The sequence below is a fragment of the Podarcis vaucheri genome (assembly GCF_965113315.1).
Source record: "Podarcis vaucheri genome assembly, chromosome: 2".
In the NCBI taxonomy this organism is placed as follows: Eukaryota; Metazoa; Chordata; class Lepidosauria; order Squamata; family Lacertidae; genus Podarcis; species Podarcis vaucheri.
Window position 1 is genome coordinate 130,790,173 of NC_138760.1, and position 219,106 is coordinate 131,009,278.

At 45.2% G+C, this 219,106-nt stretch overlaps 13 protein-coding genes and 1 pseudogene across 30 annotated transcripts; 6 read left to right on the top strand and 8 right to left on the bottom strand.

Annotated features, from left to right (window-relative positions):
* Positions 1 to 7,717: 7,717 nt before the first annotated feature.
* Positions 7,718 to 22,753, top strand: LOC309527271 (vomeronasal type-2 receptor 26-like). The gene is made up of 6 exons (XM_082213956.1): positions 7,718 to 8,850; positions 9,650 to 9,941; positions 10,507 to 11,295; positions 12,005 to 12,235; positions 13,159 to 13,285; positions 21,279 to 22,753. Exons 1-6 carry the CDS (start codon positions 8,594 to 8,596, stop codon positions 22,175 to 22,177), a joined length of 2,595 nt encoding a protein of 864 aa, XP_082070082.1. The 5' UTR covers positions 7,718 to 8,593; the 3' UTR covers positions 22,178 to 22,753.
* Positions 22,754 to 31,058: 8,305 nt separating this feature from the next.
* LOC309527425 (uncharacterized protein) lies at positions 31,059 to 81,678 on the bottom strand. Its single transcript, XM_082214280.1, has 4 exons — positions 81,624 to 81,678; positions 34,730 to 34,907; positions 34,496 to 34,622; positions 31,059 to 32,504 (listed from the first exon to the last, which is right to left on the bottom strand). Exons 2-4 carry the CDS (start codon positions 34,802 to 34,804, stop codon positions 31,810 to 31,812), a joined length of 897 nt encoding a protein of 298 aa, XP_082070406.1. The 5' UTR covers positions 34,805 to 34,907; positions 81,624 to 81,678; the 3' UTR covers positions 31,059 to 31,809.
* LOC309527430 (uncharacterized protein) lies at positions 39,717 to 47,480 on the bottom strand. 2 transcript variants are annotated; one of them, XM_082214294.1, is made up of 3 exons: positions 47,448 to 47,480; positions 42,233 to 42,292; positions 39,717 to 40,612 (listed from the first exon to the last, which is right to left on the bottom strand). In XM_082214294.1, exons 2-3 carry the CDS (start codon positions 42,264 to 42,266, stop codon positions 39,834 to 39,836), a joined length of 813 nt encoding a protein of 270 aa, XP_082070420.1. In that variant the 5' UTR covers positions 42,267 to 42,292; positions 47,448 to 47,480; the 3' UTR covers positions 39,717 to 39,833. The 2 variants fall into 2 exon arrangements, with proteins under 2 accessions (XP_082070420.1, XP_082070419.1); XM_082214293.1 differs by lacking the exon at positions 47,448 to 47,480 and adding an exon at positions 42,859 to 44,771.
* LOC309527353 (uncharacterized protein) lies at positions 51,785 to 57,623 on the bottom strand. Its single transcript, XM_082214136.1, has 4 exons — positions 57,456 to 57,623; positions 57,197 to 57,323; positions 55,176 to 55,250; positions 51,785 to 53,784 (listed from the first exon to the last, which is right to left on the bottom strand). Exons 1-4 carry the CDS (start codon positions 57,528 to 57,530, stop codon positions 52,328 to 52,330), a joined length of 1,734 nt encoding a protein of 577 aa, XP_082070262.1. The 5' UTR covers positions 57,531 to 57,623; the 3' UTR covers positions 51,785 to 52,327.
* On the bottom strand, positions 61,663 to 70,384 carry LOC309527369 (uncharacterized protein). The gene is made up of 4 exons (XM_082214162.1): positions 70,322 to 70,384; positions 67,414 to 67,591; positions 67,105 to 67,231; positions 61,663 to 64,676 (listed from the first exon to the last, which is right to left on the bottom strand). The coding sequence occupies exons 2-4, from the start codon at positions 67,486 to 67,488 to the stop codon at positions 63,310 to 63,312; spliced, it is 1,569 nt and encodes a 522-aa protein (XP_082070288.1). The 5' UTR covers positions 67,489 to 67,591; positions 70,322 to 70,384; the 3' UTR covers positions 61,663 to 63,309.
* On the bottom strand, positions 74,475 to 197,768 carry LOC309527301 (uncharacterized protein). 7 transcript variants are annotated; one of them, XM_082214036.1, is made up of 6 exons: positions 79,753 to 80,785; positions 79,196 to 79,380; positions 78,104 to 78,263; positions 77,848 to 77,974; positions 76,981 to 77,064; positions 74,475 to 76,370 (listed from the first exon to the last, which is right to left on the bottom strand). In XM_082214036.1, exons 3-6 carry the CDS (start codon positions 78,176 to 78,178, stop codon positions 74,665 to 74,667), a joined length of 1,992 nt encoding a protein of 663 aa, XP_082070162.1. In that variant the 5' UTR covers positions 78,179 to 78,263; positions 79,196 to 79,380; positions 79,753 to 80,785; the 3' UTR covers positions 74,475 to 74,664. The 7 variants fall into 7 exon arrangements, with proteins under 7 accessions (XP_082070162.1, XP_082070160.1, XP_082070159.1 ...); XM_082214034.1 differs by lacking the exons at positions 77,848 to 77,974; positions 78,104 to 78,263; positions 79,196 to 79,380; positions 79,753 to 80,785 and adding exons at positions 195,604 to 195,730; positions 195,854 to 196,029; positions 197,486 to 197,766 and having other exon boundaries at positions 76,981 to 77,061; XM_082214033.1 differs by lacking the exons at positions 78,104 to 78,263; positions 79,196 to 79,380; positions 79,753 to 80,785 and adding exons at positions 195,854 to 196,029; positions 197,486 to 197,765 and having other exon boundaries at positions 76,981 to 77,061.
* On the bottom strand, positions 87,055 to 99,373 carry LOC309527276 (vomeronasal type-2 receptor 26-like). Of its 3 annotated transcripts, none has more exons than XM_082213973.1 (7): positions 99,303 to 99,373; positions 96,130 to 96,915; positions 94,940 to 95,079; positions 92,147 to 92,935; positions 91,685 to 91,915; positions 90,421 to 90,547; positions 87,055 to 89,821 (listed from the first exon to the last, which is right to left on the bottom strand). In XM_082213973.1, the coding sequence occupies exons 3-7, from the start codon at positions 94,979 to 94,981 to the stop codon at positions 88,929 to 88,931; spliced, it is 2,082 nt and encodes a 693-aa protein (XP_082070099.1). In that variant the 5' UTR covers positions 94,982 to 95,079; positions 96,130 to 96,915; positions 99,303 to 99,373; the 3' UTR covers positions 87,055 to 88,928. The 3 variants fall into 3 exon arrangements, with proteins under 3 accessions (XP_082070099.1, XP_082070098.1, XP_082070097.1); XM_082213972.1 differs by having other exon boundaries at positions 94,940 to 95,179; XM_082213971.1 differs by having other exon boundaries at positions 94,940 to 95,231.
* LOC309527395 (vomeronasal type-2 receptor 26-like) lies at positions 100,981 to 105,002 on the bottom strand (the record flags this gene model as incomplete). 4 transcript variants are annotated; one of them, XM_082214234.1, is made up of 3 exons in its annotated part: positions 104,412 to 105,002; positions 103,290 to 103,416; positions 100,981 to 101,879 (listed from the first exon to the last, which is right to left on the bottom strand). In XM_082214234.1, the coding sequence occupies exons 1-3, from the start codon at positions 104,781 to 104,783 to the stop codon at positions 100,981 to 100,983; spliced, it is 1,398 nt and encodes a 465-aa protein (XP_082070360.1). In that variant the 5' UTR covers positions 104,784 to 105,002. The 4 variants fall into 4 exon arrangements, 1 of the variants encoding a protein (XP_082070360.1); XR_014217205.1 differs by lacking the exon at positions 104,412 to 105,002 and adding an exon at positions 103,511 to 103,945 and having other exon boundaries at positions 101,759 to 103,044; XR_014217206.1 differs by lacking the exon at positions 104,412 to 105,002 and having other exon boundaries at positions 101,759 to 103,044; positions 103,290 to 103,945.
* Positions 105,828 to 109,285, bottom strand: LOC309527568 (vomeronasal type-2 receptor 26-like; the record flags this gene model as incomplete). Its single annotated transcript, XM_082214395.1, has 2 exons — positions 105,828 to 106,944; positions 109,208 to 109,285. The coding sequence occupies 2 exons, from the start codon at positions 109,283 to 109,285 to the stop codon at positions 105,931 to 105,933; spliced, it is 1,092 nt and encodes a 363-aa protein (XP_082070521.1). The 3' UTR covers positions 105,828 to 105,930.
* Positions 118,811 to 124,839, top strand: LOC309527289 (vomeronasal type-2 receptor 26-like). Its single transcript, XM_082213995.1, has 5 exons — positions 118,811 to 119,099; positions 121,051 to 121,839; positions 122,071 to 122,301; positions 123,001 to 123,127; positions 123,699 to 124,839. The coding sequence occupies exons 1-5, from the start codon at positions 118,812 to 118,814 to the stop codon at positions 124,589 to 124,591; spliced, it is 2,328 nt and encodes a 775-aa protein (XP_082070121.1). The 5' UTR covers position 118,811; the 3' UTR covers positions 124,592 to 124,839.
* On the top strand, positions 131,639 to 149,050 carry LOC309527569 (vomeronasal type-2 receptor 26-like; annotated as a pseudogene). The gene is made up of 7 exons (XR_014224682.1): positions 131,639 to 131,669; positions 133,273 to 133,535; positions 134,345 to 134,636; positions 136,570 to 137,361; positions 146,561 to 146,791; positions 147,414 to 147,540; positions 148,152 to 149,050. The product of XR_014224682.1 is annotated as a vomeronasal type-2 receptor 26-like (transcript).
* LOC309527570 (vomeronasal type-2 receptor 26-like) lies at positions 155,124 to 162,802 on the top strand (the record flags this gene model as incomplete). Its single annotated transcript, XM_082214396.1, has 5 exons — positions 155,124 to 155,390; positions 156,693 to 157,487; positions 158,796 to 159,023; positions 159,949 to 160,075; positions 161,904 to 162,802. The coding sequence occupies 5 exons, from the start codon at positions 155,124 to 155,126 to the stop codon at positions 162,800 to 162,802; spliced, it is 2,316 nt and encodes a 771-aa protein (XP_082070522.1).
* On the top strand, positions 171,431 to 189,214 carry LOC309527360 (uncharacterized protein). 2 transcript variants are annotated; one of them, XM_082214146.1, is made up of 6 exons: positions 171,431 to 171,547; positions 173,051 to 173,224; positions 179,527 to 180,994; positions 185,648 to 185,755; positions 186,822 to 188,488; positions 188,964 to 189,214. In XM_082214146.1, the coding sequence occupies exons 2-4, from the start codon at positions 173,125 to 173,127 to the stop codon at positions 185,733 to 185,735; spliced, it is 1,656 nt and encodes a 551-aa protein (XP_082070272.1). In that variant the 5' UTR covers positions 171,431 to 171,547; positions 173,051 to 173,124; the 3' UTR covers positions 185,736 to 185,755; positions 186,822 to 188,488; positions 188,964 to 189,214. The 2 variants fall into 2 exon arrangements, with proteins under 2 accessions (XP_082070272.1, XP_082070273.1); XM_082214147.1 differs by lacking the exons at positions 185,648 to 185,755; positions 186,822 to 188,488; positions 188,964 to 189,214 and adding an exon at positions 183,921 to 185,100.
* Positions 197,769 to 197,785: 17 nt separating the features above from the next.
* On the top strand, positions 197,786 to 214,946 carry LOC309527333 (uncharacterized protein). Of its 4 annotated transcripts, none has more exons than XM_082214100.1 (2): positions 197,786 to 198,171; positions 212,314 to 214,946. In XM_082214100.1, the coding sequence occupies exon 2, from the start codon at positions 212,452 to 212,454 to the stop codon at positions 214,306 to 214,308; it is 1,857 nt and encodes a 618-aa protein (XP_082070226.1). In that variant the 5' UTR covers positions 197,786 to 198,171; positions 212,314 to 212,451; the 3' UTR covers positions 214,309 to 214,946. The 4 variants fall into 4 exon arrangements, with proteins under 4 accessions (XP_082070226.1, XP_082070225.1, XP_082070224.1 ...); XM_082214099.1 differs by having other exon boundaries at positions 197,786 to 198,144; positions 212,311 to 214,946; XM_082214098.1 differs by having other exon boundaries at positions 197,786 to 198,144.
* The last annotated feature ends 4,160 nt before the right edge of the window (positions 214,947 to 219,106 follow it).

A 219,106-nucleotide genomic window follows, 5' to 3' on the forward strand; every position in this document is an offset into this window, starting at 1 on the left:
CAATGACTCATTTATTCATATATCGTTTTCTACCAGGTGCTTGAGGAAAACCAGGGAGGTGTCGGAACTGAGTCTTGATTACCTCCTGCTGAAAAAACATTCCTGAAGGCAGCATTACTTACTACTCAAATTGTGTTGAGGGAGTGCTGGTAAAGGTGAATGGATATTGACCTCCAATCATTTGTGAAGATACAATTCCACTAATGAGGTGGTCTCCTGCCTTGTAAAAATTCACAGCCAAATCTTGGTCGCTGATCAGATTCAGTGGGCATTTAGTCCTTTGCTGCATCCCATAGGTTGCAAGAGGCAGCAGAAGAAGCAGTGTTGTCATTCCGGGTCTACTTGCTACACTTCCCTATTGATTATTCCTCCCGACTTCATAGCCAGCTATTCAGAAGAAATCCCATCTCTTGAAAGAATGATGTTTCAGGGACTTGACAAATATGAGGGTGGGGTTACTGGATCAGGCTTCAGAGACAAAGGGGAAGGGAAGGATCATGGCTCAGTCGAAGAGCATCTGTTCTGCACCCAGAAGGTGTTTTATACACCAGATCTTTCAGGCACAGTGGAATAAACAACCCCCTGTTGCCCTTGATTGTGATGTTTAGCTTATTGGTCCCAAATGCAGTATTTAAGGTGGGGTCGGGGAGTAACTTGGACTCAGGAAAGTATAAAAATAGATTACTGTGATTCTGATGGTTGTAAAGGGAAGAAAGATCTCCCCTGGAACTACAGGAGCAGGTGCAGAGCAGGAAGTAAACATCTTTACTAAGTAGACTGACGTGGTTGAAGGAGAAAGGTGAGTTTGGCTCAACATTATTGATATCACAATAGCCCTGAGGTTGGATCAGACCAAGAGCCATGAAGTCAACGATCCTGTTCTTACAATGACCAAGCAGATGTCCTCAAATGAACCCTACAAGCAGAAGATGAGGGCAGAAGCACTTTCCCTACATGTGATTCCCCAAAGGCACCCTCTCTCCAACGGTGGAAAGAGAAGATAGCAGTAAGGCCTAGGAGCCTTTGATAGCCCTTTCTGCTTCTGTAAATTTGTCTAAACACCTGCTTTTCTTTTAAGCACACTTAATTATAAGTAGACTCTCTTAGGAGTATACAAGAACAAAACAAAAATCAAAAATTCTTAATAAATTAATGCTTAAAATAATCAGTTAAGCTATAAATAGGTTTAAAAACATATCTGCTTATATATATCTGAACAGGCTTCCCTGAATAAATATGGTTTTCCCAGGCACCAAAAAATAATAAAGGGATGATGTCAAAAGACAAGGAATGCCAAACGGCACCTTCTGGGAAATAATAGGTCTGGATTCTAGGGTTTTTAAACTAACTAACTAACTAACTCACTCACTCACTCACTCACTCACCCCCCACTCTTCACTATAAGTTGTGGTCAAGTCCAACTTCTCGTGGGGGATTTTCCCATATCCCAAGTGCTAGAAACCCCTTCATGGATCACTGCCTTGAATAACTCAGAGAAGCTATGAGCTATGCCGTGCAGGGCCACCCAAGATGGACAGGTCATAGTGGAGAGTTTTGACCAAATGTGATCCACCTGGAGCAGGAACCGGCAAGCCACTCCAGTATCCCTGCCAAGAAAACTCCATGGACAAAGACAACAGGCATACAAAAGTTATGATGTTGGAAGATGAGCCCCTCAGGTCGGAAGGCGTCCAACATGCTACTGAGGAAGAGCGGAGGACAAGTACAAGTAGATTCAGAGCTGATGAAGCGGTTGGGCCAAAGCCGAAAGGACGCTCAGTTGCGGATATGCCTGGAAGCGAAAGGAAAGTCCAATGCTGTAAAGAAAAATATTGCATGGTAAGAACCATGAACCTGGGTAAGTTGGATGTGGTCAAAAATGAGATGGCAAGAATAAATATTGACATCCTGGGCATCAGTGAACTAAAGTGGATGGGAATGGGCGAATTCAGTTCGGATGACCATCATATCTACTACTGTGGGCAAGAATCCCGTAAAAGAAATGGAGTGGCCCTCATAGTGAACAAAAGAGTGGCGAAAGCTGTACTGGGATGCAATCTCAAAAATGATAGAATGATCTCGATACGGATCCAAGGCAGACCTTTTAACATCAAATTAATCCAAGTTTATGCACCAACCACTGGTGCTGAAGAAACTGAAATTGAGCAATTGTATGAAGATTTACAACACCTTATAGAAATGACACCAAAGAAGGATGTTCTTCTCATTATAGGAAATTGGAATGCTAAAGTAGGGAGTCAAGAGATAAAAGGAACAACTGGCAAGTTTGGCCTTGGAGTTCAAAATGAAGCAGGGCAAAGGCTAATAGAGTTCTGCCAAGAGAACAAGCTGGTCATCACAAACACTCTTTTCCAACACAAGAGATGACTCTACACATGGACATCACCAGATGGGCAGCATTGAAATCAGATTGATTATATTCTCTGCAGCCAAAGATGGAGAAGCTCTATACAGTCAGCAAAAACAAGACCTGGAGCTGACTGTGGCTCAGATCATCAGCTTCTTATAGCAAAATTCAAGCTTAAACTGAAGAAAGTAGGAAAAACCACTGGGCCGGTAAGATACAATCTAAGTCAAATCCCTTATGAATACACAGTGGAAGTGAGGAACAGGTTTAAGGATTTAGATTTGGTGGACAGAGTGCCTGAAGAACTATGGATGAAGGTTCGTAACATTATACAGGAGGCAGCAACAAAAACAAGAGTATTAAAAGAACTGGCAGATGTGATCTCAGAACCACTGGCAGTCATCTTTGAGAATTCCTGGAGAACAGGCGAAGTCCCGGCAGACTGGAGGAGGGCAAATGTTGTCCCTATTTTCAAAAAGGGGAAAAGAGAGGACCCAAATAATTACCGCCCAGTCAGTCTGACATCAATACCAGGGAAGATTCTGGAGCAAATCATTAAGCAAACAGTCTGTGAGCACCTAGAAAGGAATGCTGTGATCACCAATAGTCAGCATGGATTTCTGAAAAATAAGTCATGTCAGACTAACCTGATCTCGTTTTTTGACAGAATTACAAGCCTGGTAGATGAAGGGAACGCAGTGGATGTAGCCTACCTTGATTTCAGCAAGGCATTTGACAAGGTGCCCCATGATATTCTTGTAAAGAAGCTGGTAAAATGCGGTCTTGACTATGCTACCACTCAGTGGATTTGTAACTGGCTGACTGCCCGAACCCAAAGGGTGCTCATCAATGGTTCCTCTTCATCCTGGAGAAGAGTGACTAGTGGGGTGCCACAGGGTTCTGTCTTGGGCCCGGTCTTATTCAACATCTTTATCAACGACTTGGATGATGGACTCAAGGGCATCCTGATCAAATTTGCAGATGACACCAAACTGGGAGGGGTGGCTAACACCCCAGAGGACAGGATCACACTTCAAAATGACCTTGACAGATTAGAGAACTGGGCAAAAACAAACAAGATGAATTTTAACAGGGAGAAATGTAAAGTATTGCACTTGGGCAAAAAAAATGAGAGGCACAAATACAAGATGGGGGACACCTGGCTTGAGAGCAGTACATGTGAAAAGGATCTAGGAGTCTTGGTTGACCACAAACTTGACATGAGCCAACAGTGTGACGCGGCAGCTAAAAAAGCCAATGCAATTCTGGGCTGCATCAATAGGAGTATAGCATCTAGATCAAGGGAAGTAATAGTGCCACTGTATTCTGCTCAGGTCAGACCACACCTGGAGTACTGTGTCCAGTTCTGGGCACCACAATTCAAGAAGGACACTGACAAACTGGAACGTGTCCAGAGGAGGGCAACCAAAATGGTCAAAGGCCTGGAAACGATGCCTTATGAGGAACGGCTAAGGGAGCTGGGCATGTTTAGCCTGGAGAAGAGGAGGTTAAGGGGTGATATGATAGCCATGTTCAAATATATAAAAGGATGTCACATAGAGGAGGGAGAAAGGTTGTTTTCTGCTGCTCCGGAGAAGCGGACACGGAGCAATGGATCCAAACTACAAGAAAGAAGATTCCACCTAAACATTCGGAAGAACTTCCTGACAGTAAGAGCTGTTCGACAGTGGAATTTGCTGCCAAGGAGTGTGGTGGAGTCTCCTACTTTGGAGGTCTTTAAGCAGAGGCTTGACAACCATATGTCAGGAGTGCTCTGATGGTGTTTCCTGCTTGGCAGGGGGTTGGACTCGATGGCCCTTGTGGTCTCTTCCAACTCTATGATTCTATGATTCTATTAAAAACCATCCCAATGAAAAGGAAATGCAAGAAAGTAAAGTGTCTGTCCAACGAGGCCTTACAAATAGCAGGGGAGAGAAGGCAAGCAAAATGCGAGGGAGATAGTGAAAGATACAGGAAATTGAATGCAGATTTCCAAAAAATAGCAAGGAGAGACAAGAAGGCCTTCTTAAACGAACAATGCAAAGAAATAGAGGAAAACAATAGAATGGGAAAAACCAGAAATCTGTTAAAGAAAATTGGAGATATGAAAGGAACATTTCGTACAAAGATTACCATAATAAAAGGTAAAAGTGGAAAGGACCTAACAGAAGCCGAAGACATCAGGAAGAGGTGGCAAGAATACACAGAGGAACTATACCAGAAAGAAATGGATGTCTCGTGTACCCCAGGTAGTGTGGTTGCTGACCTTGAGCCAGACATCCTGGAGAGCGAAGTCAAATGGGCCTTAGAAAGCACTGCAAATAACAAGGCCAGTGGAAGTGATGATATTCCAACTGAACTATTTAAAATTTTAAAAGATGATGCTGTTAAGGTGCTACACTCAATATGCCAGCAAATTTGGAACACTCAGCAGTGGCCTGAGGATTGGAGAAGATCAGTCTACATCCCAATCCCCAAGAAGGGCAGTGTCAAAGAATGCTCCAACTACCACGCAATTGCACTCATTTCACACGCTAGCAAGGTTATGCTTAAAATTCTACAAGGCAGGTTTAAGCAGTATGTGGACCAAGAACTCCCAGAAGTGCAAGCTGGATTTCGAAGGGGCAGAGGAACCAGAGACCAAATTGCAAACATGCGCTGGATTATGGAGAAAGCTAGAGAGTTCCAGAAAAACATCTACTTCTGCTTCATTGATTATGCAAAAGCCTTTGACTGTGTCGACCACAGCAAACTATGGCAAGTTCTTAAAGAAATGGGAGTGCCTGATCACCTCATCTGTCTCCTGAGAAATCTCTATGTGGGACAAGAAGCTACAGTTAGAACTGGATATGGAACAACTGATTGGTTCCAAATTGGGAAAGGAGTACGGCAAGGCTGTATATTGTCTCCCTGCTTATTTAACTTATATGCAGAATTCATCATGCGAAAGGCTGGGCTGGATGAATCCCTAGCCGGAATTAAGATTGCCAGAAGAAATATCAACAACCTCAGAAATGCAGATGACACAACCTTGATGGCAGAAAGTGAGGAGGAATTTTTATTTTTATTTTTTTTTTGAAAAAAAATTTATTGCATTTTTCCAGATAAGAGTGAACAAACAAAGCAAAAAGAAAAGAAAAAGAAAAAGAGATAGAAGAAAAAAGAGAAAACAAACCAATTCAACAACTTATTTCAACTTTCCAACGGACTTCCCCACATCTCCCACACAGAGCATTCTTAACAATAAATTTATCAGCAAATTATAACCTTGTTTCGTGTGTTTCTTTTATACTTTCAATTACAATTTAAGTTTAAATTCCTTATTTCCCGTTTACTCTATAAGCAAACATACTATCCTTTTGACCATTTAAACATTGATTCTTTCATTAATATTATCTAATTTCGTATGTATTCCACTCTCGTTGCTGGGGCTAACATTCGAAGTCATGCGAAATCCTATAGTTCGTATAACTTATAAAACTTTTGCAAATAGTCCTTAAATTTTTTCCAGTCCTCCTCCATTGCTTCTTCTCCCAAGTCTCGGATCCTGGCAGTCATCTCAGCTAACTCCATGTAGTTCATCAATTGCGTCTGCCACTCTTCCAGTGTGGGCAAATCTTGAGTCTTCCAATACTTAGCGATAAGGATTCTTGCTGCTGTGGTAGCATACATAAAAAAGGTTCTATCCTTCTTTAACACCTTTTGGCCGACAATGCCCAGAAGGAAGGCCTCCGGTTTCTTAGGGAAGGTGTACTTAAACACCTTTTTTAACTCGTTGTAGATCATTTCCCAGAAGGCCTTCACTCTTGGACAGGTCCACCAAAGGTGAAAGAATGTCCCCTCAGCCTCCTTGCATTTCCAACATTTATTATCAGACAAATGGTATATCTTAGCAAGCTTGACTGGGGTCATGTACCACCTGTATACCATTTTCATAATGTTTTCTTTCAAGGCATTACATGCCGTAAACTTCATACCGGTGGTCCATAACCTTTCCCAATCCTCAGACATGATATTATAACCAATGTCTTGAGCCCATTTTATCATGGCTGATTTAACTGTCTCATCCTGAGTATTCCATTTAAGCAGCAAGTTATACATTCTCGATAATACCTTGGTCTTTGGTTCTAACAACTCTGTCTCAAGTTTCGTTTTTTCCACCTGGAATCCTGTTTTTTTATCCAGCTTAAAAACCTCATTGATTTGGGCATAATGAAACCAATCTTGCACCTTACCCTTTAATTTTTCAAAGCTCTGCAATCTCCAATTATCTCCAATGTTTTCTATTATTTCCCAATATTTCGGCCAACCGGCCTCCATATTAGGTTTTTTCAGAAAGTGAGGAGGAATTAAAGAACCTTTTAATGAGGGTGAAAGAGGAGAGCGCAAAATATGGTCTGAAGTTCAACATCAAAAAAACGAAGATCATGGCCACTGGGCCCATCACCTCCTGGCAAATAGAAGGGGAAGAAATGGAGGCAGTGAGAGATTTTACTTTCTTGGGCTCCATGATCACTGCAGATGGTGACAGCAGTCACGAAATTAAAAGATGCCTGCTCCTTGGGAGAAAGGCGATGGCAAACCTAGACAGCATCCTAAAAAGCAGAGACATCACCTTGCCAACAAAGGTCCGTATAGTTAAAGCCATGGTTTTCCCAGTAGTGATGTATGGAAGTGAGAGCTGGACCATAAAGAAGGCTGATCGCCGAATAATTGATGCTTTTGAATTATGGTGCTGGTGGAGACTCTTGAGAGTCCCATGGATTGCAAGAAGATCAAACCTATCCATTCTTAAGGAAATCACCCCTGAGTGCTCACTGGAAGGACAGATCGTGAAGCTGAGACTCCAGTACTTTGGCCACCTCATGAAAAGAGAAGACTCCCTGGAAAAGACCCTGATGTTGGGAAAGATGGAGGGCACAAGGAGAAGGGGACGACAGAGGACGAGATGGTTGGACAGTGTTCTCGAAGCCACAAACATGAGTCTGACCAAACTGTGGGAGGCAGTGGAAGACAGGAGTGCCTGGCGTGCTCTGGTCCATGGGGTCACGAAGAGTCGGACACGACTAAACAAAGTGCTAGAAATCAAATGCCATGTTTATTTTTTTGTGTGTGTTCAGGTGGTCCTCCATATTCAGATCAGGCCTCATTATAATAATGCAGCACTTGGGAATGAAGATTCAGAAGTCCATCACTAGAGGCCAAGATAGAGAGGACTTGCACAGCTACCATGATTTCCCCCTTGGTGCTCAGGTATGTGGGCGCAAAGGACACCCAAACACTGCAGAAGACCAGCACGCTGAAGGTGATCAGCTTGGCTTCATTGAAGGCCCCGGGCAGTTTCCTGGCTAGGAAAGCCACCGTGAAGCAGATGGCAGCCAAGAAGCCCATGTAGCCAAGGGCAACATAAAACATGGCCACAAACCACTTGGAGGGTGTGTTTACAATAAAGTGATATATAAATCTTGTTAAAAATAAAAACAGAGGTTCAGACAAATTCATGGAGGTGGATATATTCCCCCTCCACAGTGGGAGGTAGGATTGTACAGGTTTAGGGGAATCACATATCTGGAATTGCCACTGTTCTCATTTCCTGCTTGTTGGTTTCCCTTTGGGGCACCTGATTGGTCACTGTAAGAACTGGAAGCTGGAATTCATGGGCCCTTGGTCCTATCCAGTTTCAGAACTCTTCTGATGTCAATAAAAGTTAGCCAAACTCAGCTTTCTCCCTCCATGATCCACCTCAGGGTATTGAGTAAACATGTTTTTCCCCTATTCTGCACCTGCTCCCATAAAGTTCAGAGGAGATCTTTCTCGCTTAATAATTATCAGAACTACAGTTATCTATGCTTATAATGTCCAAATGACTCCCTCACACCCCTTTCAATGTTACCTATGGCAACAATAATGTAAATATCACAGTCAGGCTCAGAAGGATGTTATTTATTCCACTATGCCTGATGCATAAAATACCTCATGTGCCATAGAATATTTGGGGCCAAGATTTGGGGTGTAGGAGTAAGATAAGTGTGCGTGAAGCTTACTCAGAATACAGGAAGCTGAGCTATGTAGCTCAGTACTATCTACTGAGTGAGAGCTCTCCAGATAGAGAACATTCCCAGCTCTACGTGCAGAGTTTAGTGGGATTGAACCTAGCATCAGAGCTGTATTTCTCAAGTCCTGTATTTCTCAAAAGAGTTTGGGGTTTCTTCTTATTAGCTGGCTATGGAGTTGGGAGGAAGTCATAAGGGACGTGTAGCAGGCAGACCCAGGATGATAACTCTGCCTCTGCTTCTGCCTCTTGCCACCTACGGAATGCAGCAGAAGGCCAAATGTCCACTGAATCTGATCAGGGATGAAAATTCTGTTATGAATTTCTACAGATCAGGAGACTACCTCATTAGTGGAGTCACACCTTTGAAATATATTAAAGATCTCTCTCCATTCACCTTTTTAAGCACCCCGTATAGCAAGCTTCGGTCGTAAGTAATAAGGCATTGACACTCTCCAATTCTCTTGATGTAACCTGGTCAGCCTCTATTTTCTCATGAAGCAATATATTTTCTATTTTTCCTGATGAATCGCTATCTCCTGTTTTTTGTTTGAAGACTGATGGAGCATTTCATTCTGTGGGATCACTTACAATTGGAAAATGTGGGTAGGATTACAGTGTTATACAAAAGCAACAAACACCTTCCTTGCTTTAAAATCTGTGAATTGAAAGGGATGAAACTATCCTGGGCTGCTTTTCCCATGCTCCCACTAGAAATATGCAAACCATTATTTGGGAACCAATTTTTGTGCAACATACCATGGCTGGAGAGGTTCTCAGATACAGTGGCAGCTGCTAACCACTGGACCTGATGGGGTGGCCAAGGAGGTCATAGGAGCGTAGAATTGTAGAGTTATAAGGGACCCTGAGGACAATCTAGTCCAGACTTCCTCAAACTCAGCCCTCCAGATGTTTTTGGCCTACAACTCCCATGATCCCTAGCTAGCAGGACAAGTGGTCGGGGTGATGGGAACTCTAGTTTCAAAACATCTGGAGGGCCGAGTTTGAGGAAGCCTGATCTAGTCCAACCCCCTGCAACACAGGAATCTCAACTAAAGCATCCACTAGGAAAAGGACTGATTCATGTTCTGTTTCACCCACCCCATCCTTTTCTCTTTCTAAGATACTTCTGGTGTCCTTTCATTTTTATTTCAATTAGTACAAAGAGAAGCAATTGACTTTCATTTTCAGTGAATTGAGGATGACTATGTGACGTGCTTTTTTTGCAGCCGGATGAATGGGAGGGACTGGCACATTCTTTCCTTCCTTCTTGCTGTTCAGGAGATCAATCATAACCCCATGCTCTTACCCAACATCACCCTGGGCTACAGTATTTATGATACTTATTTTGATGGAAGAACAACTTCTGATGCCCTGACAGACCTCCTTGCTGGTGGGAAAATCAACATTCCAAACTACAGCTGTAGAAGACAGGGAAAACTGCTGGCATTTCTTGAAGGGGGTGAATCCGACATCTCCACATACATTGCAAGCATGCTGGGCACCTACAAGATCCCACAGGTAAGAACTGGGTTCATAACAAACACATCTGGCAACATTTGCTACCTCGTGAAAGAACAAGTTATGCAACTGATTTTACTGCTTACTTTACATTCTACATCACTTTGAAACATTGCTTTTCAGGAGGTGAAGAGCCATATAGAAATATTTCAATAACTAAATTGACGCTAGTTCTTCTGCATGGAAAACGGATGCTCTTCGGCAATTTTGTTGTGTGGTGTGTTAAGTAGAATTGGTTTAATTGACACTGAAATGGGAATGGCTATGTGTATTGGTGAAAGGGTTTAACTGGAAGATGCCACTGATGCAAAATTAAGAGCAAAAGGGAACTTGGGAGTTCTAACTGAGTTGATAATTAATTGTTGTTATTCTCTGCTAGCTAACACGTGAGTGTTTAACCTTAGATCAGGTGATTAATATATAGAAATTCACCAGATTAGAAGGGTAGTGGCTGAGTCTTTGTTCCCAGACTCTTTGAGAGGGAGGAAGTAAATGAATCTTTCACACAGAAGTGCCCAATCTTTGTCCTGAAAAACAATGCATGAGTCTCTTTTCATTTCAACAGCTCAGCTACGGCTTAGTTCAGGATGATGTCCAATCCCCTTTTGTCTATAGCATGGTTCCAAAGCAAGAAACTCAGCATCTGGGGATGGTCCAACTCCTGATGCATTTCAAGTGGACGTGGGTCGGTCTCTTTGCTCCAGACAATGACAATGGAGAAAAGTTCCTGAGTACCTTGACACCCTTGATGACCAGCAACGAAATCTGTGTTGCCTTCACAAAAAGAGTACTACTACATACTTGGCTATGGTTACCCCATGAACAGCCTGCAGTGTGGAGACAAGTCAATGTATTTCTTTACTACACAGGCTCTCAATATGGACTTCATATAATCATTGAGGTACAATCCTTCCTTGAAAGGTTACAAACTGGGGGTAAAGTCTGGATAACCACAGCTCTACAGAACACAATCTTGTTCTATGATACCGAATCCTTCCGTTATGCCCATGGCTCTTTGTCCTTTATACTGAAGACCAAAAGAAGGACAAAAAAGGACTACTATAAGCCAATGTCTGGTACTAGTCTAAACATTTGGGCAGAAAATTTTGATTGTTCATATTCAAAGCATGCCTTGTCTGTGAGGGGTTGGACAAGGTGCAGGGAGAAGGAGAATCTGAAGATGCTGCCCCAGGAGGAGATTGAAAAAATTCAGTCCCAAGACAATTATGTCAATTACTACAGTGTCCAAGTCGTGGCTGAGGCCTTGAATGCTGCATATTCATCCAGCTCAAAACGGATGTTGACGGTGGGTGCTGGAAACAAGTTGGAACTTGAAAGGCTACAGCCATGGCAGGTACGTCTTTTGCCTTCTGCAAACTTCCATTCATTGTCCCAGCTCCAGAATCATCAAGATATAAGCCTAGGAAGCTCATTATATTGTGTCAGACCAATGATCCACCTAGTTTAACATATACCACACTGACTAGCAGCAAAGACAGAGGAAGCTGTCTTACAATGAGTCAGACACAGCAGTGGTACATTTTATTTCCACAAACTTATAATCCACCCTCCATCACATAACAATATGACCCCAGGGAAGTTTCCCTAAAATGCAGTGAACAGTATATGTGAACAAATATTAAAATAATCCAACAGCACTGTGTTTGTTGTGAGAGAGGTTTGTGGAGAAAGATGTTGGGGAATTATCTGATATATTTCACTCCCTTTTTCAAAGCTGCATTCAACAGGGCGAGCACAACTACCGAGAAGGCCCTCTGCCTGGTTCCCGGTAACCTCACTTCTCAAAAGGAGAGAACTGTCAGAAGGCCCTCAGAGCTGGATCTCAGTGTTCAGGCTGGACAATGGGGGTGGAGACGCCCTTCAGGTATTCAGGGCCAAAGCTGTTTAGGGCTTTGAAGGTCAGCACCAAAAATTGGTCTTGTGCTCAGAAATGTACTGGGAGCCACTGTATGTTTTATTCAGAGGAGATCAGGATGCAGTGTAAGCAGGGCTGAATTATCCAACATGTTCTCTCAATGCTGGAGTTTCCTTTGTCATTATAGCTTCATCCTTACTTGAAAGAAGTCCGTTTCTCTTCTAATACTTCAGCTGGTGGACAGAACTTGGATGAGACTGGAGCATTGGCCATTGGATTTGATATCGTGAATTGGGTGATGTTTCCTAATAATTCACGTGCTAGAGTGAAGGTCGGGAGCATAGAGAGACAAACTTCCCCAGATCTAAAGTTCACCATAAACCCGGAAGCAATTGCATGGTCCAAGCCTTTTAACAAGGTAGGAAAATTATGTGTCATTTTATTACCTGTGACATGTGCTAAGCTCTAGATACCTCCCTGGAGCTAAGTCCCATTGAGCTTAATGGAGCTCAATGGGTATGCATGAATAAGATTTCGCGGTGGGATAGGCGTCTTTCCAAAGAGGTGCCCTCCAGAATTTTTGCATCTGCCCTAACCAGCATTGGCTGAAGGCATCTGAAGGGCATCAGATTGTGTGAGGTTGAAGTATAGTAAGGGCTTCCTCATCTATTTGGTCGATCAACAGGGCAGCATGAAAACAGTTAACCTCAGAGTGGCAGAAATCAGCCAGCCAGCCATTCCTTATTTCAAAACTCTGTAATCCAGTAGCAGATGTGATGGCAACAGCTTGAGGACTTGTTTTATTGCTGCTGTTCTTTTTAAGGTGGTTTATTTCATGCTCCTCTTTGTTGTTACCTGTTATCCTAGCACTGTAGATTAGTTACTTAAGTTCTTGTTCTTCGTATTTTTCATGCTGCCTTTTATAGAAAAGCGAGATTATCAGTTACAGATAGGTAGCCGTGTTGGTCTGCCATAGTCAAAATAAAAAAATTCCTTCCAGTAGCACCTTAAAGACCAACTAAGTTAGTTCTTGGTATGAGCTTTCGTGTGCATGCACACGAAAGCTCATACCAAGAACTAACTTAGTTGGTCTTTAAGGTGCTACTGGAAGGAATTTTTTTATTGAGATTATCAGTGTTAAAATAATAGAGAATAAATGCCACAAGAGTTTCTCTGCCATGCTGGTCTGCAAAAACCAAAGGAAAATGTAACTGTCCCCAAATAGGGATTTGAAGTAAATATATCTTCTCTGATATCCTTCCAAAATTCTATTATCTGTGTCCAAAGGCACAAATACACCTATCACTTTCTCCTTAGTGCTCAATTTCTCTTTATGCCTAGAAGGTGCCTCGTTCAAGATGCACAGAAAGCTGTCTCCCTGGATATTCCAGAAAAGTTCAGGAAGGGAAGCCGCCCTGCTGCTATGATTGCGCTCCCTGCTCAGAAGGGACAATCTCCACTCAGGAAGGTAGGAGAGGATCTCAGAGGAAAGGGCCTTTGATGGGAGGATGGGGGCAATTTCCGAGCCAGGATGAACATAATTGTCAGGGGTTCAGAAGCAGAGACGCAGAGAAGGGTGGAAACAGAGAGCGAGGGGGAGGAAGCCGAAGGGAGAATGAGTGATGATGACGACCCGAGATCTCCAAGCCTAAGCAGTGAGTCAGAGGACTCCCAAAAGGGAGCCCCAGTGAGCAGAGCAAGGGGGGGATCCGGGGGGACACCCCAGGAGGAAGGGAACAGAGGAGATTCAGAGAGCAGCAGCTGGAAGTCGGGACCCACGCTCATAACTGAGGGCGGCAGCAGCTGGAAGTCGGGACCCACGCTCAAGACTGAGAGCAGCAGGGAGGAAGGTAGCCAGGCATCGGGTTCCGGAGGCTGTCAGCAGGAGGGAGGGCACGAGTCAGGGGTGGTCACGCCCTCCTCAGAGAGCGAGGCAACGGTTAAGAGGAAAGTAGAGAGTTGGGCGCGCGCGCCAAGTTCAAATGCAGCGGAAGCTGGAGCAGTAAGCAGCCCGGAGAGTGAGCCAGGTCCTAAAGCCCGCCGCAAGGAGGCAGAAGGATCAGGGGGGTCAGCGTCAGAGGAGAGTAGAAGGGAGGAGGCCCAGGGGGGCAGAAGGACCCAGAGACGTAGGGAGAGGCGAAGGAGGTGGAGCAAGGCTAGGGTATTAAGCTGGTGTGCAAGAGGCGGGGACTCAGACGGGTCTTCGCCGACCTAGAGCAGAAGGTGTAGAGCTGCACGCTGCAGTTCGGAAATGAAACCTGTAACTCAATAAAGACTCTTTTAAAGTGGACGCTGTGTGGCGTGGTCCTATGTGAGCTGGGACCTGGTAGCAGCTCTGACAGTAAGACCCGTCTCTTCAAAGCTTCAGAAACCTGAAACCTCGCAGCGGGAGCAGAAGCCGCTAGGGGAGGAAGAGGGGTGTCTGTAAGCGAGCTCACAAAGGTTAGCAAGATGACGGAAGAACAGAGGATCTCCGCGCTGCAAGAGGCAGTGAACCAGTTGTCCTCAGAGGTATTGGCTTCCAAGAAACGGGAGGAGGAGACTACAGCCGCCTACAGAGACCTACACGCCAGGTTTGAAATGCTTGTTAAGCAAGGGCAACCGGGACCCAGACCGGAGGGCGTGGGATTGGCACGGAGAGCAGGAGGGCTTGTGGCTCACTTCGATGGGACTTTGCAACAGTACCCTAATTTTAGAGCAGACGTAATGTGCGCACTGCAACTGCTGGCAAAAGACTTTAGAGATGAGGAAGAGAAGGTGGGGTTCATATTGTCCCATTTGCATGGGGATGCCAAAGCCTGGCTGCGCAATTTGTGGAGGGATAAAGATCCGGCGCTTCAGAATGCAGATGCCTTTATCAAAGCGATGGATGCGTGTTTTTTGTCTACTATTGATGTGGATCTTGCCAGACGGGAGATTCATGGACTAAAACAAGGGAGGGCGAGCGTCCGGCAGTATCACGCCCGATTTTTTGCGCTGGTCAGTGCTTTAGAATGGGATCGGGATTCGCCCCCTGTCAGAGACCTCTTCTGGGAGGGTCTAAGTTCAGCGGTTAAGGATGAAATTGCAAGGGGGGAGAGGCCCCGAAGCACGCAGGAGGTGGTCCAAAGGGCGCTGACTGTGGGGGTGAGGCTGGAAGAACGTCCATGGTGCAGAGATGAAGGACGTGGAGGGCGCGAAGCAGCGAGAAGTTTCTCTTTCGTTCCGAGGGAAGCAGCGCGTGCGCAATCCACACCTCCGCCAGGAGGGGGAGGGGAACCGATGGAGGTTGGAGGTGCAAGGGCTCAGTCAGCAGCCAGAGCCCTAGCACCGGCAGCAGTGAAAGCGAAGCCTCCTAGAGGGAACAGGAAGTGTTACATCTGCGAGGATCCAGGCCATTTGGCGAAGGAGTGTCCCCGGAGGCTCCACAAGCACACTGCAGCCTCAGCAATGGTGACTGCAGCAACGCAGCAAGGAGAACCACAGCAGGGAAACGACAATGTCTGGCTGGAGACGGAGGCACTGGGGCCCAGCCAGACGCATCTGTGAAGCAGTCCCCAGCAATCTTGCAACCCACGGATCCCCTCCCACCCAAACCAGTAGTGCAGCTCACAGCATCTCTCCAGCTACCCGACGGCGTCACTATCGAAGTGCCGCTTTCTGTGGATTCTGGAAGCAACGCAGACTTTATAGCGCAGAGCTTTGTGGAGCAGCACGCTATACAGCTATTGCCTGCCACTCTGCCCCTGCAAGTCGTCACAGTGGATGGCAGAGAGTTGCTAGGGGGGCAGGTGGTGAAGCAGACGCCACCGATGGTGATGCGCCTTGGCAACCACAGGGAAGTCATCAGTTTTAATGTCACCCAACTGTCGGACACGCCCATTGTGTTGGGCATGAGTTGGCTGGACAGGCACAGTCCGACACTGGCTTGGTACCAGAGACAACTGATCTTCGGCTCCTCTTATTGCGCAGAACACTGCATCCTGCCCCGACGGGAGGGAGAGGAGGAGGAATCACAACTGCAGTTGGGAACGTTGCAAGCGGTCCCCCACAAATACGCGAGCTTTTTGGAGGTCTTCTGCGAGAAGGAGGCGGACAAGCTACCCCCTCACCGGCCATATGACTGCAAAATTGACCTCCTACCGGGGGCGACGCTGCCGAAGGGGCGGCTATACTCCATGTCTGAAGATGAAATGCAGGAACTCAAACAGTTCATCGAGCATAATCTGGAGCGTGGCTTCATCAGAGAGTCCAAGGCAGTGGGGGGCAGTCCCGTTTTCTTCGTGAAAAAGAAAGACACGCCCCAAAAAAGACTAGTTGTGGACTACCGCCTTTTGAACCAGATGACCAAACCGTCTGATTACCCCATGCCCAGGATTGACGACCTCCTCGCGACGGTGCGCAAGGGACGCGTGTTCACCAAGTTGGACCTGCGAGGGGCGTACAATCTCATCCGCATGCGGGAGGGCGATGAGTGGAAGACGGCCATGTTCACACCGCTGGGCACCTACGAATACAGAGTTATGCCCTTTGGATTACAAAATGGCTCTCACTGTTTTCAAGCTTTTATGCATCACGTGTTGGAGGGACTCCTCTACAAGACATGCGTCTGCTTCCTGGATGACATCCTGATTTTCTCTGACTCGCAGCAAGCTCACGACCGAGACGTGAGGGAGGTGCTCAGCAGGTTGCAACAACATAGACTGTACGCCAAGCTGGAGAAGTGCCAGTTCGACACGACGGAGGTGGATTTCCTGGGATACAAGTTGTCGGACAAGGGGATAGCCATGGACAGCACCAAGGTTCGTGCGGTATTGGATTGGAAAAGCCCGCGCAACCGGAAGGAGGTCCAGCGGTTTGTCGGCTTCGCCAACTTCTATCGCAAGTTTATCAAGGGGTTCGCGATGCAAACGGCAGCAATTACGGACACGCTCAGCTCCAAAAAAAAGAAATTCATCTGGACGGAGCAGGCGGAACAGTCCTTTCAAGCGCTCAAGCATCTCTTCGCATCGGAGAAGCAACTGCTGCATATCGACCCCAGTAAACCGTTGAGGGTAGAGACAGACGCGTCAGACAGAGCCGTGGGAGCTGTCCTGCTGCAGCGAGACCCGCAGGGGGTGTGGCGGCCGGGAGCGTTCTACTCCAGAAAGCTCAGCAAGTCGGAGCAGAACTACACCATCTGGGACAGGGAGTTGCTGGCCATTCATGCAGCTTTCAAGGCGTGGAGGCACTTCCTAATCGGCGCCAAGCACACGGTGCAGGTCTGCACGGACCACAAGAATCTGGAGCACTGGCGCACGGCTCAGTTCCTGAACCAGAGGCAGATACGTTGGGCGGAGTTCTTTGCTGACTTCAATTTCCGAATAGAGTACGTCCCAGGCGACACCAACATCATGGCGGATGCACTGTCCCGAAAACCGCAATACCTAGAAGAGGTGACGCCAGCGGCGGCCATGCACATCTTCGCACCGACGGCGTGGGCGTGTGCCTCAGCTACAGTAGACCTGGATGCGGTGCGACGTGCATTGCGGGACGACTCATTCGCGCAAGACAAGATGGCGGAACTGCTCAGAGGCACGGCTACCACGGACGAGTTCCAGGTGCGGGACGGCTTGCTCCTACGCAAAGGGGCTGTCTATGTACCAGGAGACGACCTTCGCGCCAAGGTACTGCAACAGTTGCACGACGCACCCACGGCCGGTCACTTTGGCACAGAGAAAACGATGGAATTAGTCGCGAGAGACTTCTGGTGGCCCAGGCTGAGAGGAGAGGTCGCGGACTACGTCGCGAGGTGCGACACCTGCCAGAGGGCCAAGCCGGTACACAGACCACCGGCGGGACTGTTAGAACCGCTGCAAACACCGTTTGAACCGTGGGAGAGGGTGGCCCTGGACTTTGTGACGGATTTACCCAACTCGAGAGGCAAGACAGCTGTGCTAGTGGTGGTGGACTTGTTCACCAAGATGGCACATTTCATTCCGTGTGCGAAGGTGGCCACGGCGGAACAAACCGCCAAACTGTTCATAGATCACGTGTTCAAAGTGCATGGCCTGCCACGGTCTATCCTGTCCGACCGCGGACGCCAGTTCATCTCGTCTTTCTGGCAGAAGCTGATGGGTTTTCTAAATGTCAAGGTCAATCTGGCATCAGCAAGACACCCGCAGACCAACGGGCAAGCAGAGAGGGTCAATGCCATCATGCAGCAGTACCTGAGATGCTATGCCAATCAACAGCCTGCGACGTGGGTGGATTACCTGCCGCTAGCCGAGTTCGCTTACAACAACACGAAGCACGTGTCCACAGGAGTGACGCCGTTCTTTGCCAACAATGGGAGGAATCCCAGAACCTTCCCGGGACTGGAGAGAGTGGGGGAAGGAGAACCACAGACGGCGGACGCGTTCGCGTCAGAGCTGCAGGCGGTCCACGATCAACTCAGACGGCAGCTGGAGCTAGCTAAGCACACCTACAAGGTGCAAGCTGACAAGCACAGGCGGGTTGGCGAAGTGATCCAAGTGGGAGACTGGGTCTGGTTGGCAGCCCACGCAGTGCCGACCAGGTCGCTTGCCAAGAAGAAGTTGGGGCACAAGCAGATCGGTCCGTACCAAGTCGAAGCGCAGGTCAACCCGGTAGCCTTCCGACTGGCGCTGCCGGAGGGTTCCAGAATGCATCCGGTGTTCCACAGGTCGGTGCTCACTCCCTACAAGGCACCTCACAGGTTCCAGGAGCCAGGGACGGCGCCAAGTCCGCTCCGGGAACGGACGGAGACGCGGGAGGTGAAGCACCAGGACCACATCAACGAGGTCACGGAGATTTTGGACTCCAGATGGGGGGAAGAGGGAGTCGAATACCTCTTAGCCAGAGAGGGCACCCGGGCCAGCGCCAATAGCTGGGTACCAGACTACGCTTTGGAGGAACCCCTGCTCAAGGACGAGTTTCATGCCCTCTTCCCACACAAACCCATGCCAGCGAGCTTCTTCGACGACTGGTTGTTCACACCCACACTTTCTTCCAGCACGTTCCATGGATTCGACTCAGAAGGGGAACCCGCACGGAGCACCCGTTCCCCAGAAGGTTCACCGGCAGGTTCGGCATCAGGCAACTCGTATTGGTGGGACGATCGACCAGAGGAGCGATGGCGCAGGAAGTGGCTGGAGATGCCAGGTCGAGCGACCGACGCAGAGACTGACATGGACGTGTTCGGGGAGGACCTCGGGTTCGAGCACGGCGGTACAGAGATGGAAGAGCAACAAGTCAACGTCGACGACCGCGAGGGGGAAGACTCGGAGATCTTCAGTTGGCGGCCACCCACGGGGAGTGACCTGTATCCAGCATTCCCTCCCATGATGATGGAGCGCCCAGCACCCACACCTGACAGCGGGGAGGGGGGAAGGGGGGGCTTCGAGGGGGGGATGGATGTCAGGGGTTCAGAAGCAGAGACGCAGAGAAGGGTGGAAACAGAGAGCGAGGGGGAGGAAGCCGAAGGGAGAATGAGTGATGATGACGACCCGAGATCTCCAAGCCTAAGCAGTGAGTCAGAGGACTCCCAAAAGGGAGCCCCAGTGAGCAGAGCAAGGGGGGGATCCGGGGGGACACCCCAGGAGGAAGGGAACAGAGGAGATTCAGAGAGCAGCAGCTGGAAGTCGGGACCCACGCTCATAACTGAGGGCGGCAGCAGCTGGAAGTCGGGACCCACGCTCAAGACTGAGAGCAGCAGGGAGGAAGGTAGCCAGGCATCGGGTTCCGGAGGCTGTCAGCAGGAGGGAGGGCACGAGTCAGGGGTGGTCACGCCCTCCTCAGAGAGCGAGGCAACGGTTAAGAGGAAAGTAGAGAGTTGGGCGCGCGCGCCAAGTTCAAATGCAGCGGAAGCTGGAGCAGTAAGCAGCCCGGAGAGTGAGCCAGGTCCTAAAGCCCGCCGCAAGGAGGCAGAAGGATCAGGGGGGTCAGCGTCAGAGGAGAGTAGAAGGGAGGAGGCCCAGGGGGGCAGAAGGACCCAGAGACGTAGGGAGAGGCGAAGGAGGTGGAGCAAGGCTAGGGTATTAAGCTGGTGTGCAAGAGGCGGGGACTCAGACGGGTCTTCGCCGACCTAGAGCAGAAGGTGTAGAGCTGCACGCTGCAGTTCGGAAATGAAACCTGTAACTCAATAAAGACTCTTTTAAAGTGGACGCTGTGTGGCGTGGTCCTATGTGAGCTGGGACCTGGTAGCAGCTCTGACAATAATGTTTGTATGGAATGTCATTCCCAGAGAGGGCTCAGCTGTTGTTAGTCCGCAATGTCCTCCCAGCACCAGAAAATTTTATTTGCCCACTAGCTCACACGTGAACAATAAATCTGGATTTAATGGTAGCTGCTCTGCAGAACTCTGGTTTATGATTTTTATACAGTCATACCTCATGTTACGTCCGCTTCATGTTAAGTTCTTTCAGGTTACGTCCCGCGGCAACCCGGAAGTACCGCAAAGGGTTACTTCCGGATTTCACCGCTCGTGCATGCACAGAAGCGCAGAATGACATTAGGAGACAAGAAGTTGCCTTTATACCTAGTCAACTCGTTAAGCCAGCAAGCCTGCTATTGTCTAATCCAGGGGTCCAGAATTTTTTTCCCCTGACCTTTCCACTAGATCTTAATTTCCCAAGCGAAAATTAGCAGCTGGGAGCTGCTGACAACTTGTCAACCACCTAATGCAGTAGTGATTTCAGCTGATTTCACCCTTCAGAAGGGGCTGAACACTGCTCCAAAAACCTCTGGTGTTTCAGGGTCCAAAAAGCAGCACAGCTGTATTTACCAGGAACTCTCTAACAGCCCCACACTAGTATTTGAACCTGTGGTTTTGGAAGGTTGAAATAAGTCCGCTCACCCCTCTTGGTGGAGCAGCGTTGCAGGACGGCAGAGGCTTCACTGGAGCCCCAACAAGAGAACTTGAACTTTGGTGCCCTTCCTGATAGGCGGTGAGGGCGTAAGCCCCCGCTGCCTATCAGGAACCGGATCCTAGCCTGCACCATGCTTTGGCAAATGGGGATGCAGGCTGGGACTTGGGCAGTGCCAGGGGGCTTCCTTCGGATCCACAATAACACCACTGAAAAAGAGATGTGGTTTCTATGGAATGGAAACCACTTCTGCCTCCTTGATCATTGCAATATATAAGCTGATGGGTGGATGATAGTGTACCTTACTTAAGGTGCCAATTGTTCTTTCGAAGCCTCACTTTTACTCATGTGACAACTACAGAAATTGTGGCAACCTTCATAGAGACAGCTCTGAAGAGTGTGTTTCCAGCCACACTGCACAATATCTTTTTGGGGGACTAAGTCAGTGGACTGAGACTTGTCAAGCAGTGAATGTTTGCTTCTCTCCTTTCCAACACAACAGTGTTCTTTCCTGATCTCTCCCATAGACCCAACTTTCCCCACAACTGAAACAGCATTCAGACCACTGTAGGCCTGTGACTGATGTTAGGAGGCTGAAGTGTGTTTTCCTCTGTGCAGATGCTGATGAATGCACCAAATGTCCAGAAGATCAGCATCCAAATGAGGACCGAGACCAGTGTATCCCCAAAGTAATAACCTTCCTGTCCTATGAAGAATGGTTGGGGAGCCTCCTGGCTTCCCTTGCCCTCCTCTTATCCTTAGCCACATGTTTTGTGTTAGGAATCTTCATTAAATACAAGGAAACACCAATAGTCAAAGCCAACAACAGGGACCTCTCCTACATTCTCCTCATGTCTCTCCTGCTCTCCTTTTTGTCCTCCTTCCTCTTCATTGGGAAGCCAAGGAACGTGACCTGCCTTCTCAGACAGACAACCTTCAGCGTCATCTTCTCAGTTGCTGTCTCTTCTATCTTGGCAAAAACCATCACTGTGGTCCTTGCCTTCCTGGCCACTAAGCCAGGGAACAAGGTGAGGAGATGGCTAGGGAAGTGTTTGGCCAACTCCATTGTCATTTCCAGTTCCAGTGTCCAGGTTATCATATGCAGCACCTGGCTGGGGATCTCTCCTCCTTTTCCAGAATCTGAGATGCACTCGCAGCCTGGAAAGATCATCTTGCAATGCAATGAAGGGTCTGTGGCCATGTTTTATTGTGCCCTTGGCTACATGGGCTTCCTGGCGGCCATCTGCTTCACGGTCGCTTTCCTAGCCAGGAAGCTGCCTGGGGCCTTCAATGAAGCCAAGCTGATCACCTTCAGCATGCTGGTCTTCTGCAGTGTTTGGGTGTCCTTTGTGCCCACCTACCTGAGCACCAAGGGGAAATACATGGTAGCCGTGCAGGTCCTCTCTATCTTGGCCTCCAGTGCTGGACTTCTGGGCTGCATCTTCATTCCCAAGTGCTACATTATTATACTGAGGCCTGATCTGAACATGAAGGAGCATCTGACAATAAAAAACTAAATGTGACATTTGATCAAAGCTTGTTGTGGGGATCTTTAAGAAGAAATCTGGATCCTGGACACATTTGTGATGGGAAAGAGACAGAAAAAAATCTACTGGTAGATATCTGCATGATTTGCAGTAGACCTCAAAGTGTTTCTGACTCCCAGTTCTTCAGCAATGGCATCTGTGGAGACCAGGGGACTCTGTTATTTCTTTAAATCATTCCTGTACCAGGTTCTTGTATCTTGAGTTAAACTGCTCATTACTCATAGATGAATTTCAGAAGCTGCTTAAGATGTTGCAAACATAGCTGGCTAAGTATAAAATGAATATAGCTAAATTAGGAGAAAGGTAACATGAAACCTGCTACATCATGGAGATAGGTAAAAGGTATGATGGTAATCTACAAAGCTGACACACATTTACCAAACAATAAAATAAACATTTTAGGCAAATGAGCCTTGAGGATATAAAGGGCTTCCTCCTGGGATTCTGGCGGCTCATCTGAGTTGGGTCTCCCCTCAATAAGAGGCCAGAACTGATCTAGCCTATCTCAGATACTGGTATTTTTTGTTTAATTCTTTTTTTATTATTATTAAAATTGGCTTCCAGGTGGAAAAATCAAAGTTGGAAACAGAACTGTTAGATCCTAAAACAAAGATACTTTCAAGAATGTACAACCTGCAGTTGAAATGGAATACCCAGGAGGAGACGGTTAAATCTGCTGTGATTAAATGGGCACAAGATGTTGGTCATAACATTATGTTTGCTGACTGGGAACAGTTTGGACCACAGGTATAAAATTTACGGCATGTAATGCCCTCAGAGAGAATATTATGAAAATGATTTATAGGTGGTACATGACCCCAGTCAAGCTTGCAAAAATTTATCATTTGCCCGATAGTAAATGTTGGAAATGTAAAGAGACTGAAGGTACATTCTTTCACCTTTGGTGGACGTGCCCAAAGGTTAAGGCTTTCTGGGAAATGATCTATAATGAAATGAAAAAGGTATTTAAATATACCTTCCTGAAGAAACCAGAGGCCTTCCTCTTGGGCATAGTCAGCCAATTGGTGCCAAAGAAGGACAGAACTTTTTTTATGTATGTAACAACAGCAGCAAGAATATTGATTGCAAAGTATTGGAAGACACAAGATTTACCCACACTGGAAGAATGGCAGATGAAGGTGATGGACTATATGGAACTGGCAGAAATGACTGGCAGAATCCGAGATCAGGGAGAAGAGGTGGTGGAAGAAGACTGGAAGAAATTTAAAGACTACTTGCAGAAATACAGTAAAATTAATGAATGTTAAAGGGATGTTGGATTGAAAATAAGCGGTTTTGGTAAAAAGATTAACAAGAATATGTAAATACGGATTGATAATGGCTGGAAATATATAGTTATAATAGGTTAAGATAATAAGTAAAGATAAATGATAGAGGGTAAGGATTTGCTGAACTAACTAAGTGAACGGGAATACAGAAGAGGGGTGTGTGAGGAGGTCAGGAAATAAGTAAATGAAATATAAGACATGAAAATACTGATTATTTTTTTCTTTTTTAATTTTCTTCTCTACTTTTTATGTATTTTGTCTTTGTATTTTTTGTATTGTTTTTGCCTTTTATTATTGTTATGCTTTTTATCTATAATTTTGTAACTTTCCATTGACTGAAAAAGTCTAATAAATATCATTTTTAAAAAAATTAATTCTTTTTTTATTAAATATTCTATTGAGTCACAAAAGTATATACTGTCGCATCAGTGCCAGAGGAGCAAACTAAATATGACATAATAGGCATCACTGAAACCTGGTGGGATAAGTCCCACGATTGGAATGTAATAATGGGGGGATACAATCTATTTCAGAGAAACAGACCAGACAAGAAAGGAGGAGGAGTGGCGTTATATGTCAGGGATGTGTAAACCTGTGAAGAGATCCAAGATTTAGATCCTCAAAGCCAAAGTGAGAGCATTTGGGTCAAAATTAAGGGAGAGAAGAATAACAGAGACCTCATTGTGGGAGTTTACTATAGATCCCCAAGCCAAACGGAGGACATAGATGATGCCTTCCTGGAACAGATGGCCAAGCATGCAAAAGGAAGTGAGATAGTAGTAATGGGGGACTTCAATTACCCGGATATTTGTTGGACGTCAAACTCAGCCAAGAGCATAAGGTCAAACAGATTCCTCACTGGGCTTGCAGACAACTTCATTGTCCAGAAAGTGGGAGAAGCAACAAGAGGAACAGCCATTTTAGATCTGGTCCTAACCAATGTTGATGACCTGGTTAGTGGGGTAGAAGTGGAAGGATCATTAGGCGTGAGTGATCATGCTCTTCTGAAGTTTACTATACAGCGGAAAGGAGCAGCCAAGCATACTAGGACTCAATTTCTTGACTTTAAGAAAGCCGACTTCATAAAACTTAGGGAAGTGCTGGGTGAGATCCCATGGACAACAATACTAAAAGGAAAGCAAGTTCATGATGGCTGGGAGTTTGTTAAGAGGGAGATACTAAAAGCACAACGTCAGGCAATACCAATGAGACGGAAACATGGAAGGTGCCTAAAGAAGCCAGGGTGGCTATCTAAAGAACTTTTAACTGAATTAAAATTAAAAAAGGATGTGTACAAAAAATGGAAAAGGGGGGAAACCACCAAAGAGGAATTCAAACAAATAGCCAGCACGTGTAGAAACAAAGTCAGAAAAGCTAAAGCACAGAATGAACTCAGGCTTGCTAGAGAGGTTAAAAGCAACAAAAAAGGCTTTTATGGGTATGTTCGTAGCAAAAGGAAGAACAAAGAAACAATGGGGTCACTCAGAGGAGAAGATGGTGAAATGCAAACAGGGGACACAGAAAGGGCTGAACTACTCAATGCCTTCTTTGCCTCAGTCTTCTCCGATAAAGAAAACAATGCCCGACCTGAAGAATTTGGAGCAAATGATTCAGCAAAGGAAACACAGCCCAGAATAACTAAGGAGATAGTACAAGAATATTTGGCTAGTTTAGATGTATTCAAGTCTCCAGGGCCAGATGAACTGCATCCAAGAGTATTAAAAGAACTGGCAGATGTGATCTCAGAACCACTGGCAGTCATCTTTGAGAATTCCTGGAGAACAGGCGAAATCCCGGCAGACTGGAGGAGGGCAAATGTTGTCCCTATTTTCAAAAAGGGGAAAAGAGAGGACCCAAATAATTACCGCCCAGTCAGTCTGACATCAATAGCAGGGAAGATTCTGGAGCAGATCATTAAGCAAACAGTCTGTGAGCACCTAGAAAGGAATGCTGTGATCACCAATAGTCAGCATGGATTTCTGAAAAATAAGTCATGTCAGACTAACCTGATCTCGTTTTTTGACAGAATTACAAGCCTGGTAGATGAAGGGAACGCAGTGGATGTAGCCTACCTTGATTTCAGCAAGGCATTTGACAAGGTGCCCCATGATATTCTTGTAAAGAAGCTGGTAAAATGTGGTCTTGACTATGCTACCACTCAGTGGATTTGTAACTGGCTGACTGCCCGAACCCAAAGGGTGCTCATCAATGGTTCCTCTTCATCCTGGAGAAGAGTGACTAGTGGGGTGCCACAGGGTTCTGTCTTGGGCCCGGTCTTATTCAACATCTTTATCAACGACTTGGATGATGGACTCAAGGGCATCCTGATCAAATTTGCAGATGACACCAAACTGGGAGGGGTGGCTAACACCCCAGAGGACAGGATCACACTTCAAAACGACCTTGACAGATTAGAGAACTGGGCAAAAATAAACAAGATGAATTTTAACAGGGAGAAATGTAAAGTATTGCACTTGGGCAAAAAAAATGAGAGGCACAAATACAAGATGGGTGACACCTGGCTTGAGAGCAGTACATGTGAAAAGGATCTAGGAGTCTTGGTTGACCACAAACTTGACATGAGCCAACAGTGTGACGCGGCAGCTAAAAAAGCCAATGCAATTCTGGGCTGCATCAATAGGAGTATAGCATCTAGATCAAGGGAAGTAATAGTGCCACTGTATTCTGCTCTGGTCAGACCACACCTGGAGTACTGTGTCCAGTTCTGGGCACCACAATTCAAGAAGGACACTGACAAACTGGAACGTGTCCAGAGGAGGGCAACCAAAATGGTCAAAGGCCTGGAAACGATGCCTTATGAGGAACGGCTAAGGGAGCTGGGCATGTTTAGCCTGGAGAAGAGGAGGTTAAGGGGTGATATGATAGCCATGTTCAAATATATAAAAGGATGTCACATAGAGGAGGGAGAAAGGTTGTTTTCTGCTGCTCCGGAGAAGCGGACACGGAGCAATGGATCCAAACTACAAGAAAGAAGATTCCACCTAAACATTAGGAAGAACTTCCTGACAGTAAGAGCTGTTCGACAGTGGAATTTGCTGCCAAGGAGTGTGGTGGAGTCTCCTACTTTGGAGGTCTTTAAGCAGAGGCTTGACAACCATATGTCAGGAGTGCTCTGATGGTGTTTCCTGCTTGGCAGGGGGTTGGACTCGATGGCCCTTGTGGTCTCTTCCAACTCTATGATTCTATGATTCTATGATTCTATGATTCTAAAAAAACTTGAACACGTAGCAGAATTTCCAAAAAATAGACCAGAGGCCATTGTACTTCATCCAGCAGAGCTTTACTGGTACTGAGGGCAAATGGGCATAAATGGTCACAAATCCAATACAATCAGGCGCAGTCCATAAAAATCCAATTGAAGCACTTACAATAAAACTTACGAAACTTATACTAAGTCTAAACCCTAACACCACAGCATACAGAAACAGAACACTAGAACAAAGAGACAGAAAACAGAAAGTGAGTGAGAACCCCGGCTCCTCCTGGTCTTACTATTATAGTCAGCATGACCTTACAGAACAGATAACAGAACCAGTTTAAACAGCTGTACTCAGCTTCCCAGAGAAATAACCCAATCATGCACCTTCTTCCTGCTTCTCTCACATAGAAATAAACCTTTTTTCACACAGAGAAGCTTCTTGAACCTTCTTAAACTAATCAGAACAGTAAAGATCTCTACACATCAGATTAATAATAATAATTTATACCCCACCCATCTGTCTGGGTTTCCCCAGCCGCTCTGGGTGGCTTTCAACAGAACATTATAAACAGAATAAAACTTCAAACATTGAAAACTTCCCTAAACAGGGCTGCCTTCAGATGTCTTCGAAATGTCAGATAGTTGTTTATTTCCTTGACATCTGATGGGAGGGTGTTCCATAGGGTGGGCGCCACCACCGAGAAGGCGCTCTGCCTGGTTCCCTGGAACCTCACTTCTCACAGTGAGGGAACCAGCAGAAGGCCCTCGGCGCTGGATCTCAGTGTCCAGGTTGAACGATGGAGGTGGAGATGCTCCTTCAGGTATACTGGACCAAGGCCGTTTAGGGCTTTAAAGGTCAGCACCAACACTTTGAATTGTGCTCGGAAACGTACTACAAAATGCAAACTGATACATGGACTGCAGTGAGTTTTGGTTGCTTGTGTGAGGGCAAGGGATTGTTGGGCCAAGTCAACTGTAATAATCTCAGCGCAGGAAACGCCTGCCATACGAAGTGCTCAGTCTCAGTTTCCGTTTCCCAGACAACACAAAGGCCAGTAATATCTGGTCCTTCCCCCCTTCCCCTTACATAGCATTTTCACCCTCTCCTCCCTCCTGCTGGTGGCTGCGACCTCTCGTCTGACCCTGCTAGATCCCTGACACCAGCCATATTGATTCATACGCTGTCAACCTTGAAGACAATAGAAGTTCAGTCTTATGAACTGCAGAGCAACCAGGACACAACAGCCAAAATTTGTCTGAGTTTTGTGCAGGAAGGGTTTTTCCACACAAACGAAAGAGGGAGGAATGACTGTGTGGTGATTGCTGCTATTGGAAGAGGATTGGCCCTTGTTAATACAAAATCACTAACATTTCTGTAACAGTCCTAGGCAGCGAATGTTGTCAATAAGAGAAGGCTGCACAGATTAGAAAGTGCGCCCTGCTGAAGTGGATTTTCCTCTCTAGGAAGCGGAGCTCATTGACCCAGAGGGAGGGGTTGTGGCAGGAGATCCCCTTCACCCTCCTTGCAAAACAGAAATTCCCTTCTTAGCTGGCAAGCTCTATATTCCCATGTATTTAGGGAGAAAATCATGGGTTCAATTCCCACAGAGGCAGCGAAAGACGACCCCCCCCCCCATTTCTAAAAAGCCTCCTCCTGGGAAGGGGTTTAGACCAGTAACTTAAGACAACACTAAAGGTGGTCCAGTGTCATTACAATGTGTACCTTTTGTAAAAAGAGGGAGCTGATGGAGAAAGTTAGGCTTTGTTATGGGGGGGTGTAGCTCAGTGGTAGAGCAGTTGCTTTGCATGCAGAATGTCTCGGATTCCCACTTTCACGTGGGGGGGTGTACTGTGGTCCATGTCTTCTGGGGAAGAGCTTTTTATCTGACCTCCAAAATCTCAACCATCTATCTGTCCTAATTCAGCACTTGCCTTATTATAACTAGATTTCACCCCAAATTCTGCGCTTCAGTCTTAAGAATTAATTTCCTTTCTGTTCACAGCAGCTGGACCACAGTTATTGCGAAATGATGGGAAAATTTATAAAATATTAACCGCGTTACATAATTTTAAAAATATTAACCATGTAGGATTGTTTAAGGATTACTTTCCAGTCTTTCTGTGTTTTCATTGTTCCTTTGTTGCAATTATAAAAATGGGCTTTATGCTGTTCTTATAGCAGGGAATTGGACTAGAAGACCCTTGGAGTCCCTTTCAACTCTACAGTTCTAAGTTTTCACAGCCAATCGTGCTTCCTAAACACCACTGCTGTGTTCCTCTTTTCACAATTTTCCATTCCCAGTTCTCTCTGCAAAGGCAAAATATCAATGGACTCTCAGCACATGCTCACTCACAATGAGCACTCCAGAGTCAAATTCTACCCATCCCTAACAGTACATTATCTCTTTCATTATACTTACTATAACGAGACATTTTCATTGGTTTAATACATATACGTATAACTTTCCACACCAGAACATCAAATACACTCCATAAATTTACAATTTCCCTATATGAGTTTGCTGATATGAGGGACAAAGTGAACTCTGCAGGGAAAACTTGGCACACTCCATACATCTAAATGGGTTCTCCCCTGTGAGAGTCTGTATTAGACCAGGTGTGGTTGTCTAGCAAGGATTTGCCGAGTAAGGGGCAGAGTGGTAAGCAGGATCCTCAGAGGGTGGGGATATATGAAGTGGTAGAGCAAATTAACCCTGTGTCGTTCACGTTTCAACTACCTACATCCATGAAGATACACCCTTTCATTTGTCCTTGTTGTCTCCCGTGACGCCTTTGCACCAGTATCAACCGCCAAAAGAGTTGCCACCCCCTCCTATAATGGTAGAGGGGGAACCTGAATATGAGGTGCCGCAACTGCTGGACTCTCGCTGGAGCAGGAGGAGATTGCAGTATCTAGTGTCTTGGAAGGGGTACGGGGATGAGGAAAATTCATGGGAGGACTCTGGGAACGTACAAGCCCCTAGTTTGCAGGTGGAGTTTCACTGCAGGTACACCAACAAACCCAAACCAAGAGTATGAGGCGTGGGAAGAAGATGAAGAGAGTGAGGCAGATTGGGGATTGGAAGTACAGGAAAACCCATAAGGGGGAGGTTACTGGGAAGAGAGTGAGGATGAATGGTGGGGAGGCTTTGGCAGCGCCCCTCACAAGGAGGGGGAGCAGGGAGAGGATCTGGGGCGGTGTCATGAATGAGCCAGTGAGCAGGGAAGGTTTGCAGACAGCTCCCAGTGAAGGAAGTAGCCAAGAAGAGAGAGGGTTAACTGCAAGACAAGATGAGCATAGCCTAGTGCCAACTCCCCCACCCTTAGGAACGACAAGTGATAAGAGAACACTCTGGAAAAGCACAAAATGCCACAAATAGAGAAGGAAGCAGTTTATCAGGCGGGAAAGAGTGAAGAGACAGTCCCTCAGAGAATAAGGAGGAGGAGAGAGCTGACCCTCTTAGTCCCAGGTCTCAGCAAACGGGAGGGCTACAAGATAGGAGGCAGGGCAAAATTTGTCAGAGGAAAAAGTTCAGTTACTTCTGGTCTTGCCGGAAGCAGACTTTAGAAGGGTCATCGTGATTAATCATGGCGATGGCCATGTTAGAGCCATCCAGAGTTATCTGTTCGTTGTGACAATAAATGATCCTTTAATGAACTATGCTCACTGTGTTATCAAGCCAGGAACTGGACTCCTGACACCCCGGTTATCAGATCAAGTTCCCAACACTTTAAGTACCCACCACCTAAAGACTAATAAAACTATATATGCATATCCTTGCCTTCTGGCCTTCCTGAGTATGGGCTGTGGGAACACGTGGCCTCAGGAAACCCATCAATGGATGTTCATTCTTCCCCTCAAGGGAGGGGTGCTCTGTACTTGACTGTATATCCCAAGGATTATGGAGGAAGGTGGTATCCAAGGTGAGTATGTGACCTGTCACTTAGAGGATTATGGAGGAAGGCAAAGCCCAGTCCGCCTTTCCTTTTTGAAGCAAAATGTCATTGAAATGGGGAGAATTGGTTATGGCATTGCTTTTATGTGATTTTTCAAAGGTTAGTAGTCCATCAGCACTGTCAAGTACAAGGGGATACAATGTTGACACTTTCTTGCAACAATGCAACAGGTTTTGCCAATCAAAACCAGAAGGGGTAGAATTTATAAGCTTTCTTCATTATCTGCACAGCAGGGGCTGTTCAGTTAACAGTGCAAAGGCTGAGCTGAAGCGTTCCCTGCTTTCAGCAATAGGGATCGCTTTTTGGTAGTACCCGATAGGTTAGCTGTCACACTTTAGAGCTCCCTATTGGTGGCTCTTAGGTAATTCACAAAATACAGAGTCCATTCATAAAACAGTGTTCATTTATAAAGCAGTAACATAAATCTCAATTAGTACATATTGGGTGTATATTTTAGCAGTTGAATGTACAGGTTTATGGCCAGGCTGTTGTGGATTTATGGGGCTTTCATTGCTGGGAAGGGGCAGAGCTCAGATGGCAGCAGCAAACTTGGGAGAAGACGCCGAGGACTGAGCTCCGCAGTGGTTTACGTGTTGCAGCAATAAACCTGAGATAATTACTGCCGGAGATGTCTCGCTTCTGTAGGAGAAACTCAAGCCATTACACTGCTGCTCTTATAACAGGGAATTGGACTAGAACACCCTTGCAGTCCCTTTAAACTCTACAGTTCTAGGATTCCAGAGCCAATCCTGCTTCCTAAACACCACTGTCATGCTCCACTTTTCACAACTCTCCATTCCCAACTTTGCCAAAGACCATGTTCACTCACAATGAGCATTCCAGTGTCGCATTCTGCACAACCCTAACAGTACATTGTATCTTTCATTATACTTATGATTATGTGATATTACCTTCATTGCTTTAATACATATATGTTCAATATTTCATACAAACACCAGAACATAAAACATACTTCATGCATTTACAATGGATTTTCCAAATAGGAGAGACAAAATGAATTCTGTGGGGAAAACCTGGCACACTCCATAATACTGAATGGGTTCTTCCCTATGAGAGTCTGTAGCTATTAATTAAGAACTCCATTATAATTGAAAAACTTTCCACCCTCCTAACATTTAAACCATTGTTTCCCTGTGAGATTGCTGATGTTTTCTAAGAGTTACGCTCTTACTGAAGCACTTTCCACACTCCCAACATTTATATGGTTTCTCCCTTGTATGAGTTCGTTGATGTATTCTCAAATGAACACTTTGATTGAAACTCTTTCCGCACTCCAAACATTCATATGGTTTCTCCCCTGTGTGAGTTCGAAGATGTATAGTAAGGTATGAACGCTGACTGAAGCTCTTGCCACATTCCATACATTTATATGGTTTCTCCCCTGTGTGAGTTCGTTGATGTCTTGTCAGTGTTCCACCTTCACTGAAACCCATCCCACAATCCATACATTTAAATGGTTTCTCCCCTGTGTGAGTTCGCTGATGTACAATAAGGTTTGCATTCTGATTGAAGCTCTTTCCGCACTCCATACATTTATATGGTTTCTCCCCTGTGTGAGTTCGTTGATGTATAGTAAGGCTTGCACTACGACTGAAGCTCTTTCCGCACTCCATGCATTTAAATGGTTTCTCCCCTGTGTGACTTTGTTGATGTCTTGTAAGATTTCCACTCTCACTGAAGCTCTTTCCGTACTCCATGCATTTAAAGGGTTTCTCTCCTGTATGCGTTTGTAGTTGTGTGCTAAGGTGTTCACTCATGCTGAAGTACTTTACAGATAGCCCGTCAAAATTCTGGTTGTCTTCTCCATCACCTGGTTGAAAGTGGGAGAGAAAGAGAATTTTGTTAGGTATTCAAGAAAAACAACAAAAGAACTTAACACTCAGCAAGACCAATCAGCACCTTCTCCTATTTTAACACCTCCAGCATTCCTCCCTCTCCCATGTACCACATTTTTAGGAAAAGAAAGGAAATCTGAAAATAATCTCCAGAACCCTTAGTATCCAGTTTTACCTTCAACTCACATGTAACACTGAATACCAAGAGAAACCTTCTGTACTGATTTAAGGCATCTATGGCCCACCGGGGGCCATAGAATCTAAGGACTCTAAGAACCGGAATCTAAGAACCATCAACCCAATAAGAGAAGTCCAATGACCAGGGATGATGGGAATTGTAGTGCAGCAACCTCTGGAGGGACACACTTTCTCCATCTTACCCCTCCTGTGAAAATGCTACACCTCTGTATTCAGTTTTCTCCTTCCTCCCTGATCTGTAATATCTCGCAGATACATTCCAGGAAACTGTTCACATCACCTAAACCTGCACCAGGGTGCTGGAGAAGATGGGCCCTCGTTCTGTTCCAAAAAGGCTCTTTTTATATTCGTACATACTGAAAGGAGACATACAAAGGTACAGTCTCACAGCAAAGTGGAACTATGTACCTCTCAATTGGTCCAGGATAACATACCTGTATTTTTCTGTTCCAAGTGAGAAGATGAGCTCAGACTTGAATACAGTGGTACCTCGGGTTACAAAAGCTTCGGGTTACAAACTCCGCTAACCCGGAAGTAGTTGCTCTGGGTTGCAAACTTTGCCCCAGGATGAGAATGGAAATTATGTGGCGGCGGCGCAAGGCCCCATTAGCGAAAACGCGCCTCAGGTTAAGAACGGACCTCCAGAACAAATTAAGTTCGTAACCCAAGGTACCGCTGTATGAATGTCTCTGCTATGAGGAATAAGTAAAACAGAAGTGCTATTTATGTCATATGTGACTGTAAAAATATTGAAAAGATTAATCTTGTGAAGCAAAGACAGCACAGTATCTGGTGGCCCATTAAAAGCTAATAAATGGCGTGCACCAGTAAGGCTCATGCCACCATTATTTGTATGGTGTCTCTTTGTATATTATACATAAAGAGTTTTTTTGCGAATTCATACCACAATATCAGCTTATGAAGAGTTACCTACTGACAAAAGTACAGTGTTGCTATAAAGTACAATCTTCAACATCAACTTCAGTAGGCTGGTCATATTGTTCAGATGCCTGATTATCGTCTTTCAAAGAAACCACTCTATTCCCAATTTAAGAATGGAAATTGATATACCGGTGGACAACAAAAGAGGATAAAAGACGCTCTCAAGGCAAATCTTTAAAATGCAGTACAAGCACAGAAAATTGGGAAACACTGGTCTGCGAGCGCTCCCTCACTGCGAGATGTGAGGTTAAAGGGAACCGGGTAGGGCCTTCTTGGTAGCGGCACCCGCCCTGTCAAACGCCCTCCCATCAGATGTCATGGAAATAAACAGCTGTCTGACTTTTAAAAGACATCTGAAGGCAGCCCTGTTTAGGGAAGTTTTTAATGTTTGATTCTATTTTTAAAAAATTATTGGGAGCTGTCCAGAGTGGCTGAGGTAACCCAGCCAGATGGCCGGGGTATAAATGATAAATTGTTGTTGTTGTTGTTATCCAATTAGAGAATAACCTTTACCAAAGGCGTAATGTACTTTGAAGAAGCACAAACTCAGGATGAAAGGGAGAAACAAGCTAAGAGGAAAGGACATTTGGCAAAGGCTCACTGTAATTAACTCCTGCCCGAAAACCTATGTCACCACTGTGGAAGGATGTGTGGATCCAGAATTGGACTCTACAGTCACTTACAGACACACCATGTTCATGGAAGACAATCTTAATCGGCTACGAGGCTTCGCCAAAGAGGAAGACACGGCATGAATAAATGGCTCAAACAGTAGTTTTGCAACTTCAACGTCAAACAGCCAGGAGGAATAAAAATCTGCCCTTACCCAGAGAGGCCACCATCTCATAATTCTCCTGCATGACTTCCTTGTGCAAAGCTCTTTGGCCAGGATCCAGCAGAGCCCACTCCTCCTCCGTGAAAAACACAGCCACCTCCACAAAGGTCAAGAGGGCCTGGAAGAAGAAGAAAACAGAGCTTCTCTTAGATCCCCATCATCCCCACTCAACACAGAGGGAGGCTCGATGGTCCCATCTGTGATTCCCCAAAGCTCTTTCCTTACCTGAGTAAGCTTCCTGGCTTCTCTTTCCTCTCCACCTCTGAGAAGAGACGGTCCAAACGGTGCCTCCGAGGCCATTGCGCTGCCTGTAGGAGATCCGGAGGAGGCGTAAAACTGGCCACTTCCGGGACTGTCCCAGTTGTACTTCAAAGAAAGGAGCTGCGCTTCTTTCCTCCCAACTCTACGAGATAGAACAAGGTGAAAAATAACCAGGGGGTCAAAACTGGCCCCTCATGAGCACAGACCTTAACCTGCCAGATTAGCTTTGAATCCTGACACTCGTGTGTCCATTTTCCTTGCTTAGATTAGCAGGAGGGAAACCAGTCTGGTGTTTTTTTCCAAGCTCCAGGAAATCCAAAATGTGCCTCTTCCCTCCACTTCAGGGGCACATAAACAGGACAGCAAACCCTCCCCCATTGTTCCCCACTTTGACAACATGGGGGGGAGGGGCGCCCCCTTCCCAAGAAGCAAATCCTTTCCTTTAGTCCAGTGTTTCCCAACCTTTTTTGGGCAAAGGCACACCGCGCTCTCAAGGCCCCGGAAGGAGGAAGGCGCGAAAACCTCGCGCATGCGCAGGCCTTCTGCCTGCGACAGCCCAGTAGGCCGGCCGAAGCGAGCGGCGATGGGATGTGGGAGGGAGCTCGCTCGCCGCCCCGCGTGTGCCTATGTGGGGCACGTTACAGCCCCGTGACGTCAGCGCCACACAGGCAGCCAGGCAGGCAGACGGCGAGAGCCCCGCGCTGGGCGGCCTCTCCTCGCCGCCGCCGCCCCACCTCCCTCCCACGGCACACCAGGCAACGTCTCGTGGCACACTAGTGTGCCGCGGAACACCGGTTGGGAAACACTGCTTTAGTCTGCTTCTCACAATCAGCTGCTCTCCATATCTTCCCCAATGGAGCCGGCTCTGCCAGGAGCCCCACTGAGGCAGTGGCTTCGGCAGATGATTTAAAGGGGGGGGCAGGTCAGGGTCCTGGAGGAGCTCACAACTCCCCTCCCCTCCAGACTGGCTCCCTGAAGCAGGAGGCAGAGCGGGGGGGGGGAGCGATGGGGGGGCAGGAGTGAGAAGGGAGATGGAGGGTGTTAAACAGAGAGGAGCATCACTAGGTGGAATGGGGCTGCCCCCCCCTTTGAACGGAGAAGGACTGACCTCTGAGTCAACATGCACAGGGTGGGGCTGCAAATCCCTTTGTAATTAAGTTCCACTGGGGGGGGCACTCTTTTGTGGTTCGTCTCAAGTGTCTTCCCCCCCCCACAGTCCCCCCACCATGGGAGCCTGGCTTGATCTCTGCGCTTCAAAAAGGGTCTTGCAATGCAAACCCCTTTGGGGGAGGGGGAACCCACAGGATGTCCTGCATCCACCCCACCCCCACTGATTCCCACAGAGAAAGGGCGGAGCCCCTCCCTGCTTTCTTTTCTACACCCCCCCCCCGCAATCCTTCCGCCTCCTTTCCCAGCTGCCCTCTTTGTAGATTCAAGGAAAGCAAATCCTTCTCCCACCCCCCCTCCCCAAATAACCCCCCCAATATGCGGCACCTCTTTCTCCTCTTCCTCCAAGTCCGCTTCTCTTCCGGGAATGAAGATGGAGACCCCTCCCCCTTCAAATAGCCTCTTCCCCCCCCCCCAAAAAAAGGAAAACAAATTTCCTGCCTCTCTAGGAGCGGAGCTCATTGACCCAGAGGGAGGGGGAGGGGCTGGAGATCCGCCTCCCCCCCCTCCCTGCAAACAGAAATTCCCTTAACAGCAACAGAGCTCTATATTCCCGTTTATTTCATGAGAAATTATTGGGTTCAGTTCCCCGCAGAGGCAGCGAAAGACGGACACCCCCCCCCCCGCATTTCTGAAAAGCCTCCTTCTGGGAAGGGGTTTAGAGCAGTAATTTAAGACAACCCTAAATGGTGGTCCAGTGTCATTGCAATGTGTACCTTTTTTTAAAAAAAGAGGGAGCAGATGTAGAAAGTTAGGCTTTGTTATGGGGGGGGTGCAGCTCAGTGGTAGAGCAGTTGCTTTGCATGCAGAAGGTCTCGGATTCCCATTTTCACGTTTGGGGGGGGTGTACCATGCTCCATGACTTCTGGGGAAGAGCATTTTATCTCACCTCCAAAATCTCTCAACAATCTATCTGTCCTAATCCAGCACTTACCTTAGAATCCTAGAGTTGGAAGAGACCACAAGGGCCATCGAGTCCAACCCCCTGCCAAGCAGGAAACACCATCAGAGCACTCCTGACATATGGTTGTCAAGCCTCTGCTTAAAGACCTCCAAAGTAGGAGACTCCACCACACTCCTTGGCAGCAAATTCCACTGTCAAACAGCTCTTACTGTCAGGAAGTTCTTCCGAATGTTTAGGTGGAATCTTCTTTCTTGTAGTTTGGATCCATTGCTCCGTGTCCGCTTCTCTGGAGCAGCAGAAAACAACCTTTCTCCCTCCTCTATGTGACATCCTTTTATATATTTGAACATGGCTATCATATCACCCCTTAACCTCCTCTTCTCCAGGCTAAACATGCCCAGCTCCCTTAGCCGTTCCTCATAAGGCATCGTTTCCAGGCCTTTGACCATTTTGGTTGCCCTCCTCTGGACACGTTCCAGTTTGTCAGTGTCCTTCTTGAACTGTGGTGCCCAGAACTGGACACAGTACTCCAGGTGAGGTCTGACCAGAGCAGAATACAGTGGCACTATTACTTCCCTTGATCTAGATGCTATACTCCTATTGATGCAGCCCAGAATTGCATTGGCTTTTTTAGCTGCCTTATTATAACCGTATTTGGTTATTTGACCCCATATTCTACGCTTCAATCTAAATAATTAATTTCCTTTCTGTTCACAGCAGCTAGACTACAGTTATTGCGAAACGATGGAAGGAAAGCTCTAAAAAGGCAATAGAGGCTTGAATCAATAACATCTGGACCATTGTTCTATCACGCCTCACATACCATTGGTGTCAAATCAAAGGTATCTTCAAAAAAGATACCTTTAACACAGTCTGGTCTCCCTTTTCCTCCCTTGATTGAAGAACAACAGGATATTTTAATGCCACCACCACCATCATCACAGAGGTATTTGTGGAGAAGATTATGATTGGAAGTGTCTAGCCAAGCAGATCAGTAGTTGGGTTCCTATTGAGGGTGTTGGGGGAGCCAACATGACCATGATGTGGGATTGAGGACTGGAGTGGTCATTCTGTGATATTATGGCAGTGGACAAAGCTGTATTTACTCTGAATAAATGAATATTGTTGTTTTAATAAAGGTCTCAAATTCAATGCTTTGGATGCAGGAGGTCCCAGGTGAAATCCTCGTCAGGCAGAGAGACCCTGTTGGCATCCGTCTGTCTTGGGAGGCAATGGAGGAGGGGGCCTTTGGGGGTGAAGTCCAACTGTGGGCAGTTTGCAGCACCTGCTGTGACTGCTTCATGTGAGGGGCAAATGCTCAATGAAAGCAGAGGGAGGAGCAGCTCCGTATGAACTCTGCTTTCAGCCTCCTATACTGCCTGCTCTTTCTACAGATTTCTGAAAGATGGGCGAGTTATGGGGGCAGAGATTCGTCGCTCCACAGGGAAATGGCTCTCCTGAAACCACTGGCAATGCACATATACTGGTTGTCCGCCTCAGCACCTCCTTTATTCTGGCTGCCACCAGGGATTTTATCCACTTTGTCGTTAATGTAGCCATGAATAAGAAGGTATCGTAAAATCAGTGAATTTATAAAATATAAACAATGTAGGATGGGTTAAAAATTACCATGTGCACATAAGACGATGGATTCAGTCTTTCTGTGTTTTCATTGTTCACTCATTGCAATCATAAAAAAATGGGTTTAATGCTGCTGTTCTTACAAGAGGGAGTTGGACTAGAAGACCCTTGGAGTCCCTTTCTACTCTACAGTGGTACCTCGGGTTACAAACACTTTGGGTTACAGACTCCTCTAAACCGGAAGAAGTACCTCAGGTTAAGAACTTTACCTCCAGATGAGAACAGAAATCATGCACCGGTGGTGTGGCGGCAATGGGAGGCAACATTAGCTAAAGTGGTGCCTCAGGTTAAGAACAGTTTCAGGTTAAGAACGGACCTCTGGAACAAATTAAGTTCGTAACCAGAGGTACAACTGTACAGTACTATGATTCTAGAGCCCATCCTGCTTCCTAAACACCACTGTCGTGTTCCACTTTTCACAACTCTCCATTCCTAACTCTGTCTGCCAAAGACCAAAGAGTAACAAGCTCTCAGCACATGTTCACTCACAATGAGCACTCCAGTCATAGTCTATACATCCCTTACAGTACATTATCTCTTTCATTATACTATTATGAGACATTACCTTCATAGCTTTAATACATATATGTACAACTTCCCATACAAACACCAGAATATCAAATACACTCCATAAATTTACAATTGATTTTTCCCTATATGTTGTAGTTCTTGTTTAGTCGTTTAGTCATGTCCAACTCTTTGGGACCCCCTGGACCAGAGCATGCCAGGCACTCCTGTCTTCCACTGTCTCCCGAAGTTTGGCCAAACTCATGCTGGTAGCTTCGAGAACACTGTCCAGCCATCTCGTCCTCCGTCGTCCCCTTCTCCTTGTGCCCTCCATCCTTCCCAACATCAGGGTCTTTTCCAGGGAGTCTTGTCTTCTCATGAGGTGGCCAAAGTATTGGAGCTTCAGCTTCAGGATCTGTCCTCCCAATGAGCACTCAGAGCTGATTTCCTTCAGAATGGATAGGTTTGATCTTCTTGCAGTCCATGGGACTCTCAAAAGTCTCCTCCAGCACCATAATTCAAAAGCATCAATTCTTCAGCGATCAGCCTTCTTTATGGTCCAGCTCTCACTTCCATATATCACTACTGGGAAAATCATAGCTTTAACTATATGGACCTTTGTCAGCAAGGTGATGTCTCTGCTTTCTGTTGATATGAGAGACAAAGTGAACTCTGTGGTAAACGCATGGCACAATCCATACATCTAATTGGGTTCTCCCCTGTGAGACTCCGTTATAACTGAATCACTTTCCACACTTCATTCATTTAAATGGTTTCTCACCTGTGTAAGATGGTTGATGCATTGTAAGTTTTCCATTTTCACTGAAGTTCTTTCCACACTCCAAATATTTACAGGGTTTCTCCTGTGTGAGTTTGTAGATGTCTTATAAGACCTCCACTGTGACTGAAGCACTTCCCACATTCCATACATATAAATGGTTTCTCACCCGTGTGAGTTCGTTGATGTACGGTAAGATTTCCGCTTTCACTGAAGCACTTCCCACACTCCATACATCTAAATGGCTTCTCCCCTGTATGAGTTCGTTGATGTAGAGTAAGGCGTCCTTTCCGACTGAAGCTCTGCCCACACTCTGTACATTTAAAGGGTTTCTCCCCTGTGTGAATTCGTAGATGTGTTGTAAGAGTTCTATTCCGACTGAAGCTCTGCCCACACTCCATACATTTAAAGGGTTTCTCCCCTGTGTGAATTCGTAGATGTGTTGTAAGAGTTCCATTCTGACTGAAGCTCTGCCCACACTCCGTACATTTAAGTGGTTTTTCCCCTGTATGAGTTCGTTGATGTATAATAAGTTTTCCATTTTCACGGAAACACTTTCCACACTCCATACACTTAAATGGTTTCTCACCCGTGTGAGTTCGTTGATGTGCAGTAAGATTTCCGCTTTCACTGAAGCACTTCCCACACTCCATACATCTAAATGGTTTCTCCCCTGTGTGAATTCGTTGATGTGCAGTAAGATTTCCACTTTTACTGAAGCTCTTTCCGCACTCCATACATTTAAAGGATTTCTTCTCTGTGTTAGTTTGTGGATGTGTGCTAAGGTGTTCACTCACACAGAAGTACTTAACAGAAGGCCCCTCAGAATTCTGATTGCCTTCTCCATCACCTGGTTTAAAGTGGGGAAGGGGGAGAGAAAATATTGTTAGGTATTCAAGGAAGAGAACAAGAGAACTTAACACACAACAATACCAATCAGCACTTTCTCTTATTCCAACACCCCCAACAATCTCCCCTCTCCTATGTAGCACATTTTTAGGAAAGGAAATAATCCCAGAAAATACAGTGGTACCTCGGGTTACGAACCTGATTCGTTTCGGTGGTCCGTTCTTAACCCGAACCGTTCTTAACCTGAGGTGTGCTTTCGCTAATGGGACCTCCTGCACTGCCGGTGCACGTTCTCATTATGGGGCAAAGTTCGTAACCCGAGGTACTACTTCCGGGTTAATGGAGTTTGTAACCTGAAGCATTTGTAACCCGAAGTGTTTGTAGCCCGAGGTACCACTCTAATAATAATAAGAAGAAGAATATAAAGCACAAATAAAAGATCAGCCTCCTTCACACAGCACATAGTTAAACTAGGGAACTCGATCCCACAGGGAGTAATAATGGCCCAAATACATGGAGGAGAAGTCTATTGCCGGCCACTCGTTGTGATGGCTCTGCAATGCCTCCACACTCAGAAGCAGCAATGTTCCTAAATACAGTGGTGCCTCGCAAGACGAAATTAATCCGTTCCGCAAGTCTCTTCGTCTAGCGGTTTTTTCGTCTTGCGAAGCAACCCTATTAGTGGATTAGCGCTATTAGCGGTTTAGCGGCTATTAAAGGCTTAGCGGATTAGCGGCTAAAAGGCTATTAGCGGATTAGCGGCTTAGAAAAAGGGGGGAACGGGGGAAAATCGGAACACTCGCAAGACGTTTTCGTCTTGCAAAGCAAGCCCATAGGGAAAATCGTCTTGCGAAGCAGCTCAAAAACGGAAAACCCTTTCGTCTAGCGGGTTTTCCGTCTTGCGAGGCATTCGTCTTGCGGGGCACCACTGTACTGGAAACTACATGAGGCAAGAGTGCTCTTGTGTTTGAATCCTGCTTGCTGGTTTCCCACAGGCATCTGGTTTTGCCAGTGTGAGAACAGGATGCTGGACTAGATGGGTCACTGGCCTAATTCCTATGTTGCTCCTTCATGGCATGAATAAATGGCTCAAACAGGAGATTCACACCTTCAACGTGTATCAGTCAAGAGGGATAAAAATGCATCCTTATTTATAGAAAAGAAATAATTGTGCCGCTTAAAAAATGTAAAGTATCTAAGAGAGTTTGGAAATGTGGGGGCAAGGTTTTCTTTATGATTTGCAGAGTTCTAACTGTTGCTATAAAAGAGACTGATTAATTTGTTGCAGTTTTGCTTCTGCATTTTATTATCTTTTATATGGGTATGGTAGTTTTCTGAATTTTGCTTTTTACCCACCTGGTAAAATCCTAGCCGAAGGATGGGATACAAACGGCGTAAATAAAATAAACATAATGAACTATGTAAGAGCAAACAGGAGGAAAAATCACCTTGTTTTAGTTCTTATTTATTAAAGTTTAACTTACCTTACATCTTTCATTATCTTATAATGGAAACTATATTGAGGTTTAGTCAATATGCAAATGTATTTAAATTTAATTGATTTATTAAAATAAACTGAGTAAAAAATGTGCAAAATAAATAAATAAAAATGCATCCTTACCCAGAGAGGCCACCATCTCATCATTCTCCTCCATGACTTCCTTGTGCAGAGTTCTTTGGCCTGGATGATAATAATAATAATAATAATAATAATAATAATAATAATAATAATAATAATAATTTATTATTTATACCCCACCTATCTGGCTGAGTTTCCCCAGCCACTCTGGGCAGCTTGCAACAAATCACTAAAATACAATAACCTATTAAACATTAAAAGCTTCCCTAAACAGGGCTGCCTTCAGATGTCTTCTAAAAGTTTGGTAGTTATTTTTCTCTTTGACATCTGGTGGGAGGGCATTCCACAGGGCGGGTGCCACTACCAAGAAGGCCCTCTGCCTGGTTCCCTGTAACTTGGCTTCTCACAGTGAGGGAACCGTCAGAAGGCCCTCGGAGCTGGACCTCAGTGTCTGGGATCCACTCCTCCTCTGTGAAAAACACGACCACCTCCTCAAGGATCAAGAGGGCCTGGAAGTAGAAGAAGAAGAAGAAGAAGAAGAAGAAGAAGAAGAAGAAGACAACAGAGCTTCTCTTAGATGCCCATTATCCCTACTCAACACAGAGGGAGGCTGGGTGGTCCCATCTGTGCCTCTTCCCTCCTCCCTGCTCCCGTTGCTCCTTCCCTACCTGAGGAAGCTGCCTGGCTCCTCTTTCCATTCCACCTTTAAAAACAAGATGGTCCAAATGGTGCCTCTGAGGCCAATTGCGCTGCCTGTGAGATTCTGATGAGGCGTAAAACTGGCCACTTCCGGGACTTTCCCAGTTATACTTCAAAGCAAGGAGCTGCGCTTTTATCTTCCCAATTCTGTGCGGTAGGACAGGGTGATAAATAACCAGGGGGTCAAAAGTGGTCCCTCATGAGCACAGACCTCAACCGCTTGGGAAGGGAAAGCAGGGGGGGCAGGAGAGTTTAGAGCTGTGACTCTGTGGGACGAAGCCTTGAGCTGCCTGCTGCCAGCAGGAGACTCCCAACTAAAAATATTCAAGCTGAAATAAAAGGGTAAGAAGAATTCTGCATCTTCTACCATTTTGATTGAAGAAAGAAATATAATCAGATTAATTTAATTAGACTGAATTTGGCGATACACAAAGTGTTAAAACACTTCCGGGTAAATTACGTTACATGGAGAAAAGTTGCAAGTAGGAGAACTTATTTTACTAAAAAAAGCCTATGGACACATGCCTGTTGATGAGCCACCAAAACCCATTATTTACTGATTGTCAATATCAGGAGATTTTAAAAGTGGCTACGGTGTTGTGTTGAGAGACAGAAAAGGGAAGGTGGTGCCAGAGTCCTGGGAGCGTCAGGGAGCCCTAACACCACTGTATCAAACTTTTCGCAGAAGAGACTTGGATTAAGATATATGAAGTACTCAGCTAAGGATTATAAGATTTCCTGTTGTGAAGAATAAAAGGAGGAAGAAGCTTGGAGTTGGCTCAACAAACACAACTGAGACTTTAAGGAACAGTTTGCAAGTGACTTTGTACCCCACTCTGAGACATTTTGGAAAAGCGGACAAGCGGTTTTAATACACTTTCGCTGGGAAAGTACTAGCTCTCCCTTGGTGTTTACTGGGAAAGTGTACTGAATGGCCTTGGACAGAATCATGACTGGTAGAGGAAACTGGCTGTTCTGAAAACATGGAAGGTCAGCCAGAGAAACTATGGCATTTTTGTATCAATGGAAAAGAGAATTTATGGAGCGTATGGCCAAGATATCAGAGACCATGAGTACCATATTGGATCAATGTAACAACACGGCAGAAGAACCAGAAACAAGAAGAATAGAGTCAGGGGAGACTCTTGGGCAAAGACAGGTGGGAAAGTTTGTAAAGGGGGAAAGGCTAATTGTTATGAAGAAAATCCAAAAGGAAAGAGCAGGGATTTGAAGGGCAGCACATGCAGAAAACATTTGAGAAAGTATTGGTAAAATCACCATTGTTAAGATAAGAGGAGCTGAAATTTGAAATGGTCCTAATTGTTAGCAGCTTCTTGAGGAGCTTTAAACATGAGCACAGACAGGAAATAGTTATGAGAAATTTGGGTGAAATCACAACTGTGGAGACAGAGAGAGAAATTTGGAAGGAAATTGGGAATTGTCCTAATGGGAAGCCTCTTCCGGAGGAGATTTAAATATGCCAAAGTAAGAAAAAAGAATGGGTAACAGTCTGGCAAATTGGGACATCACCAAACATGGATTAAATGCTTGCAAAAAGCAACAATAAGGATCATTTTAAAAGGGGAAATAGTCTGTAAGCATAGATGCGTAATGTATAAAGCGGTCTGAATGTTTAAAATATCTGTGCAGTATACCACAAGTTCAATTGTTCAGTAGTTGGGAAATTGTGTAAAGGGATCCAGAATGTAAGATGATTTGGTTTATTTAAAGAACTAGAAGAAGGGGTGGAGGGAAGTCCGAGGATTGGGGGGGGGGGTAAAAATGTCTTCTTTTTGGTTATTTTTTAATGTTAATGAGAAATGTGCAGGGTAATCTGGTATTGATACAATGTGGCATATATTGGGAGTTTGGTACAGTGGTACCTTGGGTTAAGTACCGTATTTTTCGCCCCATAGGACGCACCACCCTATAGGACGCACCTAGTGGTTTTTTTTGGGGGGGGGATAAAGAAAAAAAATTATTTCCCCCCCAGGCACGGGGCTGGCGCGGGGGAAGCCCGAGCTTCCCCCGACCCCAGCCCCCAGAAGAGCCTGCTATCCGCAAGCCTAGGAAGCCGCGCTGGTCTCCCCAGGCTTGCGGACAGCTGTGCGAAGCCCGGGCGCGCTGAGGCTTCCTAATGCAGGCAGCTGCACGGACCCCGGGAGCACAGGCAGCTGTGCACGACCCTCCGGAGCCCGGCGCGGCTTGGCGCCGGGCTCCGGAGGGATGCGCAGAGCTGCACGGAGCCCGGGAGGGCAGGCAGCTGCGCACAACCCTCCGGAGGCCGGCGGCTTCATTTTTGGAGGGGAAAAAGTGCGTCCTATAGGGCGAAAAATACGGTACTTAATTCATTCCGGAGGTCCGTTCTTAACCTGAAACTGTCCTTAACCTGAAGCACCACTTTAGCTAATGGGGCCTCCTGCCACCGCCGCGCCGCCAGAGCCTGATTTCTGTTCTTATCCTGAAACAAAGTTCTTAACCTGAAGCACTATTTCTGGTTTAGTGATTTGTGTAACCTGAAGCATATGTAACCTGAAGCGTATGTAACCTGAGGTACCACTGTACTTGAAAACTAATAAAAATTATTTAACAAAAAAACCAAAAGAAGGAAAAACGAAAAACAAAACTGGCCCCTTATGAGCACGGACCTGAAGCTGCGTGAGTAGTTTTAAATCCCGTCACTCATGCGCCCATTTTCCAAGCTCCAGGAAATCCAAAATGTGCCTCTTCCCTCCACTTCAGGGGCACATAAAGAGGACAGCAAACCCTCCCCCATTGTTCCCCACTCTGCCAACATGGGGGGGGCTCCCCCTTCCCAATAAGCAAATTCTTGTTTCTTTTTGCTTCCTTCTTATATCAGCCTCTTTCTTACTAAGGAAGCTGCGGAGGCTGATTTCCCTTGACATTGTCCATCTCTCACCCCCCACCCATTTCGAAATCTCCTTCCTCTCTCCCAGAGATGGAAGCTGTTAAACAGAGAGGAGCATCTCTAGGTGGAATGAGACTACCACCCCTTTGAATGGAGTAGGGGCCCTTTATATGTCCTGCTGTCCTTTGTCAACAACAAATTGCCGCTGTTTTTTGTGTCGGATATATGCTATGTGGAGGGACACGGGTGGTGCTGTGGGTAAAACCTCAGTGCCTAGGACTTGCCGATCGTATGGTCGGCAGTTCGAATCCCCGCGGCGGGGTGAGCTCCCGTCTTTCGGTCCCAGCTCCTGCCCACCTAGCAGTTCGAAAGCACTCTTAAGTGCAAGTAGATAAATAGGGACCGCTTTATAGCGGGAAGGTAAACCCCGTTTCCGTGTGCTGCGCTGGTGCTGGCTCACCAGAGCAGCTTCGTCACGCTGGCCACGTGACCCGGAAGTGTCTTCGGACAGCGCTGGCTCCCGGCCTCTTAAGTGAGATGAGCGCACAACCCTAGAGTCGGACATGACTGGCCCGTACAGGCAGGGGTAAAAGGTAAAGGTAAAGGTACCCCTGCCCGAACGGGCCAGTCTTGACAGACTCTGGGGTTTGTGCGCCCATCTCACTCAAGAGGCCCGGGGGCCAGCGCTGTCCGGAGACACTTCCGGGTCACGTGGCCAGCGTGACAAAGCTGCATCTGGCGAGCCAGCGCAGCACACGGAACGCCGTTTACCTTCCCGCTGGTAAGCGGTACCTATTTATCTACTTGCACCCGGGGGTGCTTTCGAACTGCTAGGTTGGCAGGCGCTGGGACCGAGCAGCGAGAGCGCACCCCGCCGCGGGGATTCGAACCGCCGACCTTTCCATCGGCAAGCCCTAGGCGCTGAGGCTTTTACCCACAGCGCCACCCGCGTCCCACACGGGCAGGGGTACCTTTACCTTATATGCTATGTGGTAATTTATGGACCTATTGGGAATCTAAAGCCATTTGTACCTGTTGCCATGCAACCAGGGCATGCAGAAGGCAGACACCCTATATATAGAAATGAGCAAACCAGTGATATTTTAGGGAGCAGGCTAGCAGGCAGGGCTCATTACTGACATCATAGGAGCCTACACAACACAACACACTGTTGCTGTATGTAGGTTTTATTTTATTTGCTTTTTATCTTATATTTTGGAAACGTACCATCAGTTGTTTTTTCCTTTTTTTTGGGGGGGGGGCCAAGAGAGTGAGGCCCCTGAGCTATAGCTTGTTTAGCTTATACGTAAATCCAGCACTGAGGGAGGGGCTGCAAATCCCTTTGTAGTTAGGGTGCACTGGGGGGGGGACCCTTTTCTGGTTTGGCTCCAGTGTCTTTGCCCCCCCCAGTCCCCCCACCATGGGAACCTGGCTTGATCTCTGCGCTTCAAAAAGCATCTTGCAATGCAAACCCTGTTGAGGGAGGGGGAACCCACTTTGCAACAGGACGCCCTTTATCACGCCCCCCCCCCACTTATTCCCACAGGGAAGAGCGGAGCCCCTCCCTGCTTTCCTTTCTACCCCCCCCCCATCCTCCCTCCTTCTTTCCCAGCTGCCCTGTTTGAAGTTTCAGGAAGAGGTAAAGCAAATCCTTTTCCCACCCCCAAATAACCCCCAAATACAAGGCACCTCTTCTCCAAGTCCGCTTCTCTTCTGGGAATGAGGATGGAGACCCCTCCCCCCCCAGATTGCCTCCCCCCTCCCCAATAAAAAAAAACTTCCTGCCTCTCTAGGAAGCGCAGCTCATTGACCCAGAGGGAGGGGGAGGGGAGGAGATCCGGGCCCCCCCCAAACAGAAATGCCCTTCCCAGCCTGCAAGCCCTATATTCTCGTTTATTTAGTGAGAAATTCATGGGTTCAGTTCTTGCAAGAGGCAACAAAAAAAGAGGAGAATTGACAGGGACATGTTTCTCTTGTCTCTCTCTTGACAGAGGCTCCAGTTACAGATAGGTAGCCGTGTTGGTCTGCCATAGTAAAAAAAAAAAATAAAAAATCCTTCCAGTAGCACCTTAAAGACCAACTACCGTATTTTTCGCTCTATAACACGCACCAGACCATAACACGCACGTAGTTTTTAGAGGAGGAAAACAAGAAAAAAAATATTCTAAACGAAATAGTGGATATATGATTTTTGTGGTTCATGCTGTGGCCACAGACATGTGATCTGACAGTGAGTTTGGAGTAGCCCAATGCAAAAATCCTGAGGATCCATGTGGATCCATGCTTTGTAACCACAGAGGAGGGAAGGAAGGGGAACCATGGATCCTCTGCTCACGACTGCAGCAGATCCCTCCCACCACCCGCAGGCATTCGCTCCATAACACGCACAGACATTTCCCCTTACTTTCTAGGAGGAAAAAAGTGAGTGTTATGGTGCAAAAAATACGGTAAGTTAGTTCTTGGTATGAGCTTTCGTATGCATGCACACTTCTTCCGATACACAGGGAAGTGTATCTGAAGAAGTGTGCATGCACATGAAAGCTCATACCAAGAACTAACTTAGTTGGTCTTTAAGGTGCTACTGGAAGGATTTTTTTTTATTTTGACAGAGGCTATTATACAGGGCGACCAAAACAGGTTCTGTGTCAAAACTACTGGGCCTAAACCCCAATTGAAATGGATCCGGAAAAGCAGTTTCTTCCAAAAGCGCCTGGATCTGGTCCATGACCACTCGCTCCAGAACTTTGCCCAAGAAAGGGAGATTAGCAACTGACCGGTAGTTTGTCAGGTTTTCTGAATCTAGGGAAGGTTTCTTCAGGAGTGGTTTTACCACTGCCTCCTTCATCCAGGCAGGGACCATTGATCACCTCCCTGGCCCAGCCAGCTGTTCCCTCCCCTGTTTTCATCAGCCAAGAGGGGCAAGGGTCTAGAGCGCAAGTTATTATTATTATTATTATTATTATTATTATTATTATTATTAATTTATACCCCGCCCATCTGGCTGGGTCTCCCCAGCCACTCTGGGCAGCTCCCAACAGAATATTAAAAGCAATACAGCACCAGACATTAAAAATTTCCCTAAACAGGGCCGCCTTGAGCTGTCTCTTAAAAGTAAAATAGTTGTTTATTGCCTTGACATCTCCTGGGAGAGTGTTCCACACGGCAGGCGCCACTACCGAGAAGGCCCTCTGCCTGCTTCCCTGTAACCTCACTTCTCACAGCAAGGGAACTGCCAGAAGGCCCTCGGAGCTGGACCTTAGTGTCCGGGCTGGATGATGGGGGTGGAGACGCTCCTTCAGGTATACAGGACTGAGGCCGTTTAGGGCTTTAAAGGTCAGCACCAACACTTTAAATTGTGCTCGGAAATGTACTGGGAGCCTACTGGGAGGACTAGTGTTATATGGTCTCAGTGGCCACTCCCAGTCACCAGTCTAGCTGCTGCATTCTGGATTAATTGCAGTTTCCGAGTCACCTTCAAAGGTAGCCCCACGTAGAGCGCATTGCAGTAGTCCAAGCGGGTGATAACCGGAGCATGCACCACTTTGGCAAGACAATCTGCGGGCAGGTAGGGTCTCAGCCTGCGTACCAGATGGAGCTGGTAAAGAGCTGCCCTGGACACAGAATTGACCTGCGCCTCCATGGACAGCTGTGAGTCCAAACTGACTCCGAGGCTGCGCACCTGGTCCTTTAGTGGCACAGTTACCCCATTCAGGACCAGGGAGTCCTCCACACCAGCCTGCCCCCTGTCCCCCAAGAACAGTACTTCTGTCTTGTCAGGATTCAACCTCAACCCATTAGCTGCCATCCACCCAGTGGTTGCCCTGACTGATCTGAGCTCCATGTCCACATCCTTGAGCCTTACCAACTGAAACTCATCCAACACAAGCAAGCGATCTTCTCAAAATGCTTTGCATACAAGTCACAGCGAGCTACCGTTGGTTCTTCCACCGCTTTTGGGCCAGCCTGTAAAAGGTCCCGTACAACCCGGAGAAGCTCTGCTGGATGTCAAATGAGGATACAATGGAGGCAGCAAAGTATGCCTTCTTTGCTGCCTTCACTGCCACTAGGTAGGCTTGATAATGAGCCCTTACCAGTGTTCAGTTGCATCCATTTGGATCTTTCCTCCACTTGCATTTGAGCCATCTCCCAGCTACTTTCTTCGCCCTAAACTCTGGAGTACACCAGGGGCCAATCGGGCTCCACAAAGTGGGAGTTAGTGCTCAGGGGTGATCATGTCAATAGCCTGAGGCATTCTGGTTTTCCACAGGTCGGCCAGGGCTTTGAAAGGGAAAAGGTGCTGACATCTTAATCTCAACAGGAAGTGATCAGACCCTGACAAGGGACTGATGTCAACGCCCCCCACCTTCAGATCACCCTCTTCCTTCCCAGTAGAGATAACAAGGTCCAGAGTGTGGCCTGCCATGTTTGTTGGACCGGTGACATGTTGGGACAAGCCCATGGTTGTCATGGCAGCCATGAAGTCTGAGCCAGCCCAGAGCCAGCTGCCTTGGCATGGATGTTGAAGTCTCCAAGAACCAGCAGTCTGGGAGACCTCAACACCTCCTCTGAAACCAGCTATGTCAGCTCAGGCAGGGAGACTGCTGGGCAGCGAGATGAGCGATAAACCAGCAGAATCCCAAATCTGTCCCGATTTCCCAGTGCCAGGAACACACATTCTAGATTCCCTCTCAACTGGACAGAGAGAGCCTGGAGATAGAGAGAATCTCTACAGGCTACAGCAACTCCTTCTCCCCAACCCTCGATTCTGGCCTGATGGTGCACTGGGTACCCAGGTGGGCACAGCTGGGTGAGACCAACTCCACCCTGTTGACCCACCCAGGTTTCAGTAATACATGCCACATCAGACTCGTCATCTAAAATCAGATCATGGATGAGGGAAATTTTATTCTGGGTGGACCTGGCATTCAGCAGTAGCAGTCGCAGACCCAACAGCTGGCTGATATGACAACCACAATTCCCAGAGTTGGAGGAGGGGCTGGCACACAGAAGAGTCATTAAGTGCCTGAGCCTCCCGCCCCTTACCTGGCCTGCCCGTCCTCTCACGCTATACCTCCCCCTACCCAGAACCACTGTAATTGGTCTCCCGGGCTCTCCCCAACTCCTCTCCTCCCAAGCCCCTCCTACTGAATACCCTTGCAGCCCAGTTAAAAGCAGTTAAAACACTAAAGCAGAATTTTTAAAAGTATAAAAAGTATTTTAGAAACAATTTAGAGGAGGAGGGCTCTCTGTTGAGCAGCAGCCACAGTCCTTGTGAAGCCTGTCAGGCCCCACCCTAGGCCAGGTGGAGACACAGCGGTCAACTTTCCCCCTTTTTTATATATATATAAATATTTTATTCAGTTTTCAAACATAGCATAGAAAATTCATACCAAACACATAAAATCCCTTCACCAAAAGAGTAACCAACGAAAGAACACACAATTACACCAACAAACAATATAACTTTTCCCTTTTTTAAAGGGAAATTCCCTTATTCCGAATAGGATTCCTCGCAAGAAAAGGGAAAAGTTGACAGCTATGGGTGCAGAGAGGCAGAGAAGCGCCCCCAAGCTCCCAGCAGGCAGTCCTCCTCTAGTTATAATAATGCAAGTGCTGAATTCGGATGGATAGATTGTTTAGAGATTTTGAAGGTCAGATTAAAAAACTTTGCCCCAGAAGACCTGGACCACCCTAAACTCCCACCAAACGTTGAAACAGGAATCTGAGACCTTCTGCATGCAAAGCAACTGCTCTACCACTGAGTTGTGCCCCCCCAACCCATAACAAAGCCTTTCTCCCATCAGCTCCCTTTTTTTACAAAAGGTACGCACTGAAATGACACTGGACCACCATTTAGGGAGGAAATGACTCTCCTGAAACCACTGGCAATGCCCACATTTCCCTGTGCCACCTTCCCTCCGCATATTGGTTGTTCCCCTCAGAACCTCTTTATTCCAGTTGCAACGAGGGATTTTATCCACTTTGCCCGTTAATGGAGCCATGCACATAAGACGATGGTTTCAGTCTTTCTGTGTTTTCATTGTTCCTTTATTGCAATTATAAAAATGGGCTTTATGCTGCTGTTCTTATAACAAGGAGTTGGACTGGACCCTTGGAGTCCCTTTCAACTCTACAGTTCTAGGAATCCAGAGCCAATCCTGCTTCCTAAACACAACTGTTGTGTTCTACTTTTCACAACTCTCCATTCTTAACTATGTCTGCCAAAGATCAAATATCAATGGATTCTCAGCACATGTTCACTCACAATGAGCACTCCAGAGCCACATTCTGAATACCCCAAACAGTACATTGTATCTTTCATTATACTTATTATGAGACATTACCTTCACTGTCTTAATACGTATATGCACAAAATTCCATACAAACACCAGAACATCAAATACACTCCATACATTTACAATTGATTTTTCCCTATATGGGTTTGTTGAAATGAGGGACAAAGTGTCCAACTTGGCACACTCCATACATCTAAATGGGTTCTCCCCTGTGAGAGTTCATAGGTGTTTATTAATAACTCAGTTATAACAGAAGCACTTCTCACACTCCATTCATTTAAATGGTTTCTCACCCGTGTGAGTTTGTTGATGTACTGTAAGTTTTGTACTTGCACTAAAGCTCTTTCCACACTCCATACATTTAAATGGTTTTTCCCCTGTATGAATTCGTTGATGTATTGTAAGTTTTCCATTTTCACTAAAGCTCTTTCCACACTCCAAACATTTAAAGGGTTTCTCCCCTGTGTGAGTTTGTAGATGTCTTGTAAGACCTCCACTATGACTGAAGCATTTCCCACAATCCATACATTTAAATGGTTTCTCCCCTGTGTGAGTTCGTTTATGTCTAGTAAGGTGTGAACACTGTCTGAAGTTCATTCCACATTCCATACACTTAAATGGTTTCTCCCCTGTGTGAATTTGTTGATGCTTTGCAAGAGATCCACTATGACTGAAGCACTTTCCACAATCCATACATTTAAATGGTTTCTCCCCTGTGTGAGATCGTTGATGTATAGTAAGGTGTGAACACTGACTGAAGCACTTCCCACACTCCAAACATGTAAATGGTTTCTCCCCGGTGTGACTTTGCTGGTGCACAGTGAGTCTTGAACTACAAATGAAGCTCGCTCCACACTCCAAACATTTATATGGTTTCTCCCCTGTATGAGTTCGTTGGTGCAGGGTAAGCTGTGAACACCGACTGAAGCTCTGCCCACACTCCATACATTTAAATGGTTTCTCCCCTGTATGAGTTCGTTGATGTAGAGTAAGTTGTGAACATGAACTGAAGCTCTGCCCACACTCCATACATTTAAATGGTTTCTCTCCTGTATGAGTTCGTTGATGTAGAGTTAGGTGTGAACACTGACTGAAGCACTTCCCACACGCCAAACATCTAAATGGTTTCTCCCCTGTATGGGTTCGTTGATGTAGAGTAAGGCGTCCATTGTGACTGAAGCTCTGCCCACACTCCATACATTTAAACGGTTTCTCCCCTGTGTGAATTCGTAGATGTGCTGTTAGAGTTCTATTCCGACTGAAGCTCTGCCCACATTCCATACATTTAAAAGGTTTCTCCCCTGTGTGAATTTGTAGATGTGTTGTAAGAGTTCCATTCTGACTGAAGCTCTGCCCACACTCCGTACATCTAAAGGGTTTCTCACCGGTGTGAGTTCGTTGATGTATAATAAGTTTTCCATTTTCACGGAAGCTCTTTCCACACTCCATACATTTAAATGGTTTCTCACCCGTGTGAGTTCGTTGATGCACAGTAAGATTACCGCTTTCACTGAAGCACTTCCCACACTCCATACATCTAAATGGTTTCTCCCCTGTGTGAATTCGTTGATGTGCAGTAAGATTTCCATTTTTACTGAAGCTCTTTCCACACTCCATACATTTAAAGGGTTTCTCCTCTGTGTTATTTTGTAGATTTGTGCTAAGGTGTTCACTCACACTGACGTACTTTACAGATGGCCCCTCATAATTCTGATTGCCTTCTTCATCACCTGGTTTTAAGTGGGGGATAAGAAAATATTGTTAGGATTTCAAGGAACAGAACAAGAGAATACACAGCAAGACCAATCAGCACCTTCTCTTATTTCAACACCTCCAACAGTCTCCCCTCTCCTATATACCACATTTTAAGGAAAGGAAATAATCCCAGAAAATAGTCTCTTATTGCAGGAGACACATGTTGCAAGTTGACACACCGGAGTATCAGTAACCAAAATATTTGCTGAAGAGTTTATAACCATCAATAAACTAAAAAGATCAATGTGGTAATGCATATAAACATGGTTTTTACCCGTAACAATTTTTTTAAAGATGACCAAGGAAGAATTATCAGGGTACAGGCAATTATTGAAGGAGAAAAAATTGTCTTGGTGAGTCTTTGCGCCAAAGGAGAAAAAATGGAGATACAAACACTCACTAGAAAGACAACTGATATTTTATTACAATGGTAAGAATTCTTCTGGGAAAATAATTCAATATGCATAACTAAAGAACTAAGATTTAAGACCCCAAAAAGTGCAAATTCTACTGAGGACTATTTCTGATCACAACTCAATTCTATTTGTTATGAGAAGAGGATGAACTGGTAAAACCAGCTATGATTCACTGGGCAAGAGATACAGGGCATAATATAGAGGTGAGTGCTTGGGAGAAATGTGGAAGAGATTTAAAATTTACAGCATGTTGCACACTGAAGAATTTTATGAAAATGATGTACAGGTGGTATCTGACACCGAGCAAATTAGCTAAAATGTACAAAACTGAATTAGGTATCTGCTGGAAATGAAAGGGAAAAGTAGGTGTTTTTTTATCATATTCCCAAAAAAAGCTCAACAACTCTGACAATGAGTAGATCACTGCCCGTGAGTAGATTGCAGTCTCTTGGAATTTGGATGTCCCTGGAATATGGGATATATATAATAATTTATTGGGAGCTAAAACACCACTTTGACTTTCACCTTTGGAAGCCATAGCGGTGAAAATAAAACTATGGCGGAACGTTGGGTGACTTATTTATTAAGAGTGGAGGGTGGAGAATTTAAATTAAAAGGGTTGAAGGATTTACCAGGAATGTTGACAACATGGTTACAATATCATCATTTGAATGAAATATTTAAAAAGGATATGAAGTGGGGATTTGGAGAACAACTATCACAATTGTGGAATATGGATATAAAATTTACAGCATGTTATTGTTTAAGAGAAAATTTATGAGTCGAGAGACTGCTGTTGCCCTCCGGCCCTGGGTTTCTCCTTGACAGTCTCTCTGAGAACAGGATGCAGGAAAAGATGGGGCCTCATCCTGATGGGCTCTTTTTATATTCCTACACACTGAAATGAGATACACAAAGATACAGTCTCACAACAAAGTGGTAGGACATACCTCTCAATTGGTCCAGGACAACATCTCCATATATTTCTGTTTCTGGCGAGATGAGCTCAGACTTGAGTATCTCTCCTATGTGGAATAAGTGAAACAGAAGTGTTATTTGCTTCATCTGTGACTGTGAAAGTATCCAAAATAATAATCTTTTCAAGTAACATCTGGTGTCCCAAAAACCAGCTAATGCTATTCTAGGCTGCATCCACAGAAGTCTAGTGTACAGATCAAGGGAAGTAATAATACCGCTCTATTCTGCCTTGGTCAGACCACACCTGGAATATGGTGTTTAATTCTGGGCACCACAATTTAAGAAGGATGTTGACAAGCTGGAACGTGTGCAGAGGAGGGCAACCAAGATGATCAAAGGTCTGGAAACCAAGCCTTATGAGGAGCGCTTGAAGGAAATGGGTATGTTTAGCCTGGGAAAGAGGAGCCCGAGAGGAGATAGGATAGCCAACTTTCAATATCTGAAGGGCCGTCACATGGAAGAGGGAGCAAGATTGTTTTCTCCTGCTCTGGAGGGTAGGATCCGAACCAACGGCTTCAAGTTACAATAAAGGAGATTCTAACTAAACCTCAGGAGCAACTTTCTGACTGTATGACCTGTTGGACAGTGGGACGGTCTCCCTTGGGAGGTGATGCACTCTCCTTCATGGGTCATTTTTAAGCATAGTTTGGAAGGCTGTCTCTCATGGATGCTTTATTTGAGATTCCTGCACTGCAGGGGAATGGACTAGACGACCCTCAGGGTACCTTCCAGCTCTATCATAGAATCATAGAGTTGGAAGAGACCACAAGGGCCATCGAGTCCAGCCCCCTGCCAAGCAGGCCAATACACTGGTACCTCGCAAGACGAATGCCTCGCAAGACAAAAAACTCACAAGACGAAAGGTTTTTTTGTTTTTTGAGTTGCTTCGCAAGACGATTTTCCCTATGGGCTTGCTTCGCAAGACGGAAACGTCTTGCAAGTTTGTTTCCTTTTTCTTAACTCCATTAATACAGTTGCGACTTGACTTCGAGGAGCAACTCATAGAACACGGAGTGGTAGCCTTTTTTGAGGTTTTTAAAGACTTTGGTGATTTTTGAAGCTTTTCCAAAGCTTTCCCGACACCGTACTTCGCAAGACGGAAAAAATTGCAAGACGACAAAACTCACGGAACAAATTAATTTTGTCTTGCGAGGCACCACTGTAATAATAATAATAATAATAATAATAATAATAATAATTTATTATTTATACCCCGCCCATTTGGCTGGGTCTCCCCAGCCACCCTGGGCGGCTTCCGACAAAGGATTAAAATACAGTGGTCTGTTAAACATTAAAAGCTTCCCTAAAGAGGGCTGCCTTCAGATGTCTTCTAAAAGTTTGGTACTTGTTGTTCTCTTTGACATCTGGTGGGAGGGCGTTCCACAGGGCGGGCGCCACTACCGAGAAGGCCCTCTGCCTGGTTCCCTGTAACTTGGCTTCTCACAGCGAGGGAACCGCCAGAAGGCCCTTGGTGCTGGACCGGGCAGAATGATGGGGGTGGAGATGCTCCTTCAGGTATACTGGACCGAGGCCGTTTAGGGCTTTAAAGGTCAGCACCAACACTTTGAATTGTGCTCTGTAACATACTGGGAGCCAATGCAGGTCTTTCAGGGGAGTCATTTGCCTGCGGGGAAAGAAATCTCTGTGCCCACGTAATTGGCCCGGTTTCAGAAATCAATTTAGGGGAAATCCATCTAATAAATATTAGATAATCACCAGAGCTAGCTGGCTGAATTAGTCCTACTTGGGCCAGTGAGGAGGCCAGGGTTAGAATTAGCTGTGGGGGTCTCAGAGCTGGTAATCTTCATAAAAGTGGAGGGGGAGGGAAGAAAAGGGAAATAAAAGATAAGGCTGAATTCAAATTAAAAGCCAGGCGGAATAGCTCTGTCTTACAGGCCCTATGTTGCTCCCTCGTGGCATGAATAAATGGCTCAAGCAGCAGATTCGCATCTTTGACGTCCATGAGTCAAGAGGGATAAAAATGCATCCTTACCCAGAGAGGCCACCATCCCATAATTCTCCTCCATGACTTCCTTGTGCAGAGCTCTTTGGCCTGGATCCAGCAGAGCCCACTCCTCCTCCGTGAAAAACACAGCCACCTCCTCAAAGGTCAAGAGGGCCTGGAAGAAGAAGAAGAGGAAGAAGACAGAGCTGCTCTTAGATCCCCATCATCCCCACTCAACACAGAGGGAGGCTGGGTGGTCCCATCTGTGCCTCTTCCCTCCTCCCTGCTCCCGTTGCTCTTTCCCTACCTGAGGAAGCTGCCTGGCTCCTCTTCCCACTCCATCTTTAAGAAGGGATGGTCCAAACAGGGCCTCTGAGGCCATTGCGCTGCCTGTGGGAGAGATGGAGGACAAGGAGGCGGAAACCGGGCCACTTCCAGGACTCAGCTGTTGCCATGAAGCAACTGAAAGCAGGGAGCAGCTCTTTCAGGAGAACAATGCATAAATTATTGTTATTATTATTATTATTAGAATTTATATACCGCCCTATTCCCAGAGTTGGGCTTTAGATCACCTATAGTGTTATAAGACCCTCCTGGCAACCTGGAAGGGGACGAGGCCAGGCAGGAGTGAGGCTGCCAGAAAAGGCAGAGAAAGTCCCTCAGCACCTCTGCGCTGGGCCCAATCCTGCAAGACAAGCCAGATCACCCCTGGGAGATTTGATTTTCCTTTCCAACAAAGTCCCAAGAGGATATCTGGAGAAGCCTCTTTTTGGAAAGAAAGAGCATCAAAATCTGCAGGGGGGGGGATTTAATCTCACACACACACACCCTGCCTTGAAGCTTTTTAAAGGGCTCCTGAGACCTTGATCAGTTTCAAATCCTGCCATCCATGGGCCCATTTCCCTTGCCAAGCAGGAGGGAAACTGACAAGGTGCTTTTTCATGCTTCAGGAAATGGAAAATGTGCCTCTTTCCGTCCAGTTTTGGGGCAGAAAAGCAGCACAGCAACCCCCCCCCCCCAACATGGGAAACCCAACAGGGCTCTTTCCTTTGTGCCAAAGCAACCTCAGCCGGCCAGACTAGGATTTCTGAAAGGGGGGCTGGGGGGCTGCCCCTTTCCTTCTCACATCAGCCTCCTTCTTACTCAGAAAGTAAGGCCGATTTCCCCTGACACTGTCCATCTCTCACCCCCCACCCAACTCGAAATCTCCCCCAATCCAGAGGCGACTCTGTTCTCCAGCTGCTTCCACTTCCTCTCCCCTGCTTGCCCTCCCGATCTCCGACCCACTGAGGCAGGGGCTTCAGCAGCAGATTTCGGAGGGGGGAGCAGATCAGGGTCCTGGAGGAGCTCAGCCCCCCCCCCTGCCGCCCAGCCCGGCTCCCTGACGCAGGAGGCAGAGCCAGGGAGGGAAGTGTGGGCAGGAGGGGGGCAGCAGTGAAAAGGGAGATGGAGGGTGTTAAGCAGAGAGGAGCATCACTAGGCGGAATGGGGCTGCCCCCCCCCTTTGAACAGAGAAGGACTGACAGCTGAGTCAACATGCACAGGGTGGGGCTGCAAATCCCTTTGTAGTTAAGTTCCACGGGGGGGGGACCCTTTTCTGGTTCGTCTCAAGCACCTTCGCCCCTCTCCTCTCCCCCCACCATGGGCGGCTGCCAGGATCTCTGCGCTTCAGAGAACATCTTGCAATGCAAACGCTGTTGGGGGGGGCCCACTTTGCAACAGGATGGCCTGCATCACTTTGCAACAGGATGGCCCCCCCTACTGATTCCCAGAGGGAAAGTGGGGAGCCCTTCCCTGCCCCCCCCCTCCTTTCCCAGCTGCTCTGTTTATAGATTCAGGGGGAGGAAATGCAAATTCTTCTGCCAACCCCCAACCCCAAATCGCGCCCCCCCCCAAAATACGTGGTACCTCTTCATCCTCCTCTGCGGGCCTCTTTCTCTTCAGGGGATGTGCATGGAGACCCCTCCCCTCCAACTTTGCTTCTAGTCCCCCCCCCAAAAAAAACCCACTTCCTGCCTCTCGAGGAAACGGAGCTCATTGGCCCAGAGGGAGGGATGAGTGGCAGGAGATCCGCCTCCCGCCCCCTTCAAAGAGAAATTCCCTTCCCAGCCAGCAATATCTACTGTACAGTATATTCCCATTTACAGTGTTTAGTGAGAAATCAATGCCTTCAGTTCCTGCGAGCGGTAGCGAAAGGCGAAAAGCCTCCGCCTGGGAAGGGGTTTAGAGCCGTAACTTATGACAACCCTAAAGGCTGGTCCAGTGTCAATGGGTACCTTTTCTAAAAACCAGGAGCTGATGGAGAAAGTTAGGCTTTGTTATGGGGGGGGGGGTTTGCAGCTCAGTGGTAGAGCAGTTGCTTTGCATGCAGAAGGTATTGGATTCCTATTTTCACATTTCATAAAATCATAGAGTTGGAAGAGACCACAAGGGCCATCGAGTCCAACCCCCTGCCAAGCAGGAAACACCATCAGAGCACTTCTGACATATGGTTGTCAAGCCTCTGCTTCAAGACCTCCAAAGTAGGAGACTCCACCACACTCCTTGGCAGCAAATTCCACTGTCAAACAGCTCTAGCTGTCAGGAAGTTCTTCCTAATGTTTAGGTGGAATCTTCTTTCTTGTAGTTTGGAACCATTGCTCCGTGTCCGCTTCTCTGGAGCAGCAGAAAACAACCTTTCTCCCTCCTCTATGTGACATCCTTTTATATATTTGAACATGGCTATCATATCACCCCTTAACCTCCTCTTCTCCAGGCTAAACATGCCCAGCTCCCTTAGCCGTTCCTCATAAGGCATCGTTTCCAGGCCTTTGACCATTTTGGTTGCCCTCCTCTGGACACGTTCCATTTGGTGGGGGTGTACCGTGGTCCATGTCTTCTGGAGGAAGTTTTTTTTATCTGACCTCGAAAATCACTGAACAATCTATCTGTCCTAATTCCGGGGAAGACCTGTCTTCCTAGGGTGGCAGAGAAGCTCTGTATTGCCATTTATTTGGTGAGACTGTCACAGGTTCAATCCCCGGCAGCGAAAGAGGAAACGCACACCTTACTTCTGAAAAGCCCCCCCCCCGGAAAGAGGGTGGAAGGGGTTCAGAGCAGCAACTTATAATAATATTAAAGGGTGCCCAGACCCCCCCGAGTGCCGCCAAGCATCCTTGTTTTCCAGGGACACCTCTGGATTTACAGAAGGCATCCTGGTTTCTGATTTAATCCTGGAAAGTCTTATTTTCCATGGGATGTCCCTATATCCATTGGTTAAATTTTGGAGAAATGCGACCCCTGAACCAAAGAGATAAGTAATATCTGAAAGGCAGCCCTGTATAGTGAAGCTGTTTAATGTTTTATTATGTTTTTATATATGTATGTTGGAAGATGATGATGATGATGATTAGGTGGCCATATTTCAAAAAGTGAAGATCCAGAGACAAAATCAGTCCAGCTTTTTCTTTAGTATTTCCCAAAGTTTTTGAACTTATTTTGCAAAAAAAAATATAATGCAGTTTTTAAGCTATCTTTTAGCAAAATCAGCAAAAATGGCACTGCCGACACAGGACATTTTGCCAATTTTCACCCAGACACTGCTTCCAACTACAGTATCCTGGGTATGTTTGAGAAATTCCAGACATATGGAAACCCTACTGTTGAATAGGACGTCCCTATTCGGAGAAATTGCGGTAGGTATGGGGTGGTCCTGTGTCTTTACAATGTGTACTTTTCAAAAAGTGGGGGCCAATGGACAAAGTTGGGCTTTGCTTTGAGGGGGTGAAGCTCAGTAGCAGAGCAGTTGCTTCGCATGCAGAAGGCCTCAGATGCAATGCTTTGCATGCAGAAGGAAGTCCCAGGTGCAGTCTTAATATCTTAATGACCATGTCAGGGATTACAGTGGTGCCCCGCAAGACGAATGCCTCGCAAGACGGAAAACCTGCTAGACGAAAGGGTTTTCCGTTTTGGAGGTGCTTCGCAAAACGAATTTCCTATGGGCTTGCTTCGCAAGACGAAAATGTCTTGCGAGTTCCTGCGGGTTTTTTTCCTCCCCCCCTTTTCCCCAAGCCGCTAAGCCGCTTATCAGCTGATCCGCTAAGCCGCTTATCAGCTGATCCGCTAAGCCGCTTATCAGCTGATCCGCTAAGCCGCTTATCAGCTGATCCGCTAAGCCGCTTATCAGCTGATCCGCTAAGCCGCTTATCAGCTGATCCGCTAAGCCGCTTATCAGCTGATCCGCTAAGCCGCTTATCAGCTGATCCGCTAAGCCCTCTAAGCCGCTAATAGCGCTAATCCGCTAATGGGCTTGCTTCGCAAGACGAAAAAACCGCAAGACAAAGAGACGCGCTGAACGGATTCTTTTCGTCTTGCGAGGCACCACTGTATTAAGATGTCATTCCTATTGGTGTTTTGCAACTTTGACCTGTTGCAGGACCTAAGCCAGACCTTAGCAGAGCATACGCAGAGTTCCAGAAAGCAATCAGTTGCAGGCAGGATGGACGAAGCAGGAACAAGACGCTGCTAATGGTAACTTGGTTACTTAGATGGGTTTATTATTTACAGTGGACTCAACAAGTTACTATATACAGGAACAGATACGGATCTTAACCAGTTCTCTCTTAACAAACTCCAAACAACTCTCAGAACTCAGAGCACCACACAGACCAACAAACTATCCAGTCAGTAAGATCACAAGTCATCAGTTGTGGTAGCTGCTATTAGATTGGCCTTTCCAAGTTAATACAAAATCATTAACCTATTTCTAAGAGGCATTTGAGTGAGAATGTTGTCAATCTGGACCCTTGCTGAAGATGATTTACCACAACATAAAGAGGACTAAATTTGTTTGCCGCTCATAGGCCTATTCTTCCTCACCAGTCTAACATGACTAGTATAGCCTCCTATGCTACCTGATTTCTGAAACAGGGCCAATTATGTGGGCACAGAGATTTCTTTCCCCACAGGCAAATGACCCCCCGAAAGACCTGAATTGGTTCCCAGCATGTTTCTGAACACAGTTCAAAGTGTTGGTGCTGACCTTTAAAGCCCTAAATGGCCTCGGTCCAGTATATCTGAAGGACCGTCTCTACTCCCATCATTCAACCCGGACACTGAGGTCCAGCGCCGAGGGCCTTCTGGCGGTTCCCTCCCTGCAAAGAAGTGAGGTTACAGGAAACAGGCAGAGGGCCTTCTCGGTGGTGGCGCCCACCCTATGGAACACCCTCCCATCAGATGTCAAGGAAATAAACAACTATCTGAAGTTTAGAAGACATCTGAAGGCAGCCCTTTTTAGGGAAGTTTTTAATGACAGATGTTTTAATGTATTTTTAATATTTTGTTGGAAGCCGCCACAGTGGCTGGGGAAACCCAGCCAGATGGGCAGGGTATGTATGTATGTATGTATGTATGTATAAATAAATAAATAAAAATAAATAAATAAATAAAAATATAAACACTGGCAATGCCCACATTCCCCTGTGCCATAGCCAAGATTAAGCAATATATGATGGTTTAAAGATTACTTTCTGCATGTAGATGGTTTCAGCCTCTCTGTGTTTTCATTGTTCCTTTATTGCAATTATAAAAATGGGTTTTATGCTGCTCCTCTGATAACAGGGAGTTGCACTAGAAGACCGAAGTCCCTTTCAATTCTACAGATCTAGGACTGCAGAGCCCATCCTGCTTCCTAAACACCACTGTCGTGCTCCACTTTCCCCAACTCTCCATTCCCAACTCTCTCTGCCAAAGACCAAATAGTAATGAGCTCTCAGCACATGTTCACTCACAATGAGCACTCCAGGGTGATATTCTGCACATCCCTAACAGTACACTGTATATTTCATTATACTTACTATTATGAGACATTACCTTTGTTGCTTTAATACATATATGCACAACACTCCATACAAACACCAGAACATCAAATATTCTCCGTGCATTTAGAATGGATTTCCCCCTATGAGAGTTTGTGGATATGAGGGACAAAGTGAATTCTGTGGGGAAAACTTGACATCTCCATGGGTTCTCCCCTATGTGAGTCTGTAAGTGATTATTAAGAACTCCATTATAACTGAAACACTTTCCACACTTCAAACATTTAAACCGTTGCTTCTCTGTGAGATCGTTGATGTTTTCCAAGAGTTATGCTCTTACTGAAGCACTTTCCACAATCCATACATTCATATGGTTTCTCCCCTGTGTGTCTGTTGATGTTTTTTAAGGTTTCCTTTCTGACTGAAGCTCTTTCCACACTCCTTACATCTAAAGGGTTTCTCCCCTGTGTGAGTTCGTAGATGTACAATAAGTGCTCCATTGTGAATAAAGCTCTTTCCACACTCTGTACATCTAAAGGGTTTCTCCCCTGTGTGAGTTCGGTGATGTCTTGTAAGTTTTCCACCCTCACTAAAGCCCTTCCCACACTCCATACATCTATATGGTTTCTCCCCTGTGTGAGTTCGGTGATGTCTTGTAAGTTTTCCACCCTCACTAAAGCCCTTCCCACACTCCATACATCTATATGGTTTCTCTTCTGTGTGGGTTTGTTGATGTTTTGCAAGGTACGCACTTTTAGTGTAGCTCTTTCCACACGCCAAACATTTATATGCTTTCTCCCGTGTGTGAATTTGTTGATGTTTGGTAAGGTTATTACTCTGCCTGAAGCTCTTTCCACACACCATACATCTATATGGTTTCTCCCCTGTGTGAGTTCGGTGATGTCTTTTAAGTTTTCCAGCTTCACTGAAACCCTTCCCACACTCCATACATCTATATGGTTTCTCCTCTGTGTGGGTTTGTTGATGTTTTGAAAGTGACCCACTTACAGTGTAGCTCTTTCCACACGCCAAACACTTATATGGTTTCTCCCCTGTGTGAGTTTGTTGATGTTTGGTAAGGTTATTACTCTGCCTGAAGCTCTTTCCGCACTCCATACACCTAAATGGTTTCTCCCCTGTGTGAGTCCGTTTATGTTGAGTAAGGCTTGCATTCCTAATGAAACCCTTCCCACATTCCATACATCTATATGGTTTCTCCTCTGTGTGGGTTTGTTGATGTTTTGCAAGTGACCGATTTTCAGTGTAACTCTTTCCACACGCCAAACATTTATATGGTTTCTCCCCTGTGTGAGTTTGTTGATGTTTGGTAAGGTTTGAAGACTGTCTGAAGCTCTTTCCACACTCCATACACCTAAATGGTTTCTCCCCTGTGTGAGTCCGTTTATGTTGAGTAAGGCTTGCATTCCTAATGAAACCCTTCCCACACTCCATACATCTAAATGGTTTCTGCCCTGTGTGAATTCGTTGATGTACAGTAAGGTGTAAATACTGTCTGAAGCTCTTTCCACATTCCATGCATTTAAATGGTTTCTCCCCTGTGTGAATCTGTTGATGTCTAGTAAGGTTTGAAGACTGTCTGAAGCTCTTTCCGCACTCCATACATCTGAATGGTTTCTCCCCTCTGTTATTTTGTAGATGTGTGCTAAATTGTTCACTCGCACTAAAGTACTTCACAGGTGGCACCTCATAATTCTGATTGTCTTCTACATTACCTGGTTGAAAGTTGGGGGAAAGAAAATATTGTTAGGTCTTCAAGGAAGAAAACAAGCGAAATTAACACGCAGCAAGACCAATCCGCACTTTCTCTTATTTTAACAAATCCAGCACTCCTCCCTCTCCCATGTACCACATTTTAGGAAAGGAAATCTGAAAATAATATCAAGAACCCTTAGTATCCAGTTCTACCTTCAAATCCCATGTAACACTGAGCACCAAGAGAAACCTTCTATGCTGAGATGAGGCATCTGTGGCCGTCAAGATGTGGTTGGACTCATCAACCCAAGTAAAGATGGCCAATGACCAGGGATGACGGGAGTTGTAGTGCAGCAACATCTGAAGGGACACACTTTTTCCATCTTCCTAATCCTGTGAAAATGCTACGCCTCTGTATTCAGTTTTCTCCTTCCTCCATGATCTGTAATATCTGGCTGATACATTCCAACCAGCTGTACGCATTGTCAGGAGTTCAGCCTACACTCGAGTAGGACCCTGCCAGAGACACATGCCCAACTGGCATGTTATCTCCCTCCTGGTAAATTGTTCAGGAGATTCAAAAGCTTTCTTTTGCCTGAACATCACAGCGACCGATGCCAACTGACACCGGCACACTTAGAGATCCACAGAGTTTGCGTCGCTTGTGACAGAACCCCAGCAACTTTGGCTAATCTACTTTATTTACATATAAACACACACGGAGCACTGCAACATGGCTCCCTCTCTCTCTAGCATCAGACAGCAAAGACAAAAAGAACAAAAGTCAATAGTCCCACTTCACGGAACACATTAACACAAAAATCCTGTCTCTGTCACTTCCCACTCTGTGGAATCAAAACATATACCGTCATGTGATAGACAACAATCCTATGTCTGCAATCTCGCAGCAGGAATTCTAACACACATCACCTAAACCTGCACCAGGATGCTGGAAATGATGGCCCCACATTCTGATGCAAAAGGGATCTTTTTATATCTGTAAACACTGAAAGGAGACATACAAAGCTACAGCCTCACAACAAAGTGGAAGTATGTACCTCTCAATTGGTCCAGGACAACATCCCTGTATTTTTCTGTTCGAAGTGAGGAGATGAGCTCAGACTTGAGTATCAGAGTCTCTGCTATGTGGAATAAGTAAAACAGAAGTGTTGGTTGTTATATGTTACTAAAAAAATATTCAAAAATTTTAATCTTTTGAAACAAAAACAGCAAGTATCTGGTGGCCCATTAAAAGCTAATAAATGACATGGACCAGGAAGGCTCATGCCACCATACCATGTGAATCTCTTTGTATATTATGCATAGGTTTTTTTGTGTGAATTCATACCACAATATCAGCTTATGAAGAGTTACCTACTGATGAAAGTACAGTGTTGCTATAAAGTACAATCTTCAACATCAACTTCATTGGACTGCTCATGTTGTTCGGATGCCTGATTGTTGTCTTCCAAAGAAACCACTCTATTCCCAATTTAAGAATGGAAATTGATATAGCGGTGGACAACAAAAGAAGTTTAAAGATGCTCTCAAGGCAAATCTTAAAAATGCAGTATAAGCACAGAAAATTGGGAAACACTGGCCTGCGAGTGCTCCCTCACTGTGAGATGTGAGGTTACAGGGAACCAGACAGGGAGCCTTCTCGGTAGTGGCGCCCGCCCGGTCGAACACCCTCCCATCAGATGTCAAGGAAATAAACAACTATCTGAAGTTTAGAAGACATCTGAAGGCAGCCCTGTTTGGGGAAGTTTTTAATGTTTGATTCTATTTTTAATATTTTGTTGGGAGCCGCCCAGAGTGGCTGGGGAAACCCGGGCAGATGGGTGGAAAATAAATAAATTATCATCATCATCATCATCCAATTGCAGAATAGCCATTACCAAGGCATCATGGACTTTGAAGAAGCACCAACTCAGGATGAAGAAGCGTTTGGATTTGATATCCTACTTTATCACTACCCGAAGGAGTCTCAAAGCGGCTAACATTCTCCTTTCCCTTCCTCTCCCACAACAAGCACTCTGTGAGGTGAGTGAGGCTGAAAAACTTCAAAAAAGTGTGACTAGCCCAAGGTCACCCAGCAGTTGCATGTGGAGGAGTGCAGATGCGAACCCGGTTCACCAGATTACAAGTCTACCGCTCTTAACCACTACACCACACTGGATGAAAGGGAGAAACAAGCTAAGAGCAAACCCTCACTGTAATTAACTCCTGCCTGGAAACCTATGTCCCCACTGTGGAAGGATGTGTGGATCCAGAATCGGACTCCACAGTCACTTACGGACACACCGTTAAGACCATGTTCATGGAAGACAATCTTATTTGGCTACGAGGATTTGCCAAAGAAGAAGACACGGCATGAATAAATGGTTCAAACAGCAGATTCACACCTCCAATGTCTAGCAGCCAGGAAGAATAAAAATGTGCCCTTACCTAGAGAGGCCACCATCTCATAATTCTCCTCCATGACTTCCTTGTGCAGAGCTCTTTGGCCTGGATCCAGCAGAGCCCACTCCTCCTCCGTGAAAAACACAGCCACCTCCTCAAAGGTCAAGAGGGCCTGGAAGAAGAAGAGGAAGAAGAAGAAGACGAAGAAGAAGAAGAAGAAGAAGAAGAAGAAGAAGAAGAAGAAGAAGAAGAAGACAGAGCTGCTCTTTGGTCCCCATCATCCCCACTCAACACAGAGGGAAGCTGGGTGGTCCCATCTGTGCCTCTTCCCTGCTCCCGTTGCTCTTTCCCTACCCGAGGGAGCTGCCTGGCTCCTCTTTCCACTCCATCTTTAAGAAGAGGCCGTTCAGAGGGGGTCTCGGAGTCCATTGCACTGCCAGTGTAAAGGACGGAGGAGGAGGAGGCGTAAACTAGGCCACTTCCAGGACTCTCGCAGCTGTTGCAACGATGCACTTCAATGCAGGGAGCAGCCCTTTTAGGAGAACAATGAAGAAATAATAATAATAATAATAATAATAATAATAATAATAATAATAATAGTTATTAATTAAATTTATATACCACCCTACACCCGGAGGTCTCAGGGCGGTTCACAGAAAGATGGATTTAATTAGGGTGGGATACATATACACAGATAGCATACCTGTTACAAATTACAAATATCAATACTAATAAACTAGTACGCATAAATTCTAATTTCAAAGCCAGAGAACTGGAAGGATGTAATCCTTTCTACAGGAACTTTGTAATACTATAAGCTGCCTCAGTCTTTAGGGGACATTCAGCTTCAAATCCCAAACTCTTAATGAAGCTTTGCAGAAACTGTTACGGTCAGTACCTCTGCAGACCTCACTGTTCCTTTCCCCCAAACAGTCTGACCTTTTGGTACATTTAGAATAAAGAAAATAAGGGAAACTCCTAAATAATGGGCAGTATTTGCAGTCAGAGGAAATACTAATACTATAAAAATGCCTCAGTCTTTAGGGGACATTCAGCTTCGGATTGAAAAGTTCTAGGATCAAATCCCAAACTCTGAATGAAGCTTCGCAGAAAGCATTACAGTCATTCCTCCGAAAAGCCACCCAGGAAACCAGTTTCTGACCTTTTGATACATTTAGAATACTGTATAGGAAATAAGGGAAACTCCTAAATCTGCAGTTGCAAGAAAAGCAACACCGGGGGGGGGGGCACCAGGGTGCTGAAGCTCCATCCAAGGGGAGCAGATGGAAATATTTAGAGCACTCGTCTGCGGACAAAGACCGGCTCCCTTGGCCAATAAAGGGAGATAAGCGCCGCAACCCCAGAGTAGGTCACGACTGGACCTAATGGTCAGGGGTCCCTTTACCTTTAGTGCACTAACATGGATTGTAGTTTAGGGGACAGAGATATGAAGTTCAGTGGCTTCTGGCCCCCTAGTCCTTCCTCTTAGGAACCTCTCTCTCTCTCTCTGTGTGTGTGTCCCCTTTTATCTTCCCTACACTGTGAGGAAGGACAGGAGGAGAAATAATCAGGGGGTCCAAACTGGGCACAGGGCACCCCTCCTGAGCAGGGTGATGGGAGACAGGGTCTCCCTGGTGGAAGCCCAGCACCCAAACTGCAGGGTGGGGAACCTCAGACCAGAGTAGGCTAAATTGGCCCTCAAATCCTTTCTGTCTCTGTCTCTGGCCCTCAGGAATTTCCCCAGCACCACACCTTCTTTCCAGCGCTTCCCAGCTGCCTCCTGAGGTTTTTTTTGTGGGGCTGGGAAAAATCCCTGGAAGGCAGGCAGCTCCTGGAAAAAGCTCAGAGTCAGCCCCATAGCCCGACCAACTCTGTCCTCTGGCCCTGCCCATCAATCTGGCTGCCATCCTGGCCCACCTTGCAGGGTTCTTGTGTAAGCATTGCCCAGGTGGTGGGCTTTAGAAGACCTATACTGTTAGAAGACCCTCCTGGCAACCTGGATGGGGACGAGGTCAGGCAGGAGTGAAGCTGGCAGAACCGGCAGAGAAAGTCCCTCAGCACCTCTGCGCTGGGCCAATCCTGCAAGGCAGGCCAGATCTCCCACCCCTGGGAGCTTTGATTCTCCTTTCCGACAAAGTCCCAAGAGGATGTCTGGAGAAGCCTCTTTTTGGAAAGAAAGAGCATCAAAAACTCATCCCCCCTCCTCTTTCCCCCAAGTCCAGCTGGAGAGGGGGCAATTCTTTAATTCCTCCAATCTTTGCCTTGAAGCTGTTTAAAGGGCTCCTGAGACCTTGATCAGTTTCAAATCCTGCCAACCATGGGCCCATTTCCTTTGCCAAGCAGGAGGAAAACTGACAAGATGCTTTTTCACGCTTCAGGAAATGGAAAATGTGCCTCTTCCCTCCAGTTTTGGGGCACAAAAGCAGCACAGCAACCCCCCCCCAAGTGCACCCCCCAACATGGGAAACCCAACAAGGCTCTTTCCTTTGTGCCAAAGCAACCTCAGCCGGCCAGACTGGGATTTCTGAAAGGGGAGCTGGGGGGCTTCCCCCTTCCTTCTCCCATCAGCCTCTTTCTTACTCAGGAAGCTCTGGAGACTGATTTCCTTTGACACTGTCCATCTCCCACCCCCCACCCCGAAATCTCCAGCTGCTTCCACTGCACCAAAACAGACTTCATCTCCCCTGCTTGCCCTCCCGATCTCAGCAGCAGATTTGGGGGGGGGGGCCGGTCAGGGTCCTGGAGGAGCTAACCCCCCCTCCCGTCCAGACCGCCTCCCTGACACAGGAGGCAGAGCCTGGGGGGAGCGATGGGGGGGGCAGGAGTGAGAAGGGAGATGGAGGGTGTTAAGCAGAGAGGAGCATCACTAGGTGGAATGGCGCTGCCCCCCCCCCTTTGAACGGAGAAAGACAGACTGCTGAGTCAACATGCCCAGGGTGGGGCTGCAAATCCCTTTGTAATTAAGTTCCACGGGGGGGGGGCGCCCTTTTCTGGTTCGTCTCAAGTGTCTTCGCTGCGCTTCGAAAAGGGTCTTGCAATGCAAACCCTGTTGGGGGGAGGGAGAGACTCCTCTTTGTAGCCAGGTGGTCTGCATCCCGCCCGCCCCACAGAGAAAGGGCGAAGCCTCTCCCTGCTTTCCTTTCTCTCCCCCCCCCCTCAATCCTCCCGCCTCCTTTCCCAGCTGCCATTTGTAGATTCAGGGGGAGGGAAAGCAAATCCTTCTCCCACCCCCCTCCCCAAATAGCTCCCCAATATGCGGCACCTCTTTCTCCTCTTCTCCAAGCCCGCTTCTCTTCCGGGAATGAGGATGGAGACCCCTCCCCTCCAACTTCGCCTCTACTCCCCCCCCAAAAAAACCCCCACCTCCTGCCTTTCTAGGAAGCGGAGCTCATTGACCCAGAGGGAGGGGGAGGGGCAGGAGATCCGCCTCCCCCCCCGCAAGAAAAACGACACCCCCCCCATTTTCTAAAAAGCCTCCTCCTGGGAAGGGGTTTGGAACAGTAACAAGACAACCCTAAATGGTGGTCCACTGTCATTTCAATGGGTACCTTTTTTAAAAAAGAGGGAGCTGATGGAGAAACTTAGACTTTGTTATGTTTTCAGGGGGGGGTGTGCAACTCAGGGGTAGAGCAGTTTCTTTGCATGCAGAAGGTCTCGGATTCCTGCTTTGACGTTTGGTGGGGGTGTACCGTGGTCCATGACTTCTGGGGAAGAGCTTTTTATCTGACCTCCAAAATCTCTAAACAGTCTATCTGTCCTGATTCAGCACTTACCTTATTACAACCATATTTGACCCCATATTCTACGCTTCAAACTAAAGAATTAATTTCCTTTCTGTCCACAGCAGCTAGACTACAGTTATTGCCCACGATGGAAGGAAACCTCTAAAAGGGCAATAGAAGCTTGGATTAATAACATCTGGACCATTAGATTGAGGTTGAATCCTGACAAGACAGAAGTACTGTTTTGGGGGGACAGGAGGCGGGCAGGTGTGGAGGATTCCCTGGTCCTGAATGGGGTAACTGTGCCCCTGAAGGACCAGGTGCGCAGCCTGGGAGTCATTTTGGACTCACGGCTGTCCATGGAGGCACAGGTCAAATCCGTGTCCAGGGCAGCTGTTTACCAGCTCCATCTGGTACGCAGGCTGAGACCCTATCTGCCTGCGGACTGTCTCGCCAGAGTGGTGCATGCTCTGCTTATCTCCCGCTTGGACTACTGCAATGCACTCTACGTGGGGCTACCTTTGAAGGTGACTCGGAAACTACAACTAATCCAGAATGCGGCAGCTAGACTGGTGACTGGGGGCGGCCGCCGAGACCATATAACACCGGTCTTGAAAGACCTGCATTGGCTCCCAGTACGTTTCCGAGCACAATTCAAAGTGTTGGTGCTGACCTTTAAAGCCCTAAACGGCCTCGGTCCAGTATACCTGAAGGAGTGTCTCCACCCCCATCATTCTGCCCGGACGCTGAGGTCCAGCGCCGAGGGCCTTCTGGCGGTTCCCTCATTGCGAGAAGCAAAGCTACAGGGAACCAGGCAGAGGGCCTTCTTGGTAGTGGCACCCGCCCTGTGGAACGCCCTTCCAGCAGATGTCAAAGCGATAAACAACTACCTGACATTCAGGAGACATCTTAAGGCAGCCCTGTTCAGGGAAGTTTTTAACGTGTGATATTTTATTGTATTTCTGGTTTTTATGGAAGCCGCCCAGAGTGGCTGGGGAGGCCCAGCCAGATGGGCGGGGTATAAATAAATTATTATTATTATTATTATTATTATTATTATTATTATTATTATTATTACTCTGTCATAATGCCTCACATACCATTAGTGACTAATCAAAGTTATCTCCAAAAGAGACACCTTTGACACAATCTGGCCCATCGCCCAGCCCTTCCTGGCTCGCTTTTATCAGCCAGGATGGGCAAGGATCAAGGAGACAGGTGGTCGGTTTCACTTGTCCAAGCAGCCTGTCCACATCCTCAGAGGTAACAGATTGGAATTGATGCCATGTAACAAGGCTAGACAGGACTCTAGCACTCTCCCGCCCTGGTCCTGCTCCCACGGTGGAGTCTACCTCTTTCCGGATCTGAGCACTTTATCTGCAAAAAACTTTGCAAAATCATTGCAGAAGATATTGGGGTCTTTACCAAGCCCCAGTGGCAAAAGTGGTTCCGTTAAATTGCGAACCACCTGAAAGAGTCTCCTGCTGCTATTTTCTGCAAATACGATAGAGGCGGTGAAGAAAGTCCTCTTCGCCGTTACTATCGCCACTTGGTAGGCTCAATGTTGAGCTCTAACCCGGTCAGATTCAAAATGGGTTTTCCACCACTGGCGCTCCAGCCGTCTCAGTGATTGTTTCATCGCCCTCAGCTCCGGGGAAAACCACAGCGCTGTCCGGGATTAATTCAATCAGAGAGGGCACTTCAGAGCCAGACAGCCAATAGCGGGCCACCAAGGAATCATCTGGAAGGCTATCAACATGAGATAAAGCATCCCCTACCACTCTCTGGAAACCATTTGGATCCGTTAAGTGGTGGTGGTGGGGATCCGAATTGATCCCACCTCCCTGCAGAGGGGAAGGGTTGAGGAGAAGTCCAGTTGCACTAGGAAGTGATCTGACCATGGCACTTCTTTAGTTTCGCTTTTACTTAGTGTCAGATCACCCATGTCAATAGAGGTGAACACCAGGTCTAAGGCATGTCCGTGACTATGAGTTGGGCCCAACTTATTCAGGGACAGCCCCATGGAGGCCATGTTTTCAATGAAGTCCCGAGCGGCCCCTTGTAAGGTCGTGTCGGCATGGATGTTAAAATCCCCTAGGACAACCAAGCTAGGTGTCTCCAGGAGAACATCCGCCACGACCTGAAGCAGCTCAGACAGGGAATCCTTGGTGCAGCGGGGAGGTCGGTACACCAAAAGGAATCCTGTACTGCCCCTATTGCCCAACCTCCAGAACATGCACTCAGAGAACTGGGTCTTCCCAATAGGACACCCAGTGTAAACTAGTGACTTCCTAAAAATCACTGCAACCCCCCCCTTCCCGCCCATATGACCTGGGTTGCATGCATACAAGAAACCTGGTGGACAAGCAGCGGGAAGGACATGCCTATCTGCTTCATCCAACCAAGTCTCTGTCACACATGCCAGGGCAAGTCCTCCATCCACGATCAAGTCATGGATGGCAGTGGTCTTATAAATCACTGACCTGGCATTGCACAGCAGCACCTTCAGTTCATGTGGATCTACCTTGTTGATTCTGGTACCCATCTGGTCAAGACCAGACCTCCGGAGGCAGGGATTGTCTTCAAACAACAACTAAACCTGCCTCAGTAATGACATGCATAACTCCTCCTCCTACCTGTGATCACTGAGATTGGGTGTCCCAGCACATACCCCCCACCCGTGGAAACTGCCCCAGCCATTCTGTTGGCTGGGACCCACTCCCCAGCTGCCCTGACCCTCTCCCCTTAACAACCAGATACAAACTATATAAAACAATAGAAACAAACAAAGAAACAAACAGAAAACAATTCATAGTTATATTAATAATTAACTAACCCCGGGCCCAACTAGACATTAATCCCGCCCCCAACACAGCAAAAACCAAACCATAAACCAAAATTTAAAACACCATCCCAACCATTTAAAACGCCACAGATAAAATATAATTTAAAACCAATTAAAAAGAGGGGTCTTCTCTGCTGAGTAGCAGCCACAGCCATTACGAAGCCTGTCAGGCCCCGCCCCAAGCCAGGTGGAAAGAGGCAAGGCAAGGCCTTTCAGTGTGGGAACGTTTATATAATTTAGCAGAGTTTAAACGAGCCCCTGTTTGAGTTTATGCAGGGACAAGCGGGTTGCTAACTCGTTTGAGTCCTATCTATAATTATACCTTCCTGTAGTAGATAGGTAGCCGTGTTGGTCTGTCATAGTCAAAATAAAAAAAATTCCTTCCAGTAGCACCTTAAAGACCAACTAAGTTAGTTCTTGGTATGAGCTTTCGTGTGCATGCACACTTCTTCATCTTTATTGATTAACACGTAATAAGCAATAAGGACTCATTCATTCATTACTCATTCATCGATCATATTTTTAGTTTTCAGGTTGTCCTACTTCACCCAGACATGGTCATCCTGCTTATGTCATATTTTCGCCCAATTATTTTTGTCCATCCTGTTTTCGCCTGGTCCACTGGCTAACTCAATAATTCTTCATCTTCCATTTAATCATTTCTTTATCTTGTCTTCAGAGTCATAGTGCCATCTGATCCCACTCACTTCAGACACTTCTCCATTCATATCCTCCATTCATACCATTAAGCATACTAAAAATTTCATCAATTATACCATGAGATCACTTGTGGTCCTCAAAGACAATCCCTGATTGACTATTCCTATGATTGAATAAAGACATTTCACTAAACCACATATATTCTTTAAGAAATTAACTATATATCTGAACATTAGTATTAATATTGTGTCATTCATTACATATAAATGTTAATTAGTTACATATAAATGTTACATCAAAGCTGGTGTTTGATACCCTGGGAAACTCAAAACCAACTATTTTGAAAGAACACCCTTAATACTAACATAAAAACTGTATTCATACAGAGTTTATGGGAAACGCCTTTTCAGCCTCACACAGTAAGTTTTCCCCTTGACTGAAACCCTTCCCACACTCCAAAGATTTAAATGGTTTCTCCCCTGTGTGAGTTCGTTGATGTCTTGTAAGAACTCTATTCCAACTGAATCTCTTCCCACATTCCAAACATTTATATGGTTTCTCGGCTGTGTGAGTTCGTAGATGTGTTGCAAGACCTCCATTCTGACTGAAGCTCTTCCCACATTCCAAACATTTAAATGGTTTCTCGCCTGTGTGAATTCGTAGATGTGTTGTAAGAGCTCCATTCTGACTGAAGCTCTTCCCACATTCCAAGCATTTAAATGGTTTCTCGCCTGTGTGAGTTCGTTGATGTATAGTAAGGTTTCCATTCTGACTGAAACTCCTTCCGCACTCCATACATTTAAATGGTTTCTCACCTTTGTGAGTTCGTAGATGTGTTGCAAGAGCTCCAGTCTGACAGAAGCTCTTGCCACATTCCAAACATTTAAATGGTTTCTCGCCTGTGTGAGTTCGTTGATGTTTTGTAAGAGCTCCTCTCTCAATGAAACCCTTCCCACACTCTATACATTTAAATGGTCTCTCGCCTGTGTGAGTTCGTTGATGTTTTGTAAGAGCTCCTCTCTCAATGAAACAATTCCCACACTCCATACATTTAAATGGTTTCTCCCCAGTGTGACTTTGTCGGTGCACAATGAGTCTCCCCCCTTCACTGAAACCCTTCCCACACTCCAAACATTTATATGGTTTCTCCCCTGTGTGAGTTCTTCGATGTATAGTAAGGTGTGAACACCGACTGAAACCCTTCCCACATTCCATACATTTAAATGGTTTCTCCCCCGTGTGAGTTCGTTGATGTTGGGTAAGGCTTCCATTTTCACTGAAGCTCATTCCGCACTCCATACAATGAAATGGTTTCTCCCCTGTGTGATTCCGTTGATGTACAGTAAGTTTTCTCCTTTGACTGAAAACCTTCCCACACTCCAAACATTGAAAAGGTTTCTCCCCTGTGTGATTTCTTTGATGCCCATTAAGCGTTTCCCTATGACGGAAGCTCATTCCACACTCCACACATTTATATGGTTTCTCCCCGGTGTGAATTCGTTGATGTCTTGTAAGAGTTCCACTGTCAATGAAACCTTTCAAACACTCCATACATTGAAATGGTCTCTCTCCTGTGTGAGTCCGTTGATGAACAGTAAGTTTTCCCCTTTGACTAAAAACCTTCCCACACTCCATACATTTAAATGGTTTCTCCCCTGTGTGATTTATCTGATGCATATTAAGGGATTCCCTATGATAGAAGCTCATTCCACACTCCAAACATTTATATGGTTTCTCCCCGGTGTGAATTCGTTGATGTACTCTAAGAGCTCCACTGCCAATGAAACCCTTACCACACTCCATACATTTAAATGGTTTCTCGCCTGTGTGAGTTCGTTGATGTCTTGTAAGTTTTCCCATATCCCTGAAGCTCTTCCTACAGTCCATACATTGAAATGGGTTGTCCCCTGTGTGAGTTCGTTGATGTCTTGTAAGAGCTCCACTCTCAATGAAACTCTTCCCACACTCCATAAATTTAAAGGGTTTCTCCCCTGCGTTAGTTTGTAGTTGTGTGTTAAGGTGTTCGCTCATGCTGAAGTACTTTACAGATGGCCCCTCAAAATTCTGATTGCCTTCTCCATCACCTGGTTTAAAGTGGGGGGGGGGGAGAGATACTGTTAAGTATTCAAGAAAAACAACAAGAGAACTTAAGATACAGCAAGACTAATCAGCACTTTCTCTTATTTTAACACCTCCAGCCTTCCTCCCTCTCCTATGAACCAAATTTTTGGGAAAGGAAAGGAAATCTGAAAATAATCTCCAGAACCCTTAGTATCCAGTTCTACCTTCAACTCCCATGTAACACTGAGCACCAAGAGATATCTTTTATGCTGAGGTAAGGCATCTATGGCCCTCCAGATGTGGTTGGACTATAAGTACCATCAACCCAACTAAAGAAGTCCAATGACAAGGGCTGATGGGAGTTGTAGTGCAGCAACCTCTGGACGTACACACTTTCTCCATCTTCCCCCTCCTGTGAAAATGCTACACCTCTGTATACAGTTTTCTCCTTCCTCCCTGATCTGTAATACCTGGCTGATACATTCCAGGAAACTGTTCACATCACCTAAACCTGCATCAGGATGCTGGAAAAGATGGCCCCTCGCTGTGATCCAAAAGGGATCTTTTTATATTCCTATACACTGAAAGGAGACATACAAAGGTACAGCCTCACAGCAAAGTGGAAGTATGTACCTCTCAATTGGTCCAGGACAACATCCCTGTATTTTTCTGTTCCAAGTGAGAAGATGAGCTCAGACTTGAGTATCAGAGTCTCTGCTATGTGGAATAAGTAAAGCAGAAATGTGAAATAAGTAAAGTAGAAATGTTGTTTATGTCATATGTGGCCCATTGGTGGCCCATTAAAAGCTAATAAATAACATAAATAACATAGACCAGGAAGGCTCATGCCTGTGACTCTCTTTGTAGATTTTACTTAGGGTTTTTTCGGGGGGGGGGGTGTTCATACCACAATATCAGCTTATAAACAGTTGCCTACTGACAAAAGTACAGAGTTGCTATAAACTTCAACATCAACTTCAGTGGGCTGGTCATGTTGTTCGGATGCCTGATTATCTTCTTCCAAGCAACTACTACTTAAGAATGGAAAGTGAAATACCGGAGGACAACAAAAGAAGTTTCAAGATGCTCTCAAGCCAAATCTAAAGAAATGCAGTATAAGCACAGAAAATCGGGAAACACTGGCCTGCGAGTGCTCCAGTAGGAGAATATCCTTTACCAAAGGTGTAATGGACTTTTAAAGAAACACAAACTCCCGACGAAAGGGACAAACAAACTAAGAGGAAAGCATGTTTGGCAAACCCTCACTGTAATTAACTCCTGCCTGGAAACCTATGTCCCCACTGTGGAAGGATGTGTGGATCCAGAATTAGACTCCACAGTCCCTTACTGACACACCATTAAGACCGTGTTCATGGATGACAATATTACTCGGCTACGAGGGGTCACCAGAGTAGAAGACACAGCATGAATAAATGGTTCAAACAGCAGATTCACACCTCCAACGACTAACAGCCAAGAGAGATAAAAATCTGCCCTTACCTAAAGAGGCCACCATCTCATAATTCTCCTCCATGACTTCCTTGTGCAGAGCTCTTTGGCCTGGATCCAGCAGAGCCCACTCCTCCTCCGTGAAAAACACAGCCACCTCCTCAAAGGTCAAGAGGGCCTGGAAAAAGAAGAGGAAGAAAACAGAGCTTCTCTTAGATCCCCATAATCCGCACTCAACACAGAGGGAGGCTGGGTGGTCCCATCTGTGTCTCTTCCCTCCTCCCTGCTCCCGTTGCTCTTTCCCTACCTGAGGATGCTGCCTGGCTCCTCTTTCCACTCCAAATCTAAGAAGAGGCCGTTCAGAGGGTGTATCAGAGACCATTGCGTTGCCAGTGGAAAAGATGGAGGAGGAGGAGGAATCATAAACCGGGCACTTCTGGGACTCTCTCAGCTGTTCCCACGATGCACTTCAACACAGGGATAACAATGCAAAAATTATTATTATTACTATTATTATTATTATTATTATTATTATTATTATTATTATTATCTATATACTGTCCTATACCCTGAGCTCTCAGGGCAGTTTACAGAAAGGCAGATTTATTTAGGGTGGGACACACACAGATAGCATTAATATTCACAATGAAATAGAAATTACTAAAGAATACCAAAGATAGGGGCGGCTTCTCCCTGCCAGATTTACGATTATATTATATTATGAGGCGTCCCGCTTATGCTGGCTTAGAGAATGGATAATATTGGAAAATATTAAACCTTGAAAGTCAGGAGAATAGGTTTGGTTGACATGTATATTAATGGGGTGTGTGTGTGTGTGTGTATATATATATATATATATATTTGCTTTCGTAGATTTTCACGGGTACAGGAATGCAGGTTTTGGTGTCTTCGGGTGTCTTCCCGTGTAAGAGTCGGGGTGTCTGTGCGACGTTTCGACGAGGTCTCACTCGTCATCTTCAGGCTGGTGCTTTCGGCTTCTTGTTACTGGAACAGTAACAAGCTCTGTTCCAGTAACAAGAAGCCGAAAGCACCAGCCTGAAGATGACGAGTGAGACCTCGTCGAAACGTCGCACAGACACCCCGACTCTTACACGGGAAGACACCCGAAGACACCAAAACCTGCATATATATATATATATATATATATATATATATATATATATATTCTAAAGGAAGTAAACCAGGGACCAGATCTCCTGTGGGTTCGTTCCAGGAAGTGCAAGGCGGGGAACTGGAAGGATGTAATCCTTTCTACAGGAACTTTATAATACTGTAAGCTGTCTCAGTCTTTAGGGAACCTTCAGCTTCGGATTGTAAAGTTCTAGGATCAAATCCCAAACTCTTAATGAAGCTACACAGAAAGCATTACGGTCAGTACCTCTGCAGACCTCGCTTTTCTTTTCCTCCAAACAACCATCTAGGAAACCAGTTTCTGACCCTTTGATGCGTTTAGAATACTGTAAAGAAAATAAGAGAAACTCCTAAATCTGCACTTGGAAGAAAACCAACAAACCAGGGTGCAGAAGCTCCCTCCAAGGGGAGCAGATGGAAATATTTAGAGCACTCTATGCCCTAACATAGGGACGCGGGTGGCGCTGTGGGTAAAAGCCTCAGCGCCTAGGGCTTGCTGATCGAAAGGTCGGCGGTTCGAATCCCCGCGGCGGGGTGCGCTCCCGCTGCTCGGTCCCAGCGCCTGCCAACCTAGCAGTTCGAAAGCACCCCCGGGTGCAAGTAGATAAATAGGTACCGCTTACCAGCGGGAAGGTAAACGGCGTTCTGTGTGCTGCACTGGCTCGCCAGATGCAGCTTTGTCACGCTGGCCACGTGACCCGGAAGTGTCTCCGGACAGCGCTGGCCCCCGGCTTCTTGAGTGAGATGGGCGCACAAACCCCAGAGTCTGTCAAGACTGGCCCGTTCGGGCAGGGGTACCTTTACCTTTATGCCCTAACATGGATTGTAGTTTAGGAGACAGAAATACAAAGTTTAGTGGCTTATGGCCCCCTAGTCCTTCCTCTTAGGAACCTGTGTGTGTGTGTGTGTGTCCCCTTTTATCTTCCCTACACTGTGAGGAAGGACAGGAGGAAAAATAATCAGGGGCATCCTCCCTGAGCATGGGGATGTGAGACTGGGTCTCCTTTGTGTAAGCACCTGAACTGCAGGGTGTGGAACCTCCGACTCTGGGGCTAAATTGGCCCTCAAGTCCCCCCTCTTTCTCTCTCTGGACCTCAGGAATTTCTCCAGTGCCACACTCTCTTTCCAACGCTTCCCAGCTGCCCCGGGCGGCTTTTGTGTGGCTTGAAAAAATCCCTGGAAGGCCGGTATTCCCTGGACAAAGCTCAGTCACCTCCATAGCTCCACCAACTCTGTCCTCTGGCCCTGACCATCAATGGAAAGTGGCCCCTAGAAGGTTGCTCAGGAGCGAATGTGGCCCACAGGCTGGAGAATGGTCTCCACCCCTGTTCCAAACACTAAACTGGCTGTCATCCTGGCCCACCTTGCAGGTTTCTTGTGTGAGCATTGCCCAGGTAATGGGCTTTAGAAGACCTACAGTATTATAAGACCCTCCTGGCAACCTGGATGGGGACGAGGCCAGGCAGGAGTGAGGCTGGCTGCACCGGCAGAAAAAGTCCCAGAAAGAAAGAGCCTCAAAATCTGCAGGGGGTGGTGGTAATCAGTTTTTTCCCCTCCCCCCTTTCCCTAAGTCCAGCTGGGGAGGGGGCATTTCTTTAATTCCTCCAGCTGGACTTGAAGCTTTTTAAATGGCTCCTGAGACCTGGATTAGTTTCAAATGCTGTCATCCATGGACCCATTTCACTTGCTAAGCAGGAGGAAAACTGACAAGGTGCTTTTTCATGCTTCAGGAAATGAAAAATGCGCCTCTTCCCTCCAGTTTTGGGGCACAAAAGCAGCACAGCAAACCCTCCCCAACTGCACCCCCAACATGGGAAACCCAACAAGGCTCTTTCCTTTGTGCCAAAGCAACCTCAGACTAGGATTTCTGAAAGGGGAGTGGGGGGGGGGCTCCCACTTCCTTCTCACATCAGCCTCTTTCTTACTCAGGAAGCTCTGGAAGCCAATGTCAAGGGAATGTCAAGGGAACTGTCCATCTCTCACCCCCCCCACCCAACTCAAAATCTCCCCACCTCTCTCCCAATCCAGAGGGGACTCTGTTCTCCAGCTGCTTCCACTTCCTCTCCCCTGCTTGCCCCCCCCCCATCTCCGCCCCACTGAGGAAGGGGCTTCGGCAGCAGATTTCGGAGGGGGGGAGCAGATCAGGGTCCTGGAGGAGCAAAGCCCCCCCCCTCCCGCACAGACCGGCTCCCTGACGCAGGAGGCAGAACCTGGGGGGAGCGATGGGGGGCAGGAGTGGGGGAGCAGTGAGAAGGGAAATGGAGGGTGTTAAGCAGAGAGGAGAATCACTAGGTGGAATGGGGCTGCCCCCCCCTTTGAACAGAGAAGGACTGACAGCTGAGTCAACATGCACAGGGTGGGGCTGCAAATCCCTTTGTAGTTAAGTTGCACTGGGGGGGGCGCCCTTTTGTGGTTCGTCTCAAGTGTCTTCGCCCCCCCCAGTCCCCCCACCATGGGAGCCTGGCTTGATCTCTGCGCTTCAGAGAAGATCTTGCAATGCAAACCCTGTTTTGGGGGGGGACTCCGCTTTGCAACAGGATGGCCTGCATCCAGCCCCCCCCCCCCCCGATTCTCACATGGAAAGGGCGGAGCCCCTCATTGCTTTCTTTGCACACACACCCAATCCTCCTCCCACCCCCCTCCCCAAATAACCCCCCCCCCCCAATACGCGGCACCTCTTTCGCCTCTTTCCAAGTCCGCTTCTCTTCCGGGGTTGTGCATGGAGACCCCTCCCCCTCCAACTTCGCCTCTACTTCCCCCGTCAAAAAAAAAACCGGAAAACCCACTTCCTGCCTCTCTAGGAAGCGGAGCTCATTGGCCCAGAGGGAGGGGGAGGGGCAGGAGATCCGCCTCCTCCCCCCCCCCCCCTGCAAGAAGAAATGCCCTCCCCAATTCCGGGGAAGAACCTGTTTTCCTAGGGTGACCGAATCATAGAATCATAGAGTTGGAAGAGACCCCAAGGGCCACCGAGTCCAACCCCCTGCCAAGCAGGAAACACCATCAGAGCACTCCTGACCTATGGTTGTCAAGCCTCTGCTTAAAGACCTCCAAAGTAGGAGACTCCACCACACTCCTTGGCAGCAAATTCCACTGGCGAACAGCTCTTACTGTCAGGAAGTTCTTCCTAATGTTTAGGTGGAATCTTCTTTCTTGTAGTTTGGATCCATTGCTCCGTGTCCGCTTCTCTGGAGCAGCAGAAAACAACCTTTCTCCCTCCTCTATGTGACATCCTTTTATATATTTGAACATGGCTATCATATCACCCCTTAACCTCCTCTTCTCCAGGCTAAACATGCCCAGCTCCCTTAGCCGTTCCTCATAAGGCATCGTTTCCAGGCCCTTGACCATTTTGGTTGCCCTCCTCTGGACACGTTCCAGTTTGTCAGTGTCCTTCTTGAACTGTGGTGCCCAGAACTGGACACAGTACTCCAGGTGAGGTCTGACCAGAGCAGAATACAGTGGCACTATTACTTCCCTTGATCTAGATGCTAGACTCCTGTTGATGCAGCCCAGAATTGCATTGGCTTTTTTAGCTGCCGCGTCACACTGTTGGCTCACTGAGAAGCTCTATATTGCCATTTATTTGCTGAGACAGTCGCGGGATCAATCCCCGGCAGCGAAAGGGGAAACGCACACCCTATTTCTGAAAAGGCCCCCCTTGGGGAAAAGAGGGTGGGAGGGGTTCAGAGCAGCAACTGACAATAATATTATAGGGTGCACAGACCCTCCGTCCTTGTTTTCCAGGGACACTCCTGGGTTTACAGAAGCCATCCTGGTTTCTCATTTAATCCCGGAACGTCCTATTTTCCATAGGATGTCCCTATATCCATTGGATAAATTTTGGAGGGAGAAATGCGACCCCTGAACCAAAGAGATAAGTAACATCTGAAAGGCAGCCCTGTATAGCGAAGCTGTTTAATGTTTTATTATGTTTTTATATATGTTGGAAGATGATGATGATGATTAGGTGGCCATATTTCAAAAAGTGAAGAGCCAGACACAAAAGCAGTCCAGCTTTTTCTTTAGTTTAGCCCAAAATTTTTGAACTTATTTTGCAAAAAAAAAAATACCGTATTTTTCGCTCTATAAGACGCACCAGACCACAGGACGCACCTAATTTTTGCAGAAGGAAAACAAGAAAAAAATAATTCTGAATCTCAGAAGCCAGAACAGCAAGAGGGATCACTGCGCAGTGAAAGCAGCAATCCCTCTTGCTGTTCTGGCTTCTGTGATAGCTGCGCAGCCTGCATTCGCTCCATAAGACGCACACACATTTTCCCTTACTTTTTAGGAGGGAAAAAGTGAGTCTTATAGAGCAAAAAAGACGGTAATAATAATGCAGTTTTTGAGCTTTTAGCAAAATCAGCAAAAATGGCACTGCCGACATGGGACATTTTGCCGATTTTCACCCAGCCACTGCTTCCAACTACAGTATCCTGGGTATGTCAATCAACATTTGATGATCTCCTTCTACCAATCCACAATAGAAAGTGTCCTTTCATGCTGCATCATGGTGTGGTACGCTGGTTTGACATCAACCGATAGGAAGTGCCTACAGAGGGTGGTGAATACAGCACAAGAAATTGTGGGCTGTCCCGTGAATTCGTTGGATGAAATAGCAGAAGAATGTTGCCTCAGGAAAGTGAGGAAAATTCTCAGGGGTGATTCACACCCTGGCTGGCATTTTCTTGATCTCCTGCCCTCAGGCAAAACATATAGAAGCATGGTTAGTCGCACCAACAGGGTAAAGAACAGCTTCTATCCGTGGGCTATTAGGCTGCTGAATGAAAAGATAACAGGGCAACTGACTTTTGGGTTTGGTGTGTGTGTGTCAGTAAACGAGGAGAATTAAGACTAAAAGAGCTGAGTGTGGGGTGCTCGTGTAATCTCACTGTATACAAGTTGTACAAGTGACAATAAAGTATTTTAATTTCAATGTCTGAGAAATTCCAGACATATGGAAACCCTACTGTTGAATAGGACGTCTCTATTCGGAGAAATGCCAGTGGGTATGGGGTGGTCCGGTGTCTTTACAATGCGTACCTTTTTTCAAAAAGTGGGGGCCAATGGACAAAGTTAGGCTTTGCTTTGAGGGAGCGAAGCTCAGTGGCAGAGCAGTTGCTTCACATGCAGAATGCCTCAGATGCAATGCCTTTGCATGCAGAAGGAAGTCCCAGGTGCAGTCTTAATGTCTTAATGACCATCTGTCAGGGATTATTAAGATGTGGTTCCTGCATTTCAGGGGGATGAATTCGATGACCCTCGCGGCCCCTTCCAAAACTAAAGGGAAGTTGACTTCCAATTAATCTTGAAGATATGACTCCACTAATGAGGTGATCTCCTTGCTGGTGATAATTCACAGCCAGATGTTTACATAGCTGTCAACTTTCTCCTTTTCTTGCGAGGAATCCTATTCAGAACAAAGGAATTTCCCTTCAAAAAGGGGAAACATTAACAGCTATGGATTTTTATCCTCAATCAAATTCAGTGGACATGTTGCCCTCTGCTGCATTTCTGTGGTCGGCCTACTACACTTCCCTTCTGACTATTACTCTCAGCACAAGCCACTAATTAGGGGGAAAAACACCCAAATTCTTGCAAGACAGAGGCTTCACTGACCTCACAAATATGGGGTTCTTCAGCTCTGGCTTCAAAGCCAAAAGGGGAATGAGGTGAAAGGTCATAGCTTCTGTGGTGGAACATCTTTTTTTGCACCCAGAACAGTGCTGTCCAAACTTTTTTCAAAGAGGGCCAGATTTGATGAAGTGGAGGGCCGGCCAAAGGGCCGACCTTTGTGGTTGACCTTTTTTTAGGGTTGAGTTTGTTGAGCTTTGTTTAGGATAAACAGGAGATAAACTGCCACAGGAGCCAAATTAAACCAACCAGCGGGCCAGATCAGGCCCCGAAACGGACTTTGGGCATACCTGACCCAGAAGGTGCCAGGCTCCACCTCTGCTAACTACTCCAGGTAGGACTGAGGATGTTCTTGACCTGAAGCCAGAACATAGCACCTGGAGAGCTGCTGCCAGCCAGAAGATAGCACTGAGCTAGAAGGCAGCTTCCTATGTTTTGATTACGCTCCACAAGGACCTATCTCCTGTACCCTTTCACCTGCCCTATATCTTGACTGCATGGATTCTGTGACATGCAAGATATTTTATACATCAAACAATATATTTTATACACCAAACTTTTCAAGCACAGTGGAGTAAATAACCTCTTTCTGCCCTTAATTGTGATGTTTGCATTGTTGTTCCCAAAGGTAACATTCGAAGGGTGTACAAGGGAATCACTTTGATTATGGGAAGGATAAGAATAGATCACTGTTGTTCTGATGATTGAAACATCTCTTCTGAAACTTTATGGGAGCAGGTGGAGAACAGGAGAAAAACATGTTGACTCAGGAATCTGACATGGTTCAAGGAGGAAGAAAGTGGTGTATGATGGACATCAGAAGAGCCCTGAAGCTGGATCAGGCCTAAGGCCTATAAAGTCCAGTATCCCATTCTCAAAATGGGCAACCACCTGCCCCAAACAGAAGCCCATACGTTGGAGATGAAAGCGCAGCAGCACTTTCTCTAAATATGTTCCCCAACAACTGGTACTCAGTGCATCCTCTCTCCAATATTGGAAGGGGAAACATTTCTTCAATTGCCAGTAGCTATTGTCGAATGAAATTCTTCTCCTAGTCCCCCTCAATTTTTCTCAACCAAGTAGCCCAATTTAGGGTTTGGGTGGGCAAGGTCTTGTTGTCGTCATTGTGAAGAATTTTAATTTAGGGTCATCCCTCTGATAGTGTGAGGATAATCAAACAGAGATGTCTAACTGCAAACAGCTCCTTCTAGCTGTTCTACAAATTCTAGACTGGTGAGTAGTTTGCCAGCTGTTAAGACTATACAGGAAGGCACCAGAAATAGGTAATAGAAGGATATTTTATTTTAAGAATCAGAGTCCTAATACAGAAAATAAATCTGCAGGTCAGTGTGACCAGAAAGGAAGGGAGTATCTTTAACAGCCCGACTCACCATTAAAGGACTCAGAGCCCCTCAAGTTTGTGATAGGTCAGAGAAAAATGAGCTGAGTCAAGATCCTGTGAAAGCAAGGCAGATCTTTATTATTCTGTTGCAACAGAAGTTCCCCTACCAGCTTTGATAGGAGGTGAGGACCCAGGACAAAGATGTGCAAGAACTTCTAAAGGTTTTAGAAATTGCCTGGTCCCTTAGCCAAGGACCACCCAAGGAAGCATCATAAATGTATCACAGAAAGCGGTGTTCTACAACAGAAATGTGAGAGTATGGCTTGTCTCAGAAGAAGATGCTCTATTGACATGTCTGCTCTGCTTAACATAGAATCATAGAATCATAGAGTTGGAAGAGACCCCAAGGGCCACCGAGTCCAACCCCCTGCCAAGCAGGAAACACCATCAGAGCACTCATGACATATGGTTGTCAAGCCTCTGCTTAAAGACCTCCAAAGAAGGAGACTCCACCACACTCCTTGGCAGCAAATTCCACTGTCGAACAGCTCTTACTGTCAGGAAGTTCTTCCTAATGTTTAGGTGGAATCTTCTTTCTTGTAGTTTGGATCCATTGCTCCTGCCAGACTGGTTTTGCATAGGAGCAGGTCTCTTCATTCCAAATGTTGTTGTTTAGTCATTTAGTCGTGTCCGACTCTTTGTGACTCCATGGACCAGAGCACGCCAGGCACTTCTGTCTTCCACTGTCTCCCGCAGTTTGGTCAGACTCATGTTTGTAGCTTCGAGAACACTGTCCAACCATCTTGTCCTCTGTCGTCCCCTTCTCCTTGTGCCCTCAATCTTTCCCAACATCAGGGTCTTTTCCAGGGAGTCTTCTCTTCTCATGAGGTGGCCAAAGCATTGGAGCCTCAGCTTCACAATCTGTCCTTCCAGTGAGCACTCAGGGCTGATTTCCTTAAGAATGGATGCGTTTGATTTTCTTGCAGTCCATGGGACTCTCAAGAGTCTCCTCCAGCACCATAATTCAAAAGCATCAATTCTTCGGCGATCAGCCTTCTTTATGGTCCAGCTCTCGCTTCCATATATCACTCCTGGGAAAACCATGGCTTTCACTATACGGACCTTTGTTGGCAAGGAGATGTCTCTGCTTTTTAAGATGCTCTCTTGGTTTGTCATTGCTTTTCTCCCAAGAAGCAGGCATCTTTTAATTTCGTGACTGCTGTCACCATCTGCAGTGATCATGGAGCCCAAGAAAGTAAAATCTCTCACTGCCTCCATTTCTTCCCCTTCTATTTGCCAGGAGGTGATGGGCCCAGTGGCCATGATCTTCGTTTTTTTGATGTTCATTCCAAATAGTTTATTTATAGGATTTACTTGAGAAAGTGAACTATTTGGAAAGGTCCTTTATCCCCCAAGACACTTCCTTCCACTGCAGAGAAACATTTGGGGTCATTTAAGGGACCCCTGCACCGTTACTGAATCCGGTTTATGTAGCTATGTTTGTGTGCCCACTCTGTATATTTATGAACATTTATTTTATTATTTGGACACCTTAGAATTAGAGGAGATGGCAGTATGCTATGGTAGATTCTTGTGCAACGTAAGAGAAAAAGGGATTAATATAAACTGGCACATGCAAAGCTGTAAAGACGTTTCCAGATTCTGCCCATGTTCATTTATTTCTGAAGGGGAGAGAACCTCTTCACGCAAAAAGCTCAAGGTTCTGTTGCCTTTGTGATGTCATTTGTGATGTCAAACTGTTCAGATTCCCTTCGGTTAGCATAGATTCCAGGACATACCTACACGAGGTCATTATCACATACATCCCACATTCTGCCCAAAACCTTAGCCAAATTCCCCTTTCTTTATGTCTGACTCTCACACCTTTACTTCTCCTGAGACTACTCATCTCCTTTCTATCTAAAATCAAGGTCCACATCCTGTCCAAAACCGTTTCAGTCACGTCCTTCCATGTATTAAATTTTCTCCCAGCCTCGCACTTTTATTCCTCATCAAGATCCATTTGCTGAAAATATTTATCTTCCGCAAACTCTTTGTAAATGAGCATCAACTTTGCAGATTCCCATAAGACCTTATACCTATGTCCTTGATGGTGAGCGAGGAGAGACTTTGTGCTGGTCATCAGGCAATGGTGTTTCCACTGCCTTGCCTTACCCTCCAGCCCTAGGAGCCTTCATGAGGGAGCTGTTTCCAGAGGAAGAACTGTGAGGGGGGAGAGATTTATCTGCCATCATGCAGTGCTTGCTTTCACCTGTGATGTCACACCTCCAGCCCAAGGAACCTTCAGAATGGAGTTGCTGACATAGGCATTATGTGTCTTGTGAATGCTATAATATAATATTTTTAGGTGTTTTGTTAGCAGTGTTTTATAAATTGTACTTGATTTACTGATTATTAGTAATGGTTTCACCAACGAGCTGTAATTGTTTTACAAATGAATTGTTCACTATTCCCTATAATTCTATATTTGTGATGTTCTATTAAACTATTGTTATTTACTGTTTATAAGCTGCCCTGCGATTCATTCGAACAAAGAGGGGCGTAGAAATATAATTAATCAAATCAAATGTAGCTGTCTAAATGCGACTTTATTCTAATTTAGCTAAGTTTATTTAGTATTTTAGCCATTCTGTTTGCAACTTCTAAAGCAGCTTATGCAATTCAGCTAAGAGTAATGCGCAGTTTAACTCAAGAGAGAAGAGGCTGTCACAGGAATGATCTCAAGCAACAATGCATATCTCCACAGTTGCTGTTGCTGAAGAACCAGGTATCAGAACTCTTCTGAATATTATCCAGAGAATCAGCAGTAGATGTTTACCTGCTTTCCATCACATGTGAGGCTAAGGCAACCATGGTAAGCACACTATTGGATCTTTGCCTTGCCATATACATGGCTAGATGCACATTGCAGCCAATATTCTGGTGTGCACTTCTAACTCTACAGTTCCATGATATCCCTAGAGCTAACAATCAAACATCATATTTAGCTGTTTCTGGTCTTTCTCATGTTCAGATCAGGCCTCAGTATAATAATGTAGCATTTGGGAAGGAAGATGCATCCTAGAAGCCCAGCACTGGAGGCCAAGATGGAGAAAACCTGCACTGCTACCATGAATTTCCCCTTGGTGCTCAGGTAGGTGGGGACAAAGGACACCCAAACACTGCAGAAGACCAACATGCTGAAGGTGATCAGCTTGGCTTCATTGAAGTTTCCAGGCAGCTTCCTGGCTAGGAAAGCCACTGTGAAGCAGATGGCAGCCAGGAAGCCCATGTAGCTGAGGGAACCACAAAACATGGCCACAGACCCTTCATTGCATTTCAGGATGACCTCCCCAGGTTGGGAGTGCTTGTCAGAGTCAGGGAAAGGAGGAGATGTCCCCAGCCAGATCGTGCAGATGAGAACTTGTACACTGGAACAGGAAATGACAATGGAGTTGGCCAAACTCTTCCCTAGCCATCTCCTCGCCCTGCTCCCTGGCTTAGTGGCCAGGAAGGCCAGAACCACAGTGATGGTTTTTGCCAAGACGGAAGAGACAGCAACTGAGAAGATGGTGCTGAAGGCTGTTTGGCGCAAAAGGCAGGTCCCTTTTCTTGGCCTCCCAATGAAGAGGAAGGAGGACAAAAATGAGAGAAGGAGGGAGATGAGGAGGATGTAGGAGAGATCCCTATTGTTGGCTTTGACTATGGGAGTGGCTTTGTATTTAATAAAGATTTCTAATACAAAAACTGTGGCTAAGGATATGAGGATGGCAAAGGAAGCTAGGATGCTCCCCAAAGGTTCTTCATAGGACAGGAAGGTGATTATTTTGGGTACACATTGATTTTTGTCTTTGTTTGGATGCTGATCATTTGAACATTTGGTGCATTTGGCAGTATCTGCAGAGAGAAAAAGAGACTTCAGTATCCTAACAGCAGTTGTAAACCAAGCTAGGCATATGGGGAAGGCAGGCATATGGGAGAGATAAAAAAAGAACACAGTTTTGTTGGGAAAGAGAGAAGCAAAAGTTCACTGGCAAAAACATCTCGATCCATGGTCTCATCCACCAAAATAGATCATGTGGAGCATGGCTAGAAAAGCTTGGCCTGTGAGATATTTCAGAAGCGCTTCTATTGAGTGTAAACTGGTGCTGGGAACCTCTGGCCACTGGATTAAACTTAGCTCAGCAGGTCACCCTATTTGGTGATGCCACTTTTTGAGTTGTGTGATGGGTAAGGCCTCAAAGGCATAATTGTGAGCTTAAGGAATGTAGACTTTCACTGACCATCAGCTGATGCATGTGTGCATTGGTCAAGGAGGTGGACATGCTTTCCCCCGGTTAAAACTGCTTATCCCTCCTAGTGCTGTTCTTTGACCCTCCAAAAACCCGAGAGGCATTTCACTCATGGGATGCCATTACAAACATCATGCTTAGGCTGGCTCAAACCTTTGCCCCATCCTCCCAGGTAAGACGGTTTTTTCTGAGGTCTTGGCCTACCTTCCTGAGTGGAGATGGTCCCTTCTGAGCAGGGAATGCAATCATAGCAGCAGGGGGGCTTCACTTCCTGAATCTTCTTGACATATCCAGGGTGACAGCTCTGTGAGCATCTTGAACGAGGCATGGTCTAGGCAAAAATTGAGGAAGGAGAATCAATGAGAAACGATTAGGAGCATTTGTGCTTTTGGAAGCAGATCATAGTGTTTTGGCGGGATTGTGGAAAACATATATTTGCTTCCAATGGCCATAAGTGACCCCAGGCCCTATTTTGGCAGGTGATTAATAATTGCCAGCTCTGATTAATATTTGTGGGTGGGTGCAGGGTGTCCCTGTTAGAATTCCTGCTACTTGATTTCAGTCATAGGATTGTTGTCTATCACATGACGGTATATGTTTTGACACCACAGAGTGGGAAGTGACAGGATGTTTGTGTTACTGTGTTCCGTGAAATGGGACTATTGTCCTTTGTTCTTTTTGTCTTTGCTGTCTGATGCTAGAGGGAGCCATGTTGCAGTGCTCCGTGTGTGTTTATATGTAAATAAAGTAGATTAGCCAAAATGCTGAGTTGCTGAGGTCTGTCACGCGAAATGCACAAACTCTGCAGATCCCTAAGTGTGCCAGTGTTGGTTGCATTGGTCACTGTGATGTTCGGGCAGAAGAAAGCTTTTGAAGCTCCCGAACAATCGGCCAGGAGGGAGAGAACATGCCAGTTGGGCATGTGTCTCTACCAGGATCCTACTCGAGTGTAGGCTGAACTCCTGACAGTCCCTACAGGAAATACATGCTGTCCTCTGGATATTCTGAACAGATTGGGAAGACCTTACATTTGGGAAAGCTATTTTACTGTGCTTAGGAAAGTCTCCTATTCACTGTGAAATCTTATACATACTCAAGAGGCTGTTCCATTCATCTCAGTGACTTCGCTCGAGGGAAGTACAGTGGTACCTCGGTTTAAGGACAGTCCTGTTTATGAACTATTTGCTGTATGAACTCCACAAAACCGGTTTCATAGCTTTACCTCAGTCTAAGGATGAATTTGAACAGTGAAAGAGCACCAGCGGCGGAAGGCCTCATTAGGGAAAGCGTGCCTTGGTTTAAGAACAGTTTTGGTTTAAGAACGGACTGTCAGAATGGATTAAGTTCGTAAACCGATGTACCACTGTATCATTAAAATCACAGTCAAAGTCTCATATGTGCAATTCAACAAGCTATTAGAGCCTAGCAGATGTCACAAGTAATAAAATGACATATCATTTCTCCATACCTTGTTAAAGACCAGGGGCCAGACAATTGCTTCTTGGTTGATGGTCAACTTTACCTCTGAGGATGCCTGTTTCTCTACTTCCCCAATCTTCACTCTAACATGAGAGGTATTAGGAAACAGCACCCAATTCACAATATCAAAGTCAATGGCCAATGCCCCATTCTCATCCAAGTACTGTCCATCAGCTGAAGTATTAGAATAGAGATGCACTTCTTTCAAGAATGGATGAAGCTACAACGACAGAGGAAACTCCAGCACTAAGAGAACATGAAAGCATTTGGGATAATTCACTTTCCCTGTCAGTCAGTCAATATAGACAATGCTACTTGTTAGACCAATATAGACAATACTACTTGTGAGACCAATGGTCTGACTCATTTTAAGGCAGCTTCCTATGTTCCTAATATGGTGATTCCAGAGCTGGGACAATGAACAGTAGTTTGCAAAAGGAAAAGGACATACCTGCCATGGCTGAATCTTTTGAAATTCCAACAGGTCTCCTCCTCCCATCAGTAACATCCGCTTTGATCTGGATGAATATGCTGCATTCAAGGCCTGAGCAATGGCTAGGATACTGAAGTAATGAACATAGCTATCTTGGGAACGAACCTGTTCAATGAATTCCTGCTGGATCATCACATTTTCCGTCTCCTTGCATCTTGTCCAACCTCTCACAGACAAGGCATGTTTGGAATATGAACATTCAAATTCTTCTTGCCAAAGAGCCAAAAAAGAAGGAAATATTGGTTTGGAGTCGTCCTTTTTTGTCCTTGTTTTGGTCTTCATTACAAAGGACAAAGAACCATGGGCATACCGGAAGGATTCCGTCTCATAGAACAAGACTGTGTTCTCAAGAGCAGTGATTATCCAGACTTTCCCCCCAGTTTCTATCCTTTCAAGCAAGGTTTGTACCTCCATGATTGTGAAAAGTCCATATTGAGAGTCTGTACAGTAAACAAAGACATTGACTTGTCTCCACATCGCAGGTGCTTCATTGGGTAACCACAGCCAGGTTTGTAGTAGTACTCTTTTTGTGAAGGCAACACAGATTTCGTTGCTGATCATCAGGGATGTCAAGATACTCAGGAACCTTTCTCCATTGTCATTGTCTGGAGCAAAGAGACCAACCCACGTCCACCTGAAATGCAGGAGGAGTTGGATAATTCCCAGGTACTGAGTTTCTTCCTTTGAGACCATCTGGTAGATGAAAGGGGACTGGACTTTATCATGAAGAACAAAGCCATAACTGAGCTGTTAAAGAAAAGAAACTGGTGTTTTGTTTCTCAGGACAAAGATTGGATACCTCTGTGTGAATTAAATTAAATTAAATCAAATTAAATATGATGAAATATTTAATTAGCATAAGCCTCAATGTTTTTTTTGAAATTTCATATATATGCAATTTATTTATCAACTAATGGCAATTGTCTCTAAGCAGTTTAGAAAAACACAATAGAACAAAATTATGAATGCAAAAGTCTAAAATCAAACAAAATTAAAATGCATCCTGCAATACAAAAAAGCCTTCAGTAGGACTGGGAGGTCAGTCTACCACGACACCCAGAGGGGTTTCTACATCATGCACAGCTCCTCCATATTGAAATCCTATGAAAAATCAGAGTTGTGTGTTATCAGCATGGACTGCAGCATTAGGACTGTTTCCCAATGGTCCCTTTTGAATATGACCACTGCATCTCCAACATCTTTTTCTGAACTTTTTCCAGTTCTATAATACACTGTTTGAGGTGTGTCAAAAACCAATGTACACAGTCTTCCAAAGGCAGTGGCCCCATAGGTCTGTATAACTATATTATGAGATTGACAGGTTTATTTTAAATTCCTTTCCTGATGGTGTACTTAGCATGGAATTTGCTTTTACATGACTGCTGTGCATTGAGTCAACATCTTCACTGACCTATCTACTAAGACCCTGTGGTCTCATTTCTGTTCAGTCAATGCCAGTTCAGAACCCAGGAGCAAACATGTGAAATTAAGGCTGATTTTCCCCTCAGCGTGCATAAATTCACACTTGTTTATATTGAATTGCATGTGCCTTTTTATTTGGAGAAGTTATTTGGAGCTCTTCACAATCTGCTTTTGGTTTAACAATCTAGAACAATTTAGTATGATCAGAAAACGTGGCCATCTCACTGTTCACTCCTAAATTCAGATCAGTCCTGATACCAATTCTTGAGGTACTCCACATTCAACATCCCTCTGTTTGGAGAAATTCCATTCACCTAGTTGCTGGGTGGCAGTTGTGGCGCCATGCGGCTCATTGCTGGTGCCATGCCATTTCAGTCCCCATTAGCCAGAGGTTGTTTGCTGGAGACAGATTCACACATCCATTCTCTTCAGTAGTTTCAAACAAAGGGCACACACCCAAAGATGGATATCTCCCAGATTAACATAGGCATGGACCTCTAATACTACCTTTTTCATGTGACTGAACCAGTAGACATAAACATACAGTTTCATGATAAAGGTAAAGGTAAAGGTACCCCTGCCCGAACGGGCCAGTCTTGACAGACTCTGGGGTTTGTGCGCCCATCTCACATCTATTGGCCGGGGGCCAGCGCTGTCCGAAGACACTTCCGGGTCACGTGGCCAGCGTGACAACGCTGCTCTGGCGAGCCAGAGCCGCAAACGGAACGCCGTTTACCTTCCCGCTGGTAAGCGGTACCTATTTATCTACTTGCCCCCGGGGGTGCTTTCGAACTGCTAGGTGGGCAGGCGCTGGGACCGAACAGCGGGAGCGCACCCCGCCGCGGGGATTCGAACCGCCGACCTTTCGATCGGCAAGCCCTAGGCGCTGAGGCTTTAGCCCACAGCGCCACCCGCGTCCCCGTTACAGTTTCATGATATAACCCCATTAATGATTAACCTAGCAAGCTCTTCATCAGCTGCAGTGGAAATTTCCAACCATGCCACACGGTATACAATAGTCACACTACAAATTTAGTTCCCATTTCAATGTACACTAAACAATTTTATTTAACAGTTCCTGGAGCTGTAAGAAGAGGTAGCAGCCTCATGGAACAGCGGAGGAAACCTTTCCCGTGCCAAGCTCAATAACAGCACTTGAAAGCGCCAATTTCTGGTAGGGCAAAATTTATGTAGTAACGTGCCACAGAGGCTGCAACTGGTTGGGGGGCAGAGAGCAATAAAATAAATTGCACTAAGCTAAGCATACCTTGCTTTTCTTATGAAATGGAAAATGTTGCTGGGTATGTTTGACTTGAATCTAGTTCTTACCTGTGGTATCTTGTAGATGCCCGATATGCTTGCAATGTGCATGGAGATATCGGTTTCACCCCCTTCAATAATAGCTAGAAGGTTTCCCCGTCTTCCGCAGCTGTAGTTTGGAAGATTGATTTTCCCACCAGCAAAGAGGTCTGTCAAAGCATCAGTAGTTATTCTTCCATCAAAATAGGTATCATAGATGCTGTAGCCCAGGGTGATGTTAGGTAAGAGCCTGGGGTTACGATTGATCTCCTGAACAGTAAGTGAGAAGGAAAGAACGTGCCAGTTCCTCCCATTCATCAAACTACAAAAACGTGTGTCACATAGTCACCCACCATTCAGTGAAAATGAGTCACAAAGTTGTTTGTCTAAATAAATTAAGGCAAACTTGAAAGAAGACCAGTAAGTAGGGCAATGTGGGGCTAATGTGGGGATGCTGTTACTGTAGCAGTAATAGCATCTGTAGTATCTTTGCAAAGGAGGAGGATGCAAGCCCATGTCCTGTAACCTCCTTAGCCATCTGACCAGTTCTGTGGCTACTTGCTGTCAGTGTAGCAAAAGATCACTCTAGGAATTATATATCTCAGAACAACTGATAGTGAGTCAAACCTAGGACAGTAATTCTGTGGATAAACGTCTAGAAGATTATTGCAGATTGAGAGTAGGAACCTTCCCATTATTCATGCAAAGTGAGTGGCCTGAGCATTCAGGCTTCCACAATGTTTCATGAGAGACAATGAGATGACTACACAAAATCTGCAACATTAACACACCTTTTTTAGCTTATAGAAAATAAGTTTACTTTAGAGAGCATGACTTATTTTTTTTAATACTTAAATCATAGTGTAAAGCACATTGAAACACTGCTTTTCATCAAGTAAAGTGATGTACAGAAAACTTTTAATAAACCAATGGAACAAATAACAGGTCTCCATCCAATGGCATTATTGTTTAGACTGCCAGGAAGAATTCATCCTAGCTTCAGTCAGTTTCATCTCACAGGTTTAAGAACAAAGGTGGTGTTTGTTGACAGACAGACGGATGCCAGCAATACTCCTAATCAGATGTTCTAGTTGTATTTGATTCCTGTGGGTGAGATGCTCCCTTAATCTTCAAACAACAAATATAGTGATTTATCAGTATGGCAAGAGAAGTGGAGAGTAGTTTAGGAAGAAGGAATATGGCAATACACCATTACTTACTTCTGAAAATCGCTTACTGGGGTGCTGGAAAAGCTGAAGGGAGGTTGACTTCCAATTAATCTTGAAGATATAATTCCACTAATGAGGTGGTCTCCTTCCTGGTAATAATTTACAGCCAAATTTCTATCCTTGATAAGATTCAGTGGACATTTTGCCCTCTGCTGCATCCCATGGATTGCCAGAGGCAACAAAACAAGCAGCGGTATAATCATCATCATCATTTTGGGTCTGCCTGCTACTCTTCCTGACTGTTCCTGTCCATAGAAGCCGCTAATTAGAAGAAACCCCAAAAAACTGCAAGACAGAGGCTTTAGCGACTTGACAAAAACAAGGGGTGTTCAGCTCATCCCAAATTAGGATTGAAGGAAAGGGCCATAGCTCAGTGATGGAGCATCGTTTTCCCACCCAGAAGGTGTCAGGTTCAGTCTCTGCTACCTGATAACAGGTAGAGCTGAGGATGTCCTCTACCTGGAGAGATGCTGCCAGTCAGTAGATGGTACTGAGCTAGAAGGCAGCTTCCTATGTTTTGATTGGGTTTTATACTTTCTCCTTCAAATGCTCTATATCTTGGCCCCAAGGTATTTTATACACCAGACTTTTCAAGCATAGTTGAATAAACAACCTCCTGCAGCCCTTAATTGTGAAGTTGACATTATTGTTCCCCAAGGCAATATGTGAAGGGGTGTGGAACTATCTCTTGGACTCTGCAGAGAATAAGAATAAATCACTGTGGTTCTGATAAATGTAAGGCGGTAAATATCTCTTCTGAAACCTCTATGGGAGCAACTGCAAAGAAGAAGAAGAAGAAGAAAGTTTACTCAATACATGGTTTAAGGATTGGCCGATCTTTATTGATGCTAGATCAGGGCAAATTTATATAACACTTTAGCGTAAATAGACCCTCCCAGTGGTTCATAAAAAGTAACAAAAATAATAAACAAATTAATAAAAGACAATGTTGAAAACAGCTATTTTAAATATTCAAAATATTGTAAAATAAACAATGAAGCTAAAGATAGATAAAAGCACATGCTAACTTCTACGTATCTGAACCCTGATTCTGCAAACTACCAACATGAAGCTACGACTGTTGGAGGCAGTGGAAGACAGGAGTGCCTGGCGTGCTCTGGTCCATGGGGTCACGAACAGTTGGAAACGACTAAACAACAACAATTTTTGAAATAAAAATTATCCAGTCCAAAAGTGGAGCGGTCTCCCTCTGGAAGTTGTGGACTCTCCTTCCTGGAGGTTTTTAAGCAGAGGTTGGATGGCCACCTGACCTGTATGCTATAGCTGAGTTTCCTGCATTGTGGGGGGTTGGACTAGATGACTCTTGGGGTCCCTTCCAACCCCACAATTCTATGATGCTAATAAAACCCTTTGTTTTATTTTGCAACCTTCTGATGAAAAAAGATAGTTGAACATGGGGGTGAGTGAACATTCAAAACTAAAAATCAAGCCACACAAAATGAAATACCTGCACCCCTAGTGCAAAGGAGCTCAACATTGTGTCTGTCCCAATGCTTCACTTTGGCACAGGACACATTGAAAGCATTCTTTGGCCAACACTCATTACTTTCTCCAAAGAATCCTGAAAACAATAGTTTGTTTGTTTGTTTAAGGTTCTGAGAGTTGTTAGGTGACCCCTACAGATGTAGCTGTGCTGTTCTTGAATGCCAGGTCATAGAAAGACCATATTAACCCACAACTTAATCATGGATACAGTGGCTGCTGATCTGGGCTGCATTGCTGAAAACTGGCTGTGTAAACTGAATGAGCCTGACCTAACACAACTGACCTCATCTGGATACTCAGTATAGGCTTGACCATGGGGTTAAAGGACAGTGTGATGCCACTAGTGTCCATAGAATTATTATTCCCTTTACCACAAAACTTCAAAACCTCTATCTGGGCAGGACAGATAGACAGGGGATGCTGCTGGTTTATTGATCCCCTTATTGGCCAGGGACTCTCCTGGCCAAGATGATCTCTGGCCATAATCACGTAGATGTTGCCATAGAGCCAAACTGGGACTTCATGGCCTCCATGGCAACCGTTGGGCTGTCTCAAATGGTCACATCAGGCAGGGCACAGCCATGAGTACAAGATTGGATTACAGTGGTACCTCTGGTTACGGATTTAATTCATTTTGGGGTGCCGTGCGCGCAGAGCACTTCTGTGCATGCGCGAGCGGTGAAACCCAGAAGTATACACTTCCGGGTTTGCCGCAGCCATAACTCAAAGAGTCTGTAACCTGGAGGTTATGCAACACAAGGAAAATTGATCTGAAAGCTGCATAACTTGTTTTTCTTAGCTTTTTTTTTAGATCAGTGTAGATCCAACCTTTTAGTGGTTGCTGGTTTGTTACTGGACCAAATGCAAGGTGTTACAAAAAATCCTAAGAGCTTGTCAGCAGTTGACTTGTGGAATTGCCTTACTCTGTATGTTGTTGTTGTTTAATCGTTTAATTGTGTCCGGCTCTTCGTGACCCCATGGACCAGAGCACGCCAGGCACTCCTGTCTTCCACTGCCTCCCGCAGTTTGGTCAAACTCATGCTGGTAGCATCGAGAACACTGTCCAACCATCTCGTCCTCTGTCGTCCCCTTCTCCTTTTGCCCTCCGTCTTTCCCAACATCAGGGTCTTTTCCAGGGAGTCTTCTCTTCTCATGAGGTGGCCAAAGTCTTGGAGCCTCAGCTCCAGGATCTGTCCTTCCAGTGAGCACTCAGGGCTGATTTCCTTAAGAATGGATAGGTTTGATCTTCTTGCAGTCCATGGGACTCTCAAGAGTTTCAAAAATAGTTAATTTTTATTCATCCAACTGCTTCCATATGCACAATATTAATAACCTCAATATGGTTCCCTGCTAAAGTTTTATTTACGGTATCTCAGCAGCATAATTTAGGAGAGGAGTAGGATGAGGGTAGGCCTTTTTATTGTTCTGAAGGATTTCAATTTAAGGTCACCTTTCTAAAAGTGTGAGATTAATCAGCTTGATTGCAAATTGTACCTTCCTGTTATCAGGACTCAGTCTGGTGAAAGGTTTGCCAGCTAGTTAGACTATACCAGAAGACACACAAAAATAGGTTAACGAAGAGATTTTTTTGAAAAAGAATCAGAGTCCCTAATACTTAAATAAATCAAAAGATAAGAGCAATAGAAATCAATATATACATCAGCACAGATGTATCCAGAGAACGGGGCTTCTCCCTCGAAACAACTGCTTCCGACAAGGATAAAACCTCTTGGTCTAAAAAGACCTGTTTATATACTTTCATATTGCCTTTGCCAAGCACCCTTTGTGATGTTCAACATTCTCATTGGTTAGCATAGATTCCGGAATATATTACTGTAGATGTTTTGGTGGGATACTACCAAGGGACAGATATAGATTAATAGAAAGAAAAAAACACAGGATTTTTAAAACAAGTAAACATCTGCGTTAAGATATAGTAGGGGTTCAAATCATTGACAGCTGAAAATGTAGAGGCTGTGTGGTCCCAAAATAACCAGCAATAAATAATCCTAACCGTAATCATCCTTTTGTAAGATCAACGAAGTGCCCAATCTGCATTAACCTGCTTATTGATTGTGAATTACTCTGATCACTGAGATTGTCACCATACTGCGGTAACTTTGTTCTTTTGCAATCCAGAGAAACAAGTTATATCCCGTATGCTATAGGACTTTCAATAAGACATGTTGGAGACCAGTTCTGGGTTTGCACACCTTTCATGTAACATTTATTTCATATAGTCAAGTATACATTAATACATTGGTACCAAGAGGATCAAACATTCACACACACATTCATTTATCCATACTCACAAGGGCCCTCCATGTGGGTTGATCAAGCCTCACGCAAGAGCTGTGTGTGTCGAGTTGTAGCGCTAATCCCAGCAGCACTGAGGGCATGCAAAAGGGTCCTTTATATAGTCTTCTTTCTCATTGCCATCCATGGGTTGTCTGCAGAAGAGCTATCTCCACCTCTCTCCTCCTGCTCTCCTCCTGGACCATCATAAAAAAAAACCCTCCACAGTCGTACAGTATGTACGACAGACAGTATGTTCCGGACCTTTATCTCATGTCTGTGGCCCATTGCCAGTTCCGCCCTGTTTTGTCCTGGGCTTTTTGCTTTCAGTAAACAACACCACAGTCATACATTCCTCTTTGATAAAACTGGTTTCTCGCTTCGCTTGTCAGCATATCATGCATTACGAATTCTCCATTTTCTTTTGGGCCTAACATTCATACTACACATTCATGACAAAATGATATGCAACCTAGAAACAGCATAAGCTACAAACAAACTTATTTTGTCAAGTGAACACAGTTCAGGTCATACAAACACTTCCAGGATCTACAAATCATTACTCAAAGCCGTATGCTGTTAGCTTCCTCAACCTGACTCCCTCCGGATGTTACTCAACTCTTAAAAATGTAAACTGGCCTAATGTTTTGTGAGCTGGTAGGAAGGAAACAAAGAAATAATTACTGCTGAGCATTTATAAGCTCATAACTGTCCCTTCTGCTGAGTGAGAGTACACCTTCATTGCACCACCTTCATCTACAGTGACAAGTAGGGGTTCCCCAAGATCTCAGATCTCAGGCTAAGAATCACCTTCTCCAGCCTTATCTGGAAAGTGTTTGAATATATATAAAGGTAAAGGTACCCCTGCCCGTACGGGCCAGTCTTGACAGACTCTGGGGTTGTGCGCCCATCTCACTCAAGAGGCCAGGGGCCAGTCAGACACCCAATATTTTTGGCACTCACTGGAACTTTCTGGATAATAATATGTCTACATTTCTATGATTCCATGACATCCCTAGAGCTAAGAATAAAATGCCATGCTTAGTTTTTTCTTGTCAGGTGCTCCTTCATGTTCAGATCTGGCCTCAGTATAATTATGTAGCATTTTGGAATGAAGATGCAGCCCAGAAGCCCAGCACTGGAGGCCAAGATAGAGAAGACCTGTACGGCTACCATGTACTTCCCCTTGGTGCTCAGGTAGGTGGGCACAAAGGACACCCAAACACTGCAGAAGACCAGCATGCTGAAGGTGATCAGCTTGGCTTCATTGAAGTTTCCAGGCAGCTTCCTGGCTAGGAAAGCCACTGTGAAGCAGATGGCAGCCAGGAAGCCCATGTAGCTGAGGGCAACATAAAACATGGCCACAGACCCTTCATTACATTGCAGGATGATCTCTCCAGGCTGGGAGTGCATATCAGAGTCAGGGAATGGGGGAAACAGTCCCAGCCATAGGGTGCAGATGAGAACTTGTACACTGGAACAGGAAATGACAATGGAGTTGGCCAGACTCTTCCCCAGCCATCTCCTCACCCTGTTCCCTGGTTTAGTGGCCAAGAAGGCCAGCACCACAGTGATAGTTTTTGCCAGAACAGAAGAGACAGCAACTGAGTAGATTGTGCTAAAGGCTGTTTGTCGGAGAAGGCAGGTTGTTTTTCTTGGCTGGCCAATGAAGAGGAAGGAGGACAGAAAGGAGAGCAGGAGAGAGATAAGGAGGATGTAGGAGATATCCCTGTTATTGGCTTTGACTATTGGAGTTTCTTTGTATTTAATGAAGATTCCTAACCCAAAGCCTGTGGTTAAGGATAAGAAGAGGGCAAAGGAAGCCAGGAGGCTGCCTAAAGATTCTTCATAGTAGAGGAAGGTGATTACTTTTGGGACACATTGATCTTGGTCCTTGTTTGGATGCTGATCTTCTGGACAATGTTTGCATTCCTTAGCATCTGCGTAGAGAAAAACACACTTCAGTATCCTAACATCATTCCTAATATCAGTCACACACCTACAATGGTTTGAATGTTGTTTCAGTTGTGGAGTAAAAGTAGGCAGAAGGGAGAGATCACGAAAGAACACTGTTTTGTTGGGAAGAAGAGAGGCAAATGTTCACTGCTAGAAAAATCTTAATCCAGTGACTCATTCCCACAAAATCATCTTGTGCAGCATAGCTAGAAAAACTTTCTGTGTGAGATGTTTCAGACCAGGGAATCAGAACATCAGACCACTAGGTCAAACGTGGCCCAGCATGTCTCCTCATTGGGTGATACTATTTTTGTAAGATGTCAGATGGGTGAGGTTTCAAGGGATCAATTAGAAGCTTAAGCAAGGTGCATTGCAATCCACCCATCAGGTGATGTATTGTGAGCATGTATTGGTTAAGTCGGCGGAAGTGGTTTCCATCCATTGGAAACGACTTCTCCTTCTCAAGGTAGTTATTGAAACCTTGAAAAATCACATGTTCAAGAAACAGTGTGAGGCTTGTTGGAAAGTCTCTTTCAAATGCCAATGTGCTACTTTTTGGACCCCTAAACACCAGAGGATTATGGAGCAGTTTGAAGCTGCTTGCAAAGAATTTTCAGAAAGCCTCTCACTGTGCTTTGAATTGCTGACACTCAGGGCTTTAAAGCATGAATTCAGCTGACATCGCTATTGCATCAGGTGATTGACAAATTGGCAGCAGCACCCAGCTGCTACTTTTGGCCTGGGAAATGAAGATCTAGCATGAAGACCGGTTAAAGGGATCAATGGGTTGACTCAGTATAAATGCAGCTTCTTGTCATGTTCCAGTATTGAGAAGCATATGTGTGAAGCCCAACTTCATTTTATTATATTATATATTTTATTATAAAAAATCACATATTACATTTGGATCTTATTCCTCCAAGGAACTTGAGGTAGTATAATTTTTCATCACCACCACCATTCCTGAACTGCTGGAGACTTCTGAGAAATAGGCAGGTCCTCTCACTGGCAGTAGTGCCGACTGACTCCATGGCAGACCAATAAGCCTCCTGAGGTCACACATTTGGTGAACCCAATACTGACTGTCTTGTGCACTTGTCCCTCATCCATCAAAATAGCTCCCAGGACCAGATTCACTGACATGACTCCCTGTAACATTGGAGGTGATTTACAAAAAACAAAAACAAAAAACCAGAATGATTCTACATGTGTGAGCTGGTGGGCAAATAAATTTTCCTGCTTCTGGGGAAACATTGCAGGCTGGCAACAGGTGAAACCTCTCTGGGAATGTCATTTCATTTATGGGGTGTCATTGGTAGCATCATGTTTGGGTTGGTACAAACATTTGCCCCATCCTCCCATCAAAGGCCCTTTCCTCTGAGATCCTCTCCTACCTTCCACAGTGGAGATTGTCCCTTCTGAGCAAGGAGCACAATCATAGCAGCACACTGGTTTTCCTTCCTGAATCTTCTTGGCATATCCCGGGAGACAGCTCTCTGTGCATCTTGAGCGAGGCACAGCCTAGGTATAAAGAGAAGATTGAGCACTAAGGAGAAAATATTAGTAATATTTCTGCCTTTGGATACAGATCATAGGACAGGGAAATAACCATGACCTTACTGTGGGAGTCTGATTTAGACTTCCAAGCTAGACTGGAGAATTAGGTGATGCCTTTCAAGAGCAGATGACCAAACATTCAAAAAGGATATAGTAGTCATGGGAGGCTTCAACTAGCCCAATATCTGTCAGGAATGAGCCAGCTCCTAGTGGAACTTTACAGCCAGATGCAGAACAGAGAGGTTTAGAATTGACACAGGCTGAACAATGGCCAGCTCCAACTCCCCCGCCCCTTGGAATGCCTGTTGCCAAGGGAGCAACTGAGAGCAGGCTGAAACACAGTCAAAGCTCTCAGGAGGCTTCAACAGGCACGAACAGACACAGAGACAGTCTTTCAATACAGAAAGAGGCTGGAGCTGATTCAATAAGTCTGAAGTTGGTGAATGGGAGGGCTGCTAGACAGGAAGCAAAACAGTCGGAAGGGGCAATGGTTCAATATTGTATTGTATTCTATGTACTATTCAAAATGATGTTAGAGCATAGTGTCTTTTTAACACTTATCACCTCTAATGGTGATAGCCAATGTGGGATTTTTGGTTCCAGTAGGTTTTTATACATACCCCATACCTCAATCAGAGATCCTCTAATAATATGATTTTCAAAACCTTTATGCACTTGTTTCTTTTCGTACTATAAATACGCATGCCAACCGAATCTATTATCATATCCTTCCAAATCTAACAAATCTGTATTTTCTAATTTCATCCATTCTTTCAACCAACATATACATGATGCTTCATAATATAACCTCAAATTCCTGCATTGCAGGGGGCTGGACTAGATGATCATTAGGGTCCCTTCCAACTCTACAATTCTAAGATTCTATGCTTCTATGTACTATTCAAAATGGTGTTAGAGCATAGCAGATGTCATAGTTAATAACATAACATTTCTCCTACCTTCTTAAATAGCTTGGGCCAGACAATTGCTTCTGGGTTAATGGTGAACTTCAGATTTGAGGACCCTTGTCTCTCTATTCTTCCAATTTTCACTCTAGCAAGAGAGTTATTAGGAAACAGCACCAGATTCACAATATCAAAGTCAATGGTCAGTGCCCCATTCTCATCCAAGTACTGTCCATCAGCTGAAGTGTTAGAATAGAACTGGACTTCTTTCAAGAATGGATGAAGCTGTAATGACAGAGGAGTCTCCAGCACCGAGAGAACATGTTCAGCCCTTCTTACTCTGCTTTCTAAACTTCTCTGAACAAGAACCACTGTCTCTCGCATCTGGACTTGTAGTGACCATTCTAGATTGTTAGGTCCCCTCATTCTGCTTCAGAATTTTGAGGATGACCAAAGTTATCATAATTACATATATTAGGAAAGGTTGGTTATAGTGTTTAGAAAATATGTAAAGAATGACAAAGATGGCTTTATTAAAAGTTTGCAATTGATTAATGATAGTCTAAAATGGTAGTGCTTGTATGAGTGTGGCGCAGTGGTTAAGAGCGGTAGACTCGTAATCTGGGGAACCGGGTTCGTGTCTCCGCTCCTCCACATGCAGCTGCTGGGTGACCTTGGGCTAGTCACACTTCTTTGAAGTCTCTCAGCCCTACTCATCTCACAGAGTGTTTGTTGTGGGGGAGGAAGGGAAAGGAGAATGTTAGCCACTTTGAGACTCCTTCAGGTAGTGATAAAGCAGCATATCAAATCCAAACTCTTCTTCTTCTTCACTGAAGTATTTTCCTCTAGTCCTAGCCTGCTCATTAAATTCTGTAAAAAGTCAGCTCCAATATCCATATTAGATCTAGATTCTGCATATTGTGACATTTCAAAACTGCCCTGATTTGGGAACCTTTCTGAATTGCAACGCTATACAGTGTATGAGGCTGATAATAAGTAGATAATTTCTGAATTAGAGTTTCGTTCCAACTAGCTCTACAGCTCGCTCTATGTTGAGCTGACTTTGAAGTCTGTCTGTAGGTTGCTGTCTGCAAGTCTGCAGGAATATAGCACTGAATCTGTGAACCTGGCCTCCTGTACAATGATGGGCCATTTCTGTTGTGTCCCACCTTCAACTCTAGGAGGATTCCTGTCCCCTAGGAACCTGGATCGGAAAAACACTCATTTCTGCCAGCAGGTGAAAAAAACGTTATTGTATTATTTTAACATTGTATTGTATTTTCTGTTCATTGCATTTGCATGAAAAACACCCTGGGATCATGTTGATGTGATGAAGGGTGGTTTATAAATTTGTATGAATAAATGAATAAAATGCATCACTGCAGTGCTTAACTCTGAATGCAAATTGATGAGTGAAGAAGGGTAGCCGAATTCTCAGAGCATCTTTTTTTGCACACCAAAGGTCCCAGCTTCAATCCCCAATTGCATCTCCAGGGTGGGGAGAGTGGGGAAAGATACCCTTCCAGAAACAGTAGAGAACCACTGCTAGTCAGTCAATGTAGACAGTGCTAAGCTAGAGAGGCCAATGGTCTGACTCAGTGCAAGACAGTTTCCCCATGATCCTATCATGGTGATTCCAGAGCTGGGACAACAAATTGCAGGTTGCAAAAGGAAAAGGACATACCTGCCATGGCTCTAGCCTTGGAAGGTCCAAGCTGCCTCCTCCACCCACAATCGACATCCTCTTTGGCCTGGAAGAATATGCAGCATTCAAGGCCTGTGCCACAGTTTGGATACCAAAGTAATTCACGTAGCTGTCTTGGGACAGGATTCTTTCATTCTCTTCTTGGGGCAACATCTCCAGATTCTCCTTCTCCCTGCACTTTGTCAAACTCCTCACAGATAAGGCATGTTTTGGATATGAACAATCAAATGCATTTCTCGAATAGCTTAGACTGGCTGAAGACGTTGGCCAATAGTAGTCCTTTTTCATCCTTTTTTTGGTCTTCATTACAAAGGACAAAGAGCCATGGGCATATTGAAAGCAGGCGTTATCAAGTAACAACATTTTGTTCTGAAGACCTGTGGTTATCCAGATTTTCCCCTCAGTTTGTATCCTTTCCAGTAAGGATTGTACCTCTATGATTATAAAAAGTCCATATTGAGAGTCTGCAGAGTAAACAAATACACTGACTTGTCTCCACATGGCAGGTGGTTCTTGGGGTGCCCACAGCCAAGTTTTATGTACTACTCTTTTTGCGAAGGCAACACAGATTTCCTTTTCCATCATCAGAGGTGTCAAGGTACTCAGGAACCTTTCTCCATTGTCATTGTCTGGAACAAAGAGGCCGACCCATGTCCACCTGAAATGCAGGAGGAGTTGCACCACTCCTTGGTATTGAATTTCTTCCTTGGGAGCCATTTGGTAGACAAAAGGGGACTGGACTTTATCATGAAGAACAAAGCCATAACTGAACTGGAAAGTAAATGAAAAGAAATGGATGCTTTGTTTTTCAGGACCCAGACTGGATACTTCTATGCAAATGATGACAAATTTAGTTAGTGCAACCTCAGAAGGTTTCTTTTTCTTTGAAATAAAATAGTTTTTTTATATAGTCTTTTTCTTTTTAATTCCCTACCCTACCCAGAACTCCAGTGTCCAGGTTGGCTGCTGTAAATCAGTGAGGGGTAGCTCCTCCTCCAGCGATGGCCTCTCTTGCAATCAATCAATGCTCAGTAGTTGAGCATTTATTTCACATGCAGAAAATACCCATTTATTTATTTTAAAAATTCTATATGGCTTTTCACTTCACGGAAAGCAATGTTTCAAAGTTGTGTATGATGTGACTTCCAGTTTCCTGCCAACTTGAAAAGCAGTGCAGTGCCGATCATCCGATCAGCCCGGAGTTTGCAGAGGGTTCAGGGCGCCCCCTCAAAAAGTGTTGCCAGGGTAGGCAATTCCAGGTTGATGGAAACCCGGTGTACAGTGGTGCCCCGCAAGATGAATGACTCGCGAGACGAAAAACTCGCAAAACGAAAGGTTTTTTCTTTTTTGAGTTGCCTCGCAAGACGAATTTCCCTATGGGCTTGCTTCCCCGCTGCCCCAGACCTCTTTTGAAGCAAGGGGCGACGGGGAGAAGCGATCTTCTCCCCGCAGCCCCAGGTCTGGGGACAGCGGGAAGCGCTTCCCGCTGTCCCCGGACCTCTTTTGAAGCAAGGGGCTGCGGGGAGATCGCTTCTCCCCGCCGCCCCTTGCTTCAAAAGAGGTCCGGGGACAGCGGGGAAGAAGCGATCTTCTCCCCGCAGCCCCTTGCTTCAAAAGAGGTCCGGGGACAGCGGGGAAGAAGCGATCTTCTCCCCGCAGCCCCTTGCTTCAAAAGAGGGGACGGAGCGGCGCTTCCCCTCTGTCCCCGGACAGTCTCCATAGGAACGCATTGATTGATTTTCAATGCATTCCTATGGGAAACCGTGCTTCGCAAGACGAAAAACTTGCAAGAAGAAAAAACTTGCGGAACGAATTAATTTCGTCTTGCAAGGCACCACTGTATATGAACAAAATGGTCCCCCACGTCTTTTGCAAAAACACCAGAAATAAAAATTTCTGACAAGCGCCTTAACCAGAATAAACATAAAAACCAGACTGGAGTTCCCAGAAGGAATCTCTTTTACATACAAGAAACAAAGACGTAGACTGACAAGTGAGAAGCAGGTGCAAGAATTTTGGTTAAGATATGGCAGAGATTTTGACAACACACGCATACCACCCGAACTGTGAGGAGTGACCAGAGGTGTGGAAGAGAGAGCAACAGGTGGTGGTGGTGAACAGGGAGGAATTAGATATTTTAGATAATCAAGACAAAGAAAATACAAGACTTTAGGAAAAAACAAAACAGGAAAGGGAAACAGAGCAGATTTAAAAATGTGCAGTTGGAATGTAAATGGTTTGAATAATAAAACAAAAAGATATAAAATTGAACATATAATGGTAAAAGAGAACTCAGATGTAATATGCTTACAAGAGACCCATATTGCAAAAAGGCATAGAAGAATCCTAATTAATAAAAATTTGGGAATAGAGTTCATCACAGCAGACAAATCAAAACAGAGAGGTGTTGTCATTTTTGTAAAACCAAAAATTGAGCCTAAATTAATCTTAAAAGATGATCTAGGAAGAGTGTAGTGCAGATTGCAGTACAAGGTGAAAAACTTCTTTTAATTGGAATTTATACCCCAAATGAAAAAGGCAGAATTCTTTTTTTTTAAAAAAAAAAGGAAACTGATTAACTTGAATTTCCTGATCAGAAATGGGGGATTTAAATGGTAATTTCACTTGACATGGACAGAACAATTAGGGGGGAAAGATACTAAAGAAGGCAGATTACCAGCAACTTTTTGCAATATGACAGAGAACCTGAATTTGACAGATGTACTCTTGAGAGTCCCACAGACTGCAAGAAGATCAAACCTATCCATTCTTAAGGAAATCAGCCCTGATTGCTCACTGGAAGGACAGAACCTGAGGCTCCAATACTTTGGCCACCTCATGAGAAGAGAAGACTCCCTGGAAAAGACCCTGATGTTGGGAAAGTTGGAGAGCACAAGGAAAAGGGGACGACAAAGGACAAGATGGTTGGACAGTGTTCTCGAAGCTAGCAGCATGAGTTTGACCAAACTGCGGGAGGCAGTGGAAGACAGGAGTGCCTTGCGTGCTCTGGTCCATGGGGTCATGAAGAGTCGGACACGACTAAACAACAACAACAACAACAACATAATAATAATAATAATAATAATTGCTTTTCCATGAGGCAGCAAATATTGCCAAGTGTGTTTGACCCAAACCCAGTTCTTACCTGTGGGATCTTGTAGATGCCTGACAAACTTGCAATGTGCATGGAGATGTCAGATTCACCCCCTTCAAAAACAGCCATCAGCTTTTTCCACCTTCCACAGTTGTAGTTTGGGATATTGATTTTCCCACCAGCAAGGAGGTCTATCAGAGCATCAGAAGTTGTTCTTCTATCAAAATAGGTATCATAGATGCTGTAGCCCAGAGTGATGTTGGGTAAGATACTCGGGTTCTGATTGATTTCTTGAGTGGCAAGCAAGAAGGAAAGAATCTGCCAGACTCTCCCACTCATCCAACTGTAAAAAGTGTGTCACAATGAAAATGATTGTTACATTCTTTTTTGTGTAAATCAAGACAAATATGAAAGGAAGCTAGTATGAAGGGCAAAGTGGGGCAGAGGTCTACCAATATCAGTTTCCACAGTATCTTTGGAAAGGAGGAGGATGGAGGGAAGACAAGAACACAAACCAGCCCCTTTTCTAGAGACCTCTTTGGCCAACCCATCAGTTCCCATGGTTAGCAGTTGCCACTTTTTCCAAGCACCTCTCCTTGTATTGCATAGCTCACAAAAAATTGGACTCTGATAATGGTTTGCATGTTTCTAAAGGAGGCACGGGAAGCGTAGCTCTTCACAGCAGCTAAGAGTCTTTGTGAAGTTGGGTTCTGTAGGGCACCAGAGACAAAGTCCACAGAGCCAAATTGCTTCCACAGACTGCAGTAGACTGGCCTAAGCAAAGTGGACATTTGAAGTTTGCAGTTTATATAGATGGTGGTGTTGCTACTGTGGAAGGAGAGTTGCCTTATTCACTTTTCTCTGTGAGAGAACCAATCTCTCCTCTAGAATATTATTTCCAGTTGAGTGTGGGCAACTTCCCAATTTTCATGCTCCAGTGCTCCGTGAGAGACAATAAGAGAATCAATTTCCTTTTTTTTCTTACTGCAACAAATATACCTCACATATTTTTCTATCTTATATAATACACTTGGGCAAGTCTGACTGAAACCTTTTACTGTTATTAAAAGTCAAAAGGCATTGAAATGCTACTTTTCAAGAAGTGGAAGGATGCAAATAACTCTTTTAATTAATAAATGAAATAAATCACAGGATCCTACAGCAACACCATTCTTGCTCAGGTCCCCAAGAGAGACCGTCTTACCTTCAGTCAGTTTCATCTCACAGGTTTAAAAGCAAAATCCTTTATCAGGGAATCCAGGGGGGAAAAGACTGACCGAGATATATCAAGAGAATTGGAGAGTGGGTAAGAAACAAAAATACATCAATAAGTCATTACTTACAAGTGAACATTACTTAAGGGTGGGCTGGAAAAGGTGAAGGAAATTTCATCGGTAATGAAACTTAAAGATATTACTCCACCAATGAGGTGATGTCCTGAGTTGTAAAAATTCACAGGAGAATTTTGATCCCTGTTCAGATTCAGTGGGCATTTTGTCCTCTGCTGCATCCCGTAGGTTGCAAGAGGCAGCAGCAGCAGCAGTGGTATCATTCTGGGTCTGTCTGCTACACTTCCAACTAATTGGAAGAAACCCTAAACTGTTGCAAGACAGATATTGCAGTTGCTTGACAAATACAGTTCTGTCTTTAGAGTGAAAGGTGAAAAACCACAGCTCAGTAGTACAGCATGTGTTTCGCAACCCAGAAGGTGCTAGGTTGAATCTCTGCTAACTGTCCCAGCTAAGGCTGAGAATGTCCTCTAGCTGGAGAGCTGCTGCCAGTCAGTTGACAGTTCTGAGATAGAAGGCAGCTTCCTATGCTCTGATCATGCGGCACACAGTCTTCTCTCAGCCATTTGCCTGCCTGCATCTTGCCCCCAAGGACTCTGTGGCGCACAATATATTTTATACACAAAGCCTTTCAGGCAGAGTGGAGTAAATAACCACCCAATGCCCCTGTTTGGGATGTTTGCGTTTTTGTTCCCAAAGGCACCATTTGAAGGGTGTGCAAGGAGAACTCTTCGACTGGAAAGGTTAAGAATAAGGGTCAAGAATAGATCGGTGTGGTATATTTTCTTTTAATTGTCAAATAATTCTGTGTACATTGCGGCAGCCTTTGGCTATGTGCAATAAAACTGACTGAGACTGAGATCAGTGTGGTTTGTTAATTGTTCAGGGAAGCAATCTCCCACCTGAAAGCTTATGGGAATAGGTGCAGTTCAGGAGAAAAACATGTTGACTCAATAGATTAACATGGATCACAGAGGGAAAAAGTTGACTTTGGATGAACTTTATTGAGACCTGAAGAGCCCAGAAGGCCCATCAAGTATGGTATCTTCTTCTCACAGTCTGTCTGTTTAGCTGTAAGTTGCTTTGGGTTGCCTTGCCCTGGGCAAGATAAAGTGACTAACAAATTTAAATAATGATAATGATAAAAATGAATAATAATATGAACCTGTAATAGACGCACCTGTTGATTATTCCAAGTGAAGGAAAGGAAGTGGAAATGTGCTATAAACAGATTTGTTTTGGAAAGTGGACACAGTTCAAGTCATGCAAATCACTCAGGGACCTGCAAAACATATGTTCAGGAGGTCCATTCTTAACCTGAAACAGTATTTAACCTGAGGCGCGCTTTCCCTAATGGGGCCTCCTGCTGCCACCGTTCTCATCCTGAGGCAAAGTTTATAACCCAAGGTACTACTTCCTGGTTAGCGGAGTTTGTAACCTAAAGTGTTTGTAACCCGAGGTGTTTGTAACCCGCTTGCAGTATCTCCAAATCTGGGAGAGTTGTGTACAGCTATTAACCAAATAAAAAACAACAAAGCCAGTGGATCTGATGAGATACCTCCCGAAATCTTCAAAGTGGGTAGAATTGAACTTACAGAACAACTTCACAAGCTCATCAAAAAAAATCAGGGAAAGAGAAGAGATCCCAGCAGAATTTAGGGATTCAAAAATTATAAATCTCTTTTAAAAAGGTGACAGAACTGATTGTGGAAACTATTGAGGCATCTCCCTATTAGCTGTGGCCAGCAAAATTCTTGCAAGGATCTTAGCAAACTGTCTCTTAACAATATCCGTGGTGACCCTTCCTGAATCCCAAAATGGTTTTTGGCCTTCTAGGGGGACAGTAGACATGATTTTCACCACTCAACAGCTTCAAGAAAAATGCAGAGAGCAAAACCAACCCCTGTATATGACGTTTATTGACCTGACTAAGGCTTTCGACACTGTAAATCGTAATGCCCTGTGAACTGTCCTTCTGAAAATTGGCTGCCCAGATAAATTTGTAAACATCATTCGGCTCCTCCATGCTAATATGACAACAAAAGTAGCAGATAACAATGGCTCTCAAAGTGAACCATTCACAGTGGGATCAGGTGTTAAACAGGGTTGTGTTATTGCCCCAACTCTATTCATTATTTTCATTGCCATGATCCTACACTTTATCAAAGGGAAACTCCCCACCAGAGTAAAGGTAAAGGTAAAGAGACCCCTGACCATTTGGTCCAGTCGTGACCGACTCTGGGGTTGTGACGCTCATCTCGCTTTATTGGCCAAGGGAGCTGGCGTACAGCTTCCGGGTCATGTGGCCAGCATGACTAAGCTGCTTCTGGCGAACCAGAGCAGCACACGGAAACACCGTTTACCTTCCCGCTGGAGTGGTACCTATTTATCTACTTGCACTTTGATGTGCTTTCGAACTGCTAGGTTGGCAGGAGCAGGGACCGGGCAACGGGAGCTCACCCCGTCGTGGGGATTTGAACCGCCAACCTTCTGATCAGCAAGCCCTAGGCTCTGTGGTTTAACCCACAGCGCCACCCACGTCCCTCCCCACCAGAGTAGAAATCATAAATTGAACAGATGGAAAGCTCTTCAATCTGAGCAGGCTGAAAGCAAAGAGTAAGGTTACCGTAACTTCCGTCATAGAGCTTCAGTATGCTGATGACAACGTAGTGTGTGCATGCTCAGAGGACGACCTCCAAACCATCCTAAGTATCTTTGCAGAAGCTTACGAAAAGCTTGTCCTATCACTCAACATCAAAAAAAACAAAGTGCTGCACCAAGTACAAAATAACCCCTCTGTAGAGCCAAAAATCCAACTCAATGGCACAACGTTGGAAAATGCCGATCACTTCTCCTACCTAGGCAGTTATCTTTCCACAAGGGCCAACATTAATGCCAAAATCCAGCATCGCCTGAGCTCTGCAAGTGTAGCTTTCTCCTGATTGAAGTGCAGAGTGTTAGAGGACCGGGACATTTGCAGAGAAACCAAAACGCTTGTTTACAAAGCTATTTTACTACCAACCTTACTATATGCTTGTGAAACATGGACCACTTATAAACGCCATCTCCAACTCCTCGAAAGATTCCATCAACGGTGTCTCCAAAAATTTTTACACCTCACTTGGGAAGACAGGCGAACTACCTAATATCAGTGTACTGGAAGATGCAAAGATCACCAGTGTTGAAGCAATGACTCTTCAACTTTGTTGGACTGGTCATGTTGTGCAGATGCCTGAAAGCAACTGCTCTGTTCCGAACTTAAAAATGGAAAGCGCAATGCTGGTGATCAACAAAAGAGGTTTAAGGACTGTCTCAAGGCAAATCTAAAAAAATGTAGTATAAACACCAACAGTTGGGAAACACTGGCCTGCGAGTGCTCCAGTTGGAGAACAGCCTTTACCAAAGGTGCCGTGGGCTTTGAAGACACTCGAACTCAGGAAGCAAGGGAGAAATGTGCTAAGAGGAAGGCACGCTTGGCAAATCCACACCGTGATCAACTCCCACCCGGAAACCAATGTCCCCACTTTGGAAGGACGTGCAGATCCAGAATTGGCCTCCACAGTCACTTATGGACTCATTGTTAAAACCGTGTTTATGGAAGACAATCTTACGTGGCTACAAGTAATCGCCGAAGAAGAAGTATCTCAAAACTGTGCAGCAGAAGATTCCCCAAGCTGGTGCCCTTCAGACGCTACTCAACACTACTTCTCATTCCTGAGCATTGGCTATGTTGGCTGCTGGGGCTGCTGGGAACTGGAGAAGTTTGCTTCAGATGGTTGCTTAATGTTTTCACTTGATCTAGCAAGAAATATGGTTTCCTACAAAATAAACCAAAGATTGATTCTTCTTTGAGAACTGAATAAGATGTTCCCCCCAAAGTGAGGGTGGCATGATACATTTTAGAACATACTTTATTGCTTTTTCCACATATACAGTAATAAACACAATCTAATCTATAATAATCAATAACAACAACTGCTAATCTGTCATTCCTTGGAAGAAAGCAGAACGGGAGCTTAAAATTAGAACCGCAACTCAGAACAAGTTTCTGATGAGTCTATCACATTCTCCAAGTGTCCCTAATTTCCAGGGACAGTCCAGAATTTACAGAAGCCGGAAAATCCCAGAATGTCCCACTTTTTCTTAGGACATCCCTATTTGAATTGAAGAGGGTATGGGTCATGATTTCCCAGGTTTATTCCAATCCTTGGGAAGAATTTGTGTACCAACATTTAGTTCCATATATTTTAAAGGGGTTTCATAGATATGCAAGTTTCCATAATCTACAGTACAATTGAGAACTAGAAACCTTTCCCCTCTCTACTCATTATACTTAATCAATATTCAGGTTGTGTTAAGGGTATTAGAGCTGGTGTTTTTGCATGTTCTTTTATAATAAAACTATGAATTTAATTAAAATAAATCCAGGATGTGTTAAGGTTTGACAAAATTAATTTTAGTTGGTTAACAGAGAACAGTAGATTATTGGTATAGAAATCTCATAAATAGGATTATTCCTGTTGGGGGTTCAAATGGTTGATTACTGGTGTCTTTGGGACTGTGCCACCTATAGCCCTTAAATTTTCAGCAATCAATAATTTGAACAGTTAATAGACAAACCAAGGAAAAAGAGGGGGAATCCATGCGTGCTATAAAGCTATTTAATCTGTAAAGTGAACACAGCTGAAGTCCTACAACTGCTTCAGGGATCTGCAAAACATACTATACATGCTTCCCCAACCTGACTCCTGCAAGGTGTTACCCAACGCTACCTTCCTGACCCTCCTGACCCTTGGCCATAGAGGCTGCTTTGAACTAGAGAAGGTGGATTCAAATGTTTGCTTAATGTTTGCCTGTTGATCTATCAAGAAAGGTGGACACTGGAAATTCCAGTGGAATTCAACTAAAGAATGATTTGTCTTTGAGACTTGGAAGTGACATGCTCCCCAAAGTATGGGACACAAACTTGAAGGAAGGGCTGGTGGTCTCCAAGCCAAGAGCTGCTCCCTCATCTACTGGGGGGCCAGGCCAGAGTTGGCAGCTTATAAGGGTCAAAAGCAGACTAGAAAAATGCACTATAAATGACTATTACCGTTCTCTCTTGGCTCAGGTGGTCTCTGGCATGATGTTGGAGGACCATAATCATGCAGAGGCTGCCATGGAGCCACATTGGGACCTCCATGGCAACCCTTGGACTGTCTCACATGGTCTTTAGTCTAACATATTGAGCACATCAGGCAGCGCACAGCCTTGAGTTCCAGATTGGATTGCTGCAATCCACTCTATGTGGGTCTTCCTTTGTGCCTGATCCAGAAACTGCAGTGAGTTCAGAAGTGACTGTCAGGAGTAAGACCTTGTCAGCTTATAATAATTCTCTCCTCAGATCTAGGACTAATTTAGACTGCTGAGTTATAAATGTGTTATAAAAATATGACACCGGGGGGCTCTGTACAGCAGTAAATGCAAAATTGAATTGAGAGCTATATAACTTGTTTTTCTTAGCTTTTTAGATCAGTGTAGATCCAGCCCTTTAGTGGTTGCTGGTTTGTTACTGGACCAAATGCAAGGTGTTACAAAAAATCCTAAGAGCTTGGCACCAGTTGACTTGTGGAATTGCCTCACTTTGTATACGTCCACTCAACTGATTCAGTTTGTAGAACTGGCACTGTTACTGGTGCCACTTAATACTCGTTCTGTACTGATAATAAGTTAATTTGACAGCCTGTACATTTTGCCACTCCCTGCCTATTGATATCTTTATTGGAGTCTCTTTTTTTGTCCCTGGGGAAACCATTTTTATTCAGGGTTCAGATATGCGGAAGTTGGCATGTGCTTTTATCTATTGTTAGCTTCATTGTTTATTTTACAATATTTTGAATATTTAAAATAACTGTTTTTAACATTGTCTTTTATTGAAAATTTATAATTCTTGTTGCTTTTTATAAACCACTTGAAGGGTCTATTTATACTAAAGTGTTATATAAATTTGACCTGAACCATCGTCATTAAAGACCAGCCAATCCTTGAACCATGTATTGAGTAAACTTTCTTCCAGTAGCACCTTAAAGACCAACTAAGTTAGTTCTTGGTATGAGCTTTCGTGTGCATGCAAACTTCTTCAGATACACTCTGAAGGAAGGAATTTTTTTATTTTGAGTAAACTTTCTTCTTCTTCTTCTTCTTCTTCTTCTTCTTCTTCTTCTTCTTCTTCTTCTTCTTCTTCTATGCAGCTGCTCCCATAAAGGTTTCAGAAGAGATATTTACCCCCTTACATTTATCAGAACCACAGTGATTTATTCTTATTCTCTGCAGAGTCCAAGAGATAGTTCCACACCCCTTCACATATTGCCTTGGGGAACAATAATGTCAACATCACAATTAAGGGCTGCAGGAGGGTTTTTTTTATTCAACTATGCTTGAAAAGTCTGGTGTATAAAATATATTGGGGCCAAGATATAGAGCATTTGAAAGAGAAAGTATATAGGAAGCTGCCCTCTAGCTCAGGACCATCTAGTGACTGGCAGCATCTCTCCGGGTAGAGGACATCCTCAGCCCTACCTGTTATCAGGTAGCAGAGATTGACACCTGACACCTTCTGGGTGGGAAAAAGATGCTCCATCACTGAACTACGGCCCTCTCCTTCAATCCTAATTTGGGATGAGCTGAACACCCCTTGTATTTGTCAAGTCGCTGAAGCCCCTGTCTTGCAGTTTTTTTTGGGTTTCTTCTAATTAGCGGCTTCTGTGGACAGGAACAGTCACAAGGAAATAGTAGCAGGCAGACCCAAAATGATTATTGTTATTATAACACTGCTTCTTTTGTTGCCTCTGGCAACCCATGGGGTGCAGCAGAGGGCAAAATGTCCACTGAATCTGATCAGAGATAGAAATCTGACTGTTAATTATCACCGGCAAGGAGATCACCTCATTAGTGGAATTATATCTTCAAGATTAATTGGAAATCAACTTCCCTTTAGCTTTTCCAGGACCCCAGTAAGCGATTTTGAGAAGTAAGTAATGGTGTATTGCCATACAGTGGTACCTCGGGTTAAGTACTTAATTCGTTCCAGAGGTCCGTACTTAACCTGAAACTGTTCTTAACCTGAAGCACCACTTTAGCTAATGGGGCCTCCCGCTGCCGCCGCGCTGCCAGAGCACGATTTATGTTCTCATCCTGAAGCAAAGTTCTTAACCTGAAGCAATATTTCTGGGGTAGCAGAGTCTGTAACCAGAAGCGTATGTAACCTGAAGTGTATGTAACCCGAGGTACCACTGTATTCCTTCTTCCTAAACTACTCTCCACTTCTCTTGCCATACTGATAAATCACTATATTTGTTGTTTGAAGATTAAGGGAGCATCTCATCCACTGGAATAAAATACAGCTGGAAAATCTGAGTAGGAGTATTGCTGGCATCCGTCTGTCTATTTTTCCTGACAGTCTAAACAATAATGCCATTGGATGGAGACCTGTTATTTGTTCCATTTGTTTATTAAAGTTTTCTGTACGTCACTTTACTTGGTGAAAAGCAGTGTATCAATGTGCTTTACGCTATAATTTAAGTATTAAAAAAAAAGTCTTGCTCTCTAAAGTAAACTTGTTTTCCAAAGCTAAAAAAGTGTGTTTGAGTCGCAGCTTTTCTGTAGTTGTCTCGTTGTCTCTCGTGAAACCTTGTGGAAAGTCGAATGCTCTGACCACGGCCCTTGGCATGAATAATGGGAAGTTTCCTACTCTCAATATACGATAATCTTCTAGATGTTTATCCACAGAATTAGTTTCCCAGGTTTGACTCACTACCCTTGCCAGGAGAATGAAGACAGGGTATGGCAGGCTGTTCCTTTATAGATTTGTGCAATGATAATTGGAGCAAACCATCTTCAGTAGGAACTGAACAATTCTTTCCCCCAGGCACAACATAACCTATGCAACTTCAAACTGCAGGTGCCTGCTATCCTTAGGCAGCTTAAATGCATCCTGTGTGCTAAGATTGGCTCTGAGGGCATTTTCTGAGGTGCTCAGCATCCGTAAGTCTTTTTGGCTGGTGTGAGTGGTTGCTCTTCCCAAATCGCACTACAAACATGCAAACCATGATTGGGGGACCAGTTTTTGTGAGATATATAATGCCTAGAGTGATCTTTTGATACAGGTAGCCACAGAACTGGTCAGAGGGCCAAGGACGTTACCAGAACATAGGCCTCCATCCTCCTCCTTTGCAAAGATATTGCAGATACTGTTACTGGTACACCTCAGCCCCACGTTGCCCTACTTACTGGCCTCCTTTCACATTTGCCTTGATTTATACAAACAAGTACGCAACTCATTTTCACAGAATGGTGGGTGACTATGTGATACACCTTTTTGCAGCTGGATGGATGTGAGGAACTGCCACATTCTTTCCTTCTCACTTACTGTTCAGGAGATCAATCATAACCCCAGGCTCTTACCCAACATCACCCTGGGCTACAGCATCTATGATACCTATTTTGATGGAAGAATAACTACTGATGCCTTGACAGACCTCTTTGCTGGTGGGAAAATCAACATTCCAAACTACAGCTGCGGAAGACGGGGAAACCTTCTAGCTATTATTGAAGGGGGTGAAACCGACATCTCCATGCACATTGCAAGCATGTCGGGCTTCTACAAGATACCACAGGTAAGAACTGGGCTCAAGTCAAACATACCCAGCAACATTTTTCATTTCATAAGAAAAGCAAGGTATGCTTAGCTTAGTGCAATTTATTTTATTGCTCCCTGCCCCCCAACCAGTTGCAGCCTCTGTGGCACGTTGCTACATAAATTTTGCCCTACCAGAAATTTGCGCTTTCAAGTGCTGTTATTGAGCTTGGCACGGGAAAGGTTTCCTCCACTGTTCCATGAGGCTGTTACCTCTTCTTACAGCTCCAGGAACTGTTAAATAAAATTGTTTAATGTACAGTGGTACCTTGGTTTATGAACAGTCCTGTTTGCGAACTATTCAGTTTACAAACTCCGCAAAACCGGAAGCAGTGTTCCGGTTTGCAAACTTTACCTTGGTTTATGAACAGGAGCCGAATGGTGAAACAGCACCTGCAGTGGGAGGCCTCAATAGGGAAAGCAGTCCTTGGTTTAAGAATGGATTCGGTTTAAGAACAGATTTTCAGAACGTTAAGTTCGTAAACCTAGGTACCACTGTACATTGAAATGGGAACTAAATTTATAGTGTGCCTGTATTGTATACCGTGTGGCATGGTTGGAAATTTCCACTGAAGGTGAAGAAGAGCTTGCTAGGTTAATCATTAATGGGGTTGTATCATGGAACTGTATGTGTATGTCTACTGGTTCAGTCACATGAAAAAGGTAGTATTAGAGGTCCATGCCTATGTTAATCTGGGAGATATCCATGTTTGGGTGTGTGCCCTTTGTTTGAAGCTACTGAAGAGAATGGATGTGTGAATCTGTCTCCAGCAAACAACCTCTGGCTAATGGGGACTGAAATGGCATGGCACCAGCAATGAGCCGCATGGCGCCACAACTGCCACCCAGCAACTAGGTGAATGGAATTTCTCCAAACAGAGGGATGTTGAATGTGGAGTACCTCAAGACTGATATGATTTAGGAGTGAAGAGGGAGATGGCCAGGTTTTCTGATCATACTGAATTGTTCTAGATTGTTAAACCAAAAGCAGATTGTGAAGAGCTCCAAATAACTTCTCCAAATAAAAAGGCACATGCAATTCAATATAAACAAGTGTGAATTTATGCACGCTGAGGGGAAAATCAGCCTTAATTTCACATGTTTGCTTCTGGGTTCTGAACTGGCATTGACTGAACAGAAATGAGACCACAGGGTCTTAGTAGATAGGTCAATGAATATGTTGCCTCTTCAGCATTTGTCATGTAAAAGCAAATTCCATGCTAAGTACACCATCAGGAAAGGAATTAAAAATAAAACTGTCAATCTCATAATATAGTTATACAGACCTATGGGGCCGCTGCCTTTGGAAGACTGTGTACATTGGTTTTTGACACACCTCAAACAGTGTACAGGTTAAACTTTATTCGCATTAGCCAACAGCAATGGCAACATAAAACAAGCAATATATACAAATAAAGAGACAGCAATGGGTAAAAAGGGCAATCAAATGACCAAATGTATTATAGAATTGGAAAAAAGTTCAGAAAAAGATATTGGAGATGAGGTGGTTATATTCAAAAGGGACCATTGGAAAACAGTGCTAAAGCTCCTGTCCATGCTGATAACACACAACTCTAATTTTTCATAAGATTTCAATCTAGGGGAGTTGTGCATGATGTAGAAACGACTTTGGGTGTTGTGGTGGACTGACCTCCCAGACCTACTGAAGGCTTTATTGTTTTGCAGGATACATTTTAATGGAAGTGTGATTTTAGACTTTTGCATTCATAATTTTGTTCTATTGTATTTCTCTAAACTGCAGAGAGACAATTGCCATTAGGTGATAAATAAATTGCATATATATGAAATTTCAAAAAACATTGAAGCTTATGCTAATTAAATGTTTTATCATATTTGATTTGATTTGATTCACACAGAGGTATCCAATCTTTGTCCTGAGAAACAAAACACCAGTTTCTTTTCTTCAACAGCTCAGTTATGGCTTTGTTCTTCATGATAAAGTCCAGACCCCTTTTATCTACCAGATGGTCTCAAAGGAAGAAACTCAGTACCTGGGAATTATCCAACTCCTCCTGCATTTCAGGTGGACGTGGGTTGGTCTCTTTGCTCCAGACAATGACAATGGAGAAAGGTTCCTGAGTGTCTTGACATCCCTGATGATCAGCAACGAAATCTGTGTTGCCTTCACAAAAAGAGTACTGCTACAAACCTGGCTGTGGTTACCCAATGAAGCACCTGCGATGTGGAGACAAGTCAATGTCTTTGTTTACTGTACAGACTCTCAATATGGACTTTTCACAATCATGGAGGTACAAACCTTGCTTGAAAGGATAGAAACTGGGGGGAAAGTCTGGATAATCACTGCTCTTGAGAACACAGTCTTGTTCTATGAGACGGAATCCTTCCGGTATGCCCATGGTTCTTTGTCCTTTGTAATGAAGACCAAAAAAAAGATGAAAATGGACGACTCCGAACCAATATTCCCTTCTGTTTTGGATCTTTGGCAAGAAGAATTTGAATGTTCATATTCCAAACATGCCTTGTCTGTGAGAGGTTGGACAAGATGCAGGGAGACGGAAAGTGTGATGATCCAGCAGGAATTTATTGAACAGGTTCATTCCCAAGATAGCTATGTTCATTACTTCAGTATCCTAGCCATTGCTCAGGCCTTGAATGCAGCATATTCATCCAGATCAAAGCGGATGTCACTGATGGGTGGAGGAGACCTGTTGGGACTTCAAAAGATTCAGCCATGGCAGGTATGTCCTTTCCCTTTTGCAAACTACTGTTCATTGTCCCAGCTCTGGAATCACCATATTAGGAACATAGGAAGCTGCCTTAAAATGAGTCAGACCATTGGTCTCACAAGTAGCATTGTCTATATTGGTCTAACAAGTAGCATTGTCTATATTGACTGACGGACAGGGAAAGTGAATTATCCCAAATGCTTTCATGTTCTCTTAGTGCTGGAGTTTCCTCTGTCGTTGTAGCTTCATCCATTCTTGAAAGAAGTGCATCTCTATTCTAATACTTCAGCTGATGGACAGTACTTGGATGAGAATGGGGCACTGGCCATTGACTTTGATATTGTGAATTGGGTGCTGTTTCCTAATACCTCTCATGTTAGAGTGAAGATTGGGGAAGTAGAGAAACAGGCATCCTCAGAGGTAAAGTTGACCATCAACCAAGAAGCAATTGTCTGGCCCCTGGTCTTTAACAAGGTATGGAGAAATGATATGTCATTTTATTACTTGTGACATCTGCTAGGCTCTAATAGCTTGTTGAATTGCACATATGAGACTTTGACTGTGATTTTACTGATACAGTGGTACATCGGTTTACGAACTTAATCCATTCTGGTAGTCCGTTCTTAAACCGAAACTGTTCTTAAACCAAGGCGTGCTTTCCCTAATGAGGCCTTCCACCGCTGGTGCTCTTCCACTGTTCAAATTCGTCATTATACCGAGGTAAAGTTATCAAACCAGTTTTGTGGAGTTCGTACACCGAATAGTTTGTAAACAGGACTGTTCTTAAACCGAGGTGCCACTGTACTTCCTAGAGCAAAGTCATTGAGATGAATGGAACAGCCTCTTGAGTAAGCACGTATAAGATTTCACCGTGAATAGGAGGCTTTCCAAAGCACAGTAAAATAGTTTCCCAAATGTAAGGTCTTCCCAATCTGTTCAGAATATCCAAAGGCAAGCATGTATTTCCTGTAGGGACAAACCTGCACCCACCCACAAATATTAATCAGAGCTGGCAATTATTAATCACCTGCCAAAATAGGGCCTGGGGTCACTTATGGCCATTGGAAGCAAATATGTTTCCCACAATCCCGCCAAAACACTATGATCTGTTTCCAAAAGCACAAATGCTCCTTATCGTTTCTCATTGATTCTCCTTCCTCAATTTTCGCCTAGACCATGCCTCGTTCAAGATGCTCACAGAGCTGTCACCCTGGATATGTCAAGAAGATTCAGGAAGGGAAGCCCCCCTGCTGCTATGATTGCACTCCCTGCTCAGAAGGGACCATCTCCACTCAGGAAGGTAGGCCAAGACCTCAGAAAAAACCGTCTTACCTGGGAGGATGGGGCAAAGGTTTGAGCCAGACTAAGCATGATGTTTGTAATGGCATCCCATGAGTGAAATGCCTCTCGTGTTTTTGGAGGGTCAAAGAACAGCACTAGGAGGGATAAGCAGTTTTAACGGGGGGAAAGCATGTCCACCTGATGGTCAGTGAAAGTCTACATTCCTTAAGCTCACAATTATGCCTTTGAGGCCTTACCCATCACACAACTCAAAAAGTGGCATCACCAAATGGGGTGACCTGCTGAGCTAAGTTTAATCCAGTGGCCAGAGGTTCCCAGCACCAGTTTACACTCAATAGAAGCGCTTCTGAAGTATCTCACAGGCCAAGCTTTTCTAGCCATGCTCCACATGATCTATTTTGGTGGATGAGACCATGGATCGAGATGTTTTTGCCAGTGAACTTTTGCTTCTCTCTTTCCCAACAAAACTGTGTTCTTTTTTTATCTCTCCCATATGCCTACCTTCCCCTTATGCCTAGCTTGGTTTATAACTGCTGTTAGGATACTGAAGTCTCTTTTTCTCTCTGCAGATACTGCCAAATGCACCAAATGTTCAAATGATCAGCATCCAAACAAAGACAAAAATCAATGTGTACCCAAAATAATCACCTTCCTGTCCTATGAAGAACCTTTGGGGAGCATCCTAGCTTCCTTTGCCATCCTCATATCCTTAGCCACAGTTTTTGTATTAGAAATCTTTATTAAATACAAAGCCACTCCCATAGTCAAAGCCAACAATAGGGATCTCTCCTACATCCTCCTCATCTCCCTCCTTCTCTCATTTTTGTCCTCCTTCCTCTTCATTGGCCACCCAAGAAAAGGGACCTGCCTTTTGCGCCAAACAGCCTTCAGCACCATCTTCTCAGCTGCTGTCTCTTCCGTCTTGGCAAAAACCATCACAGTGGTCTTAGCCTTCCTAGCCACAAAGCCAGGGAACAGGGTGAGGAGATGGCTGGGGAAGAGTTTGGCCAACTCCATTGTCATTTCCTGTTCCAGTGTACAAGTTCTCATCTGCACGATCTGGCTGGGGACATCTCCTCCTTTCCCTGACTCTGACAAGCATTCCCAACCTGGGGAGGTCATCCTGAAATGCAACGAAGGGTCTGTGGCCATGTTTTGTGGTTCCCTCAGCTACATGGGCTTCCTGGCTGCCATCTGCTTCACAGTGGCTTTCCTAGCCAGGAAGCTGCCTGGAAACTTCAATGAAGCCAAGCTGATCACCTTCAGCATGCTGGTCTTCTGCAGTGTTTGGGTGTCCTTTGTCCCCACCTATCTGAGCACCAAAGGGAAATTCATGGTAGCAGTGCAGGTTTTCTCCATCTTGGCTTCCAGTGCTGGGCTTCTAGGATGCATCTTCATTCCCAAATGCTACATTATTATACTGAGGCCTGATCTGAACATGAGAAAGACCAGAAACAGCTAAATATGATATTTGATTGTTAGTTCTAGGGATATCATGGAACTGTAGAGTTAGAATCCACACCAGAATATTGACTGCAATGTGCAGCTGGCCATGTATATAGTGAGGCAAGGATCCAATTGTGTGCTTATCATGGTTCCCTTAGCCTCACATGTGATGGAAAGCAGGTAAACATCTACTGGTGGATCTCTAGATGATATTCAGAAGACCTCTAAGAGGTTCTGATAGCTGGTTCTTCAACAACAGCAACTCTGGAGGCCTCTTCTCTCTTGAGTTAAACTATTCATTACTCTTAGCTGAATTGCACAAGCTGCTTAAGAAGTTGCAAACTGAATTGCTAAAGTACTAAATAAACTTAGCTAAATTCGAATAAAGTCACATTAAGACAGCTACATTTGATTTGATTAATTATATTTCTATGCCACTCTTTATTAGATTGAATCGCAGAGCAGTTTATAGACAATAAATAACAATAGAATAACAATAACAATAGACACAAAAGAAGAATGGTTATGCAAGTTGACCTGGTACTTGGAATTCGCAAAGCTAACTGATGTATGAAGACACAAATCTAATACAATAGTTAAGAAAGAATGGGATCATTTAAACAACTACCTGATGAATCAAGGTTCAGCACCTAAGATCTGGTTGTGCCTAGAATAACACTGCGAAAGCAATAAAGTCCTGATACCAAAATGAGGAATCAATAGAAATACAGGAAAATATCTCTACTAAGAACAATGAACTGTTGCGGTATTGGCGGAAGTCTTTATTTGTTGTTTTGTAGGTATATTTATATGTAGTTCTCTGTGTTTTAATTTAAGAATCTGTTTGTAAAATATTAGTCTAACAATGAATGATTTACTGTTATCCTAGTTTTACACACACACACACACACACACACACACACTTTCCCCCCTTTTCTTCCATTTTTTTCTCTTTTTCCTCTCTTCCATACTTCTCCTTTCTTTTTTCTTCTTCTATATTATGATATTACTTTTCCTGGTCGGGGACAGAGGGTGGTGCTTGGGGGGGAATTGTCATCGTGCCACTCCTTGGTGTGTGGAGTGCCTCAGGGAGCGATACTCTCCCCGATGCTTTTAAACATCTTTATGCGCCCCCTCGCCCAGCTTGTCCGGAGTTTTGGGCTGGGTTGCCATCAGTATGCCGATGACACCCAACTCTGTCTGTTGATGGATGGCCATCCTGACTCGGCCCCAGACACACTGATCAGATGTCTGGAAGCTGTGGCTGGATGGTTACGTGGGAGCCGGTTGAAGCTAAATCCTTCGAAGACAGAGGTCCTGTGGCTGGGATGGGATGATATGGGATTGGGGGAGCAACTCCCATCTCTTGTGGGGGTGCAACTAGTGCCAGCACCGTCCGTTAAGAGTTTGGGTGTAATCTTCGACACCTCCCTTTCCATGGAGGCGCAGATTGCAGCTATAACCAAGGCGGCATTTTTTCATCTCCGCCAAGCTAAGCAGTTGGCTCCTTACCTCTCTTGCCCTGACCTAGCCACTGTGATCCATGCAACAGTCACCACCAAACTGGATTATTGTAACTCGCTCTACATGGGGCTGCCCTTGAGACTGACCCAGAAACTCCAGCGGGTGCAGAATGCCGCGGTGAGATTCCTTACAGGGTCCTCACTGCAAGATCACATTCACCCAGTGCTATACCAGCCGCACTGGCTTCCGGTGGAGTACAGGATCAGGTTTAAGGTGCTGGTTTTAACCTTTAAAGCCCTATACGGCCTAGGACCCTCGTACCTACGGGACCGCCTCTCCTGGTATGCCCCACAGAGGAACTTACGGTCCTCAAATAAAAACATCCTGAAGGTCCCAGGCCACAGAGAGGTTAGGCTAGCCTCAACCAGAGCCAGGGCTTTTTCGGCTGTGACTCCGATCTGGTGGAACGCTCTGTCACAAGAGACTAGGGCCCTGCGGGACTTGACATCTTTCCGCAGGGCCTGCAAGACAGAGCTGTTCCACCAGGCCTTTGGCCAGGGCACAGCCTGACTCCCTCCTTCGGCAATCTTCACGGAGCTCTGGCCCAATGGTTGCCATTGGTTTGATTTGAATTAATTTTATAATGAATGATTTTAGAGTGTTGTGTTGTGTTGTTGTGTTGTTGTGTTGTTGTGTTGTTGTGTTGTACTGTTTTATTGTTATTAGCTACCCTGAGCCCGGCTTTGGCTAGGGAGGGTGGGATATAAATAAAATTTATTATTATTATTATTATTATTATTATTATTATTATTATCATCAATTTTTTATTCTTTTTTATTTACTTAATCAGTTTGACGACTGTAAGTTTTGTTCTATTTGTTTGTGTATGCAACATAATTCAACAACAACAACAACAACAACAATAAACAATAATGTAATAGAACACCACAAATATAGACTTATAGAGAATAATGAACAATTCATTGGTATAACAATTACAGCTCGTTGGTGAAACCATTACTAATAACAATTGGTATAACAATTACAGCTTGTTGGTGAAACCATTACTAATAATCAGTAAATCAATTACAATTTATAAAACACTGTTAACAAAACACCTAAAAATATTATATTATAGCATTCACAAAGTATTACAGCATTTATAATTTATGAAACAATATTAACAACAGTGTGCAGGGGACACGGGTGGCGCTGTGGGTTAAACCACAGAGCCTAGGACTTGCCAATCAGAAGGTTGGCGGTTCGAATCCCCGCGATGGGGTGAGCTCTCGTTGCCCAGTCCCTGCTCCTGCCAACCTAGCAGTTTGAAAGCACGTCAAAGTGCAAGTAGATAAATAGGTACCACTCCGGCGGGAACGTAAACGGCGTTTCCGTGTGCTGCTCTGGTTTGCTAGAAGCGGCTTAGTCATGCTGGCCACATGACCCGGAAGCTGTACGCCGGCTCCCTCGGCCAATAAAGTGAGATGAGCACCGCAACCCCACAGTCGGTCACGACTGGACCTTATGGTCAGGGGTCCTTTTACCTTTACCTATTAACAACAGTAACATAATAGCAACTCAGAAAACCCAAAGAACTAATTCTAATTCATACGCACGCTGCCCTCCCCCCAAAATCTTTCACTCTATTCAGTCCATTAAAAGACACAGGCACATAATGCCTATGTCAGCAACTCCATTCTGAAGGTTCCTTGGGCTGGAGGTGTGACATCACAGGTGAAAGCAAGCACTGCATGATGGCAGATAAATCTCTCCCCCCTCACAGTTCTTCCTCTGGAAACAGCTCCCTCATGAAGGCTCCTAGGGCTGGAGGGTAAGGCAAGGCAGTGGAAACACCATTGCCTGATGACCAGCACAAAGTCTCTCCTCGCTCACCATCAAGGACATAGGTATAAGGTACTATGGGAATCTGCAAAGTTGATGCTCATTTACAAAGAGTTTGCGGAAGATAAATATTTTCAGCAAATGGATCCTGATGAGGAATAAAAGTGCAAGGCTGGGAGAAAACTTAATGCATGGAAGGTCATGGCTAAAAGTTTTGGTTTTGGGCAGGACGTGGACCTTGATTTTAGATAGAAAGAGATGAGTAGTCTCAGGAGAAGTAAAGTTGTCAGAGTCAGACATAAAGAAAGGGGAACGTGGCTGATGTTTTGGGCGGAATGTTGGGTGTATATGATTATGACCTCGTGTAGCTATGTCCTGGAATCTATGCTAACAGAAGGGAATCTGAATAGTTTGACATCACAAACAATGCTGGACAAAGGCAACAGAACCTGGAGCTTTTTGCATGAAGAGGTTCTCTCCCCTTTGGAAATAAATGAACCTGGGCAGAATCTGGAAACGTCTTTGCAGCTTTGCATGTGCCAGTTTATTTTATTTTTGGTTTTTTTAGTTTTTTTATTCAAAGTTAGAACAAGACATATTTTCCAAAAACATAACCTTATCCCCCCCATTTTTCCTCCCTCCCCCCTCCCCCCCAGAACCCCACCCCACCCCCCAACTTCCCTCAGTTCTAGTCTTTGGTTTCTCTAATAATGCTGTTTTCTGCATGTTACAAAGTTGTATAGATCCTCAAACTGTTTAGCTGATTATTATCAGTAAAAAAAAATTGTGAATGCTTATTCAAAACCTGCCAAGGAGTCCAGTTCGCTTTGTTGCGTCTTCAGATACTTTGTGAAAGGTTCCCATTCATCCTTAAAGTCACAGTTATCCTTGTCCCGTAGCTTATATGTCAATTTTGCCAGTTCTGCATAGTCCATCAATTTTTCTTGCCATGATTCTTTAGTTGGGGTTTCTTCAGTCTTCCATCCTTTTGCTACCAGAACTCTTGCAGCCGTTGTTGCATACATGAAAATGTTTTTCAACTTTTGGGGCAGGTCTTTCTTCAATTCATTGTATATCATTTACCAAAAATTTTTAATTACCTTACAATCCCACCACATATGACAAAATGTTCCCTCCTTTTCCTTACACTTCCAACATATATTTGAACTAGTTTTGTACATTTTCCCTAACTGCACTGGTGTTGTGTACCACCTGTACATCATCTTCAAGTAATTCTCCTTCAATAAGGAACAATCTGTAAATTTTAAGTCAGTTTTCCATAATTTAACCCAATCTTCCATCATAATGTTGTGACCTACATCTTGTGCCCATTTAATCATAACTGATTTTACCTCTTCGTCTTTTGTCTCCCATTCTAATAGTATGCTGTATGCGGCCTTAAGTGGTTTCACTTTCCCTTCAATCACTTCTGTTTGAAACCTAGATCTAGTATAACTAAATCCTTTCTTACTGTCTTCTTTATATGTTTCATATAGTTGTAAAAAATGCAACCAACTCTGAAAGTGGTCTTTGATCTCATCATAATCTCAAAATTTCCATTTTCCATCATGTTCCTTTAATAAATCAACATATGTGAGCCATTTTCCTTTCTTTCCAAGTAATGCTTTATGTGGTGAGAGCCACCACGGGGTATTTTGTTCCAATAAGCCTTTGTATCTCTCCCATACTCTCATTAATGATTTCCTGATTATATGGTTGCAAAAACTTCAATGAATCTTCCCTTTCCCGTATCATAAGTATGCATGCCAAATCTGTTGTCATGTCCTTCCAGTTCTAATGCCTCTTGCTTGTCCAATCTCATCCAGTCCCTGATCCATACCAAACAAGCAGATTCATAATACAATTTAAGGTCTGGAAGGGCAAACCCGCCTCTATCTTTTACATCTGTAAGTATTTTATGTTTTATCCTTGGCCTTTTGCCCCCCCCCCCCCCGATAAATCTTAAAATCTCTTTCTGCCATTTTTTAAAGCATTCATCTTTCAGGATGACTGGTATTGATTGAAAAAGAAATAGCATTTTTGGCAACACATTCATTTTAATCGCTGATATTTTTCCTAACATTGAGAGATTCATTCTGCTCCATATTTCTAAATTTCTTTTTACCTCAAGCCAAATTTTTTCATAGTTTTTTTTAAATAGGTTTATATTTCTTGATGTTAACCAAATCCCTAAATATTTAACCTTTTTATGGACTTCAATCTCAATGTTTTGTTCTAATTCGATTCTTTCATCATCCTTCATGTTTTTAACCAATAATTTAATTTTATTCCTATTTAGCTTAAATCCTGCCACTTCCCCAAAATTCTGAATTTTTTCTATTACTTTAGGGAGTGAAGTTTTAGGTTCTTCCACTGTTATCACTAGGTCATCTGCATACGCTCTTAACTTGAATTCACTTTTCCCAGTTTTTACACCTGTAATCTCTTTATTTGCTCTTATGTTTTTGGCAAGTACTTCCAAGACCAGAATAAACAATAGTGGTGATAATGGGCATCCTTGTCTTGTTCCTTTTTGGATCTTACAGTCATCCGTTATCACCTGATTTATAATTAGTTTAGCTTTTTGTTCTGAATGGATTGCTGCTATTGCTTTTAAAAACTTGGGACCACTTCTGATTTGTTCTAGCAGCTTTATCATGAACTTCCAAGAAACATTATCGAAGGCTTTTTCAGTGTCTATAAACATCATTGCCACTTTCTTTTCATTTTTAGCCTCCAAATATTCTATTATATTCAAAATATTCCTTATATTCGCCTTCATTTGTCTTCCTGGTAGGAACCCGCCTTGATCTTGATGTATATATTCATTTAATATATTTTTTTAATCTATTAGCTAGAATATTTGCAAACAATTTGTAATCATTATTTAACAAGGAGATAGGCCTATAGTTTTTAATTTGCAGCAAATCTATGTCTTGTTTTGGAATTACTGTTATATAGGCCTGTTTCCATGTTTCTGGGATTTCGCCTGTGTTCAATATTTCACTCATGACATCTTTCAATGGGTTCGCTAATTGTTCATTTAATATCTTATAATATTTTGCCGTAAAGCCATCCGGGCCTGGAGACTTGCCATTTTTGGAGCTTTTTATTGCCTCAGGTATTTCTTGCATTGTTATCTGGGAGTTAAGGATGTTCCTTTGTTCTTCTTTTAAATATGGCATATTGCTATTTCTGATGTACTCTTCTATCTTAAATGTTTTTTCTTTCCCTTGTCTATACAGCTCAGAAAAATATTTAACAAACCCTTCTCATATTTCCTTCAGCTTGCCTGTAATTTTGCCATTTATGTTAATTTTATTTATGGAGTTCCTTTGTTTACTTTTATTCAACTGCCAGGCTAACAACTTCCCCAGTTTATTTGCATGCTCAAAATATTTTTGTTTTACTCTTTTTATTTTCCAGCTGATTTCCTCGTTTATAATCACTGAATATTGGGTTTGTAATGTTTTGATTGCCTGTTTTACTGCCTCTTTATTTGCTTTGTTTGGCAGCTGTTTCTCCTTTTTCATAATTTCCTCTAATATTTCTTTTTTCTTTTTCTCTCTCAATTTCCTTTTAAATGAGTTTTGTTGTATAAAGAGTCCTCTCATTACAGCCTTGCTTGCATCCCATACTGTCTGTAACTTTGTTAGCCCTTGACTATTTATTTCAAAATAATCCATCAAAAAATATGGAATGCTGCCAACAGCAATGTTAGATTATGCCTTGTCTCAGAAGAAGATGCTCTTTTGACATGTCTGCTCTGCTTAACAGATACCTGCCAGGTCAGTTTTGAATAGGAGCAGGTCTCTTAATTCCAAACAGTTTGTTTATTTATAGGATTTACATGAGAAAGTGAGCTATTTGGAAAGATGGGGGAACTTCTGTTGCAACAGAATAATAAAGATCTGCCTCGCTTTCACAGGATCTTGCCTCAGCTCATTTTTCTCTGACCTATCACGAACTTGAGGGGCTCTGAGTCTTTTAACAGGGAGTCGGGCTGTTAAAGGCACCCCCCCCTATTTTCTGGTCACACCTACCTGCAGATTTATTTTCTGTATTAGGACTCTGATTCTTGAAATAAAATATCCTTCTATTACCTATTTCTGGTGCCTTCCTGTATAGTCTTAACCAATCTAGAGTCTGTAGCACAGCTGGAAGGAGCTGTGTGCAGTCAGAAATCTCTGTTTGATTATCCTCACACTGTCAGAGGAATGACCCTAAATTAAAATTCTTCATGACAACGACAACAAGACCTTGCCCACCCAAACCCTAAATTGGGCTACTTGGTTGAGAAAAATTGAGGGGGACTAGGAGAGGAATTTCATACGACAATAGCTCCTGGCAATTGAAGAAATGTTTCCCCTTCCAATATTGGAGAGAGGATGCTCTGAGTACCAGTTGTTGGGGAACATATTTAGAGAAAGTGCTGCTGCACTGATCTCCAGCTTATGGGCTTCTGTTTGGGGCAGGTGGTTGCCCATTTTGAGAACGGGATACTGGACTTTATAGGCCTTAGGCCTGATTCAGCTTCAGGGCTCTTCTGATGTCAATCATGCACCACTTTCTTCCTCCTTGAACCATGTCAGATTCCTGAGTCAACATGTTTTTCTCCTGTTCTCCACCTGCTCCCATAAAGTTTCAGAAGAGATGTTTCTTCCCCTTACAATCATCAGAACCACAGTGATCTATTATTATCCTTCCCATAATCAAATAATCTTCAAATGTTACCTTTGGGAACAACAATGCAAACATCACAATTAAGGGCAGCAGGAGGTTATTCACTGTGCTTGAAAAGTTTGATGTATAAAATATATTGCGTGCCACAGAATCCATGCAGTCAAGATATAGGGCAGGTGAAAGGGTACAGGAGATAGGTCCTTGTGGAGCGTAATCAATAGGAAGCTGATTGATTGATTGATTGATTGATTGATATTTATTACGGCCATTGGCCCGTCACACGACAGTTTCCCACCAACATATATATACTTAAACCTCCAAATTTAAAAACAGCCAAAAACTTACAAAAACAGACAAGAACCAAAGAAAAATAAGCAAAAGACCAACACATACATTACAATAAATTTGCAACATAAACATCGCCCTGTATAATAGGGCCTGTGTGTAATAGGAAGCTGCCTTCTAGCTCAGTGCTATCTTCTGGTTGGCAGCAGCTCTCCAGGTCAAGAACATCCTCAGTCCTACCTGGAGCAGTTAGCAGAGGTGGATCCTGGCACCTTCTGGGTGGAAAAGAGATGCTCCACCACTGAACTATCACCCTTCCCTTCAGCCCCATTTTAGCTCTGAAGCCAGAGCTGAACAACCTTGCCTTTGTCAAGTCAATGAAGCCTCTGTCTTGCAAGAGTTTGAGGGGGTGTTTCTAATTAGTGACTTGTGTTGAGAGGAACGGTCAGAAGGGAAGTGTAGCAGGCAGACCACAGAATGATAACACTGCTTTTATTGCTGCCTCTTGCAACCTACGAAATGCAGCAGAGGGCAAAATGTCCACTGAATCTGATTGAGGATAAAAATCTGGCTGTGAATTATCACCGGCAAGGAGACCTCCTCATTAGTGGAGTCATATCTTCAAGATTAATTGGAAGTCAACTTCCCTTTAGCTTTTCCAGCACCCCAGTAAGCGCATTTCTGAAGTAAGTAATGATGTATTAGCATATTTCTCCTTCCTAAATTACTCTCCAATTCTCTTGCTCTACAAGGGTCAACCCCCTATTTTCAGGTACCCCTGATAAATTACTATTGCCTGTTCTTTGTTTGAAGATGGGGGGAACGTCTCAGTCAATGGGATCAAATGCAATTTGAAAATCTGAGTAGAAGCATAATGTTCAAGAAAAGCAACATATGCCCTCTTATAGTTTTCTCTTAAACCATAGCATGCTGTAGATTTTATATCCATATTCCACAATTGCTGCAATGCTTTCATATCTATATTATGACCAATATCTATTGCCCAATGTATTCTCCTTTATAGCTAGGTTCAAAAATAGTTGGAGGGAACCATTTTCTGCAGGAACTGGACAATTCTTTCCCCCCTGGCTAAACGCAAACTATGCAATTGGAAACTGTAAGTGTTTACAGCACTTGAAATGCAGCCTGTGGGGCTAAGTTTGGCTCAGGAGACATTTTTTGTAGTGCTCAGCAGAGCCCAGCATCCCTAAGACTTCCTGTCTGATGTGAAGGGTTACTCTTCCCACACCCCACCACAAACATGCAAACCATTATTTGGGGACCAGATTTGTGAGAAAGACAATGCCTGGAGTGTTCTTTTGACACAGTGGCAGCTAATAAGCACAAAATTGTTTGGGTGCCCTAAGGGGTCACCACCCAATGCTGCCCTACTTCCCAGCCTCCTTCATCTAGTAACAAAATGTATGTGACTATCATTTTCACTGCACCATGGGTGACACACTTTTGACACACTTTATGACACACTTTTTTGCAGCTGGATGACTAGAAGGGTCTGGCACATTCTTTCCTTCTCACTTACAGTTCAAGAGATTAATCAGGATCCCAGGCTCTTACCCAACATCACCCTGGGCTACAGCATCTATGATACCTATTTTGATGGAAGAACCACTTCTGATGCCCTGACAGACCTGCTTGCTGGTGGGAAAATCAATATTCCAAACTACAAGTGTGGAAGATGGAGAAAGCTGCTGGCGGTTCTTGAAGGGGGTGAATCTGACGTCTCCACGCACATTGCAAGCATGCTGGGCATATACAAAATCCCACAAGTAAGAATTAGGTTCAAGTCAAGCACACCTGGAAACATTTGCCATCTCGTAAAAGAACAGGTTATGCTTACCTTAATGCAACTGATTGTATTGCTTACTTTATACACCTAATTGAAACACTGAAGAGTCATATAGAAATATTTTCTTAAATAAATTGATCTTCTGCATGTGAAACTGATATTCTACCACTGGGCTATGACCCTTTCTCCATGTTATTTATTTATGAATGAATAAATAAATGAATGGGTGGGTGGGTGGATGTTATTTTCAGCCTTTCCCCCATTTTATTGTGCTGAAAACATCCTTTTTTTTTTTTTGTTCTGAATGCGGGTAGCAGGGAAGGAACTGATGTTTGTACAGTGTCACTTAAGGCAGAGCTTATTCTGGTTCTAGTTATCTTCTCATCAGCTTTTGAAGTGTGGGCACAGTGATGAAGTAAATGAGGAAAAACAAGCAGAGTTTGAATCCCAGCAAGATGGAGGCACTTCTGGTGAGTAGCTCCCATTTCCAAGAAATTGGTCAATTGCCTACCCCCAGGTGTCATGATGAAAACTTCAAACAACTCACTTGGCCTAGTGAAACCAGACACACACAGAGCTTCTTTTCAGTACTTATATCAGTAGTAAACAGAAACACACGGAGACCATGGAATGTACTTCTTCAAAGATTGAGCTGTTGACTCTCAAGGGACATCACGTCAACTGGCTGCTGTACTGTTTCTAATGCATCTGATTCCTGTCTCTGTTCAGGGCTAGTACACCTGCCACCTTGCTCCTGTTCTTCACTATCCATTATTTTGCAGCTCTTCTCTTGTTCTGGGATGTTTCCCATCTGCCACCACCACAGACCTGGGTCCATACTCTCTTCATCTGCCTCCTGACTGGAAGCTTCTTGGGGCAACGGTCTCCACCGCTCCTCCTCATCTGCCCAGTCCCTGACACCTGGACAGGGTTATGTTCTCCCCGAAGGAGCAGGTTTACAGTTTTGGAGTGCTTCTGAATCCACCTGTCTCGCTGGAGGGTCAGGCAGCTTCGGTGGCTAGAAGTCCCTTATACCAACTATGACTGGTTCTGCAGATATGGCCATTCCTGGACTGGAACAGCCTTTACCACACTAGTTCATGCATTGGTTATTTCAAGATTGGATTACTGCAATGCTCTCTATGTGGGTCTTCCCTCACATGCGATCCAGAAGCTGCGGTTAGCTCACAATGCTGCAGCATGATTGCTGACAGGAGTGAGGCCTTGTCAGCATATAGCACCTGAGTTCAGAGATCTGCACTGGATGCTGGAACTGCCTGCCTGTTGAGATCAACCAGATACCTCACTGTACTCTCTTTGGCACGTGCTAAAAATATTCATGTTTTGACAAGCCTGCAATGATGCTTAGAAAATTGACATAATATTAATCTGTTTTAGCGATTCTGTTTTTGTATATTTAAAATATGGTTGCAAAATCTTCTTGATTTTACTGTTTTATCTTTCATAAACCAATCTGAGGGTTTGTTTTACAATCAAGCAGTGTATAAATGTTAGAGCAGCTAAATAAGTAAAAAAATTGGGTCCAGGATGCCTGTGGAACTGCCTAATCCCTTATCACATAATCCCTTTTAGCCTGTTGGGGGGGATAACGGAAAGAGGCTCAGCTTGTATCCTAATTTTAGGGAATACCCTTCCAATTGAGCTCAGACAGACCCCTTTCCAGGAACTACTAAGGGGGTTTTTATTATTATTTCAGAAGGCATATTAATTGAAGTATGACTTTATACTTCTACCATCTTGATTTTTTTGTATTACACCTTTGTAAACTGCTTACAAAATTACATAAAATTTTCATGTTTGCCCTAATAAAATGTGTCATCATCTTTCACATAGAAGTATACGATCTTGGCCCTGAAAAACAGCGCATCAGTCTCTTTTGCTTTCCTCAGCAGCTCAGTTACGGCTTCATTCTTCATGATAAAGTCCATTCCCCTTTTGTCTACCGGATGGCCCCAAACCTAGAAACTCAATACCTGGGGATTATCCAACTCCTCCAGTATTTCAGATGGACATGGGTCGGCCTCTTTGCTCCAGATAATGACAATGGAGAAAGATTCCTGGGTACCTTGACACCTCTGATGATCAAAAGGGAAATTTGTGTTGCTTTCACACAAAGAGTAGTACAACAAACTTGGTTGTGGATACCCCATGAACCACCTGCCATTTGGAGACAAGTCAATGTGTTTGTCTACTCTACAGACTCTCAATATGGACTTTTTATAATCCTAGAGGTACAAACCTTACTTGAAAGGGTGAAAATTGGGCAGAAAGTCTGGATAGCCACAGCTCTTCAGGACACAATCTTGTTGTATGAAACTAAATCCTTCCAGTATGTCCACGGCTCCTTGTCCTTTGTAATGAAGACCCCAAAAAGGGGGAGAAATAACTACTGTGAGCCAATAACCTCTGCTAGTGAAAAGCATTGGAACAATGCGTTTAATTGCTCATATTCAAAACATCCCTTGTCCGTGAGGCGTTGGGAAAAATGCAGGGAGAAGGAGAATCTGACAGTACTACCTCAGGAAGAGGTTGAAAGAGTCCTATGCCAAGACAGCTATGTCAACTACTTCAGTATCCTAGCCGTGGCTCAAGCTATAAATGAAGCATATTCATCCAGATCACGGCACATGTCAATGGGAGGAGGAAGAGGAAGGTTGGAACGTCAAAGGCTACAGCCATGGCAGGTATGTCCTTTTCAAACTGCAGTTCATTATCACAGCTCTGGAATCATCATGATAGGAACATGGGAAGCAGCCTTATACCAATCAGAGGAATAATCCATGTAGTTCCGTATTGTCTGCACTCATTATCAGCAGAAACATAGGAGTTACTGTACTTTTTGCTCTATAAGACTCACTTTTTCCCTCCTAAAAAGTAAGGGGAAATGTGTGTGCGTCTTATGGAGCGAATGCAGGCTGCACAACTATCACAGAAGCCAGAAGCAGCAAGAGGGATTGCTGCTTTCACTGCACAGCGATCCCTCTTGCTGTTCTGGCTTCTGAGATTCAGAATATTTTTTTTCTTGTTTACCTCCTCCAAAAACTAGGTGCGTCTTATGGTCTGGTGCGTCTTAAAGAGCGAAAAATACGGTGTACCATTGGTTTATCTACCTTAGTTTCCTCTACATTGCAGTGGTACTCGTGTGTGTGTGTGTGTGTGTGTGTGTGTGTGTGTGAGAGAGAGAGATAAAAATTCTACACCGTAAACATAACATTTTCACACCTTAGAAAGGAAAAGGGTTCTTTCAAACCTTGAGATCTTCTTCCTTTTCTCAATGGGTTCCAATTCTAAATTTTATCCCTGAATCTTTTACTGTAACCTATCTGTAGTAGATAGGTAGTCGTGTTGGTCTGCCATAGTCAAAATAAAAAAATTCCTTCCAGTAGCACCTTAAAGACCAACTAAGTTAGTTCTTGGTATGAGCTTTCGTGTGCATGCACACTTCTTCAGATACCAGGTCAGGTATCTGGATGAGATCTTCACGTCTCGCATTTTGAAGAAGTCACATAATATCCTGAGAGATCCCACTCACCCTGCTCACAACTTTTTTGAACTATTGCCTTCGGGCAGAAGATATAGGACAATGAAAACACGAACCACACGCCTTCTGAATAGTTTCTATCCAAGAGCTCTGATTGCATTAAATAATGATCTCAGGGCCAGTTGCAAGGTTTAGCAAGCAGAGAGCAGGAAGGAATGAGATAGGTTTTAGGTTATGCTTTAGGTGTTAGGTTATGTTATGCCTTAACAGGTTATGTTATATTCTGGATTTTATGTTTCTATAGATTATGTTTGAATAGAATGAGAGTGTCGGAGATACGTGCAAGGTATATGTGAATCCGGTCTTTGGGTGGGTGTTTGATTTTCGTTGTTGTGTATACTGTGTATATACGGACAATGACAATAAATTTTATCTATCTAAAAAAAAAAGAAGAAGAAGTGTGCATGCACACGAAAGCTCATACCAAGAACTAACTTAGTTGGTCTTTAAGGTGCTACTGGAAGGAATTTTTTTTATTTTTATTGTAACCTATCTGTTATGTGCCTGGCATGCTCTGGTCCATGGGGTCATGAAGAGTCGGACATGACTAAACGACTAAACAACAACAATCTGTTATGTATTCATAGTATCCAAAATCCATGTTAACATTACAAATGTCCTTGTATTCCTGCCAATTATTTCAACTGTTTACAGTGATCTCTCAAATATGTTAAAAGGTTATTCCAGTCTTTTAAAAATACTTGGTCTTCTTGATTTCTGATCTTTCCTGTCTATCTTGCTATTTCTGCATCTTCCATCAGCTTGGTCTGCCACTCTTCTCTGGTCAGTACTTCTTTCCATCTCTGGGCAGGAATCATCCTTGCTGCTGTTATTGCATACATAAACAGTCTTTTGTTTTCTTTTGGTATTTCTGCACCTATAATGCCTAACAAAAAAGCCTCTGGTTTTTTAACAAAAGTTATCTTAAACATTTTTTTCAATTCATTACATATCATTTCCCAGAAAGCTTTTACCACCCCACATGACCGCCACATATGATAAAACGTACCTCTTTCCTTTTACATTTCCAGCACAAATTTGAGCAGGTTCTATACATTTTTACAATTTTACTAGGTGTCAGATACCAGCAGTACATCATTTTCATATAAATTTCTTTCAATGAACAGCAGGCTACAAACTTCAAATCCTCTTTCCATAACTTTTCCCATGAAGAAAACTGTGTATTATAACCAAAATCTCTTGCCCAGTGGACTGGCAGTGGTTCTCAGTAGGGTCTGGAAGGAAATCTTTCCCAACCCTCCACAGAGTTGCAGTCAAGGGTGGAACTTGAGACCTTCTGCATGGAAACCAGGCGCTCCAGCAATTGAACTATGCCCAGTGATTTGCAGGCAGCATTCTGCACCTTGGGCAACCCACAGAGCGACACCAAAGGTAGCACAACATAGAGAGCAGTGAAGAACTAATTGGAACAATGCCCTGACTCAGCAGTGATCCACTTATCATCAGCTTCAAACCATGTGCTCCTCAGAAATTAAAAAAACCAAACAAACAAAGGCTACGAATCATTGCAGTTTTGAAAGGTGAACACATGTGGAATCAGAATCTAATATCAATATAAGGGCTGACTTTTTACAAAATGTTAACGGTAGATTGTGGCTAGATCTAACTCAGTAAACATGAATTACTTCAGTGATGCAAACACAACCATTCTAGATGATCATTAGAAATCAATATGCTTGCCTTTTGCGCCCCCCCCCCAACTTACAAAGGAGCCCGATTACGGGTTCCGGAGTGAAGCGGGGCAGCGGCACGGTGCTGTGAGTCAATTGCTTCTTCTGTGGAGCGAAGCCGTACAGCCGTTACCGGAGAGCGCTACCTTTTTCCTGTGACAATTTGGCTACAAAACAACAATCCGTGAGTAGGTTAATTTGGGAAAACAAAGGAGGGGGGGGAGAGAAGTAATTGGATACCGAAACGGAAGTCTGCCTTCCGTTTTTTGTAAATAGAGGAAAGCAATGAACTTGTAAGCTAAAACCTTGAAAGACGCTTGAAAAAGACTATAATTCTATCATCTAAAACAAGCTATTTCTCCCCTTGACTGCAGGAGAGGAGGGGGGAAAGGTTTGAACTGTATTTTCCTGTAAAAAGAGAGAAAAGGAAGCCAAGAGTCCACCGCTTAAACCTGGGAACGGACTGCCAATGAAAAATAGAATGCCGTACTGTGAAATGCGCTGTTGGTGAAAGTATTTTTTGACAGCTAACTCCGTTAGCCTGATATAAGTGAGATACAATATTTCTGGCTGGTTTCCCCTGGTTTCAAAGTAACTGGAAAATAACTGAATTTAAAACTGCCGTCTATTTTGTGAGCTGGGGGATTAAAAGAAAAAGGACATTTATTTTAATGTAACAACTGTTGCCTGTTACTGTGTCCCCCTAGAGGAAGTTTGAGATTGTTACAATAACAACTGGGCCAGAGGAATTTTCCACTTCATAACAAACTCTGATCGTGGGACTGACCTTGAGTATTATCTAGACTGTTACGGCAAATGGAAAAGAGAAAATAGATTTGCTTCAGGAGAAAGCAACGAGGTCTGGTAAAGCGTTACGCACAGACGTTGGGCTGCAGCGAAGAGCATCAACATCTAGCCCTCCTGGTTTACCAACAGGAGCTGCATTGGCACAATCTAAACCCAAAGGAATGGCTTCTGAAGATGTTTTAGCTCAGGCACTTGGCAAAATTAACGAATCTTTGGAAAAATTAAGTAAACAAGTAGCTGAAGCATCAAATAAAATTGATCAAAATACCACAAGCATTAACAATTTGGGACAGAAGGTAAATACTAACACAGAAACTATTGAGAAATTACTGCAGGAATCTACTTCGACCCGAAAGACAGCTGAAGAAGCAAAGGAAATAGCAGTTGCTGTAGAAGAGAAGTTACCACCGATACACAAGCAATTGGAAGACCATAGGTCAATACTGTCTATGATTAAATTGAAGGAGAAGCAAACGAATTTAAGAATCAGGGCTGTACCTGAACTTGAGAAAGACAACTTGATTGATTTTCTTACGCAGGAACTTGCAGACTTTTGGAACCCAGATTTGGAGAAGGATAACTTCAAGATAGGCTTGGAAGAGGAGGGAAGAAGAACAGGGTGAGAGACTGTTTGATCACCCTCCGAACAAAAGAGGAGAGAGACAAAATCTTGAGTCTGCACTTCCAGAAGACTTTGGTAATACATCAGTCGAAAGTGGAGATATTTAAGGACATTCCGAAATATCTTCTAGACCTTAGGTCCAGTTACAGAGATTTGGCTGCCCTGTTGAGAAATAACAAAATCATCTTTAGGTGGGAAGTCCCCCAAGGCCTTTCTTTTCGTTTCAAAGGAAGAAAGATAAAAATAAGATCAGAGGACGACAAAGCAAGATTTTTGAGAGACCACGGTGAAGACCTGCAGAAAGAAGCTGGAGAAGAGCCAGGAATACTAGAAAGAGGAACTTTAGACATATCAAAACTACCTTTTGAATTAAGAGACCACCTGGAGAAGGTGATACCACCTACAGAACAGGAACAAGCACTTGGTGCAGTTGGAGGAAAGTAAAGTAACTACATCATGGCTCTGCAACTATTAAGTTGGAATTGTAACGGTTTGAACTCCCCTCAGAAAAGGAAATCTGTGTTTCACTTACTAAAAAAGGAACAATTGGACTTGATTTGTTTACAGGAAACACATGTAATAAGGCTACATAGGAAAGTATTGATTAATAAAAGATTGGGCCAGGAATTTATTTCTTCGAATAAAGTTTAAAAAAGAGGCGTAGTGATTTATGCAAAGGAGAGACTATTACCGAAATTTATCTTCAAAGATGATCAAGGAAGATTTGTGGCAATTGAAATTCAAATACAAGGAGAGAAATTTTTAATAGTAGGAGTTTATGCACCAAATTTATCAAATTTTATGCACGAAATTTACCAAATTTTATGCACGAAATTTATCTTCAAAGATGATCAAGGAAGATTTGTGGCAATTGAAATTCAAATACAAGGAGAGAAATTTTTAATAGTAGGAGTTTATGCACCAAATGAGGGGAAATCTGAATTCTTAAAAAAAACAAAAAACTACATGAGACCTTGATGGACTACTTGGACTATAATGTGATTTTGATGGGAGATATGAATGGAGTGGTATCTACACATATGGACAAGGCACAAAGACAGGTAGTCACTAAGGATGGTAGACTACCGAAAACCTTTTTTGAGATGACAGACAACTTGGACTTGGTCGATATTTGGAGAACAAAGAACCCCTTGGCTAGAGAGGGAACCTTCTTCTCTGAAGCTAAACTGACATGGACAAGAATTGACCAAATATGGGTAACTAGAGGAATGGCACCAAAGACAAGAAAAGTGGAAATCTGCCCAAAAACTTGCTCCGACCATAATGCTGTTAAGATGGAAATGAAACTAACACCAACCGGTTCCTTCAGATGAAGGATGAATGACACCTTATTTAGAGATGAAGAAGTGATTAAGAAGGCCCAAAAAACCTTGAGAGACTATTTTGAGATAAATATGAACACCAATGTTGAAAAAAGAGTAATCTGGGATGCAAGCAAAGCTGTTATGAGATGGTTCTTGATACAACAGAATGCATTAAAGAAGAGAATCCAAAATGAAAAGAAGGATAAAATATTGGAGAAAATAAAGGAAAGTGAAAAGAAATTGAGAGCAAAACCAAAGTGGCAAGAGATATTGAGAGAAATAAAATTATATCAAGTACAATACATGAAAATGATGAATCAGGAGATAGAATGGAAAATTAAACAAATGAGACAAAAGACATTTGAGTCGGCTAATAAATGTGGGAAATTATTAGCTTGGCAAATGAAAAAAAGACAAAAATTAAATACTGTTACAAACTTAGAAGTGGAAGGAAGGAATATACAGAACCCAGTTGAGATTAGAAACTGTTTCCAGAGGTATTTTAAACAATTATATACACAAGGGCCACAGAAAGAGATTGACATAGACCAATTTTTGAAAACTAATGGATTACAAAACATTTCTCACAAAAATAAATTAATGTTGAACTATAAAATAACTGAACAGGAGGTCAAAGGTGCCATTCAGAATATGCAACTAGGTAAATCTCCAGGACTGGATGGATTGACTTCTAGATACTACAGATCTTTAAAAGAATGGCTAGTACAACCTTTAAAAGAAGTCTGTAACAAAATAATGGGAGGAAAAAGGGCACCAGAGTCGTGGAAAGAAGCGTATATTACACTTGTACCGAAAACAGAGACTGAAAAGACTCAGCTTAAGAACTACCGCCCCATATCATTGCTCAATGTGGATTACAAAATCTTTGCAGACATTTTGGCTAAAAGACTAAAAAGAGTGCTAGTGGAAGAGATACATAAAGACCAAGCAGGCTTTCTCCCGGGTAGACATCTCTCTGATAATGTGAGAAACATAATCAATATTTTAGAAAAATTGCAAATGAACATAAATACTAAGGCAGTTTTGATATTTGTGGACGCGGAGAAAGCTTTTGACAACATTTCTTGGAGTTTTATGAAGAAGAACCTACAGGGGATGGGGGTAGGCCAAGGTTTTGAAAACAGTATAAGTGCAATTTATTCAGAACAAAAGGCTAAATTAATTGTAAATAACGTGGTGACGGAAGAATTTAAGATAGAAAAAGGGACACGACAAGGTTGCCCAATCTCCCCATTGCTTTTTATATCAGTCCTGGAGGTTCTGCTGAATATGATTAGAAGGGACCAGTTGGTTAAAGGTATACAAGTTGGAGCTAAACAGTACAAGTTGAGAGTATTTGCAGATGACTTAGTATTGACGTTACAGGAGCCAGAATCTACGGTTTTGGAACTGATTCAAGAATTTGGTCAGGTTGCAGGATTTAAACTGAATAAGTTAAAAACAAAGGTTTTAGAGAAAAATTTAACTGTGATGGAGAAAGAGAGGTTTCAGAATGAGACAGGTTTAACAGTGGTTAAGAAAGTGAAATACCTGGGGATTAACATGACAGCTAAAAATGGGAATTATTTAAAGACAATTATGAAAAATGTTGGACTGAAGTGAAAAAAGACTTAGAAATATGGTCAAATTTAAAGCTTTCACTGCTAGGCCGTATCGCTGCTATAAAAATGAATGTATTGCCTAGAATGCTGTTTTTGTTTCAAACATTGCAAATTTTGGACAAAATGGACTGTTTCAAGAAGTGGCAGAGAGATATTTCTAGATTTGTCTGGCAGGGCAAGAAGCCTAGAATAAAATTTAAAATACTAACAGATGCAAAGGAAAGAGGTGGATTTGCCCTGCCAGACCTTAAACTCTATTATGAATCAGCAGCTTTTTGCTGGTTGAAAGAATGGCTACTTCTGGAAAACGCAGACATTTTGGATTTAGAAGGTTTTAATAATGTATTTGGATGGCATGCATACTTGTGGTATGATAAGGTCAAAGCACATAAAGCATTTAAAAACCATATTGACAGGAAAGCTTTATTTAATGTTTGGATAAGATATAAGGACCTATTGGAAAATAAAACCCCAAGGTGGCTGTCACCGATGGAAGCGAAGGCTCAGAAAAAGCTCAATATGGAGGTCAAATGGCCGAAATATTGGGAAATTTTGGAACAAGAGGGAGATAGACTGAAATTGCAGAGTTCTGAGAAATTAAAAAACAAAGTGCGAGACTGGCTTCATTATTATCAGATAATGGAGGCATACAATTTGGACAAGAAAATTGGCTTCCAGGTGGAAAAATCAAAATTAGAAACAGAACTGTTAGAAACCAAAACTAAGATTTTGTCAAAGATGTATAACTTGCTGTTGAAATGGAATACACAGGATGAAACGGTGAAATCTGCTATGATTAAATGGGCACAAGATGTTGGACATAACATAATGATGGCTGACTGGGAACAGTTATGGACCACAGGTATGAAGTTCACGGCATGTAATGCCTTAAGAGAGAATATTATGAAAATGATATACAGGTGGTACATGACACCAGTCAAGCTTGCAAAAATCTATCATTTGCCCAACAATAAATGTTGGAAATGTAAAGAAACTGAAGGTACATTCTTTCACCTTTGGTGGACATGCCTAAGGATTAAAGCTTTCTGGGAGATGATTTATAATGAAATCAAAAGGGTATTTAAATATACCTTTCTGAAGAAACCAGAGGCCTTTCTCCTGGGCATGGTCGGCCAAATGGTGCCAAAGAAGGACAGAACTTTCTTTATGTATACTACAACAGCAGCAAGAATACTTATTGCAAAGTATTGGAAGACACAAGATCTACCCACTCTGGAAGAATGGCAGATGAAGGTTATGGACTACATGGAATTGGTGGAAATGACTGGCAGAATCCGAGACCAGGGTGAAGAGTCAGTGGAAGAAGATTGGAAGAAATTTAAAGACTATTTACAGAAATAGTGTAAAATTAATGAATGTTAGAATGATGTCAGAATGAAATTAAGTGGTTCTAGCAGCAATGTCATAAAGGTGTATGAAAAAATGTCTGGTTAACAGGTGAGAATTTAAAGTTATAATATATTAAGTTAAAGGACTAAGACAAAAACAAAGAGGGAAAGGAATTGCTGAATTAACCAATTGAACCAGAATACAAAAAAGGGAGGTGAGAGGAGGTCAGGAAAGTAAGGAAATGAAATGTAAGATACGGAAGGATAAATTTGTTTCTAAGTGTTTTTTCTATATATATTTTTTTCTATACTTTGTATTTTGTATGCTTTTTCCCTTTTTCTTTTCTATATTTTTTCATTGTCTTTTATGTATTTTTTTGTCTTTGAAATCTCAATAAATATTATTTTTAAAAAAGAAAAGAAATCAATATGCTTGCAAGCTTCCGTCTTACAGTTTCAACCACACAGCTCCAAAACTGCTTTTTTTCTGATACAGCCCTGTGACAAATGGAAGGAGTCTCCAACCAGCACTTTCCATCTCCAAGCTTCCTTATGATCATTGATTTCCAGGGCTACTAATGCCCATTTGCTAGTGATCTTTACACAGTTTCCCTTGAGATTTTTTGATATGCAAAAAGAGGACCCTGCAATAGGAAGCTGACTATTGTTCTTTGTGAACTTAGCATTCTTCCTTTAATCATTCTTTACATATTTTCCCAAAAACTTAAACAATATATGTAATTATTCTGACTTTGATAATCCCCCTCTCCCAAAGACTGAAAAAGAATACAGGGACCTAAAAATCTATCACAGATGAGATTCCCTAGTCCTTATTCAGATGAGATTAGGATTCAGAGTAAGCAGGGATGAAATATCACACATGGTTGCATGTTCTCTCAGTATTGGAGTTTCCTTTGTCTTTCCAGCTTCATTCATTCTTGAAAGAAGTCCATCCGTCTTCTAATACTTCGACTGATGGACAGTACTTGGATGAGAATGGGGCACTGGCTGTTGACTTCGATATCATTAACTGGGTGCTGTTTCCTAATAACTCTAAGGCTAGAGTGATAATTGGGAGCGTAGAGAGACAGAAGTCCTCAAATCTGAAGTTCGCCATTAATCCAGAAGCAATTGTATGGCCCTTGCCGTTTAACAAGGTATGGGGAGATTACATGTGTCATTTCATTAACCATGACATCTGCTAAGCGCCAATCACTTTTTCAATAGTACATAGGAGACTTTGATGGCAATATTATAGATACTTCCCTGGAATGAAATCCCATAAAATTTAATGGAGCCTGCCCTTAAGAAGGTATAAGTTGTCCCAGTAATAGCAGACTTCACAAAGCAACGTAGAACAGCTTTCTATAATTTGGTGCCCTCCAGATATTTTGGACTACAATTCCCATTCCCCGCCCCCCCCCCCCCCGTCCAGCATTGGACAAAAATATCTGAGAGGCACATGGTTGAGCAAGGTTGGAGTACAGTAAGTTATTTCCCATCTCTTCAGTAAATCAAGAGGACAGCATGAAAACACCTAACCTCAGGGTGGCCCATTTAGTGACATATTTTGTCCATATTTCACAACTGTGCAACAAAAGAGCAGATGCCAAGGCAGCAGTGTGAGGAATTGTGTTGTTGCTTCTGTTCATATGAGTGCTTTATGATCGTTGTTTCCATGCTCTTGTTTGCTGTTATTGTTATCCTGGCATCGTAGTTTATTCAATTACGTTTCAGTTTCATCACTTTTCCCTTCATATTCCTTCTATTTATGCCCAGAACACGCCTCGCTCAAGATGCACAGAGAGCTGTCGCCCTGGATATGCCAAGAAGGTTCAGGAAGGAAAACCAGTGTGCTGCTATGATTGCGCTCCCTGCTCAGAAGGGACAATCTCCACTGTGGAAGGTAGAAGAGAATCTCAGAGGAAAGGGCCTTTGATGGGAGGATGGGGCAGATATTTGAGCCAGTCCAAACATGATGCTTGTAATGGCAACACATGAACGGAATGCACCATGAATGGAATGCCTCTCTAGTTTTTGGAGGTTCAAAGAGTAGCACTGGTAGGGGAAGGCAGTTTCCACTGGTTGGAAACAGCTTTCCACTTCTTAACCAATACATGCATGCACCACATATCAGCTGCTGAGGAGACTGCAGTCTGCCTTGCATATGTTCCCAATTGTTAAATACCCAGCCTTTCCCACCACACAATTGACATAAATGGATACACCAAATGGAGAAACCAGCTGGGCCAGCCAATGTTCTCCTCCCTGGTCTACTCTTTAAAAAATGGTTCTGTAATATCTTACAGACACAGCTTTTCTAGACATATTTCATAAGATCCTCTTTTCGGAAGGACACCGTAGATTGAGAACTTTTGTCTCTCTCCTGCCCAAGAAAGGAGTGTTCTTCTTGATCTCTCCCATATGACCACCTTTTCCCACAATTGCAGCAGCATTCAGACTCCTGTAGGCATATGCCTGATATTAGGATACTGATGTCTATTTTCCTCTATGCAGATACCAAAGAATGCACCAAATGTCCAGAAGATCAGCATCCAAACAAGGAGAGAGACCAATGTGTCCCCAAAGTAGTCACCTTCCTGTCCTATGAAGAATCTCTGGGGAGCCTCCTGGCTTCCTTTGCCCTCTTCTTATCCTTCACCACAGCCATTGTGTTTGGAATCTTTGTTAAGTACAAGGAAACTCCCATAGTCAAAGCCAATAACAGGGATCTCTCCAACATCCTCATCATCTCCCTCCTTCTCTCATTTTTGTCCTCCTTCCTCTTCATTGGACAACCAAGAAAAATAACCTGCCTTCTCCGTCAAACAGCCTTCAGCATCATCTTCTCTGTTGCTGTCTCTTCTGTCTTGGCAAAAACCATCACTGTGGTGCTGGCCTTCCTGGCCACCAAGCCTGGGAACAGGGTGAGGAGATGGCTTGGAGAACGTTTGTCCAACTCCATTGTCATTTCCTGTTGCAGTGTACAAGTTGCTGTTTGTGCCATCTGGCTGGGATTTTCTCCACCCTTTCCAGAAGCTGACATTTACTCCCGACCAGGACAGATCCTCCTGCAATGCAACGAAGGGTCTGTGGCCATGTTTTATGTTGCCCTCGGCTACATGGGCTTCCTGGCTGCCATCTGCTTCACAGTGGCTTTCCTGGCCAGGAAGCTGCCTGGGGCCTTCAATGAAGCCAAGCTGATCACCTTCAGCATGCTGGTCTTCTGCAGTGTTTGGGTGTCCTTTGTGCCCACCTACCTGAGCACCAAGGGGAAATACATGATAGCCGTTCAGGTCTTCTCCATCTTGGCCTCCAGTGCTGGGCTTCTGGGCTGCATCTTCATCCCCAAGTGCTACATTATTTTACTGAGGCCAGATCTGAACATGAAGGAGCACTTGAAAACAATAAGCTAAACATAATACAGTGGTGCCCCACAAGACGAATGCCTCGCAAGACGGAAAACTCGCTAGACAAAAGAGTTTTCCGTTTTGGAGGTGCTTCGCAAAACGAATCTCCTATGGGCTTGCTTCGCAAGACGAAAATGTCTTGCGGGTTCCTGCGGGTTTTTTCCCCTCCCCCCCCTTTTTCTAAGCTGCTAAGCCGCTTATCAGCTGATCTGATAAGATGATAAGCCGCTAAAAGCCGCTAATAGCGCTAATAGCGCTAATCCGCTAATCCGTCAATGGGCTTGCTTCGCAAGGCGAAAAAACTGCTAGACGAAGAGAATCACAGAACGGATTCTTTTCGTCTTGCGAGGCACCACTGTATTTGATTCTTAGCACCATTAATATTGAATATTGAACATTATGGAATAATATGGAATATTACTGGACTGAAATCCTAAACCCAGCCTGTCACTCTGCGCATCAGCGGCCTCACACTCCTCCGCTGTCTGGCAGAGAGTAACTTTTTTGTTAATTCCCCATTGCCTTCTTTTGTTCTAGATGTTGGTTCTTCTCCACAGGGGATTTTCTAGTCAGGAAAAACTGATTTAACCTGCGTTTTTACACTGCTACATCCAACATCTAGCACTCAAGCACTTATTAATTTCTAACGTTTAGAAACGTTAGAATCTGGCACCCAAAACTTATAACAATATATATGGCTTGACAAAGGTCTAAGATAAAAACAAAGAGGGAAAGGAATTGCTGAATTAACTTACTGAACTGGAATACAAAAAAGGGGAGGTGTGAGGAGGTCAGGGAAACAAGTGAATGAAAGACAAGATATGGAAAGATTGATTTGTTTTTAATTGTTTTTACTTTTTTGTATTTTGTATTTTCTTCTTTTTTATTCTCCCCCCCCCTTATTATTACTGTTGTGACTTCTTTTTTATTTTTGAAACTCTAATAAATATCTTATAAAAGAGAGAGAGAGAGAGAAAAGGACTTGTATGACGCTTCCGGCCACGCTCCAAGAGAAGGCGTCGAGGAGACGATGTTCACTAAGGCTAGAGCTGTGACTGAAACACATTCTACACTGTGAGCATTTGTATGATTTCTCTACAGTGGCTTTTATCCAGCCGGAGCGCTGCAGAGCGCAGTTCCGGTATAATAATAATAATAATAATAATAATAATAATAATAATAATAATAATAATTTATTTATACCCCACCCATTTCCCCAGCCACTCTGGGCAGCTCCCAACAGAATATTAAAAACACAATAAAACATCAAACATTAAAAACTTCCCTAAACAGTGCTGCCTTCAGATGTCTTCTAAAAGTCAGATAGTTGTTCATTTCCTTGACATCTGATGGGAGGGCGTTCCACAGGGTGGGCACCACCACTGAGAAGGCCCTATACCTGGTTCCCTGTAACCTCACAGTGAGGGAACTGCCAGAAGGCCCTCGGAGCTGGACCTTGGTGTCCAGGCAGAACAATGGGGGTGGAGATGCTCCTTCAGGTATACTGGACCGAGGCCGTTTAGGGCTTTAAAGGTCAGCACCAACACTCTGAATTGTGCTTGGAAATGTACTGGGAGCCAATGTAGGTCTTTCAGGACCGGTGTTATATTGTTTCGGTGGCCACTCCCTGTCACCTCAGTCCTTTCAGGTGGGCATGCCTTTACATACTTCTGAGAAGCCTAAACAACATTTAAACTCAAAACGGAAGCTGGCCAGAGTGCACGAGCCTTTTATTATATCTGTGAATCCACCTAGTTCCTAGCTTCTCCTAGCGATGAGTAGTCAAGCTACAGGATGGGACCAATTAATATTTCCTTTTCTTCACTCTCCCTCCCGTTTAGCAGCAGTAGGCTTTAAGCTTACCAGCCAGACCTCTATCATTGCGTGCGCACAGGGCCCTTCCAATCTGCCCTAACCATCTGCCTGAATCTAAGAGAACAAGGGAGGTGGGGTGCATTTAATTGATTTGCACCAGAACCAGATGCACAGCATCTGTTCATGGCTGCCCTGAGTCGTCTGGCGACTTACTGTAACAACTTCATGGTGAGTTCCAGCACCTATTTTTCTTGAAAAAAGCACTGGTGACATCATTAGGTTATGGATGCTCATCCCACACTCTAGGCAAATATATTGTATGGATTCCCTGATGTAAATTAAGGACCTGCCATACTCCTTGAAACAGCTTGCTGGTGAAATTAGAAAAAATGTATAAAATGGGAAATAAAATATGCTGAAAATGTAAGATTAAAGAAGGGAATTTCTACCAGATGTGGTGGGCTTGTGAAGAAATTAAAAAGTTTTGGGAACTCATATATAATGAATTTTAAAAAAATACTCAAATATACCTTCTCTAAAAAAGCGGAAGCCTTCCTACTGGGAATAATTGGGGACGAAATTAAAAAAGAAGATCAGACACTATTCCAATATGCGACAGTGGCAGCTAGAATATTAATAGCACAAAAATGGAAGAACCCAGACATCCCAACCGTTAAAGATTGGCAAATAAAACTATTTGAATATGTCGAATTAGCAAAAATGACACACAAAAATAGATTCCAAAAAGGTACAAAGTTTATTAGTGATTGGAACAAATTTATAACATACATTGAAGGAAATTTCAGAAATCTAAAAACCACAGCAGGTATCACATAAATCTTACGACGTGTGTTGTATTAACCACGAAACTGCAAAAAAGGAAGATTTACCAAGAAGCCCGAAATCGGGAGGGAGGGAGGTCAACATGCGTAGATAATAGGGACATTAATAAGATGTTGTAGTTATTGAAAAATTGTAATGGCTAGTTTATGTTGTCTAGTTTAGGCTATTGTTGTTTATTGCTGTTTGTTTTATTGAAGGAAAATTAATTTAATTTTTTTTAAAAAAAAGAAACAGCTTGCCTGGGCACCTGCTCTGCTTTCTCATTCACCTGGCCACCTACTGGCAGCCACATGAATTGCAGTGTGACAACTGCTTTGCTTTCTTTGTATATAGGAAGGAAGGGAGGGAATTTTGGTCCTAGCAATTCCAAAGATGTTTCTCATGGAAAGCTTGTCAAGGCCACCTGCCCTCCCTCTCTGGCCCAAGTGAGTTCCAAAAAACATGTTTTTCTCCAGTTCCGAACATTTCCCTTCACCCAAGCAGATGGACCAGAGGGCTGGGCGATTCTTCTTCCTTATAATTATTAAAATTACAGTGATTCACACCATTCTTCTTACCAAAACTCCAAGGATTTCCCCAATGGCTGAAAACACCATAATTAAGGGCAATGAGGCAAGTTCTTGCACTAAGCCTGAAGGAGGAACGGTTTCAGAAATATATCATTTACCGCTGATATTTGGAGCAGGTAGGGACAAGTGGGTGAGGTTTACTATTGGCACCTTTCAATAGCAGGACTCGATCTGTATATCTAAAATTATTGCTGTCAGAAGGGAGGCAACTGTTGCAGGCAGATTCAGAATGATATTGCTGCTCCTGCTGCTGCCAATGCCCCAGGCAGTTTGTGGGATGCTGAAGGCAAAATGCCCATTGAATTTGATCAGGGATGAAAGTGACCCATGGAATTATTACAGGCCAGGAGACTACCTCATTGGGGGCGTCATATGTCCAAAAGGTGCTGGAATTAAACCATACATTTTCTCCAGCCCCCCCTTAACGAGGATTTCTGAGTAAGAAACTATACGCTGCTTGATTTCACACTCTTTCACCTGATATTCCTTGCTACCAGGCAACCCCAAACTTCTAGTCAACTCTCCCAACTTTGGTTCTGAATTGCCCTTTGATGGGCCCCATGAACACAACTGCGCCCCGTTGGGGTTCTCCAGCCAGAGGGCTCATTTTGAACAGCTTGACATAACATATTATGTGACGATGTGGTTTATCTAGCATCTAACTGAAAGTTCAGCCTCCCCTCTTTCTCCTCCCACAAAGCTTCTTAATAGAATGGGAGCAAATGTTCCTGAGTGAGCAGCTTTTCTATAGAAAGTAGGACAAAATCCACTGTGCAAATGATTATCTCTGCATTGTGGAAAGCCCTGTCCTCTGAAGTCCCACAGCCACCAACATTGGTTTAATTCCACAGCCAGGCTTCAACTTGGTTATTAGAAAACCAGTGTGGTGTTGTGGTTAAGAGTGGAGATTCGTAATCTGGTGAACTGGATTCGCGATAAAGTGATAAAGTAGGATATCAAATCCAAACTCTTCTTCATCCTGAGTTGGTGCTTCTTCAAAGTCCATGATGCCTTGGTAATGGCTATTCTGCAATTGAACAGGGCTGCCTTCAGATGTCTTCTAAAAGTCAGATAGTTGTTTATTTCCTTGACATCTGATGGGAGGGTGTTCGATCGGCCGGGCGCCGCTACCAAGAAGGCCCCCTGTCTGGTTCCCTGTAACCTCACATCTCACAGTGAGGGAGCTTGTAATCTGGTGAACCGGGTTCGCATCTGCACTCCTCCACATGCAACTGCAGGGTAACCTTGGGCTAGTCACACTTCTTTGAAGTCTTTCAGCCTCACTCACCTCACAGAGTGTTTGCTGTGGGGGAGGAAGGGAAAGGAGAATGTTAGCCGCTTTGAGACTCCTTAGGGGAGTGATAAAGCGGGATATCAAATCCAAACTCTTCTATCTGAACGGTTTAGGAACTGTTAATCCTACAGCTTAAAATTGTGGTAGTTGTTACCTGTGTTTTAAAATTGTTGAGAGCAAAGGTGCAATGCATCCAGTAAGTTACCTAAACCATTGGGGGTTGGTACGCAGAAAGACAATCTACCGTAATTTTCGCTCCATAACACACAGTTTTTTCCTCCTAGAAAGTAAGGGGAAATGTCTGTGCGTGTTATGGAGCGAATGCCTATGGATGGCGGGGGAATCTGCTGCAGTCGTGAGCAGTCCGTGGCTCACTTTGAAACAGCAAAGCGGGTGTAAGCGGCTCCTGTCAGCGAGCCAAGCGGGGAGGATGGAGAGAAGCAGAGCGGGAGAGGAGAGGAGCCGCTTACACGAGTGTAAGCAGCTCCTGTCTGGTTGGCTGCTTTAAAGCAACCCCGTGCTCTGTCCCTCTCTCCTCCCCACTGAGCTCGCTAAGTAGCAGCAAAGCTTTTCAGCCAGCCAAACCGGGGAGGAGGGAGAGAAGCAGAGCAGGATTGGCCGCTTTAAAACAACCCCGTGCTCTCTGTCCCTGCCTGCAGTTTTTTGCTGTCCGATTTTGGATTAGCCACTGTAGGGGCTGTGTGTGTGTGTGTGTGCTTGAGCTATCGTTCTCCTCCTCCTGCTTCCCGTTCACTCTCCCAGCGCCCCTGCGCTCTCCCAGCGCCCCTGCGACTTTAGGATTGATACTCTGTGTGTCTGTGTGTGTGTGAGGCATCGTTCTCCTTCTCTTGCTTCCCGTTCACTCCCCCAGCGCCCCTGCGACTTTAGGGCGACTTTAGCATGGATCCACATGGATCCTCAGGATTTTTGCATTGGGCTACTCCAAACTCACTGTCAGATCACATGTCTGTGGCCACAGCATGAACCACAAAAATCATACATCCACTGTTTCGTTTAGAATATTTTTTTCTTGTTTTCCTCCTCTAAAAACTACGTGTGTGTTATGGTCTGGTGCATGTTATAGAGCGAAAAATACGGTATTCTTCCCTCTCCAATTCCTTCTTAAGTAACTCCATGCAGATTACTTTCTCTCAGGTTTTACTTCCTTCTTCCTTCTTCCTTCTTCCTTCTTCCTTCTTCCTTCTTCCTTCTTCCTTCTTCCTTCTTCCTTCTTCCTTCTTCCTTCTTCCTTCTTCCTTCTTCCTTCTCCAGTCAGTGTTGGACCTTCATTTTGAACCTTTTGTGATGATGGCTGCAGGCAAGCATATACTCATAATGTTCCTTTTTTTATTTCAACCAGCAGTCTTGCCAAACTACTTATTTCTGCACTCTGCAGCAATATATATATCAAAGTCCAACATGAATTAAATTTACTGTGTTTTTTTTAATTTGCTGTTTTGTAATTGGAAATATTGCCTGAATTAAGTGTCATTTTGATCTCAGGGTAAACTATAAATACTTGTTGCATTGCAGGTTTGAATTCAGAAGGTACTGGCATATGTTGTCCTTCTTCTTCACCATTCAGAAAATCAATCAGGATTCTAGGATTTTACCCAACATCACCCTGGGCTACAACATCTATGAGAACTATTGTGATAGCAGAATCACTTCCGATGTCATGCTAGACCTGCTGGCTGGTGGGGAAATCAATATTCCGAACTACAATTGCGGAAGACGGAACAACCTGTTGGCAGTTCTTGAACATGCTAATTCTGACATCTTCAGCCAGATTTCAACCGTGTCAGGCATCTACAAAATCCCACAGGTATGATGGATTGGGAGAAAATCAACTGTGTATAATTCTAGAGATCCTTTGGTGACTTGCAACATTTCTTTTGCCGAAGTTTATGTTCCTTTTTGTTCTCCTATTTGGAGCAAGACTTCCATTTTTCTGAAGGAAACTTTACCTGTAACAACTCCCCTGAATCTGTCTATTATATTGCCATTATTTTGCAATTAACAACATTTAAGAATTGCCTGGATTAGGCCAATCTAATTCAGCATCCTATTTTCACAGTTGCCAACCTGCTGTCCCAATGGGAAGCTCACAAGCAGAACTTGACTGCAACAACACTCTCCAGACTTGTGACTCACCACAACTGATATTCAGTGCATGCTGTCTTGAACAGTGGAGGCAGAACATTGCCTTTTAAAACCATCCAAGTTAAAGTATGCACTCTGTGAAGAAGTTCCTTCTTTGATCTGTCCTGAATCTTCCAACATTTATATGTGTCTCCTTTTCTTTGCCTCTTCTCCAAACTAAAAGGTCCCTTTCTTCATAGAGGAATTGCTCTCAAGCAGCCGTGGCAGCTCCAGGGGGGTGAGGTGTCCCCTCAATATCTTTTGGCAGGGTCCCCAGCCCCCACAATGTTGAGGGGGCTTTCACACTGGCAATCACTGTCAGAGTCCCGGCAGGGCAAGGTGTCTTGGCCCAGCGTGTCCCTTTGGGGGTCACCAGGGTGCCTTCCAGGAAGGAGTGCTGGAGATCTCAAAATGTGCTCAGGTGCCTTCTTGGACCTCATGGAGGATGAGAAGGAGACCTCACCAAGGTGGTCTCAGCCTTGTGGTGGCAGCTGCAAATGAAAGTAAGGCAGCGGGTGATGGGTGGGGGGTGGCGGGTGGCGGGTTGAGTTGGCCTGGCTGGATTGGGAGGGGCGGCATGCACATTGTGAGCCACGCATCTGACATCATGTATGTGTGACGGGCCCCCCAATGTTAGGCGCAACTCAACACCTGTGCACCCCATTGGGTATCCTTGCCTCTTTCTCTCTCCTAGATATATGTAAGACAGTGCTGCTAAACAATCCTGGCCAAAGTGTATTGATGCTGAGCATCTCTGTTCATCACTTGCTTTGGAGTAAAGATCACCATTCAGTCCTATGCGGGAAAGTAAAGCACTGTGTTGGGGATGCTGGGCACAGCAGCTTGAGTAGACTGGTACTCACTGACAAGCACACCACAGAGTCCCCTTGGAGGTTGCTGATACATGTTAGTAATTCCAGATTAACAAGTATTTGATCATTGTCCCGGAAAGGTATCATCCATCTTTTGCCCCCTTCTTCACTAGGTCAGTTACGGCTTTCTTCTCGATTATAAAACTCAGTTCCCTTTTGTCTACCGGATGGTCCCAAAAGAAGAGGCACAGTGCTTGGGGATTGTCCAGCTGCTCCTGCACTTCCAGTGGACATGGGTTGGTCTCGTCGCTCCAGACACTGACAACGGAGAGAGGTTCATGAGCGCCTTGAAACCTCTGCTGACCCACAATGGAATTTGTGTGGCCGTTTCAAAGAGAGTCCTCAAGACGATGCCGTATTACGAGTTACTCAAAAGAGAATCCTGTGACGTGTGGAGACAAGTTAGCGTACTTGTTTACTATGCAGACTCTCAACACGAATTTGATCTGATTGCAATTTTGCAAACCCTACTTGAAACAATACACGCTGGGTCAAAGCTCTGGATCACAACAACTTTTTGGGACATCAACATGTACTTGTTTGTTGATTTCCGTTACCTCTGGGGTTCCTTGTCCTTTGTAACGAAGACCCCCATAAGGATGAAATATGACTACTATAATCCATTCTCACCTGTTCTTGAACGGTTTTGGAAAAGAGCATTTCATTGTTCATATTCAAAGCATGTGTTGTCTGTGAAAGGCTGGACGAGATGCACAGAGGGAGGAAAGCTGGAGACTTTGCAGCAGGAGGAGCTTGAGAGAATTTTCTCCCAGGACAGCTACAGCACGTACAACAGTGTCCAAGCAGTGGTTCGGGCCTTGAACATGGCTCATTCATCGAGATCCAGACAGATCTTGAGGGTGGGTGGAGGAAACAGGCTGAAACATCAGAGGCTGCACCCTTGGCAGGTATTTCTCATTCAGTGGTGCCCCAAATCTATCACTTTGAGTAGCCAATCTCATTTTGCCTAACAGTGGAATATGCTCTCCTTCAAAAATGAAACGAACATAGAACTGAGCGTAATGATAATGAGTGGCCAGCCTTAAAATGCTGAAGAGAAGGAGGTTACTAAGCTGTGACAGCAGAAAACAGCAGCAACCATGATCAGCCACTATGGCTGCAGTGCTATATGCACTTACATGGGAGTAAGCTCATTGAATTCAGTGAGGGTTACTTCTAATAGAAATATGTAGGAGTCCAGATGAGTTGTGCGCTAGTCCCAATATGAAGCACCCTGCTGTGAGTGCTGAAGGCCGCTCCCTACAAGACTTTTTTCCACCTGGCCTAGAGAGTGGGGACCAGGCTCTCCTGCTCTGCTTTAGACTCCTGGGAGTAACCAAACAAACAAACAAACAAACCTCTGTGCTGCAAAGAGAATGCCAGTAATGTCCAGGCAACATGATGACCATGTACGTACGTAATAGACAATCTTTATAGAATTCCTTCAAACCATAACAAGTACAAAATGAAATCTTTCGTCTCAAAGTCTCTGCAAATCTTTAAATGAAGCGAGTAAATTTTACAGACAATGACTTGCATGACATATCACTTTACAAAAAATATAAACTATAATACAAAGAGTAATGAAAAAGAGTACATACCCCATCTTATTTTGAATGAATGTCTATAAATGAAAATATCAAATGCTGTGGAACAGTGCTCATGTAATAATGTAGTCACTGCTACTAACAATATTTTGTGAATATTGCCCTGCTGTGAGTCCTGAAGAAGCCCAGACTCACTGAAACAAACTCTGGGGTTGGGGCAAGTGTTGAAAATGCTTTTCAATGTTTTAAAATAGTTTTTAACCTGTGGCATTTTAAATTTCTGTCTTTGTTTTTGCTCTGTTGGGTGGTAGGATAAATGTTTAGATGGGGCTGGGGATTAGTTTAATTTTAGTATAACTGTAAAAATAATATTTTTAGCAGGGGCAATTAGAGTAAGATCTATTATGTGATTAACTTTCTAACATTCCTCAGGTTTCCCTTTTTCTTTTAATCAAAAGAAAGCCTACTGGCTCACATGTTTTATCTGTGGCTAAAGCTAACTATTTAGCTCGATTTCCAGTATATTTTACTTTATTGCTATGGCTAGTGGCTAATGCAAATAAAGTTTCTAGCTAGCTAGCAAACCATGGCTAGTAGCTATCGATAGCATTGTTCTCTGTGAATTTGTCTTACCTACCACACATGTTGCTCTTTCTCCTGTCCTTTCAGCTTCACCCTTTCTTAAGAGAAGTCCAGATGACTAATACCTCCATTGATGGGCAATGTTTGGATGAGAGTCGGGAGCTGCCAGCCAGCTTTGACATCATCAATTGGGTGCAGTTTCCCAATAAGTCTCGTGGCAGAGTGAAGATTGGAAGTATGGAGGGATGCACATCCTCAGACCTGAAGTTCACCATTAACCCAGATGCTATTTCATGGCCCGAGACGTTTAAGAAGGTTGGGGAGATGTGTATCATTTTATTGTCTGTGACATGTGTCAAGCTCAAATAATCTGAGCATGCTGGGACGCAATGTAAACACGTACAGCAGGGATGAGGAACCAGATGTTGTAGGACTCAAACGCGCATCAGCCCCCTGCCAGTACAGTCTGTCAGGAGTTCAGCCTACACTCGAGTAGGACTCTGGCAGAGACACATGCCCGACTGGCATGTTCTCTCCCTCCTGGTCAATCGTTTGGGAGCTTCATAAGCTTTCTTCAGCCCGAACATCACAGTGACTGATGCCAACCGACACCGACACACTTTGAGATCCGCAGAGTTTGCACCACTTGCATGACAGAACCCCAGCAACTCAGCATGTTGTCTAATCTACTTTATTTACATATAAACACACACGGAGCACTGCAACATGGCTCCCTCTCTCTCTAGCATCAGACAGCAAAGAGAAAAAGAACAAAAGTCAATAGTCCCACTTCACGGAACACAGTAACACAAACATCCTGTCACTTCCCACTGTGGAGTCAAAACATATCACGTCGTGTGAAAGACAAAAATCCCATGACTTCAATCAGAGATCAGGAATTCTAACACAGTCGTGGCTGTGGGAGATAATGGGAGCTGTAGCCCAGCAAGATCTAAATAGTCACAGGTTCTCCATCCCTGATCTACAGGGCTGCACTGTACAAAGGAACCTTCCCATAGCAGCAGCAGCAGCCAATGAGTGTTTAGCTCCCCCAACCTGCCCTGTTTGGGGGCATTAAGGGCAGGTTCTGCCATGGCTGGCCCAGAACATTTTGTTGCCTGAGAAAGAGGCTGCCTAGCAAGGTTTTCATGGCGTCTGAAGCACAAATCTTTGAATGTATACCACCAACTGCAAATACTCCTAATTCTTTTCCTGTGACGCTCCATCTCTTTCTGGACAGACCGTGCCTCGTTCCAGGTGCACCAAAAGCTGCCAAGCTGGAGACGCCAAGGAGACTCAGGAAGGAAAGCCAGTTTGTTGCTATGCTTGCACTCCATGCGCAGAAGGGACCATCTCGACTCAGGAAGGTATTCCATTTGTTTTGTTTGCAAAACACAAAACGAACAAAAAACCCTGTAAGCCTGACGTTAAAGGGGGAGGGGGGAAATACCATGGCAGAGAAGAACATAAAATTGTGTTCATAAAGCAAGTACAAAGTGGTAACAACAGTGAATGGGATGGCCTTGCCAGGGAGGCTCTGCTGCCACTAGCTGTGATGTGATTCCAGCATCAGGCGAACAAATTTTCAGCTGTTCAACCAGTCCAGCGCATCGTCTGGTTTAATGACTTGCTCTCTAGAATGCTGGTTCTCTGTGCTTGGTTCTGAGATTTTTTTACATTTAAAAAATTATTATTTCAGTTTGTACAATGCCCTGGTAGTTTTAATGATGACCATGCTGTTATCAATGCTTCTCTCCACTCTCTGAATGTTGGTGCTGTTGTACTGTGCTTTGTTTGTTTGTGGTTTTCATATATCCGTTCCCCTTCCCTGGGGGGGGGGGCGGTGTTGCAGACCAGCATCCTGGACCCCCAGTGAACTGGCTTGGGGGTGGAGGGATGCTGCCCACATCATGGGGATTCCCAGCCACGTCACGCCCCTGGACACCCAATCGCCATGGCTGGGGGCGTGGCCGTAGGCCATTTAAACTGTCGCGCAGCCAGGGGGGTGGCCTCTTTTTGCCTCCTCGCCGGATCTCGCCCAGCCCACCTGCCCTCTTTTTATGTGTTGCTATGACAGCGACCTTGCTATGGACATATGTCGACTACCATATTGATGGGGCGGGGTAGGAATTGTTTCACTTGGCAAATTGGCACCAGCCATTTGGTTTTCGCCTACCTTGTAGCAATCGTCACAATTTTGTAAGGTTAGGCATTGGGTAGGCCTTTGTGGTGGGAGGGGAGGTTGTAGCCTCTGCCTGCCCCTCCTCGATAAGGGTATCCTGTTAAAAGGATCCGATTAGCCCATTAACCTAAATTATTTGTGTCCATGTGTGTTTATCATATAAGGGAACTGCGGGGCCCAGGGCCTTGTCATGAATGAGGTTTACTTCTTCTGGTTCTTCTGGATGGGCGCCTTAAGGTAGTGGTGGACAGGATGAGAGCTAATAAGCTGAGTTTGAATCCTAGGAAGACAAAAGCTCTTAGCTGTTCTGGCTTTATTTTGAATTTTCTGTGAAGGTTTTAAACCTCTGCCGTATATGTGGTTGGGGAACAGGAACAGGTCAGTCGTTAAAGACATGTTCTAGTCTTTATCATGCACAGTGAATTCTCCACAATGTGCTGTACTTTTGGGCAGATATGAAACACATAAAGCAGATTTGTAGAAGAAATCCTATTGTGCAATGTTCAGGGTACACCAGTTGAAATGGGTGCAAGGAGGCCTAAATTTATGTCAGATATAGGCCTCTGTGTACAAAGCATATCCTCTACCAGTAGATATCTTCCTCTTGCTGTTGCTTCTGCTCCTTCCTGTTTCCTGACACAAATACCATCAAATGCAATACAGCAAAGACATTTATGGATGTAAGCTTGATGTCAATAATACTGGAGTTGCTCTCCTTCTCAGATGCAGGACATTGCACTAAAGGTTCCGAAGATCAGCATCCAAACAATGACAGAGATCAATGTGTTTCCAAGGTTATTCCCTTCCTAGCCTATAAAGAGCATTTGGGAATCCTCACGACTTCCTTTGGCGTTATCTTATCCTTGACCACTGCACCTCTCTCCTTCCCAACAACACAGTGTTCTTTCCTGATCTCTCCCATATTGCAACCATTCCCCACAATTGTGACAACATTCAGACTGCTGTAGGTGTTATAATGCTATAAGGATACTGAAGTCTCTTTCTCTATGCAGATGCCAAGGAATGCACCAAATGTCCAGAAGATCAGCATCCAAACAAGGAGCGAGATCAATGTGTCCCCAAAATAATCACTTTCCTGTCCTATAAAGAATCTCTAGGGAGCCTCCTAACTTCCTTTGCCCTCTCCTTATCCTTAACCACTGGCCTTGTGTTTGGAATATTCATTAAATACAAGGAAACTCCCATAGTCAAAGCCAACAACCGGGATCTCTCCTATACCCTTCTCATCTCGCTCCTTCTCTCCTTTTTGTCCTCCTTCCTCTTCATCGGCCAGCCAACAAAAATGACCTGCCTTCTGCGACAAACAGCCTTCAGCATCATTTTCTCAGTTGCCGTCTCTTCCATCCTGGCAAAAACAATCACTGTGGTGCTGGCCTTCCTGGCCACAAAGCCAGGGAGTAGGGTGAGGAAATGGTTGGGGAAGGGTTTAGCCAACTCCATTGTCATTTCCTGTTCCAGTGTACAAGTTCTTATCTGCGCCACTTGGCTGGGGATCTTTCCCCCATTCCCAGACTCTGACAAGCACTCCCAGCCTGGAGAGATTACCTTGCAATGCAATGAAGGGTCTGTTGCTATGTTTTACACTGCCCTCAGCTACATGGGTTTCCTGGCTGCCATCTGCTTCACGGTGGCTTTCCTAGCCAGGAAGCTTCCAGGATCCTTCAATGAAGCCAAGCTGATCACCTTCAGCATGCTGGTCTTCTGCAGTGTTTGGGTGTCTTTTGTGCCCACCTACCTGAGCACAAAGGGGAAATACATGGTAGCCGTTCAGGTTTTCTCCATCTTGGCCTCCAGTGCTGGGCTTCTGGGATGTATCTTCATGCCAAAGTGCTACATTATTATATTGAAGCCTGATCTGAACATGAAGGAGCACCTGAAGACAAAAGACTAAACATTGCATTTAATTCTTAGCACTACAGATATTAAATAATTGGGGATTTAAAAAGAAAAAAACCTGGATCCCAGGCTTATTATTTCCCAAAAGGCTCCAAAGGGATTGACTTTAATAATAATAATAATAATAATAATAATAATAATAATAATAATAATGGTATTATATAAGGGAAAACGGATACACATATTAGGACTGAAAAATGACCATTAGCATTTTGTGTAATTCATTCCAACCAATGACTCCCATGCCTCCTTTCTCTGACCAACTCCTAACTGATGCACCCACACTGAATGTTGATTCCCCCCCCCCAATGCTGATCATTAATGATTCAGCTGACCAGACTAAGATTTGCCTTAGGTGTACAGTTGAAATCCTAGGTCATGAAGAAATGGGAAATGGGCTTAGGTTTTGCACCATCAACAGAATTTGGGGTGCAGATGCTAAGGACCTTCTGGAAATATGCCCTGGAATCGACGCTAACCAAAGGAAATGTTTAACAGGTTGACATCACAAAGGGTGCTTGGCAGAGGCAATTTTATAGTATACAAGCAGGTGTTTTTAGGCAAATAGGTTGTCTCCTCTTCAGAAATAGCTGAATCTGGAGAAAGGTCCAGTTCTCTGGAAGCAGCTTTGTGGTCTTGCTGTTTCAATCATAACTTGATATCTCTTGCTGTTTAGATTTTCTGTATCAAGGATTCTGATAATAAAACCTCATTTTCTAATCAAATTCTGGTGTCTTATGTTATTGTGGTGAGAGCCAGTGTGGTGCAGTGGTTAAGAGCGGTAGTCTTGTAATCTGGTGAACTAGGTTTGCGTCTCCACTCCTTCACATGCAGCTGCTGGGTAACCTTGGGCCAGTCACACATCATGTTAGAGTTGTTGCAACCAGCTGGAGTGGATAAAGCTATGCATTCAGGGTTAAATCACTGTTATGTAGAAAAGATTTTTTTTCCAGGTGACTGCCTGGTACTCTTCAACTCTAGAAGTATCCTTTTTTTTTTTTTGAAAATTCTTTTTATTTTATTTCTGACATATACACCAACAAAAAAAACCCCACAAACAATCCATAAAGGATAAAAAAGAGAAAAAAAAAGAAATAAAGCAAAATACAAAGGCACAAAAAAGGCACATAACAAAAACATTAGATTCATACTGTATTGTTGAACTGACTTCCCTCCACCACGGTTTGAGCTGTATCCCAATGTTTTCTTCTGCAGAATCTTTTTACCACTATCTCTACATCGCCGGTTTTATATTTCCCCTACTGTAATTTTAATATTTCCTAAATTTGTTTCCATGTATGTAATGAATTTGTTCCAATCATTAATAAATTTGGTGTTTTTCTGATACCTGATCTTCTGTGTCATTTTTGCTAACTCTATATACTCGAATAACTTAATTTGCTATTCTCTGATAGTTGGGATGTTGGGTGTTGGGTCTTGGGCTCTAGAAGTATCAAGGACAAAGTTATCCAGACATCTTCTGAGAAACGGCTCCTCTGTCCTCTCGCCAACACAGCCTGTGCCAAGCAGAGCTTAGTCACCTTCAGTGGCAGGTGCCTGGCACCCCCCAGAATCAGAACCTGGGTGCCCCACACCCCTTGCACCCCCAGGTAAAGACGGCCCTGAGTTCTCGAACTTAATCCATTCTGGAAGTCCGTTTGACTTCTGAAATGTTCAAAAACCAAGGGGCAGCTTCTGTTTGGTGCAGGTGCCCCAGAAACAATAGCCGACAGCCGCATCAGTCGTTCGGCTTCTGAAAAATGTTCAAAAACCGGAACACTTGCTTCCGGGTTTTTGGCATTTGGGAACCAAGGTATTTGATTACCAAGGCATTTAAGAACCGAGGTACCACTGTAGTGAAAGTGCTCTTTCGGTGTTTCTTTCTGGAGCCATGTGAAACGTAAAAGCTACCATGGGTGGCGCATGAGGGTGGCACATGAAGAGTCCTAAAATCCAAGTTCTGCATAAAGACCTACAGATATGAGCAGCAGCCTATCAAATGCATGCAAGCATTTCCTCTGTTCCTCCTTCCAAGTTCCGTGTGTGTGTTTGTGTGCATCAGGAGTGCCAACTTGACCCCGCAACCATGAATGCCTGGGGCCGTGGGTGCCATGCAGCACACATGGCCCTGGCACCAAATTTTGTGGGTGCCCACCCCCTTCATGGGGAATTTTGTGGGTGCCCAGGCTCCCAGGGGGAGCTGGCACCTATGGTGTGCATGTGTGTACAAGGAAACAAAGCATAAATCAGATTATAGGAATAAGAATTATTTATTATTTCTATGCCAACATGTGCCCCAGCCGCTCTGGGCAGCTTCCAACAAATGAAAACACAATATTAACATTCCTTCTACAACTTTCCTGTCCTCCTGGTTGGCTTTACGTGTGGGGAATGGTGTGCTTAACACCTGTGAGTGGTGTTCTTCCAGCTCAGTGGTTAGAGCAACTGCCTTGGGTGCAGGAAGGTCCCAGGGTTCAAACCCCAATGGCAGGGATGGAAGAGACCCTGGAGAGCCGCTGTATGTTAGCGTAGAGGTACAGGGACCGCTGGTCAGCTTCATGGAATCAAAGACTAATAGAGTTCCGCAATGCAGGAAACCCAACTAAAGCAGTTGAAATATACTCGGGGTCGAGAGTGGATTTCATGCTCCTTATTCAGCTCACAGTGATGAGGAGGAATGGAAGTTCCCTCAGAATGTCTGCTTTATATACATTATTTACACAATGGGCCCCACGTGATTGGCTAATTCCAGGATTCACCTGTAGGCCAATCAGGTTGTGGATTCACTTCCACCTGGAGCTGGATTGGGTGGCTCCTGTGGACCAATCAGGCTGCTGCATTCTGAATCCTATTGTTCTAGGACCAATCAGACTGCTGCATTTTGGATCCTATTCAACTCAGTACATAACAGCAGCCATGACAGATGCCAGCAGTGAGATAGAAAGGGGGGGAGGGGAAGGGCAAGGAAGAAAAGGGTAAAGTCACCCCATGCTTTCCAAAAGCGCCATTCCTGGGACCCACCATGAGAGGCCCAGATCCATGCAATCCAGCGGCAAAGTGGGGGGCCCATACCTGCAGGGTTTGCAATGCACCATCTCCTTTGAAGCCCCATCACACATGCTCTGCCCCCCTAGGCCAGGTGGAAAGGGCCTTGCTCCCTGGAAGCTGGATTCCTGTCCCCGGCCCCTGCCCCATGTGTAAGAGAAGCTGAAGCGCCTCTGCATGGGAGACTGGGGGCTCCAAATGTGGGATGCTGCACTATTCAGAGTCACACCATCAGTCCGCCTGGGTTAGTGCTGCCTACCTGGACTGGCAGCAATGGCTCTTGGGGGTTTCACAGAGAGGGAGTCTGTACATCTCAACCCTTTCTCCTCCTTTCTCCCCGCCTCCCTCCCCACCACTCCTCAGGTTGCAAGGCTAGGACACACAGAGAGAGCCTCTTCAGGATAACTTCTACATTTCCCCCTCTAAAATGCAAGTGTACCTGTGCGCTTGGCTCCTCAGCCAAGCACATAATACCTCTGTCTGCATTTCATGCTTCATTGAAGGACACAGGTTTCCTGCAAGTAAACAACATTTCTATGCTTGCAGGAAGTCTGGAAAAGGGTAGAGCCAGGATGGAACCCAGAAAGGATTCGTAATCTAGACTAAACAGTCATATTGCCCACTGTAAAGGTAAAGGTCAAGGGACCCCTGACCATTAGGTCCAGTCCTAACCGACTCTGGGGTTGCGGTGCTCATCTCGCTTTACTGGCCGAGGCAGCTGGCGTACAGCTTCTGGGTCATGTGGCCAGCATGACTAAGCCGCTTCTGGTGAACCAGAGCAGCGCACGGAAATGCCGTTTACCTTCCCGCCGGAGCGGTACCTATTTATCTACTTGCACTTTGACATGCTTTCGAACTGCTAGGTTGGCAGGAGCAGGGACTGAGCAACGGGAGCTCACCCCGTCGCGGGGATTCGAACCGCCAACATTCTGATCGGAAAGTCCTAGGTTCTGTGGTTTAACCCACAGCGCCACCCGCGTCCCTTTATTGCCCACTGTAGAGCTGTGCAAATTGTTCTATTTTTCCGGGGGAGCCTTGAAGCGAAAGCATTCAAGGATTTGCATGGAAGTTCCCGTTATTACTGTGTGAACACACATGGGTAGCAGGGACCGCGATTCTATGAAATCACCCTGCCTCATTCTTGGCTATGTCAAAAGGGGGCTAGTTCTCCCCTCATCAATTACAATCCTGACACTCAAGTCCATGAGTAGGTAAACTAAGGCCCGGGGCCCAGATCTGGCCCAATTCCCTTCTAAATCCGGCCCGCGGACAGTCTGGGAATCAGTGTGTTTTTACATGAGTGGAATGTGTGCTTTTATTTAAAATGCATCTCCGGGTTATTTGTAGGGCATAGGAATTCGGTCATTTTATTTCTCTTCAAAATATAGTCCGGCCCACCACAAGGTCTGAGGGACTGTGGACCGGCCCCCTGCTGAAAAAGTTTGCTGATCCCTGCTCAAGTCGGTGCTTTTCTGAGGCTTCCATTCATTTCATGTCCTCTGCTTCCAGCGCTGAGAGGCGCTGGTCTCTTGATGCTTTTTAACCCCCCCCCCCAATTTACTGAGCTGCTCTAAGACCAGAGCTGGCGCTGCATTCGGAAAAGAACCCAAAGTGTCGCTGTCAGTGGACAACAGCCCCCACCCACTCCCGGATCTTTACATTTGTTGCAGGAGACCCCCCCCCCTCTTTCTTCCTTCGTCGTTTCACACTCACACATGTTGCACAAACACTACACACACACACACACCTTCCCTCCCCTACCCAAGGGACGCCCCTTTAGAGGGCCGTCTCCTATATAGAAATAAGCCTTCCGTAAATAAGGAAGTGCTAGCCTGACAGCCTTTCGCTATAGCGCTCCGCATTGCCCTATCTGTATTATTGGTAGACCGGGCGCCTGAACTCTGGGTCAATCGGCGGCCGCCTCAGCCAATTAGTGTTACCGAACAGCGCCCCTGCAGTACCCACGCAGGTACTGCAGGCCACGGGCGCTCTCCTCCTTTGTATTTGACAGCTCTCAATACAAAGTTTCCGATCTCAATTGACCGTGACTGATTTAATCAAAATGTAGCAAGCTGCTTCCTGAAGGCGAAAGTGCTTTGAACTTCAAGAACAGTATTCTTCATAAATTCACCAAAAATCAGCCATACCTCGGATTCTCACCGGACCACTTTTATTCTACTGCATATTACAAGCGCTATCAAAGGGGGGTGGCCTGATACTAGGCAGCCATAATCCCTTGACCGAGCAGTCACGTACACTGCAGTCCTTCCGAGTTGCCATGGCAACCTTGATAGCCATCGTGATGGGCTCAGACAGAAGGCTATCAGGGATACAATGGACTGCATGTTTTAGTGTATTCCGCACAGACTCCCACAAAGGACTGTGGCCGGATTCCCCTCAGGGGGCAGGAAACTTCGCCTTTTCCCTTTTGTTCTTGTGCATGACTCGTGTGGGGAGGGGAGAGGAGGCTCCGGCCAGGTGTCAAGACACTCGGATTACCTGCACAGCCCCTCCTCGACTCCTCCTATTTTTAATATAATCATGATGTAAATATGATGTAATTCTGAGGGTGTAGCTTAAGGGATTAGCAACTAATAAAAGTTGGGGTCTCCCTTTGTTCGGGGCTTCCATTTTGCTTCACTTCGTGGGCGGTGGGAGTCCTGTCGCGACAGTCTTTTCCTAAATAAAGACCAAGCCTACTGGCTGCTGTTTTGCTCTGAATTGCTCTGGCTGGTGTCTTTGTTTCATCCAAGGGAGCCCTCGGATTTCCGGGAACACATTGCAGGAAACCAAAATAGCGAGCAAGGGGGAGGGGGTGGGCAGAAAGAGCAAATAGGTAAAAAATGCAGCATGGGGTTTGAGGGGGGGAGGGACTGGGAGGAAAAGCACGAAGAGACACCCCCCCACCCCCACCCCAAAAAGACTTCCTTGGAAGTCTTTCTGGGTTCAGGGGAGACTCCCAGGGGAGAAGGGTCCATAGCAGGGTAGATTAGGAAGGAAGGAAGGAAGGAAGGAAGGAAGGAAGGAAGGAAGGAAGGAGGGAGGGAGGGAGGGAGGAAGGAGGGAGGGAGGGAGGGAGGAAGGGGTGGCTGGGAGGTGAAGGAGGGAAGACTTCAAAACTGAGAAGAGGAGAACATTTGGCAGTAAATTGTTATAAATTCTTCAACACCAGCTCCAAACAAACAAGGCTGGATTATATTGAGACAGACCTCAGACCGTCTGCATGCAGGCAGTTGCTCTGTCTAAGCTACAGCCTCTTCCTTTATGGGGCTGGGGGGTTGGAGTGGGAAGCAGGAGAAATGGAGGGATCCTACAATGCCAGAGGATGGCAGGGAGAAAAGGTGGACAGGAAAGGAAAGGAATGCTTTTTATACTGTTATGAAGAAGATCCTCTTTCAAGCATGACTCCACTTTCCTTGCAAGGTGGGGTTCGGGAGGAAGGTACCCCTCTTCTACCATGGGAGCTGCCATGGGGTGGGTAAGCATTGTGATTGAGATGCTTATCTGACACTCTTCGGAAGGCCCTGCAGACCTGATTATGGTGGGCTCACTCACCCCTCCCCTTATACTTCACTTCCCTGGGTCCTAAATGAATTGAGTTTCCCCATTGAGCCAGTACATAATACACATTTACCCCTGAATTACCCACAATGCATTTTTACTTCTTTGTTCTCTGCCCATCCGCCTCCTCTTTCGCTATTCCAATTCACTGCAATATAAAGATGGGGGAGAGCGATTGTCCACTGACACCCCACCCTCCTCCCCCTTCTCTACGAGCTCCTTTTGCTCTCCAGCCTGGAAACCTCTGACATTTACAGTTTGGGTGCAGTTGTACATGTTGGATATTCTCTCTGTGTAAAAGCGAATCATTTCTTCTAGAAACAGAGAAGAAGTTTCAAGAAGCAACAGAAGGCTGAAATTGTTTTGTCTATGCAAGGACATTTTCTGCAGGAACTGTTCTTTGGGCATGCGCAGTGTGTAACAACGGTTCTGGGGTAACTTGCTGTAAGTTGTTGTGAGTCTCTTGCTTGCGCCTTGCGCTGAGAGAAGCAGAGAGAGAGTCTTGGGCTCTTGTTGGCCTCTAAGCATGCCTTGACCATGGATAGTGTTATGTACTGAGTTGAATAGGATCCAAAATGCAGCAGTCTGATTGGTCCTAGAACAATAGGATTCAGAATGCAGCAGTCTGATTGGTCCTAGAGCAATGTAGCAGTATGATTGGTTGGCAGGAACCACCCAATCCTGCTCCAGATAGAAGTGAATCCACAACCTGATTGGCTTACAGTAGAATTCTGGAATTAGCCAATCATGTGCAGCCCATTGTGTAAATAATGTATATAAAGCAGATACTGTGAGGGGACTTTCATTCATTCCTCCTCACCACTATGAGCTGAATAAAGAGCATGAAATCCACTCTCGACTCTGAGTATATTTCAGATAGCATTGGTGAATGTCTGTGCATATTTGCTACCAATAAGCTTTTATGCCTGTCAGGGCAATGTCTACACTTGACTGAATCTTTATGGCGCTCATATTGCCTACTGTGTGTACCTTCAACCCCGAGGAAGTTTGAGCTGTAGCTCTGGCACACACATGCAGGGAAAGTGATGTTGGACCCAATCCTCTCTAAATCATCCCTCAGAGGTTGATGGATGAATGTCCTGGTCTGCATCCTATACCCTTTAAAAATGTGGCTCTTTTCTGGAGGGTGCTATTGGGTTTCTGGTTTTATTTTGATTATATATGTTGTGATCTTTTCTGTGAACCACCTGGAGACCTTCAGGTATAGGGCGGTATAATAATAATAATAATAATAATAATAATAATAATAATAATAATAATAATAAATAAATAAACTGTTATGTACTGAAATTCTCACCCTGGGCCAGCAGGGCGATACTGTAGATAGTTTTCACTCAGGTCCACATATGCAAATAAGGGATTGAAAGTGACATTCAGTGATTGGATAGTTACAGAAAATGGTAACTGTTGTGTTCTAGTGGAGCTCTATATAAGCAGGCTGGCTGAACCCTTCAGTTCAGTTCTGTTCTGGCCTGTGAATAAACAAGAGCTGTTTGAAGAATCGCTGTGTCGTCTGATATGTTCACCCACAACTTAACAAAAACAGCATTGTCTGAGAAGTGAACCCAGATGCTTGCAATGAAATTTATTTCTAGTTCAAAGTTCAAAAAGTTAAAGGCTTACTTGGAGCATTTGCACATAGAATTGTATAGGATTGGGATGCACATCTCACTTGTGGTCCCACTAGTGCACTAGCGCTTATTGTGGTTCAGGCTGCAGCGCATGGTTGCTGTGTGTGTGAGAGAGAGAGAGAGAGGAGAGAGAGTATGTGTATGTGTTCAGCTCTGATGAAACAAACCCAACAAAACCTTTGTTTTTCTTGAGACGTCACGTCCTGTTTCTATCCAAACACCGGTAGGGGCTGCTTTGCGATCGTAGCTCTAGGGGCGAGCGCTTTCCAAAAAGAACCCGAAGTGCCGCCGCCGCATAGCCCGGTCCCCACCCCCAGCCCTTCGGTGAGTCACATTTGCCGGAGAGACTGGCATTGGGAGTCCATGTAAGGGTTAAAGGAAGCGAGAGAACGAGAGCGCTGGATAGAGACCCACCCTCTTCCATCACTTCCCTCTCCCCTACTCGTCTTGGGTGGTCCCTCCAGACGGTGCGCTTTGGAGAGGTAGAGCGCGCAGGGCGAGGGGTGAGCCGTGCCAAGGGGGGTGGTATTTGGGCGCAGGGGAGACTCAGGGAGGAGGGCAGAGGAAGTTGGGGGGGGCTGAGGGAGGAATGGAGGCATCCCTGGGGGGGGGGGAGCACAGCATTGGCAGGGGGCAGAGACACGGTTTTGGGGGGTTCCAGTTACAGGTAGGTAGCCGTGTTGGTCTGCCATAGTCAAAATAAAAAAATCCCTTCCAGTAGCACCTTAAAGACCAACTAAGTTAGTTCTTGGTATGAGCTTTCGTGTGCATGCACACTTCCTCAGATACACTGAAGATACAGTACACGGTTTTTTTTGGGGGGGGGGGACTGTGTGCGTCTTCAGCGCTGGTGGGGAAAAAGCCGGAGAGGCTGCGGCGCTACCTTGACAATTCCTTCCCGCTCAGCAGTCTCCTTTAAGAGGCATCCATAAAGCGGGAGGGGGGGGGAGCCCTGTTCCCACCCCCCACCCCCGTTTCCCTCCCTAGAAGCTGGATTCATGGAATCATAGAATTCGTCAGAGAGCCAGCCAGCAAAAAATGACACGAAATGCATGAAGTTAAAATTGTTCAAAATAAAAAAATTCCTTCCAGTAGCACCTTAAAGGCCAACTAAGTTAGTTCTTGGTATGCATGCACACGAAAGCTCATACCAAGAACTAACTTAGTTGGTCTTTAAGGTGCTACTGGAAGGAATTTTTTTATTTTGACTATGGCAGACCAACACTGCTACCTATCTGCAGTTAAAATTGTTGTTGTTGCTGCTGCTAACTCTTTAGTGGCAGAAACAAGGCCTGGTCCGGGGAGCCAGGTCTAATGGGCACAACAACTCTTCTGGGTATTTCTCCCCCCCCCCCTATGCGGCAGTTGCAGAGGCTGCAAATCTGGTCGGAGGAATCTGCAGCCCAGCTCTTTGCAGTTCTACTGAGAAGTAACCACTGTGGAGTTCGGGGGGGGGGAGGCAGAGTCTGTGGGGAAGTGAAGGAGGGAAGGCTTTAAAACTGGGAAGAGGAGAAGCTTTGGTCTGATGCTGAGAAACACCCCCTGGGTCAGGACCCGGATTGGCAGCGGTGGTTCTCTGGGGTTCCAGAGGGATGGAGTCAGTTTCAGGCATACCTTTGAGGATTGAACCTGGGACATTCTGCCTACAAGAAGATGCTCTGCCCCTGAGCTGCAGGCCCTTCCTGTAACCTGGGGGCGGGGGGAATTGAGGGGGGAAGCAGAAGGAAAAATGGAAGGAGCCTGCAACGCCAGAGAGTGGCAGGGAGAAAAGGTGGTCCAGAAAGGAAAGTTTTTAATACTGTTGTGAAGAAGATCCTCTTTCAGACATGGCTCTACTTTCCTTGCAAGGTGGGGTTCGGGAGGAAGGTACCCCTCTTCTACCATGGAAGCTGCGGATGGGAGAAGCACAGATGGGGAGGGGGCTTCCCCTCTGAAAGGAAAATCCCTGCAGGGGCTCTGAGTCTCAATTTGCTTCTATCTCCCAGGAATCCGCTTCTTCTTTAGGCTTCTGAGCGCCTCAGGAAGGATTCAAGAACCTGATCCTGCAATCCTATCGAGGATGGAAGGAGGAAGGTGGACGGTTGACCTGGTCCGGCTGTCTCCTGCATCCCTCCAAGCAACCTCTGGGTGTTTTCTCCCAGGACCCTCAGAGAGATCTGGTGAGTTCGAGGGGAGGGGAGAAGAGGACATGGATGGATGGATGGATGGATGTTGGAAGTGGGGAACCTCCCTGGCAATAGGAGAAGTGGGAGAGGAGAGAAAAGGCAGGAGGTTCCTAACAGGAAGAAGAAAGTGGAATTCAGGTTTTGCAAGTTTTTTGTACCGCATGATTCATTGATGGTGACAAATCCAGTAACTATTTATAATGTATATTTCAAGCATTTCTACCACTATTGTTTTTCCCCAGAAAGTTATTATATTCAGTTATTTACTTTATATACGGAAGCGTAGGACGGTCAGGTGGCACCCAGTGCGGCAAATTTCTTGTCACACCCCCCCACACACACACTGGTGGTTTTTTGGGGGGGTGCCAGCAAAAATGGTTTGACTTTGTTTCATATTTTCTTACAAAGGAATGTGGATTCAGGGCCTCTGATAACAAGTAGGCGACTGTTGACAGATACTTAAATCTACAGGATGGATTGTGTTTTGGCTTGTGTTGTTTTATTTATATATATATATTATTTATTTAATATATTTTTTTAAAGAAAACTGCAAAGTGGTTTGTTGTTGTTGTTTAGTCGTTTAGTTGTGTCTGACTCTTCGTGACCCCATGGACCAGAGCACGCCAGGCACTCCTGTCTTCCACTGCCTCCCGCAGTTTGGTCAAACTCATGTTCGTAGCTTCGACAACACTGTCCCACCATCTTGTCCTCTGTCGTCCCCTTCTCCCGCAGTTTGGTCAAACTCATGTTGGTAGCTTCGAGAACACTGTCCAACCATCTCGTCCTCTGTCGTCCCCTTCTCCTTCTGCCCTCCATCTTTCCCAACATCAGGGTCTTTTCCAGGGAGTCTTCTCTTCTCATGAGGTGGCCAAAGTCTTGGAGCCTCAGCTTCACGATCTGTCCTTCCGGTGAGCTGATTTTCTTCAGAATGGATAGGTTTGCAGTCCATGGGACTCTCACGAGTCTCCTCCAGCACCATAATTCAAAAGCATCAATTCTTCGGCGATCAGCCTTCATTATGGTCCAGCTCTCACTTCCATACATCAGTACTGGGAAAACCATAGCTTAAAGTGGTTTACCTGCTCCACTGAATGGAAATTTCAGCCTTCATGACATAGGAAAACTGCCAAGTAAACAGCTGTTTTCGTGGAGGAGGGTCAAGATATGCATAAATTTTCAGATATAGCTATATAATCCCATGTGTAGTAAGATAAGATCTTTATAGCAGGCATTTTTTAAAAAAAGTTTTTTATGAACCTCCCTAGGTAAAGTGAAAGGGACCCCTGACCATTAGGTCCAGTCACGATCAACTCTGGGGTTGCAGCGCTCATCTCGCTTTATTGGCCGAGGGAGCCAGCGTACAGCTTCCAGGTCATGTGGCCAGCATGACTAAGCCGCTTCTGGCGAAACAGAGCAGCGCACAGAAACGCCATGAACCTCCCTAGTAGGGCAGTAATTTTTCCTTGATAATTTGTGACCCCGCCCCCCCATGATGGCACTGGGGGAGACCTGCCCCCCCTTCCTACACCCCTGCTTATATACTCATCTGAAGATCACAGAGCTGATTACACAATGCAGCAAATTGTTGTTGTTGTTTAGTTGTTTAGTCCAACTCGTCATGACCCCATGGACCAGAGCAGGCCAGGCACTTCTGTCCTCCACTGTCTCCCGCAGTTTGATCAAACTCATGCTGGTACCTTCGAGAACACTGTCCAACCATCTCGTCCTCTGTTGTCCCCTTCTCCTTGTGCCCTCCATCTTTCCCAACACCAGGGTCTTTCCCACAGAGTCTTCTCTTCTCATGAGGTGGCCAAAGTATTGGAGCCTCAGCTTCACGATCTGTCCTTCCAGTGAGCGCTCAGGGCTGATTTCCTTAAGAATGGATAGGTTTGATCTACTTGCAGTCCATGGGACTCTCAAGAGTCTCCTCCAGCACCAGAATTGAAAAGCATCGATTCTTCGGCAATCAGCCTTCTTTATGATCCAGCTCTCACTTCCATATATCACTCCTGGGAAAACCATGGCTTTAACTATACGGATCTTTGTTGGCAAGGTGATGTCTCTGCTTTTTAAGATGTTGTCTAGGTTTGTCATTGCTTTTCTCCTAAGAAGCAGGAATCTTTTAATTTGGTGGCTGCTGTCACCATCTGCAGTGATCATGGAGCCCAAGAAAGTAAAATCTCTCACTGCCTCCATTTCTTCCCCTTCTATTTGCCAGGAGGTGATGGGCCCAGTGGCCATGATCTTCGTTTTTTTTGATGTTGAGCTTCAGACCATATTTTGCGCTCTCCTCTTTCACCCTCATTAAAAGGTTCTTTAATTCCTCCTCACTTTCTGCCATCAAGGTTGTGTCATCTGCATATCTGAGGTTATTGATATTTCTTCCAGCAATCTTAATTCCGGCTAGGGATTCATCCAGCCCAGCTTTTTGCATGATGAATTCTGCATATAAGTTAAATAAGCAGGGAGACAATATACAGCCTTGTCGTACTCCTTTCCCAATTTTGAACCAATCAGTCGTCCCATATCCAGTTCTAACTGTAGCTTCTTGTCCCACATAGAGATTTCTCAGGAGACAGATGAGGTGATCAGGCACTCCCATTTCTTTAAGAACTTGCCATAATTTGCTGTGGTCGTGTAAAACGTGTCTGCCATGCTCCTGCTGCGATTCCGAAAAGATCAGGATGTCATCCAGGAAGCAGACGCATGTCTTGTAGAGGAGCCCCGCTAACACGTGATGCATGAAAGCTTGAAAACAGTGGGAGCCATTTTGCAGTCCAAAAGGCATAACTCTATATTCGTAGGTGCCTAGGGGCGTGAACATGGCTGTCTTCCACTCATCTCCTTCCCGCATGCGAATGAGGTTGTACGCCCCTCGCAGGTCCAACTTGGTGAACACGCGGCCCTTGCGCACCGTCGCGAGGAGGTCGTCGATCCTGGGCATGGGGAAGTCCGACGGCTTGGTCATGCTGTTCAAGGTTCGGTAGTCCACTACGAGCCTTTTTTGGGGCGTGTCCTTCTTCTTGACAAAGAATACAGGACTACCCCCCACAGCTTCGGACTCTCGGATGAAACCGCGCTCCAAATTGTGATCTATGAACTCTTTGAGTTCCTGCAGTTCGTCCTCAGACATGGAATACAGCTTCCCTTTTGGCAACGCCGCCCCTGGCAGGAGGTCAATCTTGCAGTCGTATGGTCTGTGGGGGGGTAGCTTGTCCGCCTCCTTCTCGCAGAAAACCTCCAAAAATTCTGCGTACTTGTGGGGAACTGCTTGCAGCGTCCCTAGCTGCAGCTGTGACTCCTCTTCCTCTCCTTCCTGCCGGGGCACGATGCAGTGTTCAGCACAAAAGGAAGAGCCGAAGGTCAGCTGCCTCTGGTACCAAGCCAGCGTCGGGCTGTGCTTGTCCAGCCAACTCATGCCCAATACAATAGGCGTGTCCGATAGTTGAGTGACGTTGAAGCTGATGACTTCCCTGTGATTCCCAAGTCGCATCACCATTGGTGGCGTTTGCTTCACCACCTGCCCCCCTAGCAGCTCCCTGCCATCCACCGTGACGACCTGCAGGGGCAGTGTGGCAGGCAGCAACTGTATAGCGTGCCGGTCGACAAAGTCTTGCCCTATAAAGTCAGCATTGCTTCCTGAGTCAATGGTGATTGGCACGTCCATGGTGATTCCATTGGGCAGCTGGAGCGATGCGGTGAGCCGCACTACAGGTTTGGGCGGGAGGGGGTCCATGGGCTGCAAAATCTCTGGGGACTGCTTCACTGACACGTCTGGCTGGGCCCCAGTGCCTCTGTCTCCAGCCAGACTCCGTCGTTTCCCTGCTGTGGTTCTGCTTGCTGCGTTGCTGCAGTTACCGTTGCTGAGGCTGCAGTGTGCTTGTGGAGCCTCTGGGGACACTCTTTCGCCATATGCTGGGGATTGTCACAGATGTAACACTTCCTGTTCCCTCTAGGAGGCTTCACTTTCACTGCTCCTGGTGCTAGGGCTCTGGTTGCTGACTGAGCCCTTGCAGCTCCAACCTCCATAGGTTCCGCTCCTCCTCCTGGCGGAGGCGTGGATTGCGCACGCGCTACTTCTCTAGGAAGGAAGGAGTAGCCCCTGGCTGGTTCGCGCCCTCCACGCCCTTCGTCCCTGCTCCATGGACGTTCCTCCAGCGCACCCCAACCGCAAGCGCCCTCTGAACGATCTCCTGCGTGGTCCGGGGTCTCTCCCCCCTTGCAATTTCGTCTTTAACCGCGCTGTTCAATCCTTCCCAAAACAGGTCTCTGACTGGAGCCGAATCTCTGTCCCATTCCAGGGCACTGACCAATGCAAAAAAGCAGGCGTGATACTGTCTTACACTGGCCCTCCCTTGCTTCAGCCCATGTACCTCCTTTTGGGCAAGATCCACGTCTATGCTTGATAAAAAGCACCCATCCATCGCTTTAATAAAGGCATCCGCATCTTGGAGCGCCGGATCCTTATCTCTCCACAAATTGCGCAGCCACGCTTTGGCATCTCCATGCAAATGGGACATGATGAATCCCACCTTCTCTTGCTCATCTCTAAAGTCTTTGTCCAGGGGTTGCAGTGCACACATTACATTTGCTCTAAAGTTGGGGTACTGTTGCAAATTCCCATCGAAGTGAGAGACCAGACCGCCTGTTCGTCTCCCCAACCCAATCCCCTCCGGTTTGGGTGTCAGTTGCCCTTGCTTCGTAAGCATTTCCAACCTGACCTGGAGATCCCTGTAGGCGGCAGCTGCGTCCTCCTCTCTCTTCCTGGATGCAAGTGCCTCGGCATTCAGTCGTGTCACTGCTTCTCTGAGTTCCGCTATCTGCTGTTCGGCCGTCATATTGTCTGCCGTTCGTGAGCTCGCTAGTAGGCACCCGCTTTCTCTCCTCTCCGCGAGGCCGTAGATGCCCACAATTGGAGACGGAGCTTACTGTCAGAGCTGCTTCCAGATCCTAGCTCACAGAGGATCACGCTAGCCAGCGATCACTTTGTAAAAGTCTTTATTGAGTTACAGTTTCCATTCTCAAGCTGCTGCGTGCAACTCTACGTCTTATGGGTTAGACCGGCGAAGCTCCGTCTGAGTCTCCGCCCCCTGTACACCAGCTAAATGCCCTAGCCTTACTCCACCTTTTCCACCTGACCGTTCTTCTCTGGGTCCCTCTGCCCCCCGTGGTCTCTTCCTTCCGGGACGCTTCTGACGCTGACCCCCCGGACCCTTCTGTCTCCTTGCGTTGGGCTTTAGGACCTGGCTCCCTTTCCGGGCTGCTTACTGCGCCACCTTCCTGTGCATTTGAACTTGGCGCGCGCGCCCAACCTTCCACTTTCCACCTGACCGTTTCTTCGCTCCCCGATGGAGGTGTGGCCACTCCTGACTCCTGCCCTCCCTCCTGCTGCGAGCTGCCAGAGCTCGATACCTGGCGCCCTTCCTCTCCACTGTGTTCTGTTGGTGATGCTGGTCCCGATTTCCAACTGCTGCTCTCTGAGCCCCCTCTGGACCCTTCTTCCTGGGGTGTCCCCCTAGGCTCCCCCCTTGCTCTGGCCACTGGCGCCCCTTCCTGTGAATCTTCTGATTCACTGGAAAGACTCGGAGATCTCGGGTCGTCGTCATCACTCATCTTTTCTTCTGCCTCCTCCCCTTCGCTCTCTGTTTCCTCCCTTGCCCTCGCCTCTGCTCCTGAACCCCTGACACTATGCAATATTTTTCTTTACAGCATTGGACTTTCCTTTCGCTTCCAGGCATATCTGCAACAGAGTGACCTTTTGGCTTTGGCCCAGCCGCTTCATCAGCTCTGAATCTACTTGTACTTGTCCTCCGCTCTTCCTCAGTAGCATGTTGGACGCCTTCCGACCTGAGGGGCTCATCTTCCAGCGTCATAACTTTTATATGCCTATTGTCTTTGTCCATTGAGTTTTCTTGGCAGGGATATTGGAGTAGCTTGCCAGTTCCTGCTCCAGGTGGATCACGTTTGGTCAAAACTCTCCACTATGACCTGTCCATCTTGGGTGGCCCTGCACGGCATAGCTCATAGCTACTCTGAGTTATTCAAGCCCCTTCGCCACGGCAAGGCAGTGATCCATGAAGGGGATGCAGCAAATTAGTAACGAGATATACTTCATCAGCATCAATAGATAATAATGGCATGTAACTTACCAGTTTAGATTGTAAGGTAAAGCTGATAAGGGAGAATCTAGGAGATGTTTCAGTAAGAGAAATTGCTGACTGAGCTTTGTGTATGTTAAGTTCCTTCCTCCTTATCCTTGAAACCCTAATAGGAATTTCTTTCTCCTCGCTCTGAAGCAGGTGGAGATGACGGACAGAACTCTGCAGGACCACCTGTAATTTCACCGGTAATAACAACAAAACTGTTGGAATGTGCAAGGAGCTTTATGGATACTGGAAAACTTAGAAATCATCTACAAACTCACACAAGGGGGAAACGATATGAATGTATGGAGAGCTTAAGTCATAGAGAAAAGCTTAGAATTCACAAACGAACTCACAAAGGGGGGAAACCATTTAAATGCATGGAGTGCGGAAAGAGCTTCAATGATAGTAGCAACCTAAAGGTACATCAACGAACTCACACAGGGGAGAAACCCTATAAATGTTTGGAGTGTGGAAACAGCTTCAGGCAAACAGGTGCCCTTCAAAGTCATCAACGAACTCACACAGGGGAGAAACCCTATAAATGTTTGGAGTGTGGAGACAGCTTCAGGCAAAAGGGTACCCTTCAAAGTCATCAACGAACTCACACAGGGGAGAAACCCCATCAATGTTTGGAGTGTGGAGACAGCTTCAGGCAAAAGGGTGCCCTTCGAAGTCATCAACGAACTCACACAGGGGAGAAACCCTATCAATGTTTGGAGTGTGGAAACAGCTTCAGGCGAAAGGGTGCCCTTCAAAGACACCAACAAACTCACACAGGAGAAAAGCCATTTAAATGTATGGAGTGTGGAAAGAGCTTCAGTAATAGGGAATACCTCAGATTACATGTGGTAACTCACAGAGGGGGAAGGCCATATAAATGTATGGAGTGTGGAAAGAGCTTCATTCAAAACAGTAACCTTCGAAGTCATCAAATAACTCACACAGGAGAAAAGCCATTTAAATGTATAGAGTGTGGAAAGAGCTTTGGACGGAATAATGCCCTTAGAAGACACCAACAAATTCACATAGGAGAAAAACCATTTGAATGTATACAGTGTGGAAAGAGCTTCACTGATAGGCAAAATTTAAGAATACATCAACAGACTCACACAGGAGAAAAGCTGTTTAAATGTATGGTGTGTGGAAACAGCTATACCCGGAATGCATACCTTAAAATACATCAACGAACACACACAGGGGAAAGACCATATAAATGCATGGAGTGTGGAAAGTGTTTCCATGAAAAGAGAGGCCTTGAAAAACATAAACGAATTCATATAGGAGAAAAACCATATAAATGTATGGAGTGTGGAAGGAGTTTCAGTCGCGGCTCACAACTTGCTTTGCATCATCAAACACATTCAGGAGAAAAACCATATAAATGTATGGAGTGTGGAAAGACTTTCAGTACGGGTTCAGCACTTAATATTCACCATCGAATCCACACAGGAGAAAAACCATATAAATGTATAGAATGTGGAAAGACCTTCAGAAGAAGCAATAGGCTTAGATTACACCAACAAACTCACACAGGGGAGAAACCATTTAAATGTATGGAGTGTGGAAAGACCTTCAGTCGTAAAGATAAGCTTACATCGCATCAACAGACTCATACAAGGTGAAGACCATTCCAATGTATTGAGTGAGAAAAGACCTATAGTTGCAATGATATCCTTAGAATACATCAACAAACTCACACAATGGAAAAACCAGTATATTGTACGGTGTGGAAAGTGTGTGTGTGTGGTTTTTCATAAGATAAATTTAATATCAGATATCTTCCCTCCTCCCCTTTGTTGGTCCTATTGTAAATCATTTCCTCCTGCATCTTTTATAATAATCCAAATCTTTTACATCTCTATTATGCCCAAAGTTCACCATGAAACTACAAGTTTATTCCAATCCTAGAAACAATTTTAGCTTTTTACAATGGTTTTTAATATAGTTTGTAAATTTTCCCCATTCCTTATTAAAGTTTACTGTTCCTGATTTCTAATTCTTCTGGTCATTTTTGCCATTTCGGCATAATCCATCAACTTAATCTGCCATTCTTCTCTGGTCGGGACTTTATTTTCTTTCCATCTCTGGGCCAATAACATTCGTGCAGCTGTGTTCGCATACATAAATAGTCCTTTTTGTTCCTTTGAAATTTTGGCACCTAGAATTCCTAAAAGAAAGGCTTCAGGGGTTTTAGAAAAAGTTGTTTAAAGCATTTTTTCGATTCATTATATATCATTTCCCAAAATTCTTTTACTACCTTACATGTCCACCACATATGATAAAAAGTACCTTCTTTTTCCTTACATTTCCAACACATATTGGACCCTGTTTTATATATTTTTGCTGATTTACTGAACCTAGGACTTGCCGATCAGAGGGTTGGCAGTTCGAATCCCCATGACGGGGTGAGCTCCCGTTGCTTGGTCCCTGCTCCTGCCAACCTAGCAGTTTGAAAGCACGTCAAAGTGCAAGTACCGTATTTTTCGCACCATAGGACGCACTTTTCTCCCTCCAAAAATGAAGGGGAAATGTGTGTGCGTCCTATGGTGCGAATGCAGGCTTTCGCTGAAGCCTGGAGAGTGAGAGGGGTCGGTGCGCACCGACCCCTCACGCTCTCCAGGCTTCGCGGACCTCTCCGCAAGCAGCGGGAGCCCAGCGCTGGGCTCCCGCCGCTTGCGGAGAGGTGCCTGCATGCCGAAGCCTGGGCGTGCTGAGCTCAGCGCGTCCAGGCTTCGCGGATCTCTCCGCAAGCAGCGGGAGCGCTCCCGCTGCTTGCGGAGAGCTGCCTGTTTGGGGGCTGGGGTCGGGGGAAGCTCGAGCTTCCCCCGCCCCAGCCCCGCGCCTGGGGGGGGAAATAATTTTTTCCCCTTTATTTCCCCCCAAAAAAACCTGGGTGCGCCCTATGGTCCGGTGCGCCCTATGGTGCGAAAAATACGGTAGATAAATAGGTACCGCTCTGGCGGGAACGTAAACGGCATTTCCGTGCGCGGCTCTGGTTCGCCACATGACCCGGAAGCTGTACGCCCGCTCCCTCAGTCAATAAAATGAGATGGGCGCCGCAACCCCAGAGTCGGCCATGACTGGACCTAATGGTCAGGGGTCCCTTTACCTTTACTTTAAATACCAACAATACATCATTTTCGTATAGTTTTCTTTCAACTTATAACATGCTATCAATTTTAAATCACAATTCCATAACTTCTCCCATACTGAAAATTGGATATTATACCAAAATCTCTTGCCCAGTGTATCATTACTGATTTAACCTGTTCATCTTTTATATAATAGTTTATACATTTTTGAGAGTAATTTTGTTTTGTTCTCTAACAGCTCTTTTTCAAGTTTAGAGGTTTCATTAAGAAAACCATTCTTTTTATCCATATTGAATATTTCATTTAGTTGATGGTATCGTAACCTCTTCAATTTCAATTGGTATTCTACTTCCATTAACAGCTCTTTATACATTGTCCAATCATTTCTCATATTCAGGTTTGTTTGTTTTTAAGATATTGCTTCTAGTGAGGAGAGTTTTGTTCTATTAAGGTTTTTTTTCTTTTCCCCATACCTCATACACTGATTTTCTTACGACATGATTTAAGAAAGCTCCATGTACTTTAATATTCTCATACCACAAATATGCATGCCAACCATATCTGTTGTCATGACCTTCAAGGTCTAAAACATCCGTCTTTTTTAATCATATCCATTCCCTTAGCCAGTATTGGCAGGATACCTCATAATATAATCCTAAATCTAAATAGTAAGGGAAAATGTTTGTGCGTCTTATGGAGCGAATGCAGGCTGCGCGGCTAAGCCCAAAGCCAGAACAGGTAGGGTCTCAGTCGGTGTACCAGGTACAGCCGGTAGACAGCTACCCTGGACATAAAACTGACCTCTCCCTCTATGGACAGGTGTGCCTGGATTTTTTCCATGATGACCCTCTAGATCACCTTGCCCAGAAATGGAACGTTTGAGATAGGGCCATAATGGCCAGGTCCAAAGATGATTTTTTGTTCACCCCCTCACTTATGGGTTCCAGAAAGGGAAGCATCAAGGGTCAAAAAGACCGGTGGTTGGTTCTACTGGCCAAGCAGCATGTCCACATACTTGGAGGTAACAGGCTGAAATTGATCCCCCACAACCTGACTAGACAGAACTCTGGCACTCTCCTGCCCAGGCCCTGCTACCACAGTGGGATCTGCCTTCTCCCGAATTCAAGCGATTTGATCTGCCAAAAGCTTTTCAAAGTCATTGCAAGAGATTTTGGGGTCCTTATGGCACTAGCGGATCTGTTAGATTACAAACCACTTGAAAGAGTCATGTCCCCATTCTGGTCCTAGAAGTGTTGTTTAGAGATATTGGACAGGATGAGATAGTCATGGGAATGAATATTTTTTTGGGGGGGGGAAATGAGTTTGGTATGTTAGCAGGTTTTAAGATTAATCACCAGAAAATGAAAATGTTTACAACAAATATAAGAGGGCCATTATAATAAGTCATTCCCCCCTCCCCTGGTGGACTAACTGTGGATTAACTGTGTTAAGGAAATCAGCCCTGAGTGCTCACTGGAAGGACAGATCCTGAAGCTGAGGCTCCAGTACTTTGGGCACCTCATGAGAAGAGAAGACTCCCTGAAAAAGACCCTGATGTTGGGAAAGATGGAGGGCACAAGGAGAAGGGGACGACAGAGGACAAGATGGTTGGACAGTGTTATCGAAGCTACAAACATGAGTTTGACCAAACAGTGGGAGGTAGCGGAAGACAGGAGTGCCTGGCGTGCTCTGGTCCATGGGGTCACGAAGAGTCGGACACGACTAAACGACTAAACAACAACAACTGTCTTTACTAACAATATGGGAAGTCATTAACATTTTATACAAGTGGATTATAACTTCATTCCAGCAAGAACATTTTGGATTTATATGGAAGTTCATTGAACTATCAAAATTTATCTCTGTTGGACACTGGAAATTAACAAATGGGACTAAGTGTTTGGTTTTTTCTTATTCATATTCTTCATATTCTTCTGAATTAATTGGAACTGAAAGTCTTGGCTGATTTACTTTGATTTATACCAAACAGTCTAGGTAGAAGACTGATATTCAGACTCCTTATGAGTCATTCTGTCTTCTCACATATCCATTTCTTTCTATTATTATATAATCTACTTGAGGTATATAAGCGTAGAGAAGGCCAAATAGTTTGGCAGTTGGTGGGAAAGTCACCCGGCCCAAATGGGCTAACAGTGAAATATAATAAAAGATTGCAAAATTATTTAATTCAACCATTACAAAATGTGATGATTGAAATTCTAAATGCAGGACAGATTACCAAATACTTGGAAAAAGGCCCTCATCACTTGAATTCCAAAGCAAAGGACAGACTTGCAGGAGGTAAAAAATTATAGACCAATTTCATGAATAAATACGCATGCCAACCAAATCAATTAAATACATTAGCAGGGTTTTAGAAACATGTGTAATGTTACAAAAGCAGATAAAATTGGAAACAAATAGAGAAACAAGATTATATGGACGTGCATAAATTAATAAGGGTAACAATGGAACCAGGAGTGGAGGCAAGTCAGGGGGTTCAAGTAACCCCACACTTGGATTTGATATTGAATATGTAAACAGGGTTTTGTTGTTTTTAAATTTTCTACTTTGATATTTACTCTTTGTGGTGTTTACTGTGAAAATCAATAAAAATATTATTTAAAATAAAGGAAGGGGTTGCAGTTCAGGGGGCAGAGCATCTTCTTGCACGCAGAATGTCCCAGGTCCAATTTGCAGACTCCTGAAGCAGACTCCATCCCTCTGAAACCACAAAGAGACATTGCAGCCACTCACTGATCCAGGGGGTTTGGCTCACAATATGGCAGCTTCCTATGTTTGGAGCTGGTGGTGAGGAATTTATCACAATTTACTGCAAAAAGGTCTCCTCTTTCCTACTTCACCTCCCCCGTTTTGTTCCTTCCTAAGGGTCTCTGCTACGGACGCTGATCAGTCTGCGCCCCCCACAAACTCTGGACCAGACCTTGTTTCTGCTATTAAAGAGTTGTCAACAACAAGAGCAGCAACAGCTACTACTGCTACTTATTATTATTATTTTAACGTATTCCATATTGTTTGTGGAATGATGCAGGCAAATGAAGCTGTTCCTGTATTACCAGTAATTAAGGGGTCAAGAAGCACGGGGCTTCCTGAAATCATAGGTTGGCTCTGATTGGCTGTGACCCCTTTCTCCTCCCTTCTCCCCCCCCCCTCCTCAGGTTGCAAGGTGGGAGACAGACAGAGAGTCTCTTTAGGATAACTTTTCCCTCTAAGATGGAGGTGTACCTGCATTTGATGCTGCGTTGAAGGACACAGGTTCCCTGCAAGTAAGCAATGTTTCTATGCTTGCAGGAAGTCTGGACTAGTCGTTTGTGAAAAGGGATGAGGCAGCATAGTGCCCAGAAAGGATTCCTAATCCAAACTAAACAGTCTATTCCCCATTGTAAAGGTAAAGGTACCCTTGACCATTAGGGGCCGACTCTGGGGTTGCGGCGCTCATCTCGCTTTATTAGCCGAGGGAGCCGGCGTACAGCTTCCGGGTCATGTGGCCAGCAGGACTAAGCCGCTTCTGGCGAACCAGAGCAGCACACGGAAACACCGTTTACCTTCCTACCGGAGTGGTACCTATTTATCTACTTGCACTTTGACATGCTTTTGAACCACTAGGTTGGCAGGAGCTGGGACCGAGCAACGGGAGCTCACCCCGTCATGGGGATTCGAACCGCCGACCTTCTGATCGGCAAGTCCTAGGCTCTGTGGTTTAACCCGCAGCGCCACTCGCATCCCTATTCCCCATTGTAGAGCTGTGCAAATGGTTCTATTTTTCCAGAGGAGTCTCGACGATTTGCATGGAAGTTCCCGTTATTACTGCGCAAACGCACGTGGGGTAGCAGGGACCATGATTAAGCATAGCCTATTCACAAGTAATGTGGGACACAGATGGCGCTGTGGGTTAAATCACAGAGCCTAGGACCTGCCGATCAGAAGGTCGGCGGTTCAAATCCCTGCGACGGGGTGGGCTCCAGTTGGCCAATAAAGCAAGATGAGCGCTGCAACCCCAGTCGGCCACAACTGGACCTAATGGTCAGGGATCCCTTTACCTTTTTAATCGCAGCAGCTTGCATTGGTCGTGTGTCCTAGCTTTGTAGTTTGATGTGCATTTTCTCAGACGGAAGCCATGAAATTTGTTTCCAGGTGAAGGTGCATGAGGTCAAAGCCTGACTTGGGGCATGTACAGGATTGGGGTGCGTGTCTCGCCTTTGGTCCCAGTAAGGAGAAAACCGCCTTCTTGTGGATCCGACCCTTGGCGCGTGTTTGTGTGTGTTCAGCTAAGGAAATGGCAAAATTGTCACTTTTCTTGAGACGTCACCTCCGGTTCCCCTCCTTACACAGGCAGGGGATGCTCTGTGACTGAAATTGCAAGAGTCCCACCCCCACTCCCTTTCGAAAACGTGTTGGATGTTTATTACATGAAATGAAATTGGAGCAGGGAGCAGGGGAGGCGCAGGGCCAGGAGAGAACAAAGAGGTAAAGATGGGGCATGTTAGGGAAGAGGTAATTGGCGGGTGGGGGGGGGATGATTAGAGACACTCTCCCCCAAACGCTCCTTTCCTAGGACCCATCAACGGGGGCCCCGATCCATGCAATCCGGCTGCAAAGTGGGGACCCAACACCTGCAGGGTTTGCATTGCACCGTCTCCTTTGAACACACACAAATTGTTACTGGTCCGGGACAGCCAAGAGACGCTCAACTGCTCCACACCCCTTTGGGCACCTTTGCGGGAATTGCAATGCCTGTCAAGGGGGGGGGTGACCACAGCGCCCCCACTCCCAAGTAGGGTTGGCTGATAAACGGTAGAGACGGAGCGAGGGAGTCCACAGAAGGGGTAAGGGAAGCGAAAGAGTCCTGGATAGAGACGCGTCCCCTCTGTCTCTAGCCCACGGGAGATCATGGAGAGATCAGCTGGAGCAGGGCAGTTTCAGTCTCATATATTCACTATATAAATCCAAGGTTCCCACACTAAATGGTGGTCTGGATGATATATCTGTAAGGTATAATGCCGTTTCTGAGGTGCAGAAGCCATAGAAGCTAACATAAATATTCTAGTTTTTTTCTAGTGTGCCTGGAAAGGTCCCAAGGTTTCCCTGGGGACAGAGATGCAGCTGGAATGAGCTCATTGTGCTTCAAGGTCAAAACACCCTTGGACTGCCTTGGTCTCGTGAAACCTCGGAGATGCTGTCTGAGGCCTTGCGAGCCCTTGGAACCTGGTGCTACTGGAAGTCCAGTTCCAAGGCCGTGTGTGGGTGTGACATGACGTCATGTTGTGTGCACTGGAACCAAGTCAGCTCCCCTGATCTGGATACTAGACTTCTGTTGATGCAGCCTAGAATATCATTCTGTTTTTCTGCTGCTGCATCACAGTGTTGATTCATGTTAAGACTGTGGTCCACCAAGACGCCCAAACCCTTTTCGCATGTACTGCCAGAAAGCCAGACGCCCCCCAATCCTATTTTTGTGCAAAACCTTACATTTGTCCCTATTGAAATGCATTTTGTTAGAGATAATACTTACAATATAAAGCGGAAACAAATGATTAAGCTCGCTTTAGTAGGGAAATTGTATATAGATGAAAGAAACACGGTATAAAAGGGTTCGTAAATGATTTATTCTTTGTAATAGACTTCTAGAATCACACGGACACTCCTGCGTTGTGGGAAGGTCTCTCTCTCATCATAATCTCCGAAGAACAGAGTCATGCAGGGGGAAGAATCCCAGGACAAAGTTTCTCCCTCTGGATGGAGGCGATGCCCCAAATTTTTCGGGCATCAACACACAAAAGATTTTAGGCAAATCACTCCAATCAGGTCAGGTCACTAGACCGAAAGAATTTGATGAAGGAGGCGAACGACCTGTGGATTGGGGCCACATGCCTTGGCTGGGTGGTGAGCATCAAACCGTCTGCCTCTCCTACCCAATTCGACTTCCTTTGGATTCAAACTTGGAGCTCCCACCACAGGCCAAGGAGCTCCAACAGCATCCAATTAACCCTCAGTTTAAGGCAGGGGTCTGCAACCTTTAAGACAAAAAGAGCCACTTGGACCCGTTTCCGAAGGAAAAAACTGGGAGCCGCAAAACTCGTCATTATAAAAATAACTTTTTTGTCACTTATTTTATTATTTCTTTGTTTGACCCCTCAGAATTACTCCTCCTCATAGAAATAAACGTTAAATTAACAAGTTACCTTTTTTTGTGTGTGTGTTCTTCACTCCCCTTCAAAACAGTGACCAGCGTACATGCCCCCTTTCAATGCAGTGACCAGTGTACATGCCCCTTACAATGTAGCGGGCGGGCGGGAAGGTGACGTCGGGACGGTGCGTGACTAACACACGCACCGCCCCCATGTGACGTCACAGCCAGTACAGCGCCCGCCACAGTGGGGAGTGTCGGGGCGCACAATGCGCCTCCTCCCCTCCCTAGGTGTAAAAGAGCCACATGCGGCTCCGGAGCCGCGGGTTGCAGACCCCTGGTTTAAGGGGAAAACAAAACAGCAAATAATTCCCTTACATGAAATACGTTTGCTGCTCCTACTGCAGCTTTTTTCACATTCACTTATAGAGGGTTTACCCACGGCATGGGTTCCCAGATGCACAGTCAGGCCATCACTCCCTCCACAGCTTTCTCCACACGCTATACATTGATACGGTTTCTCCTTGGCGTCGGTTCTTTTATGTAAAGTAAGGTGGTAATTGTGACTAAAGCTGTTTCCACACTCCAAACATTTAAAGGGTGGGTTTTTCTGTGTGGGTTCTTTGATGTGCATTAAGGTTTCCACTCTGGGTAAAGCTCTTTCCACACTCCATACATTTGTAAGGTTTCACTCCTGTGTGGGTTCTCCGATGTGCAGTAAGGTCACAGTTCCTGTGAAAGCTCTTTCCACACTCCAAACATTTAAAGGGTTTCTCCCCTGTATGGATTCTTCGATGTGAATCAAGGTGTCCTCTCTGGGAAAAGCTCTTTCCACACTCCATACATTTATAAGGTTTCACTCCTGTGTGGGTTCTCTGATGCACAGTAAGGTCAAATTTTCTGAGAAAACCCTTGCTGCACACCATGCATTTAAACTGTTCTGCCCACATGTGCATTCTTTCATGTGCCGCAAGGTGTCCACTCTGGCAAAAGCTCTTTCCACAATCCATACATTTGTAAGGTTTCGCTCCTGTGTGGGTTCTGTGATGCACAGTAAGGTCAAATTTTCTGAGAAAACTCTTGTCGCACTCCATGCATTTAAACTGTTTTGCCCACGTGTGCATTATTTTATGTGCAGCAAGATGTCCACTCTGGCAATAGCTCTTTCCACACTCCATACATTTGTAAGGTCTCTCCCCAGTGTGGGTTCTTAGATGTAAAGTAAGATGGTGATTGAGACTGAAACTCCTACCACACAACATACATTTATATGGTTTCTCCCCAGTGTGGATTCTTTGATGTGCCATGAGGTTTCCGCTCTGGCTGAAGCTCTTTCCACACTCCATGCATTTAAAGGGTCTCTCCCCCGCATGGATTTTTTTATGCTTGACAAGGTTACCAGCGCTACTGAGGCTCTTTCCACACTCCGTGCATTGAAACGCTTTCTCCCCTGTTTGGGTTCTCTGATGTAAACTGAGCCTTCCACTATGACTGAACCTCTGTTCACACTCCACATTGCTGCTTCCTGTGCATTCCCCCTGTGAATTCAAGGGTACATGAATACTAATGTCCTGAGCAGTGGAAGGTGTGCTTTCCCCATTTTTCAACATATTTTCTACACGCTTTGGGGGTGATTGTTGATTTACAAATATCTCGTCCGCTGTTTCACTCTCCACATTTTCTAATGACACTACAGGTGGCTCACCATAATTCTCACTCTTCTGCCAATTACCTGATTTGAGGGAAGGAGAAAAAGAAAATATTGTTCAAATTGCAAGGCAGAATCATGGATCAAGCCCAGTTCTCCGCTTCTCTGATTTTACAGTTTTCAAGTATGTCCCTCCCCTCCTTTTCTTCCTACCCAACTGAATCTGAAGTTAGCTTCTGAATATGCAACAGTTTCAAGACAACAAGTCCCTTCCTGTTCCACATGCTGTCACTAAGCAGAGCTGTGTCTGCTGATCTCTCCACTTTCCCAGAGCCCCATCCAACTGGATCTTCTCCATTCTCCCAAGTGATGAAGTCTGGTTTGGGAAATGGTTTCAAAGAGTTAATTTGGAATACAAAATACCCAAACACTCCTAGCACTACGGCTGCCATGGCTCTCTTGCCAAAATAAGGGAAAGGCAAAGTCTTAATTGTCATGCTGAGGGAGAGCAGAGGGCCATGTGAACCCAGCAGAATCGCTCTGGCACTTGTGACGAGGATCTCACTCTACATTGACCTCAGTTCAGAGGCACCGCGGAGGCTATTTTAATTTGGGGCATATACTAGCAATGCGGAAAGGAAACCTCAACCTAGAGGCCGACTCTACTCTTCAGAAAAGGGCTGCTGGATCAGACCAATGGTCTCTCTCAGGCGTGAGCAACTTTTTACAGCTTGAGAGCCGCATATTCACACTTTGTGGGGCCAGAGGCAGACGTGGGTGAGTCAATGGATGCAAATGTCAGCTCTGGACAGGAGCACGTTTTCTACACACCCTTCAAAACGACCTTGACAGATTAGAGAACTGGGCAAAAACAAACAAGATGAGTTTTAACAGGGAGAAATGTAAAGTATTGCACTTGGGCAAAAAAAATGAGAGGCACAAATACAAGATGGGTGACACCTGGCTTGAGAGCAGTACATGTGAAAAGGATCTAGGAGTCTTGGTTGACCACAAACTTGACATGAGCCAACCGTGTGACGCGGCAGCTAAAAAAGCCAATGCAATTCTGGGCTGCATCAATAGGAGTATAGCATCTAGATCAAGGGAAGTAATAGTGCCACTGTATTCTGCTCTGGTCAGACCTCACCTGGAGTACTGTGTCCAGTTCTGGGCACCACAGTTCAAGAAGGACACTGACAAACTGGAACGTGTCCAGAGGAGGGCAACCAAAATGGTCAAGGGCCTGGAAATGATGCCTTATGAGGAACGGCTAAGGGAGCTGGGCATGTTTAGCCTGGAGAAGAGGAGGTTAAGGGGTGATATGATAGCCATGTTCAAATATATAAAAGGATGTCACATAGAGGAGGGAGAAAGGTTGTTTTCTGCTGCTCCAGAGAAGCGGACACGGAGCAATGGATCCAAACTACAAGAAAGAAGATTCCACCTAAACATTAGGAAGAACTTCCTGACAGTGTGGTGTAGTGGTTAAGAGCGGTAGTCACGTAATCTGGGAAACCGGGTTCGCGTCTCCGCTCCTCCACATGCAGCTGCTGGGTGACCTTGGGCCAGTCACACTTCTTTGAAGTCTCTCAGCCCCACTCACCTCACAGAGTGTTTGTTGTGGGGGAGGAAGGGAAAGGAGATTGTTAGCCGCTTTGAGACTCCTGAAGGGGAGTGAAAGGCGGGATATCAAATCCAAACAGTAAGAGCTGTTCGACAGTGGAATTTGCTGCCAAGGAGTGTGGTGGAGTCTCCTTCTTTGGAGGTCTTTAAGCAGAGGCTTGACAACCATATGTCAGGAGTGCTCTGATGGTGTTTCCTGCTTGGCAGGGGGTTGGACTCGATGGCCCTTGTGGTCTCTTCCAACTCTATGATTCTATGATTCTATGATTCTCTCTCCTCCCATCCAGGCAAGGAAGAAGCCCCATTTCAAGGAAACAACCCAGCCAGGAGAAAGGACTCGAGGAGGATGTGAAGCAGCACTGGTCAACAAGGGTCAGGGCCTGGGGAGGAGAGAGTCCCAAGGCCCAATGGAAAGGCATTGAAAACCACATTTGTCTCGCTGGCCTGTTTACTCCAAGAGCCCCACAGGGGCCAAAGGAATGCTGATAATAAGCCCAGAAGCAGGACATAAAAAAGAAGAGTTTGGATTTGATATCCTGCTTTATCACTACCCTAAGGAGTCTCAAAGCGGCTAACAATCTCCTTTCCCTTCTTCTCCCACAACAAACACTGTGTGTGGTGAGTGAGGCTGAGAGACTTCAGAGACGTGTGACTAGCCCAGGGTCACCCAGCAGCTGCATGTGGAGGAGCGGGGAAGCGAACCCGGTTCACTAGATCACAAGTCCACCGCTCTTAACCACCACACCATGCTGGCATCCGGCTTCTCCCTCACTTCCTAGAGGGCCCCACGATACATCTAAGTACCTACCTGCTTCTTTGGGATTCTGGAGAAATGGACCTTGTCTTTCTTCCCAACAGGAATTGAGGTCTGATTCTGTCAAGAAAAGAGATAATATTAGCTACTTTGGGGCACAACCGGCCATTTCAAATTAATCTATTCTCTCGCCTTTGAGGTCATAGATTCGGATTACAGTGGTACCTCGTGTTATGGGTGGGATCCGTTCCAGAGGCCCATCCAGAACATAAAACTTTCACAACTCAAAGTGCTGCGTCTGCGCACACACATGGTGCAGTTTAGTGCTTCTGTGAATGTGTGAGCGACGAAACCCAGAAATAACCCATTCCAGTAGTTCCGGGTTTCCTGCAGTGCACAACCCAAGTTTACGTAGTCCAAAGGCAATGTAACTCGAGGTTCCACTGTATGTATTCACATCCTATAAAGATGCATAGAATGAGTAGGAGGGGGGCCGCATGGTCCCCACTGTCACAAGGTGTGTTTATGTGAACATACACACCTTGTGAATGTTGCTTCAGACAGCAAATCTGCAAAAATCTTTATCTAAAGAGTAAAAGAAGGACCCCCATTAACCACCTAAAGAGAGAGAGCCTTGACAATCAACATGGACTGGCTGGATGCAGAGGAATAGTGAGAGGTGTGAGGTGGGGGGGGACCCCTGGGGAAGAAGGCTCAGAGCCAGGGGATTGGTGGTGGGATGACGAGGGGCTTTCAGAAGGAAAAGAGGGAGCAGTCCGGGAGCAGGAGGTGTTGGAAGCTGAGGAAGGTTTGGTGAGCAGGAGGAGGCTGTGGAAGAGAGCAGTCCAGCCTTGGGAGGCGAAAGCAGAGGCCGATATCAAGAAGCAAAGTAGAGGCAACCTGGATAAGAAGCCAGGGAAGCTCCCCCTCCTGCTTTGACCAGCTCCTCTCCCCACTGATCTCTCAGAACACACAGAGGAATGAAGAGGGTGAAGCAAAGAGAGACACGACGAAGGAGCCTTAGGCTGCTGGGGAAAGAACCAGGGGCAGGGCCTTAGAGAGCAGTGGGAAGGCAGGGAACATCAGCCCTCGCACCTGCCTCATTGCGGCAAGACCTACTGGGAAGAGTGACCACTAGGCCTGCACTGTTTGGGGTTCTTTGAATAAAGGGACAACTTCACTGACACTGGGTGTTTTATTGCTGACCTCCTCCTGATTCTGGCTCCTGACAACAATTTGCCACAGACCCACACGAAAGTAAAGTAAGGAACTACAGGGTAAGTGGTACTTTGAAAAGTGTTCCGATGCTAGTAAATAGAAAAGTAACTACCGTATTTTTTGCCCTATAGGACGCACCGGCCCATAGGACACACCTAGATTGGGGGGGGGGAATAAAGGGGGGGAAATAATTTCCCCCTCCCCCAGGCGCGGGGCCCCCAGAACAGGACCCAGAGCGATGCTGAAGCTGCGTGCAGCTTTGGCATGGCTCTGGGAGCTTGCGGGGCTGGAGGAGGGGGAAGCCCTCCGACAGCCTTCTAACCAAGTCGGGGGACAGCGGGATAGGCGCGCTGCGCCTCCCCGCTGTCCCCCGAGCTTGTGGGTCTGGCGGTGGGGCTCTCCTGAAGCCTGGAGAGCGAGAGGGGTCGGTGCGCACTGACCCCTCTCGCTCTCCAGGCTTCAGCGAAAGCCTGCATTCGCCCCATAGGACGCACACACATTTCCCCTTCATTTTTGGAGGGGGAAAAGTGCATCCTATAGGGCGAAAAATACAGTAGTTAGCTCTTATTTCAGGAGTCTTATGGAAAGTAAGCTAGAAGGCAATAGCTAGAAGGAAGTAGCTGGGACTTTAAATGCGGAACTAGCCAGCCAAGAAGGGCACTCCGTCAGCCAGAGGGAGCCTCGGCAGACGAACTTCTTAGGTCCGGGTAAGACAGACACATGAGCTCTGCAGGAGGCCAAGGAGGCCAGGGCACCCCACTCTTGCAAACAAACAAAAAACAAAATATTTAATAATAATATTTTTTAAAAAATATATATATTTATACCCCGGCAAGAGCCGGGCTCAGGGCAGCTAACACCAGTAAAATTACAGTAAAAACATAATAGAGGGAAAAAAACCAATTTAAAAGACAGGTTAAAATGCAATTTAAAAAGCATTTTCCCTTATAACCTGAAGGCAGCCCTGTATAGGGAAGCCTTTTCATGTTCTATGTTTTACACAGGTAAATGGTTAAATGTTCTGGTTTGCGAACGTTTTTCGGAAGCCAAAACTCTGGCGAGCTTCCGCTTGAGTGCAGGAAGCTCCTGCAGCCAATCGGAAGCTGCACCTTGGTTTTCGAATGGTTTTGGGAGTCGAAGGTACTCCTGGAACGGATTATGTTCGAGAATGAAGGCACCACTGTATTATGTTTTTATATGTGTTGGAAGCTGCCCAGAGTGGCTGGGGAAACCAGTCAGGAGAGAGGGGATTATTATTATTATTATTATTATTATTATTATTATTATTATTATTATTCTCCCTTGAGGCCGAGCTGGATAAGATGGATAGTGGTGGTGAGATATGACGGTCTCAGTCAAATAGACAAAATTAAAACAGATAAAACTCCAGGTCTGCATGGCATCCGCCTGAGAGTTTACAAAGAAGTCAGATGGGAAATTGCTAATGCTCTAAATTCATTGAGGAGAGGTCCACCAATGGCCACTAGCCAAGGTGGCTCTACTCTGCTTCCACAGTCGGAGGCAGTGGTTTCTGGAAACCACCGGAGGGGAGTGATGCTTCTATGCTCAAATCCTGCTGGCTTCCCACAGGCAACAGGATGCTGGATGAAATGGGCCACTGGGCTGATCCAGCAGGCTATCCGTACAAGGTATGTTGTTCCTACACACCATGAATAAATGGCTCAAACAGGAGATTCACACCTCCAACGTCTAGCAGCCAAGAGGCATAAAAATGTGCCCTTACCTAGAGAGGCCACCACCTCATAATTCTCCTGCATGACTTCCTTGTGCAGAGCTCTTTGGCCTGGATCCAGCAGAGCCCACTCCTCCTCCGTGAAGAACACAGCCACCTCCTCAAAGGTCAAGAGGGCCTGGAAGAAGAAGAAAACAGGGCTGCTCTTAGATCTCCATCATCCCCACTCAACACAGAGGGAGGCTGGGTGGTTCCATCTGTGCCTCTTCCCTCCTCCCTGCTCCCATTGCTCTTTCCCTACCTGAGGAAGCTGCCTGGCTCCTCTTTCCACTCCACCTTTAAGAAGAGACTGTTCAGAAGTTGTCTCGAAGGCCATTGCGCTGCCTTTGGAAGAGACAGAGGACAAGGAGGCGGAAACTAGGCCACTTCCAGGACTCCGCTGTTGCCACAATGCACTTGAAAGCAGGGAGCAGCTCTCTAATGAGAACAATGGAGAAAAACGGATTTATTTAGGGTGGGAGACATTTACACGGATAGTATACCTTTGACCAGGGAACAAATATTAAGTAAAGCTAGGCAACATCTGGAATTATCTACACATTTTCTAACGAACCCATAAGTTACTGCATATGCCTCTAGGTCCATAAACTCCAGTTGAAATTCTAATCACAAATACTAATGCAGAATCCAAACACAGATTATCTATCTATCTATCTAGGGATGTGGGTGGTGCTGTGGGTTAAACCACTGTGCCGCTTGGGCTTTCCAAACGAAAGGTTAGCGGTCTGAATCCCTGCGACGAGGTGCACTCCCGTTGTTCGGTCCCAGCTCCTGCCAACCTAGCAACTTACACTGCCAAGCACACAGTGTAAGTAGATAAATAGGTACTGCTCCAGTGGGAAGGCAAACAGTGTTTCCTGCTCTGGTTTTGCCAGAAGCAGCTTAGTCATGCTGGCCACATGACCCGGAAAAACTGTCTGCGGAAGCAGACAAACGCCAGCTCCCTTGGCCTGTAAAGCGAGATGAGCGCTGCAACTCCAGAGTTGTTCACAACTGGACTTAATTATCAGGGGTCCATATGTGTGTGTGTGTATATATATATATATATAAAACTTAGTGAAAGCTAAACATCCTATCTACCTGACGTTTGGTATTGTTAGCCATTTTTAAAGAAGATAATGCTAATCTGAGATATGAACAACTAATTGCATTTTCTTTATTGGCTGCTCAACAACTCATTAATCAAAATTAGAAGTCTGTGGAACACTTGCAGATAGAAACAGAAAGTCTGGACTACTGCAATTTCAGAAAAAAACTGGCAAAGGGAGTTAAGCCTTAGCTGGAAAAAGTACTGTGACAAGGTACCCTTTCAAAAAACCATAAACTGCTATGGCACCCACCAGACTTCCACCTTGGAACGGGGGGGGGGGCATTAAATTTGGGCCTCGCTCCCCCATGCGCAGCAAGGCAGTGAATAATAAGCTGGGCTGCCCAGATCTCCACACATGGAAAGAGAATCTTGCAATGTAAACTTTGCTGGGCAGGAAACCCACAACCACCACTTTTAATCTGGATTGCCTTGATCCCAACCCCCAATACTGCTTCCCAGAGGGAAAGTGGGGGGGGCTCTTCCTTGCTCTTCCCTCATCCCCCTCCCGCAAGCAATCTCACCCCCCCCCCCTTCTCCTCCCAACTGCTCCGTTTGTAGATTCAGGGAGAGTAAAAGCAAACCACCCATAAATATCTTGCACCTCTTTCTCCTCCTCTCCAGGTAATTTCTCCCAACTTCCCCAGCGAACTTTTAATCCGGAACCATCAGGCTGACTGAAGTGGGAGCCTCAGGGGCTGCGGAATACGGAAGCGGCAGATCAACAGAAAAAGCTGAATGACCAAGCCGCAACTTCTTCAATGGGTTTCCCAGCTTCCGGCTCACCTGATTGGTTCGCCTCTTCGTTCCGGCTCTTCCGATTGGTTCTCTTTTTTCCCGGGCCTCTATTCATTTCGTCATAGCCGCTGCCAGAGCTGAGGGGGGGGGGCAGGTAGTTTGATGCTTTAACGAAACAAAAAACTGTATTTACGCAGAACTAATCCCAGCAGCTTGCATTGGTCGTGTGTCCTAGCTTTGTAGTTTGATGTGCATTTTCTCAGACGGAAGCCATGAAATTTGGTTCCAGGTGAAGGTGCATAAGGTAAAAGCCTGTCTTGGGGAATTTACAGGATCGCCTTCTGGTGGACCCGCCTGCAGGGTGCATCTGCGCCCTTGGCGCGCGCGCCTGTGTGCGCGTGAATGTGTTCAGCTAAGGAAATGGCAAAAATGTCACACTTCTCGTGTCGTCACCTCCGGTTCCCCTCCTTACACAGGCGGGGGCTGCTTTGCGATTGAAATTGCGAGGGCCCCCCCCCCACACCCTCGTTCGGAAACGTGTCGGATGTTCCCAGGCAAGGGGGCAAAAGCAGCCGCTGGAGAAGCGGAAGATTTTGGAAAGGGGGAAGAGGGGCGTCGGTAGACAACTCCCACCTCCCCATTATATTACAGGAAACGAAATCGGAGCAGGGAGCAGGGGAGGCGGATGGCCAGGAGAGAACAAAGAGGTAAAGATGCGGCGTGTTAGGGAAGGGGTAATTGGCGGTTGCGGGGGGGGGGGATGATGAGAGACGCTCTCTCCAAAAACGCTCCTTTCCTCGAACCCATCGAGGGGGCCCGGATCCTTGCATTCCGGCTGCAAAGTGGGGACTCAACAGCTGCAGGGTTTGCATTGCACCGTGTTACTTGGTCCGGGATGGCCAAAAGACGCTCAACTGCTCCCCATCCGTTTGGACGCCCTTGCGGGAATTGAAATGCAATGCCCATCACAGTGGCGTAGCGTGGGGGGTGCAGGGGGGGCCGGCCGCACCGGGCGCAACATCTGGGGGTTAGGGTTAGGGGGCGCAAATTACTTGCCTTGCCCCGGGTGCTGACAACCCACGCTACGCCACTGGCCCATCAAGAGGGGAGAAGGCGGGTGACCGCAGCGCCCCCACCCCCAAGCAGGGCTGGCTGATATACAGGGGGGCTTCATTCGGGTTTCGCCCTTGCAGAAATCCCTCGGGACTTGCTGCCTGTCCGGGGTGGGTCCCTTTTGGTGGCAGAGGCGGAGTGAGGGAGTCCACGGAAGGGTTGAGGGAACCGAAAGAATTCTGGATGGAGACCCGTCCTGTCCCACCTCTTTCCCCGCCTCCCTGCTGGTCTTGCGAGGCCCCTCCGGATGGAGAGATTGGGGCGCTAGGAAAAGATTCGGCGCGCAGGGCTAGGGGTGAAATAATAATAATAATAATTTATTATTTATACCCCGCCCATCTGGCTGGGCCTCCCCAGCCACTCTGGGCGGCTTCCATAAAAACCAAAAATACAATAAAATATCACACGTTAAAAACTTCCCTGAACAGGGCTGCCTTAAGATGTCTCCTGAATGTCAGGTTTATCGCCTTGACATCTGGTGGGAGGGCGTTCCACAGGGCGGGCGCCACTACTGAGAAGGCCCTCTGCCTGGTTCCCTGTAGCTTTGCATCTCGCAATGAGGGAACCGCCAGAAGGCCCTCGGCGCTGGACCTCAGCGTCCGGGCAGAATGATGGGGGTGGAGACGCTCCTTCAGGTATACTGGACCGAGGCCGTTTAGGGCTTTAAAGGTCAGCACCAACACTTTGAATTGTGCTCGGAAACGTACTGGGCAAATAGGATTTCTAAGCGCAGGAGAGAGGAGTAGGGTCTCCTTCAAGTCGAGCGAGGGGGGGCGTCTTCAGGAGAGGATTCCGGTCCCCCCACTTCCCTTGCAGCACGCTAAATTCTCTCTGCCCCCACCTTAAAATAACTATGCAAAATCTACAGAGACTCCCAGGTTTGTGTTGTCTTTGCTTCTTCACAAGATGAACTTTTTTGAAGATTTTTACAGTAACATAATAACATCAATAACACTTATGCTTTACTTATTTGACAAACGAGAGACTCTGGTATGATGAATCTGAGCTCATCTCCTTGCCCAAAACCAAAAAAAGAAAAACACTGAGCAGGAAAAATTGAGGGGTATGTCCTTTCAGTATGCAATGAGACCCTACAGTATGTGTAGCTCATTTAAACAAAATCACTGATCCAATGAACAGCAGCAGTGAACAATGTGATAGTGAACTGACGTCTCTTGTCTTCACTGCCCTCTCACACTTGTTGTGAAGAATCATCTTTCATTATGAATGGTCTGTGTCACCATTAAGAAAAAGAAGTCAGAATAGGCCAATATCTATGTGTACTGTCCCTGGATCAAAGGACATTTCTTCTTTAAGTTCTCAGAAGTTCTTAAATCTAGCACAAGGTTGTCCTTTGAACTAGCCAGGTGTTTAACTAAGAATCAATCACAATCTGTCCATCATTTGAAAAATAAGACTTTAGAGCCATCCTACCCCAAAATGGCAACTCTTGTTGTTGTTTAGTCGTTTAGTTGTGTCCGACTCTTCAAGACCCCCTTGCAGGGCAGCAGCTGAAGAAGGTGCAAAAAGGGTTTTCTTGTGTGTGTGTTTCTTTGTGGCTGATTAGCTGTTTTCCCTGTGTAAAGGTCAGAGGGGGCAGGGTTTCTGTTGAGGCAGGGGATTAGCTGTGGGAGGAGCTTATCAGAGCTTGCAGGGCAGCAGTTGAAGAAGGAGCAAAAAGGGTTTTCATGTGTGTGTGTGTGTGTGTGTGTGTGTGTTTCTTTGTGGCTGATTAGCTGCTCTCTCTGTGCAAAGGTCAGAGGGGGCAGGGTTTCTGTTTGATCCATCTTTTAGATTTAGGGGAGCTAGTCTCAAACGTTTGTTGGGGGAGATCTAGGTTTGTTTGGGGGGGAGTTATTTGTCCTGTCTTCACGCTTTTTATGATGGAGGACCACTGTAGCCACCCCCAACGACACATTCTCAAGATGGAGGGGGAGGGAACAGCTGCAGTCGCCTGCGGTTCCTGCACAATGTTTGCCATCTTGCCAAAGGTTGCAGGCAGCTTTACCTGCAGCAATTGCACGTTGATTGCCCTCTTAAAAGACAAAGTCCAGCAACTGGAGGAACGTGTAGCTACGCTCCAAAGAATTAGAGAGCTGGAGCTCTTCTTGGAAGCAGCAGAGCACACCGTCTCCACCAAGGAGGAGACCGGGGACTCCCCTGAGAAGGAGGCTAGTTCACCAACACAGGAGCCAGATATATGGAGAAACGTGACTCAAAGAAGTAGGAGACCCAGGGTTCGCTCTGATTGTTTAGAAATACACAATCGCTTTGAGGTCCTCTCCCCTAGCATGGAAGACGAAGAGTAGACTCCATTTGAGGATCTCTCCCTCATTACAGTCGATCAGGTATATGAAGACGAGCAGCAAAGTCAGTCCTCAGGGAATGTGCAGGTGACCTTGGAACGGACAGCTCACGGAAGAACCCCGACCAAACCTAAGAGGAGGCGTGTAGTGGTGATAGGGGATTCCCTACTGAAGGGAACAGAAGCAGTGATCTGTGGGCCTGACAAGATGTCTCGGGAAGTGTGCTGTCTCCCTGGGGCTAAGATCCAAGATGTAACTGAACGACTGCAAGGAATCATAAAACCCACTGACAAATACCCCCTCCTCTTGGTTCATGTGGGAACCAATGACACTGCAAGCAATAGCCTCCAGAAGATCAAAAGAGATTATGAGGCTCTGGGCAGGAAAGTGAATTAATTAAATGCACAAATGGTCATCTCATCTGTCCTCCCAGTTGAACAATGTGGCCCAGGGAGAGAGGGAAAAATAGTGGAAGTGAACAGCCGACTTCGCAAATGGTGTAAACAGGAACGGTTTGGATTCTTAGATCACGGACTGCAGTTTCTTGAAGATGGACTTCTGGCAAGCGATGGGCTGCACCTCACAACGGTTGGGAGGAATGTTTTTGCCAAAAATCTCAGAAACCTCATCAGGAGGGCTTTAAACTGACTAATGTGGGGGAGGGAGACAGTGCTCCTAAAGGTAGGAGTCTATCAACTGATGAAGATGATCATCCAAATGTCATAGACCAAATGGAGCAAACAGCAGGCAGACCTAGTGGTGGGAGGAAAAAATCCTTAAATAAGAGACACGGGGGAATGATTCATGGACTTCAATGTCTGTACACTAATGCGCAAAGCATGGGAAATAAACAAGATGAGCTTGAGCTCTTGGTACAGCAAACTAAATATGACATAATAGGCATCACTGAAACCTGGTGGGATAAGTCCCACGATTGGAATGTAATAATGGAGGGATACAATCTATTTCAGAGAAACAGACCAGACAAGAAAGGAGGAGGAGTGGCATTATATGTCAGGGATGTGTATACCTGTGAAGAGATCCAAGATTTAGAACCTCAAAGCCAAGTGAGAGCATTTGGGTCAAAATTAAGGGAGAGAATAACAGTGACCTCATTGTGGGAGTTTACTATAGATCCCCAAGCCAAACGGAGGACATAGATGATGCCTTCCTGGAACAGATGGCCAAGCATGCAAAAGGAAGGGAGATAGTAGTAATGGGGGACTTCAATTACCCGGATATTTGTTGGTTGTCAAACTCAGCCAAGAGCATAAGGTCAAACAGATTCTTCACTGGCCTTGCAGACAACTTCATTGTCCAGAAAGTGGGAGAAGCAACAAGAGGAACAGCCATTTTAGATCTGGTCCTAACCAACGTTGATGACCTGGTTAGTGGGGTAGAAGTGGAAGGACCATTAGGCGTGAGTGATCATGCTCTTCTGAAGTTTACTATACAGCGGAAAGGAGCAGCCAGGCATACTAGGACTCAATTTCTTGACTTTAGGAAAGCCGACTTCATAAAACTTAGGGAAGTGCTGGGTGAGATCCCATGGCCAGTAATACTAAAAGGAAAGGGAGTTCATGATGGCTGGGAGTTTGTTAAGAGGGAGATAGTAAAAGCACAACTTCAGGCAATACCAATGAGACGGAAACATGGAAGGTGCCTAAAGAAGCCAGGGTGGCTATCTAAAGAACTTTTAACTGAGTTAAGATTTAAAAAGGATGTGTACAAAAAATGGAAAAGGGGGAAAACTACCAAAGAGTAATTCAAACAAATAGCCAGCACATGTAAACACAAAGTCAGAAAAGCTAAAGCACAGAATGAGCTCAGGCTTGCTAGAGAGGTTAAAAGCAAAAAAAAGGCTTTTATGGGTATGTTTGTAGCAAAAAGAAGAACAAAGAAACAGTGGGGTCACTCAGAGGAGAAGATGGTGAAATGCAAACAGGGGACACAGAAAGGGCTGAACTCCTGGAGAGGAAACAACAGAAGAGGACTGGAGGAAATTTAAGGACTATTTACAAAAATACTATAAGTTATATGAATGTTGAGAATTTGCTAAGCTTTGGAGAAAATTAGCTTCAGTAAAAATGTTTGAAGGAAATTAGGTTAAAACTATGAAAGTATTAAAGTTTAGAGTAATTTTTGGACTTAGTATATGGCACTAAAATGATTCAATAATAGGTACTCTAAACTGAAAATATGGTTAGTGGAAAATACAAAAAACGCATGAAACAAGGTAACAATTTGCTGTTATTTTTATTGTAAAGAATGCAGGGTTCGGAAGATGTGGGGAAGTCTGGTGGATTTCGAAAATTGTGACGGAAAAATGGAAAATTTCTTTCTTTAATCTTTTCTTTTCTTTTTCTGTAAAGCCGCTTTTGATGTATATCTGATTTTACATTTGTACCTGGAAAGAAGCAATAAAAAATATTATTAAAAAAAAACAGAAAGGGCTGAACTCCTCAATGCCTTCTTTGCCTCAGTCTTCTCCGATAAAGAAAAGAATTTGGAGCAAATGATTCAGCAGAGGAAACACAGCCCAGAATAACTAAGGAGATAGTACAAGAATACTTGGCTAGTTTAGATGTATTCAAGTCTCCAGGGCCAGATGAACTGCATGCAAGAGTATTAAAAGAACTGGCAGATGTGATCTCAGAACCACTGGCAGTCATCTTTGAGAATTCCTGGAGAACAGGCGAAGTCCCGGCAGACTGGAGGAGGGCAAATGTTGTCCCTATTTTCAAAAAGGGGGAAAGAGGACCCAAATAATTACCGCCCAGTCAGTCTGACATCAATACCAGGGAAGATTCTGGAGCAGATCATTAAGCAAACAGTCTGTGAGCACCTAGAAAGGAATGCTGTGATCACCAATAGTCAGCATGGATTTCTAAAAAATAAGTCATGTCAGACTAACCTGATCTCGTTTTTTGACAGAATTACAAGCCTGGTAGATGAAGGGAACGCAGTGGATGTAGCCTACCTTGATTTCAGCAAGGCATTTGACAAGGTGCCCCATGATATTCTTGTAAAGAAGCTGGTAAAATGCGGTCTTGACTATGCTACCACTCAGTGGATTTGTAACTGGCTGACTGACCGAACCCAAAGGGTGCTCATCAATGGTTCCTCTTCATCCTGGAGAAGAGTGACTAGTGGGGTGCCACAGGGTTCTGTCTTGGGCCCGGTCTTATTCAACATCTTTATCAACGACTTGGATGATGGACTCAAGGGCATCCTGATCAAATTTGCAGATGACACCAAACTGGGAGGGGTGGCTAACACCCCAGAGGACAGGATCACAATTCAAAACGACCTTGACAGATTAGAGAACTGGGCAAAAACAAACAAGATGAATTTTAACAGGGAGAAATGTAAAGTATTGCACTTGGGCAAAAAAAATGAGAGGCACAAATACAAGATGGGTGACACCTGGCTTGAGAGCAGTACATGTGAAAAGGATCTAGGAGTCTTGGTTGACCACAAACTTGACATGAGCCAACAGTGTGACGCGGCAGCTAAAAAAGCCAATGCAATTCTGGGCTGCATCAATAGGAGTATAGCATCTAGATCAAGGGAAGTAATAGTGCCACTGTATTCTGCTCTGGTCAGACCACACCTGGAGTACTGTGTCCAGTTCTGGGCACCACAATTCAAGAAGGACACTGACAAACTGGAACGTGTCCAGAGGAGGGCAACCAAAATGGTCAAAGGCCTGGAAACGAGGCCTTATGAGGAACGGCTAAGGGAGCTGGGCATGTTTAGCCTGGAGAAGAGGAGGTTAAGGGGTGATATGATAGCCATGTTCAAATATGTAAAAGGATGTCACATAGAGGAGGGAGAAAGGTTGTTTTCTGCTGCTCCAGAGAAGCGGACACGCAGCAATTGATCCAAACTACAAGAAAGAAGATTCCACCTAAACATTAGGAAGAACTTCCTGACAGTAAGAGCTGTTCGACAGTGGAATTTGCTGCCAAGGAGTGTGGTGGAGTCTCCTACTTTGGAGGTCTTTAAGCAGAGGCTTGACAACCATATGTCAGGAGTGCTCTGATGGTGTTTCCTGCTTGGCAGGGGGTTGGACTCGATGGCCCTTGTGGTCTCTTCCAACTCTATTATTCTATGATTCTACCAGAGCACGCCAGGCACTCCTGTCTTCCACTGCCTCCCGCAGTTTGGTCAAACTCATGCTGGTAGCTTCGAGAACACTGTACAACCATCTCGTCCTCTGTCGTCCCCTTCTCCTTGTGCCCTCCATCTTTCCCAACATCAGGGTCTTTTCCAGGGAGTCTTCTCTTCTCATGACTCCTAGACATTCAATTTTAGGCGGCTGTTACCTTGATTTAACAAGACATTTGGCACCTAGCTTATATATATGAGTTTCTAACACTGATCCTGTTACCTCCACACAGTGCTGCCTCTGTCCCCCTTAGTAGGAAGTCACGTACCACCATCACATCCCTCTTCCTCCTCTGGGGAGTGGTAGGAATTGCTCCATACCCTGCCCCTTCCACAGCCACCTTGGTGCGTTCTGAGGTCTGCATCTTCCTCCTCTGACCCAGAATTGATTTTGCAGCTTGAGTGACACATCAGGGTTCCTAACAGCCCCGTTTCTCTGTACCACATTCCTCCAGGTTTTCGTTTCCTGCAACCAGCGATCTTCCTCCTGGCTGTGGCCAACCCCACCTGTGTTGCTGTCCCAGGACAATCCACTCTGCTCTCTTTCAAGAAATCCCTCATCTTGCTCAGGAGCTCATAGGGCAGGTAGGCGGACCTCAGCTTGCTGTTCCTTCTCTTCCTGCATCTGCTGCAGGTGTAGTTCTGCGCATTCTCAGGCAGGAGGACAAACATGGCACAGGTGTTGCTGGTCACTGCAGCAGCTCCCTCGCCACCCATGTCTCTTGCTCCTACACACAGCATGAGACAGGACTCCTGGCCTCCCCCTCACACTCAGACTTAGAAGGGTGGTTTCTAAATCTAATAAATAAAAATTGGGGTGAGTGTTTCAATCTGGGATTCCAGCAGCCAGGCTCCAACAGCCTTTTCCTTCACCTCCAGCTCTCCCTCTGCACTGCAAGGCTGACAGATGGAGGTCCAGCGCCAAGGACATTAGCCTACCTGAGCACACCTTCAGTTTCTTCCAAGCGCCAAGCCTTCTCACTAGTTCCAGGCTACAGTCCCTAGAAAAACCTGAACCCTGGGTCTCCCAATATGGTTGCTGCCACGGCTAAAATGGCCGCTGTTTCTTTAATGCGAATAAAGCTGGGTCAGCATGACTCAGCGGCCTGCACCAAGTTGTATATATAGAGTGAGAAATGTTAGTTTGGTTGCTGGTGTTTGGGTTGGTTGGTTGGTTAGTGCTGGTGTGTATAGTTGTTCAGTCTCTTTTTAACAAAGACTTTTAAGAATAAAACTCTGCAAGGGACTCTTTTGTGCCGACAAGGGTCCAAGGACCAGGCTGAGGAGACAAAGGGAGGTCAGAACCCTTTCCTCCTTTTTTGCTTTTTACAAACACTGATAGGTTATGGGCCCAGTGTTTCTGAGCATGTGCAGAGTGCAAAAACGACTGACAGCATCTCAGCAGGGAGCTGGCGAGTCCTGGTGGTGTATGGAGCCAGTGGCTGTGTGTTGGAGCAGTTGGTGGCAAGCTGTAACTGTCTGCAGTGATGCTGGAGCGGCTAGGATCTGAGGCTAAGGAAAGCACTCTACTTCGGCTACTGGAACAGTTTGAACTGCTAGAACACCACATTAGCGGCTACACCAGTTGCAGAGCCAGGCGGGACCTGAAGGTCAACAAAGGCAGCAGCTAGAAGCCGATGAGTGCCAGCCAGGACCATCCAGTTGGACTCTAAAGAGAGAGTCAGGAGAGATTGCTGGAGACACCACAGAAGGGGCTCAGCAAGCACCAACAGAGATGGCAGATTTCCAGTCTTCCCAAGTTGTAAATATTGGGGGAGGCATCCCTTTTGAACTTCTCTCAGAAAACAACTGGCTGAGTTGGTCAATTAAAATGCAGCAGTTGTTAAGGAGAGATGGACTAGGGGACTGTGTTGAAACTGAGGTTTTGAGAACTGACTCTGCTGAGAAAAAATGGCTGGATGAAAGGGCTCGTGCCCAAATTATGCTGTGTTTGAGCAACTCTCAGTTATTGCATGTAGCAAATGCCAGCACAGCATTTGAGTGCTGTAATTTATTAAGGGCAAGTCAGAGAAACTGCTGGAACTATCATTTCTCTGACCAGAAGGCTGTTCAGGACTGTTATGAGGGAAGGTGAGAGTTTGGCAACTCATCTTCAAACGCTGATGTCAGAGCTGCTTCCAGATCCCAGCTCACATAGGACCACGCTAGCCAGCGTTCACTTTATAAGAGTCTTTATTGAGTTACAGGTTTCATTTCCGAACTGCAGCGTGCAGCTCTACGTCTTCTACGCTAGACCGACGAAGTCCCGTCTGATTCCCCGCCTCCTGCACACCAACTTAATACCCTAGCCTTGCTCCACCTCTTGCGCCTTTCCTTCCTCCGCTGGGTCCCTCTGCCCCCCGAGGTCCCCTCCTTCCTAGACTCTTCTGACGCTGACGACGACCCCCCGGACCCTTCTGCCTCCTTGCGGCGGGCTTTAGGACCTGGCTCCCTTTCCGGACTGCTTACTGTGCCGCCTTCCTGTGTATTTGAACTTGGCGCGCGCACCCAACCTTCCACCTTCCGCTCAACCGTTTCTTCGCTCCCCGATGGAGGTGTGGCCACTCCTGACTCATGCCCTCCCTCCTGCTGAGAGCCTCCGGCACCCGACACCTGGCCCCCTTCCTCCCCGCTGCGCTCAGCCGGGGACGCTGGCCCCGATTTCCAACTGCTGCTCTCTGAGCCCCCTCTGGTCCCTTCTTCCTGGGGTGTCCCCCTGGGTCCCCCCCTTGCTCTGACCACTGGCGCCCCTTTCTGTGAATCCTCCGATTCACTGGAAAGACTCGGAGATCTTGGGTCGTCATCATCACTCATCCTTCCTTCGGATTCCTCCCCCTCGCTCTCTGTTTCCTCCCTTTCCTGCGTCTCTGCTCCTGAACCCCTGACAGCTGAAATCTCTGTTTCTTCAACTACAACAGAGAGGTAAGCGTTATGATGAGACTGACCAAACCTACATTATCCTTTCAAGTTTGCCTGAAAGCTGGTTGCCCGTGATTAACAGCATGGAGAGTATGTGTCCCCGAGATCTGACCCTTGAGTATATGTGGTTGGCAGATTGACTGAAGAAGCAGAAAGAAGGTCAGATAAACAAGCTGAACTCCAAGAGCAGAGGAGTTATAGCCGAGGGGGCCAGCAGCAGAATCTGTCCATGGAGCAACACCAAGGTTTGGGCTTGGCCATGGCGGTGAGGAGGTGCTATAGATGCAACCAACCCAGGCATCTCCAACGTCAATGCAGGGCTAGACTTCCAGGAGACAACGTGGAGCAGAGACAGCAATCGACGCAGAAACGTAAGCAGAAGGGGTTCTCTTCAGTGAAGAACACGCGTTCTGCTCAGTTTGTGTCTGCATTTTCTCAGGAGGAGAGGAAGATACCTCGAGGAACATGGTTGCTGGACTCTGGGAGCAGCAGGATTATCTGCAACAGTCGGGAGGACTTTAAGACCCTGGGGAAGCCAGCTGATGGGAAAGACTCAATCTATCTTGCTGATGGTCATAGAAGCAAGATTGATGGCCAGGGAACATGTTTCCTGCAGTGCTTGAACACTACTCTACCAGAGACTCTGTTTGTCAGCAGTTTGGACTATTGTTTACTGTCTGTAAGCTGTTTGATTAATGCAGGATATAGTGTTAACTTCACACGGGATGGTTGTCTGATAAAGAATGGAACTCAGGTATGTGGCCATACAAAGTTGGAAAATGGGTTATATGTAATGCAAGACAAGCCTGTTAAAGCAGCCCAGGTGGTTCAGGATAATTTGCCAGTTCATAAGGGGTGTGTACATGAACTGAACAGAAAACTGGGTCACGCCAATTTCCGTTTGCTTTCAGAAATGCAAAAGGTGTGCAAGAACCTAAAAGTAAATAGCTGTAACTGTTTCCTAGATTGCAATGTATGTAAAATGGCCAAATCTAAGAGGAAGCCTGTGGCTTCTAAAAGTGACAGAGTATCTAGAAGTTTTAGAACTTGTCCATTGTGATGTAATAGGCCCTTTTCCACAGAAGACTGAAGGGGTCGCCAGATATGCTTTTCTGGTAATAGATGACAAATCACGTTTTAGTTGGTTGTTTTTGTTAAAGCAGAAATCTTGAGTGTTTCCCCACATTGAGAGAATGGGTTGCCCAAGCTGAAAAGCTCTTTGCTCGCCCTGTTGTGCAGTTGCAAACAGATAGGGGTGGAGAATTTCTGAACAAACAATTTGGGGCATGGTTGCGGCGTAAGGGGATCACTCATCGTTTGACTAACCCTTATAGCCCTGCTGAAAATGGTCTGTGTGAAATACGTGGGGCTGTAATACAGTCAGTAAAGGACTGCCTGCTAGTGGATGCAGGATTGGGCCACAACCATAGGATGTGGGGCGAGGCTCTCCTTACAGCGAACTTTTTGATTAATAGAACCTGGTCTAGCTCTATAAAATATACTCCTTATCGTCTGTTGTTTGGGAAAGAACCAGAGTGGACAATGCTCCATAACTGGGGTTCTTGGGCACATGTAAATATTCCCAAAGCTCAGCACCAGAAAAGGGGGCGCTAGAGCACAGAAACTGCGGTTTGTGGGATATCAGTCCTATGGCAAAGGGTGGTGCTTCAATTTATGCCCAGGACGCGTGGTTCTGTCACGAAGTGCAGACTTTGCTGACCAGGACAGATGGACTGCGATCCATGCCAACCCAGATTGCCTACTGCCCCTGCAAGTAAGAGAAGAGGCTTCTTCTCAGCCATTGGAAACGCAGGAGCAGAATGAGGAGGAGGCACCGATCTCCCCAAAAGATGTGGCAATAGATAATACTTCTTCTCTAGATGAAGAGGAAGAAGAGCCAGAGATAAAGGGGGGGAGTAGTTGTGCCTAGGCGCTCCCAGCGTTCAAACAAGGGTGTACCTTCTCAGCATTTGACCCTAGGAGGAGTGAGAGTATGCAATGTGAGTTGTGTGGAACCACAAAGTTATAATGAAGTCTTAGACTTACCCCCTGAAGAACGTGCTTTGTGGGAACAAGCTATGAAAGAAGAAATGGACTCTTTTAAACGTAACAAGGTGTTTGAGGTCATAATGCCGCCTCCAAGTGGCAGAGTGGTGTCATGCAAGTGGGTTTACAAAAGGAAAACCCTTGCATCTGGGGAACCACGTTTTCGAGCCAGATTAGTAGCCAGAGGGTTCACTCAGATAAAAGGGGAGAGTTATGATGAAGTGTTTTCTCCCACTGCAAAGAGTGAAACTTCGTTTAATGCTCTCTATTGCTGCTGTAAGACGACTAGCAGTGCACCATTTTGATGTTGATGCTGCATATCTGCATGCAAATTTAGACCATGAAGTGTTAATGAGACAACCCCCTGGTTTTGAAGAGGAGAATGGTGCAGTCTGGCGTTTGAGAAAGGCTGTTTACGGTCTCAAACAAAGTGGAAGGTGTTGGAACCAGTTTTTAAATGAAGCCCTTGTAAAACTTGGTTTTAAAAAAAATGTGGCTGATCCATGCCTGTACACCAAGGGGACAGGCAACAAATATCTAATGCTCTTAGTCTTTGTTGATGATTTGCTTGTAGCAGGGAGTTCCACAGATGAGATCCAGAAGCTCACAAGTCAACTGGAAAGAAGTTTAAGCTTAAAGCCTTGGGGCCTGTAAGCAATTACTTGGAAGTAGAAGTAAGGCAGGAAACTGATGGAAGCTTTCTGTTAAGCCAGAAAGAGAAAATTCTTCATTTGATAGAGCAGTTTGGCATGGAAAACCACAAGCCAGTTCAGACTCCCATGACACCAGATTTCCCAAAGACAGTGTGTGATGATGAATTTGATCAGCCTGAGTTGTATCACTCAAAAATAGGATCACTGTTGTATTTAAGCCAGTGGTCAAGGCCAGACATTGCATGTGCTACAAATGTTCTGAGCCAACGTGTATCTAAACCCAGTACTGCCGATTGGTGTGCTTTGAAAAGGCTTATCAGATACCTAAAGGGGACATTAAATGTATGTTTAAAGATATCTAGTACACAAGATGAAAAGTATTTTTTGATGTGAACTGGGGAAGCTGTGTAGCTACTAGAAAATCTACAAGTGGAATGGTTATGTTTGCCAATTCCATAATTGAATGGAGGTCAAAAAAACAAGGATTTGTTGCAACCTCATCCTGTGGGGCAGAATATGGGAGCCTGTCGCTAGCATGCAATGAAATCATATGGTTTATACAGATACTAAAAGATCTAGATTGTAAAGTAGATTTGCCTATCCAAGAGTATGAAGATAGCCAATCGTGCATTGCATTAGCGGGCTCGGAAATAATGAAATCCGCATCAAAACACATTGCTATCCGTCATGCGAATGTGAGAGGTTGTGTACAGAATGGGGTAATCAAACTGGAGTATTGTCAGTCACAAGATAATATTGCTGATTTGTTTACCAAGCCTTTGCCAGCAACATGCCATAATGAATTGATGACAAAACTGGGTTTATGTATATACTGTATGTATGTATTGTATGTATGTATTGTTTCTGTTGGGGTTTTTCGCATTTAAGAAACAGAAGGGGTGTCACGGATAAATGGCCGCTGTTTCTTTAATGCGAATAAAGCTGGGTCAGCATGACTCAGCGGGTTGCACCAAGTTGTATATATAGAGTGAGAAATGTTAGTTTGGTTGCTGGTGTTTGGGTTGGTTAGTGCTAGTGTGTATAGTTGTTCAGTTGCTTTTGAACAAAGACTTTTAAGAATAAAACTCTGCAAGGATATTCTCATGGACTCTTTTGTGCCGACAAGGGTCCGAGGACCAGGCTGAAGAGACAAAGGGAGGTCAGAACCCTTTCCTCCTTTTTTGCTTTTTACAAACACTGACAGTTGCTATGCACCTCCTGGGGCCCAAGGGACTGTGGGGGTGATTAACAAATATCCAGAGGTCCAAAGGGCTAAAATGTGCCCCAGGGGTGGAATAATATTAGACAGAGAATGAAAAATGTCATTAGCAACTCTGATTCTGAGAAATGGAGGGCACGTTCGTGGAAGAACAACTCCCTTTCCTGTGAGGCAGGTCCTTATTTAAAAAGGCAACCCCAAAACTGTATTCTTAGATGAAACTACTTTATTAATGATGATTTAGTATTATGGAAGGTTGATGATGCGTTCCTATCATTTGGCATTGTTTCACCTCATTTGCTTAAAATTTGGAACATAAAGAAGACAGGGAGGAATGTACAATAGGTTGAAATAAGAGAAGGTGCTAATTGCATTTGATGTGTGTTACAGTCTTTGTTCTCTTCCTTGAAATACTAACAGGGGTTTTCCTCTCCTCTCATTTCCAAGCAGGTTATGGAGAAGACAGTGTGTCATCTGTAATTTCATTTGGAAATACGAAGAGACCGTTTAAATGTGGTGAATGTGGAATGTGCTTCAGTCAATGTGCACAGTTAATAAACTCACAGAGTGGGGAAACCATTTAAAGGTATGGAGTGTGGAAAGAGCTTCAGACAAACTTCATCTCTTACTTTACATTCTCTAACTCACATGAGTGAGAAACCCTACAAATGTATGCAGTGTGGATGGAGATGCAGTATGAGTAGACAACTTATTGTACATCAAAGGATTCACGCAACAGAAAAACCATTTAAATGTATAGAGTGTGGAAAGAGCTTCTGTCATAGCATAACGCTAAGCAACCATCAATGGACTCACACAGGGGAGAAACCATTTAAATGTATAGAGTGTGGAAAGAGCTTCTGTCATAGCATAATGCTAAGCAAGCATCTACGGACTCACACAGGGGAGAAACCATTTAAATGTATGGACTGTGGAAAGAGCTTCACACATAATAGAAACCTAAACAGCCATCTACGGACTCACACAGGGGAGAAACCATTTAAATGTATGGAATGTGGAAAGAGCTTTCGTTCAGGTGGTCATCTGAATTTACATCATCAAACTCACACAGGGGAGAAACCATTTAAATGTATGGACTGTGGAAAGAGCTTCAGACGTAATGGAACCCTTAGACAGCATCAATGGACTCACACAGGGGAGAAACCATTTAAATGTATGGAGTGTGGAAAAAGCTTCCGTAAGCGTATATCACTTAATAGACATCATCAAACTCACATGGGTGAAAAACCCTACAAATGTATGCAGTGTGGAAAGAGCTTCACACATAATGGAAACCTTAGCAATCATCAACGGACCCACACAGGGGAGAAACCATTTAAATGTATGGACTGCGGAAAGAGATTCACACATAATGGAAACCTTAGCAACCATCACCGGACCCACACAGGGGAGAAACCATTTAAATGTATGGACTGCGGAAAGAGATTCACACATAATGGAAACCTTAGAAATCATCTACAGACTCATACAGGGGAGGAACCATTTAAATGTATCGAATGCGGAAAGAGCTTCACACATAATGGAAACCTTAGACAACATCTACAGGCTCATACAAAGAAGAAACCATTTAAATGTATTGAATGTGGAAAGAGCTTCACACATAATGGAAATCTTAGACAGCATCAATGGACTCACACAGGGGAGAAACCATTTAAATGTATAGAGTGTGGAAAGAGCTTCTGTCATAGCATAACGCTAAGCAAGCATTTACGGACTCACACAGAGGAGAAACCATTTAAATGTATGGACTGCGGAAAGAGCTTCACACATAATGGAAACCTTAGACAACATCTACGGATTCACACAGGGGAGAACCCATTTCAATGTATGGACTGCGGAAAGAGCTTCACACATAATGGAAGCCTTAGACAACATCTACAGACTCACACAGGGAAGAAACCATATGAATGTATGGAATGTGGAAAGAGCTTTCGTTCAAGTGATCATCTGACTTTACATCATAGAACTCACACAGGGGAGAAACCATTTAAATGTATGGACTGCGGAAAGAGCTTCACACATAATGGAAACCTTAGAAAACATCTGCGGAGTCACACAGGGGAGAAACCATTTAAATGTATGGAGTGTGGAAAAAGTTTCAGTCAGAGTTCATCACTTAATAGACATCATCAAACTCACACGGGTGAGAGACCTTGTAAATGTTTGGAATGTGGAAAAAGCTTTCGTTCAGGTGATCGTCTGACTTTACATCATCGAACGCACACAGGGGAGAAACCATTTAAATGTATGGAGTGTGGAAAGAGCTTCTGTCAAAAGGGAAGTCTAAGAGTACATCAACAGACTTGCACGGGAGAAAAAACATTTAAATGTATGGAGTGTGGTAGGAGCTTCTGTCACAGCGGAATGCTAAGAAACCATCAAAGGACTCACACAGGGGAGAAACCTTATACAGCAAATGTATGAAGTGTGGAAAGAGCTTCAGTCTAAAGGAAACTAAGAGTACATTAACAGACTCACAGGTGAGAAACCATTTAAATGCATGGAGTGTGGAAAGAACTTCAGTCAGAGTGGACACCTTACAAAACATCAATGGACTCACAAAGGAAGAAACATTTAAATTCCAGGAGTGCAAAAACTGCTTCTGTTTAATGGAGTACTTACAAAATGTTTACGGACTTATATGGAAGGAACCATTTAGATGTATGGAGTGTAGAAAGATTTTTCCTCAACAAGAGGAGGAGGAGTTTGGATTTGATATCCCCCTTTATCACTACCCTAAGGAGTCTCAAAGCGGCTAACATTCTCCTTTCCCTTCCTCCCCCACAACAAACACTGTGTGAGGTGAGTGAGGCTGAGAGACTTCAGAGAAGCGTGACTAGCCCATAGTCACCCAGCAGCTGCGTGTGGAGGAGCGGAGACGCGAAACCGGTTCACCAGATTACAAACCACCGCTCTTAACCACTATACCACACTGGCTCTCTCAAGGGTTCATTTCTTCCTTCTAATGAACAGGCTCCTATAGGTAGAAATCAAATTTAAATGCATCCAATGTATGTGATGATCTGGTGTTTTAATGTAAAGTTGTACTTTCATGTAGTAAAGTAATCAAGGTAGCATATCACAATAGTTAGTAATGTATAAATGGCTTTGTACATCGTACCTCAGGTTACGAACAGCCTGGTTGATGAACATTTTGGATTATGACAATTTCAAACCTGGAAATGAGTTGGTTAAACTGGAATTATAGGAATGGCAGCATGACATGCATTGTTTTAATTGCGGCCCAGGACCCACGTACCTACGGGACCGTCTCTCCTGGTACACTTGGTGTACACTTGTCCACAAATGACAACATTTTGGAGGTCCCAAGTCGCAAGGTGGTTAGATTGGTCTCAAGTAGGGCCAGGGCCTTTTCAGTACTGGCCCCAACTTGGTGCAACGCTCTGTCACAAGAGACCAGGGCCCTGCGGGATTTGACATCTTTCCGCAGGGCCTGCAAGACAGAGCTGTTCCACCTGGCCTTTGGTTTGGACTCAGTCTGACCATTGTGTTTGCCTCCTCTTATGGTTTTGATCTGTGGGCTACTTTTAAAAATGAGGCTGTATTTTAAATTGCATTTTAACCTGTATTTTAAATTGGTATGGTTTTTTTCCCTATTATGTTTTTACTGCAATTTTACTGGTGTTAGCCGCTCTGAACTTGGCTCTGCCCGGGGAGGGCGGGGTATAAATAAAACCTATTACCGTATTTTTCGCTCTATAGTACGCATTTTTCCCCCCTCCAAAAATGAAGGGGAAATGTGTGTGCGTCCTATGGAGCGAATGCAGGCTTCAGGCAGCTATACGCAAGCCTTCTGAGCGCTCCGAAGGCTTGCGGATAGCTCCCTGTTCTGGGGGCTGGGGTTGGGGGAAGCTCGGGCTTTCCCCGTCCCAGCCCCGCGGCTAAAAACAAAGCCGTGCGCAGCTTCTCCCGGCTGGACAGGTTGCACGTGGCTAAAGAGGAAGCCAAGACAGCTGTCTTGGCTTCTTTGTTTTGGGGGGCTGTCGGGGGGGGGAATAATTTTTTTTCTTTATTCCCACCCCACCCCACCCCACCCCCCTAAAAACTAGGCACACCGTATGGTCCGGTGTGCCCTATGGGGCGAAAAATACGGTAGTAATAATAATAATAAAGCAACAAATAGTTTATACATTAATTGTGCTGCAATGACTCCTGATTCTTTGAAGGGCAAATTGTTCAGGTAAAACATACCTGGTGGCAGCAGGAATAAAGGGGGTGTTTAGATCAGAAGGTTGCCGGTTCCAGTCCCCCCGATAGAGTGAGTTCCCGTTGCTCGGTCCCAGCTCCAGCCAACCTAGGATTTCGAAAGAACGAATTGCTAGTAGATAAATAGGTACCGCTCCGGCGGGAAGGTAAACGGCATTTCTGTGCGCTGCTGTGGTTTGCCAGAAGCGGCTTAGTCATGCTGGCCACGACCCGGAAGCTGTACGCCAGCTCCCACGGCCAATAAAGCGAGATGAACGTCACAACCCCAGAGTCGTCCGCGACTGGACCTAATGGTCTGGGGTCCCTTTACCTTTTAGTGGAATAAGGAAGAAAGTCTCAGCTCTTAGGTGTGCATCTTGCATGAGGTGGGACGGTTGGAACAGGGCAGTGTGCGCAAGTGGCAGGTGACACGAGAGGGTGTAAAATACATCAGTGGAAGCTCATGCCTGATTGTCCCCAACTTAGCACCCAGAGGGGAGAAACCATAGGAGAACTTCCTACAAATCCATGAACCAAGACATACCTACTATTACAGGAAACAAGAAACTTCCTTCCAACCAATAGGGCACAGAGAGGGGTCGAAGTGTGAAGGGAAAGTTAACCCTTACCTCTCCATCTGTGGCCCAAACACAACTCCACTGGAAGAATGGTACACATTTGGAAAGAAAAGATGCTGCAGGTACCAGTGAATCCCCTGGTTGGTCCATTTTCACTTATAAGCTTCATGGGGCTACCCCAGGGCTACTGCTTTTATGACAAGCAATCATCATCATCATCATCATCATCATCATGGATTGGGTTGCCCCAGACACTGGAGTCTTCTAAAAGTTATGTACTGTGGTTCTTTATCTGCATGGCATCTCAATACATCTCATGGGAGAGCGTTTCACAGGGCGGGCGCCACCACCAAGAAGGCCCTCTGCCTGCTTCCCTGTAACTTTCTTCTTGGAGTGAGGGAACCAGCAGAAGACCCTCGGAGCTGGATCTCAGTGTCTGGGCTGATCAATGGGGGTGGATTTGCTCCATCCGGTATACAGGGCCAGGGCCAATTAGGGCATGCACCAACACTCTGAATTGCGCTCAGAAACGTACCGGGAGCCAATGCAGGTCTTTCAGGAGCAGTGTTATATGGTCCTGGCGGCCGCTCCCAGTTACCAGTCCAGCTGCCACATTCTGAATTAGTTGTAGTTTCCAAGCCACCTTCTAAGGCAGCCACACGTAGAGCGCATTGCAGTCATCCAAGTGGGAGATAAACAGAGTATGCACCACTCTGGCAAGACACTCTGTGGGCGGGCAGGGTCTCATCCTGCGTACCAAATTGAGCTGGTAAACAGCTGCCCTGGACGCAGAATTGACTTGCACCTCCATGGACACCTGCGAGTCCAAAATGACTCCCAGGGTGCACACCTGGTCCTTCAGGGGTACAATTACCCCATTCAGGACCAAAATAAAAAAAAATCCTTCCAGTAGCACCTTAAAGACCAACTAAGTTAGTTCTTGGTATGAGCTTTCGTGTGCATGCACACTTCTTCAGATACACTGAAACAGAAGTTGCCAGATCCTTCTATATAGTGAGAAGGTGGGGAGGGGTGTTACTCAGAAGGGTGGTGGGAATGGGAGATAGGCAGATAGCTGGGAGAGCCAGTTGGCGACTCTTAACGACTGTAATAGGTCTTACAGGACCAGTGAGCCCTCCACACCCGCCTGCCCCCCTGTCCCTCAAAAACAGTATTTCTGTCTTGTCAGGATTCAACCTCAATTCATTAGCTGCCATCCATCCTCCAACCTCCTCCAGACACTCACACAGGACCCTCACTGCTTCTGATTTGAAAGAGAGCTGGGTATCCTCCACATACTGCTAAACACCCACCCCAAACCCCCTGATGGTCTCTCTCAGCAGTTTTATATGCATGTTAAAAAGCATGGGGGAGAGGACAGAGCCCTGAGGCACCCCACAAGTGAGAGCCCAGGGGTCTGAACACACATCCGCCAGGAACCACAGGAGATCTTGAACCAGCTAGAGCAGGGCAGTTTCAGTCTCAGGATGCGGCCTCAAACTCGACTGGAAGGGGTCCAAGTGATGTGCTTCCTCCTATTCAACTTGGTTGCTTTTGCATATACGTAGGCATTTTTTGGGGGGACGCGGGTGGCGCTGTGGGTAAAAGCCTCAGCGCCTAGGGCTTGCCGATCGAAAGGTCGGCGGTTCGAATCCCTGCGGCGGGGTGCGCTCCCGCTGCTCGGTCCCAGCGCCTGCCAACCTAGCAGTTCGAAAGCACCCCCGGGTGCAAGTAGATAAATAGGTACCGCTTACCAGCGGGAAGGTAAACAGCGTTTCCGTGTGCTGTGCTGGTGCAGGCTCGCCAGAGCAGCGATGTCATGCTGGCCACGTGACCCGGAAGTGTCTCCGGACAGCGCTGGCCCCCGGCCTCTTGAGTGAGATGGGCGCACAAACCCCAGAGTCTGTCAAGACTGGCCCGTTCGGGCAGGGGTACCTTTACCTTTAGGCATTTTTTAAAAAAAGTAGCACAGGCTAGAGTTTCATTTTCCTTTATTTTTTTTAGAGGTAGAAGCATTGCCAACATGCAGCCTTTGCAAAAAGAGAGGTCTGTTTCCTTCTGGCTGGGTGGGGGGCACGATCTTGTTATACGTCTTGTTGCCTTCAGGATTAAAGCCAGTTAATGCAATTTCCCAGAGGGAAAGAGAGAAAGGGAGGCTGGGTGCTCGCCCTCCCCATCGCCCAGCACCTTCCCCTAGAAAGGGGGTGTGGCTTAACAAGAAAGACTGCCCCTCCCCCTCGCACCTCCTGCCGCCCTTGACCTCCCAGGAATCGGGCTGAGTGCAAAGCGCCTTGAGGCGCAGCAAACTTTTGTTTTTGGTGGGGGGGGTACAACGTCGGTGGCGAAGGGACGCGGGTGGCGCTGTGGGTTAAACCACAGAGCCTAGGACTTGCCGATCAGAAGGTCGGCGGTTCGAATCCCCGCGACGCGGTGAGCTC

Excerpts from the sequence above, each read along its gene's own strand:
- LOC309527369 (XM_082214162.1), bottom strand. The coding sequence starts at position 67,488 with ATGGACTCCGAGACCCCCTCTGAACGGCCTCTTCTTAAAGATGGAGTG. Across the intron at positions 67,232-67,413 it reads GAGCCAGGCAGCTCCCTCGG|GCCCTCTTGACCTTTGAGGA; the intron begins GTAGGGAAAGAG and ends TTCTTCTTCCAG. Across the intron at positions 64,677-67,104 it reads TGAGATGGTGGCCTCTCTAG|GTAATGTAGAAGACAATCAG; the intron begins GTAAGGGCACAT and ends ACTTTCAACCAG.
- LOC309527271 (XM_082213956.1), top strand. The coding sequence starts at position 8,594 with ATGGAGTTGGGAGGAAGTCATAAGGGACGTGTAGCAGGCAGACCCAGG. Across the intron at positions 11,296-12,004 it reads AAAGGCTACAGCCATGGCAG|CTTCATCCTTACTTGAAAGA; the intron begins GTACGTCTTTTG and ends TTGTCATTATAG. Across the intron at positions 13,286-21,278 it reads GACAATCTCCACTCAGGAAG|ATGCTGATGAATGCACCAAA; the intron begins GTAGGAGAGGAT and ends TCCTCTGTGCAG.
- LOC309527430 (XM_082214294.1), bottom strand. The coding sequence starts at position 42,266 with ATGGAGGAGAATGATGAGATGGTGGCCTCTCTGG. Across the intron at positions 40,613-42,232 it reads TGAGATGGTGGCCTCTCTGG|GTGATGGAGAAGGCAATCAG; the intron begins GTAAGGATGCAT and ends ACTTTAAACCAG.
- LOC309527276 (XM_082213971.1), bottom strand. The coding sequence starts at position 96,350 with ATGATGATGATGATTATACCGCTGCTTGTTTTGTTGCCTCTGGCAATC. Across the intron at positions 92,936-94,939 it reads GCATCTACAAGATACCACAG|CTCAGTTATGGCTTTGTTCT; the intron begins GTAAGAACTAGA and ends TTTCTTTAACAG. Across the intron at positions 89,822-90,420 it reads GACCATCTCCACTCAGGAAG|ATACTGCCAAATGCACCAAA; the intron begins GTAGGCCAAGAC and ends TTCTCTCTGCAG.
- LOC309527353 (XM_082214136.1), bottom strand. The coding sequence starts at position 57,530 with ATGGCCTCAGAGGCCCTGTTTGGACCATCCCTTCTTAAAGATGGAGTG. Across the intron at positions 57,324-57,455 it reads GAGCCAGGCAGCTTCCTCAG|GCCCTCTTGACCTTTGAGGA; the intron begins GTAGGGAAAGAG and ends TTCTTCTTCCAG. Across the intron at positions 53,785-55,175 it reads TGTCCTGGACCAATTGAGAG|GTGATGAAGAAGGCAATCAG; the intron begins GTATGTCCTACC and ends ACTTAAAACCAG.
- LOC309527301 (XM_082214032.1), bottom strand. The coding sequence starts at position 197,552 with ATGAATAGAGGCCCGGGAAAAAAGAGAACCAATCGGAAGAGCCGGAAC. Across the intron at positions 77,065-195,603 it reads TGAGGTGGTGGCCTCTCTAG|CAGAGACTCTGATACTCAAG; the intron begins GTAAGGGCACAT and ends TATTCCACATAG. Across the intron at positions 76,371-76,980 it reads TGTCCTGGACCAATTGAGAG|GTGATGGAGAAGGCAATCAG; the intron begins GTACATACTTCC and ends ACTTTAAACCAG.
- LOC309527333 (XM_082214100.1), top strand. The coding sequence starts at position 212,452 with ATGGAGTGTGGAAAGAGCTTCAGACAAACTTCATCTCTTACTTTACAT.
- LOC309527425 (XM_082214280.1), bottom strand. The coding sequence starts at position 34,804 with ATGGCCTCGGAGGCACCGTTTGGACCGTCTCTTCTCAGAGGTGGAGAG. Across the intron at positions 34,623-34,729 it reads AAGCCAGGAAGCTTACTCAG|GCCCTCTTGACCTTTGTGGA; the intron begins GTAAGGAAAGAG and ends TTCTTCTTCCAG. Across the intron at positions 32,505-34,495 it reads TGAGATGGTGGCCTCTCTGG|GTGATGGAGAAGACAACCAG; the intron begins GTAAGGGCAGAT and ends ACTTTCAACCAG.
- LOC309527360 (XM_082214146.1), top strand. The coding sequence starts at position 173,125 with ATGGAAGGAGGAAGGTGGACGGTTGACCTGGTCCGGCTGTCTCCTGCA. Across the intron at positions 173,225-179,526 it reads AGGACCCTCAGAGAGATCTG|CAGGTGGAGATGACGGACAG; the intron begins GTGAGTTCGAGG and ends CTCGCTCTGAAG. Across the intron at positions 180,995-185,647 it reads CATCAACAGACTCATACAAG|GTTGCAAGGTGGGAGACAGA; the intron begins GTGAAGACCATT and ends CCCCCTCCTCAG.
- LOC309527289 (XM_082213995.1), top strand. The coding sequence starts at position 118,812 with ATGGATGTGAGGAACTGCCACATTCTTTCCTTCTCACTTACTGTTCAG. Across the intron at positions 122,302-123,000 it reads GGCCCCTGGTCTTTAACAAG|ACCATGCCTCGTTCAAGATG; the intron begins GTATGGAGAAAT and ends ATTTTCGCCTAG. Across the intron at positions 123,128-123,698 it reads GACCATCTCCACTCAGGAAG|ATACTGCCAAATGCACCAAA; the intron begins GTAGGCCAAGAC and ends TTCTCTCTGCAG.